This window comes from Hypanus sabinus, chromosome 2 (assembly GCF_030144855.1).
Source record: "Hypanus sabinus isolate sHypSab1 chromosome 2, sHypSab1.hap1, whole genome shotgun sequence".
NCBI lineage: Eukaryota > Metazoa > Chordata > Chondrichthyes > Myliobatiformes > Dasyatidae > Hypanus > Hypanus sabinus.
Window position 1 is genome coordinate 49,828,360 of NC_082707.1, and position 288,358 is coordinate 50,116,717.

Below are 288,358 nucleotides of genomic sequence, written 5' to 3' on the forward strand. Positions count from 1 at the left end.
ATCGCCTTTATACAGGGGCCTGTGGGAGGAGCCACAGGAGCAGTCAGAAGGGGGCGTGTCCAGACAGGCACATAGTTCACCACACCTATAACATTCTCACCATTTTTCATCGGGGTCCAGAGAACTGGAGGGTAAGTGAGTCGGCCTGGAACCCAAGATATAGAGAAGATATTTGGGACTTGAACAGATAGCCTTTTGGTTATTAAATCAATTAAAGAACGTGGTGGTACTGTAAGAAAATAGTGATGAGAGAAAAGATCAGATGTGATTAATGACTGAGCAGGTGTGATGGCCAAAGTGGCCTGCTTCTAATTCATATGTTCTCCTCTTACTCACACATAACCGGTCTTAATAGTTTGTTAGTTCCCTCCATCATCATTGTGTTCATGGGACTTCCTCCTCAAGAATATTTTGGGAGTACTATCACTCGGAAAACTGCAGGAGTCTGAGAAATTATCTCATTACTTTCTAGGGCAATTAGTGTTGCTAATAAACAACAACGTTGATTACAATGCCCATTTCACCAAAGAATGAGGAAAGATAATTCACTTCACGTGCAAATAGACCAAGGATTTTGCTTTCACAGATGCAAAGTGATTGATCTTATGACCAAAGACCAACTCCAACAGATTCATTTTATGTAAAAGAGTTATTGCTACACACAAGGGACGTAGTGGAATTGTAGCACATGGGAAAGAAGGGGGTACATATTTTTTTTATTTCTATCAGTCTGTTAGAGAAGATGTGATGCCTCAATTCTTATTGGTATCCCTCAGATATTTCAAAAGCAAGTGCATATATTACAAATCAAACCATTGCTACAACAAGTACTATGCTGTTACCCAAGATAATCTGCAGAGGCTGAAAATTCAAGAAACACACATAACATGCTAGAGGAGCTCAGCAGGCCAGGCAGCAATGATTGGAAAAGAGTAAACAGTCAACATTTCAGGCCGAGACCCTTCATCAGGATTGAGAAGAAAGATGAGAAGTCAGAGCAATAAGGTGGGGAAGAGGGGATGGAAGAACTACAAAGTGGTAGGTGATAGGTGGAACCTGAAGGGGGGAACAGCGGAAGTACAGAGCTGAGAAGGAGATAAAGGGCTGGAGAAGGAATTTGATAGAAGAGGATCGAAGTCTATGGAAGAAAGGGAAGTAGGGAGGAACACCAGAGGGAGGTAATAAGCATGTAAGAAGATAAGGTGACAGAGGGAAATGAGTTTGGGGGAATGGTCAAGGGGGGTAATTACTGGAAGTTTAAGGAATGTCCACCCCTTCACCATTATATAAACATTGGAAAATGGGTGCTGTCTATGGAAAAATACATTTATAAATTGTCACAGACAAAAAAAGGAAGCTAATTGATGAAAAACGACTGTATAATTTGTATGAATGATAGAACCATTCAACACAAAGAAGAATCATTATTCACAGTGTGAATAAAAACCTGTTATCAAATATTCTGGCTATGACACAAAGCAAACAAGCCGAGCAGGAAACAGATCACTGAAAGGATGATGATTATTACAAGCAGCAGAACACTTCTATAGTTTCAAGCATCACCTGATGGGCTTACTCTCAGTGGCTACTTTATTGGATATGCCTGTGCACCTGCTCATTAATGCAAATATCTTATCAGCCAATCGTGTGGTGCAACTCAATGCCAAAAAGCATTCAGACATGAATGTTGTTCAGACCAAACATCAGAATGAGGAAGAAATGTAATCTGAGCGACTATGACCATGGAATGATTGTTGGTGCCAGACAGGGTGGTTTGAGTATCTCAAAAACAGCTGATGTCTTGGGATTTTTGTGCACCAGTCCCTGGAGTTTAAGAGAACAGTGTGAAATACAAAAAGTCATCCAATGAGTGGCAGTTCTGTATGTGAAAACGTCTTTTTGATGAAAGAGGTCTCAGGAGAATGGCCAGATTGGTTCAAGCTGACAGGGTGGTAACTCAAATCAACAGTGGTGTGCAGAAGAACAGCTCTGAATGCACAGCACATCAAACCTTAAAGTGGATGACTTCAGGAGCAGGTGACTACAAGCATACAATCAGTGGCCATTTTATTAAGTACAGGAGGTACCTAATAAAGTGGCAACTGAGTCTATAAAAATACATTTGTTATCTTAATCATTCTTAGTTTGGTCTGCATTATGCTGAAGAGTATTTGAACTGTGCTGTTTATATGAAAAAATATATATGTGAACATCTGCAATCCTGCAATCATAGATCCATGAAGTTTAAAAAAATGCAGTACTAGCTAGTTATTGAAAGTGACAGTATAGGCTTGAGTGGCATGACTCTTAGGGCTGTAGATAAAGCTCCAGGCTCTCAATTTTTAGTAGATTAAGCTCTCATTCTTTTTTAACAATACATTAACAGAGAATTCAACTCTTTTAACTCAATAAGTGACATTAATTGTTGTTTCAAATATTGTTCCCTTTGCACAATAGTATTGTTCCTAATTTCTAATAAAGAACAATAATAATGCCAGGGTTATCAAATACAGGGACCCTGACTGAAGTGGAACTGCAGGTGTGGAGTATATAATGATAGAATAATGATGATGAGCTGTTAATTGAAAATTGTGGTTTGTACTTCATTAGTGAATGAAGAGAGGGAAAAATCTAATGGTTTTGATTTTAGGTGGCGTAGGAATAGGCTGCAGCTGGAAATAGCAGTAATGAGAATTGTTATCCAGCACAATAGTTTTTAAATGAAAACTCAAGTAGCTTTTGAGCTTCGAAGAAAGGGGTAAATGCAGACATTTCCTATTGTTTATATCTTGTTCTTTGCCTCTTCCAGCTCATTTGTTTCTCTAAGGAATAGAGGTTCACATCATGATGTTCTTTGAGAAAGAGTTCCACAGATGGAGGAAGTGATACAAGAAGCTTCACTGCTGGTGTTAGATTTGGGCATTTTCCAGCTGGCCGTAATCCAGGTAATCAATTCATGTCTGGTTATTTCTTGGTTTCAAGCTGAGCATCAAGAGAAGCACTCTACCTTAGACCATGTGGCTGATTGGAGAGCATGTTCAAGTTCTTATGGTTGAATCCAAATTATGATTACGAAGGAGAAAGAATTTCTTATTCATCAGAATTTCTGCAAAATTGTTATGAGGTGTACTGTTATTGAATGCGATGTTTATTCTTAAGGTTTATTTGCTGCAGTTGGGAACCATCACAATAGACTAAAGCTTATAAGTGATCATATTGCATTTTTCCTAAAGAAAATTGACTTTCAGGAAAAAGAAATGCTTCGTGGTTACAGTCACCACAGTTACTTTCCCAGTCAAAATAATCCCTCACAAGTGTTCAGATGAACATACCAAATCACAAACTTCCAATTTACTGTGCTGTCCTTTCCCTTGCTGTTCATTTGAAACTCTCCTTAAACAATACAAAGGATCATGGAATTTTAACAGTAAGTTACATTTAGCACAACTTGAGGTTCTGTAAATGTTTGAGTTAGATCAACATTTTTATACAAAAACTTAACTTCTGTATAAAACCCAGATAGAATTTGAGCTTCTGTAAATTGTTAGTTTGAAGACATTCGAAGAACCCCAAAAGTTAAAGCTTTTGGTTTAACCACATGAACATTAAATGGCTTTCAAAAACAATCTGGCAGGTTTGTTTTTCAGTTACTATGGTTCAAAGGAACATTTTATCATTTCTTTAAACAGTAACAGCAAATGGTTACTGTGTGATATTCAATTTGATTTACCTCAAAATCAAGTTACTCACAGGTAGTGTGCAAGACAGTCATTAAAGTGCACAGATTTGCTGCTAAACTTAATTTTAATTGTTCTCTTAAAATTATACAAGGTTGCCACTCTTAGGAAAGACAGATGAGTTTAGGGCAGGATCAACACCTGGAATTATGGTATTGTAGCCATTAGTGTGACTTGGTTGCAGGAGGGGCAGGACTGGCAGCTCAGTATTCCAGGGTTCCATGGTTTTAGAGGTGACAGAGCAGGAGGGAGTAAAGAAGAAGGAGTGGCATTGCGAGTAACTAAAAAATAAAACAACCCATATAAATGGCTGTCAAGCACCCAATATGCAATGAAAAAAATAAACATAATGCAAACAGTAACAGCAAGCAAGTGGTGTTTCTGCACTGATGTCTGCAAAGGGAGTCCGAAACCCATAGTTCAGCATGGAGCCAAGTAAACGTCATGGAGCAGCAATGTTAATCCGCCCCTACCTCACCTCAGGCCCTGATACCTTGACCTTTATACCTTACCGTATCACACTCCCTTTGTATCACCTTACTACAGTGGGGTTTAAACTAGAGTTGCAAGGGAATGGGTACCAGAGCGCCAGAACAGTTAGTGGAGACAGATGTTAGTAAGACCTCAGACAAAGTCAGGAATCAAAAGTTTGAGCATGATGTGACTAGTGTCCTGAGCTGCAAGTACTTCAATTCAAGTAGTGTCATAGGAAAGGCGAATGAGCTCAGGACACGGAGCAACACCTGGAATTATGATGTTGTAGCCATTAGTGAAATTTGGTTACAGGAGGGGCTGGACTGGTGGCAGTATACCTTTAAAGAGGTGTACAAAATCATGAGGGGTATGGATAGGGTAAATTCAAGCAGGCTTTTTCCACTGAGGTTGGGTGGGACCAGAGGTCATGGGTTAAGGCTGAAAAGTGAAAAGTTTAAGGGGAACACGAGGGGAAACTTCTTCACTCTGAGGGTCGTGAGAGTGTGGAATGAGCAGCAATACGAGTGGTGCATGTGAGCTCAATTTCAACATTTAAAAGAAGTTTGGAAAGGGTATGTAAGGGCAATGGTCCCAGTGCAGGTTGATGGGAGTAGGCAGCCTAAATGATTTCAGCATGAACTAGATAGGCCGAAAGTCATGTTTCTATTCTACACTTCTCCATGACTCTAAATATAGAAAAGAAAATATTTTCTTCAAAGAAACATCACATTCTCAAAATGCTGCTGTGATTGCACTTGTTTCTGGGAGATTTTACATTTGGTAATTTACAAATTAGAGGATGGAAACTTGAGAGGAAAATCATCAAAGTCAACACCAGTTTCGATGCAATTTGTGCCTGTTCCCAATTGCTCCCAAAGTAGAAATTCATGAGTATATGGGTACAATTTCAAAGTTTACAAATGATATGAAACTCAATTAGTGGGAATAGTAACAGATATCAGGGGAATGCAGACTGAGGAAATGAACAAACATGCTACAGATGAAATTTATTGCAGGGTAATGTAAAGTGATTTATTTTGAAGAGATGAGTAATGCTCTGCAATATATATTAAGTAGTACAATTTCAAAGTGGGTCTAAAAACAGGAAGAATATGGAGGTGCACGGCCTAAAGTGCTCAAAGGTAGCAGGAGAGGTTGACAAATTATATGGGGATATCAGTTTGAATAATGGAGCATTAGAGCACAGAAACAAGAAAACTATTCTAAATCTTTATCAAATTTAGACTACAGCTGAAGCTTTGTATTCATTTTGAGCCATACATTGTGGGAAAGGTGTCAAGGACTTACCAAATATGTACGGCTATGTGACAAGACCAAGGTTGTTCTCTTAGAGTAAATATATATGTTCAAATCCAGAACTATTTTAAGAATAAACTAAAAAAAATTGTTTAATTTTGTATAAGCCTGTACCCTTATATTTTTCAGAAATGTTTTCCATGGATGATTTATGTTGCAAATTTTTCTTCCTTTTCTTTCACATTTTTTTTTAGAATTACCATCTAGAATTTATTTCTCATCTCAGGTTGGCCTTCAGGAGGTGGCAGTGAAATGAAGACAGTGCAGCAAAGCTGCTCCCAAAATTGGAGCGGCAATTCCAGGATATGAGATTTTTTCCAAGATAGGAATGCTGCAAGCCTGGGAAGAGACAAGAAAGTATTGCTGATATCATGTGGGTGCTGCCTGATCTTCTAGCTAGTAAGAGATTAGGCTTTTGGAAACCTAGGCAAATTTAGATAATTCATTTTGAAGAAGGAGCAAGCACTGAGTGCTTCACACTGAGCTCAGGTTGAAGGGAGAAGATCATTCAGGTAATTCCCTGTCATTTTGATCAGCACCAAACCGCTAAGTAAACAATTAAGACGGCACATGTGGACACCATCACTAGCAGATTCCCCTATAGATCAAACAGGATCCTTGAAAAATATTGCCTTAACTTCTTTATCAGTGTTCTAAATCTTGGAACACTGTACGCTTCCCCAAAGGACTACTGCATCCTTAAGTATAGGGGGTTCCATTACCTTCACATCGTCAATTAGGAATGGGCAATAAATTATCCCTAAAAAATTATATTCAAAGATCAAAGGTAATGGCTGATTGGAATCCAGTCACCAAAGAGTATACTAATCTTGCCTGACAAAGAAAAACATTCACATTTTTATTTTTTTTAATTATAATAATTTCAATACATGTGACTCATTGAAAGTTATCCTTCAAATTAAAATAAGCTAGCATCTCCAGGAACTCAGAGAATTTGTGTTCTTTAAAAAAATCTGTCTGCAGTTTTAAATCTTCTGAGCTTTTTCCAATTGTTTTTTCACATTTTTTTCTCATTAATGGGTTTATAGCTCAGAGCCTCAGCTCATCCAGATCAGTTCTACTTAGAGCAGAATACTGAAAGTAAAGCAGCTTCACTGGGTGTTCAAAGCCTTGAGGGGGAGTGGGATTAGTAATCACTTTCTGCTGTTAGTTAGTCAGCTGGAACAGAAGAACATTTAGGCTTTGCAAACTTAGTTAATACCTTGTTAACTCTGTACCCCACAATTTGTTTTGTTGGAATAAATTGTATGTATTTTTGCTTTTCTATTCAATGTTTAATGTCCAGTTCCATTTTAATATTTATTTCCAGTTTTTTATTCTTTCCTATATCGCTGCGCTATAGTGTTGGATTAAAAATTAATCACTTCACTGGTCCTTAACGAAGACAGCTTCTGTTTATTCAAGTAAAACACAGAATGGCACCACAGTAGCATAGTGGTTAGCACGATGCTAATACAACTTGGGGCACTGGAGTTCAGAGTTCAATTCTGAAGTCATTGTACGTGCTTCATGTGGAGTGTGTGAGTTTTCTCTATGTGCTCCGGTTTCCTCCTACGGTCCAAGGACGTGCTGGTTAGTAGGCTAATTGGTCACTGTGAATTGTTCTCATGATTAGGTGAGGGTAAATTGGAGGTTGTGTGATGCAGCCTCGAAAGCCCAGCAGGGCTTGCTCCACACTGTATCTGAATAAATAAATAAAGGATTACAGGACAACGCATATAAATCTCCTCTTAAATGCGAAACTTCTCAAAGCATTCTGCAGCGTTTCTCATGTGAGTTGTGTTCTTTTCATTTTCCTGCTATAGTTGGTTGCCTCTTTGTTTCCTGTTCCAAATTTCCATTATAACTGCATCTTAGCGGAGTTGTGGTTGTTAAATGTAACACATATTTTTCTTTGTCTTCCCATGTGTCAGAGACACAGGTGGAAATTGTTAAAGTTCCAGACTTGTATATTGCTTACATTTGAAGGGAGAAACTTAAAAACTTAAAAGACATTTCTTCATATTTTACTTCCACTAAAAATATTCCTTCAGGCACTTAGAATGATCAGAATCAGGTTTAATATCACTGGCATAAAGTCGCGAAATGTGTTGCTTTGTGACAGTAGTGCAGTGTAATACATAATAAATGAACTACAAATTACACTAAGAATATATACATAAAAAATAAAACAAGTCATGCAGAAAGAGAGCAAACAAAGAAAAAACTAGCGAGGTAGTGTATATGGGTTAATTGACAATTCAGAAATCTGATGGCAGAGGAGACGAAGCTGTTCCTAAAATGTTGAGTCTGTATCTTAGGCTCCCATACCACCACCTTGATGAGAGCAATGAAAAGCAGTCATGTCCTGGCTGATAGGAATCCTTAGTGATGGATGCTGCCTTTCTGAGGCATTGCCTTTTGAAGGTGTCCTGGAAGCTGGGGAGACTAGTGCCTATGTTGGAGCTGACTGAGTTTTCAACTTTCTGCAGCATTTTCCGATCCTGTGTAGTGGCCCTGCCATACCAGATGGTGATGCAACTGGTTAGAAAGCTCTCCACTGTACATCTGTAGAAACTTGGTGATATACTAACTCTCCTCAAACCCCTAATGAAATATAACCACTGTCATGCTGCCTTTGTAATTGCTTCAATATGTTGGACCCAGGACAGATCTTTTGAGATGTTCACACCCAGGAGCTTGAAACTCCTCACCCTTTTGACTGCTGATCCCTCAATGAGGACTAATGTCCTCAACTTCCCCTTCCTGAAATCCATAATCAATTCCTTAGTTTTGCTGACTTTGAATGCAAGAGTATTGTTGTGACACCACTTAACCTTCTCATCGTTTTCACTCCTGTATACTTCCTGGACGCTATCTAAAATTCTACCAACAATAGTAGTGTCATCGGCAATTTTATAAATGGTGTTTGAACTGTCCCTAGTTGCACAGTCATGGTTGTAAAGAGAGTAGAGCAATAGGCCTAACATGCATCCTTGGTATTGATAGTCAGTGAGAAGGAGATGTTATTTCCAATACGCGCTGACTGATTTCCTGATGAGGAAGTCAAGGATCCAGTTGCAGAGGGAGGTGCAGAGGACCAGGTCTTTGAGCCTGTTGATTAGTACTGAGCATATGATGGTGCTGAATGCTGAGCTGTAATCAATAAATTGCAGCCTGACATAGGTCAGCTATTGTACAGGTGATCCAAGGCTGAGTAGAGAGCCAGTGAAATTGAATTAGCTGTAGATCTACCATAGTGTAAGGTAAATTGCAGGGGTCCAGGTCCTTGCTTAGGAAGGAGTTGCTTCTGGCCAAGAGCAACATCTCAACTTCGCTACAGCAGACATGAGTACAAATGGGTGATTGTCATTGAGGCAGCTCACTGGAATGTGCTTTGTGAACCATATGGGGAGGATATTGACAGACTTATTGTAACAATAGCAACATCAACTTCTGTGTGGACAGTGTAATACCATCAAGGGCTGTTTGCTGCTTCCCTAACAACAAGCCATAGGTCACCAGTGATCTAAAGGCTCTTTTCAGCCACACGGAGGTCAGGAGACAGGGAGGAATAGAAAGATGTGCAGAGTGAGCTAAAGGAGAAGATCAAGGTGGTTAAAGAAGAGAACTGGAGAACAAGCTTGGGCAGAGTAGCACATGGGAGGTGTGGAGAGACATGAAAGACATGATTGGTTTCAATCAGATTCGCTGAAAAGCCTTGGAATGCAGCCATGGTCTAATGAATTAAACCAATTTTTCAATAGTTTAGGCAATTGACCTCCTGTGCATGCCAGTCCTGTTGCAGAAGCACCCAATGCACCTTGAACTCCAATGCCTCCCCTCCTCCCTCCTCCCCACTCCAATTGCACACATGGGAGAACAACACAGGCTACCACTGTCTACATACCTTCTTTGCCCTCAACCTACCATCGATCACTCAACATGCCAACTGCTACCATCCCAATCTTCAGCTGCCCCAGCCCCCACTTTCCATCAACTCCCCAGTCATCACGATCTCACCTTCACTACTGAGCAAATGAGAAGAGCTCTGAGGAAACTCCGACACGGCAAAGGATTGGGACCGGATGGTCTGAACCCCAAGGTCCTGAAGGAGTGTACTGAGCAGCTGTGTGGAGTTCTCCAGGGCATTTTCAATCTGAGTCTCAGCCTGGAAAGGGTCCCGACTATGTGGTCCCTGTACCCAAGAAGGGCCAGCCATAAGTCTTGAATGACTACTGACCAGTGACCCTGACCTCAGACATCATGAAGAACCGACAGAGACTGACCCTAGTTCACCTCCGGCCCCTGGTCAGATCAGCCATTAATCCCCTGCAGCTTGCCTATTGGAGTCGATGACGAGCTGCAGATAATTCAGGAGCCCATTGGAGTCGGTGATGTTGTCATCTACCTGCTGAACAGAGCACACTCCCATTTAGGTCAATAAGGCAGCATGGTGAGGATCATGTTTTTTGATTTCTCATGTCCCTTCAATGCTAAACAGCCTTGATTGCTGGGGAAAGGCTCTGTTCAATGGAGGCTGGCACTTCCATTGTATCCTGGATAATGGACTACCTGACTGGCAGACCACAGTACATGTGGTTTCAGAGTTGTGCATCAGACATGGTTATAAACAGCACTGGGGCCCCACAGGGACTGTATTGGCTTCCTTCCTGTTTACCCTCTATACCTCGGCCTTCAGATACAAGACTGGGTCATGAAGCTTTTCCTTAAATAATTTGCATTTATAGAATGGCATTTTGTTCCATTTGATTTCTGCACCTCATGTGCTGCTTACCAATCATTTATTAATTTTTTTCATGTAAATTCTTGGGTACAGTGTTTAACTGTTAATAAAACAATCAATAAAAATCTTCCTTTTCCTTTGATGACAGGGAAGATTAAGGTGCTCTCCTTGATTTAATAAATGCAGTAGCATTTCACCTTCTGATCGGGCCAGAGATCTTATAGACAAAATACTTTAGATGAATGAGTAAAAAAGTTGAAGGAGATCTGAAGGGTAAGTTTATCACACAGAGGGTGATCGTTATCTTGATGGAACTGCCAGAGAAAATGGTCGAGACAGATACTCTGATGACATTTAAAAGGGTGTCTGAACAAGTACTTAGTTAGAAAGGAAAAGAGTGATGTGGGCCCTCATGCAGGTCAAAGGCATGACATTGGTGATTTGTTAAGTACAACACAAGATGCTGCAACATCCTAAATTTTTCTCACTGCAAGTCATTGTTCACAGTACGTACCTATCATTCTTGTGACAAGTACTCAACCCTTCTGTGTGCTTCAGTGTTTGTCATTTTGCATTAGAAAGAGATAGCCATTAAAAATAATAGATGCAAAGCCTTGTCTGTTTTGGCTGAAGCCTTGCAATTTGAACTTTATTGCAAACAGACTGCACCAAATTTTTATCTAATTGACAATGTTATGAAAAGAACACAAAGAAGCTGAATCTCTTCAGATATGAATTGTATTGCTGATTTGGGGAGAAATTAGTTTAGGGACAGTTCTCAGGAATGGAACACTTGTGTAACCCTGGGACTGTCTGTACATTTAAACATGCTTAGTTAACAAAAATAACCATCAATCTTACATTTAAAATTTACATTTGTCCAGCTTCAACTTATCATTTGTCGAAGAGAATTCCAAACATCCATCATCTCTGGCTTGCAGAGATGTTTTGAGGCATCATCCTTTAAAGTCCTGGTCTGATTTTTGTATGACTTTTCCTCTCAGGACAGCAAACTTCAGGAAAGATATATTTGCCATGAAATTACATAGCAAATGGTTTTGATCTTTTGAGCGAGTGTTGAAGTAATTGCTGTTGCCAGGTCCAAAATCTCCAAAAAGCACCGGAACATGGGGCAAAATCATGAATTGCACTTCTGATTCTGTCATGGAGATGAAGCAGAAGTGATGGTGGAGTGGGTTGCAAAAATAGTAGTGGGATAGAGTTGGAGATGATCTCTGCTGGAAATGTACACAAAGAGAGCTAATAATAACCAAAAATCTTTTTTTTTACTAATTGATGCATTATGTAGTGAAACTGTGAGGAAGGACAGGCAGATGACAGGGTAAAATTGCAGTCAGTGTGGTGTTTTGAAGTTTAACAGGGAGGCAAAATTGAAATGGGTGATGATTAGAGGACTGAAGGTGTTTTATTTGAATGGACTGATGAATACTGATGAAGGTAGATGATCCTTTAGTGCAGTTAGAGATTGGCCAATAGCACATTGTGGACATCACTGAGACATGACTGAAAGAAGATCATAGTTGGGAGCTTAACAGCCAAGGACAGGCAGGAAGGCAGAGTGGGATAGTACTTTTGTCAAAAAAAATGAAATCAAATCCTTACATGGAGATGACATGGGATCAGACAATGCAGAATCCTCGTGGGTAGAGTTAAGAAACTACTAGGATAAAATGTCTTTGATTGGAGTAATGAACCAGATTTGATTAGGGAGCTTAAGGCAAAGGAATCCTTGGGAGTCAGTGATCATAATGCTATAGAATTCACACTACAGCTTGACAGGAAGACACAAGCAAGGATAATGGCAGAACATCAATGGTTGGAGCTTCTGGGGACAATTCAAAAGGCGCAGGACAGATAAATCACAAAGATGAAGAAGTATTCTAAAGGGAGAATGAGGCAACTGAAGCTGACAAGGGAAGCTCTCTCTTTTTCTTTTATACTGTCTTTGACTTCCCTTGTCAGCCTCAGTTGCCTCAATCTTCCCTTTAGAATAATTCTTCATCTTTGAGATGTTTCTGCCCTGCGCCTTTCGAATTGCCCCCAGAAACTCCAGTCATTGCTGTTCCATCTTGTGCCATTATCCCTGCTTGTGTCTTCCTGTCAAACTAGTAAATATAGCAAAAAAATCATTGAGAAGTTAGGAGATTGGGAAGATTTTAAAAACCAATAAAAGGCAACTAAAAAAAGCACAAGGAGAGAAAAGAGGAAATATAAGACTATGAGATACTGGAGCAGAGTTAGACCATTTGCCCCAACAAGCCTGCTCCACTATTTGATCATAGCTGATCCATTGTCTTCTCAGCCCCAATCTCCTCCATTCTCCTTGTAACCCTTCCTGACCCAACTAATCAAGAATCTATCAAACACTGACTTAATATAACCAATTACTTGGCTTCCGCAGCTGACTGTGGCAACATATTGCACAGATTCACCAGTCTCTGGCTAAATAAATTCCTGTGCATCTCCGTTCTAAATGGACGTTCCTCTAATCTGAGGCAGTGCCCTATGGTCTTAAGCTCTCCCACCATAGGACACATCGTCTCCACATCCACTCTGTCAATGCATTTCAACATTATTTTGGCATCAACGAGATTTTCCTTTTCATTCTTCTTAATTCCAGTGAGTACAGTCCCAGAGCCACCAAATGTTCTTCTTCATGAGGACCCCCATTACCCCTTGCAACCTCAGATTTTTGAATTTCTCTCCATTTAGAAAATAGTCCATACTTTTATTTCTTGACCATATAATTCCGGACAATATTCCATCAGACGCTTCCTTGCCCATTCTCCTAATCTGTCTATATCCTCCTACAGCCTCCCTGCTTCCTTTACACTACCTGCCCCACCCACCTATCTTTATATTGCCTGCAAACCTGGCCATAAAGCCATAAATTCTGTCATTCAAATCATTGATATATGTGTAAAATGAATTGATCTCAACACACACTTCTGTGGAACAACACTAGTCACCAGCAGAAAAGGCTCCCTTTAATCCCATTCTTTGCCTCCTGCCAATCAACCAATGCCCCATCATGCTAGTATCTTTCCTGTAATACATGGGTTCTTCACTTGATAAGCAGCATCATATGCAGCCCATTGTTAAAGGCCTTCTGAAAACCCAAGTAAACAGCATCCAGTGACCTTCCTTTACCTATCCTGCCTGTTATTTCTTCAAAGAATTCCAACAGGTTTGTTAGGCAAGACTTTCCCTTAAGGAAACCATGCTGCCTATGGTCTATTCTATCATGTGCTTTCAAGTGCCCCAAAACAATTGACAATCGACTCCAACATTTTCCCAACCACTGTGTTCAGACTAACTGGCCGATAATTTCCTTTCTTCTGCCTCTCTCCCTTCTTGAAGAGTGGTGTGACATTTGCAATTTTCCAGTCCTCCGGAACCATGCCAGAATCTATTGATTCTAGAAAGATCATTACTAATGCTACCACACACAATCTCTTCAGCCACCTCTTTCAGAAACCTGGAGTGTAGCCCATCTCATCCAGGTAATTTATCTACCTTCAGTCCTTTCAATTTCCCAAGTACCTTCTTCCTAATAATGGCAGCTTCATTCATTACGCTCTCGAACTTGTGGCATACTGTTAGTGTCTTCCACAGAGAGACTGATGCAAAATACTTACTCAATTCATCCACCGTTTGCTTGCCCTCCATTATTACCTCTCTAGCCTCATTTTCCAGCAGTCTGATATGTACTCTTGTCTCTTTTACTCTTTATCTATCTGAAGATACTTATGGTATCTTCTTCAATATTTTTGGCTAGCGTACCTTAATATTCCATCTTTTTCTTCTTTATGACTTAGTTGCTTTCTGTTGGTTTTTCTGTTGGTTTTTAAAATTTCCCATGCTCTAACTCCCCACTAGTTTTTACTCAATTATATTCAGATTCAGATTCAGTTTATTGTCATTCAGAAACCACAAATGCAATGCAGTTAAAAAATGAGACAACGTTCCTCCAGAATGATATCACAAAAGCATACGACAAAACAGACTACAATAAAAAATCCACATAATGTTTGGTAATCCCCAATCCAGAGTCCAGAGAGGCTGCTGCGTATTAATATCGCGCTACCATCTAGTGCGTTCCCTGGAAAGGAGCTCCAAAAACTAAAGCTACAAGACCTGCACAAAACCACATACTTACAACATATAGTTACAACAGTGCAAACAATAGCATAATTGATAAAAATAATTGATAAATTATATGCCTTCTCTTTGGCTTTTACTTTATGCTGGCTTCAAATTATCTTGTCAGCTACAGTTGCATCATCCTGCGTTTAGAATACTTCTTTTTTGGAACGTATCTATCCTGTGCCTTCTGAAATCCCCCCAGAAATTCCAGCCATTATTGCACTGCCATCATCCTTGTTTGTGTTCCCTTCCAATCAACTTTGGCCAGCTCCTCTCTTATGCCTCTGTAACGCCATTTACTCCACTGTAATACTGATTCATCTGAATTTAGCTTCTCCCTCTCAAGTTACAGGGTGAATTCTATCATACTTTGATCACTGGTCCCTTTGGTTTCCTTTACCTGAATCTCTCTAATCAGTTCCAGTTCATTGCACAACACCCAGTCTGGAATAGTTGATCTCCTAATGGGCTCAAACGTGAGCTGCTCGAAAAATCCATCTTGTAGGCATTCTACAAATTCCCTCTCCTGGGATCCAGCACCAATCTGATTTTCCCAATCTACCTGCATATTGAAATCCCCCATGACTATACAGTGAAAATGACATTGTTCTATTGTAATTTGTAGTCCACATCTTTGCTGCTGTTTGGAGGCTCATATTTAACTACTTGAGTTTCTTAGCTCCACCCAGAATGGTTCTATACCCTCTAATCCTACATCACCTATTTCTAGTGATTTGATTTCATTTTTTACCAACAGAACCTCCACACACAGTTTGCCTCCCTGCCTGTCCTTGTAATACAATGTGTATCGTTAGATGTCAAGTTCACAGCTGTAATTTTCTTTCAGCCACAATTCAGTGTTGCCCACAATGTCATACGTACCTGCCAATCTCTAACTGCGCTACAAGATCATCAACCTTATTCCATGTACTGCGAGCATTTAAATATAACACCTTCAGTTCTGTATTCGTCACCCTTTTCAATTTTGTCCACCTCTTACGTTGCAACTCATCCTGTTGACTGCAATTTTGCCCTGTCATCAGCCTGTCCTTGCTAGCAATCCCACTAGATAGTGCCTCTGCTTGTAAAGCAACTGCTCTATCCTCAGCCCTATCTCTTTGGTTCCCAGTCCCCCCTCCCCCACCAAATTAGTTTAACTCTAGCAAACCTGCCCACAAGGGTATTGGTTTCCCTCAGGTTCATGTGTAACCTATCCCTTTTGAAAAGGTCATACATTCCCCAGTACAGATCCTAATTATCCAAAAATCTCAACATACCCTCTGACACCAGTTCAGCCACACATTTATTTGCCAAATGCTCCTATTCTTATGCTCACTGCAATGTGGCATAGGCAGCAATCCAGAGTTGACTACCATGCTGGTCCTGCTTTTCAGCTTTCTACCAAGCTCCATAAAATCTCTCATCAGGTCCTCCTCGCCTTTTCTACCTTCTTATTGGTGCCAATATGGTTGCTCAACATCCCCCCTCTCCCCACGTCAGAATGCCTTTATACTTAGAAATATGAAGGTAAGCTAGCCAATAATATAAAAGAGGTTTCCAAAAGATTTTACAGATATGTAAAAAGTAAAAGAGAGGTGAGAGTGAATATCGGACTGCTGGAAGATGATGCTGGAAGGGTAGAGAAGGGGGACAAAGAAATGGCCAAAAATCTTAAATATTTTGCATCAGTCTTCACTGTGGAAGATACTAGTGGTTGGCCAGAAATCTGAGAGAGTTAGTGAGCAGAAGAGAATGTATCATTATTACTAAGAAGAGGCTGTAAGGTCGGAGGGTAGATAAGATATTGGACAAAATAGACAACATCCTAGCGTTCTGAAAGAGGTGGCTGAAGAGACTGTGGAGACATTAATAAGGATCTTTCAAAAATCATTAGTTTCTTGAATGGCTTGGTGGGGGGGGGGGTACTGGAATATTGCAAATGTCACTCCACTCATTAAGAAGTAAGGGAGGCAGAAAAAAAGATATGATAGGCCAGTTTGACTTCAGTGGTTGGGAAGATGTTGAAATCCAATATTAAGGATGAGGTTTCAGGGTACTTGGAAGCATATGATAAAACAGGGCAAAGTCAGCATGGTTTTCTTGAAGGGAAATATTGCTTGAGAAATCTGTTTGAATTCTTTGAAGTAATAACAGGCAGGATAGGGAAAGGAGAGTCAGTGGATGTTGCTTACTTGAATTTGCAGAAGGTCTTTAACAATGTGCTGCATATGAGGCTGCTGAACAAGTTAAGAGCCCATTGTATTAGAGGAAAGATACTAGCATGGATATATTGGCTGACTGGTAGGAGGAAAAGAGTCGGTATAAAGGGCCCTATTCTGTTTGGCTGCCAATGACTAGTAGTGATCTGCAGGGGTCAATATTGGGACCATTCATTTACATGTTACGTGTTAACAATTCAGATGATAGAATTGATGCCTTTATAGCTAAGTTTGCAGGAAGTACAAAGGTAGGTGGATGGGCAGGTGATGTTGAGGAAGCATGGTATCTGCAGAAGGACTTGGATAAATTGGAAGAATGGGCAAAAAAGTGGCAAACGGAACTAAGCAGTGCTTTCAAAAGGAGATTGGACAGATAAATTGCAGGTCTGTGGGAAATCAGACAGGCTGCATTGTTTAACTAGGAGATAGCAGAGAATCAATGGATTGAATGAACTCCATCTGTGGCCCAGTGATTCTTTGATCCTGTGTATGCTTAGGATTTGCTCCTAGGTCCAGAGTAGTATTCTTGGTCTAGTAATAAGGATGAAATGTTTGTACTTAACTGACCTCTCCTGGCCAAGATTTTGCTTATTCGGGCATACGGTGTCATTGCCTATATCTGAACAATGTCAAGGTTCCAACATGTAATTAGGCCAACACATACATGGCCCATAGTCTGCTGATATATAAAATAACAATGGTTTCATGTCTGTTAGAAATATACCTAACACTCGTGTCCAATAGACATGGAATCAACACTTATAATTTATCTGATAAATTAGCACATCTTTGTCTCCATGCACCCAGCAGACAAAGGATTCGCTTCAGAGACTTCTAACTTAATTTATTTTAAAAATAAACATAATTCAATACCTTTCAGATTAAGTTGTTTCCATATTACTGAAACATGACTCGGGAAGGTGGGGTTCTAGTGAGGTGGATTCCGAGTTGGTTTGATGATAGAAAACAGAGGGTGATGTTTGAAGGTCCATTCTCCAGCTGGAGGTCTAGGACCAGTGAGGTAACCCATGTGTCCCTGTTGAGCCCACTGTTATTCCTGTAAATGATTTGGATCTGAATGTACATGGTATGATTAGCTAGTTTGCTGATAACATTAAATTAGAGGGACTTTTGATAGTGAAGCAGGTTAAATGAATTATAGAGAGTTCTTGAGTAGTTAGGAAGATGAGCTGAGGATCTCAGTTTAGATAATTCTTAGGTAATCCATTTTTGACATTCATACTAGGGCAGGACTTGCAGTGAATGAGAAGGCACCGAAGAGTGTTTTGGAATAGAGGAAACTGTGAGTATAAGTGCACCATTCACTTAAAACAACCATGCAATTAGACAAGGTGGTGAAGAAAGTGTTTAACATTCTGGTCTTCCTCCATTAGGACACTAAGTTTAGGAGTAGGGACATCATGCTGCAGTTATATAGTCAGTTGTTGCTGAATCCGCACTTGCAGTATTGTACATATTTTTGTTCACCCACTTATAGGAAAGGTGGCTTTAAGAAGATGGTGCAGAAGAGATTTATGACAATGCTGCTTGTACTAGAAGGCCGAAATGATAGGGAGAGGTTGGCCACACTGGATCATCATTCCTTGGAGAATAGGTGAATAAGGAGTGATCATTCATAGAAATGTATAAAATCATGAGGAGTATTGATAATGTGGATGACCATTGTCTATTCCTCATGGATGGGGAGTCCAAAACTAGAGAACACAAACAGAAGATAAGAAGGGAGAGGTTTTAAAGAAACCTTAGAGGTAACTTGTTTTATTTTACATAGAAGGTAGAATGAGCTGCCAGATGAAGTGGTTAAGTTGGGAACAATTGCATCATTCAGGAGGCATTTGGATAGGTACATGGAGGGGAAGAAATTATAGACTGAATGTGGGAAAATAGAATTGGGAGGAAGGACGAACCAGTTGGGCCATAGGGTCTGTTTCTATGCTGTATTACTATGTGACTTCATAACTCTAACCAAAACTATAGAGCCAATGTCTGATGGAAATAAACACCCATGTGTCTATCATGCTGATTAATTTACTTAGCTTTTTTTCCGTTTTTAAAACTCAGGTATGAGTATTGCTGGCAAAAAGTAATTTATCTAAACTTGGCTTATTTCTCTGACATTCCTTTTTTGTGAGTTAGACAGAAAGAAAGCATATAAGTGATGATATTTAGCTCTGTTAACTGTCAAATGTTATTTTCCTTTTGTAATGGAAACTAAATATTATACACGTTGTTGAAGGAAATATACAACATGTCTTGCAAGAACAGGCAGAGGATAGCTGATACCACGCTTGTCATTTGTCTGTGGATGTTGCAGAAAGCATGCGCTTCCTTAGTTGAAAGCAGAATGACACTCTCTTAAAGAGACCAGTCAGGAAATGAAACAATGTTATGGACAATGGCTGAGTACCAAATTCTTTATACTCACATAGACAGGACAATCATCCATGACATAGAATTAAATGCCAATTTGCTATAATAAGGTCCATAAATATAGTAACAATAATTTAATCAAATTGATTAAGATGTAACATTATTGCACTTAGATTCTAATTTGTTTTCAATTTGCCATTTTCATGGGAAGAGATTTTGTGTTATCACACACCTATTGGTAAACCACTGTATCAGACTATGTGGCCTCTAATGGACTTAAACTGACTTACAATCCAACATCATCAATGGATGAAACCAAAGGAGTCTGCATTTGGAGGGTAATTCAGTCCATCTGAGTTGTGCCTAGGCCCAGGGGTTCCCATCCTTTTTTATGCCACGGAGCCTTACCATTAACCAAGGGATTTGTGCATTCCAATTTGGAAACCCCTGTACCCAGCTGGTGAAAGCAAAATTCTACACCAAGAAACTGCAGAGTTGTGGATACATTTCTGTACGTCATGGGAACCAACCTCTCCTTTATGGACTCTGTTGACATTTCTTGCTGCCTCAGTAAAGCAGCCAGCATTATCAAATTATTCAACCCAGACATTTTCTGTTCTTCCCTCTTCCATCAGGCCAAAGATACAAAATCTAGATAGCACATACCACGTGGTGTAAGGACAGATTCTGCCACGCTGATATGTGACTCTGGTACGATAAGATGGACTCTTGATCTTGCAATCTACCTTATTGTGATGTTGCACTTCCTCTTTTAGCTGCACCATGTTTTTTTTTGCAGCATTTACACTTCATTCTGCATTGTTATTGTTTTATCTTATTCTGCCTGAATGTAGTGTGTAATGATCTGATCTGTATAAACATTATGCATGACAAGCTTTTCGTTGTATCTTGGTACGTGACAATAATGCACAAATGCCAATACCATGATAAATACTGACCTAACTCATGGTAATTCACACCAGTGACTGCAACTCATTTGGAAGAAAGTTCACCTATAGCAATACTTATGATATAGAATACATCAGTTTTTTAAAGCTCCATTTCATCTGCTGACTGATTGTTTATAACTCTGTGCATTCAGACGATAAATGAATGTACCCGTAATCCTGATTTGGATTGCCTCCAGTTCAGTTGAAACTTCATCTTCAGGTTCAAGTGCAACCAGACAGTGAAAGAAAGCAACGTTTGATGGATTGGTTCTGACAAGTTCCAGTCCTCCTTTGGAATGGATATGATTGATTCTGACAGCCTCAATTGATTTTTCTTTGCGTTTGTTCTTTGGATGTGGGTAATGCTGACAAGCCATGTTCTTTGCCCTTCCCTTATTACCCTGACAAACTGAATGGCTTGCTGGGCAATTTCTGAGAGTATTAACATCAACCATTTAGTGTGGAAATAGAGTTCCATGTGGGCCAGACTAAGCATGGATGGTGGAGTCCCTTCCTTCTACATGTACACTGCTGAATTATTTAGATTTTATGGCTATTATCTTTTCTGTTGATGATCAAGAAAACCAAGGTGATTTGCTTAAACTTCACAGCTGGTCCTGTTGAGATTTTAACTGATGGGTTTAGGTTACTATTAAAGTAATGCCACCATATCTCCAATGTTTGCTGCATGGGCTCAGGCTGAGCACCGAGTTTATTTTATAATATAATAGTATAATAAGAATAAAGTTCAGTAACAGCTTTTCACCTGGCAATCCTGGCCTCGCCTCTCAGAAATGTTCATTCTGTCCTATCCATTTTTCACTCACCACTTTAGCAGTTTAAATCTAACTTGCCCTCTCTTTTCCCTAATTCTGATTAAATATCCTGACCTTATATATTCAATGTGCTTCCACGGACGCAACCTGACCTGGTGTCTGTTTCCAGAATAAAACTGGACAGAATACCTTGCATGGACTTAAAAATAATCAGCTCTTGTTCTACACGGCTGCATCATCACTCTTTTTTCACCACAAGAAGACACCAACCAAAGTGAGTGGCCAGAGGAGATCAGTGGGGTTCTTAACATTAATATTGAACTCTACAGGGTCTTATAGCATCAGGTCAAAGGTAGGAGAGGAATCACCACCTGCTACCTCTCTCAAATACCAAATCAGTGCTCCTCCATGATTGGCAACATATGGAAGATGCACGGTGTAGCAAGGCCATAGAGTATACTCTGCATGGTGAGAACATGGAACACTAGATATAGCTCATTGGCACTACATTCTTAGCTAGCAATAGCTGTGTGTATAAAGGGAGAATGGGAGGATGAATACAGGGCCTTGGTGGAGGACTTTGTCAAATGGTGCTGACTAAATCATCTGCATTTCAACATCAGTAAGACAAAAGATATGGTAATTGACTTTAGGAAGTCTAAGCCTGCATTGCTCCCCGTTATTATTGATGGTGAGGATCTACAAGTAGGTACGGGTGCACCTGGATGATAGACTTTAGTGGGGCACCAACACAGAGGGTGTGTACAAGAAGGGCCAGAGTCGCCTCTACTTCCTAAGAGACTGAGGTCTTTTGGAGTATGCAGTCCTCTCCTTCGCATACTCTACCAGTCTGTTGTTACCAGTATAATCTTCTATGCAGTACTGTGCTGGGACAATGACATCAACACGATCAATACACCAATTAGAAAGGCTGGCTCTGTTATACGAGTCAAACTGGCCACACTGGAGGCTGTGGTAGAACAAAGGACCCTATGGAAAATCTTGGCAATTCTGGACAATGTTTCTCACCCTCTGCATTCCACCTTGGCTGAACGGAGGAGCACTTTTAGTAATAGACTAAAACAAATATGTTGCTCCAAAGAGCATTATACGAGGTCATTCTTATCCTCTGCCATTAGGCTCTATAATGAGTCGCTCTAAAGCCAGGAAAGTGATGAACACCCCTCCTGTTCAACTGTTTGTAGTAACTTATTTTAATTCTTTCTACTTCTCTTCTAATATTTATATCTGTGCATGAAAATGTAATGTTACTGTTACTCTCTAATTTCCTTTAGGAACAGTAAAGTATCTATATCTGTCTATCTGCTCTTCTTGGGCACTGGTATAACTGCTGAAGACTGGTATAATCTAGCCTTCAGCAGATTACGAACCTCCTGGTTTATCCATGGCTGTTTTGTTTTTTTGGAATGTTCTCAAGTTACACACACATCCACAGATGTCTTGATGAAGTCGGTGACAACTGTGGCATTCATATTTGAAGATGTATCCTTGAATATTGTCCAGTCCATGACTCAAAGTAGTCCTGTAAGCACTTCTTCACCTCCCTTGGTATTCACCTTTGGTGCTGTGATCGTTAGTCTGTGTCTTTACACAAGGAGTGGAAATACAGCCAGGTGATCGGACCTTCCAAAGTGTGAGTATTTGATAGCATGATAAGCTTTCTTGATGGTGGTGTAACAGTGGTCAAGTGTGTTGGCTCTTCTGGTTCTGTGGTGATAGATTGGTGGTAGTTGGTCTATAATGAGTCAACCTATGAAGTCGTTCTTACCTTCATCCATTAGGCTCTGTAATGCATCAACCTATAGCCAAGGAAGGGATGACCCCGCTCATGTTAGACTGTTTGAGGTAACTTACTTCTTTATTCTTTCTCACATCTCTTCTAATATTGCACTTGTAATGCTATGGTGACACTGTATTTCCCTTTGGGATCAATAAAGTATCTATACATCTATCTATCTAAATCTTGAGTATATAACAGGGGACTAGGCCTTTGGAAAATTGAGAAGAAACCAGCATAAGGGAGAAATCTGGACGCAAGAGACTACAGATGCTGGAATCTGGAGAAAAACAGTGATGGTTGAGGAACTAAGTGTGTCAGGCAGCATTTATGGAGGAAATTGTAAAATTGATATTTTGTCTCAAGATCCTTCATCTGGATTAAAAGACCAATGAAGGATGTCAACCTAAAATGATAAATGTCCACTTTCCTTCACAGATGCTGTCTGATTACATCTTGTTTGTTGCTAAAGGAGAAATCTACTTCAAATCAAACTCTCCAATCTATCTATCCTAGAGGAAGATGTGTTGGTGTTGGAAAGAGTGACTATCAGACACTCATCTCCATGATCCAAGCATGGAACATCCCTATTCCAGATCTGCAGTCTGCTCTGCAATGCTTATGACTCCACTTACACAACCCCAAAACTAGCCCTTTGGCCCAACTCAACCATGCCGACAAAGATGCCCACCTGAGCTCATCCCATTTGCCCATCTCCCTTAAAATCTTTTCTATCTATATGACGTCCAAGTATCTTTTAAATGCTGCTATTAGACTTGCGTCAGCCACTTCGTTGGGCAGCTTGCATGATATATGTGCCACCCTTTTGCAGTAAATCTTTTCCATCGCAGTTTATACTTATGTCATCGAGCTGTAGATTTCGCAACCCTGAGAAGAAGACTGAGTGCATCCATACAATCTCATAGAAATCTACTGAAGCATAGCTTGATTTATACATGAATTTATTATCACACTTATTGTTACATGTTCAAAGTTACAGCAAGTAGCTTACTGTTCATACAGATCAATTCAGTACACAGTGCATTGAGGTAGTACAAGGTAAAATGATAACAGAATTGAAAATAAATGAGAACATCTACAGAGAAAGTGCTGTTTATTTAGACAATAAGATGCAAGATCATACAAGGTAGATTGTGAAACCAAGTGTCTTACTATAGAATGAAGCACTCAAAGGCTTTATAACAATGGGACAGCAGGTGCCCTTGAACCTGGTATGACAGGCTTTCAGGCTTTAGGATTTTCTATCTGATAGGAGAGGGTAGAAGAGATTGTGCCTGGGATGGGTGGGGCATTTTATTTTCCTGGCTGCTTTACTGAGGCTTCCTGGTTTATTATCATTAGACTAGAAAGCTAATCTTATTTCAAGAAGGAGTATAGAAAAGCTTTTCAGGGACAGTATCAAGTAATGTGGAAATGAAATTCACAAGAGAAGCTAGAATTCATGACCACAGCCATGTCACAGAACAGAAACTGAATAATGGTGATAGTCAACAGATCAGATCAGAACTCCATTGGCTTGCCACAAGTAATTGTAACAATGGTTATCTTCATCGGCTCTCTTCTCAATCATCATAGATGTGAGCAGAAGACCATGAATTCAGCGTTTGGCTGAAAGTTGACAAGAAATACTTGAGCCACAGAAATGGTAAAATATGATTCTGACCAACAAGGAAGTCTAACTAGTTCAGCCCGGCATCTAAAGAAATCGCATTAACTCAATTTCTCATTATCACACCCCTGAGATCATATTCAGAATCAAAATCAGAATCAAGTTTATTATCACAGGCATGTGATGTGAAATCTGTTACCTTAGCAGCAGCAGTTCAATGCAATACATAATCTAGCAGAGAGAGAGAGAAAAATTAATAATAATAAATAAAATAAAGCACAATAAACAAGTAACTCAATTACGTTTATTGAATAGATTAAAAAATGTGCAAAAACAGAAATACTGTATATTTTAAAAAGTGAGGTAGTGTCCAAAGCTTCAATGTGTATTTAGGAATTGGATGGCAGAGGGGAAGAAACTGTTCCTGAATTGATGAGTGTGTGCCTTCAGGCTTCTGTATCTCATATCTGATGGTAACAGTGAGAAAAGGGCATGCCCTGGGTGCTGGAGGTCCTTAATAATCGATGCTGCCTTTCTGAGACACTGCTTCCTAAAATGTCCTGGGTACTTTGTAGGCTAGTGCCCAGGATGGAGCTGATCAGACTTACAATCCTCCACAATTTCCTTCGGTCTTGTGCAGTAGCCCCTCCATACCAGACGGTGTTGCAGCCTGTCAGAATGCTCTTCACGGTTCAACTATAGAAGTTTTTGAGTGTATTCGTTGACATACCAAATCTCTTCAAACTCTTGCTGTCTTGCCTTCTTTATGTCAACATCAATATGTTGGACCAGGTTAGATCGTCAGAGATCTTGACACCCAGGAACTTGAAGCTGCTCACTCTCTCCACTTCTGATCCCTATGAGGATTGGTATGTGTTCCTTCATCTTTCCCTTCCTGAAGTTCACAATCAACTCTTTTGTCTTACTGACGTTGAGTGCCAGGTTGTTGCTACGGCACCATTCTACTAGTCGGCATATCTCACTCCTGTACGCCCTCTCGTGTCACCACCTGAGATTCTACCAATGATGGTTGTATCATCAGCAAATTTATAGATGGTATTTGAGCTATGCCTAGCCACACAGCCAAGGGTATATAGAGAGTAGATTAGTGGGCTAAGCACACAACCCTGAGGTGCCCTAATGTTGGTTGTCAGTGAGGAGGAGATGTTATCACCAATCTGCACAGAATGTGGTCTTCCGGTTAGGAAGTCGGGGATCCAATTGTAAAGGGACTTACAGAGGCCCAGGTTCTGCAACTTCTCAATCAAAAATGTAGGAATGATGATATTAAATGCTGAGCTATAGTCAGTGAACAGCATCCTGATGTAGGTGATTGTGTTGTCCAGGTGGTATAAATCTGTGCGGAGAGCCATTGAGATTGCATCTGCTATTGACCTATTGTGGCAATAGGCAAATTGCAATGGGTTCAGGTCTTTGCTGAGGCAGGAGTTCAGTCTAGTTATAACCAACGTCTCAAAGCATTTCATCACTGTTGATATGAGTGCTACTGGACAATAGTCATTAAGGCAGCCCACGTTATTCTTCTTAGGCACTGGTATAATTGTTGCCTTTTTGAAACAAGTGGGAACTTCTACTCGTAGTAGTGAGAGGTTAAAAATGTCTCTGAATACTCCCACTAGCTGGTTGGCACAGGTTTTCAGACCCTTACTAGGTACTCCATCAGGACCTTCCATCTTACAAGGGTTCATTCTCTTTAAAAACAGTTTAACATCGGCCTCTGAGACAGAGATCACAGGGTCATCAGGTGCAGCAGGGATTTTCACAGCCATAGTTGTGTTCTCCTTTTCAAAGAGTGCATAGAAGGCGTTGAGTTTATCTGGTGGTGAAGCATCACTGCCATTCATACTATTGGGTTTTGCTTTGTAGGAAGTAATGTCTTGCAAACCATGCCAGAGTTGTCATACATCCGATATTGCCTCCAACCTTGTTCAAAATTGGCTCTTCACCCTTGAAATAGCCCTCCGCAAATCACACTGGTTTTCTGGTACAGGCCTGGGTCGCCAGACTTGAATGCCACAGATCTAGCCTTCAGCAGATGACTTACCTCCTGGTTCATCCATGGCTTTTGGTTTGGAAGTGTACGGAATGTCTTTGAAGGCACACACTCATCCACACAGGTTTTAATGAAGTCGGTAACAACTGCAGCATACTTATCCAGATTTATACATGAATCCCTGAATACAGTCCAGTCCACCGATACAAAGCAGTCCTGGAGGCGCTCCTGCACTTCCCTTGTCCAAACCTTCTTGGTCCTCACTACTGGTGTTGCAGTCTTCAGTCTCTGCCTATACTCAGGGAGTAGAAGTACAACTAGGTGATCAGACTTCCCGAAGTGAGGGTGTGGAACAGCACAGTAGGCATTCTTGAAGATGGAGTGACAATGGTCAAGTGTATTGTTACCTCTGGTGTTACAAGTGATCTGTTGATGGTAGTTGCTTAGTGATTTTTTTCAGACTGGCCTTGTTAAAATCTCCCAAAATGATGGTGAGGCATTAGGGTGTGCTGTTTCATACATGTTGATCCTATTGCTCAGATCATCTAAAGCCTGCTTAACATTGGCCTGAGGTGGAATGTAAACTGCTACCAGAGTGACCCCAGTGAACTCACGTGGTAGGTAAAAAGGACCATTATTGACCAGCACCTTATCTGAACTCTAAATAGCAGAGCAACAACTGAGCATCCATTGGTGAGGATCTGACCTCCTGATTCCATGAGGTTTTTTCCACAAGGCACATCAGGAGTGAGATGGAGTCCATTTGCCAGGATGAGGGCAGCATTGAAGAAAACCTGACCTTATCTGGGAATAACAGGTGCTAGCAGGCACTCTGTCTCCAACAGCAGCCTAACGTGTTTGCAATGCAGACCCATATAAAATGCACCTCAGCAACTTATTAAGGTTTCTTCAGCATAGTCCCAAACATCCAGCCTCTGTCAACCAAGCAAATGGCAGCAGATGCACTTGCAAAATCCCTCATTCCTTAGTTGCATAGAATAATTATGGGGGAAAATGAGGTCATTTCCATTGTTGAGTCTAAGCTCAAATCAGATTATCCTATCTCAGAGAAATCGTAAGTTTATCTCCATCGTGAGATGAAAAATCTAGGGTTCCTGACATGAAGGAAATTAAAAGCACTTTTTCCCCCATGTTGGTCACAAAACGGCTGTCCACCATCACTGGTGAGTCCTGAGTTTAAGGCCTAATGTTCAGGAATCGGCAGTTGCTGGATTTATGCTGAGGCCCAAGGGTTGATGGGAAGTCCAGAGGTTGAGGCCTGTGGGTAGGAGGCCTGAGTGTGTAAAACTCTATGAGTCTGCTGGGTGGTTGCCGGCCTAATGTCTGCAAATCTGACTCCAAGACCAGGTCAAATGAAGGGTTGGAGGACTGTGTATGTGCATGGGTGGGTGGGCATGAGGGAGGAACGAGGTTATTTTGCCGCTGTTGCTTCATTGCTTGTTGTGTTCTGTTCTGTTGTGTTTAATGTTGTTCTACCGAGAACTCTGGGTATGCAAAGTTGGCGCCAGGATGTGTGGTGACACTCGTGGGCTGCCCCCAGCACATCGCTGGGTGTGTTGGTTATTAACGCAAGTGACACATTTATCTGTATGTTTTAATGTACATGTAATAAACAAATTTGAATCTTGAACCTAGCTAGAAAGGAGAGATGTTGGTTCGGATGTCTGGCCCTAATCAAGCTTTGCTGGAAACTGCATGTGTGTGGATGTGGTTGAGGATGAGATCAGGCTTGGCCTGGTGCCTCCTCACAAGCAAACAGCTGGGCAACATTTGCAGTTTGGTTGTGCAAAGAAATCTGCAGCATGGGGAAAAGGCTTGGTCAGAATAAGCCTGAATCAGGGGACTCAGAAATGCAGAAAAAAATGACAGAAAATAAATTAAAATGACAGTCATTAACAAGAAATGGGTGAAAAACCATCTTCAGGCTTTATATATTTTTCAGGGCCTATTGCAGAAAGTATAGCTATTTTGATTGATGGTATAACCGTTAAGGGATTGGTTAATTGAGATTCAACGACAGATATTTAGACATCCATTTATGACAGGGGATTTATTGGAGATAAACCCATGTGAGTCCAGGTTAGCTTCTGAAATTTCTTTTATCATTGAATTTTGAAAATGCACTTTGAAATTCAGTTTCAGAGTTTCTTCAGTCGATAGTGTTTGTGGTTTCTCCAGCTGCTTCACTGGGCTCCTCTGATCAACTTCAGCCTTCCCCTTAAAAAGATCAGAAGTATACTTTGAAAAAATTAGCTTTATGAAATGAATTAGGATTGCTTCTTAGATCAGCAATTGCCTTCAACCAGAACATGATTAGTATATCAAAAGTTGCAGAAGCTTGAAGTGGTTCTTATAATTTAGAAGCAAGGCAATATTTCAGAATCTGAACTAATTTTCTCTTATAAAGAATTCACATGAAGATCTAATCAGAAAATAAAATGTTTTGCTGAAGACCCAGGAAACACCTCTTGCTAACCCCTTGGTTCTTCAATTTGGTAGGTATTAAAAGATAAGAAAAACTATTTGACCCACCACAGAATAAAAAAATTAAACATCTTCATAAAATCAGGCTTCATTGTGCTTATTGCAGCATTGAAATGAAATTACCAACAGCTTGCAACAACAAATTGCTCTTTATTGTTTTATTTCAGATGCAGACTTTGGACTTGCATCTTGAACTGACTGGCTATTTCAGAGGCTAGTCGGGAATTATATGGGTGAAAAGGCAGGTTTCATGGCCTGAGTGACATTAGTGATGCTAAATGTGTCTTATAATAAACTAGTTCTCTCTTAGTTACCATCATTGATACAAGATTTGCATTCGAGATATATTTGGTGAACTGAAATTTAAATCCCCAATTTATACTTTGTCTCAGGAAAATAGCCTAGTACTCAGGACAGTAGCTTATCCTCCAATTTTCAGTATTTCCCATCATGTTCCAATTACATCATGTGTTACGGTTCTTTGTGAAAGTACAGTTTGGTTACAAGTTCTTACTACCGTCTACTGAGTATACATTTTTGCCTTTAAATTTCAGAACAAATTGAGATGTAATCCAAGTGTTAAAATAACATGTGTGAGTCCTTACAAAAAGGAAACTGAAACCACCAAGAACATAATAAATAGAAGCAAATGTAGACCATTTGGCCCTTCAAGCGTTTCCTGTTGATGACTGACCTTTCCCCTTGGTACTGCTTTCCGATGCTAAACCTATGACTAACAATCAATTGATTCCTGGTTTCTGGATTATGAATGCAGACTTTGATTTAAAACCTCCATATATCCCTCAGTTTCATTCACAACACCAGAGTAATTTCAATTAATTTTCCAGAAATTAGAGATATACTTCAGCTAACAAAAATAGATAGAAATTCACTCTGTGAAAAACTGATAAAGGCTTAGAGAATGAGTATTCATTCCCAGTAGAAGGTGTTAATGTGTTCACAGTAACTGCATCATATTGTATTCTGTGTCTGAGAATGAGTTTGTGTACAGTGCTACTGTCTGGGGATGAACTTCTGTGCAAGTGTTTTGATAGCAGAATTCAGTCATTTGAATATGACGGGTAAACAAACAGCTCAAGCAAAGAAGATAATCTTAGCAGAGGGTAGCTCTGATGTCTCACAGCACCAACAATCCAGGTTGAACCCTAACCTCCGTTGCTGTCTGTGTGAAGCTGTTCCTGTGACCACATGGGGGTTTCCTCTGGGTGCTCATTTCTGCTTACACCCCAAAGACATCCAAGTTCATTAGCCACAGTTGCCCTTCTGCAGGTTTGTGTGTTAGATTCTGAGTGAGGAATGTGGGAAAAATAAATATGGGCTTGGAGTAAAATAGGTGTTTTTTGGTCAGAATACACTCAATGAATAGAATGGCCTTCTTCCATGCAGTGTGCCATAGGCCATTATGACTCTATTCATGACAGCAAGAAGTAAATAAAATCTCCACAAATCATGGATCAAGTACATTCTGTGGCCACTTTATTAGGTACTTCCTGTTGCTAATAAAGTGGCTGCCGAGTGTACATAAGGCCATAGGACATAGGAGCAGTATTAGGACACTTCATCAGATCCCAGATCCCATTCAAGTCCATACACTTGTCCTTTCACCATAACCCTTGATGCCCAACCAATAAGGAATCTGTCAACTTCCGTTTTGAATATACCCACGGACTTGGCCTCCACCACAGTCTGAGGCAGTGCATTCCACAGATCCACCACTCTTTGGCTGAAAAAAATCCTTTTTATAAATAGTCGCCCCTCAAATTTTGAGGTTGTGCCTTTTAGTTCTGGATATCCACACCAGAGGAAACATCCTCTCCACATCCACCTTATCTCGTCCGTTCAACAATAAGTAGGTTTCAATGAGATCCCCATGCATTCTTTTAAATTCCAGTAAATGCAGGCCTAAAGCTGCCAAATGCTCCTCATATGATAACCCCTTCATTTCAAGAATAGTCCTTGTGAACCTCCTCTAGACTCTGTCCAATGACAATACTTCCTTTCTGAGGTAAGGGGCACTAATCTGTTGACAATAATCCAAGTGTGGCCTTTATAAGTTTCTTATAAAGCTTCAACATTCACTCCTTGTATTTATATTCTATTCCCCTAGAAATAAATGCCAGTGTTGCATTTGCCTTCTTTACTATAGACTCAACAACTAAATTAACCTTCTGAGAGTCTTGCACAAAGTCTCCTAACTCCCTTTGCACCTCTGATTTTTGAATTTTCTCCCCATTTGAATAATAGTCCCCACCATTGTACCTTTTACCAAAATGCATTATCGTACATTTCCCAACAATGTATTCTATCTGCCACTTTTTTTCCCATTCTTCCAGTTTGTCTGAGTCCTGCTGCAATTGCATTGCTACCTCAGCACTACCTACCCCTCCGCTTATCCACAAACTTTGCCACAAAGCCACCGAATCCATTATCTAAAGCGTTGAAAAACAATGTGAAGAGTGGCAGTCCCAATACTGACCCCTAAGGAACACTCCTGGCAACTTGCAGCCAACCAGAAAAGGACCCCTTTATTCCCAGTCACTGCCTTCTGCTTGTCAGCCTTTCCTCTGTCTATGCCAGTATCTTTCTTGTAACACCATAGGAGTTCATCTTGTTAATCAGCCTCATGTGAGGCACTTTATCAAATGCCTTCTGAAAATCTAAGTAAGTGACTTTCATGGTCTTCTGCTGTTGCAGCCCATCCTCTTCAAGGTTCAATGTGTTGTATGTTTGAAAATGCTCTTCTGTATACCACTGTTGTAACACTGTATATTTCAGTTACTGTCTTCCTCCTGCTTCAACCTGTCTGGCCATTCCCTGTAACCTCTCTCATTAACAAGGTATTTTCATCCACACAGCTCTTGCTCACTAATTTTTTTTCCTGCACCATCTCTGTAAACTCTAGAGTCTGTTGTGCATGAAAATCCCAGATCAGCAGTTTCTGAGATACTCAAACCACTCTGTCTGGCATCAACAATCATTCCATGGTCAAAGTCACTTAGATCACATTGCTTCCCTATTCTGATGTTTGCTCTGAAAAGCAACTGATCCCCTTAACCATGTCTGCATGCTTTTATGCATTGAGTTGCTGTCACATGACTGGCTGATTTTATAGTTGTGTCGGAAAATGTCAAACCCACCGAAATTGAGTTGGCATCACTTTAAGAGGTCGGTCTGACTTGATAATGGAATTACACAAAGTACTGTTGCTTCACATTGTATTCAGTGTTTGGATTACAATAAATGGTTGTTACAGTTTTTCTTAAACTTGAAACACCTCATTCAATTTTATTCGTAAAAACCTACATTGGTGACCCCAATGCTCTAGGACGATTCCAGAGGCATACAGGTGTACCTAATAAAGAGGCCACAAGGGGATTGAAGATTGTTTAATATATTTTCCAGTGCACAAGCGTAATGGAGAATTAAATAATTGTTACTTTGGATCTGATGCAGTGCACAAAGCACAGTAAAATAAAGAACAGTAAATATATAAGTTAGCTTACAGTATATATGTAGATTGATTGTATATCCATAAAGCAATGTTGTGCTCAGGAGTGACAATATAAGGTGGCTCTGACAGGAAATGATAAAGTAAAGGTGGTGGGAGGTGTGGAGGGTTTGGGCTAGTGTATGGATGTGTTGATCAGCCTTCCTGCTTGGGGCAAGTAACTAATCTTGAGTGCTCTGGTCCTGGCGTGGGTGTTACCTAGACTCCTCCCTGAAGGGAGTGAGACACACAGTCCATAACCAGGGATGGTGGGATCCTTCATGACTTTTCTGACCCTTTTCTAGCACCATGATGGCAGGTAGGCTGGTGCTGGTAATATGCTGGGCAGCTTTGACTACCCGTGATAGAGTCTTCCTGTCCGCCACAGTGCAGTTTCTGTACCATTCAGTTTTGCAGCATGTTAGGATGCTCTCCACTGTGCATCTGTAGAATGACATGAGCATTAGTATAGTCCAGCTCTCTTCAGCCTTTTCAAAAAGTAGAGAATGTAGACATAGTCAAAAAGGTCATCGGAAGCAGAAAGGGAATGGCAGAGGCATGGCTGCAGGAACATCAAAAAGCAACATGCTAAACTCATATACTGAGACTCAGGGAGGAGAGGAGAATTATTCAAACATGCCAGCAAGATAGAAAATTAGGGTTGTGAGGAAATAATAGAAGCTTTCTCATGTTTATTTTCTCAAAATACACCAATACAAATATAATTGACATGAAGCCTACCACATCTCCCTACCCCACTAAAATGCACCAGGATAAAACAAGGATTTTCTGCAAATGAAATGCAAGCTTAGGACACATACACTTTGGATAACATTGTCCTGAGATGTGTGAAAGAGTTCTGTGAAACGTTTGTACCTTGAACTGCAAGAGAACCAAAAGCATGAAGGAGTACACGTACAGTACTCCACATCGATACGTTATTCATTGCCAAACAACTGATCAGTACATGCTGAGGACCCTAGGGCATTCCATTGGCATAAAACTCTCTGCAACCTTTTCAATAAGCTTTGACAAGCTCTTTCAAGGACAATCAGCCTCTTTACAAGCCTTGATCAAGTGTTTCAAGCAAATTCTCCAATGCCTTTTCCAGATGATTTGAGCTGTAATTTTCAGCTCAAACCTTCAGCTTGGCTAGTTCAAAGGATACTTGGCAACTGACTACATACATTGCTAGAAAAATGCACCTATTGAGTCTAAATCAGAGACCATCAAGTAGTGTAGGAATTGTCAACTTAAGTACAAATTGTAAAATAAAAAAGGAAGGTGAGATTAAGATCAAGGTAGAAAAGATGTAAAGGAAGGGGTCATTTCAAGTTTTAAATCTCCTAAAGGAGTTAAAATGCTAATATATGAGGCTTACTTTTTTTTCTCTTTTGTGCTTTCTGGGTACCTTAAGTTAAGAAACACAAGTTCTCATTTTTCTATGAACATAAATTCTGAGTCCCTTGATGAGCCACAGTTAGAGAATAATATCCAGAGCAACGGGATGACTCAGACTGGAACTTTATGATTTTCACATTAAACTGAACATTTGCAGATGTTGAAGGTTGATCAACAAACTGTAATCTACCGGTAGTGGAAATCAAAAATAAAAAGATAACAAAGAATATGGGAAAAACTCAGCAGCTTAGATAGCATTAACAGAAAGTACTGATGTAAGGCCACCACTGCTCTCTTTCTCCCTTTATAGATGCATCCTGATCTATCTACTACAAGTTGATTATTAATTTACTCCTAAAAATAGAGTAAATTAATAGCCTCAATGTCAGTTCTAAGGCTAGGCAATAGTTTGTTAAAATAGTTGATCTATTTGCTAAGGTTAGGCTGATGCCATGTTGCTTATTCCTAAAGTTGGTTTCTGACTCTCTGTGAAACAACATAAAAAGCAGAGGCCGTAGGGTACATTACTTGGATAAATTACAAACATTTGCTTTAGTCATTCAGCACTGAAAAACATGCTTCTGCTTACCCAGTCTGTGCCAGTTATCAAACATCCTTTCACATGGATTCATTCTCCCAACATTTGCAATCCAGTGCTGTAATTTTGCCATAAACATTCTCAAACCGATTAATCAATAAGTATCAAGACTAAATTGTAAAGCCTTTAAATGATTCACTTTGAATGGAAATCATAATTATCCAAGAATATTGGAATTTTGATTCCCTGGTGATTATTGACTCATGTTGGTAACTATTCAAAGTAATAGTTTATATGTTTTTCAACATTATGTTAATGATTTTACTGAGAACATTGTAATTCGGACCGGTGCCATGATATGGACACGTTGATCATACTATTCACAATAAAATGCATGGGAACTACTAAAAAACTTAAGAAAAATTGTGCAAATGCCTACACCAGCAACCATCCCCAACGCCAAAATATTCTTTGCAATAAGATGTATTAGCTGTCAGTTAGAAACTCACATATTGTGGCATGAAGTTTGCTTTAATTTTCACATGCAATAAATCCAAAGGACTTCAAATCACTTTGATGGGATAAATACAAGCAAAATTCACCTTAAGCCCTTTAATGAACCTGTTATAAATAGTCAGTAAAAGAACTATTTATCACCAATACTTAAGCACTGCTTTGCTTGAACAGATTTCCACACATAAGTAATTAAGAAACTCTGATTAGTTTTAGTAATCAAGGACAATGCAAAATATCATTGGTGAATATGGATGTTTATCAAACTACAGTTTCCTGTCACTGCAGCTTATTACAATAAAGGACAAGTGGCCTACTGATTCTAGGAAATCATAAATTGTGTGGCTAATGTCATACATAAACACTTCAAACTTATTTGCTAGCATATTAGTACTGCAATGCTTATTGAAGGTGAACTGAAATGTTCAGAATTTACAACCTTAATATATCCTGCTGGAGGAGAAACCATTTAAACAACTAATAGCCTGAGGAGATATTATGAAGTCTGCACAAATGAACAAACTGCACACAGAAATCTAACTAAAGAGTCCTCTAAATGTTCCTGTAAAAGAAATGAATAATTCCTGAAAGCATTTTTTATAATTACTCTATCAAATATTCATATGGATGTGATAAAACATTTGATACAGATGTGGCAAACAATGAATCTGGACCATCTCCACCAGCTCATAGAATAGTAAATTATAGCCTAACTCTATCCTTTCTATCCAGTTCAAGGAAGAACAATAGCAACAATGTCAATGAGGAGATTTAAAACAAAACATGTAAATAATGAACATGTTTGATGAAAGCATGCAATATAATCAAAATTTGGTTGGAGGCAGAGGGGATAGTTATGCTCACTTCACAATCTCAGTCAAATAGCCTCCTTCCATGCTACAAAAATCTATAATTCCATAACTCGCTACTCAAGTTATCTTTGCCTTCTGAAAAAGGCAATTTAATGGTGGAAATTGGTGCATGTTATATTTGGTTTGGCAATTAAATGAGTGCAAATTACCTACAAGTTTGTGAGATACAATGCATTTACAAGGATACAGTTCTCTGTTCTAAATATAAACAATTACTTAAGGCAGGTGGAACAGTGTCTGAAAGTACATAATTTTGCTGGATAACAACAGCTTGTGAATATTTTTTTAAGATGATGAGTAAGTTGAAGGTAACCTCCTCATGATTCTTCAATGGACTCTCCCTTGTCACACAACTTAAGTGGAGGGAATTTTTAATGAAAATACTGTTCCTATGGAAAAGAAGTGACTCTTAGCCACACAAAAAGTGACTTCTGACTCAAAATCATGCACTCTGGAATGGACAAGCTCCAATTTATAGGAAGAGGAAAATAGGATTAATATAAAGTTCGTGTAAATGGATACTTGATTCCTGGCATGGATTTTAGGGTCCAGAAGTCTTCTTTCAGCACTGAATGATTCTATGGCTCTTACTTCGGATTAAATTCCATTCCCCTGAAATATTAACACTGCTGATTTTCTACACAGAAGATGCCTGATCTCCACATATTTTTTTCAGCATTTCTGGATTTCAGATTTTCAGCATTGACAGGGCTTTAGAGTTGTCTGATTTTTTTAAAAATCAGTTCGATCTGTAACTGCGAGGTGATGTATTAAGTGGCGAAGAGATTTGCTTTCCTTGCAGCTTTTGGAAAAGGAGGTCAATTCAGCACCAGTTTCCAGATATCTGCATTTAGTTGTGCGTGTGCAGTCAACAAAATTTGCTGTCCCATGGTCCAGATAAATTATTGCGGCTGCTGTCAGCCACACTACTATTATTAGAACCTAATCCTGGCCTCTCTGTCTCATTTCTTTTACCCTGCGTGTTTGTGCATGCTACTGATGAGCATATGTTATGCAAAAAGGGGACAGGTCACCCCTTTTTATTTGCCCTTGATGAATTTCTGACCTTCAGTCATGAGAAAACAGTGTGTGTAGATAAAAGCTGACTGAACTGTATGCAATAGGGTTTAACATAATCTCCAGAAAAATCTTCTCCCTATGGGTACAAGGACTCGACAGAAAATGTGGGCCTCAACTTCTTATTTTACTGTGCTTTTCGGTCTAAAATGCAGTACTGATGTTATTTAGATGCACACGTGTTTTCAGATGAAAATTCGTGCAAATCAAAGGCTGCTTCAATGTCAAAAGTGGTTAAAACAACAGTTCATCTATAAGGGTGTGGATGTGTTGTTGGAATGTTGTGTAATGGCTAGTGCACCAGCTGCAGGGATAATGTATGGCAATGTGCCATTAACTTAAGAAGTGGATCTGTTTTTATCAGTGCTTTGTAAAAAAAAGATCAAGAATTGTATTGTCTGCTTTTTCTTTGGTCTGCATGTCAGCTGGCTAAATAAATGGGGTTATGCTGTTAGATTTTTGTCAGTATATTTTGGCCAAGAAAAGACTAAAAGCAAAAGCAACCATTTAACTCTCATCTCTTGTTTCTCTGAAGCTAGTTGACTAGTTACAGTTAGATCTTTAGATTAATCAGAATTCAAGTTAAAAGCAAGTTGCAACCCACATAGAAAATGTGGCAACTTTAGTTCATGAGAAATCACTACAGATGATTAACACTTTTTTTCCTGGCAGAGGTTCAAATGAGACAAAAAAGTATGTGCCTAATGCTTACTGCAGTTCATTTAGAATTTTTCTATTCAGATAAGTCATCAAAAATAAAAAAAACATCTCCAATGGATTTTTAGGAAAATGAGAAAGCATATGATCAGTTAAGGTTTTGACAAATGGGACTAGAACTGATGCAAAAAAGTTAAAAAGGAATGTTCAGAGTCCACAAAATTGGCTACAGATAATGGATAACCAGTGCAGAGAACCAGAGAATAATCAAAATTGTATCTCCTTTCTTGTGAAGACTGATAGAATGACATTTTAAATAGATAAGCTGCAAACTGACATCTGTTAATAATTATCTTGTGAATTCCCATTTGTTTGATGTTCATGTTTCCTGCTGACTGCAAGAACAGAGCACACAGCCTAACTATTTTCTAAAGAAAATTGCTATGTCTAAAGATGATATTAACACCAAAATTTACATTTCTCCTCTTTTTACTCACCAAATTCATATCGCAGCAATATATTTCTTGGTTGCAGAATTAGCAATACTTGTTTTAAAATTTATTACTCATCTCTCATTACCATTGCTTTCAGAACATTATAATCAAAATTTTATCACCAAATGTAAAAATTTACAATTTTGCCAAAATCGGAACCATCAGCTTTGATGCTTGAGCAAGCAACCCTTTAACCATTCTCTAAGTATGTGGTTATTATTTGCTTTGAATTTCATGTACACCATGATAGCCATTGCCTATTTTACATTACAGTAATTGCCTCAAAACTCATTCTTCTTATTTATAAATAAGCCTCACTGATGCACATGGCTTAATACATAAATTAAGAAAGTTAAATAGAGTTAGATCTGATTAAATCAATCAGGAAGAATCAGAAATGAATTTTGTTCTTCACATTAACTATACTTGTTAGTCTTAGAGTCTTGACAGTAGAGGTTTAGGCAGCGGCACAGTAGCATAGTGGTTAGCACAACACTTTCCAGTAAGATTGAACCAGGTTCAATTCCCACTGCTGCCTGTGAGAAGTTTGTATGTTCTCTCCATGATTATGTGAGTTTCCTCCAGGTGCTCCAGTTTCCTCCCACTGTCCAAAGACGTACCGGTTGATAGGCTAATTGATCGCTATAAAATTGTCCTATGATTATGCTAGCATTAAATTGGAAAATTGCCAGGCAACGTGGCTAGAATTGCCTACTAAGTGCCGACTCCCAATAAATAAACAAACAAATAAATAAATAAACCAGTATGCCTCACCTAAACAATTGGTTTGATTTTGACTAAAGTCTTATTGCTTGCATTTGTTTAACTAATCAGAGGTATGCTGTCTGTTTCTCTTACCTCAGAAGCTGCCTGACTTGCAGTGGCTTTTCAGTATTCTGATTTTGTTACAGATTTCCAGCATCTGTGGGTTTTTATTTTTGACTTTCATTTGCTCTCTATGCACTTTACAAATGTGTTAGGCAACGCCTGATATTGTTTACCTTGAAATTCATTCTTGGTGGTTAGTGCTAAATATGCCATATGAAAATGCAGTATCTTCCTTTCAAAAATCATCCATCAACTTCAATGGAATTAAGTTTGGAGACAGAATACAATACACTGACATGATTACCTACGGCATTTATTATTACCAATTGGAGATGCATTTCCAAGCAGATGATTCGAGCGGCAATGATAAAAACAGACTAGTTTACATGATTCCTGCAAGAAATATTGCACAATCCAAAATATATTTATGATAGGTAGATGCAACTCACTGTAAAAGGACATAAGAAATAGGAGCTTTCAATAAGTATGTGGTTGACCTGGCTATGGAGTTCGCTCAAGTTTTCCTACCTTTTCCCCATATTTCTTAATTCCCCAGTTATGCAAAAAAATCTCTCTGACTGTGTCTATAATATATTTAATGAGATAGCCTCTAATACTTCCCTGAGCAGAGAATTCCACTAATTTAATATTCTCTGGGAAATCAGTTCCTCCTCATCTCTGTCATAAATCTACTCCCCCAAATCTTGAGTCTATGTTCATTAGTTCGAATGGAAACAACTTTCCAGCCCCTGTCTTATCTATCCCTTTCATAAAATTATATGTTTCTATAAATCCCCTCTCATTTTTCTGAGTTCCAGTGAAAATAGTCCCAGATGACTCAAATCTCTCCTCATAGGCTTATCCCCTCATCTTCAGAATCAACCTGGAGAACCTCAACTGCACCATCTCCAAATCAAGTATATATTTTCTAAAGTAAGGAGATTAGATCTGCATCTGCTCCAGGTCCAACACCCCCGTACAGTCGCCTCATACATAACCTGACTGGTCTTAAATTCAATCCCTCAGACAATGATGGCCACATTCTATTTGTCTTCTTGATAACCTGTAGCACATACAAACCAACGTTTTACGATTCCTACACAAGCACTCCTAGGTCCCACTCCACAACAGCATAACACAACCTTTCACCATTTAAATAACAATTTGATCTTCCATTTTTCCATCTGAAGTGGATGACTGCACATTTTCCAATATTGTTCTCCCGTTGCCAGACCCTTGCCACTCACCTAATCCATCTACAATATATCTGCCTGCAACTCCTCACACACCCTGCATAATTTGATTTTCCACTCAATTTGGTGTCATCAACAAACTTAGATACACTACACTTGGTCCCCTCTTCTAAATCATTGACGTATATCATGAATAGCACCAAACCATGCAGTGTTCCCTCTACCACCGACTGCCAACAAGAGAAATACCAATTTGTCCCAGCTCTCCGCTTCTATATAGAAACCAGTTGTCTACTCATGCCAACACCCCATACTTTATTGGTACGTCTTTCATGCGGCACCTTAACAAAAGCCTTCTGTAAGTTCAAGCATACAGCATCCACCTGTTAAGCTCTATCCACTGTGCTCATTATATCTGCAAAGAACTCCAGTAAGTTTATGCAACTGCTCTTCCTCAATCCATACTATGTTTGCCTAATGGAAACTACTTCTATGCTGATGTTTCGCTATTTCTTCCTTAATGACAGCTTTAAGACTTCCAGTTAAGACGGAGCTACCGAATGTGTATGACAGCTTCTGGCTGTCATAAAAAATGCCTTTTTCTGTGGGACATTGTATTAAATTATTCCCGCAAACAACGGAGGGGTGAGTGATGGCGAGGCAAGTCCAGGAGATAAGCTGAGAAAGTGTGTTGCAGAATCATAGAAACATAGAAAACTTACAGCACAATACAGGCCCTTTGACCCACAATGCCGTACCGAACATGCACTTACTTAGTAATTACTTAAGTTTGCTCTTAACCCTCTATTTTTCTAAGCTCCATGTATCTATCCAGGAGTCTCAAAAGACCCTATCGTATCCGCCTCCACCACCATTGCCAGCAGCCTATTCCATGCACTCAGTACTCTCTGCATAAAAAACTTACCCCTGACATCTCCTCTGTGCCAACTTCCAAGCACATTCAAACTGTGCCCTCTCATGTTAGCCATTTCAGCGCTGGGAAAAAGCCTCTGACTATCCACATGATCAATGCCTCTCATCATCTTATATACCTCTATCTGGTCACCTCACATTCTCCGCTGCTCCAAGAAGAAAAGGCTGAGTTCACTCAGCCTATTCTCATGAGATATGCTCCCCAATCCAGGCAACATCCTTGTAAATCTCCTCTGCACCCTTTCTACAGATTTCACATCCTTCCTGTAGTGAGGTGACCAGAACTGAGCACAGTACTCCAGTTGGGGCCTGACCAAGGTCTTATATAGCTGTAACATTACCTCTTGGCTCTTAAACTCAATCCTACGGTGATGATGGCCAATGCACCATATGCCTTCTTAATCACAGAGTCAATCTGCACAGCAGTTTTGAATGTCCTATGGACTGGGACCCCAAGATCCCTCTGATCCTCCACACTGCCAAGTGTCTTATCATTAATACTGTATTATGCCATAATATTTGACCTACCAAAATGAACCATCTCACATTTATCTGGGGTGAACTCCATCTGGCACTTCTCAGCCCAGTTTTGCATCCTATCAATGTCCCACTGTAACCTCTGATAGCCCTCCACACTACCCACAACAACCTCAACCTTTGTGTCATCGGCAAATTTACAAACCCATCCCTCCACTTCCTCATCCAGGTCACTTATAAAAATCATGAAGAGTAAGGATCCCAGAGCAGATCCCTGAGGCACACCACTGGTCACCGACCACCATGCAGAATATGACCCATCAATAACCACACTTTGTGTTCTATGAGCAAGCCATTTCTGGATCCACAAAGCAATGTCCCCTTGGATCCCATGCCTCCTTACATTCTCAATAAGCCTTGCACGGGGTTCCTCATCAAATGCCTTGCTTAAATCCATATACACTACATCTACTGCTCTTCCTTCATCAATGTGTTTAGTTGCATCCTCAAATTATTCAGTCAGGCTCACAAGGCACGACCTGCCCTTGACAAAGCCATGCTGACTATTCCTAATCAAATTATACCTCTCCAAATGTTCATAAATCCTGCCTCTCAGGATCTTTTCCATCAACTTACCAACCACTGAAGTAAGACTCACTGTTCTATAATTTCCTGAGCTACCTCTAAGTCCTTTCTGGAATTAGGGAACAACATCTGCAACCCGCCAATCCTCCAGAACCTCTTCCATTCCCATTGGTGATGCAAGGATCATTGTCAGAGGTTCAGCAATCTCCTCCCTTGCCTCCCACAGTAGCCTGGGATACATCCCGTCCGGTCCCGGAGACTTATCCAACTTGGTGCTTCCCAAAAGTTCTAGCACATCCTCTTTCTTAATGTCTATATGCTCAAGCTTTTCAATCCCTACAATCACCAAGATCTTTTCTGTAGTGAATACTGAGGCGAAGTATTTATTAATTATCTCCTCCGGTTCCATACACACTTTTCCACTGCCACTATTGATTGGTCCTATTCTCTCACGTCTTATTGTCTTGCTCTTTATATACCTGTAGAATGCTTTGGGGTTTTCCTTAATTCTGCTCACCAAGGCCTTCTCATGGCCCCTTCTGTCTCCCCCTAATTTCATTCTTAAGCTCCTTCCTGCTAGCCTTATAGTCTTCTAGATCTCTATCATTACCTAGTTTTTTTGAACCTTTAGTAACCTTTTCTTTTCTTCTTGACTAGATTATCAACAGCCTTTGAGCACAACAGTTCCTGCACCCTACCATCCTTTCCCTGCCTCATTGGAATGTACCTATGCAGAACTCCACGCAAATATGCCCTGAACATTTGCCACATTTCTACCATACATTTTCCTGAGAACATCTGTTCCCAATTTATGCTTCCAAGTTCCTGCATGATAGCTTTATATTTCCACTTACTCCAATTAAGCATTTTCATAACTTGTTTGTTCCTATCTGTCGCCAGTGCTATGGTAAAGGAGATAGGATTGTGATCACTATCTCCAAAATGCTCTCCCACTGAGAGATCTGACACCTGACCAAGTTCATTTCCCAATGCCAGATCAAGTACAGGATCTCCTCTTGTAGGCTTATCTATATATTGTGTCAGGAAACCTTGCTGAACACACCTAACCAACTCCACCCCATCTAAATCCCTTGCTCTAGGGACATGTCAATCAATATTTGGGAAATTAAAATCTCCCACCACAGCAACCCTGTTATCATTACACATTTCCAGAATCTGCCTCCCTATCTGCTCCTGGATGTCCCTTTTACTATTGGGTGGTCTATAAAAAATACCCAGTAGAGTTATTGACCCCTTCCTGTTCCTAACTTGCACCTACAGAGACTCCGTAGACAATCCCTCCTGTAACGTTCTCCTTCGCGTGTAACTGATAACGTCGAATTCAATGTCGAGATAAACCACAGCCAATGAGAACCAGATCACAGTAAGATTAACCATTTACTGTTCACTCTTCACATTAACATATGGTGAAAACTGTTGATAAAACAATACAAGATTGATACAGTATTTGTTCCTTCCTTAATATCACATTTCAAGTGTAAATACTTGCAAAGGTGACTATAACTACATTACACTAAGGTGCAGTATACAGGGAGAGTTTACCTGCTCCATTGACTACTTTAAATACACTTCCATGCAAACTATCCGCGACTCTTTAACTAACGAAAGCATAAACATTATCTACCGTCGTTACTTCTAACAGGATCGGCATTAACATCTTAGTTCAATATATCGATTATCTATTAACTTACAGCGTTGCTCTCACTGTGATTTCTCATGCCTGCAAACAACTTCTGCTCAGGTGAGCCTCGTGGAAAGCCCCCACCCTCGCGCTAATTTCAAACCGGTGTTTTCCCACAAGACGCGGCGAAACCGGATGTGACGTCATCGCATGCCGATATATTTTACATGCAATGAATATACTTTAAACACTTCTAATTCTAACTAGAAAATACTATTGAATGAATTACTAAGCGAAAATATTATAAACTAAATAACTGTCGTAAAGACAGCACACTCCCCGCTTGACCTTCGTAAGGTCACAATGAGCAGAGTACAAACTTAGTCTCTTAATCAGTCATTGGGTAGAAGTAGAATAACTTCTGTAACTGGCCCTTGGTAAATTTTCACATCGCCTTGGTCGGTAGTCTTCAATTCGATCTTCCTGACATGTCCATCCCCGCTAGGGAATGTAGCAGTGATTCTGGCCGTTGGCGAGCGATTTGCTTGTCCCTGAGCAGGACTAAGTCTCCAACTTGAAGATTCCCGTGGGGTTCTGTCCACTTTTGTCTCTGTTGCAACAAAGGTAGATATTTTTGTCTCCAGCGAGGCCAGAACTGATTTGCCAGAGCCTGGACTTGTCTCCATTGCTTTGTGTACAAATCCTTGTCTGAGAAGTCTCCTGGTGGAGGAGGTGCTCCTGCCTTTTGCGTAAGGAGCATTGATGGCGAAAGTATAAAGGGGTTTTCTGGGTCAGAAGACACAGGTAGGAATGATTGTGCGTTTATAATGGCTGTAACCTCTGCCATTAGGGTGCACAGTACCTCGTGGGCCAATCGGGTGCGTTGCTGCATCTCAGGTTTCCTTTTCCAGGTTTTCCGTAAGGACGTGAACCGTTTGACTGCCTGCTCTTTGTTATCTGGTGAGCGCTGGCGTGGTTCTCTGAAAGGCAATGGGGCAACCCCATTATTTGCTTCATCTCTGAAGACCTTGGTGTCTTTGGGTTTTAAAGAAATGGTATCTTGAGCTGATTGTGCAAGTTTGTTTCCGTGCTCGGTTTGAACAAAAACTGACTGACCTAGCGTCTCGTCGGTTACTTTACGCTTGGTAATGTCTTGTTGTGCTTCTTTAGGGTACACCTCAGTGAGGCAGATCTCGGAACAAGAATGGCTTGACTGAGTTTGACCGCAAACTTCTGTACAGTTCGAGCTGACAATTGTTGTCCTGGAGTGAACCTCTCCCTCCCCGCCGTCCTGTTGTGGGGGTGAAGGAGCGTTGTCGGTTCTTTCATTCTTGACTTCATCACGGAGCCGTGAGGGTAAATTTCCTTCCTCGTATGGATGTGATGCAATCGTGACTCTCTGAGGTTCCTCGTAGCTGGGGAAGTTATCGAATACGTATGGAGAGGGGAGACGAGCCTGCCTGTCTATTTGATATTGTACATAGTCGCTTGTGCGTTCCAGTCTGGTCCTTTCTAAAGTAGATCTTATTTCGGTCAGATCACGCGACCCTTCAGCTTCTTCTATGTACTTTGCTTCCACCATGGCAGCTTCTTCTTCTCTTTCTCGCTGCAGCACTTGCAACTCTGTCGATATTTTTGCCATTTCCAACTGGGTTTCGGCTTCTCTGGCAGCCTCTTCTCTTTGTCTGGCTGCCTCTTCGGCTTCTCTGGCGGCCCTTTCTTTCTGGATTACGGCTTCTCTGGCAGCCTCTTCTCTTTGTCTGGCGGCCCTTTCTTTCTGGATTTCGGCTTCTCTGGCAGCCTCTTCTCTTTGTCTGGCGGCCCTTTCGGCTTCTCTGGCGGCCCTTTCTTTCTGGATTTCGACTTCTCTGGTGGCCTGTTTCATTTTCAAAACTGCTTCTTGTTTGGCGTAATGCAGTCGCACCTTGGCGGCTTCTGCCTTTCTGGCGGCCCTTTCGGCTTCTGCCTTGGCTCTTGCCTGGGTGGACTTACTTGATGTCGGTTTACTGCCCTTGTCGCTGGGCGCCATCGACTTGATCCCGGATCGAGCTGACATTGCAGCACTTGGAACACCTGATAACGCCCGGGTGGGCTTACTTGATGTCGGTTTACTGCCCCTGTCGCTGGGCGGCGTCGACTTGATGCTGGATTGAGCTGACATTGCAGCACTTGAAACACCTGATAATGCCGCTTTTTCACTGTAACATTCTCCTTCGCGTGTAACTGATAACGTCGAATTCAACGTCGAGATAAACCACAGCCAATGAGAACCAGATCGCAGTAAGATTAACCATTTACTGTTCACTCTTCACATTAACATATGGTGAAAACTGTTGATAAAACAATACAAGATTGATACAGTATTTGTTCCTTCCTTAATATCACATTTCAAGTGTAAATACTTGCAAAGGTGACTATAACTACATTACACTAAGGTGCAGTATACAGGGAGAGTTTACCTGCTCCATTGACTACTTTAAATACACTTCCATGCAAACTATCCGCGACTCTTTAACTAACGAAAGCATAAACATTATCTACCGTTGTTACTTCTAACAGGATCGGCATTAACATCTTAGTTCAATATATCGATTATCTATTAACTTACAGCGTTGCTCTCACTGTGATTTCTCATGCCTGCAAACAACTTCTGCTCAGGTGAGCCTCGTGGAAAGCCCCCACCCTCGCGCTAATTTCAAACCGGTGTTTTCCCACAAGACGCGGCGAAACCGGATGTGACGTCATCGCATGCCGATATATTTTACATGCAATGAATATACTTTAAACACTTCTAATTCTAACTAGAAAATACTATTGAATGAATTACTAAGCGAAAATATTATAAACTAAATAACTGTCGTAAAGACAGCACACTCCCCGCTTGACCTTCGTAAGGTCACAATGAGCAGAGTACAAACTTAGTCTCTTAATCAGTCATTGGGTAGAAGTAGAATAACTTCTGTAACTGGCCCTTGGTAAATTTTCACATCGCCTTGGTCGGTAGTCTTCAATTCGATCTTCCTGACATGTCCATCCCCGCTAGGGAATGTAGCAGTGATTCTGGCCGTTGGCGAGCGATTTGCTTGTCCCTGAGCAGGACTAAGTCTCCAACTTGAAGATTCCCGTGGGGTTCTGTCCACTTTTGTCTCTGTTGCAACAAAGGTAGATATTTTTGTCTCCAGCGAGGCCAGAACTGATTTGCCAGAGCCTGGACTTGTCTCCATTGCTTTGTGTACAAATCCTTGTCTGAGAAGTCTCCTGGTGGAGGAGGTGCTCCTGCCTTTTGCGTAAGGAGCATTGATGGCGAAAGTATAAAGGGGTTTTCTGGGTCAGAAGACACAGGTAGGAATGATTGTGCGTTTATAATGGCTGTGACCTCTGCCATTAGGGTGCACAGTACCTCGTGGGCCAATCGGGTGCGTTGCTGCATCTCAGGTTTCCTTTTCCAGGTTTTCCGTAAGGACGTGAACCGTTTGACTGCCTGCTCTTTGTTATCTGGTGAGCGCTGGCGTGGTTCTCTGAAAGGCAATGGGGCAACCCCATTATTTGCTTCATCTCTGAAGACCTTGGTGTCTTTGGGTTTTAAAGAAATGGTATCTTGAGCTGATTGTGCAAGTTTGTTTCCGTGCTCGGTTTGAACAAAAACTGACTGACCTAGCGTCTCGTCGGTTACTTTACGCTTGGTAATGTCTTGTTGTGCTTCTTTAGGGTACACCTCAGTGAGGCAGATCTCGGAACAAGAATGGCTTGACTGAGTTTGACCGCAAACTTCTGTACAGTTCGAGCTGACAATTGTTGTCCTGGAGTGAACCTCTCCCTCCCCGCCGTCCTGTTGTGGGGGTGAAGGAGCGTTGTCGGTTCTTTCATTCTTGACTTCATCACGGAGCCGTGAGGGTAAATTTCCTTCCTCGTATGGATGTGATGCAATCGTGACTCTCTGAGGTTCCTCGTAGCTGGGGAAGTTATCGAATACGTATGGAGAGGGGAGACGAGCCTGCCTGTCTATTTGATATTGTACATAGTCGCTTGTGCGTTCCAGTCTGGTCCTTTCTAAAGTAGATCTTATTTCGGTCAGATCACGCGACCCTTCAGCTTCTTCTATGTACTTTGCTTCCACCATGGCAGCTTCTTCTTCTCTTTCTCGCTGCAGCACTTGCAACTCTGTCGATATTTTTGCCATTTCCAACTGGGTTTCGGCTTCTCTGGCAGCCTCTTCTCTTTGTCTGGCTGCCTCTTCGGCTTCTCTGGCGGCCCTTTCTTTCTGGATTACGGCTTCTCTGGCAGCCTCTTCTCTTTGTCTGGCGGCCCTTTCTTTCTGGATTTCGGCTTCTCTGGCAGCCTCTTCTCTTTGTCTGGCGGCCCTTTCGGCTTCTCTGGCGGCCCTTTCTTTCTGGATTTCGACTTCTCTGGTGGCCTGTTTCATTTTCAAAACTGCTTCTTGTTTGGCGTAATGCAGTCGCACCTTGGCGGCTTCTGCCTTTCTGGCGGCCCTTTCGGCTTCTGCCTTGGCTCTTGCCTGGGTGGACTTACTTGATGTCGGTTTACTGCCCTTGTCGCTGGGCGCCATCGACTTGATCCCGGATCGAGCTGACATTGCAGCACTTGGAACACCTGATAACGCCCGGGTGGGCTTACTTGATGTCGGTTTACTGCCCCTGTCGCTGGGCGGCGTCGACTTGATGCTGGATTGAGCTGACATTGCAGCACTTGAAACACCTGATAATGCCGCTTTTTCACTGTAACATTCTCCTTCGCGTGTAACTGATAACGTCGAATTCAACGTCGAGATAAACCACAGCCAATGAGAACCAGATCGCAGTAAGATTAACCATTTACTGTTCACTCTTCACATTAACATATGGTGAAAACTGTTGATAAAACAATACAAGATTGATACAGTATTTGTTCCTTCCTTAATATCACATTTCAAGTGTAAATACTTGCAAAGGTGACTATAACTACATTACACTAAGGTGCAGTATACAGGGAGAGTTTACCTGCTCCATTGACTACTTTAAATACACTTCCATGCAAACTATCCGCGACTCTTTAACTAACGAAAGCATAAACATTATCTACCGTCGTTACTTCTAACAGGATCGGCATTAACATCTTAGTTCAATATATCGATTATCTATTAACTTACAGCGTTGCTCTCACTGTGATTTCTCATGCCTGCAAACAACTTCTGCTCAGGTGAGCCTCGTGGAAAGCCCCCACCCTCGCGCTAATTTCAAACCGGTGTTTTCCCACAAGACGCGGCGAAACCGGATGTGACGTCATCGCATGCCGATATATTTTACATGCAATGAATATACTTTAAACACTTCTAATTCTAACTAGAAAATACTATTGAATGAATTACTAAGCGAAAATATTATAAACTAAATAACTGTCGTAAAGACAGCACACCTCCACAACTTCCTCCTTTTCTGCAGACGTGACACTATCTCTGATCAGCAGTGCCATGCCCCCACCTCTTTTGCCTCCCTCCCTATCCTTTCTGAAACATCTATAGCCTGGCGCTGTAAGTAACCATTCCTGCCCCTGAGACATCCAAGTCTCTGTAATGGCCACAACATCATTGTTCCAAGTACTCAAAGCTCTAAGCTCATTCTCTTTGCTCATGATGATTCTTGCGTTAAAATAGACACATTTCAAACCAGCATTCTGAATGCATTCCTTCTCTATCACCTGCCTATCCTCCCTCTCGCACTGTCTCCAAACTTTCTCTATTTGTGAGCCAACCATCTCTTCCTCCATCTCTTTAGTTTGGTTCCCACCCTCCAGTAATTCTAGTTTAAGCTCTCCCCAGTAGCCATAGCAAACCTCCCTGCCAGGATATTGGTCCCCCTCGGATTCAAGTGCAACATATCCTTTTTGTACAGGTCACGCCTGCCCCAAAAGAAGACCCAATTATCCAGAAATCTGAATCCCTGCTCCAATCCCTCAGCCACGCATTTATCCTCCACCTCATTTTATTCCTATACTCTCTGTTGTGTGGCACAGACAGTAATCCCAAGATTACTACCTTTGAGGTCCTGCTTCTCAACATCCTTCCTAACTCCCTGTAGTCTGTTTTCAGGACCTCTTCCCTTTTCCTACCTATGTCATTGATACCAATATGTACCACGATCTCTGGCTATCCACCTTCCCACTTTAGGATATTGTGGACACGATCAGAAACATCCTGGACCCTGGCACCTGGGAGGCAAACTACCACTCTGTGTTTCTTTCCTGCATCCACAGAATTGCCTGTCTGACCCCCTTACTATAGAGTCCCCTATCATTGCTGCTATCCTCTTCCTTTCCCTACCCTTCTGAGCCACAAGGCCAGACTTTGTGCCAGAGGCACAGCTACTGTTGCTTCCCCCAGGTAGGCCATCCCCCCCCCCAACAGTACTCAAGCAGGAGTACTTATTGTTAAAGGGGACAGACACAGGGGTTCTCTCTAGTATCTGACTTTTCCCCTTTCTTCTCCTAATGGCTACCCACGTGTCTGTCTCCCGAGGCCCCAGTGTGATTGCTTGCCTATACTTCCTCTCTATCACCTCCTCACTTTCCTTGACCCGACAAAGGTCATCGACTGCATCTCCAGTTCCCTAACGCAGTACCTAAGGATCTGAAACTAGATGCACCTGGTGCAGATGAGGCCTTCTGGGAGGCTGGGAGTCTCCTGGACTTCCCACATCTGACACCCAGTACAGAACACTGGCCTCACAGACATGCTTCCTGTTTCTATTCTTCACAGGTAACTTACCTCGCCTCAACTCGTTATCGCCAAAGCCCCATTAAAGCAAAGCCCAACCACTCTGTCTCCTTATACTCTGTCACCCACTCCTCTGATGCCTACTTTATAATCAGAATCGGAATCAGGTTTGTTATCACCAGCATGTGACATGAAATTTATTAACTTAGCAGCAGCAGTTCAATGCAATACATAATTTAGCAGAAAAAGAAATAATAAGAAATAAAAACAACACACACAAAATGCTGGTGGAACACAGCAGGCCCGGCAGCATCTATAAGGAGAAGCACTGTCGATGTTTCGGGCCGAGACCCTTCGTCAGGACTAACTGAAAGGAAAGATAGTAAGAGATTTGAAAGTAGTGGGGGGAGGGGGGAAATGTGAAATGATAGGAGAAGACAGGAGGGGGAGGGATGAAGCTAAGAGCTGGAAAGGCAATTGGCGAAAGGAATACACAGCTGGAGAAGGGAAAGGATCATGGGACGAGAGGCCTTGGGAGAATGGGGGGGGGGGGGGGAGCACCAGAGGAAGATGGAGAACAGGCAGAGTGATGGGCAGAGAGAGAGGGGTAAAAAACAAACAACTAAATATGTCAGGGATGGGGTAAGAAGAGGAGGAGGGGCATTAACAGAAATTAGAGAAGTCAATGTTCATGCCATCAGGTTGCAGGCTACCCATCTGATATATAAGGTGTTGTTCCTCCAACCTGAGTTTGGATTCATTTTGACAGTAGAGGAGGCCATGGAAAGACATATCAGAATGGGAATGGGACGTGGAATTAAAATGTGTGGCCACTGGGAGATCCTGCTTTCTCTGGTGGACCGAGCGTAGGTGTTCAGCGAAACGGTCTCCCAACCTGATGGCATGAATCTACTGTCAAAATGAATCCAAACTCAGGTTGGAGGAATAACACCTTATATAGCGGCTGGGTAGCCTCCAACCTGATGGCTCCCGTCCCATGATCCTTTCCCTTCTCCAGCTCTGTATCACTTTCGCCAATCAGCTTTCCAGCTCTTAGCATCATCCCTCCCCCTCCGGTCTTCACCTATCATTTTGCATTTCCCCCTACCCCACTACTTTCAAATCTCTTACTACCTTTCCTTTCAGTTAGTCCTGACGAAGGGTCTCGGCCCGAAACGTCAACAGTGCTTCAACCTCGCTCTGGCAACTCCTGTGACGACACCGGTGCCAAGCTATATCGGCCCTTGCCCTTCCCTTGGACAACATCGGTGATGTGGAGAGGGAAGGCTTGCTGCATGGGCAACAGCTGGTCTTCCATACAACCTTGCCCAGGACTGCACCCTGGAGAGGGCACTCCAAGACTTCCATGGTCTCGCGAGACTAACGAATGCCACACACATGTAGTGGAGAGTGTATTGGCTGGCTGCTTTAAGACCTGGTTTGGGAACACTAATGCCTTTGAACAGAAACTCCTACAAAGGGTAGTGGATTTGGCCCAAAGCATCACAAGCAAAGCCCTCCCAACCTTTGAGTGCATGAAACTCTGTGGTAGGAAAGCAGCATCCATCGTCAGAGATCCTTACCTCCCAGGCCATGCTCTTTTCTCACTATTGCATCAGTTAGAAGGTACAAGACCTTCAGGACTCACACCACTTTGAACTTTGAGATGGGACTTGGTGGGGAGGGAAGGGTGGGAAAGAAGTTCATAATCTGAGTAGAGGTGGAGAATCTGTGCGGCAATGGGACATACTTCACACAGAGGATCTACCTTCGACAGGCTCCCAGCGTCACACTGCATTTTAAACAAAGAGCTACAAGAATTGTGAGGGCCTGGCTTCTGCGTCATGTGAGGGTTGTGTATTTATAGACTGAGGTCATGGAATTGTAGCCCATGGGGTGGCTGTATGCTGTTGGACCACGTTATACACATGTAGCCTCCTTGTTGTTTCCGCACAACATTCAAGTTCTGTGCAGAACTCACAGTGCATTTCCTATCTTTTGTTCTACTTCATTTTTAATTGGAATTGAATCATGTAATGTAAAACCGAGGTGTAATGCAACACAACTCTCATCCATTGTGCTGTCAAGTCTGTTTCACCTTCACTTCCAATATCTATTTTGGGCAGTTGTCTTGTAAACATTATCATCTGTATTTACACAGAAGGATCTAGTTTACAACGAGTAGGCTTGCTCAAATGTCCTTGATTTAACTTGATTCTAATATTTCCATTGTAATTACATATATGTTCTTCAATTTATACATAAAAAATCAAAGAAAAATCTGATTAGTTTTATCTAATTATATCTTGTCAATGACATGCACGTGTTTTTCATTAACCATACAGTTGGATTTATTATCGTAATGCATTACCAGTGACAGTAGAATTGAATACCTAATTCTACAGATTAAGAATTGCGTTTGGACTCAAAACTTTTTTTGTGCTTCTGTTCGAGACTAAACAGTTGTATTGCACAGAAAAGAGCCTTCAGTCCACCATATCCATGTAAGGTATTTTGTCCATCTCTACAAATCTCATCTGCTTGCGTTAAGATCAGATCTCTCGGTACCTTGCCTGTTCGAGTGTTTGTCCCAATGTTAATGACTGAACCTGACCCCATCAGCTCCTCCAGCAGCAAGTTCCAGGTAACAACTTCTCTCTGTGTCACAAACTTTCCTCTCAAATTTCCTTTGAAGTCCCTATCTCTCACAAATCTATGCCTTTTCGTTTTTGGTACCACTACTATGGGTAAAAGTTATAAGAGCCATATCTATATCAGATCACACCTCTCAGGCTCATTCACTCCGGGGAAAACCAAAGTCTTTCAATCAAGCAAAATCCAGATGAATCTCTTCTGCACTCTTTCCAGCGCAATCACATCCTTCTATACTGAGGCAACCAAAACTGTGCACAACAGTCCAAGTGCAGTCAAAGTTTGTATTAAGACTGTAAGATATAAGAGAAGAATTAGGCCATTTGACCTATTGGGTCTGCTCTGCCATTTCATCATGGTTGAGCCATTTTGCCTCTTAACCCCGATCTCCTGGCTTCTGCCCATATCCCTTCATGCCCTGATTAATCAAGAATCAATCAACCTCTGCCTTAAATATACCCAGTGGCTTGGCTTCCACAGCCACTTGTGGAAATGAATTCCATAGATCCACCACCCTCTGCCTAAAGAAGATCTTCCTCATCTCCGCTCTAAAAGGACACCCCTCTATTCTGAGGCTGTGTCCTCTGGTTTGAGACTCTACCACCATAGGAAACACCCACTCGATCAAGGCCTTACACCATTCAATAGGTTTCAATGAGCTCACCCATTCTTCTGAATTCTAATGAGTACAGGCCCGGCTGTCAAACCCACCTCATACGACGTGTTTTTTGTGAACCACCTTTGAACCCTCTCCCAGGTCAGCACATCCTTTCTTAGATAAAGGGCTCAAAACTGCTCACAATACTCTAAGCAAGGCCTCACTGGTGCTTCATAAAGCCTTAATGTTACATCCTCACTTTTATATTCTAGTCCTCTTGAAATGAATGCTAACATCACACTTGCCTTCCTCACCACCAAATTAACGTGCAAATGAACCTTTAGGGAATCCTGAACATAATGGGAGTCCTATTTTCCTAACTTTTATATTTTAGACCCCAGCCTAGAAAAACAAGTTATCTATATGCCTTTTTCAACACTCTAACTGTGTTGCCACTTCCAGGGACTATGGAATTGAAACTCAGTAGCCTTTGTTCATTAATGTTCCTTCAATCCTTACTATTTACTGTAAATCTCCTGATCCTATTTCAATTTCCAAAATGCACTACCTCATACTTCTCAGGATTAAATCCCAACTGCCAATGTTCTGCACAGTTTTCTAAATAATCTATATCCTGCTGTAGCCTTGGACAACTTTCCTCATTATTCAAAACACCAGTTTTTGTGTCAGCCACAAACTTATTAATCATGTTTTCAATCCAACTCATTTTTATATATCACCAAGACCATCATGTCCTATCATTGGGTCCCAGCATCGATCCCTGTCATACAGCATGGGCCTCAGACTTCTAACCAGAAAAGCAACGTTCCACCCTCTGTAACCCAAAATCAAGTCAACTTTCAATCCAATTAGCTCACTGTGGATCCTCTGTGCATTAATTGAAGTCCTACTATGTGGGACTTTGTTAAAATCATTTCTAAAGTCCAGGCAGATAACGTATACTGCTCTGGTTTCATTAATCCTTTTAGTGATCTCACATGTGTGTAACTGACATCTGACTCTACCAAAGACAACAGAGGCGTAACAGTAGCATAACACTATTAAAGTGCCAGAGACCCAGGTTCAATTCCCACTGATCTTTATAGGAAGTTTGTATGTTCTCCCTTTGACTGCATAGGTTTCCTTTCTGTACTCCAGGTTCCACACACATTCCAACCACATACAGGTTCAAAGATTAAATGATCACATAGGTGGAATTGGGTGGTGCAGGCTCATTGAGCTGGAAGGGCCTGTAGCCATGTTGTATCTCTAAATAAAGAAAGGTATACAATGTTATTATCCAAAAGAACTACATTAACCATTATGAAATTTACATAGAAACAGGCTTCATATAAACTTAACCAGCTTTAGTCAAAAGTAAATCTAATGTTCAAAGTTAAAGTTTCAAAGTACATTTATTATCAAGGTATGAAATTTGCAGAATTTATTACCATGGGTAGCTGTGGAGGCCAGGTCATTGAGTGTACTTAAGGCAGAGATTGATAGGTTCTTGATTGGACACAGCATCAAAGGTTATGGGGAGAGGGGAGGAGGAGAGGAAAAAAGGATCAGCAATGAGTGAATGGCAGAGCAGACTTGATAGGCCAAATGGCCCAATTCTGCTCCTTAGTCTTATAGTCTTATATACAATCTTCGGAGTTGTCTCTATAGGCAGCCAGAAAATAAGGAAATCCACTGGAACCCATTATAAAAGACCATCAAACCCCCAATTTGCAGAAAAAAACTGTGCAAACAATAAAAGTAAGCAAATAACTTTCAGAACTGAATTTCATTCAAATGAGTCCACAGTCAATTCAGGAAATCGTTAGTTGCAGGCCACAGCCTCAGTTCAGCACAGAGACAAGTGAACTTCGCAAGCAGCAAGCTGACTTTTTCAATCTGGCCCAGCACTTAAATTGGCCAAACAATGGGTCATACCTTGCTTTCAGACCTGGGCCCCACCGCTTCAATAAGCTCTCAAGTCTGGAGCCGCTGCTTCGATTTGGCCCTTACCTGACCTTTCCAAGGTTTGTTCTTCACTCTCAAGCCCAAATCCCACTGCCTCAGCTCTGCCCTGCCTTTGAGACCAGTGCACATCACAAAAATGCTGGGTCATACATGCGGTTCCAAAACTCAACTCCGAAAGGGAAGTTACAGGTGATTGATTCCAGTGATCATTTACCAGAAAAAGTGTGATGAATAGAATAGTTTGTGGTCTTGTTTGCAGCAAATCGTCACTGTTTCACCAGTGCCATCTAAAACTGGATATTGTGTGCAATAGGAAAGACTTTATATGAGAAAATACACTAAACTGTATTTCATCTCTTTGTGGAGAATGGACATAGTGAAGAAATTGAGTTAAATCATGGGCAGAGGTTGCAGGCCTGAGAGGATTGTGAGACTGGGGATTGGTTGGAGAATAAATGGGTCAGTGTATAAGCAATTCCTGTAAACAGATGAATTATGTCTGGGTTCTCAGTTAAATTTAAGATAGCATAAGAACTTATGCACACTTGGACAAACACTCCTGTGAGAGTGGGCCAGTGTCTGACTGTAAGGATAAGTAGCTTTTGCTTAAGAGGCTTCAGTGAGCAGAAACACAGGCAAGGTTCAATGAATTTCCTTTTTAATCTTACAGCATTCAGATGGTGGTTAGTGTAGTGACCTGCTTCTCCTTCATGATGTGGTAGATATTCAGTGTCCCTGAGGGTGCAATTTCTGACAAGTGTGTCCAGCTGCAGCTCCTGATTGACCATATGAAAACTGGAGTGGAAGCTCGAAGAACCCGAGATCTGAGATGCTGAGAGTTTCATTGATATGAGTTTTAGTGAGTTGGTTGCATTAATGTGGGGCGGGGGTGGGGGGAGGGTGACCATTCAGGAGAAGTCAGCAGTAGCCTGATCTCTGACTCGAAGGTTCAGCAAGGAGTGATGAAGAATGGCTCCATATTATCAGAGGCATCTTCAAGGAGCGGTGCCTCAGAAATGTGGCTTCTATCATCAAGGACCTTCACCACCCAGGACATTATTCCACCAGGAAGGAGGTACAGAACCCTGAAGGCACACACTTAGTGATTCAGGAACAGTTACTTCCTCTCTACCATCCAATTTCTAAATGGACATTGAACCCATGAAAATTACCTCGTTACTTTTTTTGTTAATTTCTGGTTTTGCGCTACTCATCTCAATTTAACCATTTAATATAAATTCATATACTTGATGTAATTCAGTTTTTTTTCCTATATTTATCTAATATATTACATTGTACTGCTGCCACAAAGTTAACAAATTTCACAACATATGCCAGTTTCAGATTCAGATTCTGATAGAAAGGGCTTTAACAAACAAGGATCAATATTCAGAGATGTGGACAGGAGTTTCTGTCTCTGCAAAATGAACTCCAGAACGATGTGTAGTCTGTTCAGTGCCAAGGTCCAAGATGAATAAATTTCCCAACACTGTGTACCGTTCTCCACTCACAGAGTACTCACAGGTATACAGTGTTGGGAAATTTATGATAATGCATTTTGGTAAAAGGAACAATAGTGCGAACTATTATCAAAATGGGGAGAAGGTTCAATCATCAGAGGTGCAGAGGGGCTTGGGAATCCTCGTGCAAGACTCCCTGAAGGTTAAATGTTGGCATTTATTTCAAGGTGAATAGAATATAAAAGCAAGGAGATAATGAAAACCCTTTATAAGACACTAGTTAGGTCACACTTGGAGTATTGTCGATAGTTTTGGGCCCCATATCTCAGAAGGGATGTGTTGTCATTGGAGAGAGTCCAGAGGAGGTTCATAAGAATTATTCCGGGAATGAAGGGGTCAACATATGAATCATAATCAGAATCAGGTTTATTATCACCGGCATGTGTCATGAAATTTGTTAACTTGGCAGCAGCAGTTCAATGCAATACATAATATAGAAAAAAGCCAATAATAATAAATTATCAATTACAGTATATGTATGTTAAATAGATTAAAATCATGCAAAAAAAAACAGAAATAATATATATTAAAAAGTGAGGTAGTGTTCAAGGGTTCAATGTCCATTTAGCAATTGGATGGTAGAGGGGAAGAAGCTGTTCCTGAATTGCTGAGTGTGTGCCTTCAGGCTTCTGTACCTCCTACCTGATGGTAACAGTGAGAAAAGGGCATGCCCTGGGTGCTGGAGATCCTTAATGATGGACGCTGCCTTTCTAAGACACTGCTTCCTGAAGATGTCCTGGGTACTTCGTAGGCTAGTACCCAAGATGGAGATGACTAAATTCACAACCCTCTGCAGCTTCTTTCAATCCTGTTCAGTAGCCCCCTGTACCAGACAGTGATGCAGCCTGTCAGAATGCTCTCCATGGTACATCTATAAAGGAGTGCTTGGCAGCTTTGGGCCTGTACTCACTGGAATTTAGAAAAATACATTGAAGCCTACCTAATTTTGAAAGGTCTAGATGGAGTGGATGTAGAGAAGATGTTTCCTGTCGTGCAGGTATCCAGAACTAGAGGGCACAACCTCAAAATTGAAGATGACCCTTCAGAACAGAGGCAAAGAGGAAATTTTTTAGCCAGTAAGTAATAAATCTGTGGAATACTCTGCCACAGTCTGTGGTGGAGGCCAAGTCCATGGGTGTATTTAAGGTGGAAGTTGATCGTTTCCTGATCGGTCAGGGCATTAAAGGATATGGCGAGAAGGCAGGTGTATGGGGTTGAGTGGAATACGGGATCAGCCATGCTGGAATGGTGGAGCAAACTCAAAGAGCTGAATGGCCTAATTCTGCTCCTATGTCTTACTGTCTTTTGGTTCTCACAGGGAGGGTGAGCAGCCAGAAGTCATTGTGTACGTTGGCACAAAGTACAAACTACAGAGATAGAGAATGTAGTGTGAGGACAGTCAAAATGAATATTGGAACTAGTGATGAAGTAAATATGCAGGACTTCAAGGGTAGTAGTCTCTGAATTACTTCTAGTGCCAAGTGCTAGTGAGGGTAAGAATAAAAGTATATGGAAATGGGAGGATATGAATTCATGGCTGAAAAAGTGATGTGGGGAGAGAAGTCGGGTTTTGTGTCACTGGGATCTCTTCTGTGGTGGCTGAGTTGTGCAAGAGGAATGAATTATACCTGATCTGGAGGGAGAGCAATATCCTCACAGTCAGATTTTCCCATGCTACTAAGGTGGGCGTAAATTAGATGTGTTCAAGTGGGGGTGCTAAAAATCAGGGAAGCTGGAAAATGGTGCAGAAGTCAGTGACAGCAAGTAGAATAGTCATAACAGTTAGGAGAATGGCCATTGGATTAATCTGCATTTATTTCAATGCAAAAGGCCTGACAGGCAAGGCAGATTAATTTAAGGTTTGGATAGCTATACAGGACTAGAATATTATAGGCGTTATGAAAACATACCTAAGAGGAGGGGGTGCAGGACCGACAGCTTAATGTTCTAGGCGGCAGGTGTTTTAGGCTGAGGAAAGAGAGAAAGTGAGGTGGTTGCATTTTTGACTGGGGGAATGTAACAGCAGTAGTTAGAGATGAAATTACTGAGGATCATTCAGTGAGGTTTTAAGTCTGAAGCTGAGAAGAAGAGGATAAACACATTGTTGGGATTATACCATGGGCCTCCTACAGTCAACAGGATTTAGAAGAACAAATAAGCAGAGAGATTGTCCAGGGTTAGAAGACTAATAGGGTTGTCATAATAGGGATATTAACTTTCTATGTGACCGGGAATGTTGGCCTGTTAAGAGTTTAGATAGGATGGAATCTGTTAAGTGTATTCAGAGAAGTCTCCCTGGGTAAGATATAGTGGACTCTACCAGGGAGAGGACAAAGCTCATTCTAATCTTCAGGAGTAGGGTGGGACAAGTGGTGAATGTGACATTTGAATAGCATTTTGGGACCATAGATCTATTATTTTTAAATAGTTCTGCAAAGGGATATAAAGTAACTGGTCCACAGGATCAGTGTTGGTGCGTGGCCAAGTGGTTAAAGTGTTTGTCTAGTGATCTGAAGCTTATTAGTTCAAACCTTGGCTGAGGCTGCATGTGTGTCCTTGAGCAAGGCACTTAACCACACATTGCTCTGTGACGACATTGGTGCCAGGCTGTATGTGTCCTAATGCCCTTCCCTTGGACAACATCGGTGACGTGGAGAGGGGAGACTTGCAGCTTGGGCAACTGCTGTTCTTCCACAAAAAAAAAACCTTGCCCAGGAAACTTTCCAAGGTGCAAGTCCATGGTCTATCAAGACTAACGGAGACTACACACTACACACCAAATTCTAAACTGGGGCAGGCAAATTTTAATGGCATGAGAGCATGCATAGGTTGATGGGAGTAGGTTGTTTGGCAAGTGGGATGGGATAGTGAGAGGAGAGCTCATGTTCCTGTTAGTGTGAAGGGCAAGGCTGGTAGGAGTAAGAAACACTGGATGAGGAATGATATTGAGGGCCTGCTCAAGATAAAACAAGGAAGTATGGGCCAGGCATAGGCAGCTGGGACCATACAAAACTCGGGAAGGGTATAAGAGATGCATATGCGTATTTGGGAGGAAATTAAGAGGTCAGAAAAGGAGCATGAAAGAATAGTGGAAGCGAAGATAAGGAAAATCAACTGAAATTTTATAAACATATTATGTAAAAAAGACTAACTAGCGAGAGAATAGGATCACTCAAAGATCAAAGGAGCAACCTTTGGAGCTGCAGGAGGTGGGCCAGTTTTTTCATGAATATTATTCTGCTCTTTTGACCATGGAGAAAAACGTGAAGACTTCAGAACTAGCAAAAGTAAATGGGAAGGTCTTGTGGATTGCCCGTATTAGAATAATGGGGGTGTTGTGCATCTTAAGAGCTCTGAAGGTTGATAGATCTCCAAAGCTTGGCCAGGCACATCAAGAACACTACAGAAAGCTAGAGCAGAATTTGCAGAAGTCATGGGAGCACCATTAGCCATAAGTGATCTGCCAAAAGATTGGAGAGTAGTGAATTCTGTGCATTTCTTTAAGACATATTGAGATTCAAATTTCAAAGTAAATCTGTTATCGAAGTACATATATGTCACCACATACTACTCTAAAATCCATTTTCTTGTGGGCATTCCAAGAAATTCAGTGGAATCAATGAAAAACTACACTCAAAGACAAACGACTAATTTGCAAAATACAACAAATTATGCAAATACAAACAGAAAAAAATAATACTAATAGATAAATAAGTAACAAATAATGTTGAGAGTATGAGTTGTAGGGTCCTTGAAGATGAGTCCATAGGTTGTAGAATCAATTCAGTTTTGGAGTGAACGAAGTGATCCATTCTGATTCAATAGCCTGATGGTTGAGTGATAGTTACCTGGCAGTGTTGGATCTAAGGCTCCTGTATCTCCCTCCCAACAGCAGCATTGAGAAAAGAGCGTGCTCTGGATGGTGGAGGTCCTTGATGATGGATGTTGCTTTCTTGCAGCAGCGCTCCTTAAAGATGTGCTCAGTGGTGGGGAGGGCTTTACCAGTGATGGACTGGACTGTATCCACTACTTTTGTTGGTTTTTCTGTTCAAGGGCATTGGTATTTTCATCCCAGGCCCTGATGCAACCTGTCAGCATACACTGCACTGTGCATCTGTAGAAGATTATCAATGTTTCAGATGGCATGCTGAATATTCACAAACTTCTATGAAAGTAGAGACACTGCAGTGCCTTCATTATAATTGCACTTATGTGCTGGACCCAGAACAGATCCTTTGAGATAATAACACTAAAGAACTTAAAGAATCAGAATCAGGTTTAATATCACTGGCAGAACTATAACCCATAATGAATAATGTAAAGAAAGAATGCTTAATCAAACAATGTATTTCCAATATTACTCAATATTACTCCAATATTGGGTTTATGGGAGATCTTGAAAGTGTCTCCATGTTCTTTGCATAAAAGGCATTGAACTCATTAGAGAGCAAAACCTTTTTGTCACATATGTCACTTGGTTTTACTTTGTAGGAGGTGATAGCATTCAAGCCCTGCCACAGCTGTCAAGCATCCTTCGATGATTCCAATTTGACCTGGATTTTACACCACCCGTGAGAGGGCTTTCTGGAGATCATACCTGGATCTCTTGTTCTTTCCTTGATCACCAAACTTGAATGGTACTGATCTAGCCCTCCACAGAATGAAAATCTCTTGCTTCATCTAGGCTTTCTAGTTGGGGGGAGACTCTGAATGATTTTGTAGTACACATGCGTTCGTGAGTCTCTTCATAAAGTTGGTGACAACTATGGTGTATTCATTTAGAACCAGTGAAGACTGCTTGAACGTGGCCCAGTCTACGGATTTGAGACAATCCCATAGCCATTACTCCGCCTCCCATGATCATCTCTTCATTATCCTTAGCTCTGGTCTCATTGTCTATTGCTTCTGCCTGTATGCCAGATGAAGGAGGTCAGCCAGATGATCAGATTTTCCAACATGTGGTCTAGAGATGGGATGGTAGGTGTTCTTCATCATACTGTAACAGTGGTTAAGTGAGGTGGGATCACTGTAGGTGATATGTTGATGAAAATCAGCAGAAATTTCTTCAAACAAGCCTGAATGAAGTCCCCAGCAATTATGTGAAAGGTGTCATGGTAGGCTGTCTTTTGTTTGCCTATCGCAGTACTCAATACATCAAGTGCTTGCTCAACATTTGCCTTTAATGGTATGCAAACTGCGGTCAAGGTCACGGAGGAAAATTCTCTCAGTAAGTAGAATGGACAGAACTTAATCAATAGATGTTTCAGATCAAAGAACAAGTGTCCAACAACACCGAAAGGTCCGAACACAACCAAGTGTTTTCCATGAAACACAGACACCCCCACCCACCTTTTGCCTTCCCTGAATGTACTGCAGATAGATCCGTCCTGTACATCGAGAGCCATATCCGGCATGTCTTGACTGACCCATGACTTAGTTAAAAAAAAACGCAGCAATCCTTTGTTACCTTCTGATGCAGCAATCTTGCCCTTAGGTCCTTCATTTTGTTCTCCAGTTACTGTTGTTATGAATGTACCACAGCTCTGAAGGGCCGAAGGGTGTGGGGTAGCCCCCTCCTTTGTGAGAATCGCAAGATCACTATTGATTTGGGTCAGGAGACCCAGGAAATGAGAGAGAGATGTGAGGAATGTCTCGTTCCCCGGCGATATAAAGCTACGGGACATGGCCATTGTCTCTTGAAGACAAACTTGTGTATTGCAATACTGTGCTATGTGGAAGCCCTCAGGCAAAGTGGGCTGGTTGAGGGAGGGATTGCATCACCCCCAACCTGATTGACATCTGAGACCCTGTGAGTCAGGATAAAAGAGGGTCTGTGGGAACAGCCCCTTAGACGCACCAGAAGAAATGCTAGCGATCCCGTAATAGCAGAAGCCAGTAGGGAGGAGGCCACGTGCGTTTGGTTCCATTTGCCCCGGAACCGGTGGCTCTTATCACGGGAGACTGGCTTTTAGCTAACAACAGGTAAACCAACTCCCAAAAGACTCGAAGGATTGGCATCATAAAAGAACTGGGCAAGTTTAACTCGTCTCTCTCTCAAACCCAAACGCTGCAGCTTGAACGAACTAACAGTGACTTTTATATTTCCATCGGACAATACATTATCCCCTGGACAACGATAGAGCTATTTCTTATTATTATTATACCCACTCTTTTAGATTTAGTATTGACGACGTATATTATCTGTATGTTTGCATTGATCTTATTTTTGTGCCCCTTTATCAATAAATACTTTTAAAAATAGTACCATCAGACTTCAACGGACCTCTCTATCTTTGCTGGTAAGTGACACAGTTACGGGGTTCGTAACACTGTACATTTGCTAACAAGATGCTGAGTAGAGTAAGTTTTATACCCCAACACTTTATCCTGGCCTGAGGTCCTCCCTTCCTCACTCTCATCTAGTGATGGCTGAACTTTGTCCACTTAAAGATGCTGTACCTGCATTCCTGAGAGTCAAGCTCACCAAGTCACTTGGGAAATTGTAAATTCTGTTCAAAAGTATTCTTCTTATGGGGAAGTTACGGGCTGCTGATTGCAGGGAGCGTAGTTCAGAGAAGTATATCTGTAAGTTTTGTGAACTGCCTGCAGAACATCATCATGTATCTCCAGCACAATCTTGGAAAGAGCAAAAAAAAATAAGAAATAGGAACAGGTGTAGGCCATCTAGCAGGTTCAATAAAATCATGTGTTCCACCTACTTGCATGTTCCCCATGATGCTTTATTCTCCTGCTATGCAAATATATAACTAACTGTGTCTTAAACCTATTAGATAAGGTAACCTGTACTGCTTCCCTGGGCAAAGAAATTCCACAGATCCAATACTCCCCGGGAAAAAAAGTTTTTTATCTTCTTCATCCAAATGCTATTCCCCTGAATCTTAATGATATAGTGCTAATTTCATTCAGCAGTGGAAACAACTTTCCTTGCTCTTTCTCACCTGTCTCTTAAAAATGATTAAGGCATAGTTTGTAAGTTTTCAGATAACACTAAAGTAAGTGGTATAGTGGACAATGAAGGTTATCAAAAATTACAATGGGATCTAAATCAAATGATTAAGTAAGCTGATGAATGACAAATGGAGTTAAATTTGCATGAGTATAAGGTGTTACAATTTAGAAAGTTAAATCCAAGTAAGACTTTCACAGTGAACTGCAGGGATCTGGTGAATGTTGCAGAAAAGTTAGACCTTGAATTACAAATATATGGTTTACTGAAGCTGAAATCACAGGTAGACAGGGTAGTGGAGAAGGCACTTGGCATGCCGGCCTTCATAAATCAGACCATTGTGTATAAAAATTGGAAGGTTATCACAGAGTTGAACAGGATGCTAGTGAGGCTGTTCTTGGAAAACAGTTTCAGCTTTGAATGCCTTGATGTTATTATACTGTATGGAGTGCAGGAAAAGATTTACAAGGATGCTGCCAGGATTTGAGGAACTGAGATATAAGGAGAGTTGGACAGGCTAAGACTTTATTCCTCAGTGAACAAAAGAGTGAGGGACATAATTAGAGTGAATACACTCAGCCTTTTTCCCAGGGATGGAATACCAAAAACTAAAGGGCACAAATTTAAATGAGATGGAAAAGATTTAAGAGGAACATGAGGGGCAACCTTTTCACACAAAGGGTGGTATGTATGTGGGGTGAGCTGAAGTGGCTGAGGCAGCTAAAATAACATTTTGTAAAAGACAGTTGGACAGATGCATGGATTGGAAAGGTTTTGATGATTAGGGGCCAAATGCTAGTGAACAGGATTAGTTTCGCTGGGGCTTCTTGATTGGCATGGACCAGTTGGGGCTTGGATGGGGCTTCTTGGTTGGGGATATCTTGGATGGGTCTAGTTTGGATAGAGCTTCTTTGCTGACATGGACCAGTTGCACATTTCTGTGACATTATAACCAGGCAGTTTTGAAGAAGAGAGAGGATCCCAGGAGGGAAATAATCTCATTGTGGGTGGGTGGCAATGAGATCCGTTGTGGAAATGATCAGATGGTGTCAGAAGTTGGGATGATGATGAGACCAGGACAATGAAGCTCGGGAGTGGGTCTGAGAAAATAATCTGTAACAATTAACACAGATTGCAGAAGATGGTTAACTGGACTCCATGGTAATAGCTGGGATATGATTAGTCACTTTTAATTAAAGCTATTAGGTATCTCAGTTTTCTAGTAAAGATTTGTTTCAATGTTCAGGATCAGCACCAATGAACTTCATACAGTTTATGTAAAAGGAGCATTGTAAGCCATTTGCCATCCATGATTTGTTCCTGCAGCATCTGTGGTCTAGTATATCACTTGCTCAGGAGTGCTTGCACAAAGTGTGATATTATACACAATGTGCACAACCTGTGTGCAAATAATGAGATTTTCAATCATAATACATTTAAAAAATCAAGCACTGTATGATTCCGGACATAAGCTGTTACACATTCAAGCAAATCTCATGACATTTTTCCAAGTGAAAATAAAGGACCTAAGGTTTGATTAGAGAACTGAATTGTAAATAGGATGTTGAAAGAAATGGGATTGCTTTACAAATGAATGTGGCTTATTTTGATCAGTAATTCACAGTAGGTCAGGGTAAGCAGGCTGCTTACATGCCATAAGAATGTTTTCTCCTTTCACTAGAAATAAAAATCCATTTCTAGTAACAAATGAGAGGATTTTGTATTCATGCTATGGGTGGTTAGTGGGATTTTTTTTGGCGTTGAGGTGAGGGATAAGTGTTTGGGGGTGAAGGGGTAGTATCATTTGAAGTTATAGAAAAGGAGTGCAAAACTGATGGAGAGATTGAAAGCCAGAATAAAATTTTGCATTTGTGAGAGGGAACTGGGAACCAAATAGGTCAAGGAGAACAGGATAAATAATGATCAGGAGTAAATATCTGGAGTAATGCTTTGGATTATCTGAAATATATCAAGGTTGAAAAATGACAGCTTGTCCCAGGACCACTGAGGTAGTCAAGTTTTGTATCTACCAATGAATGTTTTAGAAACAGAGGTGCATTAATCTAACAATGCACATTGGGCCTGATGTCTATTTCATCAGCAGTATTTGATTGTGTCCATTCTCACTGCTAGTATTGTCACTGAGATGCCAGCAAAGGATCTCTATAGCAACAGCAGGCATGATCAATGTTTTAGCCAATGAGGTGATGGAATTCAAAGGCCATAGTCAGGGACTTTTCTTTAGGGAGCGATTCAGGACTGCAAACTGCTGAGGAGGGAGGAGTAAAAGTGCTTATGTCAGGTAAAGGTTAGTTGATGGGTGTGCTTTGTATTGGTTGGTTTAAATTCCTTTATGCAATGCAATGCACAATGCAAATACGTTTCTAGCCCAGGTAGCCTAATGTAGGGACAATGTTGTTTTAAGGCTATAGTGGAACAAACATCAAACCTCTATTTTGGAAGTGCAATGAATTCTTCTCAAGGAAGACTCAAGTGAGTAAGTACAATGATAATTACATACCTACCTGATACACACCACTAATGTTCACCATGCCACTATTTATGGAACAGTCCAATGACACATTGTTCTTAACACTGATACTTTTTTGTTGAAAGCACAGATCTGAAATGCAAGCATCAGTCTTGAGAGGTCTAGTTCAGTTCCTTGCATTAACCTTGCTCCATAATTTATACCAGTCATGAAGAATTTGTTGGCGATGGAGATGGCAGATGCTGGAACCTGGATTAAAAAACAAGCTGCTGGAGGCACTCAGTGGACCAAGCAACATCCGTGATGACAAAGGAGTAGAGTACATTTGGGTTGACATCATGTATCAGGACTGATAACTTGCCTGCTTTAGGTTAAATTTCCTATCAAAAATATATTCAGAAATGGATATGAATAATTCTGCAATATATCTACAACCAATGCTCACCTGCATCCTTCAATGGAGATTAGTTTTGTCCCGAGTTTTTATTTTCCTGTTACTCATGCATTCATTTCTGATCTACACAAATGGTGACAGAGGAACCTGTGGAGTAGGTATGATCTACCTAATGCTAAATCCACCGAAGTTCAGAATGTCACAGAGCTGCAAGGATGTATTTTTTTTCCACTGGAGCAGAGAGGATTATGAAATTAGATGTACTATATTCAAACATTAATTCTATTTGACACATGATTCACTTTGCTGGTAAACTCCCTTATGCTCAATAACCTAAAGGCATATTGATATTATTGCATAATTGCTTATCATAAACATTCATTTTTCCACTGTTAAAACTGAACAATATTGAACTGCCAACATCCTGATACAAAACCCTGTGACCATGGCTGCTTATTTAACAAAGCCTGTTTGCTCATGAACAATGGATGGATCAGTCTTTTAGCACAAACTAATAGTCAGCAATCAACTAAAACATCAGAACAGGATACAGAGAACTGATGGAGAACATATTTAAACCTTCAGTAGATTTTCTCAATGGGTTCTGGATGCTAAAGAACAAAAGTAACATTTGCTGAGTGCCTCATCTAGTTGGAATGGTTTCCCTCCCCCACCCTGTGATGTGAATTTTGGTTTATGTAACAAAGAGCTCTCTTCACAACCAATCAAATTTATCGCCCTTGGAAACACAAGGCAAGGGCTTAATCCAATGTTTGTGATTATTATTGCTGAACAAAAGTTGACCCCCACTGACCAAACAATCCTGTTTTGTGCCAAAAAAGGGATGTGATCCCTTTTTATCAACAGTATTCGAGAAGCATAGCTGCTATTTGGGCCTGGTCTGACAGTGAATGAGAACAATTCAGAGCTAATGAAAGAGCTCTGTTGATACTTGTTTCGGCCAATTTACATGATATTTTTCCCTAGCAGTATGAGGTTCGGCCAGGGATGTGGGCACTGCCACAGATGGATTCAAAGCCTAGTATTTCAAAGAGTTATTATTCGTTGACCTGGCAGAATCTGGAATTTAAACCCTGCTTAGCCTGGCACTAAACATTATGCTTTGTGCACATAATCTGTTGTGACATTTTCTGTGCAAAGGTCTAACATATTAAAGAAGCACACCTGTTAACCAAGGCCCTTTCACACATTAAATGAAGCCCTTTCTTAATTATAGGGTCAGCGCTGCTAGCATTAGCAGTTTAGCTGTTCCAAACCAGCCTTTGTCTTGAAATTTTTTTCCTGATGAAACATTGTTTGCTACAGAGATTAGAGTATTCGGTGAAATTGCACCATATTTCTAACTCAGGCTATGTATTTTGGAGAGCTATAAAAGTAGTTTTGACAGCCTAATAATTCAAATGTTGAACTTCTGGTTTCAATAGACATTCAGACTTCACTACTGAGCTCAGCAGTTTCTGAATCAGAGAATACAACATAACTTCATAATGGATGATGATCCATCAAAGCATTTGGGGAAAAAAAACCTACCAGAAACTCTTTACGGAAATATATTTCTGTCTATTTGAAGTCTTTCCAGTGGGTTTAATCAGTATCATCTTTTTGAACAAAAGGGAAGCAGAGGCATTAGATGGCAGCAGTGGGAAGGTGAGATAATTGCACAGAAATTCATCCTAGTGTGAACTATATAGTGGTGTTGGTGTGTTGCAATCTGGCTCTAAAATTCATTCAATTGACCTTAGAACAGTCCCTCAACATCACTAAATGCATCTGTCAAGGAAGTATCCTTGACCGAACATCTTTGGCTTCTTCTTCAATATCCCTGCTGTCACCATATTGTCAGGAGCAGCATGATAAATGGTGATAAGTTATTTCATATTTACATTATTTACCATGGCTCTGTGAAGCACAATTGTTTTTCACAAATTTGATATTGGATTAAAATTTGCCCTTGCTCGACACAGACTTGATGTTGGGATGGCACAGGGTTGATTGACATGCAGGGGTTTTCAAGTTGGCATTCTCCTTCCTCGATGTTTCATTGATTAGCCCACTATATCTCTGGAGGGCTCGACAATAACTTCTAGTGTCCCAGAGCCACCCACCCCCTCCCCCATTGTGTCTTCCCCCTTCTCTGGATGCTATCTTGAAGATATACTGGGAGCAGTCCACAAGAGTCGCTGCACATTCTGGCACCAACACAACATGGCCACAAAGTTCAGCAAAATAACACAAGTATCAGCAGCAACAATAAGTAAAAAGCATAACAACAACAACAAAACAAATCTCTTTCCCACCCTCCCTACCACCTTTGCACTCACACATACAGGCAGGCCTCCAAACTTAGGACAAACTGCTAATGGGCCTGGCTTCCAACTTGTCAACATCAGGCCTCTGACTCCCCTAGGCCTCACGGACCATGGGACTTAAACCTTCAAGCCTTGACCCAAGTATGTCAGAATGCATTGAAATGATTGTTAATTTTCTTTTAAGAAATGCATGGATCAAAATTTGTGGAGCTTGATCCAGATTGTCTATGATTACTTCTCTTCCTTTTTATTACCAGTTGATGCATACTCTACACTTGGACAGAGATTTCCTAGTTGAAATTAAGCAGCATGCATTCCTTCAAGAAATAAGCCCCCTAGAGATATTTCAAATATTTTCATTTGTACTCAAAATTCCAACTTGTTACATATTTCTAATACATACTAGTACAGTTCCTAAAAAGCCAACATTGTTTCGACTACAAAGAAGACCTAGCTCTGCCACTGGTACAGAGCTATTCTGAGTTGCGTGCTTTCCAAGAATGGTTGTTATGGTGCTTTTGCCCAAGCATGTTACTGCGGATGTTAAACTCTGCCAGTACAGCAGGAGGTTCTAATGGGAAATCAGTTTATAAATAGGATGTGTTGCAATGGATTCATAGGAGTGAAGTGTAGAATAAAACTAATACTGGGTATAAAGGATAATGGTGATTTGGACTGAGATACCTTCAGCATGGTATAGTTGATTAATCAGTGACATAAACTTCTTCATTTGCAACTATTCTTTGATCTGTAAACCCTATAAAGAGGAAAGTTTGACAATTAAAGTTAGATAGGTCATGAGTTCAAACTACTTTTCCAGCCGATCTATAAATTAAAACAGTGACAGAGAAAGGAAATACATCATTTGCTAAATTTGATTCCTATTGTGAGTCCGCCAATATGGGACAAAATCTGTTCATATGCAATTGAAATGTTATTTGAAAATCAAAAACAGATCTTCAGATCCTTATTAATCACAACAAAATTTACAAGCTGTTAGTTTAGCGTACTCTGAATTAATATTGATTTGTACTTCAGATTAGGAAGTTCATCTACGGAAAGCGATGAGATGCTTAGGCATTTTAAATGGCTCTCTGGGTGCTGTGTATGTTCCACAGAGTTCAAAGTCAAACAAATTCAGACATCCTTGATCCCAGAGTTAATTATTATGATATGTTTCTCCTTATCCATACATCAAGAGCAGAACGATAACTAGCAAGAGGGTAGGACATCTCAACAATAAAGCAGGAAACATTTCTTGGATGAGGAGGATGTGAGTAAGGTCTTTAATGAGTTCTTTACATCAGTATTCATCAAGGAAAGCAATATTGAGGATAGGGAGATTGGTGCTAAATTTATTCATATGGTGGGGCAATCCAAAGGAATGAAGATGACAGGCCTGCACTAGCCAACACCTCCCAGTCTCCACCCTGCCACTCATTTCCAACTCATCACCTGCAGCCTATTTAAATCCAACTCTCATCCACAGTATTTATTCGCACATGGAACCAACTAGCCTCAATCAATTGCTCCTAGCCTTCAGTTACCTTGTTGCCGTGGTGTTTAATACCTGGTCTCTCTTATTTTGTGGCCCCTTGTGGCTTATTATTTTGCAGTTTTTTATTAAAGTTATTACTCACTGCTAAATCATCTTTGCTGCTGTGCTTTTGGGTCAAACTTCCTCTACATTTCCTGACAGGATTAAAGAACCTGCATTTGACCCAATAGTGTATGCTCACCTAAAGGAACTCATCTGTCAATGTGCCACCTAATTCAGAAGTAGCAGGGAATCATTGAAAATATGCTCACTACTCTCAACTAATGCTGTCTTGATACAGCAAACCCTAATCGATCAACCTCCTCCCTTGGAGCCCTGGATTCCAGTGCCTGAGTGCTTTGACAGATCCCCACCCTGATGCCACAACTTCCTGTCCCAGGGCACCTTGCATTTCAAGATCCAGCCATTTCTGTACTGACAAACGAAGCCAAGATTGTCTTCATCAACTCTCCCTTGACTGGGCAAGCTCTGATCTGGGTCGCCATTCACTGGGACAATAAGAGCCATTTGCAACAGATATAAGGATTTCACTCCTGAAATGCTCTGGGTTTTTGACCATCTGGGAAATGGAAGGGAGGAAGCAGATCAGATAGTTTACCTACCTCAAGGCTCACACTTGGTGCTGGATTACACAGTTGAATTCATCGCAGTGGAGTGCAGCTGGAATGCAGAAGCACTACTCTACACACCTTAACATCATGGTCTCTTGGTACACCAGAAAGGTGAGCTGTCTAACCAGGAGATCTCCACCAATCTCGAAAGCCTCATTGATCTGGCTCTTCATTTTGACAAGGGTCAGATGGAATAACCCTCCAGATCATCAGCCAGACCCCCAGAACAATTTCAGGCTGCAGGACCCTCCTCAGCAATGCCTCCAGAATGCAGGCAACTAGTGAGACCTCCCTTAATCACCCAAGTGCATGACTGCCAGTTGAGAAACAACTTGTATGCCTACTGCAGAGCTGCCGAACACCAATGCATAACAATCCACTACGTCTGGGGAAACAGTACAACCAAGTAGAAATGAGGACCTTCGATGTGGTAACCTCATCGCCACCCTGCCCCACATTCCAGCACCATAACCTGACTCTCTCTCTGTCCTCTTCCTTAACCTGATGTGCACAGACATACTGAACTCCAGTGCAGAGTCCTTTACTGGAGTCTGGATACAGCTTGGACTTCCTACCTTTTGTGGAAGAGGTGGACATATCTGAAGTAGGTGCCAGGAGCATTATCTCTCCCAATGAAGACTGCACAGGAAGAAACACTTTTGTGCCACCTCCTCACATGAATTCAACTCTACACAGCACTGTTAGGGAATAGGCAACAGTAGTAGGCTATTGAATGTGCCTTGGATGAATGCATATGAAACCCCCTGGTTTCCTTGGGCTGTGTAAGTGCAGGGAATACAAACTCTGGTACCACCAAACCTGTGAGATTGGAATGATTCTCCCACCCCAAACCCCGGTTTATGTGGATGTTGTGTAATTTGCCACCCTTTTACAACTTGGTGCCAAGAAACAACAGACAGCACACTGCATACGATTAAAGGAATTATATTTATGAATCTTAAGGATTAGTAAAGAAAATAAATAAAAATACATAAGAGTCCATTTTAATTAAACAGTCGAATGTGCACAAGTTGGAGCTCAACTCTTCCAAAAGTTATATTCACGGATCCTCCAGCACCTTGCTCCATCGAATCACGGTCCCCACCAGGTCGAGTGCTACAATCAATTCTCTGCAGCGTCTTCTCTCTTCATTTCCTGCCAAACAAAGACTTCAGCTCACACCAGTGTCAGGCACACAATACAAAAACCTGCTCCCCTGATTGGTTGGCTCACATTCTGAAGCATCCATTATCTCTAATCATAACCCCAACTCTGATTCTACAGAAAGACAAATGCATTAGCAGTGAAACCTTTCCCGGGGTGTTACGCTCTCCCCCCACCAGAATTAGTCATGTCTTCATGACTTTGAGATAATTTATCACCCCTGCACCCCTCACAAAAATTTCACAATATCAGAGTCTCCAACCCAGGTGCAAATGGCAGTGACATATCTCACCAAGGGGATGGGTGCCACAGTCTGTTCCCTAGGTGTGACATTGGCCAGTCTATCTGGGGGGGGGTTCCTGATTCTTAGAGACATCTATTTCTTCAGCTTCAGACCCTTCCTAGGCTCTTTCCTATCTACTTGGGGAGGCCCCTCCCTGTCCATTACTCGTGTATCCGGACAACTCAGATCCTCTTGTCACCTGGCTGAGCTCAGTTTCATGCCTAGTTACTTTAGAGTCCAGCCTCCCATCATTTTATAACCACAAACTTTCCTGTCTATTGCTAGTTTCCCGCATTTGATCCCCTCAGTGCGAGAAGGGTTGGTAAGCTTTTCTTCAATTATTGGGGAGTTTGCAAATGGCAGCATAAACCAATCCCCAGTTTCTTCATCCTCTGTGTCCGTATCACATTCAGGGTGAGGTCCAGTCTAGTCCTTTCTGCTGCTGGTCCTTCAGTTCTCCCACATCACCACAGAGTCCTATTACTAGGTGTAGGGTCCAGGTCAGGCTCTGGATGAACATATGCCTCTTGTCCCAGAGTCAGAAGGTGGTTCCAATGGAGAATCTTGAAAAGTCCATTCCCATCCTTTGCTTTCACCTGGAAAGCTGGTACATTTGGCACCTGACTATCCACTACATAGGGCGTGGCTGCCCAGTGGTCAGTCAACTTATGCTTTTAGCCCCAAATTCTTTATGACTCAGTCTCCAGGCATTAGTTGGGAGAACCTAACTTTTGATCATACCTCCTCTTGTTTCCTTGATTCTGTTTGGTAGCTGAGGCCTCAGCTAGTTCATAAGCCCTTTGCAGCTTCCTTCTCATATCAGACACATTCTTCAGATAAGTCCTCTGTTGTAGATCTTCCTTGCCAGTCCCAAAGTAAAGGTCAATGGCCAACCCCACTTCATGCCCAAACATCAGAAAATACAGCGAGTACCCAGTGGCTCCATTCTGTGTACAGTTGTAGCAGTGGACCAGATGTCCATGATGGTGACTCCATTTATTCTTTTTACAGATCTCCAAGGTTCTGAGCATGTCTGGCAAGGTCCAATTGAACCTGTCAGGTTCAAGATCACCCTACAGATGTTAATGCGTAGTCCTCGACTTCTCGAGTCCGAACATGCTCAGTAACTCATGTCTGAGTCTACTCGTGAAATCTTGCCCCTGATCGCTATGTATGCACCTGGGGAGGCCATAATAAATGAAATAATTCTCCCATAACACTTTGGCCGTGATGGATGCCCCTGATTTTTGTAGGGAAAGTTTGCACATATCTGATGTAGTGATCCATCATAACCAAAACATTTGCCACGGTGCTGGCATCAAGCTTTAGTGACAGGAAATCCATGCACACCAGATCTAGTGGCCCTGCACTCTGCAAGTGGGTCAACGGAGCAGCCCTCGCAGGCAGCATCTTCTGCCGTATACACTGAATGCATGACTTGCAGTACTCTTCAGACTCTGGCTTCATTTGGAGCCAGTAGAACAGATCTCTGAGCATCCATAGGTCTTGTCAAACCCCAAATGACCAGAACCATGATGAAGTGACTTTAACGCAATCTTCCGATATTTCTCAGGCAGAACCAGCTGGGAACACCAAGGCCTGTCGGGAGGCAACATAACCCACTAAAGAATTTGGTTCCTCAGCTCCAGTCTGGGCTATTGTCTCAGTAGTAGAGATCCCACAGAGTGTTTCATCTAGTCTGCTAGGGCCATGTCCTCTTTCGCAACCACTGACCAAACAGTACCCATGTATGGGTCATCTCGCTGAGCAGCTGCCTTTTCCCCCGGACTCAATTCCAGCAACTGCTTTGTCTTCAGAGCAGGTAGATTGCAGTAAGCTTGTGGAATGCAGCATCAGAAGCTCCCGAATGATCGACCACTCGATTCCACCGCTCGGTCTTTACCTTCCCTCTGCCTTCCCTGTGATGGAAAACTGGCACATTGCTTTGACTGCAGAGGCAAGAAAGCTCACACTCATCCACTCTCCATCCCTGTCCAGCCCTTCATTCGCACGTCGAGACAAAGCATCAGCATCAATGTTCCATTACTTCAGGCTGAACTCATCGGCAGAGAATGCTGCCAGTCTCCTATGGCCTGTGGCATCCAATTTCACAGAGGTCAGGATATAAATTGATGAGTTGTTGTCTGTCCTCACCTCAAACTTGGCACCATATAGAGAGCCACTTGGCTAATCCACCACAGCCTCTTTCAATGCCAGGAACTCCAACTTGAGTGCAGGGTAGTTCCAGTCAGAGGGTGACAGGCTCCAGCTGACAAACGCGACAGGTCTCAACCCTGTGGCCTGATCCTGATACAGAACACCCCCTAGTCCCTCTCTGCTAGCATCTTTATACAGTACATACGGCAACTGGGGGTCTGCAAAAACCAGCACAGGCACTTCCCTCAGCAGCTCCTTTAGCAACTGAAAGGCCTCTTCACATTTCACATCCCATCTCGCTCCAAAGGGCTAAGATCGTCTTTACCATCCTCTCCTTTCATCCTCCCTTTCTTCCTCAATGGAAGAGGGAGTCACTTAAAGGATTAATCACTTCTGATTAGTCCTTCACAAAGCTTCGATAGTACCCACAGAGTCCAAGGAATGAGCGCAGGGTGCTCACGGTCTGGGCCTTGGCCATCTAGTCACCGCCTCTATCTTAGATGGATCTGTAGCAACTTCATCCCATGAGACTATATGTCAAACATGGTTGACAGACATCTCGCAGAACCGGCACTTGTACAGGGGAAGTTTTAACCCTTCAGCTTTCAGGCGAACCAGCACCTTCAACAGCCTCGCTTCATGTTCCTCCAAGTGTCGTGGTTTCTTGTGCCCCACAAATGATTAGGAGACGCAGAAGATTCTTCAAGAAGGGTTAAACTTTAATTTGCAAATCAAAGCTGAGACAGTCATTGAGCTAGTCGTGCACTGATCCTTGGACATAGCATGTTTTATAGCAATCTCCTGGTTTAGTTGCATTAGCATATGCATCGGTCTACAGTTGCGTATCACAATTACATCCGCCACTATTGTTTCTACCCATTGACTTAATCATGTTCTAATCTACATCTCTTAGCTACCTTGTCTTCTACATTCTTAATATTTCATTCTCCTGCTAAATTGGGTACATGCATAGCAAATAGCAAGTTTCAAAGCTGACTACATCTCTTAGCTACCTCTCATTAACACACCATTGTCTGCTACATTCCTAAGATTTCATTCTCTAGCAAATAGCAAGTTTACATTCTTAATATTTCGTGACTTAATCATGTCCTAATCTACATCTCTTAGCTACCTTTCATTAACACACCATTGTCTACATTCTTAATATTTCATTCTCCTGCTAAATTGGGTACATGCATAGCAAATAGCAAACTCAGATTACATAATTTACATCTCTTAGCTTCCTCTAACACACCATTGTCTTCTACATTCCTAAGATTTAATTCTCTAGCAAATAGCAAGTTGCAACTTTTATACTCCAATACAAGGTGGATCCAAACTCTATGAGATCATCCAGATATACCAACACCTCAAGCAAGTCCATATCCCCCATTGTTTTCTCCACGAAAGGCTAAAAAGTCACCGGGACTCCTGATATGCCTTGGGGCATCCTTTCAAACTCAGACTTTTCATGCCATCAGAGCACTGCCACTCATCCAGCATCTGAAAGTTCTGCCCCGCCCAAGTCTCATACTCCTCTTCCCTTCTGGGGCTGGGCATTATTCCCAAGAACATCATCAGCCTAAAAATAACTGGGACTCTCTAACTCTGTACTTGGCCATTTATTCGCCAGGGAGGTAAGGGCCAATACCAACTCAGAATACTCACCCTTCTCTAGAGGACTCTAATCCTTCCAAATCACACCACTCCTTCCCCTCGCTCCACAGAACTGAGAGCAACTTGTCTTTAGAGTCTCCGCCCCTAGCTGCAGGAGACTCTGCTTTCGATTCAGCATCCTCGTCTACACTCACCTCATCCTGGAAATTATGGACGGCCCACGTCCTCCCTCTCCCATTGTCCAAGAATATCAGGCAGTTGCACTGCTGTTACAGCAGCACTAGTCTGAACTAAAACAAAATTTTTGCCCACCATTTTGGGAAACCTCCACTCCATGACTGTAACTGTTCTCATCACTGCTCGACCCCTGCACGTCCATAACCATGTATCTTAATCACTTTAATGGACTATAGTTTAACACAACCCACCATCCTAGGCCCCAGACAGTCCTTTCAGGTGAGGTACCACTTCACCTGCGAGTCAACTGGGGTGATATACTGTATCCGGTGCTCCCGATGTGGCCATGTATACATTGGGGAGACCTGCCACAGACTGGGATACCATTTCGCCGAACACCGGCGCTCAGTCCTCCAGCAGTGATGGGATCTCCCTGTGGCCACACACTTCAGTCCCACAGAGCATTCCCACTTAGACATGTCTGTCCATGGCCTCTTCTACCGTCAAAATGAGGCGACACGCAGGTCGATGGAGCAATACCTTATCTCCCGCCTAGGTAGCCTCCTACCTGCCGGCATGAACATTCAACTCACAGACCTCCGTTGATACCCCTGCCCCCCTTACCCCAACCCTATCTATAATTTTAGTCTGGTTCTTTTTCTCTCTCTTTTTCCCCCCTCACTATAATCTCCCCCAAGCACTACCTTACTTTCTCTTTTATTTCCCATAATTCTCCACCTTCCCCCTAGCCCATTTCCCTTCATCCCTCCCCCCACTTCTTATCCCCCTTTGATCATCCCATGTTACTTCACTCCTGATGAAAGGTGTCGGCCCGAAACGTTGTCACTACCTCTTCCCATAGATGCTGTCTGGCCTGCTGAGTTCTGCCAGCATTTTGTGTTTTTATTTATTTCCATCATCTGCAGATTCACTTGTGTAACCCACTGGATCAACGTTCAGGCAATGATACAGCATCCAACAAAATCGATCCGGGACAATACCCCCACAAATGAACTCCCCCCCCACCACTCCGGTTTTCTTGGGCTGCATAAATCTAGGGACTACACAGTCCAGTCCTGCCAAACTCATGAAATTGGGGTGGCTCTCCCACCCAAACCCCCGTTTGTGTGGATGCTGTGTAATTTGCTACCCTGCCTCAACTCAGTGCCAAGATATAACAGACAGCACACTGTATTTGATTAAAGGAATTATATTTATGAATCTTAACTAAAAAGTTAGTACAGAAAATAGATAGAAAAGCAAAAGCAGCCCATTTTAGTTAAACAGTCAAATGTGCACAATTTAGAGCTCAACTCTTTCAAAAGGTATAGTCACCAATCTTCAGTCTACCTCGGCACCTTACTCCAGTGAATCACGGTCCCCCACTGGGTCAAATCCTATGACCGGTTCTCTCCAGCATCTTCGGTCTTCATCTCCTGGCAAACACAGGACCCCACCTCACATTGGTGTCAAGCACACAACACAAAAACCTGCTCCTCAATTGGATGGCTCACATTCCAAAGTACCCACCATCTCTAACCATAACCCAAACATTGCTTATAGAGCAGTGAAACCTTTGCCAGGGTGTCACTGATACATCAACTGATGGTAAACACAGAGTCCTTCCTGACGGAACCAACCACCAAAACCTAACACCCAATAACTCAACCCACGTCAGGTTCCCTGGGCCCTCTTCTCTGAGCAATTCAACTTAATTTCCCACCAACCCAGCTCCAAGAACACTAAGACGGACTCTCTGTCACAATGGTTCGACCAAGCTGAAACAGAGATCAACACTCAGCCTATCCTCTCAGATCCTCCACCCTCCCAACCCCCAGACCCAATAATCTGGGATCTTGAGAAACAGATCCAACAGACGTTACAGTACAAGCTTGGTCCGGCCAATACCCCTGATAAGGGTATGTATATGGCAGCGCCAGGCACACTGAGGTACTCTAGTGGGCTCACTCCTCAACCCTCTTCAGCCATTCAGGTACATGACAGACTCTGAATTTTCTGTGGCCCATCATGATCAAAGATGTACGTTAGTTCATTGCTGCCCAGTCTACTTCCTCCAATCAACGGCACTCTGGGCTCTTGTGCCCCTACCCGCAATGCCTCCGTTCCCATAAAACGAGTCCACTGTTTTGGATACTGTTCTGTGGATGACCTCCCAGAGGAATGCCAGACAGACCATGTTACTGGCACTGAGCATAGGTCCATGGTGCAGAAAGGAAAGAGGGAGTAGAGGGGAATGATAGTGATAGGGGACTCAATAGTCAGAGGAACTGACAGGAGATTCAGTGGATATGAACGGGACACACAGATGGTATGTTGCCTCCCAGGTTCCAGGATCAGGGATGTCTTGGATTGTGTCCACATGCATTTTGTAGGGTAAGGGGGAGCAGCTGGATGTCTTGGGGCATATTGGTACCAATGACATAGGAAGATTGACATAAGAAACAGGATGATTTGGCAGTCTAAGATTGGATTCACGGAGTATAAGAAATAATGTGGATAAGCATGTTGCACTTCTACAGATTTGGATTCAGAACTGTCTTGTCAATAATGACAAAGGGTAGCGGTCAAACTGGAGGTATGTCATTGCTGGTATTAAGCAGGGATCTGTGTTTGGAACGCTGCTGTTTGATGATGTATATAAATGGATGAAAATGTAGATGGGAGGGGTAAAACTGGCAGAGGGACTTTAACCCAGCCAAATGTGAAGTGCTACACCTTGGTAGGTTAAATGTAAGATGACAGTACACTGTTAAAGGCAAGACCCTTAACAATGAGCAGAGGCATCTTGGGATCTTAGTTTATTGCTCCTTCAAAGTGGCTACACAGGTTGATAGGGTGGTTAAGAAGGCATGTGGCATGCTCGCCTTTATTAGTCAAGCCACTGAGTTCAAAAGTTAGGAAGTTATGCTGCAGCTTTATAAAACTCTAGTTAGCCTGCATCTGGAGTATTGCATTTAGTTCTGGTCACCCCATTATAGAAAGGGTGTTGAGGCTTTGGAGAGGGTGCAGAAGTTTAACAGGATTTTGGCTGGATAAGAGGGCATGTGCCACAACAAAAGTTTGGACTGTTTTCTCTGGAGCGGCAGAGGCTGAGTGGAGATCTGATAGAGATTTATAAGATTACGAGAAGCATAGAGTTGACAGACAATCCTTTTTTAGATGTTAAAATGCCTAATAAAAGAGGGTGTGATTTTAAGGTGAGAGGGGGTCATTTCAAAGGCGATTGTGAGTGACAAGCTTTTTTTTACGGTGGTGGATGCCTGGAATGTGCTACCTGAGGTGGTGATGGAGGCAGAAACATCAGAGGCTTTTAACAGACATTTAGATAGGCACATGAATGTGAGGAAAATGGACATTGTGTAAGCAGAAGAGATTAGTTAATTGAGTTAGCCATTTAATTGGTTTTGGGACAACATTGTGGGCCAAAAGGACTAGACCTGTGCTGTAGTGTTCTATGTTTTAATAATGTTAAAATTTTACCTGTGAATTTCAAAAACTGCATTTGCCTCTGTATTCTGAACAAACATTTGCATGACAACTGCATGCTGGCCCACAAAAAGTGGGATAACAAGGTAAGTTGGGAGCAGGGACTGGGGATAATGGGGAAGGGTACAAATGAATGGGAATTAGTGAAGATAAGAAAACAGTCAGGAGATACCCATATCGGACTGCAAAGCACTCTAGTCTGTGGTGAAAACTGCCCAGCCGATTATCAGCACCTAATTGTCCACCATTGAGAACATCTACCATAAACGCTGCCTGGGCAGGGCAAAAAGTATTATCAAGGATGCATCTCACCCTAACCATGGACTTTTTAAAATCTCCTCCCATCCGGTAGGCACTACAGGAGCCTCCACTCCCGTTCCAGCAGGCACAGGAAGGGCTTCTTCCCTGAGGCTGTGACCCTGCTGAACCTCACATCACAGCGCTAAGCAGTATTGCACCCATATTGTACAGTCTCAGTGCTTTTATATTTGTGTGCTGTAGCACTTACTTTTTATTCACAGTTATTTTGTAAATAACACTATTCTTTGCATTTCTGGTTCGATGCTAACTACATTTCATTGGTTTTGTATCTATACTCAGCACAATGACAATAAAATTGAATCTAATCTAATCTAACAGTATACATTCTCCTGGGCGAGACTATCCTTGACTTTAGGATGTCATCTGTGGGATCCTAATCCAGTGATCAGCAGCACCATTGGCCTTGCAGTTTGAGGGGCCTGTGAAAATACATATCAATTCAAAGATCACTCTACTTCCTCAAAAGGTTGCTAGTGCTAACATTTTTCCCAAGAATTTACTGAGTGATATTATACACATAAAAGCAATGTCACTTTAAATATGATGTGCTCAGGTATTGTGCAGTATGTCATGATCTTTTAATTCCATTTCTGTCATTAATTAAACAGCATACAGATTGAAGAAGTTATTGTAAGTGGAAAACTTTACATTAAATGGGATTTAACAATCATAAATGCAAAGCAGCTGAAGCTGTTTTATATGTGTGACTTGCCCATAAAAATATGGGTGCAAATGGATCCTATTTCTGGACAATAATCTGGTATAAATTGTAGACTTCTGGCAGACACTTGTCTCAACAGATGAATGCTATTGTAATCAAATGCTTTTAATCTTTAGTTGTCAGTATCCCAGTTCCATTTTTAATTACTATTTGTATGTTGATTTTTAACGTTGGTAAGTTACTCCATAATTTAGTGCAAACATTTTATTTTCACACCTCTGACTCAATAACTTACCAGTTCACAAGACTGCAACATATGAAAATATATTGTCAATAGCAGAACCACCCCTTTTTGGAAATGGTGCTAGTTATTTAACAGGTTAAATAACCCGAGCTTTGAACTTTGATCAAAAGACAGAAACTCAAATCTCCCCATGAAAGCTAAAAAAAAATTTAATCAGTTAAGCAATTAAGTAATAAATAAATTGTGGGATTAATTTAAAATTCATCTGCCCTATAATTTAATTCAAGGAAGGAAACCTGCCATTCCTGTTGCTCTGACTTCACACTGCATGTGAATCAATCCATAATGATACTGGCAAGATTCAGCAGTTTGCAGGTTATAAACAAGTAGTACATGTCATCCTGCTGCAGAGTACCGGACCTACAAGGTAGAGTCAATTCAGACCATATCATACACATCTAATTCCAGTACCCATGAGACATTATGACCATTCAGCAGCATCAGAACTGAACACCACTTCAATCTGTAACCTCGCAGATGAGCATATTTCTCATTTAACTGACATAATCAATATAGGAGATCAAACAAAACAAAATAAAATTCTAGAAATACTCAACAGGACAGATAGCATCCGATGAAAGTGAAAATGAATCAATGAAGGATTGTTGACCTTAAATGTTAACTTTATTTCTCATTTTAACTGATGAGATCTGATCGTTGAGTGCTTCCAATAATTTCTGTTTCTCTTTCAATATTTTTATTAATATTATATAAATTAAATGTAATGTAATTCATATTACTTGTATCCTTATGAACTTTGTATTTATATCCATGTAATTTATCACAGTAATATGATCACAGTATCCCATATTCCAAATCAATCATGTAGAAAAAAAGATTGCATTATGAAAAGAAATCAAGTAGAATGATTGTATTTTATTAAAAAAATCTACCCCCACTTCCAAAATGAGTTGGTTGGCAAAAAAGAAAAGAGAAGAAAAAATACCTTACCATATAATAATGATGGCTCAGAATTATACTTCAATAACAGCTCAAAAATTATGAAAATAACTCAGAAAGGGTCCCCATAATATTACAAAATCATGTTTAGAATCAGAAATCGAACAACGAATCTTCTCTAGATCCAGGCACAACATAACTAAAAGGTAATAGGGAGAAACCGGGAAACCATAGACCGGTGAGTTTTACGTCGGTGATATGCAAACTACTGGAAAGGATTCTTAAGGATAGGATCTAAGAGCATTTGGAGATGTACAGTTTACTCATGGATAGTCAAAGTGGCTTGGTGAAGGGAAGATCATGCCTCACGAGCCTCATTGAGTTTTTTTGAAGAGGTAACAAAAGAAATTGAGGAGGGTAGGGCAGTGGATGTGGTCTACATGGACTTTAGCAAAGCATTTGACAAGGTCCCTCATGAGAGACTCATCCAGAAAGTCATGAGGCATGGGATAAGTGGAACGTTGGCTGTTTGGATAAAAAATTGGCTTAAAGGAAGAAAGCAGAGGGTAGTTGTGGAAGGAAAGTATTCTGCCTGGAGATCAATGACTAGTGGAGTGCCGCAGGGATCTGTCTTGGGACCCCTGCTATTTATGATTTTTATAAATGACCTGGATGTAGAGGCGGAAGGATGGGGGAGTAAGTTTATGGATGACACGAAGATGGAGCTGTAGGTTGTCGAAGGTTACAAGAGGATATAGACAGGCTGCAGAGTTGTGCAGAAAAATGGCAGATGGAGTTCAATCCGGACAAGTGTGAGGTGATGCATTTTGGAAGGACAAACCAGAAGACGGAGTACAGGATGAATGGTCAGTTACTTAAGAGTGTGGATGAACAAGGGGACCTTAGGGTTCAAATCCATACATCCCTCAAGGTCACTGCACAGGTTGATAGGTTAGTTAAGAAGGCCTATGGGATGCTAGGCTTCATTAACAGAGGGATTGAGTTCAAGAGTAGAGAGGTCATGTTGCAATTCTACAAATCTCTGGTGAGACTGCACTTAGAGTATTGTGTTCAATTCTGGTCACTTCATTATAGGAAGGATGTGGAAGCTATGGAGAGGGTGCAGAGGAGATTTACCAGGATGTTGCCTGGTTTGGAGAACAAGTCATATGGAGCAGGGTTAGCAGAGCTGGGACTTTTCTCTTAGGGGCGTAGAAGAATGAGAGGGGACTTGATAGAGGTCTACAAGATTATGAGAGGCATAGATAGGGTGGATAGTCAGTACCTGTTTCCCAGGGCACCAATAGCAAACACCAGATGGCATATGTACAAAATTAAGGGAGGGAAGTTTAGGGGAGACATCATGACTTTCCAGGGATGGTGGTGGAGGCTAAAACATTAGGGGTATTTAAGAGCCTCTTGGACAGGCACATGGATGAAAGAAGAATGGAGAGTTATGGGGTAGTGTGGGTTTAATACTTTTTTTAAAAAAAGGATTATATGGGTCGGCACAACATGTAGCGTTGAAGGGCCTGTACTGTGCTGTAGTGTTCTATGGTTCTACAACTTCAGATAGCCATTGAACATGATCCACTTGAGCAAGATCACCCTGCTGGCCATAAGAGACATAAAGGCCAATACCCGCAAATTAGATGGCTTCAGTTTTGTAATACTATCCTCAACAATACCAAACATGGCAGTCAAGGGATTGGGCTTAAAACTAACAGTGAAGAGTACAGAAAAAGTTTGAAATACATCTTTCCAAAATTTTTCAAGACTCAGATATGTCCAAAACATATGAATTAGTGTGGCTACTCCAATAATACATTTATCACATTTATCTGCATAGAAACGAGAGAGCTTGTCTTTAGACATATGAACTCTATGTACCACTTTGAATCATAAAAAAAAATGACGAGCACATAATGATAAAGAATTAATCAATTTTAAAATAGTCTTCCTGTTCTCTTCAGATATGAGAATCTGTAAATCTTTTTCCCAATCTCCTTTAATTTTATCTAAAGAGGCCTTTTTCAGTACCAACAGCAGACTGTAAATGTGAGATATTGAACCGTTGTCAAAGGGTTTCAGATTAAAAATTGTATCTATTGTATTCTTATCTGGGCTTGTAGAAAATGTATGTAGTTGGGATCTTTAAAAATCTCTAATCTGTAAATATCGAAAAAAGTGAGTATTGGGAAGGTTAAATTTCGTTGAAAGTTGCACAAAAGAAGAAAAATTTCCTCCATCAAACAAATCTTGAAATCATTTAATACCCAATCTATCCTATTCTTTAAAAGATAGGTCCATTAAGGATGGTTTAAAAAAGCAGTTAGAAAAGATGGGACTCGAGAAGGAGAATCTCAATAAGCCAAAATGTTTTCTAAACTGTAACCAAATCCTCAAAGTATGTTTGGCCACCACATTGTCAGTTCGTTTATTTAAAGATAGAGGAAGTGAGGATCCAAGTAAAGAAGTAATGGAAAAATTCATAACAGAATTGAGTTCCGAAGAAACCCATACAGGGGAATTCTCATGGTTGATGTAATATCCAGAACAGAATATTTCATATATTAACTGCCCAATAATATAATCTAAAATTGGGTAAGGCAAAGCCTCCATTCTGTTTGGTTTTTTTAAGGTGAACTTTATTTATTTGAGGTTTTTTATTTTTCCATATATAAGAAAAGAGAATTGAATCCAAAAAGTAAAAAACAAATTATGAATAAAAACTGTTTCTATTTCCGATTTCAGTTGTTGCTTTGCTTTTTAGTTAGAAGCCCAGCCCTGAGCCAGCAGGCAGTAAAATGGAGCAGTATCTAAAAGTGAACATCTCAAAATTAACAGATGAGATCAAAACTGTCGTCCTTCCACCTGGTGATGAACAATTAAATAGTTAACAGGAGACATTTCTGCAAACACCCCTTTCTTAAGTAATAGCAAAACCCACCATCTGCAGCATTGCTCCTCCTGAGTAACCAAGGTCATGGAAAGGAGTTTTCAATCTTCTTTTCCACTCAGTTTCTTATTTGGACACATCACAAGCTATGGAACTGGACAACAACTTGGCTGTGACACTAAAGATGAGCTCCTGCGTGGTTGTAGTGCCATTGTTGAACTGTCTCACTACATGTACATTGTTGATATTGGCTTCTCTCAGTAGATAATTGTTCTATTCACAAAAAGTAGAGTTAATCCTATCAATCAGTCTATTCTCCTTCATCAGTAGAGGTATCAGACAACATTTACTCACTGGTAGCTCACTCACTAATACTGAGCTTGACTCCACTTGCACAAGATCTTTCTGAAAGTTTGCACCTACCTTGCAAGTAGTCCATTGAGATCTAGCCAGCATCACATTCACCTGGTCCTACTCGCTGTCTCCTGCTGCTTCTCATTTATCTTGGGCAGGTCACTAATCATTCAGATAAGAATTTGGTTTCCAATATCCTGGAGCCTCACTGCTGTTGTCATAGATTATGAATTGTGTTCACCCCTCACCTACTTAATTCTTACTCAGTTACATCAGTAAGTTTCAGATTATAATATAAAATAATTTTCCTTACCAGTCAATAAAATGACAAACATATTACTGTATTAGCAAATAATTATATCTTTAATACAAGTTAACAAATGAGTTCCTTGCAGGTCTCAATATCTTCCACATCTTTTACTACACTCAGTAATACATACCATGCTTCCAATATAATTCTTTGCAGAGACTTTTTAATGCGGATTGTTGACAGTGTATCTACATGCAGGCATTCACTTTTAAATAAAAACCTTACAATATGCATGTGCATCCTGGACATTCATCATCTATACCCATCAATACATGCTCAAAGAAAATTAATGTTACTATATTAAAACTCATCAAGTATTTGGCACATAATTTGAGGTTACATCCATTTTACACCTACTTGTTGGCATCAATCTAATTAGCAGATACATATTTCAGTTTAATCAACACAATTATGGTAATAAGCAATTTTTATTTTTATGTCATGACAGAATTAACTCAATTGAACTGGTACGCTTCGCACATCTTTTAGAGGTGCAATTTTTAAGCATGTCCTGTTAAAATTTAATATTATATACATTAAGTTTTCAAACCAAATCAGGTCATCATTTTAATACAACTTTCAAGCACTTTTTGTGATAAATGTGATTTATACCAGCAACTTTAAATGCATATTCTTTTGTGAAAAAAATGTAAGTTTAAACTGAGAAAATGTACTTGTTCAACCACAACAAGCAGCTCAAAATTCAAAGATCAATATTTAAGTCCAGCCTGGAGTCATCAGACAGAGGCTGTGCTTTGATCAGGAAAATTACAGCGAAAGTAAGAACCCGTTTTTATTGAGACTACAGAATGGGACTTAGATGAGGACCAGGACATATTGCATTAGATCATGCTACAAAACTTAACAGTAAATTGTAGCAATAAATATCTTTCCCAGGCAGCTCAAGAACTTCTTCTTATGATCTCGCTACTTCATTAATGTCAACTTTTAACATTGAAGGATCTTTAAGGATAACTTATTGTGAGAGACAACTTATCATTCGATTAAGGATCATTAGGGAGACAGATAAGAGATTATGCAGCTACAAAAGAGACACCAAAATAGTGTGTTGCCTCCCAGGTGTTATGGTCTGGAACATCTCGAAGAGACTGCAGCATTTTCTCAAGGTCAGCTGCCAAAAGTCATAGTGCATGTTGCTACAAATGACATTAATTACAAAAAGGGATGAGGTCATGCAGAGTAAACATGGTAAGCTAGGAGAAAACTTATAAAGAAAGATCTCACAGGTAATAAGCTGTGGTTTACTCCCAGTGTTAGTGAAAATAGAATTAGAAAGACATTAGAAAATAGCTCAGATGAATGTGTGGCTGAGGAACTAGTTCAGGGTACATGAATTCAGGTTCTAGGATTATTGGGATCTCTTTCGGGGTTGAGGTGGCATGAAAAAGAGAGGTGGGTTGCGCTTGTCTGGGGGGGGGGGGGGGGAGGAACCAATATCCTGGCTAAAGTTGCCACTACTACTCAAGATTCAAGATTACTTAATGTTATTCCCTGTACACATGTGTAAAGATGAACAAAGTAATTGTTACAATGGATCCAATGCAACACAGAATAACCACAAAAGATAAAGAATATAATGATAATAAAAAATAGAATAAATATAAACCCATATGATAACTTATATACATAGATTAATTGTATGTCCATACAGTGACACTAGACTCTACATTAGGTGACTGACAGGCAATACGAAGTAATGGTGGATTTAGGGTTTTAATCAGCTTTACTGCTTAGGAAAAGTAACTGTTTCTGAATCTGGTGGTCCTTATGTGGATGCTGATGTGATCCTGATGGAAGTGGGACACACGGTCTATGTGCAGGGTAGGTGGGATCCTTCATGAGGTTAATAGACCTTTTCCAGCACCTTTTTGTAGATATGTCCTTGATGGTAGTAGGCTGGTGCCAGTGATACATTAGACAGTTTCAACTGGATGTTTTCAACCCTTCCTGTCAGCCGTTGTGCTGTTTCCTTACCAGGTAGACATGCAGCTTGTTAGGGTGCTTTCAACTGTGCATTGTCAGATTGGATGTTCAAAGTCAGGCTGTTTTTGGCTTCCTCAGAAAGTAAAGGTGTTGATAAGCTTTCTTGACATGAGTTATGGTACCATAAAAGGTTCTGTGTGATCTGCACTCGTAGGAGTTTGAAACTGTTTACTGCTTCCACTGATGTGATGCTGATGTAAAGGGTGGTGCAAGTTCTCCTGAAGCTGATGAACATCTCCTTTGTCTCTTGACACTAAGAAAGAAGTTATTTGCCTTGCACCAGGCCTTGGGCTCTTCCACCTCATCATTGTTAATGATGAACCCCACTACCATCGTGTCATCAGAGAACTTGACAACGTGATTGGCCACACATTCATGTGTGAACAGAGTTTACAGCAATAGGTTCAGCACACGACCTTGGGGGGCACTCGTGTTGAGAATGATGGGGAGGTTGTGCATTGACTATGTGAGGTCAGTTCATTATGATGTCCAACACCTGGCTGCACAGTGGTGTATTTAGAGGATTAGGAGTTTGGTCACCGACGTTTGTTGGATAACAGTGCTGAAAGCCAAACTGAAATCCAGAAACAGCTCTCTGGAGCATTTAAACCCGAGTGGCAGAGAGTTGGAGGCTTAAGCAATGGAGTGTCTGATGAGATATGATGGAAAATCACAGAAGCCAATGACAGCAAATTTAGTCATCAGGAAAGACAAGAGCACAGTAAAAGGAGAGGAAAGACAATTGGAATAAATTGCAATCAACTCTAAGCATGAATTAGTTCCTGGGGCTGAGAAATCATAGCCATTGCTGAGGGAAGAGCAGGACTGGCAGCTAATATTCCAGGATGCAGTTGCTACGGATATGACAGAGTTGCAGGTAAGAGAGGAGGGGTAGTTGCCTACTTGATGAAAGAGGCTGCTGACTTAGAGAGTCCTTAAGAGAAAATATAGTTGGGGGGATCATCTAGTGAGCATGCTAATGGACAAAAACCAGAAATACTAAAGGGATGGTCACTCTTGACTTGATTGTATTATCTGGCCCACAATAGTCAGAAGAAATTGGAGGAGCAGATATGTAGAAAGACTGCAGTTAGTAGTAAACATAATAGGGTAGTATTCATGGGAGGTGAATAAAACCCAATATGGGCTGGACCAGCAATGGTGTGAAAGACTTGGACTGAATGGAATTTGTGAAATGTGTTCAAGAAAGTCTATTTGATTAATATATAGAGGGAACTACTAGTGAGGATGCAACACTGGACCTCCTTGTAGGGAATGAGGTAGGACATGTGACAGAAGTGTCTGTCAGTGAGCACTCTGTGTCCAGTGACCATGATTTTAAAATAGTTATGGAGAATGATTTAGCTCATTCACTAATTAAGGTATTGAACACAGGCAGAGCAAATTTTGAAGCTATTAAATCTTACAAATATTGCAGTCGTAAATTGGGCAAGATTATTTACAGGGAAAAGGGGTGTCTATCAAGTGGGTGGCTTTTAAAATTGTGATGCAAAGGGACTAAGGAGTCCTTGTGCAGAACACCCTAAAGATTAACACAGGTTGAATCATTGGTGTGGAATCCAAATACAATGTTAGCATTCATTTTAAATAGTCTAGAATACAAGAGCAGGGATGTGATGCTGAGGCTTTATAAGGCACTGGTGAGGCCTCACCTTGAGTATTGTGAACAATTTTGGGCTTCTCATCTTAGAAAAGATGTGCTGGCATTGGAGAGGGTCCAGAGGCAGTTCACAAGGATGATTCCAGAATGGAAGTGTTATCATACAAGGAAAGTTTGATGGCTCTGGGTCTGTACCCACTGGAATTTAGAAGGACAAGGGGGATCTCATTGAAACCTTTTGAATATTAAAAAGCCGAGACAGAGTAGATGTGGAAAGGATGTTTCCGATGGTGGGAGACTCTAGGACAAGAGGGCACAGCCTCAGGAATCCATTTAAAAAGGAGGTGCAGAGAAATTTCTTTAGCCAGAAGATGGTAAATTTATGGAATTTGTTACCACAAGCAATCATGGAAGCCAGGTTGTTGGGTGTATTTAAGGCAGTGATTGATAAGTTCTTGATTGGACACGGCATCAAAGGTTACTGGGCCAGAGAATGGGGTTGAGGAGGGGAAAAAGGATCAGCCATGATTGAATGGTAGAGCAGACTCAGAGGGCCAAATGGCCGAATTCTGCTCCTCTGTTTTATGGTCTTATGATGTGATGTGATCCTGGCAGATATGGTCAAGCAAAATTCTTGGCAGCTTTTTTGGACAAAGGGTGGTGTATATTTGGAATGAACTGCAAAATAAGAGGTGCTGAGGTGAGCACATCAGCAGTAGTAAAAACTATCTAGATAAGTCAGAATCAGGTTTAATATCGCCGTGGTATGTTGTGGAATTTGTTAACTTAGCAGCAACAATACAATGAAATACATGATAAATATAGAAAAATACCTAGTTAAAATGAGTAGTGCAAACACAAAAGTAAATAAAAAAGTGAAGTAGTTCAATGTCCATTTAGGAATCCAATGGCAGAGGGGAAGAAGCTGTTCCTGAATCACTGACTGTGTGGCTTTAGGCTTCTGTACCTCCTACCTGATGATAACAGTGAGAAGAGAGCATATCCTGATGGGTGGGGTCCTTAATGATAGACAGCACCTTTCTGAGGCACTGTTCCTTGAAGATGTTTTGGATACTATGGAGATTGGTATCCATGATGGAACTGATTAATTTTTCAACTTTCTGCAACTTACTTCGATCCTGTGCAGTAGCCTGCCTGCAGCCCACCCCCAATACCAGACAGTGATGCACCCCCTCCATAGATAGGAGGGGTTTGGGCCAAATGTAGACAGATGAAACTAGCTCACTAGACACCAAAGACATCATTGGTGAGCTGGGCCAAAGGCCTGTTTCTATGCTGTATGACTCTATGATTCTAAATATTCATTATAAAATTGGAATGTGTATAGAGAAGCCATGAGGGAAAACAGATCACAAGCAAGCAGATGTTCAAATTACAATACCCAGAATTATCCTCCACTTAATTACATTGCTCCTGAGTAGATTTTTCTAGCTTACATTAAGAATATTGCTTTATCACAGACACTGTCTTAACATTGTGATTTTTACTGATTTTCAGTAGGCAGAAATTGAAATTTTGAGAAGAAATGTGATCATTAGCTTTTTTTCTATGAATATATCATCAGCTCTACTCACAAACCAATGAACTTCATTAGTGCACATTAAAACCAATATCCCATAAATTCTGTATCAACTGTCAACCATGGCTACAACTAGACAGAATTTGCACTAACTGATTTAAACTTCATTTCTTAAGGATCTGAAGGTGCTCCAGCTTCTTCCAACTAAACAATTTGAAAAGATTCACAGCATGTGATTGTGGTCCACTTACAGCCACATCCACTTAATTAACAGTCTTTATGGGTGATAATGGCCAATATGGCCAATTAATGGATGCCTTGCCAAAGACACACACATTCCATGAAAGACTAAATAAAAATGACAATCTAAAATCTGGTGCTTATTTTCTGTTAGTGTTTCTTGTGGCTATCATGCGGTTGGTAATTAAATGGAAACTTCTGACTGGATATTTTCCTCTCAAGTAGCTAAATCTGCAGACGTCAGTCTTAAATTCAGCACATGAGTATTTTTATTGCTTTCTTAATCTGTAACGAGTGCAAATGTTTTAGCAAGCTTTATTAATTATTCCATTTTTAAACAAAGCAGAGACTTCCAAAAGACAGAAATAAAAATACAAGCGCAATAATTCTTAATGAAAGTATGTCTAATGTGTATTCTTATCATCCAAACATGAATGCTTTACACATTCTTATTTAATCATGCTTAAATTCTTTTTAGTGCACTTTCTTAGAACATCTGATTATCATAAAGGCAACATGTGAAATGGTTTGACCTTTGTGAGACGTAACATAGCAGATTTGTAACTAATGATAACTGTGTCATTAAGCTGCATTTCTTTTCCTTTTGGAGTGCTCTTATATCATTGTATTAGTTTATTTTACGATGCATTGCATACACAAGATAGAAGGGAGTAGAGCATGGTAAGGGTTTAAAAAAGGAAAGGGTTGGTTTGAGGTGTACGTACTGAAATAAACTAATTGGTCATAATGGCCTGTTTCAGTGGATCATTGTACTTGATTTATTTTATGTAAAAAGGCAAACGGGAAAAATCTGGTGACATTCCAAAGCTTGTTATTCCAAGAACTGGAAAAGAAGTTCCAAGACAAAATGCTGGTGTTGACCTGCACTAGAAAATGTTACTTTTATTTTTGCTAGGAAGGAACATCAATACGTTGCATAATAATTTAGTATGTTACCAGTCAGTGGGAATTTGAACCATTTGACTTCATTTTAATATTCATATTTAAATTTCTCCTAGTACAATTATTCACATTGTTACATGACCAGGGGTTTTGTTTACTGTGGGTGACACCTTAAACGACTGGACGAGGCAGGAGTATGACGTCAGGTTAACAGAATGCGGACAGCCTGCTGGGACATTCAGTAGAGTGAGACAGAGTTGAGACTTCAGACTGTGAGCAGGAGCTTGCTACAGTAATGGGTGAAGTTTGATATTTGCCCATGCCCAAAGGATTGGGTGAATGAGCAGCACAAAGTGCATATTGGATATGTGACTGTCACTTCTTATGATCCATATGTGGATTTTTTGGAATATTCTGCGGCAACCACTTTCGTTAACCCTTACATGGATTCGGGTGTGTTATGTGGTGACCACTTGTGCTACGGAATATTCCGTGACTGTCACCTTGTGATACCTCTACGTGGATTTCGAAATACTACTCATCATCTGCTGTGACTGTTACCTTATTTTCCCAACGTGCAACCTATGGAATTCTTCGTGATTGCCTCCTTGATGCGTTTTAATGTGGATTTACAAGTTTTTCCTCTCACCTATTCCGTGGATTACTGGAACTCTCTAGTTTGCCATCTTAAAACTTTAAGAACTGTCCCTAAGCCTGACGGTTTGGGAGCTACAATGCATGATACTGTTAGCTTCTGTTTGGAAGAGTAGTTTGTTTAATTTTACATATTTTGAGTAGATACTAATAAATATAGTGGTTTAACCCTGACTCAGTTTGGTGTCTATTGCTGCTGTCACATAGCAACATCTCTACATCTTTGACCATAGAATTAGAAGAAAATATTCTTCTCCCTAGTAGAATTGGGTCACATATAACAAGAAAGATCAGATTTCAGAAGATGAGAAATGTTATAATCATGATTTGAGCTTTGACTTTTTCAATTCGCAAGAGTATTTTTAATTTGTAGGAAGTATCAGTTGTTTGCTACGGATGGACCTGCAATATCTCTATCATTCAGTTTAGCGTTTCTATTGTTCTATTTTTCCTGCTAAACTATACTGATTTGAATCCTGCCTTTGATGGACTCACCTGTAAAAAAACTCCCATGAAATTGTTCCAAATATGTATTTTTTTGTTGTAAATGGGGGGGAAAAAACTAAAGGTTCTGTAAATCTGAAATGTAAACAATCCCTCAGCAGGCCAGCCACACAATTGAAAGGCGAAGCAGAGCTAATATCTTGGGTCAAGAGAAGTTCCTCAGAGATTTAAAGTGACATATTTCCTTTTTATACAAGAGAATTCTCACCACTCACACTTCCCTTCACGTTGGCAGCACACCAGCAGATAGTGCAAGCAGTTTCAAACTCCTGTGAGTGCACGTCACACACAACCACTCACAGTTTCAGAACACATCCTACTGTGGTGAACTACATATACCTGTCTGGGCATGCCACCCCCCTGCTGACTCCTCCCACAGAGCCTTGTATAAAGGCGATTGGAGGCACTGCTCCTTCCTCAGTCTCCAGGATGTTGTGTGGTGGTCACTTGCTGCTGACGTCTCTGAGTTATTGATGGTGTATCACCTACACAGTCAAGAAAGCTCAATGCCTCTACCTACTGTGGATGCCGAAGAAGAGCTGGATTTTGCACAATCTGAGCACATCATTCTACAGATACACAGCAGAGAGCATCTTGACCAGCTGCAGCAGTGCTTGTTATAGACAGGACGGCTCTACAATGGGAAGTCAAACCTGCCCAATGAATCACGAGCACTGGCCTAACCACCGTCAATGACATGTATATAGAAAGGTATTGGAAAAGGGCTAGTAACATCATGAAAGATCCCACCCACTCTGCTCATGGATTGTTTGTCCCACTCCCATTAGGGAGGAGGCTACATAGCATCCACACTAGACCATCAGACTCAAAAACAGTTACTTTTCCCCAAGCACTGAGGCTGATCAACACCTCCACCAACTAACTCCATCACTACTTTACTATTTTCTGTCAGCCACCTTATGTACAACCTAACATCACTTTATGGACATACATATAAGCTATTTAATATATTTATATGTATTGTGTTTTTTTATTGTTGTCTTTATCTTTTGTGGAAATTATTCTGCTGCTTTGGATCCAGAGTAACAATTATTTTGTTGTCCTTTACACTTCTGTACAGGAAATGATATTAAACAATGTTGAATAAATGAAACACGGACATGGCTAAATAGAGGCTGAGGAACTCTCAGTCTTCAGCTGGATTCCTTCCTCACTACCAATCTTTAGGGTTCAACACTCACACCATTTTACTCTCACTTAATCAAGCTGCACTTTCTTTTTGTAACAAATCTTGCAGCTGTTTGGTGCAATAAGGCATTAAGATATTTCAAGGTGCTTCGTAGAAGCATAATGAAACAAAAATTGATTTTGAAATGTGTGTGAAAACAATTAAAATTTGGTCAAAGAATTAGATTTTAAAGATCATTTCTAAAGGAAATAGAGTTTTAGAGAAGTTAATTGAAGAAGTCCAGAAATGTTTCAAACAGCAACCAGAGATAACGACTCAATCTTCCTAATTGTATCCATATACTTTTGTCTTTGAGTCACAACATGTGTGTTCCAGTTCTATTTTACAATTTTAACATAAGGGTCCTGACTGGAAATCTGGTCCTGTATTAAATGAGTGCGACATGCTTGGAGATAGTGAGTAGAAATTGCCTGAACACACTTTATAGCTGTCAAATGTTATTCCATTTCTAAAATTTCCATAAATATTGCAATCTTTCTTGATAGAATTTCCAATCAGTAATCAAGTTTCCTGATGGGTGCTTTGGCACACATATGATCTGCACTTCTTTGTTCTCGGTTAAACCAATGCACAGCAACTTTCTTTTTGGAGGATTTTGACCGATCTGCAGAAAGTGTATGAGAACGATATGAAAAGAGTGGATCAGGATGTAACAGATGAGGAGAAACAAAATTGGAGGGAAATATAGAACTTAAAAAAAAGTTGAATAATTTTTTCAAAAGCACGCCAGTTTCCACATAAAGTTGGCAAGAGAATATGAGGTAGACACAGAAGCCTCTAGGTAGATTAATTGATTTGGCAAAGATCAAGAAAATGGAGTACATTGTGAGAAAATATCAATGTATCCAATTTGGCTGGAAAAAATAATCTAAATGATGGAAGTTCATAAAGATTTAAAAGATCGCATTTAAAGATCGCATGGATGAACTACAACAATTGTTCATCCCAGTTTGGCAAAAGAATAAATCAGGGAAGGTAGTGCACCTGTGGCTGACAAGGGAAATTAGGGATAGTATTATGTCCAAAGAAGAAACATATAAATTAGCAAAAAAAAGCAGCGCACCTGAGGACTGGGAGAAATTCAGCGACCAGCAGAGGAGGACAAAGGGCTTAATTAGGAAACAGAAAAAAGATTATGAGAGAAAGCTGGCAGGGAACATAAAAACTGACTGTAAAATGTTTTATAGATACGTGAAAAGAAGATTGGTCAAGACAAATGTAGGTCCCTTACAGTAAGAAAGAGGTAAATTGATCATAGGGAACAATTAGGGAACAAAGACATGGCAGACTAATTGAATAACTACTTTGGTTCTGCCTTCACTAATGAGGACATAAATAATCTTCCAGAAATAGTAAGGGACCAAGGGTCTAGTGAAATAGAGGAACTGATGGAAATACATGTTAGTAGGGAAGTGGTGTTAGGTAAGTTGAAGGGATTAAAGGCAGATAAATCCCCAGGGCCAGATGGTCTGCACCCCAGAGTGCTTAAGGAAGTAGCTCAAGAAATTGTGGATGCATTAGTGATAATTTTTCAAAACTCCTTAGATTCTGGATTAGTTCCTGAGGATTGGAGGGTGAGAACTTCTTAAAAAAGGAGGGAGAGAGAAACCGAGGAATTATAGACCAGTTAGTCTGACATTGGTGGTGGGGAAAATGCTAGAGTTAGTTAGCAAAGATGTGATAACAGCACATTTGGAAAGAGGTGAAATCATCGGACAAAGTCAGTATGGATTTGTGAAAGGAAAATCATGCCTGATGAATCTTATAGAATTTTTTGAAGATGTGACTAGTAGAGTGGATACAGGAGAGCCAGTGGATGTGGTATATTTAGATTTTCAAAAGGCTTTTGACAAGGTCCCACACAGGAGATTAGTGTGCAAACTTAAAGCACACGGTATTGGGGGTATGGTATTGATGTGGATAGAGAATTGTTTGTCAGACAGGAAGCAAAGAGTGGGAGTAAACGGGACCTTTTCAGAATGGCAGGCAGTGACTAGTGGGGTACCGCAAGGCTCAGTGCTGGAACCCCAGTTGTTTACAATATATATTAATGATTTAGACGAGGGAATTAAATGCAGCATCTCCAAGTTTGTGGATGACACAAAGCTGGGCGGCGGTGTTAGCTGTGAGGAGGATGCTAAGAGGATGCAGGGTGACTTGGATAGGTTAGGTGAGTGGGCAAATTCATGGCAGATGCAATTTAATATGGATAAATGTGAGGTTATCCACCTTGGTTGCAAGAACAGGAAAACGGATTATTATCTGAATGGTGGCCGATTAGGAAAAGGTGAGATGCAATGAGACCTGGGTGTCATTGTACACCAGTCATTGAAGGCGGTGAAAAAAGCAAATGGTATGTTAGCATTCATAGCAAAAGGATTTGAGTACAGGAGCAGGGAGTTTCTACTGCAGTTGTACAAGGCCTTGGTGAGACCGCACCTAGAATATTGTGTGCAGTTTTGGTCCCCTAATCTGAGGAAAGACATTCTTGCCATAGAGGGATTACAGAGAAGGTTCACCAGATTGATTCCTGGGATGGCAGGACTTTCATATGAAGAAAGACTGGATCGACTAGGCTTATACTCACTGAAATATAGAAGATTGAGAAGGGATCTTATTGAAACGTATAAAATTCTAAAGGGATTGGACAGGCTAGATGCAGGAAGATTGTTTCCGATGTTGGGGAAGTCCAGAACGAGGGGCCACAGTTTAAGGATAAAGGGGAAGCCTTTTAGGACCGAGATAAGGAAAAACTTCTTCACACAGACAGTGGTGAATCTATGGAATTCTCCGCCACAGGAAACAGTTGAGGCCTGTTTATTGGTTGTATTTAAGAGGAAGTTAGATATGGCCCTTGTGGCTAAAGGGATCAGGGGGTATGTAGAGAAAACAGGTCCAGGGTTCCGAGTTGGATGATCAACCATGATCATACTGAATGGCGGTGCAGGCTCGAAGGTCCGAATGGCCTACTCCTGTACCTATCTTCTATGTTTCTATGTAAAGCTCTGAAATGCAGAAAATTTTGGCTATTCTGTTCTGCTGTTTAATAAGCAAAAGGATAGCATTGAGTTGGGAGAATACTAACAAAAATTAACATAGTGTTGATGATTATTTCCTGAGGAACTGCAGAAAAATCTAGGAATATAAAGCCTTTGTTATATTGAGCACTGGAAGAAATACAGCTGGATTACCATGTACAATATTGGTCACCTTATTTATTGGAAGCAGTTCAGTGAAGATTTAATTAAAAGTTAACCTAATAATAAATGGTTATTCTTTCAACAAGACTTTCTTTTCTAAAAGTTACGTTAGTTCTTGGAACTGTCTTCCTTAAATGTTGTTCAATCTTTAAAATATTTGTGGCAAAGGTAGACAGATACTCAATAATCAAGATAGTAAGGGTGGTTACTGTGGGTGTACAGGAATGAATATTTGAGGTTACAGTCAATTTAGCATGGACTTTTTAAATTGTGGCACAGGCTTGAGAATAGGGCATGGTAGGTAGGGTGGGCAAGTGGGCTGTTTCTACTCCTAATTAATTTGTTCACATTTTCTTTCACTCTGAAGCAATCCAGTGGCAATCTGACTTCAAAGAGTGAAGTTATCTTGCAGAATTAATAAGACAATACCAAACCTAAGCACCTAAAATGGTGGCCTCATACATCCACAAATCAAAATCTATCAAACCTTACCTGCTTTGCTCCATCCTCTCAAAATTAAGGTGCAGAAAGTGATCCTAAAAAATGTAGACCAATTCTTATGTTTTGATATCCTTTTCTCGGCTGAGGTAGACTGCAATACAGGGATCACCATTGCCTTCAATGTAGTACAGGTTAGGTAAGTTGAAGAAAAATCTATTTGACCTCTGTCCTGGCAATGAGTCCAAAAGACATAGGAGCAGAATTAGGCCATTCAGCCCAAAGAGACTGATCCCCTGTTCAATCATATCTGATTTGTTTTTCCCCTCAATCCCATTCTCCTGCCTTCACCCAGTAACCTTTGACACCCTTACTAATGAAGAACACATCAACTTTCTCTTTAAATACAACAGATTGTGTTAATTGGAACACATCAGGATCAATCATTTTGGCCCAATTAAATAGCTGCACCAATTAGCTGAAGTTTCACAGGGATAGATAAAAAGGTATTAAAAAAAAGACAAACCACCATTTAACTGTGACAAATTATGCATTTAAATGAAATATAGAACAAATTACAACATTATCAATGCTACCACAATACAAAAAAATTGTGTATTTAGCTTCTAATAGTTATTGACAGAGCAATTCATCTAGTGTATGCTGCCATGTTCTTGTGATTATCTATAAATCAACAAAATCATTGTAGATACCTAGTGCAGATAATGAAATGGCTTTGTACAATGCTTTTGATTATTCAAACCTTCAAATCTTCATTTATATTGTAACATTCAAAAAGGCCGATATCTTCAAATTCTTCATAGTTCCTAACTTGTTGAAGTAGTAAATTTGTTTCACTTCCAGTCAAAAGGAAGGACAGTAAGCGTAGGGAGAGCCAGCCTCGGATAACTAAGGAAATAAAAGATAGTATCAAATTAAAAGCTCATGTGTACAAAGCCGCAAAGAGTAGTGAGAGAGTGGAAGATTGGGAAAACTTTAAAAAACAACAAAGAACAACTAAACAAGAAATAAAGAAAAGGAAGATAGAGTATGAAAGTAAATTAGCACAAAATATAAAAACAGATAGCAAAAGTTTTTATAAATATATAAAGCGGAAGAGGGTGGCTAAAGTCAATGTAGGTCCCTTGGAAGACGAGAAGGGGAAATTGATATTGATTGATAAGGAAATGGCTGAGGCCTTGAACGACTATTTTGTGTCAGTCTTCATGGCGGAGGACATGTCTAATATGTCAAAGAGTGATGTTATGGATGAAATGGGAGGATAGAACCTCAATAAAATCACTGTCACTAAAGAGATAGTGAAGAGCAAACTAGAGGACCTAAAGGTAGATAATCCCCTGATCCTGAGGGGATGCATCCCAGGGTGCTGAGGGAATTGGCAGAGGTTATAGTAGACGCATTGGTAATCATTGACCAAAACTCTCTAGACTCTGGGCAGATCCTAGCGGATTGGAAAACAGCAAATGTAACACAGCTTTTTAAGAAAGGATGTAAGCAAAAGATGGGCAACCATAGGCTATTTAGTTTAACATATGTAGTTGGGAAAATGTTTGAAGCTGTCATTAAGGAAGAAATTGCAAAACATTGAGAAAGGAGTGGTTCCCTTAGACAGACGCAGCAGAAATTCAGAAAGGGCACGTCCGGTTTGACAAACTTACTGGAGTTCTTTGAGGGCATAATGAGTGCAGTGGATAGAGGGGAACAGATGGATGTCATATACTTGGATTTCCAGAAAGCGTTCGATAAGAGACTTATAAATAAGATACGGATGCATGGAGTCGGAGGAACTGTATTGGCATGGATAGTGGATTGGTTAACCAATAGGAGGCAGAGAGTTGGTATAAATGGGTGTTTCTGCGGTTGGCAGTCAGTGGTGAGTGGGGTGCCGCAGGGGTCGGTGCTGGGCCCGCAGCTGTTTACCATTTACATTGATGATTTGGAAGAGGGGACTGAGTGTAGCATAGCAAAATTTGCTGATGACTCTAAACTGAGTGGAAAAGCAAATTGTATAGAGGAAGTGGAGAGTCTGCAGAGAGATACAGATAGGTTAGTTGAGTGGGCCAAGGTCTGGCCGATGGAATACAATGTCGGTAAATGTGAGATCATCCACTTTGGAAGGAAGAATGGAAGAGCAGATTATTATTTAAATGGTGGAAGATTGCAGCATGCTGTTGTGCAGAGGGACTTGGGAGTGCTTGTGCATGAATCACAAAAAGTTGGCTTGCAGGTACAACAGGTTATTAAGAAGGCAAACGGAATGTTGGCCTTCATTGTGAGAGGGATTGAATTCAAGAGCAGGAAAGTCATGCTGCAACTATACAGGGTACTGGTGAGGCTGCATCTGGAGCTGTGTGTACAGTTCTGGTCTCCGTACTTGAGGAAGGATATACTGACTTTGGAGGTAGTGCAGAGGAGGTTCACCAGGTTGATTCCAGAGATGAAGGGCTTAACCTATGAGGAGATATTCAGTTGCCTGGGACGATACTCTCTGGAATTCAGAAGAATGAGAGAGGATCTAATAGAAGCATACAAGGTTTTGAAAGGGATAGATAAGATAGAAGTAGGAAAGTTGTTTACATTGGTAGGTGAGAACAGAACTAGGGGACATTGCCTCAAGATTCAGGGGTGAAGATTTAGGGTGGAGATGAGGAGAAACTGTTTTATCCAGAGAGTAGTGAATCTGTGGAATTCTCTGCCCAGGGAAGCAGTTGAGGCTTCTTCACTAAATATATTTAAGATACAGTTAGATAGATTTTTACATAGTAGGGAAATTAAGGGTTATGGGGGAAAGGCAGGTAGATGAAGCTGAGTTTACGGACATATTAGCCATGATCTTATTGAATAGCGGGGCAGGCTTGATGGGACAGATGGCCTACTCCTCCTCCTACTTCTTATGTTCTTATGTTCACACCCACCTATTTCCGGCATCTCGAAGTCTGAATGTTTGAAACCACAGTAAGTTAAATTGTTTTGATTTGTCTTACTGCCTATTTCTCGCCAACTATCAGTGATAAAAATCATTGCTTTTTGAAATCAAGCACATGCAGCTGACTCTATTGTTTTTTAAACTGCTTGATGTAAACACACTGCACCATCTAATGCCAGACAAATGCATGAGTCTGATGCTAATTAGAAACTGTTTGGCAATAGTTCCCTGCCCATTTAAGCATAGTGTCCCAACTAAACAAAGGAAATCCATGCTATAAGTGTTGTCCCAAATAAAAGGCCGTCCCAGTTAACCAAAATCCACTGTTTACCCATAGGTATACCCATAGCATACCCATGTCATGGTCATAGGTTTTAAATATATCCATATCAAATAGTCCCTGCCCTTTTAGTGCATCAGACCTGGGCCATCTACAGTTTGACATCTTAAGGCACTGGAAGGACCCTACTGACACTGTCTCCACAAAATCAGATTTGCTGGGAGGGTAATTTTTCCAACGCCCACACCTTCAGCCATGCCAATTCATTTGGCTCCCTTCTACTTATCAAGGGAGTTCGCTGCTATTGTGATTGTGGCTGTATATACCCCCCACCCACCCCCATGCAGTTACCAGGGAAGCACTGCATGAATTCTGAGGTGCTATCAGTGACTTGCAAACCACAAATGCCGATGGTTTCTTTATTGTTGCCGGTGACTTCAAACATGCTAACCTGAAAGCAGCACTGCCTAAATTCTGACACAAGAGAAAATCTGCAGATGCAGGAAATCCGAGCAACACACACAAAATGCTGGAACTCAGCAAGCCAGGCAGCATCTATGGAAAAAATTATAGTCGATGTTTCGGGTCAAAACTCCTCAGCAAGACTGGAGAAAAAAGCTGAGGAGTAGATTTAAATGGTGGGGGGAATGGAGAGAGAAGCACAAGGTGATTGCAGAAACCTGGAGGAGGAGGGACGAAGTAAAGAGCTGGGAAGTTGATTAGTGAAAGAGACAAAAGGCCATGGATAAAAGTAAAAGGGGGAGGTGCACCAGAGGAAGTAATGGGCGGGCAAGGAGATAAGGTGAGAGAGGGAAAAGGGGAAGGTGGGGGACATTACCGGAAGTTTGAAAAATCGATGTTCATGCCATCAGGTTGGAGTAAAAAATCAAACCATCAAACGGAATACCAGGTGTTGTTCCTCAAACCTAAGCATGGCCTCATCAGTCCCTCCAGTATTCTGTGTGTGTTGCTGCCTAAATTCTATCAGCATGTTGACTTTGCTACCAAAGGTGACAACACATTAGACCTGGTTTATGTGAACATCCCTGCTGAATACTCTGTCCTCACCTTGGCTTCTCTTACCAATTATCTCTTAATGCTAATTCCTGCATGCTACCACTGATTAAACATTCAAACTCATTCAAAGGGAGACAAAGACTTGGCTATAAGGAGCAACCTCATCTTTCCAGGACTGTTTTGAAACCTCAGACTTGAGCTTGTTCAGTGAGGTGGCTACCACGGCCATCTAATTAACACTGATAAACATGGCTACACAGAAAGTACATTGAGGATGTTACTGTTATTAATCACCTCTATGTGAGAACAAATCAAGAGTGGTCTGGGCACGACTGAGAGATCGGGATGCTGCCTTCAGATCGGGGAATAAGACAGCTCTCAGGTCAGCAAGAGCTGCACTTTCCCACGCCATCAGGAAGACAAAACGGGTTTATTCACAGAGAATATACAGCCATTTCTATGACATCAGTGACATGAGGTGCATGTGGCAGGGCAATCAGATCATAACAGACTACAAATCCAGCCTGCACGTCAATGATAGTGATGCTTCTCTTCCTGGAGTGCTATAGAGAATGTCCTGACCTGCTGAATCACCGTCTTTTACAGAAATTGCAAGACATCTGACCGTAACTCCCTAGAAGGGATTGTGAGGTTTGCTGAGAAGATTATCGAGGACTCTGTTCTACCTATTAGAGATATTTATCAGAAGTATGCAGGACCCTTAGCAATGTCAATAATCCCTCCTATCCAACCATCGATCTTTTTGATCCCCTGCCTGTAGGTAGGAGGTAACGTAGCATTAGGATGGAAAACAGCTTCTTCCCCCAGGCCGTAACACCACCGAACTCTCTGCCCCCATGCAGTCTCATCATGCATGTAGAACTAGTAGTGTTATAGTGTTTAATTTTCAACTTGTACCATTTATGCATTTTATTACTTGTTAATTTATTTCTGGTAATATTACTTTAGGTGTCATGTTTGTGAGTTATATGTAGTGTGTTGTGCACATTGGTCCAGCAGAATGTTGTTTCGTTTGGCAATATGCATATTGGACAGGACAGGACATATTGGACAGGACAGGACAGAACAGGACATACATGGACAGGAAAGGAGTGGAGGGTTATGGGCTGAGTGCGGGTAGGTGGGACTAGGTGAGATTAAGAGGTCAGCACGTACTAGGAGGGCCGAGATGGCCTGTTTCCGTGCTGTGATTGTTATATGGTTATATGTATACGGTTGAATGACAATAAACTAAGCTTGAACTAACTTGCACGTAGACCCTCAACATCAACAAGAATAATCTCTAGCCTTACAGAGGAGATCACCTTCAAGGAAGGTTTCCTTCTGAGGGAACCAATGCTATGCTCTACATTCCACCCATGTAACTAGTCAGACTATTTTCAATGTGGGCTGCATGTGAAATTAAGGTGCATTCAGCTGGTGAGTCACAAAGCACCAATGAGCAGGAGGAGTGGGACATGACAGTGGCAAAGTGATCAGTGCAGAACAGTGCAGCAGAGGGCACCTTCCACTTCTAGCTCAGTTCAGCTCAGTGCAATGGAGGTAGTCTGAGCCTAGCTATTAAACAGAGGTAGCAATGCCATAGCTTTGAATTTAAACACCACAGTAATATTAATAATCACTCACAGAAACCAGTCTGTAACTGTATTTCTCTTTTTTCCGTAGCGTAATGCACGAGGATGGAATGGGGGTGTTTTTCAATGTTTTATATTCCTTCTGCTATCATAAGCGAAGAAGAGAAATTTGTAAAACAAACTATAGATAACTTATGTTAACAGTATTAATTGGATTACTAAGGTGCAGGTGCCTTGCAGGTCCGGGATTAAACAAAAATTGTATAAACTGAAACCTTTATTTTATATCCACAACATTTCAATGGAAAATTCTAATGTTAGTAAATTCCATTCTTTTAGAGCATTCCATAATTGAAGACATGTAATCAGTGAAATGAATTATAAAATGCGGGGAACAAACTGGACTGTAGGTCTTGATGAAGGATTCTCATTGGGGTGACAGTGCTCAATATTTGACGCCTAGTGAAAAAAAGCTTCAAAATTTTGACTCAGTGTTACTAAAGCTAACCTAATTAAGGATACAATGGGTAGTGAAAAGTATTTGATATGTCAGCATTATATTTTTTACAACTGAGTTAGAGAACAATCTTTATAACTCTAAGATTGAACTGAGGGTTTGTGTGAAATCTCACAATGAACAATATTACTATCAAAATTGTTGTTTTGTTATTCCAGATACAAATACAAAAAGAAACAGGGAAAGTAGTTCGCATTTAGAAAGTCATTTTAATTTATCAAAAAAGTAAATGCATCCAATCCATGTAAAGTATCAAACATATACTGAAATAAACAAAGGCATCTAAATTATTTTTCTCTTTCTAATGTTTTCTATAAAGTCTGTCACAGTTGAGGAGCATAGCTGTGGTTAACAATTTCAATAGTATTAGTAATAGGTCACTGACACACTGATCTGAAATGCTCCCTTTCTCTTTCCTCACATTTCACATAATAAACAAGATGTAAATCTGGATACAAAACTACCCAATGTGCAAGATAGTATTAACCCCTTGAAAGCCCATCTTAAATTTCTTAATAATCAAACTCATAAAGTTACGTTTGATCATGACTCATTATTTCACCCAGAACCAAGATTTCAATAGTCAAGAATGTTCCTCACTGTCTGGTTACCAACTGCATGCTGTGGGTGATTGACAGACTTTTAAAAGGCAAAAAAAAATCAGACATGTTCTGTGAATTTTTTCCAGCTTGCCTCGTAGTGAGCAGGATTAACAGTAACAGCACATTCAATATTAGTTCACTGGAAATCCAGTAACTGGAGGCAGGGAAAGTTGATTGAAGACTTAATGCAAAGACTCATTAAAATTACATTTACAAAATTTATTTTGCAGATGTATTCCAGATACTGCAAAGGAATCAATATACTATTTACTTTAGTTATATATTAGGTCAAAATATTTACCCCATCTCTGCTGACCTCACAAGTGGCCTGGTATGCAAAACAGGAGATTCACATCAGGCTAGCGCATAAATCGTTGTTGTGATTCTTCTGCGCTTTTCGGAAGAAAAGGAAATCTCTGCTCAGCACATATGTTGTGCTGGTATGTTAAAACCACTCAGTGCATAAACTGAATGTGTGCAGCTGTCAGGATAAACCCTGAGAGAACACATTCAGTTCCTTATTCACACTGAATGGAATCTCTAAAGGGATGTAGTATAAATAGGCTATTTCAATTCAGTAAAATTTTTGCAATAAATGCTGGCCCTGCCAGTGACACCCACATCTCGTGAATGAATGAAAAAAATTAAATCCCTTCATAAAAGGGTCAGTGGTTGGCACTGCAAGTGGGTCACGAGTTGTCTTTAGGAAAATGGGTAGAAAAGAGCAGTAGCGTTCCTGAGCCACTGCTTCTATTTGAGAAAGAAACACTCCATTCTTGGTATACTGAACCTGTGCAGCTACCTCCAAATGATCTTCTCTGTTAGACTGAATCCTTTAAACTGTGGATTAGGCCAAACACAAAAGCATTATTCAAATAAGCACAAATCACCCAGCACTTGGGTATCTGAGTTTAAATGAAGCCTTTTTCTTTGTTTTCTCAGATAGAATATGGACAGAAAACTGAATTCTAATTTGTTTGGGTTCACTGAGGCTCTTAACAAGCAGCAGAAAATTTGAAGTGAAGTTCTTTCTGAAGCATTGCATTTCTAAGTAGGGATTTTAAGAAGTGCTAAGAACTCTAATTAAGGGAAATGCAGTGCTTGCAAACAAATGGAGTCACAGTGGTGAAGTTTCACAATGTCTTCTTTCAGATTCTGCAAATATTTAGAGACATTATTGCATTGTGTACTTGGTCCTTGACAGCCATAAAGTACTTTCAAGGCTAATGTCAAGATTTTGTGGCATTTTAAGTACTATAATGCCATGGTTGATGTACTAGTGAGGCTACTTGTGGAAGTCATAAAAATGGCTGTGTATTGTTGCAAGATTACCATATATACTGAATTGTACTTTCTAATTTTTAAATGCAAATTAACTATAGTCATTAAGTCTGCATCAGTATGCAGGATGGTGAAATGCTGCATTAACTATTTTTATGCCCTGTTTCTCTTTCCTCATCATTATCATTTCATAAATGTCTGAAATATTTGCAAGGCATGCTGTTCTATGTGACAAAAGTTCAGGCTAAGTGTACAACCTCAATTTGATGTTCAAAGAGAAATAAGGAGTCTAATGCATTATTCATCTGTGGTTGGCTTGAAGGGTACCACAATGCTAGGTTTACGGCATGCCTTTTGAATTTTGATAACCAATGAGTTTCTCGTTAACCACTAACAGTTGGAAGTGTAAATATTAGACAATCAGAATTGCTGGAGTCTAATTTAATAAATCACTATACTTGGCCAAATCTGTCCGTTTGGACAGAATTTTTAATCAATGTGTTGTTATTAAGTATAATAGAACTATTTATATATTAATTTGTCAATTGAATACACACACAAAGAGTTCCAGAATACCAATCCTAGTATATGATGTGGTCCAGCAGGGAAGATAATCTAGGATCTCCACAGATGATCAAAGGCACATAAATGATGCACATTTTGCCTTATAGTATAGTTGAATAAAATACCCACCTTCATCTTTCTTGTGTGGGAAGACGCAAAGAAAAGTATGCACTGTTTTGACATTGAGTAAAGATTAGCACTATAATAAGGTATTCTGTAGCATCCACTTTATAAAGTAACACAAGTAGAAGCTGGGATATATAGCAGACAAGTTGAATTTATTGCCATTATGAAAGGCCTTTTGTCTATTTTCTAAATGACCACGTTTGACAGATAATTTGCTAGCATGTTGAACTTCCTGGGAGGTGGAATTCATTTAAATAATGAAAAAAAAACAATGGTCCCCCTTTAACTCTTTGATTGAAGTTCCCATATTAGCTGACAGGGGTACAGTAGTAGAGACATCAGTTCCACTAATACTTTTGTACTTAACTAAGCTATAAATTTCATTGATTGGAGAAGTACAGAGCCCATTTTTCCTGTTTCTTAGACATTAATTTTCAAAAGTTCAAAATAAATTTATTCTCAAAGTGTGTATATGTCATCATATACTACCCTGAATTAATTTTCATTTAGTCTCCAACTCCAAATATCTCAAAATCCAGGCATATTATTTACATTTATTATTTATACAATTTAATTCAGAAAACTGCTAATGACTAACAGACATTTCAAACTTCAGGTGCACGTTGCATAGCAGAAGTTTTTCTTCATGCTATTTATAGATCATCCGTTAAATGGTACCCTTCTGATTTGGTTTGGAATCAGAAAAAAAAATTGAGGTTTCTGGAAATCTGAAATAAAGAATAAAATACGCAGAAACCACTCAACAAATCAGGCAATATCTGTGGAAAGTGAAACACTTAACATTCAGGTTCATAATCTTCTGTCTATTTCCATCATTTTCAGTTGTTACTTATTAAAGACAGCTTCTCTTTATCTACTCTACCTAAATACAAAATGACATTAAACCACAGCAAAGTCTCCTCTGAGTTCTAACAACCCTAGTTAACAACATGACTATAATTTCTTGGAAATGTTCAAATAATTTTCCAGTGTGCCAACATGAAATCCTTTGTCTTACTGAAGGCAAATTACTCAGAACCAGACATAATGCTTTTGCTGGGTACAAACTAAAGACTTATACAGGATTAATATATGTTTATCAATTTGTATTTTATCCTTGCACTTATGAGCCCTTAGTTCCCTAGATGACTTACGAATTTGTTGACCTATTTTGCCACTTTCAGAGAATTGTGAATAAACACCTGCAAATCTCTCTACATGTGCTCCCTCTGTTGCTCGTATCATCACTCTTCATTTTCTTACCTTCAGTCCAGACATGGCATTAGTTTCATCCTCTGTACTTGAACATCATTTCTCCATCATTTTGTTTCTTCTCTACTCAATCTACTTCCATTGTTATTTTTCATTTGGTTCCAGATATCACATATTGTTCCAGTGAAGAGCAAACATTTTTTTTTCCTTCTGTTGAAATCACCTCACTGGTTACTTATCGAGCAGAATTTGTGCCATTATTTTGCAGGCCTGAATGTTTGCATGAGGGAGAGATTGGAACCCACATTTCTGAGGTCCCAAATTATGAAACAAAACTTACTGCAGCAGCTGCACCAGTTTTTGATTGATCTCTCTTCCCTTGTTATAGGGTCTCAATCTTGACATGTTAACTATAGTTCTTATCCATAGCTCCTTGGCCTTCTGATTATTTGCAGCTTTCTCTATTATTTCAGCTTTCTAGCATCTGCAGTTTTTTTTTACATTTTCAGTTTGATATCTTTGAACTCAAGCTGCCTAAACTGTATGTACAATCCTATCAGCCATTCACAGTATCCTTAACTTGGTCCTAGCCAAAAGCTAGATAAATTATTTAAAATTATGACATCAGATGATGAATAAATAATTCAATTCTTCCTTCCATTTGATCTTTCTATTCTTCTGCATTCCACAAGCCAGAGAACAGAAAACACCAACTCTGAAATAAGAATCATTGCCAATTTTTGGCCTACAATTAAACAGACAAATAATGAGACTCTGGAACAGGATGAATGGTCACAATAACAGTCTCTGTGGCAGTCAGTCAAATATCATTAAGAACAAATTTATCTCTGTCCAAGCAACAGAATATCAATATAACTCATAAATCTACATGACATTAAATTTTGAATAATAAACAATTGAATTTTTGCTCTATCATTACCTTTTCTTACACTAGCCTTTTTACAGAAACTGGAATGATCTATTTTTTGTTCTTTTTTCCCTCTTTGGTTCTTCATTTTGAAAGCATAGTTTCTTCTCAGTGTTTCTTTGTCATTCATTTCCACCGAAGTAATTTCTGGTCACCACTATTCTTATGTGCCTGAAGTCAAATGAACAAAATAGTATGTTTGGATATGAAACGTGATGAAGTAAGAAACCAAATGCGTATATAGAACAGGTAAATGTTTATTTATCACGCCCTACACCTTCCTCACAAATAAATGAGTTTTCATTTGATACATATGCCAGATCGGTCTTCTTTTTGAAAGAAAGCTATTTCATCAGTTATTTAACTGTGGAAAAATTATCCAACCTTGGGGGGCTACCAAAAGCATATAAAATGATTGAATATGCAATTTCCCTTGCATAATAAAATTCATGGCTAAATTTCCCTTTTCATAAACTTGAGTACGCCGTATGCATATCCAAGAATTAAAATATTATTTTCGATACTGCTCATGCAGTATTTAAACTATTATTCTTTTGTGAGTTATGGGTGTCATTGACAAAGCCAGAATTAAGAATAGAAGAACAGAAAAGCATCTGAAACAGGATCATGTCTAGGTCATGCTGTCCCTAGAATCTGCTGCACCACCAAGTTAGTTCATGGATGATCTGACCTTGGCCTTGATGTCACTCTTCTATCAGTACCATAAAGCCCTCAATTACCCTTCAAATCAAAAATACGTCTACGTTGGCCCTGAAGTAGAAAATTCATAAATCATAACTCTCTTGGAAAATAAATTCATGCTTATCTCCATTTTAGTTTGTGATTTCTCATTCTAATGTGATATTTTCTTGTTTTAGATTCCCCCATGAGGGAAAATAACCTCTCACCCTCTATCCTATGAAGCCCCCTCTCACCTTTATATGTTTCAGTTAGATTATATTTTAGTCTGGTAACTTCAATGAATACAGAACCAACCTGATCAACCTTTCATTATAAATAATTAACCCAGTAATCATCTCTATTAAACTGCCCTGCATTACTTCAAATACAGAATATTAAATGAAGAGACTAAAACTGTTTGCAGTATTCTGGATCTCATCAATGATTTGAATTGTATTGTTGCAGCAAGACTTTCATTTTTATACTCCATCTACCATACAAGAAAAGCCAACATTACATTCACTTTCCAAACCATTTGCTCTGCCTGCATACCAGTTTTCAGTATTTCAGGTAATGTATCCAAACCCTTCTATGTTCTAATGTCTATTTAAATAATGTTTCTATTCTTCGTACCAAATGGATAACTTCACATCGCACTGGCCAAACCTTTACCCACTTGTGTGTCAACCTCACAACTTATCTTTGTATCATCGGCAAACATTGACTGCAAGAGACTGTGTACGTTCATTGACATAATTCCTACCAGATATTGTGTGCTAATCTAAAAATTACCCAATTGTCTCAATTCTCTGGTTTTTATAAATCTTTTGTCCATGTCCTTAATATATTACCATTATTGCTCCTTTGAGTTATAGAAACATAGAAAACCTCCAGCACAATATCAGGCCCTTTGCCTCACAAAGTTGTGTTGCTTCTTGAGCATTTCAGAAGGCCATTAAAAACTAACCACTCTGCTATGGGTCTTTGACTTGAATTCCTTTGTTCCTCTTCCACTGATACTGCCTGATCAACTGAGTGTTTCCAGAATTTTCTCTTTTCCAGTATTTTTTGCATCTGCAGATATTGTTTAATTTTCTTCTCTAAAGGAAATCTAAACATTCATGTATCAAGAATTGATACTTGGATTTTTATCCACATTTTATTTAATTAACTGAATTTAAAGTCCCCAGATGCCGTGTTGGGCTTCAAGCTCGTGCCCCTGAATCGTGAGCCCAGTTCTCTGTATAAATAGCCGAGTAATAACCCTGAGCCTCCTTAACACTGCTCCAGGCTAGAGACTTATCATATTCCCTTGTCCAGATGTCACTTCAGTTTATGACATGTGCTGTTACAAGACAAGTACATGGTGTAAGTAGAAAGTATTTCTATCTAGTTTAAATGAATTTTGAGGTCCAAATCACTCTTCCATACTCAAGTATTATCTTTCTAGCATTGGGGAAGACAGGAAAAAATTGAATAAATCAAACACTTGGCATAACTTAGTTATACAAATAAAATTACTTGTACTGTTGTATTGGAGATGAAATTATCTATTCTGTTGTTTGTTCAATACCAGACAATTTATTGTCTTAATATTTCTGCTTTTTACCAGATGTCATATGAAATATTTATTTATTTATTGTTTATTTAGAGATACAGCACGTTACAGGCCCTTCCAGCCCAACGAGCTACACCACCCAGCCACCTAACTATGTAACACCAGTCTAACCGCAGAATAATTTACAATGACCAATTAATGTACTTGAATTTGCACTTTGGACTGTGGGAGGAAACCAGAGCACCCTGAGAAAACACACAAGGTTCAGGGAGAGAATGTACAACTCCTTACAGATGGAACTGGAATTGAACTCTGAACTCGGGAAAGCCCCTAGCTGCAATAGCGTCCTGCTACCCGCTACACTACCACAGCGCCAATGGTAATATGTTTGCAAAATAAGTGTTTTGAAACTGAATCCTTTCTAACAATTGCTGTTACACTTAAGTAGTCTGCCTCCACACTCCTGATTTCTCCAGAGTTAATGTTCAAATATTTAGTTTGTGAAACATTGAAACTTCATCCATTCTTCTCCATGACATGCCCCTAGAGTTTCTGAAGCAAAATGAAACAGCTTTACACACTTCGGTGTTCTCCCATCATGAAACAACAGTATGACTTGGTAAGAAATAGCTTGCTAAGAATAAAGGATAACAATCCATTACATGTCCTTCTCATATGAACTCGAGGTGATTATCATTGCACGTTATAGCATGAAATCAAGCAAGCAGAGTAAGATTATAGACTCATTTGTCACTGTTATTCTTAAAATGTTTCTATTAGTTACAGGTTTTGTGTTGCAATTTTAATAGTTCATTCAATATTTTATATGATGCATGGTTTAGTAAGGCAGTGTAGCTGTAGCTAAGATAACATATTCATATCAAGCAGAACAGCTGGGAGAGGTAACTCAATAAGCTACAGTGTGGTCTGGGTCATAGATTACTTGTGTGGCATTTTCATGTCTACGTTGAGTCTATTGTATATCTTTAAAGCATGTAAAAGTTTAATTTTTTTCATAATTCTTATCCTTTTATCAGAGCAAGCTTAAAGCTCTGTTTGAACTAAATACTTCCTGGACTGTAAATGCCTATAAAGAATAGTTTATTAAACAATCTTATTTTCATTTGATAAATATTTCACAGCTGCGGAATGTTCCTAAGCCAATGGAAAATCATCTTCCAATGAAAGCTCATTAACTTTGGTAATCCAACTTTCTGAGAAAGGGATAAGAAAAATGATGCCAACTGTAAGGAGACTGTTTTCGGGAGGTTAGTTTCTAAATTCCAGAACCATGCAAAACTCTATGTTTTATCATCAACTAAATAAAAATTAATGAATGCTTTGTATTTAAATCAGTGAGACTTGCTCAGAACAAATAGTTAATACATTGAACATCTGACTGCAAAAGAATATGAAGGCCCTGTTGCTTTCTTGACTTCAGCCAAGAAAGTAGTTGTGATACTCAAATTGGTCTCAGCAGCCATTAAACGCAAATTAGATGTGTCTTATTTAGTTATAATTATCTATCCTAAACAACACACTATGGGAGCTTATATTAGGGCATACTTAGTTAATATGGTTATATGGTGAAGCTTCTCACTAATAATTACCAGGGATAATTAATTCCTAAGATGACAGCTGAGCATGATAGATTGTTCACTACGTGATCCAGAGTGAGCTAGCAAACTGGGTACAAAATTGGCTCGATGGTAGGAGAAAACAGTGGTATTGGAGTGTTGTTTTACGGATTGGAACAGATTACTGTTATTTCTCATCTAGATTAACAACTCGCATGAGAATGCTCATTGCATGATTTGTACCTTTGTGGATGGCACAGAAATAGTAATGCGAACAATGAAGAAGGTTATCTATAGCTGAAACAGGATCTTGATCAACTGGGAAAGTGTACCAATGAATGGTAGGTGGAACCTAATTCAGACAAATGCCAAGTGATGACTTTTCAGAAGTTAAACCAGGTCAGGACATACACAGTGAATGAAACACATATCTTCCTGACAGCGGTGGTGAGGGTAAACAAAACGTTGAAGAGGACACTTGCATGCTTGCCTTCATTGGTCAGGGCTGTGTGTTTAAGAGTTGGGATATCATGTTACAACTATACAAAACAACTGGGAGATGACACCTGAAATAGTGTGTGGATCTCTGGTCATTATACTATAGGAACAATGTGATTAAGGGAAGGTACAGGAGAAAGCATTTAGGGATGACCTTTTATAAAATCATAAGGAGGACAGATAAGGTGGATAGTTAAAATCTTCTTTCCAATGATAAGAGAGTCTAAAACTGGAGGTCATTGGCTTAAGATCAGATAGGAAAGATTAAAAGAGGATCGGGGGTGTAAAGTGTTCACAGAGAAATGGAGGGTTTATAAAATGAGCTGCCAGAAGTAGTGGAAGAGGAAGATATAATTACAATATTTAAACATATTTGTGCAGGTACATGCAGAGGAAAGGTACACAGAGAGGAATATGGGCCAAACACAGATAAAAGGGACTAGCGCAGAATGGCAATTTGGTTGGTATAGATCGGGGGTCGGCAACCTGCGGCTCCCGAGCCATTTGTGGCTCTTTCACCTCTGTGCTGCGGCTCCCTGTGGCTTTGGGAAATAATTGGTCAGTATTTAATTAAAATGTATTTTATGTTAGTTTGTTAGCTTTTGAAATGTAATTCTAAATTTGAAGATTATGGTGATCTTGTACAATCTAAGTGTGGCGACATCCGAAATGGCTCACAATTAGCCAGCATTCCGGCTAAGGGAGATAGCCTACGGGGGTTTGTGAGTACGCGTCTTTTGCAGCATCTGCGTCCATGGGGGCTGGGTTGAGAGAGGCTTAAAAGCAAGGCTGTTTAGTTCGAATAAAGCTATCTTTGACTGCAGTTTACTGACACCGCTACAACGTGTTTTTATCGCTGGCTGTCCAGACGGAAGGTGCTGAAACGCTTTGTCGCGTGTCTGGAAGAAGTGAAAACTTTCCTGGGCAGCAAAGGGCTCACCTTTCCTGAGCTGGAACAGCCAGAGTGGCTGGAAAAGCTACACTTCATGGTAGACATGACAGCGCACCTGAACACGCTGAACACAGCTCTTCAGGGGTAAGGACGTACAGCCCTGCACATGTTGGAGGATGTTTTGGCATTCGAGCGCAAGTTGACAGTGCTTGCCAGAGATTTACAGAAAGGCACTTTGTCTCACTTCCCCAATTTGAGAGAGTTCAAACAAGGTCACGACATGATAATTTCGGAGTATTTACATTCTGCAATCATCGCAATGCAAACATCGTTTGGGAAACGCTTCTGTGAGTTCAGAGAGGAAAAAAACACATTATCCTTCCCGGTCACTCCCTTAAGCATCGATCCTTCCCTACTGAATACGACTGCATTGGCAGGTGTGAGTCAACCTGATCTTGAGATGGAACTGGCCGACATAGCCGACAAAGACATATGGGTGTCCAAGTTTAGACGCTTGACAGCAGACCTTGAAGATGTTGCCCGTTCTTGCTCAGAAACACAAATGGAGTGATATTGAAAACCTTCCAAAACCGGACAAACTTGTGTTCGAAACATTTATGTAAACATTAAAAAGTATGCGCTTTGAGTCCTGTCGATCTTTGGATCCACATATGTAAGTGAGCAGGTGTTCTCCAACATGAACTTTATTAAAAACAAACATCGCGCATGCCTCACAGATGACAGCTTGCGATCCTGTGTAAAGATGAAGGTGACGTCATACAGCCCTGATGTGCAGACGCTGTGCGCTGAGGTCCAGGAGCAGAAATCCCATTAACCAAGTATGATAAATATTTTAATTGCCTATTATTTTATGTGTATTCATATTTTTTCATTGTTCAGTGAAATAGTCCTTTTATTTTTCAGGCTGACAGCTGGCTGATGTTATTTTTGGTTTGCTGCTGGCGGAAAATTTAAGTTCGGCTTTTTTCATAAATACAAGAAGGACTCAAATAGACATTGAGTATTTTACTTTAAAGTAACTTTCAACCCAACGTCTTTTTTTCGGAGTTCAAAATGTTTTTGTTGCATGCAGAAATGTAATTTCGTTTTCTCTGCAGGAGTTCATCAATTTCATAAATGCAACACATTATAGTTTGTTTATACATAGCATAAAGGCAAAAAAACGTTGTATGCAGTGTTATTTCATTTTAAATGTCAAACGGGTTTTGCGGCTCCCAGTGTTTTCTTTTCTGTGGGAAACGGGTCCAAGTGGCTCTTTCAGTGGTAAAGGTTGCTGACCCCTGGTATAGATAAATTGAGCTGAAGAGCCTATTTCTTTGCTGTATAGCTTCTTAACTGTACACCCTGGCCAATTATCTTCTGAGAATGCAGATTGCTTCATGCAGATAGAAGTGAAAATTAGCCTTATCATATTAAAGCTCATTTAAAGATTGGCTACTTGAACTTAGTGAACTTGAGCAAATACTTAGAAATTGCTTGGAAAGGTCTAAGAAACTACTAGAAAAATCACATTATGCTGTAAAGGAGAAATCAAATACTTTACAATAAAAAATCAAAGGCAGTCTCACCTGTTATTGACATCAGGGTAAAGAAAAGGTAAGTAGTTTGAGAATACTTTACAAAAAGTTTATATGGTGAATGGACAGAATGCATTATGCTCCGAAGGCAGTAAGGATGTTGAGTTGAATTGAAATGGAAAAGGTTATCTCCCTGTACATAAAATAACATGTTGCAGAGGATAAGGGATAAAAGCAATGAAGAAATCTAATTGGGAAGCAGTATGGTACTAAGCAGGAGGAATAGAATGAGTATTTGAAATGATAGGTGAGAGGATTCAAAGGAGCCATCCCAGATGTAGCTGTAAAATATTCAAGACACAAACACATTATTAGTGCTTGGGCCAAAATGCATTGTAATTAAAGTTAAACGATCATTTATCATATCAACAATGGCACCGTTGTTGTCAACAATTAAGTACTCTCCAATAATAATTGAAATTCAAGTGGAAAAAAAATCCGAACAAATGAAAGGGCAATTGTGATTTCTTTTCAAAGAAAATACTATATATTGTTGCAGTAGAGTCAGTGCAAAGGGCATTCATCAGGCTGGAATGAGAGAATTGACCAATCAAGAAAGGCTAAAAATTTGGGAATGTATTCTTTGAGGTTTGGAATGTAGATGATATTATTGGAACATATGCAAAATCCTAGTAGGTACTGACATTTTTTGATTAGCGGGAGAGTCTTAAATCAGGGTAAGTAGTTATAAGAGGTCTTACAAAACAGTGGAGCATGGAAAATTCTCCTTCAGAGGAAAGTGAATCAGTGGAATCTCTCTCCAAGAGAGTTATGAAGGCTAGATCATGAGAAGTATTAAAAGTGCAGTTGGATAATTTTTTTGAAATATCTGAGGTTTGAGAATGGGGATCTGGCACAGAGGAAGAGAGGCCTGGTTAGATCAGCCAGGAAAGTATGGGCATGCTCAAGGAGGTAGGGAGCCTATTTCTTTTCTTGACTAACAGTCTTTGAACTGAAATGTTAGCTCTGTTATTCTTTCCTCAGGTGTGTCTGACCCACTGAGCATTTCCAGCATATTTTGGTTTTTTTCCCCTTTATTTTATCTTTTTGGCTTCAGAAAGAACAGATTAGGAGTGAAAAGAAATCAAGTTATCTTTAGATTTCTGTATTCACAATTCCTCATTTAGTTCTCAAAAGGAGTCATTCTTTCAAATAGACTCACTAATTTTATTGATGTTGCAACTTCAGGTTTTACATGAAGTTGATGTAAGGATAATTTTTTTGGTTGAGGAGGTTGTGATATAGGTTGTCAATTTAAAATTGCCACATGCTTTGTGAGAAGAAATTAGTTATTCAAAGACTTGTTATTGGTAGAGCATGAAATATACTGACTCCCAAAATGCATTTGATGCAGTTTTCCATTGATACTAGTTAAAGCTAATATACGTGGAACTCAAGATAAGATGTTGGCATGGTTCAATTCTGGCTGAGACAGTGTAGGGGTAATATGCCAATCTTGGAACTGTCATGAGCAACTACAGAAAATAAATAATGAAAATGGCCAATGGAATGGTAGTCTTTAAAGATACGAGGTTGCAAATAGTGCAGCAAAGATGTAAAATTTTGGCCCCAATCTACAGAAAGAATATTATGATCTCAGAGGAAATGCATTTTGGATTGGCCAGAAGGAAAAAAAATGACAAAATATGAGCCTGCTGCTGATTCTCTGTGTGTGGCTATAAGTCATGCTCAAAGAGAATGAAAGGATCGCTCTGTGAATTTTGGGATCACTACTGTCAACTTAAATGTGATTTGCTTAAATCTGTGACAGGATTTTGTCTTTTCCTTTAAACATGATTGATTTACTGGATCCTTTGGCCCTGCTGATTGAACAGGACCTTTCAGGCATAGGTATCGACACAGCATAAATGTTCAGCAAGAGGAGCCTAGTCACTCATGCATTGGCTGTTGGAGCATAAGGTTTGGGGGATTTCTTGTTGATGTTGGTCTTTGTGAAGGTGAGGGAAAGAGAGACAATTAGACCATGACTTATTTGGAATTTGTTGAACCAGCATCAGCCCACTATAGTTTGTCTGGTGCTAGGTGTTGCAAAGAGACAGGTGAGGGATGGGGGTGATGCAGGGATTGATAATGAGTGTGTATGCAAGGATGTTAACATAGTTTGAAGTAAAGTTTCAAAGGTACATTTAATATCAAAGAAATGTATACAATATATATCCTGAAATGCTTTTTTTTTGCAACCATCCATGGAAACAGAGGAGTGCCCCAAAGAATGAATCGCAGTTAAATGTTAGAAACCCAAAGCCCCCCTCCCACACATAAGCAGCAACAAAGCAACAACCCCCCTCCCGCACCAGCAAAGAAAATGCATCAGCACCCACCACCAAACACTCAAGCATGCAGCAAAACATCAATAAAGACACAGACTTGCAGTACCCAAAGACTACTTGTTCACCCAGTATTCGACATACCACAGGCTCTCTCTCCCTAATAAGGGACAAAGAGGAGGCTCTGTTTTACAGCAAGAGGGGAGACATAACAAACAACTTGCTGATTTAAGGAGGCAAGGATACTAAAGTGTAGGATTGTGACCAGTATTAAATACTATATACATAAAATAGCATCAGAATCAGAATCAGATTTAGTATCACTGGCATATGTCATGAAATTTGTTGTCTTTACAACAGCAGTACAATGCAATACATAATAACAGAGGGAAACGTCTGAATTACAGTAAGTATAAGCTTCTATATAGCTGCATTGATATGCTGGGCCCAGGATAGATCCTCAGAGATATTGACACTCAGGAACTTGAAATTGCTCACTCTTTCCACTTCAGATCCCTCTATGACTCGTATATGTTCCCTCATCTTGCCCTTTCTGAAATCCACAATCAATTCTCTGGTCTTACTGACATTGAGTGCAAGGCTCTTGCAGCAATACCAATCAACTTAACATGGTTTAGCATAATTTAACCTTTCAATTGGTAAAAATAAAAAAAATATGCTAGGGCTTGTTTTGTCGTGTGCTTTTTTTTGTGATATCATTCCGGAGAACGTTGTCTCATTTTTTAACTGCATTGCATTTGTGGTTTCTAAATGACAATAAATTGAACCTGAATCTGAAATACTTCAGCTTGAAAGGGGTGAGAGAATTGCCTATCCTCTCAATTCTCCTTCCACTCATCACAGAGACACTATTGGGATGTGTTAAAAGGATGAACAGGGAGCAATTGTTAATAATGATGAGAAGGTGAATGAAAATACATGAAGATGAGGCTGCATGTCTAGGTCACTAGACAGCTAGGAAATTAAAAAGTGTATGGGAAAAATGGACTGGTTTACCTGCAAGTGACTGAGGTTACTAGAGGAGGTCAGTGTAGTGCACAGTTAACTCTGAAGGAACACGTGCCAGCCACCACTGTAAACCTGATGTGGTTATTTAACAGTTTTTGACATTGAATCAGGAGTGAGGAACCACAGTTCTGCTGTTTGATGTAAAAATATCACTTTTTTATCCCACCTCATAGAGGTACGTGCCCCTGTAGAGACTTACAGTCTCAAGTTTGACAGTGTGTGATGCAACACTAAATTAAGGTGAAGGACTACCTTTCACTACATTTCATTAGCATCTCTCATTTTTCAGTCAACCCCAGAATGAAATGCATCTTGAGAAATTTGAGTGAAGTTTTATCCACAAGCTGATCGGTCAGAAAACTTGAAATTATTTTGTCAATGCTATCTTTATATTAAAGCATCTTGGACAAAAGTGCAACATAAAGAATGTGTTTCTCATTTTCTGAGCACCCTCCAAACTCCCAAGCAATTAAAATTCCATCTGAGATGTTGCTATGAGAAGAGCTTCAGTTGCAAATTATGCATTGGATTGCTCAACATGAATATAGTCATTTTGCAATCAAAAAGTTACTCAATGCTATCTTCCTCCTTTGAAAATCATCCACCATTCATCAGCAATGCCCCACGGCAGTGTATGAGGGAGCTTCAAATAAAGCTTCTTTTAGAAGATTGATGGGAGTAGCTTATAGTGTGCATATTTTAGATATTTGTTTAATCTAGGTATTGTCTCTTTCTGGCTGCATTGAAGTCTTCAGTTGATCTTACCATACCCTTCAGTGGGACATTGAAAGTGAAATACTGTAATGTATGGAGCTATTTGTTTTAGGGCAAAGATTCCACACCTACCCCAGCACTAGGTATTAAAAGGTTGGCTGCACATGTATATTGTTTTCTCTCTCTCATGCTGCAATGTGAATACACTAGATAAAGCCAACTTCCACATGCATGCTTTTACTTAATTAATATGCAGTTGTGCATAAACACAAATTGGTGATGACTACAAATCTGAATGTCAGAAAATATCACAAACTGCACTGAGAGTTATGGGACAAAAGAGTTAAACAGCATGAGAAAACTGAAGGACCCGTGAGCAACAGTGAAAGATGACTTGAGTTTAAAGTGAAAATAACATGGCGATGGCTTCAGTTGGGAAAGCTGACAAATGTGATTGTGCTGTGAGTCGTATATCGAGAGGGTTGAACTGTATTGTAGTGCCAACAATGTAGAGTAGCAAAAGGAAGTTCCTACACTTCTCAGTTTAATGGCTGCAAGAACGTAGAATCTCTTTCATAACCTAGTAACCCCTGTAAAACTAGCAAGCAAGAAGTTCAAGGAAATTTGTACAATTTTACAAAATCACTTCAGCCCTAAACTGCTAGCAATGGCTGGGAGATTTAGATTTTACAAAATGAACCAATCAAAAGATGAAAGCATTTCTGAATATGGAATTGCACAAACTTTCCCAGTACTGTGATTTTAGAGGTGTAATTTCTAATGCATTAAGGGACAGGCTTGTGTATGGCATGCATAGTCAAAGCACTCAAATGAGGCTACTATCCAAAAGAAAACTGAACTTACAATGGGCATTGACCATTGCAATATCATTAGCAACGGCAGCAAAGGATGCAGCAGGACTACAGGACTACAGAAAAGGAGGTTAGAATGTGAAATGTACAAAATATCCCTAAATAGTTCAAAAAGTGAAAAATGTCATTGATGTGACAAATCCTCCCATGATGCAAAACACTATTGGTTCAAAGAAAAAATCTGCAGAGAGTGCCACAGATAAAGTCACATAGAGAGAGTGGGCAAGGCAGACTTTCTGAAATTCCTTTTTTTATATGGTTTGTATTCTGCATGGAGGAAGGTGACCAGTGGTGTTCCACAGGGATCTGTTCTGGGATCTCCTCCTCTTTATGATTTTTATAAATGACCTAGATGAGGAAGTAGAAGGGTGTTTAGGAAGTTTGCTGATGATACAAATTTTGGGGTGTTGTGGATAGTCTCGAGGGTTGCCAAGGGTTACAACAGGACATCGATAGAATGCAGAACTGGCTGAGAAGTGGCAGATGGCATTCAACCCTGACAAGTGTGAAGTGGTTTACTTTGGGGGTAGGTCAAATTTGAAGACAGCATATAATATTAATGGTAGGACTTCTGGCAGTGTGGAGGATCAGTGAGATCATGGGGTCCATATCCACAGACTCTCAAAGCCGCTGCGCAGGTTAAGAGCATTGTTGAAAATGCATATGATGCATCAAGAGCCATGAGGTAATGTTAGAGCTATAAAGACCTTAGTAAGATCCCTCTTGGTCAACTCACTACAGGAAGGATGTGGATACTACAGAGAGAGTGCAGAGGGGATTTACAAGGATATTGGCTGGTTTGGAGAGAAATCTTATGAGAATAGGTTGGCCTTGGCCTTTTCTCCTTGGAGTGATGGGGGAATAAGAAGTGACCTAATAGATATGTAAAAGATGTTGAAAGGCTTTGATCGTGTGGAGCCAGATGCCTTTACCCGGGGCTGAAGGGGCTAACACGAGGGGGCATAGTTTTAAGGTGCTTGGAAGTAGGTACAAGGGAGATGTCAGAGATAAGATTTTCGCATAGAATGGTGGGTGTATGAAGTGCACTGCCAGTGACAGTGGTAGTAGCGGGTACAATAGGATCTTTAAAAGACTCTTAGATAGGTATGTGGAACTTAGAAAAATAGCAGGCTAAACAGTAGGGAAATTCTAGGCAGCTTCTAGAGTAAGTTACATGGTCAGCATAACATTGGTGGCCGAAGGATCTGTAATGAGCTATAAGTTTCTCTGTTTTATGTTCAGACAAAAAGCACAACCAAGTGAAAAGTCTCAATCTCAAAACTAAACAAATGCATAATGATGCTGAAAGTAAAACAGAATCAGACAACACAGAGTCTGACAAAGGTGTACTTTCATGCCTAGAACTGCTTAGTATATCTGAAGCAGATCACAACAGATATATCTGGTTTAAAACTGAAAATGGTGCTGGATACAGGGTCAGCTTTGTCTGTAATTCCAGAGGATGACAAGAACAGACTGTTTTCTAAGATATCATTAGAGAAGACCTCAGTGATACTAAAAGATTTACACAGGTGAAGAAGTGTCTCCCAAAGGCAAACTCTAAGTAAATGTGATGTATGGAGGCCAAGCACAACAGTTAGAGCTTTATGTACTGAATAGTGGAGGGCCAGCACTTTTTCAGATGTGAATGGTTGAGAAAAATCCAACTAGACTGGCACTCAATGAAAGCTCCCAGTGTGACATCAAGAGGCAATGGCAGCCCAAATGGTAGCACTAACCAGAGGCTGTCACAGCTGCTTAATGCTAATCAGAAGATGTTTGAGAAGGGAATAGACAGAAGGATCGAAGACTAGGCTGAGAACTGTTTAGGGTGTCAAAAAGTTCAAAATGCACCCCATATGAACAGTTACACCTGTGGGACAGGCCATCTTCACCATGGCAAAGAGTACATATTGAGTTGGGATAACCTCCCAAATCATGAGCTGGCCATAAGCTCCATGTTTCTGATTGCTCTGGATGCTCATTCAAAGTGGTCAGAGGTTATCCAATGAATCAATCAGTTCAGCAAAGACTGACTCCACTCTGAGGACTATCTTCACCAGAAACAGCTTACTGAAGCAAACTGTGAGTGACAATAGATCACAACACTGGTCAGAAGAATTCAGACTGTTCATGAAGGAAAATGGCATCAGATATTTTAAGTCAGTTCCTCGCCACCCAGCAAATGAACGGATTCCAAACCTTCAAGAAATCCATTAAAGCAAAGGACAAGGAAGATATTCCTCTACAGCACAGGGTGGTCAACTTCCTTTTTGTGTATCAGAACTCTGTTCATGTGACGACAAATCAAACACCTGCGTTGCTTTCATTCTGAGACCTCGCATAGACCCCCTGAAACGAGATCTATGGAGGGAAGTGCAGAATAAACAGTTCAGCCAGTTGCCATGTGAAGCAGAAAGGAGCATCAAGATTGGACAAGGAGTCCTAGTGTCTGATTACAGAGCAGACAAGTGGACATCCGGTAGGATAGCAACAAGAACTGGACCACTGATGTACACAGTGGATGTTGAAGATCAGACATGGAGATGTCATGTGGACTGGATACTGGAAGCCCAACCGAAGAACACACCTGAGTTGACTGCATCCAATTAGATGGACACATTACAGTCACTGGACTTACAGCTCAGAGATGATTATGTCACTGACAGCAACATGACACCTGAAACTGAGAACATTGTCTTAGGCAAGACACCTACCAAACCTGATGCCACTCCAGAGGTACTGAGGTGCGATGAGAATGTTACTGTTGACAAGACACCTGCCAAACCTGATGTTGCTCCAGAACCCCAGAGACAGTATCCTGAAGGAAACAGAGCACCACCCAAAAATTGAATCTTTCAAAAATGTGAAGTTAGTTATGGATTATTATTGTGAAACCATGTTTATTTGGACTATAAATTTATGAAAAGGGAATTGAATGTTTTGTACATTTACAGTTATGTTGCATTAATCTAAAGGGTGAGAAAGTGTAATGTATGGATCTATTTCTTTTAGAGCATTGATCCTTCCCCCTTAGCACTACACATTGATCTGTTGTCTATGCATGCCTAGTTCTCTCTCTCTCTCTCGCTCTCTCTCTCTCTCTCTCTCTCTCTCTCTCTCTCTCTCTCTCTCTCTCTCTCTCACTGCAGAGTGAATACACCAGTTAAAGCTATCTTCCACAAGTGTGCTTTTATTTAATTGATATGTAGTTGTGCACAGACACAACAAATATGACTGATTTTTATTGGAGGAGACTGTATTTCACTTTGGTAGATGACCTTCAGTAACTTTGGAGATCCAGGGATGGAATATATGGAATCCCTCAGTACCATTTCAACTTTGCAGTAGCAGTCTGGGCTTGCTAGTGAACTCTAGCAGAATGGCAGGAGTTAAAGGTCAAATGTTGTCTTTGAAAAGAGAATATCATGTTCATCCTTCATAAAATGTCCGTGACTTCCTCAGAGCAATGCATTAGCGATCCTAGTAATCTATCGGAGGGCAGATTTTTGGACATCTTGAAAGCCCCTTTGGGGACTAATAAACAGCCATGAGGGCAGCATTCTGACTTGGACTACAGATTGTACTTTAGTGCTGAGTTGGTTACTCCAGCCAGATTGCACCATTCACATCCTGCATGCCTTCTTCAGCTGAACACCCTTTGCTTTTAATTGAAGAAGGTTAGTTTTACCAGTGGAGTCAAACTTTACCTGGTCACATCAGTATCAGATTTGTATTGCTTTGTCCAACTCATCAACAGTTTAATGTGGCAAAGATGGAGAAGTGATTAATATTAATGTGAACACAAAGCACACCAGCTAAGTTTAATAATATCTCCATTTTAGTCATTCTAGAGGATCAAGCCTCTCTATTTTAACTTTTGTAGGAATGGTGTTAAATGACACAACAATCAACTTAAATTTTAAGAATGATTGATTTTGTTTCTTTTGTCTAATATCCTATGAGATAAGATGGATGTATTGTCAGTAATGCAATACTTGGTCATGTATATAGACCTAAGCAATTTATATTGCTTTTCCTTTGGCACTACGATTTGGGCTAGGTGGTATCAATATGTTTAGAAATCTACTTTCTGTTGTAGGTGCAGCATTACTAACTAGTTAAATGGGAACTAATTTGAAGTGCATGACCCTAATGCCAATTCATTCAACCTTCTGACAAAGCTTGAAATCATTCTATCAATTAATGGCTGACAACCATTCACCGTTATTGAATTAAAGCTGGGGGAATGAGAAGTAGGTTAGTATTATCATCATTATCAAAGTGCAAACAAGGAGTATCAGCCAGAAGAGTGACCTTTACCCTCTTAATGATGGAGCCTGTCAAGTTTAGATGGATATTTCAGAACTCACTCTTTTCCAGTGAAGCACAGGGAGTAAGGTTTCATCATTCATTTTTATCGATTGCATTTCAGCAATAACCTCTCAGTACTGGTGGAAGCAAATGTAACAAATCAGTAGATAGACCCCTTGAAGTGAATGTCTTCAAGGTTCTTTAAATAGACTTTCAGGAGAGCAAACAATACTTAATAGTATAGCAGCAGTGCGGTCTGGCCTGACATGAATTCATTGATGGACGAAAATTTTCAAAGTACAACTTATTGCCATTGCTTTAATGTATATTTTGTGCTACTGTCCAGAAAGAATATCTAAGAAATTCATGACAGGAGTGTTCGATTATTCTTTTTTGTTCATAGGCAGCGAAGAACGTAATTATCCCAATGTGGTTATTTTCAAAAGAATGAAAGACACATCTCAGTTTAAAATATTTTTGAGTTCATGTTCTATATAGTGAAAAAAGTTGTTAGCCAATTTTCATAGAGACATTAACCCTTCAAATTGATTGATCCGAAACAATCAAATTAATAACCTGAAACCTTTGCAATACAAAGTTCCTAACATCTGTATTTTACTGAAGCCCAGTATATTTCATTCCATTGATAGCTATTCTTGACATGTGGCTTAATTGCCACTCTATTCACATAGTCACACTAATGGCACCACAGCTTTCAGTTCCCTCATTTCAACCCACTCTCAGGTCCTGATCTAAATATCTGTCTCTCTGCCTCATTCATTGTGTTTTTAAACACCGGCTTTAAAAAATACCTCTGCCACCATGCTTTCAGCCTCTGGTCTTCTTAAATAATCCGCTTTTCAAATAACATGCACAGAATGCTGGTGGAACGCAGCAGGCCAGGCAGCATCTATAGGAAGAAGCACTGTCCTATAGATGCTGCCTGGCCTGCTGCGTTCCACCAGCATTTTGTGTGTATTGCTTGAATTTCCTGCATCTGCAGATTTCCTCATGTTTGCTCTTTTCAAATACATCGGTTTGAAAATATTACTGTTTTTGGGCATGCAAAGTATTCCGCCTTAATGAAGAGATGGAAGTTAACACAGAAATAAGGAGTCAACTTGAAGAAAGGAGCTGAGAGAAAAGAAGAAAAGATAAAAAGAAATTAGCAACATACAAGGATGGGTAAGAGGATGATTCTGTACACTAATAATGAGCTAAAAATTTAAATCTGCAGGAGCTTCCTGACACCTGTTTTCACTGGTAAGTCTCACGACCACAGTTAGCAATCATCAGGTGCCAATGCTTAAAATACCAATATTTGCCAGTGTCTGTAATTACTTTGGGCAGTTACTATTAAAAATGTTAATCTGGAAAACTAGCCAATAGAAAGATAGGAGAAAATGTACAAATTTGAACTGGAGATTAAATTGCTTCTGAACTTACACATTATCCCAAAACCACACTTGTAACTTTGACCAGAGTATATATTTTTTGTCTTGGTTGTCTCCATGAGAAGATGAAGGCTAGTTTTGCTAAGTATTGAGAAATTAAGATAAGAGTCCAGAATGTAAGACCCATTATGTTTGCAAAACAAAAAACAACTCAAAATTGATTCCATATCCTCCATGTCCTTTTTGCTATTTAGTGATGTAAAGTACTCATTAGGGACCTCACAGATATATTTCACATCCATGCAAATATCCCCCCTTTTAATCTTGAGTGGTCCCACCCTCTTCTTAGTTGTCCTATTGCTCCTGATGTATGTATGGAATACCTGGGGCTTTGCTACTTATCAAGGATTTTTCATGACTCCTCCTGGCTCTCCTAAATTCCATCTTGAATTTCTTTCTGGATTCTTTATAACCCTCCAGGGCTTTGTTTGATTCTAGCTTCCTAAGCTTTATGCATTTTTTCTTTTTCTTCTTGACGAAGTTCATCACCTTCTCAACATCCAAGGTTCTCATACCCTGCCATCCATGTCCTTCCTTCTTACTGGGACAAACCTGTCCTGTGCTCTTTATGGTTGGTTTTTAAAAACCCTCCACATGTCAGATGTCGATTTACTCAATGGCTGTTCTCAAATAACTCTCCCTATTTCCTGCCTAGTACCCTTGTAATTCACCCCGTTCCAATTTAATACTCTCTTACAAAGTCAATATTTATCCTTATCTATAGCTACCTTAAAACTTAAGGAGTTGTGGTCACTGTTCCCTAGCTGCTCATCCACTGAAAGGTTGGTCACTTGGCCAGGCTTATTATCCATCACCAGGACCAGTACGGCTCCTCCTCTTGTTGAACATTCTGCATTTTGATTTAAGAAGTGTTCCTAGATGCACCTAACAATTTCTGCCCCATCTAAACAACCTGCATTAACAATATCCCAGTTTATATTAGGGAAGTTAAAGTCCCTCATGACAGCAATCCTGTTGTCTGTTTCACACCTTTCCTTAATTGCCTGCATATCTGCCATTGGAAGTCTGTAGTACAATCCCATCAGCGTGACTGCACACTTTTTATTTTTAAATTCCACCCATATTAACTCAGTGAATGAGCCTTCTATTATGCCCTCTCTGAATGCGGCTGTGATATTGTCCCTGATTAGTAGTGCAACTTCTCCTCACCCCATTATCTCCCTTTCTATCATCTCTAAAACATCAAAACTGTAGGACATTAAGCACCTATTCTTGACCCCCTCTCAATCAAGTCTCTGTAATGGCCATGACATCATAGTTCCATGTATTGATCCATACTCTAAGGTCATCAGTTTCATCATGGCTGATTTATTTTCCCTCTCAACCCCATTATCTTTCCTTCTCTCTTATTAAACAAAATCTGCCAGCTTCTTCTTCAAATATACCCAAAGATTCGGCTTTCATCACCATCTACGGTAATGAATTTCACAGATTCACCACCCTCTAACTAAAGAGTAAAGATTAGCTTTATTTGTCAAAACATACAGTAAACTGCATCACTTAATAAAAAATAAACTTACTGACAAGTCACGAAGGCTTTTTCATTGTTTTACTCTCTCCTATTTTCACTCTGCACTGGCCACTGAGTTCTGTCTAACATAAATGGAAGAAACCGTAGAGCCATCTGAAGGTTTTAAATGTTACCTCTACATTTGTAATTTTTTCTCAGCTTCTGACAAAAATAAAGGTTCTCACTCTGAATCTTATTATCTCCCTTTAGATACTGAAGGACCATCCATTTTCTTTTCATAGAGTTGTGATGAATACACTCATTTCCATCAACAGCTAACACAGTCTGAGGATTGTTCTGCAGGCAGCCTACAAGTTTTGCCATGCTTCTAATGGCAACATAGCTTGCCCACTACTTACTAACCCTAACATTTTGTAATGTGGAAGGAAACTGGAGCACCCAGAACAGGGGTCGGAAACCCACGGCTCCGGAACCGCATGCGACTCTTTCATCTCTGTGCTGCAGCTCCCTGTGGCTTTGGAAAATAAATGATGCATATTTAATTAAAATGTATTTTATGTTACTTTGTTAGTTTTTGAAATGTAATTCTAAATTTGAAGATTATGGTGATCTTGTACAATCTAAATAAATGTTTTTTGTTGCTATTAATATACGTCACCACTGCCAATGCCTGACACCCGCCAGTGCGCAATTTCTTTAATTTTTCGATCCAAGGTAGGCTAACTATGGAGAATTCTAAAAAAAGAAAAGTGACTGAAGAAAACAGAACGTTTAATGAAACGTGGGCAGATTCATTTGCTTTCACTGCTGACGAGACTGGTTTACCGGTATGCTTAATATGCAATGAGAAACTAACAAACAACAAAAAGTCAAATGTCGCAAGACATTTCCAGAATAAACACGCAGCCTTTGCTCAAAAATATCTGGATGGAAATGAGAGAAAAAAAGCCGTTTCGGAACTGATGCGGAAGTTTGAGCTGAGCAAAAATCATTTCAAGAAGTTGATGAAGTCTGGAAAATCAACTACATATGCTAGTTTTGGTGCCGCTCAGGAAATAGTCAGGCACGGGAAGCAGTTTACAGATGGTAAATATATAAAAGAATCTTTCATTAAGATTTCAGAACATCTATTTACGGACTTTAAAAACAAGAGTGAAATTGTGCAGAAAATCAGGGATATGCCCCTCCCTGCAAAGACTGTCAAAGACAGAACCATAAAAATGGCAGAAGACATCACAAGACAGCAAATTAAAGACATCAATTCAGCTGTGGCCTACTCAATTGCCTGTGACAAGTCTAAAGACAAAGGTGATATTGAACAAATAGCGCTGTTCTGCCGGTATGTAAACTCTGCCAGGCCACAGGAAGAAATGATTGAGTTGATACCTCTAAAAGGCCAAACGCGGGGGGAGAACATCTGTGAGGCTGTCTTGAATTGTTTAAGAGCCAAAGGAATAAAGACCACCCACCTGGTGTCAGTAGCTACAGATGGGGCACCAAGTATGACAGGAGTGCACAAGGGATTTGTGGCTTTACTGCAGAAGTCGCTGGACAGAAAGCTGCTGACTTTTCACTGTATCTTGCACCAAAAGGCACTGTGCGCTCAAACATTTCCTCTGGAATGCACAGAAGTAATGGATGTTGTCATTCAGATTGTCAATAAAATAATGGCAAAAAGTTTAAATCACCGTCAATTCTGTTTGTTACTGGACGAGCTGGAAAGCGCATATTCTGATCTCCTGCTGCACAACAAAGTCCGGTGGTTGCCCAGAGGGGAGGTGCTGAAACGCTTTGTCGCGTGTCTGGAAGAAGTGAAAACTTTCCTGGGCAGCAAAGGGCTCACCTTTCCTGAGCTGGAACAGCCAGAGTGGCTGGAAAAGCTACACTTCATGGTAGACATGACAGCGCACCTGAGCACGCTGAACACAGCTCTTCAGGGGAAAGGACGCACAGCCCTGCACATGTTGGAGGATGTTTTGGCATTCGAGCGCAAGTTGACAGTGCTTGCCAGAGATTTACAGAAAGGCACATTTTCTCACTTCCCCAATTTGAGAGAGTTCAAACAAGCTCACGACATGATAAATTCGGAGTATTTACATTCTGTAATCATCGCAATGCAAACATGGTTTGGGAAATGCTTCTGTGAGTTCAGAGAGGAAAAAACACATTATCCTTCCCTGTCACTTACCTAAGCATCGATCCATCCCTACTGAATATGCCTGGATTGGCAGGTGTGAGTTGACCTGATCTTGAGATGGAACTGCCCAACATAGCCGACAAAGACATATGGGTGTCCAAGTTTAGACGCTTGACAGCAGACCCTGAAGATGTTGCCCATCAGAAGGCCGTTCTTGCTCAGAATCACAAATGGAGTGATATTGAAAACCTCCCCAAACCGGACAAACTTGTGTTCGAAACATGGAATGCTATCCCCGACATTTATGTAAACATTAAAAAGTATGCGCTCGGAGTCCTGTCGATCTTTGGATCCACATATGTATGTGAGCAGGTGTTCTCCAACATGAACTTTATTAAAAAGCACACCTCACAGATGACAGCTTGCGATCCTGTGTAAAGATGAAGGTGACATCATACAGCCCTGATGTGCAGACGCTGTGCGCTGAGGTCCAGGAGCAGAAATCCCATTAACCAAGTATGATAAATATTTTAATTGCCTATTATTTTACATATATTCATATTTTTTCATTGTTCAGTGAAATAGTCCTTTTATTTTTCAGGTTGACAGCTGGCTGACGTTATTTTTGGTTTGCTGCTGGCGGACAATTTAAGTTCAGCGTTTTTCATAAATACAAGAAGGACTTAAATAGACATTGAGTATTTTACTTAAAAGTAACCTTCAACCCAACGTCTTTTTTTCGGAGTTCAAAATGTTTTTGTTGCATGCAGAAATGTAATTTTGTTTTCTCTGCAGGAGTTCATCGATTTCATAAATGCAACACATTATAGTTTGTTTATACATAGCATAAAAGGCAAAAAAAATGTTGTATGCAGTGTTATTTCAGTTAAAATGTCAAACGGGTTTTGTGGCTCCCTGTGTTTTCTTTTCTGTGGGAAACGGGTCCAAATGGCTCTTTCAGTGGTAAAGGTTGCCGACCCCTGACCCAGAGAATACCTATATGGACACAGGGAGAACTCCTGGCATATAGCAGTGGGAATTGAACTCAGAACAACATCGCTGGCACTAAGAAGCATTACACTAACCCTTAGGCTACTGCAGTGCCCTTTACACTACAGTGCCACTAAAGAAATTCCTCCCAATCTCTATTCTAATGTAAAGTCTTTCTATTTTGAGGATGTTTTTTCTTGATCACCTTTTCCCCTCCCCCTAACAATCAACCATATCTCCCCAACCTAGTCTCCATATGCATGACAACTCCATGAACTCGCATTTTCATCCATTTCAAACATATACATTAGATTGTTAAGACTCAGTCATATTGAATTATTGACTACTTAGATGTAAAATCTGAGGTTCAAACTGTTAACATAATACTACAGCTGTGGTTAAGAACATTCATCGCTGCATAAGACAGCAAAGGTCTAGTTGACATTTATTGCTAATGTGAAAATCAATTCATCCTCATTGATACTTTAACAGAAAGTGGGCATTCAGTGTCTAAAAGGAGATCATAACATGCAGAATGAGGACCTTTTGTGCCGGAGACAAGAAGCTCAGAAAAAGGTACATATGTCAATGTAACATGGAAAACCTTCAGATAGTCCCATGTTTTACTCCATTTAACTCAGACAGAACTCAGTGGCCAGTGCAGAGTGAAAATAGGAGAGAGTAAAACAATGAAAAAGCCTTCGTGAGTTGTCAGAAGTATTTTTTTTATATTAACTCAGTAAAATGCTCTGATTCACTTTGAAGGTTCATTGACCATAAGAAAAAAATACCAATCAAAATGTGTCCTATCAACTAAAATAAGATCTATTGGCCAGATCATGCTGACTATTGCTGGCAGATCTGAACCATCAACATTAGATTGCTTAAACTGCTGGAAGTCTCTGACCTCTGTGTCAAAAGCAAGAATCTAGAATATATTGACAGATTCAGAAGGCCATTTCTGTCAGGCCACTCTGACCTTGTGCTCCATATAGAGTCCAGGAGTGGAGCCCAGTTTCATGGGGATTCTCCAGTATTATATTACAGATTTAACTCCCAAATCATGGGTCAGATCTGAGTGTATTTGATTGCAGGACAAAGATTTTGGAGGTAATTTGGGATGTTATTTACTTCTTCAAATTATGCTGAAATTTAATGTTGTGAATAATTTATGTGGTTAATGTGAATTAGTTAGCATTTTATTATTCAGGTGAAATTGAATAAATATTAGCATCAATGATTGTTTTTACAGGTGGCAAACACTCCCCCTCCCAACTGCATCAGCAGTGAGGAGTGTTTGTAGGCAAAGTTTCCCAACTGCAATACCCTCAGCTTTGTCAGCAACCAGACACTCTGCTGGACACTTTTATTCCAGATCCTCATCTGGTCAAGATAAGCGATGCTGTGAAGAGATAATTGGATCCAGCTAGCAAGATCCAGATGATTTGCAATCTGTCTTCTACATTCATTTAATTTCATAACAAGATGGTTCTTCTACCAAAACTCCTGAAACAAGGAAAGATTTATAAACTCTGGCTGTTAGAGCTAATGGCTTTTAATACATTCACCATAAGCCAACTTGCATATGAAGTAAGCTCAAATTTTCTAGTTGTGGTTGCTACTTATTCAAAAACTGCAAGTATGATTTGAGTATAGGGAAATTGAGAAGGCCAAAGTCTATTATTTTTCAGTAACTAATGCCACTTTCAACATTTCTATGATCAGTTTATTACTAATAATGTAAAATCATATGGTGAAAACTGAACAAGATCCTACAGTGGTTCTGCTATTGCTAATTAAAGCGAATCTGTTACTATTTGCAAAGGGCTTTAAGCACGTGGATGTACTTCATCCAAAATAAAACTTCTTACAAATAGTTTCATAGAATTTCTAAATCTTAAGGAGTTCAGATGCAGTAAAGCAAATTATCTGATGAATTATCCGCATTTGTCAAGCAAGTGTGAAGACTGAGAACTAAGATGTTTGTTTCATGAACTTACGTGTAAGTATGTAATCTGCAGATCTGCAGAGGCTCAAGATATCCATAAAACTTCGCAACTTACACCAACAGCTATTTTTTTTCCTCACAAACTCATTCTAGAAAGTAATTCATAGACATGTGATGTTTGATTCAATTAGAAGAATGATAATCAGATAGCAACATAATATAGGGATCTCTTACATTATTTTATTACTGATTATATAGCAGTGTTCTGGTTTACAGAAAGACAGTCAAATACTCTTTTAGCTAATGACAAGTTGAAAATAAAAACTTTAATGAGGTATGCAAGGAATGTGAATAACCAGAATTACAGGCATATAAATCTGAAAAAATATCCTGGCTTGTGATGTAAGGGGAAACATTAGAACTGTAAAAAAAAATGATGATTGCGGAAATGGTTAATCAGAATACTCCTGATCATAAAATGCGCATTCAGTTTTATATATTTGAATATTTTTGTTACTTTGTCAAAATACTGTATCAATTTATATTGAAATAGTTAAATGTTAACATGCCTTCATTTGAAACTTGTGCATTGGATAATCCAATTTCTCAAAGCTGAAGTGAATATTTGAAGTGATTTATAGCTGAACAAATATTATCTAAGCTTTTATTTAATATATGAATCTTATTAAGTAATAGGCACTGCATTGTAATTTTACCACTAAGATTGGCACTGGCAGTTAGCTCTTTAGGTCTGCTATTTGCTGAGAATGGGCTGTGCACTTTTATTTAATTTTCTGCTTGAATCTCAGAGAAGTTTTTGCAGATCTGTAAAGGATCTGACAGCTAGATTTTGCTCAGGATAAATTAATACACGTCAGATATAAGGGAATCAGAGGTAAAATCTTTTATACAGCCTGTGTGAAAAAAAATTACGTCAAAATATCAAAGGCTTAGTTGGAAGCAGATACACAGGATAATGCTTTAATTTGTCTCACTGCTGCTTCTACATTTGTTGTGATTTTCAACATCAATTATCCCTAGGTCATAGCTTACCTAATGTCTAGCAGAATTTGGTTCTTAAATGTCAGTTTGACTTCTGTCTCTGAAATGGAAGGTCATGGGTTCAAGCCCTACTCCAGGGACAAGCGCACATCATTTATGTTGACACTTCAGCACAGTACTGAGGAAGTGATGCATTATCAGATGTTCTGTCTTCCGGATCAGACATTATCTTGTTTGCCTGTTTAGGTAGACTTAACAAATCACATGGCACTATTTGAAGAAGATAGTGTCAACTCATGTAGCATACTACAGATACTTCTGCTGTTCTTTGAGGACAATTTACTTAAAGTGGAATTACACTGAGACTCTCATGAAAGGTACACATTCTCGTATGGCAAAGGAAACTGCAATGGCTTGATGCACATGCAGCTACATTTGTAATGATACATGCACATTTGAGCTTTGCATTCTAAGATGAACATTGGATGTTTTATTTGGCCATTTCCGAAAACATGCCAGTACAAAATCTGCAGTTTCTGCCACTCTGTCACCACCTGCACAGGGCATCCTACCTGTGCAAGCAAAAGCACGATGACAAGCAGGGTGCTTAGTTATCTAAAGCTGTTTTTGCTAGAGAAAATGCTCAAAGAGCCAAGAGTGAGAGAGTAAGGTGCGAATTTGTGATAATGAAAATGCAAATTATTTACAACTGTTCTGCAATATCTCTCACATTAATGTGTATGTCATTGACTTTTACTGCACTGTTCCTCTGGCATGTTTGTGGAGGCTTTGAGCCTTGAGAACTGTTTGTTACCTGATGAAAATTTCTTGACTGTCCTAGGGTATTGGAGACTCACGTATAGTGTAAAACCGCATGGCATGGGTGTACAATCCCTGGTAAGGGTGTTTAAGACTAAAGGACATTGGTTTAAGATGAGAGGGAGGATGTTTAAAGGGGATCTGAGGAGTAAACTTTTTATACAGAGCAACTGACAACTGGAACAAGCAGCCAGAGGAAAAAAAAAACAAAGCAGAAACAGTAGCAGCATCTAGGAGGCATCAGGACGGGTAACTGAATTAACAAGTTAACTGATAGTCAGCATAGGTGCAGAGGATCAAAGAGCCCCTTTCAATCCTGCACCATTCTCGATCTCTGCGACTTTAACATGTCTGGTGATGCATTGTAGTGTGACATTAATGAAATGAAGACCTTCAACGTGCCTGAAATTGAAGAGAATTTATTATTTAATAACATTATTATTTATTTTATATATAATAATATCTGACGTTATTTAATCTTTGGGGTTTGAAAATCAAAAATAACTACAGATACTGAAACCCTGAAGTAAAACTAGAAACTGCTGGAAATACTCAGCAGGTCAAGCTGCATCTGTAGGGAGAGAAATGGAATCAGCATTTCAGATTGAGAAAGAGTCTGTGACCCGAAACATCAACTGTTCCTCCCAGAGTACTCATTTTCGTGAATACTCAAATTCTCATATTGAGAATTTCCAGCAGTTTCTGGTTTTATTTTTCTCTATTTCTGTGTTTTCATTCTGAAAGACATGAAATTCATGACCATACCAAATAAATCACTGGAGACTTTGCTGATGCAAGGGCAACAAGCTGATTGATATGGGAATAATCATAAAATAATGCTGAAAGGATCTGAAAGAGTAGTGTTTTTGAGCTCTTCAGATGCTCTTATCCTTGCTGAAGTGGGCTGCAGGGCTTTAGTCAGCACTGGACACTCCTTGGGCACCCAAGAACCTAACCTGGTGAATGTCGAATGTACTGTCATTCATCCCTTACCCAGTACTTGGGGACCCTCCATCAACATTCGAGAGCAAAACCATTTCAGGCATACCAATCAATAGTTCTCTGCCATTGCCACTTTCTGTGACCACTGAGCTCTCAGAAGGTCGATATATGCTGCCCACAGCTCTGTGGTATTATCCAGCAGATCATCTTCCTATTGTTATTTTTATGAAAAAATATTTGTAGCGGTCTCACGATCTCTAAGCAATGCTTGTAGCTGGATCCATACATGTTACAATTTAAATGCAAATATGACTACAGAATTAAATAAAAATATTCTCAGCCAAGGTTAGGTTGACTCTGTTAGAAGTATCACTGATTGATAAAACGTCTAATGACATCTTCTGGCAACAATAAGCACTTGTGTATTATTCTATAGGTTTTGATATTGCAATCACTATTATTTTTATACTTAAAAACAGTTGAGCAGTTTGTTTAAACTGATTTCCATTTTCTTTAGCAAAGTAGTTTTTAATTGACTCTAAAGACTTCTGCACTGCAAAGTGTAAAATTAATTGTACTAAATTAGTTAATTTATTAACACTGAATATGCGAATATTGAGCCAGTTTTTATTTCACCCACTTTGCTGTTGGCCAATCACATATAGAAGAAATAATTCATCCACCAGCAAATCAAGTTGCAACCAAGCTTAGAAGATCCTTGCTTCCTGCGCTAAAAAGGTCACATAAAATTGCTGACTGCCTTACATTAATCAGATCTGCATTCTAATCATTACATTCATAAGAGTTTAATAAATGTGTGGTATGTTAGGAAAAACAGAATTGCAGTAATTATCCAAATTCAATGTCAAAATGTCCAGCCTACTTGAAATACCAAAAAGACAGTAAGATTGTTGTAAGCAAATTCATTCAATCTCCTATTATTAACTTTCAGACAATTTACTCCAATGTTCATAACTAAAGGCAGCTTATGTTCTTGTCAGAGCCCACTTCACAGCTTTCTCCACTAAGGAAAAACAGTGGATTCCAGTTATTTGGATAGCCAATATTTTTGGGGCTACTCTTGAAGAACAAAAATTAATCGAGAAAATTGAGGGGAATCTCCTTGTTTATTTGGGACACTAAGTCACTTAATTGGGACAGGAGCAAACACGAGGAAATCTGCAGATGCTGAAGATTCAAACAACACACACAAAATGCTGGTGGAGCACAGCAGGCCAGGCAGTATCTATAAGGAGAAGCACTGTCAACGTTTCAGGCCGAGACCCTTCGTCAGAAATGTCGGCAGCGCTTCTCCTTATGGATGCTGCCTGGCCTGCTGTGTTCCACCAGCATCTTGTGTGTGTTAATTGGGGCAGGAAACTGTTTCCAAACAGCTTCTAACTAGAGTCAGATACATGCACTTGTGGGGGTGCCAAACACTACACTGTGCTTTCATCTAACAGTTTTTAAATAGTGTTAATTGTGTGTGCTTGAGTTCAAAAAGTGATGACTTTTGTCACTGACAGTTGCCAAGAAATAAGCAGCAAGACAATTCTGAGCAGCTTTGCTCACTATGGTTTCAAGATTTCAAGCTTGGAGATGCCAGGAAAGGGCAGGAGTGAAAATGAAATTATTTCACTTCTTGAACAGGTTAAGAATTAAGAAAAATTTGAAGGTATCAATAATCACCTTGAATGCTACAATGAAAAAGAAGATTTAGAGGATGCATTGTGTGAAGGCAGTCCAATATCTATGCTAGGTGTCTGTACTGATTTTGTTCATTTGCAGTCAATCAAAAGAACAAGCCTGCCTACACTGGATGAATTCCTCTGTTGATGACAATTAGGAAATAATACAGAGTTTTATGGTATTGTTGTTGTATTGGTTTTGTTCTAATTTGTTCAGTATTTCACTTAAATACATAATTTGTAACAGAAAATGGTAGTTTGTCTTTTTTATACCATTTTAACTATTTCCATGAAGCATTAGCTAATCTGGACAGCCACTTAATTGGACCAAAATCTACCCGTCCCAATGTGTCTCAAGTAACCAGAATCCATTGTAGTAAGATTCTTTTCATGAAACAAATTATTCTTCTTTATCACACTCAAAGTCACGACTATTCATTCAAAGCAATGGTGAATTCAAATGCATCTAACGACTGGAGACATCACCGGACCAGTATGACTATAAATGAGAGAAAAAAACCCTAAAACATTATTATGATGTAATCCATCAATTAAAAAAATGCATTCTGAAGTTAATGCAATCCATTATGTTTAATACACGTCCACTAACCTATAAGTGGGAAAATTATAAAACTGAATCACTGAACTACAGAGATAATTAGTTTTCAGAATATTGCTTAGATTAATGTTTAGTTACTAATGTTCAGGCTAGATTTTTCCTGAAAATTTGTATTTTGAAGTACAATTAAGATTCTAAAATAAATCATTGGAGGACACCTATGATTGTTAGCCAAGTTGTTAGTAACAATCTAAATTATCAACATTGCAGTAATGTGAATTCAATATTGCATTTGCCACTTCAGTGGGTAAAATTGGAATTTCACTCATTGGCATTGAATGAAGCAGGGACCCTTTATTCTGCGTATGTACTAACTTAACTGGAGCAGCAATGAACCCAATTGTTGATGATAGTAGGACAAAACTCTGCCATGCATGAAAATGATGAGAAAGGATGACCTTTGTCAGTTTTCTCCACAGTAGCCTGGACATGATTTTTGTGTATTCTAACTGTACAAGCTGCCACATGTGTAAAAAGTATGATTCACCAGACCTTTAGCATTGAGATAGATATTAACAATGCAGATAGTTTATTTTTATTTGGAAATGTTACCTGTGAGATGTCCTGCCTTGGCTAGAGTTGATACGGCAGCACTGAGTGAAAATCACTATTGAAGTTAATGGCAGAGGCTGGGTGACAGTGTGTAAGATGATGAAGCACAGATAGAGTAGACAGCTACAGCATTTTCCCAGAGTGATATGAGAAGCCACCACTTTAAGGTGAGTGGAGGAGAAAATAAGGTGGATGTCAAAGGTGTTTTTTTTACACACAGAGAGTGATAAGTGCAAGGAATGAGCTGCGAGGGGTGGTGATAGAAACAGATTTATCAAGGACATTAAAAAGACTCTTGGATAGGCATGTGGACAAAAATCAGATGGAGGTGTATTTGGGAGGAAAGAGTTAGGTTGATCTTGAAGTAGGTTAAAAGATCAGTAAACACCATGGGTTAATGGATATGCATAGTTCTGTACTGTTCTGTGTTCTAATTTCCATACTTGCATTTACAAAAGCCATATTTTGTAGTAGATTCCTCAACAATAATGGGTGACATCTCTGACTTTAAAGTACCTGTATGATCAAATGGACCTTTTTTTTGTGTGACCTGCTCCTTTTGTCAAGTTACATGTTTTTTCCTACTCAATTTTCAGTGATGTTTTGTTGCAGTGCTGTCAAACGTTACATGTTACTTGATGTTGCCGCGATGGTACAAAGTCACATCTACATTGTAAACGTTAAGAAAATGCAAACCTGATTCACAAGTTCTGTCACATGGTGCATAAAAAGCAAGTGTTATATGCTTGAACATCTCAACCAAATTTCCTTAGATAGGAGGAGAGGAATGTTATCCAGAGTGACAGATTCTCATTACTGTCAAAAAAATTAGCTTGTATGAGTACCAAGTGAAGATAGAATGGAGGGGAACAACTATTGAATTTTGACTCTGATTCCTACAGAACGTGGACTTTGCAACGAGAGGGGCGAGTGCGTTGGACCTTGTTTACATAAACATCCCTGATGCGTTCCGGGCGGAGCCCCGCCCCCACCTCGGTTACTCAGACCACATCTCTGTTATGCTAATCCCAGCATGCAGACCACTCGTCAGGCGCTCCAGACCAGTTCAGAAGCAGGTGAAAACCTGGCCAGCAGGAGCCATCTCTGCTCTTCAAGACCGCTTTGAGCACACTGAGTGCCACATGTTCTGGGAGGCTGCAACCGATGGCAACTCTACCAACTTAGAGGAGTACACAGCATCAGTGACCAGCTACATCAGCAAGTGCATTGATGACGTTACTGTGTCCAAGACCATCACTACATGCGCTAACCAGAAACCATGGATGACTGCAGAGGTGCGTGCGCTGCTGAGGACCCGTGACTTAGCTTTCAGAGCAGGCGACAAGGCAGCCTTAAATACAGCAAGGGCCAAACTGCCCCGGGCCATCAGAGAGCCAAAGCGTGCACATGCCCAGCGAATCCACAACCACTTCCAGGACAGCGGCGACATGCGGCACATGTGGAAGGGCATCCAGGACATCACCAACTACAGAACAACGTCACTTGACTGTGTGGGTGATGCCTCCCTCCCAGATGCGCTGAACAACTTCTACGCTCATTTTCAGGCAGAAAATGACGTGGTGGCAAGGAAGTCCACCCCTCCTCCAAATGACCAGGTGCTGCTTCTCACCATGGCCGATATGAAGAGAACCCTGGGTAGGGTCAACTCACAGAAGTCTGCTGGACCAGACAATATTCCTGGCAGAGTGCTTAGAGGATGTGCAGACCAGCTAGAAGATGTTCTCATTGACATCTTCAACATCTCCCTGAGCAGCGCCACCATTCCAATGTGCTTCAAGGCCGCCACCATCGTCCCTGTGCAGAAGAAATCTTCAGTGTCCTGCCTCAATGACTACCGTCCCGTTGAATCACATCCATCATCATGAAATGTTTCGAGAGGCTCGTCATGAGACACATTCAGACCCTACTGTCCCCTTCACTGGACCCCCTGCAGTTTGTGTACCGTCCCAACCGTTCAACAGATGACACCATTGCCACCACCCTCCACCTGGCCCTCATCCACCTGGACAAAAAAGACACATACGTTCGGATGCTGTTCATAGACTTCAGGTCAGTATTCAACACAATCATCCCTCAGAAACTGATTGGAAAGCTGAGCCTACTGGGCCTGAACACCTCCCTCTGCAACTGGATCCTAGACTTCCTGACTGGGAGTAGCATCTCCAACACCATCACACTGAGCACGGGGGCCCCCCGCAAAGCTGTGTGCTCAGTCCACTGCTGTTCACTCTGCTGACCCACAACTGTGCTGCAACACACAGCTCAAATCACATCATCAAGTTCACCAATGACACGACCGTGGTGGGTCTCATCAGCAAGAACGACGAGTCAGCATACAGAGAGGAGGTACAGAGACAACAACTTGTCTCTGAATGTGAACAAAACAAAAGAGATGGTTGTTGACTTCAGGAGGGCACTCTCCTCTGAACATCGATGGCTCCTCGGTAGAGATCATTAAGAGCACCAAATTTCCTGGTGTTCACCTGGCGGAGAATCTTACCTGATCCCTCAACACCAGCTCCATAGCAAAGAAAGCCCAGCAGCGTCTCTACTTTCTGTGAAGGCTCAGGAAGGCCCAATCCTCATCACAGTCTACAGAGGTTGTATTGAGAGCATCTTGAGCACCTGCATCACAGCCTGGTTTGGAAATTGCACCCTCAGATCGCAAGACCCTGCAGTGGATAGTGAGGTCAGCTGAGAAGATCATCGGGGTCTCTCTTCCCGTCATTATAGACATTTACACTACACGCTGCACCCGCAAAGCAAACAGCATTATGAAGTAACCCAAGCACCCCTCATACAAACTCTTCTCCCTCCTGCCATCTGGGAAAAGGCACCAAAGCATTTGGGCTCACACGACCAGACTATGTAAGTTTCTTCCTCCAAGCCATCAGATTCCTCAAAACCGAGAGTTTGGACTGACTCCAACTTACTGCAACTTACTGTGCCTATTGTCTTGTTTATTATTTATTGTAATGCCTGCACTGTTTTGTGCTCTTTATGCAGTCCTAGGTCTGTAGTCAAGTGTAGTTTTTTCTGTCAAACATGAGGAAATCTGCAGATACTGGAAATTCAAGCAACACACACAAAATGCTGGTGGAACGCAGCAGGCCAAGCAGCATCTATAGGGAGAAGCACTGTTGATGTTTTGGGCCAAGACCCTTTGTCAGGTCTCGGCCCGAAGCATCGACAGGGCTTCTCCCTATAGATGCTGCCTGGCCTGCTGCGTTCCACCAGCATTTTGTGTGTGTTGAGTAGCTTTTTCTGTGTTGTTTTTATGTAGTTCAGTGTAGTTTTTGAATAGTTTCATGTATCACCACGGTCCTGAAAAACATTGTCTCATTTTTACTGTGTACTGTACCAGCAGTTATGGATGAAATGACAATAAAAAGTGACTTGACTGGACTTGACTTGACTACAAAGACAAGCCAAGAAGTACCCTTGAAAATTCATCCCACTATCAGCCACTGACTGAGGAATCAGGAAGGAAAAGCATATTTTGCATTTTGCAATATATTGCGTTGCAAATTGTAACAGCAGATCAAACACATTTTGATTCTTATTACAAACAAGAGAAAATCTGCAAATGGAAAAGAGAACTTTTATCAGCCTGAAACGTTGAATGTACTCTTTTCCATAGATGCTGCCTGGCCTGCTAAGTCTCTCCAGCATTTTGTGTGTCGTTCAATTCTTATCATGTTTGTTTTGCTGAGACAATAGTAAAGAACTTCTGCTTATTTACATAGATAAAGGATTGATATAATTTAATATTTCAATAAAATTCCACAAGATATTTACGATAAATACATACTAGTTAATATGTTTTATGACTTGGCTTTATAATAATTGAGACCAAACACAAATTGCTCCAAATGTCAAATGAAAGAGCATACTACTAGATAGTCAGACAATGGTTAGACCGAATCCACAGGGGTTCACAGCCTCACATCCAGCTCCTCAAATTTATGACTGTTTTCAAGCATGAAAGTACAAATTGGATGGCTCTTCTACATCATTTCTACAGGCAGTAAGAGCTGTTTACCTAACAGGGCTGTTTGTCATCCTCATATTACTTGCCACATGCTGAGTGCAGTGAGGCTAAGATAACCCATCATTTTAGCCTGTGGGCATATTTGAGTTACTATTGGAACAAATTTAAGGAAGTTTATGTATGTGAATAATATAATATATATGTAAGTGACAAACGTAGGCCTCATCGTATTTTTGTAATATTTGAATTGTATACTCGAGGACACAAGTAAGCTTCTTTTGCACAGCCCTTTCATCTGAACAAACACATTTCAATTATTAACATTTCCAATAGTCTAATGAAAACTAATTTTATATTTCATGTCTTTGATATTTTTCCAAAAACAATAATTTATTAGCCTTATCAAAGGGGAAATGCATAGATTTTTTTGTGCTGAATAGTTAATATTACCTTAAATTTCAAATGAATAAGTAACTTGCATTGTGCAGCATTTTACATAAAATTATTAAATACAATCACAGGTAATTTTGAACAATGAGTCAAAGTCTGCAACAGCAAAAAACAAATTGAAGTAAAAGCAAAGCACCCGACTCATAAACAGCTTGCCAATCCAAATGAAGTTCATTTCCAGATCTATACCATCTCTCTCTTTTGGGGTGCTATCAATCTTCCAAACATTTCCAGCATTTCCTGGTTTTATTCCCGGCTGCAATACGTCAGTCTCACTGGGCAGTGAGTTTTAAATTTACAGATTTATTTAGTCATTTACAGAATGTGGATGTGACTGTCAAGGCCATCATTTATTGCACAATACGAATTGCAGTCGTGAAGATGGTGGTTGAGCTGCCCTCTTGATCGACAGCAGTCCTTCAGGTCAAAGTACATCCACAGCACTCTTGGTTAGAGATCTCCAGGATTTTAATCTATCTCCTACTTCTATAGCATATTATACGATTAGTTGTCTGTGATTTCAGTATGTCACCTGTCATATACTAAACCTTCTTAAGGAACTGTGATTTCAATTTCATTTTTTTGTTTAATAGAATGACTTGGAGTTTTTGTTAAATTGTACTGATATTTCCACTGCACTGTACTTAAAAGGAGTAAAACAAATGCAATACATAAAGGAGTGATATGCATAATTTGTATTTATACCAAAATCAGTTTCCACTATCGTTTTCACTAACAAAGTACTTTAGCCCTGTCCAGGTTGAAAGCCCATTTTCAGAATGCAATATAAGCATGGCTAATTGTCTCTTCAAAGACTCACAAACTAATATGGTTTGTAAAAGCATTCAGCTTTTATAAGACCTTCTTCCCTCTGGATGGCAGTGGTATAAATAGATGGCTCCCTCTCAGCTTTTACGGAGCAATTAGAGATGGGCAATAAATACCAGGTTTGCTAGTGATGCCAACATGCTCTGAATGAGTCATCAAGTTTCTCGGAAACTTCCTGATTGGGATGGATCAGGGAAATTTTTCAGCAAAATACAAACAATTTTCTGTGAAATCACAAGCTAAAACACTTCTGAAAGCCATTGAAGTAATGAGCCTGATTTGCATCTAGCAATTTGGCATTTATGCCCGAAGGAAAAGCTCATACTCAATACCTGCCTAACTGGGAGGATGGTGTTATTCAACTGACTGAGCTGGAAAATCCAAAAAAAATGAAAAGAACTCCCAGAACAAGTATCAGTTCTAATCTGTTAATTCAGTCACTAAACTTCTCAGCATCAGCAAAACCAAAGAGCGGATTATTGACTACAGAGGAAGAAACTGAAGATACCTGAATCAATCCTCATAAGGGGATCAGAGGTGGATAGGGTCCGTAACATCAAATTTGATTGGCATTGTCGTATCAGTGGATCTGTCCTGGGACTAGCACGCAAGTGCCATTGCAAAGAAGGCATGACAACACTTCTACTTTCTTAGAAGTTTGCACAGATTTGGCATTTCATCTAAAACGTTGACAGACTTCTATAGCTGCATGGCAGAGAGTATCCCGACAGGCTGTATCACAGCCTGGTATGGAAATACCAAAGTCCAATAATGGAATAGCCTAAAAAATACAGCCCAGTCTTCATAGGAAAAGCACCCCTTACCACTGAGCGTATCTACTAGGCATGCTACCACAAGAAAGTAGCATCCATCATCAGGAACCCTCTCCATTCAGGCCATGCTCTCTACTTACTCCCGCCTTCAGAGAGGCAGCACACTAAATTCAATAGATACAATAAACGGAGTAAGGTCCCACTAAATTCAGGAACATTTATTACCCTTCAACCATCAGGCTCCTAAATAAGCATGAATATCCTCACTCACCTCAACTCTGAACTAATTCCACAACCTATGGAATCACTTTCAAGGACTTTACAACTCATGTTCTCAGATTCATTCAGTCATCCATTTATTTATGTATTGATTTGCATTTGCGCAGCTTGCCTTTTTTTGCACACTGGTTGTTTATCAGTATTTATTTGTGTACTATATTTAGAAACATAGAAAATAGGTGCAGGAGTAGGCCATTCGGTCCTTCGAGCCTGCACCTCCATTCAGTATGATCATGGCTGATCATCCAACTCAGAACTCTGTACCTGCTTTCTCTCCATACCCCCGATCCATTTAGCCACAGGGGCCATATCTAACTTCTTCTTAAATATAGGCAATGAACCGGCCTCAACTGTTTCCTGTGGCAGAGAATTCCACAGATTCACCACTCTCTGTGTGAAGAAGTTTTTCCTCATCTCGGTCCTAAAAGACTTCCCCTTTATCCTTAAACTGTGACCCCTCGTTCTGGACTTCCCCAACATCAGAAACAATCTTCCTGCATCTAGTCTGTCCAATCCCTTTAGAATTTTATACGTTTCAATAAGATCCTCCCTCAATCTTCTAAATTCCAGTAAGTATAAGCCTAGTCGATCCAGTCTTTCTTCATATGATAGTCCTGCCATCCCAGGAATCAATCTGGTGAACCTTCTCTGTACTCCCTCTATGGCAAGAATGTCTTTCCTCAGATAAGGGTACCAAAACTGTACACAATATTCTAGGTGTGGTCTCACCAAGGGCTTGTACTACTGCAGTAGAACCTCCCTGCTCCTGTATTCAAATCCTTTTGCTATGAATGCCAACATACCATTTGCCTTTTTCACCGCCTGCTGTACCTGCATGCCCAACTTCAATGACTGGTGTACAATGACACCCAGGTCTCCTTGCATCTCCCGTTTTCCTAATCGGCCACCGTTCAGATAATAATCTGTTTTCCTGTTCTTGCAACCAAAGTGGGTAACCTTACATTTATCCACATTAAATTGCATCTGCCATGAATTTGCCCACTCACCTAACCTATCCAAGTCACCCTGCATCCTCTTAGCATCCTCCTCACATCTAACACCGCCACCCTGCTTCGTGTCATCCGCAAATTTGGAGATGCTGCATTTAATTCCCTCGTCTAATTCATTAATATATATTGTAAACAACTGGGGTCCCAGCACTGAGCCTTGTGGTACCCCACTAGTCACTGCCTGCCATTCTGAAAAGGTCCCATTTACTCCGTTTATTGTATCTATTGTACTTTGTTCTACTGTGAATGCTTGCATGAAAACAAATCTCAAGGTCATATACGGTGACATTTAAATGGAACTTTGAATTTATAACTTTTCTTGTTTTGTAGTTATTCCATCCAGCAAGTTGGCACAACAACCTGATCAGCATTTTGTGTTTAAGTGGAAGTATCCACTATGTCCCATCTTCTTGGATATAATTTCACAAATTCTAAAACCCCGTTATTAGGACACATTGAAATTTCTTTCAGTAAAAATTCACATTATCCCAAAGTAGCTATTGCATAGATAATTAAGTAATGAAAAGGTTAAACTTACAAAATAGTTCTGTATTGATGGTTGCTATAAGGTTTAACATTAGCAAAATTCCTGTTATTTACAATTGAAAGGCAGTACATAGTGCCTGAACTTTAACATTTCATTCTGCAATGAATATTAATAACTGTTTTCCAGTTTATGCAGTCTGACATTTAATATGTTCAGCTTTTTACACTATTTCTTTGTAACATGTATGCTGATGAATGCAAATTATAAAGATCATTCTCAGAAATTATTTAAAAAGTCATTGTCCATTCAAGTGCTACATCATTTTCAGACTGTAGTACAAGTATGGTGCCATTACCGAAAGGCAAAGTTGAACTGAAATGTGGCTTGGTATATGTTGCATATAATGTTACCAATCACAGGGAAGTAAAACATTAAGGAAGATGCGTGTTGAAATGACAAGAAACATTCTTCACTGTTGCCGTATTATCTAAACTCTGATTTATGTCGTATATTTGAAGATCAGTGAGCAAAACATGATAAGTATATTTCTCATACTTTCTTACAATGTAGAAAGAAGTCATTCAGTGCATCGAGTCAATGCCAACTCAGAAGAAAATCCAATCAATTCTACTGTGCACATTTTTATCCTGTAATCTGTACGTGCTCGTCAACTCCACAATTCCCCTGCCAGCAACCTGCACTATGGGGTGGTTCACAAGTGGAATGAGCAGTCTCCATGCAGACAGCATTCAAAGTCAGGATCGAATTTAGGTGACTGGAGCTGGGAGACACCAAGAGCTTCAGAACATATATTTACACTTCATTACAGACTAATAATTACTTTGCACTAATGATGTTATTACATCACGTACATAAGTCATTTACATATTTAGTTTTAAATATGCCATTGATTACAACCCATGAAGTTCACCTGAATATGTCCATAATTTTGTAAACACGTTTTAGTAGAATATTTAACTTTGAAAGATAAGCAGAGAGCTTCAATAAAATCATATAACAGTGAGTTCCTACAAACTGTAATATATAGCATTTATTTGCTGCCATTTCCTGAAATATTCTGGTAGTCATTACATTTAGCGTCATGGAGCAGTAGTTTTCAGTACAAGTACATGGCAGATTTCCATTGCCACTGCCACTGAAGATTTTAGTTTCCAGCTAAACTGTCCCTAAAAACAAGTGCATATCAGAGTATTGCCCCCAGAACTTAGGATAGTTCATTGTGGGGGTGCAGCAGTACTAAAGCAACACTTCTTTTCAAACATTTAAGTACCTTTGAAGGGCATTAAAAACTGCTTAACTGCAAATAACTGTAAAGTGCAGAGGTCACTAAAATGAGTGGTGTCAAATATAGTGAGGAAGCTTATGTAAAGTTACGCAGGACCTTGATCAGCTGGGTAAGGAGACAGAGAAATGGCAAATGGAGCTTAATTCAGGTAATAAGTATGAGGTGCTGCAGTTTGGAAAGACAAATCAAGGTAGGACTTTCACAGTAAATTGTAGGACCCTGTGGAATGTAGAACATGGGGGCCTTGAAGTTCAGGTACATGGTTCCCTGAGAGTGGATTTATGGGTAAACAGGATGGTGAAGAAGGCTTTTGGGATGCTGCCTTTATCAGTCAGGGCACTGAGTATAGAAGCTGTGAGGTTATGTTGCAGTGTTTAGAGGACCTTAGCAAGGCCACAATTGGAGTATTTCATTCAGTTTTGATCATTTGCTATAGGAAATATGTTAATAAACTAGAGAGAGTAAAGGAAATACTTACAAAGACATTGTCAGGATTCAAGAGATTGAGTTGTATGGAGAGATTAGACAGGCCAGGATTTTTTTTTTTTGTCAGAGCATTTGCCACTGAGCAGTGAGCTTATGGAAATGTGTAGAATCATGAGGGTCATAGATAGAGTGAATACTCAGTCTTATTCTCAGGGTTGGGGAATCAAGAACCAGGAAGCATAGTTTATCTCTCCCCACCCCCTCCATGATTCCCTTGTCCATTTGCCCCTCCCCAATAATCTCCCTCCAGGCACTTACCCCTGTAAGTGGACTAAGTGCTACACCTGCTCATTCATCTGCTCCCTCACATCCATTCAGGGCCCCAAACAGTCCTTCCAGGTGAGGTAGCACTTCACCTGCGAATCTGCTGGGGTAGTCTTTTGTGTCTGGTGTTCCTGATGTGGCCTCCTCTACATTGCTGAGGCCCATCATAAATTGGGGGCTGTTTCGTCCAGCACCTCCACTGCAAGCAGGAATTCCTGGCAGTCAAACATTTTAATTCCGATTCCCATTCACGTTCTGAAGTATTGGTCCATGGCCTCCTCTTGTGTTTTGAAGAGGCCACCCTCAGGGTGGAGGAGTAACACCTTATATTCCATATGGGTACCTTCCAACCTGATGACATGAATTTCAATTTCTCCTTCCAGAGAACATATTCCCCTCCACCACATTCCTCTATTCTTCACCTATCACCTTCCAGCTTGCCACTTTCCCTTCCCTTTTTACTTCGGCATTTCCCCCCTTCCTTCTCAGAAGAGGAGTCTCAGCCCAAAACATTGTCTGTTTATTCAATTCCGTAGATGCTGCCTGACTTGTTGAGTTCCTCTAGTGTTTTGTGTATGTGAATTGGATTTCCAGCATCTGTAGATGTTCTCATGTTTAACATTTAATAGAAATTTGAAAGACTGCTTTTTTTTTATTTTACACAGGAGAGAATATTTGAAATAAGCTACAAGAATAAAAGGTTGAAGGAAGTATAACAAATTTTTTTTAAAAAATAGTTGGAGGGAAACATGGAGTGTAAAAGTCTAGAAAGATATGGGCCAAACATCTCCAAATGGAATAAGCTTGAATGGGCATTTGGTCAGCATAGGACAAATGGGTCAAAGGGCCTATTTATGTGTTGAATGACTCTATTACACTATTATTGACTGTTCCAAAGAAATCTCCCACAATTGATGATCCCCTTTGTGTGGTGCACAAAGCTGCAGAGTGTTATAAACTCAGCCAACTCCTTCATGGCCACTTGTCTTCCCACCATCAAGGACATCTTCAAAAGGTGATTTGTCAAGAAGGTGGCATCTGTCATGAAGGAGGCTCACCATCCCGGCCGTGCCCTCTTCACATTACTATCAACAGAGAGGAAGTACAGGAGTCTGAAGACACACACTCAACATCTTCCCCACCATCATCAGATTTCTGAATAGTCCATGAACCCATGAGCACTACCTTACAATATTGCTTGCTTCTGCAATGTTTATTTATTTTCTTTTAAGTTTGAATTCTTATTATAATTTATAGTATTTTTTATGTATTGCACTGTACTCTTGACCCAAATCAACAAATTTTGTGACATCCGTCAGTGATAATAAAACTGATTCTGATTCTGATTCACAGTAGTGGGTTTCTTCCTGCTGATTGGACTTCAGAATCAGAATCAGCTTTAATATCATGCATATTTCATGAAATATGTTGCTTTGGGGCAGCAGTATATTGCAACATAAAATGATAAAAAAAACTATGAATTAGAAGTATATACGAAGGGTGATTGGTAAGTTTGTGGCCTAAGGTAGAAGGAGTCAATTTTAGAAAACCTAGCACCTGTATTTTTCAACATAGCCCTCTCCTACATTTACACACTTAGTCCAGCGGTCATGGAGCAAATGGATCTTTGACCTCCAGAAGGTGTCCACAATGGGAGTGATTGATAAGTTTGGCGCCTAAGGTAGAAGGAGATGAGTTATTAACTTCAAGCTTGCTGCATAATCACTCAAAGAGTTGAACTACATGTGCATGTAACGAGAGCTGTATAACTCATCTCCTTCTACCTTAGGCCACAAACTTATCAATCCCTGTGTGTGTGTGTGTGTGTGTGTGTGTGTGTGGCTAAGTGGTTAAGGCGTTGGAATAGCGATCTGAAGGTCATGAGTTCGAGCCCCAGCTGAGGCAACGTGTTGTGTCTTTGAGCAAGGCACTTAACCACACATTGCTCCAGTCCACCCAATTGAAAATAGGCACTGGCAAAATGTTAATTAAAATTTACTGGCATAAGCACCAGCCTGTTGAGCCTATAAGGCTCGGGACAGACATTTACTTTTTTAAATTTAATTAAATAACTTAGAGAGGAAAATAGTGAGGAAGTGTTTATTTGTCCATTTATAAATCTGATGGTGTAGGGAAAGAAGTTGTTGTGTGGACTAGTTTGAATGGACACACATCCAATGTATGTTCCAGTATAACTGACAAAACTTGTGGGGGGGTTTTCCTGACCCACCAGGAGTTCTGGCTTTTTCAGTATTTACTTATTTAGAGATACAGCATGGAATAAGCACTTCAAGCCATGCTGCCAGCAATCCCCGATTTAACCCTAGCCTCATCACGGAACAATTTACAATGACCAATTAGCCTGCTAATCTGTATGTCTTCGGACTGTGGAAGGAAACCGGAATACCTGGAGGAAACCGATGCATTTCATGGGGAGGACGCCGGGATTGAACTACGCACTCCTATGCCACGAGCTGTAATAGCGTCCTGATAACCGCTCGGCTTCCGCGGTGCCCCAATAAAGTGGCCAATTAACATGCTTTGGAATAATTGCTAACCATAGTTTATTTTCAGGACATGGAGCGACCTGCGGTGCAAAAAGAAGTGCTCTGAAATCAAACTTCTCAGCCTTCAATCCATTTAAAATAGGAGTGCTGAAGATTTGTAATTTTGATTGGAAAATGCATTTCATGTCCAATGAGGTCAGAGATAATACCTGAATGAAACAATGCACAAGATTATTTGGAGAAGACACTATGACTTTTTATTAATAATTTAAAAATTCTGTATTTATTATGTGTCCCTAATGTCATAAAACTGTGTACGTTACTGTTGAAAAGACCCTCAGTATTAACTGCCCTTTTTTTCAGTTCACACAAAACATGTTAGAATCCCCAGCTATTAATGAAAGACAGAATGTAAAAATTCCTTCGACACAATTAAAAACTGGGGGTCCTGCCCTTTGCAGCTTTGAACACTATGTTGAATTAATGTAGCATGAAAAATCATTATGCGTAGACACAGATGGGTGTAACCATGCAGAAAATGTAATGTTCACTCAAAAGACCCACATATGTAATAAATAATGTATGTATTTTCATACTGGGTGTGTATCCATAGGTTTGTATGCTTGCAGATGGTATAAAGACTGTTGATTGCAAACCTGTCTGTTTTATTTCCAGCTCTCATCATCCACTCAGCCAAAGCCTAAAGAGATTTGGTCATGTGTAAGTATTCAACCATTAAAGGAAAAGGATTCAAGCCAAGGTTTAACTGAAATGTAGTATGTGTGAAAATAGCATGACCTTTTTGAATAAAGATTAATTTATCCACTTCTTGTGAAAAAATAATTAACTCTTGAAGTATTCAATATTTTCATGTTCTTTTTCAAATAGGCATACCCCATTTCATGTCATTTCTGAATGCTATTTGAAGTTCTATAAAAATATTAGGAGTATTTGCCAGAGTGCAAATTGCTCCTCAGCAAAAAGGGAAAAAAAAGTCTTGTTTTGCTCTTTATGCTCACTTGAGTTGCCAACTGCTTTTGGAATCCCCAAAGAAGAAAGAGAATTGTTCTTTTTCATGTTTAAAAGCTGTTTGGTTCCAGTAATAACTGTATATGCAAAATATTGACCAGTTTTTTTCTTTTTCCATTTTTTCTATATATATATACTACTTTACTGTCAGGAATAAATGTAACTGGGTCAAGTGTATCAATTTCGGGTATTTCTTTTTAAGCATATTTTTATATTAACCCATCACCTGCAGAGTAAAAATCTGTATTGTTATTCATTTAATATTCAGAATATTCAGTAACAGTATCAATTGTTATCTTTTTCATAGGGTATACCAGTTAAGTTCAGTTCCAATTTAAAGTTTTGCAAATATGATTATATCTTACTCAATGTACTGTCTCATTTTGTGCGATCAACCATCCCAAACTCTGCACCCCAACCCATACATGATACAACTGAGAGCTCAAAGAAAATATTCACAATGTAACTCAGTAATTATTTGTATTTACCCACAAACTCTATTTTGAAGACCCTGAGCACTGTTTGAATAGCTAAGATTTTGATAGCAATAAATGGGGATTAATAATTTGGGATTAAAATTCTTTTCAGATTTTAACACCCTGGGTGATAGATATTGAAGTGTTCTCATCTGTTAAGCAAAGTTATGGAGAGACAGTCTACTCAAGGCTCACTGAGCTTGTTTAAAAGATTTAAGCCGTGGTTACAAGAAACACACTTGAGCTTTTTCCTTCAATGGAGAGGGAAAAACACACGCATCTCTGTGGTAGTTATTGAATACAGTGCAATTTTATTTTCTATTTCAAATGCAGAAGAATACTTCAATGTTACTTTAGTTCCTTCAGCTCCAGATTTAAATGAGAATATGGGTAGCTAGTCCACATGAATAGATAAAAGTTGGGTAAAGTAATAAAAAGGATAATTACCAGAAAAGTTTCAAATCTACATATTTTCTTCTCTTTAGAGAAACAAAAGCATTGCAGGAAGTTTTGCGACTGCAGGTGTTTAACATGTAATCCCTGTCTGTGGCTGCGATTTCATGTCTCATTCTGCATATGTGTGATTTGGATGGGTTTTTATTTCAGGATGTGAATTCCTTTCAGCTAAGAATAAGACCTATGACACCTCTGGAAACTGTGCAGAAAATTGACAGCAAAGTTAACAGAATAACCATAAAACCAAACATGACACTTCAGCTAAAAACTGCATTAACATTGAAGAGTCTGGAAATGAAGCTCAGGTTCAGAATCATCAGCACAGTTTCAAATTTCTCATTTGTTGGCTTTCTCCCAGAAAATCCAAGTAGGTGATGGAAATGCAGAGGTAAATTGAAACAACCAAAATGATTACATTTAGTCGGATTCCAATTTTTGGCAAAATCTTCAAATCTCACTATTTTTCTTTCCCTCCCCTTTTGCTTTATTAGTCTCTGGCCCAAAAGCTTCCTAAACTCTAAACGAATGTGTGTTAATTATAGCAGAAATATCTTTAGCATATTAAAGAAATCATTTTGAAATTATATTAAGACTAATGTAATAAATTATGCTTTGTTTTGTGGCTGCCTTTTAAGGAGATGAATCTCAAGGTTGTATAATGTATACATACTTAGATAATAAGTGTACCTTGAAATTTGATTTGGAATATAATTGTAAAAGGATATTTTTGAGGTGAAGCACAATGGTAGAGTATGATATTGGGGGTCCACTTTCTTGAGCACCTCTGCTCCAGCCACCAAAAGTGGAATTTCACAGTGGGTGGCCAACCATTTTAATTCCTATCCCCATTCCCATTCTGCTGTGCCAATGCATGGCCCTCCTCTTTTGCCATGATGAGGCCACTCTCTGGGTGGAAGAGAAACAGCTTATATTCAGTCCAGGAAGCCTCCAAACTGTTGGCATAAACATTAATTTTTCCTTCTGGTAATTTTCCTTATTTTTCCCCTTCCCTTTTCTTCTATTCCCCACTCTGGCTTCTTACTTTTTCTCCTCACTTGGCTATCACCTCACCTTGGTGCCCCTCCTTCTTCCATTTCTTCCATGGTCCACTTTCTTCTCTTATCAGACTCCTTCTTCTCCAGCTCCTTACCTGGCTTCATCTTTCACCTTCTAGCTTGTCCTCCTTCCCCTACCTCACCTTTTCATTCTGGCATCTTGCTTTCCAGCCCTAAAGAAGTGTCTTGGCTCAAAACATTGACTGTTTATTCATTTCCATAGATGCTGCCTGAACTGCTGAGTTCCTCCAGCATTTTGTGTGTGTTGATCTGGGTTTACAGCATCTGCAGAATATCTTGTGTTTATATTAGAATTAGGTGGGAGGAGGTCTGGCCCCTGCACACATAGCATACAGGCCCACCGGTGTGTGGGCATAACCTGGTTTTCCCCTAGCCCCACTGCCTTGTGGGCAGCCTCAGGAGAGACTAAATCTACAGGAGTTATTCCAGACAGCAAATCCAGAGTGGAGCCTGAACATCCTTCTGGCATCTGCTGCAGCCAAGCTGGTGCCAAATGCATTGCTTCAAAACCTTTTGTTTTTGGACTACACTGGTGAGGCAGTGACTTTTGTGATTTTGTGATGAGCAAGTGGAAGGGTGGGTAAAGGTGCAGAAGAAACTAAGGTTGGCAGTGTTCTGGATAGTATAGAATGTTGTCATATGTTGCAATGGGACATTGACAAGATGCAAGGCTTGGATGAAAAGTGGCAGATAGAGTTCAATCTGGTAAAGTGTGAAGTGATACACTTTGGAAGGTCAAACTTGAAATCAGGGTTAATCGCAGGATTCACAGCAGAACGGAGGAACAGGTGGATCTCGGAGCCCATGCCTTTATCTTCTTATTAGTTAAATAAAAAAGCATATATAAGCAAGAGGAGAATTATCACAAATATCTAAATCAATAACAGTTTGAATAAAATGAAAAATAACCATTATCAAGATCAAAAATAGTATTATCTAGTAGTATATAATAAAAAGAAAAGTAATTGATTCTCCTCTTATCCATAAAAAGAAAAAAAGGTAAAGAAACTTTTATAATTGAAAAGCTCCCAAACCACAAAAAAAAACAAAAAAGAACTCAAACTGAGAGTGACAACAAAAAGGAAAAACTTGCTGATCAAATCAAAACTTCAAAAAGGTAACTGGAAGGGCCATGTCAGAGCATATGAAAATATTGAATAAAAGGTCGCTAAGGAGCTCATGTCTATAGATCCCTGAAAGTGGCCACACTAGTTGACAGGGCAGTTAAGAAGGTATATGTTGTGTTGGCCTTCATTGGTTGGAAGATTTGATTCAAGAGCCATGAGGTAAAGATGCAGTTCTGTGAAATTTGCTTTAGACCACACTTGGAGTACTGTGTTCAGTTCTAGTTGCCTCTTTATAGAAAAGATGTGGAAGCTTTAGAGAGGGTGCAGAGGATATTTACCAGGCTGATACCTGGTGTAGAGGGCATGACTTAAGAAGAAAGATTGAGCAAGTTAGGTCTAACCTCTTTGGAGCAAAGAAGGATAAGAAGTAACAATAGAGTGTATAAGAGGTATGGAAAGATTGGACAGATAATGACATTTTCCTAGAGCCGAAAGGACTCGTACAAAAGTTGTAATTTTAAGGTGATTAGATGAAAGTATAGAGGAGATGTCAGATGTCTTTTTTTACAGAGAGTAGTGGGTCCAAGGAACACAATGCTAGAGGTGGATTTATTAGACCATTTAAGACACTCATAAATAGGCACATGAAAGGAAAATGGATGACTTTGTGTGTGGGAGGGGTTTGATTGATCTTGGAGTAATTTAGGTTGGAACAACATTGCAGGCAAAGGCTTCACTATGCTTTACCATTCTATGTTCTGAATATACTCTTCTTGACTTCCAACAAGATACAGGTATCGGCTTTAACCAATGCTTCAATGACAGACACTGCCACATTCATCATGGATGATGCCTAGGCATGTTTAGTCCAGTGGTATTTATACCCCTGCGATCTGTCCTTCCAGATTGGTTAGTCCTCCTCCAATCAGGTTTCTGGGGTCCCACCTTGTTTACATTTAAATTACAGTTCTTAGTTAGTGGAAACCATCTTTGTTAAAGTTATTTTCCTCTAGTTTTATTTCAATAGCTTCCTTCATCAGGCGGTCCCAAAACCCATTGGTGCCGCACAGTAGTTTTATGCCTTTAAAATCAATCCTATGGACCGCAAATTTCTCTGGGTAACCCATATGGATACACCTCCTGTGCTCCTTGATGTGCATTTCGTAAAAATGATCACCAAAATCCAGCTGACCTCAGAGGACATAATGGTCAGTTTCAACGTGGTGTCCCTGTTCACAAGAGTTCCCATTAAGGACACCTTGATCATTCTGCGGTCAAGGTTTGATAAGGGTACTATTGGCCTTTTTGAACACATCCTTACATCAATATACTTCCTTTGTAAGGGAAACTACTATGAACAAGTGGACAGAGTGGCCACGGGATCACCCTTGTCTCTGACTATTGCTAATTCTACAAGGAGAACTATGAGGAGAGGGCGCTGAGTTCATCGCCATTACATCCCAAATGCTTCTTCAGATACGTTGATGACACCTCATGGACTCCAGGCACTCCAACATTTCCATGGCCATCTGAACAGTATGCATCCAAACATTCTATTTACAATGATGATGAAGAACGTTTCCTCCCGTTCCTGGACGTTCTAACACGATGGAAACCAGGCAGTAGCCTCGGGCATAGTGACACACGTGAATCCACTCATATGGACTTAACCTCAACAATAACAGTCATCATTATGCTTCCCAATGTAGAGCAGTTCTTTCTACTTTGTTTAACTGTGCAAAAACTACTTCTGACCTGGAGAGTCTCCACAAAGAAAAAAGACAATTACATACAACATTCCTGTAGAATGTCTACAAGGTGAATGATATCAATTGGACCCTTAAAAGCGCCGATGGAAAAACCTGGAAACCTAACAATGAGGAGGAACTCATCACTGCCACCTGTCTTCCGGATAATTCCACAGTTTCTGAAAGGATCACCAAGATCCTGAAGAAGTACTAGATTAATACCATCCGCAAACCCATAAGGATGCTCGAATTGCAGCTTATGCAGGTCAAAGATGGCTTGGGACTCGGGATGGCTGGCGTTTACTGGATACCCTGTGAATGTGGACTAGCGTATATTGACCAGATGGGATGCACGCTGGAAACCCACATCAAGGAGCACAGGATATGTATCAGTTACCTGGAGAAATCAGTGGTAGCACTCACAATGGCCAAAACTACTGTGCCACACACTGGAACTGCCTGGTAAAGGAAGCCATTGGTATAAAGCTAGAGGAAGAGAATTTTACAAAAGACAAAGGTCTCGCTCTAAATAAGAACTGGAATTTTATTGCAAACAAGCTGGGATTGCAGAAACCTGATTGGATAAATACTAAACAATCAGGAGGAACAGATGACAGGGGTATAAATACCACCAGACTAGTCATGCCCAGGCACCGTCAATGATGAAGACAGCAGAGTCTGTCATTGAAACGTCGGTTACAATCGATACCTGTACTCGGCTTTATCATATACATCAAGAAAGCACTGGGTCCTCGTTCTATGTTCTGTGTTCATTCAGATTTCACATCTATTTCTGGTCCGACAAATCATTAAAACTACTTGATGGCTAAATCTATAAATACAAAAATAATCTTATTATTAGACTAATGGTCAATGAGTTAAGATTATCCATTTATCAAACACTTTGGAGTTAAATCAAAAAATTACGTCCTTTGCACCAGGGGTTTAACATGTAACTTGGATTGCAGTTTGTAAAAGAAATCCAAGGCTTTACAACAAAACCAATTTTAGAAAATGTAATTTGACATAAATTCAGAGAAGCTAGAAACCACATTCAATTTTCAGCTGGTTAAGATTAATTGTTTTATCTTGTTAACTAATCCCACTGGCGTGCACATCTATGCATGGAGACAAAAGAGATGGGGAAGATAGCAAAAGGAATTTTGCATCAGTATTTACTCAGGAGATGGACACAGAGTCTATAGAACTGAGGCAGAACTTAATGAGGTCATGGAATTTATCCAGATTATAGAGAAGCAGGTGCTGGATCTCTTGATACAAATTAGGGTGGATAAATCCCCAGGGGTTGATAAGTTAGTCCCTCAGACACTGTGGGATGCAATACAGATATTGTAGAGGCTCTAGAGGAGGCATTTAACCACAAGTGAGGTGCTGGAGGACTGGAGGATGGCTACTGTTGTTCTGTTGTTTAAGAAAAGCTCTAAGAATAGGATAAGATATTATAAGCTGCTGAGCCTGATGTCAGTAGTGGGTAAATTATTGTAATGGATTCTGAGGGACAGATATATAAGCATCGGGATAGACAATGCCTGATTGAGGATGGTCGAACCAAACTTATGAAGTTTTTTGAGGAGGTTATCAAGAAAGTTGATCATAGAAAGACACGGGATGTTGTCTACATGGGCATTATCAAGGCCTTTAACAAAGTCCTACATGGAGGCTGTTCCAAAAGATCAGTTGCTTGGCATTCAGGATGAAGTAGTAAATTGGATTCAACAATGGCTTAGTGGGAAAAGCTGGAAAGTAGTAGTAGTTGGTTGCCTCTCTCTGCCTAGGGGCCTGTGACTAGTGCTGTGCAGCAGAGATCAGTGCTGGATTCATTGTTGTTTGTCATTTGTATTAGTGATTTGGATAATAGTGTGGCAAACTGGAAAATTTTGCAAATGACATCAAAATTGGAGGTATGGTGGACCATCAAAAGCTTGTAGCATAATCTGACCAGCTGGAAAAATGGGCTGAAAATGGCATATGGAATGTAATTTAGACAAGGATGAGATATTGCGCTTTGGGAGGACAAAGCAGAGTAGGGCTTACATAGTGAACAGTAGGGCACAAGATGAATGATGTCACAAAGAGACATTTTGACACATTGACTATCATAACTCAAAGCAGTGAGTACCTAAGGTAGGATGTTGAAATTGTATAGGAGATTGGTGAGGCCTAACTTGGAGTTAATTTGGAGGCCTAATTTGAATATATAGCCCTGAGAAAAAGAATTTTAGGACCTATATTGTATACATTTCTCTGACATTAAATATACTTATTGATTGAGATTCATTCTCTTCTAGGCATACTCAATAGAAACATAGAATACATACAGCACAATACAGGCCCTTCGGCCCACAAAGCTGCACAGATCATGTCAATAATTCCATAATATAACAATAACCATAGCAGAATGAATGAAAGACCACACCAACTTGGGCATTCAACCAATGTGCTAAAGACAACAAATTGCGCAAATACATAAAAAAAGAAATAATAATATAAATAAAAAAGCAATAAATATTGAGAACATGAGATGAAGAATCTGAAAGTGAGTCCATATTTGCTAGGACTTGATGACCTGAGTTAGAGGGAAAGGTTGAATAAGTTTGGACTTTATTTCCTAGAGCACAGGAGAATGAAAGAAGATTCGATAGAGGTATATAAAATTATGAGAGGTATAGATAGGACAAATGCAAGTAGTTATTTTTTTACTGAGATTGGGCGAGACTAAAACTATAGGTCGTAGATTAAGGGTGTAAAGTAAAAGATTAAAGAGAACCTGAGGGGGAACATCTTCACTCAAAGGGTGGTGTGAGTGCAGAACGACCTGTTAGTGGGATTGATAGCTGTGAGTTCACTTGCAACGTTTAAGAGAAGGTTGGAAAAGCACATGGTAAGGCCACGGTCCAGGTGCAGTTCAACGGGACTAGGCAGAATAACAGTTTGACATGGACCATTGAGGTCAGGGCCAAAGGGTATGTTCTTGTGTCATAGTGCTTTATGACTCTAGGCCTCTTATTTTCTATAAAACTATTTATAACATTATTTTTCAAAAAAAAGCCTTATATCAGAACTACACTTCATACAAAATGGTAGATTTTTGTTTATTTTCAGTGGATTTTAACAAATAGAAAACAATATGGGCATTAGATTTCTCAGTTGCTCAGTATCCTCAGATCCTATAACCATATAACCATATAACAATCACAGCATGGAAACAGGCCATCTTGGCCCTCCTAGTCCGTGCCGAACCCTTAATCTCACCTAGTCCCACCTACCCGCACTCAGCCCATAACCCTCCACTCCTTTCCAGTCCATATACCTATCCAATTTTACCTTAAATGACACAACTGAACTGGCCTCTACTACTTCTACAGGAAGCTCATTCCACACAGCTATCACTCTTTGAGTAAAGAAATACCCCCTCGTGTTTCCCTTAAACTTCTGCCCCCTAACTCTCAAATCATGTCCTCTAGTTTGAATCTCCCCTACTCTCAATGGAAACAGCCTGTTCACGTCAACTCTATCTATCCCTCTCAAAATTTTAAATACCTCGATCAAATCCCCCCTCAACCTTCTACGCTCCAATGAATAGAGACCTAACTTGTTCAACCTTTAATCCTATGTATTATAATACTGGAGAGGAGCATTGTTTATTGCTAAATCTTTAAGATCTAAATCTTTAATCTGAAATCTTTAAGATCTGAATATTTCAGTTTGCAATAGAGAAAAAACAAATGCAAATCTCAATCCCTTGTCTTCTAATTAATTTGGAGTTTACCACAGTTAAGGATTTGAAATATCTGTAAATTTCATCTCCTTTATCAATTACTCTGATCCAATCAGTATTGCAGTTTAAATGGGGCAAGAATCCAAAAATAATGATAATGCCACTTTGTTAGCACTACTTATGGTATGATTTTTAGATTAAAAAAAAACAACTGAAACTTTTGGTAGATTTAACAAAATGGCCCATAGGATCTATGACAGCAAAGTTGCCCCTCTTAAATTATTTTTAATTTTTTTGAGAGATTCAGGACAGTAACAGGTCCACTGGTAAGATATTTGTTCATATAAAATGCTGCTCAGCCTCTGAACTCCACCACCCCTAACCTGTCATTCCAAATCCCTAGCTCCCACAATGACCCCCATGTCCTGTCCCTCACATCTTCCCAGAAATATAAGGCTTACTTATACTTCAGCATTATTCATGTTTTTCATTTGCAGTCATGCTTCATAATAGAATAGTCGCAAACTGAAGGAGGGCTGTCAGCACTAATTAATAATAGCAGGAATGCTCAGTTTATCATTCCTGCACCTGCAGCTTGTATTTGTTAATACATTATTTCCACCACTTCCACAAGAGAAATGTGTTAATAGTTTGCTGCTATTCATTTATTAAACAATGAACTGAAATGCAAAAACATCTTTGATACCAATAAGCACAAGGTGGGAAGAAATTGAAATCAAACCGGTAATTCATTCCAGTTCCTATTCGAAGTCATGTTCTAGTTCTGTATATCAATTAATTTCTCCTTCTAATGTTTCTTAACATTTCAGGATATTTTCCCTTAAGTTTGAGCTACATTCCTTCATTTGCATTCCATGTGGTAATGTTAGTGAAATTAAGTGTTCTGATCACCCTATTAGAGAAATGATGTCGAGGCTTGGAGAGGGTGCATGAGGTTTTCAAGGATGCTGCCTGGATTACAGTGCATGCGCTATAGCAGGAGGTTAGACAAACTTTTGTTGTTTTCTCTGGAGTGGCAGATGCTGAGGGGAGATTTGACAGAGGTTTATAAGATTATGAGATGCATAGACATTATGTTTTTCCAGCATTGAAATAACTAATACCAGGGAGCCTGCATTTAAAGTGAGAGTGGATAAGCACAAAAGAGATGTGAGGAGCAAAATTATTTACACAAAGATCAGTGGGTGCCTGGAATACACTGCCTGGAGAGGTGGTGAAGGCAGATACACAAGGGGATTTTACGAGATATTTAGATAGACACATGAATCTGGGAAAAATCGAATGATATGGACATTGTGTAGACAGTAGGGATAACCTTAGTTGGCAATGATTACTAATTTAATTGGTTCAGCATGACACTGTTAATAAGGAAATCTCTCAGACTCTATTTTTTGAAGCATTTATAAACTTTTTTTGAAATTGAGTGATAAAAGCAGATATATGGGTAGATTAAAAAAAACATTAGTTTTCGTTACTTTGGTGAAAGTGAGGTTGATCAGTTTGGGTGGGGGAGAGCCAACTCAAGAGATGTGAAACAATCCAAACTCCAGAACTGGTAGAGTTCATATATCTAGGAGATGAACAGGGCTGAAGGAGATTACCGAGAAAAGAATTGTAATTGTAAAATATTAAACTAATTCAAAGAAAGACACATGAGTTCAGGAATGCAGGTCTAACTTCATGTTTTACTTTAAGTGATGCGCATACGTATCACATAGTAGCATGATGACATTCAGTTAGCAGTTCACATACCTGTACAAATAATCCATAATGAATTATTTAAATGAACAAGAATGCTTAATCAAACCATATATATATAAACACACAAGATTACTCAAATATTACTAAAGTATTAAATACACAACACTGTAGTATTTCAAAAAGAAATGAGAATTTTTAAAATAAAACACGAAGTGCTAAAATGCTCAAAATGTGAGACAGCATCTGTCATGAGACTAACAGTATTAATGATCAAGGTTGATAACCTTTCAAAAGACTAACAAAAATGCTTTCAATGTAAGTTTATCAATCTGAAATATTAAGCTCTATTGCATTTTCTGTGTAATTTATATGTGAATTATAAAACTGAGTTACTGCTAAATTGGGAGCCATGTACATTGGGAGAGAACGATGAATGAAAATTCGGACATGGTAGCAGGATTTTTGTGTTTATGGGGGGCAGAAATGGCAATGTAAGTATTCCAACTGGAATCATTACAACATTGTTTCTTTTCAATAACATTAAGCTAATTGACTTATCAGTTCCCAATTTGATTGATTGCTGTTTGCAAATAACAGAATTACACAAGCTTCCATCCAAGTCTTAGAGTCCAGCAGGCAGCTGAACGTATGAACTCATGGTTCATTTAGCACTAACAGTTCGAAATGATTTAAGATCCTTATTATTCTCTTCAGGATTAAATCTGCACCTATTCTACATTCTCAGCTGCATGCATTAATCGTAAAAGAGTACAATCTACAGGATTAATGATTGATGCAAGTTTAACCTTTATGAACCTCTGCCATCTCCCAGGAGCCCAGTTAAGTGGCACTACTGTCTTCAGATTCCCAAGTTACTGAAAAATAAATTTACTGTCCTCCCTGCAGTTATTCACAACTGACCTTTAGCCCCTTTGCTAACAGCTTTAGTTACTTTTGGAGGAGCAAAACATTTATCCCAATCCCTCAATCATGCAGACAAGTGCTGAAATCAGACAGGTGTCCTTAATGTGATCTTACTTTTCAATAGACTCCTAACAAGTAAATTTAATCACAGAAGCACAAAACATTGAAAATACTGAACATTAATGGTGAAAAGGCACCAGAAATTGTTAGCAGCCAGTTGGGAGAGAGCAGGATTGGACTGAAGAGGCACAGTTTGCTGGTCATCGTTGTTTTATTGGCTACACTGTGCTCTCTATTTAAGAATAAAATGTAGTAAGATATATTCTGCCTTGTCAGAGTGTAAGAGAAGTGAGCAGGTAGCCTTGTGCAGAATACGGGCTTTTTGAACAATGTGTAGCGGTGTGCTACATGCAGCGCTAAAATTATGACACGGAGTCGGTAACTGCAGTCAAAGGAAAAAACTTTATTCGAAATCCTCAGCCTCACTTTTAAGCCTCCCTCAACCTGCCCCCTGTGGCGCAGAGGCTCCAAAGCTCTGAGCTCGCAAACCCCCATAGGCTATCTAATTGTGAGCCGGTTCGGATGTGCCAGGAAATGGGTCGCCACATAACCCCCCCCCCCCCAGAACCGGCGATACACCCCCCAATGTCCACAGTCTGGGCCGGAACCTGCTTGGGAGGTCGGCCTCTGCGCCGATGTGCCGGAAACTCGTCCGGTTGCGCCAGGTCCACATGGGCCAGTTTGAGGCGGTCCACCGTGAAAACCTCCTCTTTCCCCCCAACGTCCAGCACGAACGTGGACCCGTTGTTCTGGAGCACCATAAAAGGCCCCTCATATGGCCGCTGCAGCGGTGGCCGATGCCCGCCCCTTCGTACAAACACAAACTTACAGTTCTGCAGGTCTTTGGGTACGCAGGTCGGGTTCTGCCCATGCTGTGAAGTGGGTATGGGGGCCAGGTTACCGAGCTTCTCGCGTAGTCTGCCCAGGACTGCTGCGGGATCTTCCTCTTGCCCCCGTGGGGCTGGTAGGAACTCCCCGGGGACGACCAGGGGCGCGCCATATACCAACTCGGCCGACGAGGCGTGCAGGTCGTCCTTGGGCGCTGTGCGGATGCCGAGTAGGACCCAGGGAAGCTCGTCCGCCCAGTTGGCTCCTCGCAGGCGGGCCATGAGGGCCGACTTCAGGTGACGGTGGAAACGCTCCACTAGCCCGTTCGACTGTGGGTGGTAGGCAGTTGTGTGGTGCAGCTGAGTCCCCAAAAGGCTGGCCATAGCTGACCACAGGCTGGAGGTGAACTGGGCGCCTCTGTCGGAGGTAATGTGGGCTGGTACACCAAAGCGAGATATCCAGGTGGCGATCAGGGCTTGGGCGCATGATTCGGAGGTGGTGTCGGTGAGCGGGACCACCTCTGGCCATCTTGTGAACCGGTCCACGATAGTCAGGAGGTGCTGCGCTCTGCACGACACTGGCAGGGGGCCCACGATATCCATATGAATGTGGTCGAAACGCTGGTGGGCTGGATGGAACTGCTGCGGTGGGGCTTTGGTGTGCCGCTGCACCTTGGCCGTCTGGCAGTGCATGCACGTTTTGGCCCATTCACTGACCTGTTTGCCGAGTCCGTGCCAAACGAACCTGCTGGAAACCATCCGGAAAGTCGTCCGGATGGAGGGATGTGCCAAGTTATGAATGGAGTCGAAAACACGGCGCCGCCAGGCTGTCGGGACAACGGGACGGGGCTGGCCGGTGGCGACGTCACAGAGTAGGGTCCTCTCACCTGGGCCTACGGGGAAGTCCTGGAGCTGCAAACCGAAGACTGCGGTTCTGTAACTCGGAATCTCCTCATCTGCCTGCTGTGCCTCTGCCAGTGCCTCAAAGTCTACCCCTTGGGAAAGGGCATGAACGGTAGGGCAAGAGAGCGCATCCGCCACGACATTGTCCTTACCCGAGATGTGCCGGACATCTGTCGTGTATTCAGAGATGTAGGACAGGTGGCATTGCTGGCAGGACGACCAGGGGTCGGACGCTTTCGTAAACGCAAAGGTAAGCGGTTTGTGGTCCGTGAACGCGGTGAAGGGCTGACCTTCTAGGAAGTACCTGAAATGCCGGATTGCCAGGTAGAGCGCCAACAGTTCCCGGTCGAAAGCACTGTACTTGAGCTCGGGTGGCCGCAGGTGTTTGCTGAAAAACGCCAGGGGTTGCCAGCGACCTGCGATGAGTTGCTCCAGCACCCCACCGACTGCCGTGTTTGATGCGTCCACTGTGAGGGCGGTAGGGGTGTCCATTCTGGGATGTACTAGCATTGCGGCGTCCGCCAAAGCTTCCTTCGTTTGAACGAAAGTGGCGGCGGACTCCTCGTCCCAGGTAATGTCCTTGCTCGGACCTGACATCAGGGCGAACAGGGGGCGCATGATCCGGGCAGCTGAAGGGAGGAAGCGGTGGTAGAAATTGACCATACCTACGAATTCCTGAAGGCCTTTGATCGTGGTGGGTCGGGGGAAGTGGCGGACCGCATCTACTTTAGCGGGCAGAGGGGTTGCCCCGTCTTTAGTAATCCTGTGGCCCAGGAAGTCAATGGTATCGAGTCCGAACTGGCATTTGACGGGGTTGATTGTAAGACCGTACTCACTCAGTCGGGCGCAGAGTTGACAGAGGTGGGACAGATGCTCCTGACGACTGCTGCTGGCTATGAGGATGTCGTCCAAGTAGATGAACGCGAAGTCCAGGTCCCGTCCCACCGCGTCCATTAACCGCTGGAACGTCTGTGCGGCATTCTTCAGACCGAACGGCATGCGGAGGAACTCGAAAAGGCCAAACAGAGTGATGAGAGCCGTTTTGGGGACGTCATCCGGATGCATCGGGATTTGATGATACCCTCGGACGAGGTCTACCTTGGAGAAGATCTGTGCGCCGTGCAGGTTTGCTGCAAAGTCCTGAATGTGCGGCGCAGGGTAGTGGTCCGGTGTTGTAGCCTCGTTCAGCCTGCGGTAGTCGCCGCACGGTCTCCAGCCTCCTGTCGCTTTGGGCACCATGTGCAGGGGGGAGGCCCATGGGCTGTCGGACCGCTGGATGATCCCCAATTCCTCCATCCTCTGGAACTCCTCCTTCGCCAGTCGGAGCTTGTCCGGGGGAAGCCGCCGAGCGCGGGCGTGGAGGGGTGGTCCCTGGGTCGGGATGTGGTGCTGTACGCCGTGTCAGGGCATGGCCGCTGTGAACTGCGGTGCCAGAACCGATGGGAAATCTGCCAGGACCCTGGTGAAGTTGTTGTCGGACAGCGTGATGGAGCCGAGGTGAGGGGCTGGCAACTGGGCAGCACCCAGGGAGAATGTCTGAAAAGTCTCGGCGTGTACCAGTCTCTTCCTGGGCAGGTCAACCAGTAGGCTGTGAGCTCGCAAAAAATCCACACCCAGAAGCGGTTGGGCTACGGCGGCCAGTGCAAAGTCCCACGTGAACTGGCTGGAGCCGAACTGTAGTTGCACCTGACGGGTGCCATAGGTCCTTACTGTGCTGCCGTTCACGGCCCTCAGGGTGGGCCCCGGTGCCCTGCTGCAGGTGTCGTAACTCGTCGGAGGTAAAACGCTGATCTCGGCACCAGTGTCGACCAAAAACCGGCGTCCCGACCTTCTGTCCCACACATACAGGAGGCTATCCCAATGGCCAGCCGCCGTAGCCATCAGCGGCGGCTGGCCCTGGCGTTTCCCGGGAACTTGCAGGGCGGGCGACAACGGCGGGCTTCTGTGCCCCACCGCTGGTGGTAGAAGCACCAGTGTTCATTGGGCTGGGGGTTGGCAGGCTCTGCGGCCGGGCCTGGACTGGTTTGCTGCTGGGAGATCTGTGCGATGGACGCCCCACTCACCTTTTTGGCGTTCCACAGCAAGTCCGCCCGGGCTGCCACCTTCCGGGAGTCACTGAAATCCGCGTCGGACAGCAGCAGGCGTATGTCCTCGGGCAGCTGCTCCAAGAATGCCTGCTCAAACATGGGGCAGGGTGTGTGTCCGTCAGCCAGAGACAACATCTCATTCATTAAAGCTGAAGGAGGTCTGTCGCCCAAGCCATCCAGGTGCAGTAAATGGGCAGCCCGCTCGCGCCGTGAGAGTCCGAAAGTCCTGAGGAGCAGGGCTTTGAATTCCGTGTACTTGCCCTCTGCCGGGGGCGACTGTACGAACTCCGCGACCTGGACCGCTGTGTCCTGGTCGAGGGAGCTCACCACGTAGTAGTAGCGGGTATCTTCTGAGGTGATCTGGCGAACGTGGAATTGGGCTTCGGCTTGCTGGAACCATAGGTTCGGTCGACGTGTCCAGAAACCCGGCAGTTTCAACAAAACCGCATGAACAGAAGCAGCGTCGGTCATTTCTGGTCCATAAATCGTTTGGACCGTCGGGGTCACCAATTGTAGCGGTGTGCTACATGCTGCGCTAAAATTACGACACGGAGTCAGTAACTGCAGTCGAAGGAAAAAACTTTATTCGAAATCCTCAGCCTCACTTTTAAGCCTCCCTCAACCTGCCCCCCGTGGCGCAGAGGCTCCAAAGATCTGTGCTCGCAAACCCCCGTAGGCTATCTAATTGTGAGCCGGTTCGGATGTGCCAGGAAATGGGTCGTCACAAATGTACCTTACCATGTGAACCCAGCTTTCAAATTTTGAGGTGGATAGCAATCTAAGGAGAACTCCTTTCTTAATGTTCAGATGGTTCATGACCAAGGTCAACGTGTCTTAAAAGATGCACTTGACATCTTTCCAATGGCTGTAAAGCCTTCATACTGCATCAGTCCAGTGCATTGGTTGAAAAATCCTTATATTTATCAGGATTGGAATCAAGACCTAGGGTTACAAATATTTTTATTATTTGTTTAGGCTTTCACTGGAAGGCATGTCTAAATCAATCATATTTGACAAGAGTGGTCACTACATGCAAAGGATATGGCTTCAATGGAGAGGATGCAAAGATGTTTCACGAGGATGTTGCCTGGAATGGATCATTGCAGCTATGAGGAGACCTAATAGGGTGGATCTATTTACCTTGGAGTGAGAAGGGTGAGGGGAAAATTGGTTGAGGTATACAAGGTAGAACTTACTGAGGCTAGTTGGCAACTCTCAACCACCTCCTGTTACTTATCCCTTGAAAAGGACCCCATTCCGGACCATCGGAAAATTATCACTGACTTCATCATGTCTGGAAAACTCCCATCCAGTACCATCAAAATCATGGTTTCCTCACCCCATACTGCTTGTTCCTACCTCCTTCCCAAGATCCACAAACCTGATTGTCCGTGCAGGTCCATTGTCTCCTGTCTCACTGAACTTTTGTCCATATAACTCAACTCCATTGTATCGCCCCCCCCCCCCGCCTAGTTCAATTCCTTCCCACCTACATCTGTGACACTTCACATGCTCTCAAACTCCTCAACAACTTCAAACTCCCCATCTCTGACTGCCTCATTTACACCATAAATGTCGAGTACATATACACTTCCATTCCCCCATCAAGACCTTCAAGCTCTTCTCTTCTTTCTCAACAACAGACCCAATCAGTTCCCCTCCAATACCAGCCTCCTCCATCTTGGCAGAACTGGCTGTCATCTTCAACAATTTCTCCTTTTGTTCCTCCCACATTTTCCAAACTCAAAGGGTAGCCATGGGCACTTGCATGAGCGCCAACTATGCCTGCATTTTTCTTAGTGACGTAAATAGCTGATGTTCCAAACCTTCCCTAGTAATGCTCTGCCAGCTCTTCCCACACTATATTGATGACTGCATTGTTGCTGTCTCATGCACCTATGCTGTGTTAGTCAATTTTATCAACTTTACATCCAACGTCACCTTGCTCTTAAATCCATACAATTCATTTCTGACAGCTGTCTCTCTTTTCTTAGTCTCAATGTCTCCACCTCTGGAGAAAAACTGATATTTTTCATAAACCTACTGACTCCCATGGTTATCTTAACAATATCTACTGTTTCATGTAAAAATCCTGTTCCCTTTTCTCAGTTCCTTTGTCTCCACCATATCTGCTCTCAGGATGAGGCTTTCCTTTCCATAACATCAGAGCTGTCCTCCTTCAAATAAAAGGGTTTCCCTTCCTCCACCATTGCTGCTACCCTCACCCATATCGCCTCCATTTCCCAGACATCCTAATTCATTTTCCTTCCGGTAGTTTTATTCTCCCCCCCCCCCTTCAATTTCTCACTGGTCCCTTAACTTTTCTCCTCACCTGCCTATCATCTTTTCCTGGTAATTTTCCTTTTTCCCTTTCTCCCATGGGCCACTCTCTTCTCCTATCAGATTCCTTCTTCTCCAGCCTTTTACCTTTCCTACCCACCAGGCTTCATCTATCATCTTCCAGCTAATCCACTTTTCCATTCCCTCACCTTTTTACTCTGGCATCTTCCCCCTTCCTTTCCAGTCCTAAAGAAGAGTCTTGGCCCAAAACGTTGACTATTTTTTCCATTTCTATAGATGTTGCCTGATCCACTGAGTTCCTCCAGCATTTTGTGTGTGTTGCTGAGGTATAAAAATTACGTGTGACACAGACAGATAATGAAAAATATTTCATTTAGGGACGTCTATAATCAGAGGGCACAGGGTTAAACGAAACAATAGAAGATTTGGAAGGGATTTGAAGTATATTTCTTTCAGCCTGAGGGGATAGAGAAGGCAGGAATTCCCTCAACATTTAGTAAGTATTTAGATAAGCATTTTAAATGCCATGGCTACAGGCCAATGCTGGAAAATGGGATTGGTATGGATGAACTGCCTGAATACAGGGGGCTGAATGGCATGTTTCTTTCTGTACTGTATGACTCTCTGACTCTCTAACACCATAAGTTTCACCCACCGGAAAGGAAAGATGGCAATTCCATTCAATGTTTCACCATGACCCTCAGTTAATCTTTAAACTTTGTATGTTTTCTATAGCTGAGCTCTGGCTGTGAGTATGAGGTATTACCTCTAGTGTCTTCTTACTTCCTACCATTGTCTGGCCAGTGCTAGACGCTTGATTAGCTGCAAGGTAAAATGAGATAGTTACTGGGTAGGAATGTTGGTAAGGAAAGTAGAGGTAGATTCTTGTTCCATCGATAACCCACAAATCATGAGAGATTATTGGAAGGGCTGAAACAGGGATTGAGAAACAATGTTACATATGGTATATCATGATGCTACACTTTTAACTACAGACTCAAAAGTGGCCACACCATTTAGATGTGTATTGTTTATTTGACAAGGGATAAATTTTCTGCTTAACTGCTGATCTCAACTGTACAAGATCTTTTTTTTTCAAGAAGGAACCAGTGTGTTTATGCATTTTTTCTGGTGGTAAAATTCCCAAGAAGAGCCAAATGCAAGTGCAAAATGTGAGGCAGATAGCAAAACTAACTGGACGAGGGTGAAATGCCGCATCTAACTGTTATGAGTTATGAGTCATGACAGAGGATGTTGGTAAGCAGGCAATTGGTGTATGGTGCATGTGATAACATCTGTCTGTTGTTACAAGAGGTGGGAACATTGGTCATGCTGAGTGTGTGAGGACAGTGAACATTTCTATTTACTCTATTTTAGGATGTGCCATCTTTCAAAGTCATGCAGGTCAAATTGAGGTCAAGAAGGCACAACACAAAATGACTTTAGCTCTTGTTTACTTCCTCTTTAAAAATTGCAGGCTGGCTTGAAATGCTGTTGGCCATTTGTGATATTGGAGCCCACGCTGAGGTGTTAAGCAAATGAACAGTGTGGCTTTTGCTGACCAGGTACTGAGATCACACAAATGAGCAAGTACATATCATTCATGAGCATTATGCACTGTAACCTCTAACTGCCGGTATATTGGTGATTTTAATTATACTGACTTGCTGCAGAGCATGGTGTAAATAATGGCTGCTTTTATTATTACCATACAAAATGTTTGGAATGATCGCAAACATTACGTATATTTCCTCATGATGAATGTATATAGTTTCATCATGAGGAAATATATGCAATAGCTTAAAAGGAAATGTGCTAATATAACATTACAATAGTGCGAAATATCAACACTGCATATGGAACTAAGACAAAGACACAGATTAGTTACAATCATATGCAAAATAATAAAATACAAAAGACAAGTTACAATCATATCACTGATTTCAATGACCATTTTAGTTAACCACCAGTGATGTTTTAGCATCATTAATTGCTACTTAGAGACAGATTATTCCATCAAATAGGACTATGCAGGCTTTTTTTCCGCATAAGCCATTCAGTTTAATTCACTCACTTCTATATCATTTAATGCTTTCTGAGGGAACCAGTTCATCTTAAACATTGTGTTTTGACATAGTTTGAACAACTGTGAATCCGGCATTCATTTTGAATGGCTGCAATCCCCAAATATACTTGGGAATGAACAGCAAAATTCAGTCCTACAAATCATTGGGATGGACCTTGTTGATCACTTTTGACAGCTTCAGTTGAAATTGCTAGCATTCAGCCATTTAAATTAAGGCTGGTTCCAGACTTCCAGGCACATTCTGTAAAATACTGTCTGGGACTTTGGCCACACGAGTCTGGTGATGGAACCCAGTATAAAGCATTCAGGAGTCGAAAGAGATGGTAAATTGCTTTGTTTAAAATGATTTTGTTTTATTATATTTAATTATTAAAGTGCTTTTTATGTATTTTAGTTTGAAGAGTTTAAATATTTTAATGATTTACTTCAATTTCAATAGAATTTAAATGCCTTTGGATGGTAGTGACATTTGAAAACTCTTAAAAATGATTATGATGTTAAGTCAACAATACCCTAGGAGCCAGCTTTGTTGCTATCAAAAGCTCTCTTGAATGCTTTGGATCTTTCTCGCTGCACCATAGGAGGCCCTGCCTCTACTCAGATCATCTCTTGGAGTCTGGATGTAGAAAGCAGCAAGAATGGCCCTTCCCATCGAGTCTAGTTATGGGCACACACTGGACAACAATTTCAGGCAGTGAGTCTAGGTCAGCAAGATCTGGCCCAAATCATAACTAATAAATGAAGACTACAAAGATTTAGAATATAGTAAATAGTTTTGATTCATGGACTAAATGAAACGATTGCCATTTGCAGGCTTCAATACAACAACAAAGATAATTCTTAAATACAGTTACAAGAACATGTGATACATTCTTAAAATTGGCTGTTTTATTCCAGTGAGAGCAAAGAAGCCAAAGAGAATCAAATTCCTGCTGATATTATTTTCATGAAACATTTAAATATAATCCACCTTCTGATTTAGGTGTGTTAATCTCCTGCAGCATTATGCTCAGAATTCATCATCCTATCTACAATGCTAAACCATATGCTGTTGGGTCAAGATGAGGCAACATTTTTCTACATACTGGAGAACGTGGAGATGCAGGGATTTGGCCCACAATGTGTGGCCCAAGCCCTTGAAATACAAGATGTGAGCTCCGGAGATGCTTTTCTTTTCACCAACTCCTTTCATAATCCATTAAATCCAAGGACGTTATAACTACCTGAATTATTTCTGAATAAACTTTTACAGATAAATCTTAATAATCCTTCAATATTATAATTTTATGTTGCTATCTGTCAGCACATCAGATGAAGTTCAATATGATGAAGAAAAAGGGCATAAGACACCTTATGAATATATATTCAATTATCTTCTTCACTTTTGTCTGTTTACAGATCCTGCTCTGTACAAATCCCTGTCTCAAACTGACTGATCTGTTACGAAGCAATTGACATGCTAATCACAAACCGTTGAATGGAGAATGTCTAACTGCATTGGAGTTCAGTTGTAGCTTCAGGGTGCTATCCTGGGAACCTTATTGTCAAGTAATTGAAGAAAAGATGACATGTTTGGACTTATAGCTGATGGAGGCATTGTATAGTAAATGCTTCACTATTTTCAATGCTTCCCAATGCTTCAATCTACTTGCATTGGGATTCTGCTGAGCAGCCAGGTCACAACATACTAAGTCAATTAAAGTTGTTGGCAGGGATTCCACCTACAAGGATGCTCTCAGAAACAAGAACTAAAAATAAAAATAACATCAGTACTGTTAATTTGTTTTATTTCAATTAAAATGATGAAAGAACAAATAATAAGCCAATATAGAATTTATTTATTGTTTCAAAATTTGAAACACAGTGACGTTTCACTGGTTTTACAACATATACATTTGCTGTGTTTACTGTGAGATATATTTGAGAAGCTTTCCTATGAAAATTCAGTGGTTTACTTTGGAGAATTTGCAATTTGCAGCAACTAGGCAAAATGCCAAAGATATTTCAGCTTGCAGCATGTTGTATTGTTTATTATCATCAGTAAGACTGCATTTGTTTTTTTTACAGCAGGAGATTAGCACTGGTTTTAGTGCTAAATTCATTAATATAGTAGCAGGGACACATTGTACTCTGCCTCTGAGATTTAACTACATTACAGAATGAACTTCAGAGGTAGATTATAATAGCATTTTGAATGGAGTATGCAATTGTTATCAAATTTCTACAAAGTTTGCATAAATTTCTAAGTTTTAAACAATTTGATAGCTGTTTTGCAACTTCTACATCCTTGACATGTTCTAAGATATAACATAATTTTAAAGTCGAGTCATTGTCATGAGATAAATACACCAGGTAATTAGTTTTTATCAAGATGCCACAAAAGAAATGTCTCATGTCTTTTTCTTTCAAGCTCAGAAATAACCGGGATGCTGATATTGTCATGATATATGTGTCAAGATTTACTGCTATAAGAATGCTGGTCATGTGATGACCAAATCCTGATCAACATTCTGAATAAAGAGAACCTTGAGTCTGGCATGAAGCAGATCTGCAGAATGGCACTGCTGAGAAAGAAGTGGGAAAGATCAATTCCATCAACATATTAATAAGATTGTACAACAATTTTTGTTTTGAAAATATTGTTTCTTCAGAACCTTTGTCTTTGTTTATGATAGACCACTTGAAGCTGAGCACAAATAAAATTTCAGATTACTTATACCATGTAGCAATTTGGAGAAACAAGAATGACTTTCATTGAATATAATGTGTTTAATTGCATAACTGTGTTGCCTTTATGGCAGTTATTTAGTTTATAATATTTTCGCTTAGTAATTCGATTTTTAGCATTCTAGTTAAAGTTAGGATTGTATAAAGTTGTCTGTGAGAGATCGCGGCATGCGATGACGTCACATCCGGTTTCACCGCGTCCTGTGGGAAGATACCGATTTGGAGAAACGGGAAGGTGGGTGTCGAGACATGTGCGAGCAAGTGCCAGCAAAGTTTTCTCTCTACACACCAGGAACATTGTGAAAGCAACGCTGTGAGTTATGAGATAATCGATATGTTGAATTAAAATGTTAATGCCGATCCTGTTAAAAGTAACGACGGTCGATAATGTTTATGTTTTCGTTAGTTAAAGAGTTGCGGATAGTTTGCATTGAAGTGTATTTAAAGCAGTCAATGGCGTAGGTAGATTCTGACTGTATGCTGCACTTTAATGTAATGTAGTTGTTGTAGTTTTACTTTTGCAAGTACTTACGATGTAATTGTAATATCAAGGAAACAAATGCTGTACAAATCTTGTATTGTTTTATCAACAGTTTTCACCATACGTCAATGTGGAAGAGTGAACAGTAAACGGTTAATCTTACTGTGATCCTGTCGTCATTGACAAAGGTTTAATTCGGTGTTTAACTCGGCGTTCTGTTACACCCGAGCGAGAAGACTACAGTGAAAAAGCGGCATTATCAGGTGTTTCAAGTGCTGCAATGACAACTCGATCCAGCATCAAGTCATTGCCACCCAGCGAGGGGGGCAGTAGGACATCATCAAGTAAGTCCACCTATGCAAGAGCTAAGGCAGAAGCCGCCAAGGTGCAACTGCGCTATGCCAGACAAGAAGCAGATTTGAAAATGGAAGCGGCTGCCAGAGAAGCTGAAAACCAGAAGGAAGCGGCTGCCAGAGAAGCCCAAAACCAGTTGGAAAGGGCAAGGATAGCGTCAAAGTTAGAAATACTGACACTGGAGCCAGAAGCAGAAGCTGCCAGGGTGGAAGCACAGTTCATAGAAGATGCTGAAGAAATGCAAGATCTGGTTGACGTAAAGTCTTCTTCAGAAAAGACCAGATTGGAACGCACAAGCAACTACGTCCAATCTCAAACAGTCTGGAAGATTCGTTCTTCCACTCCATACTTATCTGATAACGCCCCACGTCATGAAGAGTCTCAGGGAGACCCAATTGCACCACATCCATCTGAGGAAGACAATTTACCCATGCAACTCCGCGATGAAGTCAAGAATGAAAGAGCTGACGACAAATACTTCTCGACACCAAACTTACAAGATTTGGCGAGAAGAGAGGCAAAGGCTGAATTCAGAAGAACAAAGTCCATAACAGAGGAATGCCCTCGGTCATATACCCACCGACATACTTCCCCAGGCCGTAGGCCACTTGCATTTGAACCCCTGGCACAGTATTTAGCATGACGAGATCTTGGACTTCAGGACTGTACCAGTTCGACGACAAACCTGAAAATTACCGTGCATGGTACTCCACATTCACCAACGCTATCGACGGAATCCAGCTCAGAGCAACCCAAGAGTTGGATCTCATGGCAAAATGGCTGGGAACAGAATCATGCGAACAGGTGAGACGCATACGTTCAGTGTACATCAACAACCCCGAGCTAGCCTTAAGCAAAGTATGGGAGAGACTTCGGGAGGGCTATGCGGCCCCCAAAATTACTGAAGCGGCGCTATACTGACGTCTGGAAAATTTTCCTAAGGTGTCAGTCAAAGATCACATTAAGTTAAGGGAGCTTGGAGATTTACTCATGGAAATTCAAGGCGCCAAAGAAGATGGCTACTCAACTGGGCTAGTATACCTAGATACTCCATTTGGGATTAGACAAATCGTGGACAAACTTCCATTTGGGCTGCAGGACATGTGGGTGTCTTTTGCCTCAGAGTACAAAGAAGACAACAATGGTCGATTTCCTCACTTTAAGTATTTCACTAGGTTTGTGTGCAGGGAGCCAAAGAAGCGAAATGACCCTAGCCTCATGGGTCAAGGAAGCAGTACAGTTTACACAAGCCAGATAAATCCTCTTCGAATAATTTCAACATTGATAAACCCATCTCTGTGCTTAAGACAGAAGCATTTACAACTAACCACAACCCTAGCAAGAATTGCCCATTGCATAACAAACCCCACCCCCTCAGAAAATGCAGAACGTTTAGGGAAAAACCCCTTGAAGAGAGGATGGCCCTTCTCGAGGAGAAAAAAATATGTTTTAAATGCTGTTCCTCGACCTCTCACTTTGCTAGAGAGTGTACGGTCACCGTGAAGTGTCCGGAATGTGATAGCACTAATCACGATGGGGCCATGCATCCCGGCCCGTTACCGCAAACCGACAACGCTCCTTCACCCCCACAACAGGACGGCGGGGAGGGAGAGGCTCACTCCAGGACAACTGTTGTCAGCTCGAGCTGTACAGAAGTTTGCGGTCAAGCTCAGTCAAGCCGTTCTTGTTCAAAGATCTGCCTCACTAAGGTGTACCCTAAGGGAGCCAAAGACAAGGCCATCAAAGCCTATGTAATTCTGGACGATCAGAGCAATCACTCACTAGTCAGTCCAGAGTTCTTTAAATTGATCAACATTGAGAGTTAGCGGTTCCCATACTTCCTTAGAACTTGCTCAGGCAACGCGGAAACTCATGGAAGGAAGGCTGAAGGCTTCCAGCTCAAGTCCCTGGATGGTAAAGTCGTCATCTGTCTCCCTCCACTCTTAGAGTGCAATGAAATCTTGAATAACCGCACTGAGATCCCGACGCCAAGTGCAGTGCTACACCAGCCACATCTCCGCCACATCGCCAAACACATCCCAGAACTGGATCCAAAAGCAGAAATACTCCTGCTATTAGGAAGAGATGTTCTTTGGGTGCACAAGGTTAGGCAGCAGGTCAATGGACCACACGACGCCCCCTTTGCGCAACACCTGGATCTGGGCTGGGTGGTGATAGGAGAGGTGTGCCCTGGCAATGTACACAAACCGACGGTTAGCACACTCAAGACCAATGTGCTAGAGAGTGGCCGCCATTCAATTTTTCAACCCCACACAAGTGTCACGTGTATTAAGGAAGCACGACAAGGCTTTAACAAACGTAACGTAACTGACAAGACGCTGGGTCAGTCAGTCTTCCCTCAAACTGAGCATGATAATAAACTTGCCCAATCAGCTCAAGATGCTATTTTCTTAAAAACAAAGGACACCAATTTCTTCAGAGATGAAGCAAATAATTGGGTCACCCCACTACCTTTCAGAGAACCACGCCAGTGCTTGCCAAACAACAAAGAGCAGGCAGTCAAGTGGTTCACGTCCTTGCAAAAAACCCTGAAAAGGAAACCTGAGATGCAGCAACGCACCCAATTGACCCATGAGGTACTGTGCACACTAATGGCAGAGGTTACAGCCATTATAAATGCATGACCACTCCTACCCGTGTCTTCTGACCCGGAAAACCCCTTCATACTCTCGCTATCTATGCTCCTTACGCAGAAGGCAGGAGCTCCCCCTCCACCAGGGGACTTCTCCATTAAGGACCTGTACACAAAGCAATGGAGACAGGTCCAAGCTCTGGCAAATCAGTTCTGGTCTCGTTGGAGACAGGAATATCTACCCTTGTTGCAACACAGACAAAAGTGGACAAAACTCTGCAGGAATCTTCAAGTTGGAAATTTAGTCCTGCTCAGGGACAAGCAAATCGCCAATAACGGCTGGCCAATATCCAGAATCACTGCTACATTCCCTAGCAGGGACTGACATGTCAGGAAGGTTGAGTTGAAAACTACCGACCAAGGTGATGTGAAAATTTACCAAAGGCCAGTTACAGAAGTCATTCTACTTCTACCTAAGGACTGATTAGAGACTAAAGTTCGTATTATGTTTGTTGTGACCCTACGAAGGTCAAGCGGGGAGTGTGTTGCCTTTATGGCAGTTAATTAGTTTATAATATTTTCGCTTAGTAATTCAATTGTTAGAATTCTAGTTAAAGTTAGGATTGTTTAAGTTGTCTGTGAGATATCGTGGCATGCGATGACGTCACATCTGGTTTTGCCACGTCCTGTGGGAAGATACCGGTTTGGAGAAACGGGAAGGTGGAGGTTGAGACATGTGCGAGCAAGTGCCAGCAAAGTTTTCTCTCTACGCACCAGGAACATTGTGAAAGCAACGCTGTGAGTTATGAGATAATCGATATGTTGAAATAAAATGTTAATGCCAATCCTGTTAAAAGTAACGACGGTCGATAATGTCTATGTTTTCGTTAGTTAAAGAGTTGCGGATAGTTTGCGTTGAAGTGTATTTAAAGCAGTCAATGGCATAGGTAGATTCTGACTGTGTGCTGCACTTTAATGTAATGTAGTTGTTGTAGTTTTACTTTTGCAAGTACTTACGATGTAATTGTAATATCAAGGAAACAAATGCTGTACAAATCTTGTATTGTTTTATCAACAGTTTTCACCATACGTCAATGTGGAAGAGTGAACAGTGAACGGTTAATCTTACTGTGATCCTGTCATTATTGACAAAGGTTTAACTCGGTGTTTAGCTCGGCGTTCCGTTACAAACCGAGCGAGAACACTACAATAACAGTGCTGAAGCTTTGCAATTGTTCGACTGAGCTAAAAATGTTTTGTTGATGATTTTCATTTGTATAGTGTCGGAGGCTTCTCACTTAAGTGTCCAACAATAGTCAGCCAGCATTGGAGGGTTCCAGTTGCCCTATTTCTCCATGACCGCAAACCTTTCACCATGCTCATCACTGAAAATGCTAAGGTTTGTAGGGAAGAAGTCTTAAAGTGAATGCAGATAGTGAATCTTTAGTAACATGTTGCACTTTGTGGTTTTGTACACTTGAATCATGTTGTCAACCAGCTGCATGTAGTTTGGTGTTCTGCAGCCTTGAATACCTTCCATGTGATTTTCTCCAGTCCCACTAGAAGTTCTTTGAATTGTCTGTCATTGATTACCTGTTTGGTATTTGGACGAACAAAAATGTCTTCCTTAATCTTGGCATCAGTTACTCTGACTTGAATTATGAATTCAAGTAACAAATATAGGTGATTTCAAAATATGGTGTGTGTTAGGGAAATGTAATGCTGATTTTCATGATCTACAGTTCAAAATCCATAAGATACACCAAAAAGTATTCAAGAGCAAAATTTTTGCTGTCCTGTATATTTTATGTCTGCAGAAAGATGTTGTGTCCTCAAATCAAGTAAAAATCAACAAAAAGAACCATGTATTCAAAATAAGTCATGGCATGGAGAGATCAGATAACTGTGCAGATCACATCAACTTGTTATCTACAAAGGCCATTTGCAAACCATGATCCCATTGTTAACACCACATAGAGTCTTACATGTTTGTTACAGAAAACAATGCCATTATCGCTGCTTGGCTTTCAAAACACATTGAGATGCCTTTGGTTTGTGAGTCCACTGAGACAGATGCCACTATGAAATTCATCCATCAACACTGATAAAGAACTTGTCATAGTCTATTCCATGCATCAGCACAAAATTAAAATGTACAGTCATGTAAGCCAAGAATAATGGGGTCTAATATCAGGCAACAATCAGCTGACATCTACTGTAGGAGTTCAACAAACTCTTTCTTTAACTCTGGTATAATGAGAAATTTCCAAAGGATGTAAGAAATGGTAAACTTATTAGAATCTTTAAGAAAGATCATTAGCTGGAGTGTGTAGCTTTCTGGGACATTTCTTATACCTCTGCAACAGCAGAAATATTTCCCTTAAACAAACAAATTCACATTTCTAAGGAAAACCTTTGCGTTCTAAGGATAGCAAATATAATATTATTGGTTGTCATAAAAGTTGAAAGGTTTGGAACAAGATTAGTACCTTGTTTTTACAAAGACTTTGACAATTTGGTTATGAAATCCGGTGAGAAGACCAGCCAGATGTGTTTGCCCTCTGTGTTGCCTTTATGGCATTTGTTTAGTTTAATATATTTTCGCTTTAGTAATTCATTTGTTAGCATTTTTAAAGTTAGGATTGTTTAAAGTAAATTCGTTGTCTGTGATATATAGCGGCATGCGATGACATCAGACATCACATCCGGTTTCGCCGCGTCTTGTGGGAAAATACTAGTTTGGAGAAACGGGAAGGAGGGGGCTCGCATGTGCAAGATCAGCGCAAGAAAAGTTGTCTTTCTATGCACTAGAAACATAGTGAAGCAACGCTATAAGTTCATGAGATAATCGATATGTTGAATTAATATGTTAACGCTAATTCTGTAAAAAGTAATGATGGTTGATAAGGTTTATGTTTTCGATAGTCAAAGAGTTGTGGATAGTTTGTATTGAAGTGTATTTAAAGCAGTCAATGGCGTAGGTAGATTCTGACTGTATGCTGCATTTTAATGTAATGAGGTTGTTGTAGTTTTACTTTTGCAAGTATTTACGATGTAAATGTGATATCAAGAAGGAAACAAATACTGTACAAATTTTGTATTGTTTTATCAACAGTTTTCACCATACGTTAATGTGGAAGAGTGAAAAGTAAATGGTTAATCTTACTGCAATCCTGTTTTCATTGACTACAGTTTACCTCGGTGTTTAGTTCAGCGTTATCTTACACGCTGAGCAAGAACACTACAGTGAAAAGGCGGCATTATCAGGTGTTTCAAGTGCTGCAATGACAACGCGATCCAGTATCAAGTCGTTGCAGGGGCAGGGGCAGCGGCAGGGGCAGTAGGGCATCATCAAGTAAGGCTGTCCATGCAAGAGCTAAGGCAGAAGCCGGCAAGGCGCGAGTGCTCTACGCAGAACAAGAAGCAAAATTTAAAATGGAAGCGGCTGTCAGAGAAGCCAAAAACCTGAAGGAAGTGTCTGCCAGAGAAGCCAAAAACCAGTTGGAAAGGGCAAGGATAGCGTCAGAGTTAGAAGTGCTGACGCTACACTGAGAAGCAGAAGCTGCCAGGGTGGAAGCAGAGTTAGTAGAAAATGCTGAAGAAATGCATGATCTGGTTGACATAAAATCTACTTCAGTAAAGATCAGATTGGAATGCACAAGCGACTATGTCCGATCTCAAATAGACTGGAAGATTCGTTCTTCCTCTCCATACTTATACAATAACGCCCCATTTCCTGAGGAGCCTCAGAGAGGCCCAATTGCATCACATCCATCCAAGGAAGACAATTTACCCTTGCAGCTCCGCGATGAATTCAAGAATGAAAGGGCTGATGACAAATACTTCTTGACACCAAACTTACCAGATTTGGCGAGAAGAGGGGCAAAGGCTGAATTCAGAACAGTGAATTCCATAACAGAGGTACACCCTCAGTCATATACCCGGTGACATATTCCCCCAGGCCGCATGCCACTTGCAGTTGAACCCATGGCACAGTATTTAGCACGAAGAGATCTCGTCACTTCAGGACTATACCAGTTTGACGACAACCCTGAAAATTACCTTGCATGGTACTCCACATTCACCAACGCTATCGACGGAGTCCAGCTCAGAGCAACCCAAGAGTTGGATCTTATGGCGAAATGGTTGGGAAAAGAATCAGGCGAACAAGTGAGATGCATACGTTCAGTGTACATCAACAACCCCAAGCTAGCCTTACGCAAAGCATGGGAGAGAGTTCGGGAGGGCTGTGCGGCCCCCGAAATTATTGAAGCGGCACTATACCGACATCTGGAAAATTTTCCTAAGGTGTCAACCAAGGACCACACTAAGTTAAGAGAGCTCGGAGATTTACTCATGGAGATTCAAGGCGCCAAAGAAGATGGCTACTCAACTGGGCTAGTATACCTAGATACTCCATACGGGATTAGACAAATTGTGGGCAAACTTCCATTTGGGCTGCAGGAAAGGTGGGTGTCCGTTGGCACAGAGTACAAGGAAGAGAACAATGGTCGATTTCCTCCCTTTGAGTATTTCACTAGGTTTGTGTGCAAGGAGGCGAAGAAGCAAAACGACCCTAGCATCATGGGTCCAGGAAGCAGTACAATTTACACAAGCCAGATAAATCCTCTTCGAATAATTTCAACATTAATAAACTTGTCTCAGTGCTTAAGACTGAAGCTTTTACAACTAACAACGACCCTAGCAAGAATTGTCTGTTGAATAACAAACCCCACACACTCAGAAAATGCAGAACGCTAAGGGAAAAACCCCTTGAAGAGAGGTTGGCCCTTCTCAAGGAGAAAAAAATATGTTTTAAATGCTGTTCCTCGACCTCTCACTTTGCTAGAGAATGTACGATCGCCGTGAAGTGCCCGGAATGTGATAGCACTAATTACGATGGGGCCCTGCATCCCGGCCCGTTACCGCAAACTGACAAAGCTCCTTCACCCTCACAACAGGACGGCGGGGAGGGAGAGGCTCACTCCAGGACAACTGTTGTCAGCTGGAGCTGTACAGAAGTTTGTGGTCAAGCTCAGTCAAGCCGTTCTTGTTCAAAGATCTGCCTCACTAAGGTGTACCCTAAGGGAGCCAAAGACAAGGCCATCAAAGCCTATGTAATTCTGGACGATCAGAGCAATCGCTCACTAGTCAGTCCAGAGTTCTTTGACTTGTTCAACTTTGAGAGTAATCAGTTCTCATACTACCTTAGAACTTGCTCAGGCAGCGTGGAAACTTATGGAAGGAAGGCAGAAGGCTTCCAGCTCGAGTCCCTGGATGGTAAAGTTGTCATCTGTCTCCCTCCACTCTTAGAGTGCAATGAAATTTTGAAGAACCATACTGAGATCCCGACGTCAAGTGCGGTGCTACACCAGCCACATCTCCATCACATCGCCAAACACATCCCAGAACTGGATCCAAAAGCAGAAATACTCCTGCTATTAGGAAGAGATGTTCTTTGGGTGCACAAGTTTAGGCAGCAGGTCAATGGACCACACGACGCCCCCTTTGCGCAACGCCTGGATCTGGGCTGGGTAGTGATAGGAGAGGTGTGCCCTGGCAATGTACACAAACCGACGGTTAGCACACTCAAGACCAATGTGCTAGAGAGTGGCCACCATTCAATTTTTCAACCCCGCACAAGTGTCATGTGTATTAAGGAAGCATGACAAGGCCTTAACAAACGTAAAGTAACCGACAAGACGCTGGGTCAGTCAGTCTTCCCTCAAACTGAGCATGATAATAAACTTGCTCCATCAGCTCAAGACGCCATCTTCTTAAAAACAAAGGACACCAAGGTCTTCAGAGACAAAGCAAATAATTGGGTCGCCCCACTACCTTTCAGAGAACCACGCCAGTGCTTGCCAAACAACAAAGACCAGGCAGTCAAGCGGTTCATGTCTTTGCAAAAAACCCTGAAAAGGAAACCTGAGATGTAGCAACGCACCCGATTGACCCACGAGGTACTGTGCACACTAATGGCAGAGGTCACAGCCATTATAAATGCACGACCACTCCGACCTGTGTCTCCTGACCTGGAAAACCCCTTCATACTCTCGCCATCAATGCTCCCTACACAGAAGGTAGGAGCCCCCCCTCCACCAGGGGATTTCTCTGATAAGGATTTGTACACAAAGCAATGGAGACAGGTCCAGGCTCTGGCAAAGCGGTTCTGGTCTCTTTGGAGACAGGAATATCTACCTTTGTTGCAACACAGACAAAAGTGGACAGAACCCTGCAGGAATCTTCAAGTTGGAGATTTAGTCCTGCTCAGGGACAAGCAAATCACCCACAACAGCTGGCCAACGGCCAGAATCACTGCCACATTCCCTAGTAGGGATGTCAGGAAGGTTGTGTTGAAAACTACCGACCAAGGTGATGTGAAAATTTACCAAAGGTCAGTTACAGAAGTCATTCTACTTCTACCTAAGGACTGATTTAGAGATTGAAGTTTTGTATTATGTTCATTGTGACCTTACGAAGGTCAAGCGGGGAGTGTGTTGCCTTTATGGCATTTGTTTAGTTTATAATATTTTCGCTTTAGTAATTTGTTTGTTAGCATTTTTTAGTTAAAGTTAGGATTGTTTAAAGTAAATTCGTTGTCTGTGATATATGGCGGCATGTGATGACGTCACATCCGGTTTCGCCGCGTCTTGTGGGAAAATACTGGTTTGGAGAAACGGGAAGGGAGGGGGCTCGCATGTGCAAGATCAGCGCAAGAAAAGTTGTCTTCTACGCATTAGAAACATAGTGAAGCAACGCCATAAATTCATGAGATTATCGATATGTTGAATTAAAATGTTAAAGCTGATTCTGTAAGAAGTAATGACGGTTGATAAGGTTTATGTTTTCATTAGTTAAAGAGTTGCGGATAGTTTGTGTTGAAGTGTATTTAAAGCAGTCAATGGCGTAGGTGGATTCTGACTGTATGCTGCATTTTAATGTAATTTAGTTGTTGTAGTTTACTTTTGCAAGTATTTATGATGTAAATGTGATATCAAGAAGGAAACAAATACTGTACAAATTTTGTATTGTTTTATCAACAGTTTTCACCATACGTTAATGTGGAAGAGTGAACAGTAAACGGTTAATCTTACTGCGATCCTGTTTTCATTGACTATGGTTTACCTCGGTGTTTAGTTCAGCGTTCTCTTACACCTGAGCAAGAACACTACACCCTCCAAATGTAACAAGGTGCTAAGCCTTCCTCGCACTTCGATGTGACTGTCAGCATGTTCTGCAATATCCTAGAATTGGACCATTCACTCAATACAGCAAAGCTGCTGAAAAGAAAGGGAGAAATGAAAGAGACAAAAACAACATGCAAGCAGTCAGCTGATCTTTGAGAAAACATCTGTATTTTTTTACAAATGTTTTTGTGGTACCAAAACTGGACTCCTCAGTCATTTCAGAACTCATTGTCAATTTGTGGTTCAAATCATCCTTGAATTTAGAGAATGCTGAAGATAATTAATAAGTCAGAACAAGTTCTGCTACAAAACCAAAAGTAAACACTGGTTTCAATGTAAATTTAGAAATGCATAGATATCAATCAAGAGCATGAAAGTGACGTTAATTTTTAGTTAAAACATGTTGTAGTTTATTAAAAATGTCAAAAACATGAATCCATTGAAAATCTTTTTTATGCTTCAAAAGATGAATAAATCCTCTGAAGAGAACTTGCTTAAATGAAATTCATAAATCAGTGTATTTCCCTTATAAACATAATCAAACTGAGTTACTAAGTGCTTTTATTTAAAACCCTGCAAAGGCTTTTCAAAGTCTAATGAGTCTTCTCTGTTGCTCGGACCATTATTCATCAGCCTCTTTCAGCTTATATTTATTGTTGTTCATCAGGATAGCCTACTAGGCATTTAAACAGTTTAGCATGCGGTATTCTGATTTGTTAATAAAAGTGAAATGATAGCTCTCAGAAGGTCTTACTCATCTGGGGACTTTGTGAATAATTGTGGTCCAATTTACCACCAGAGCTGACTGTATAATGTTAAAGCAGTTTTTCCAGTTTATTATGAATTATGTTAGACAATCAGATAACATCATGTCACGCAATCCAAAATACTATTAATCATTTTTAAAAATCCAGAAGAATCTAAAATAATTCTAATACCCAGTTCAGTTTTGTTTGGTCAATAGTTGAATTGTGTTTTTAAATTGCTCTTGTTTATTCACATCCCAAATGTTTTAATCAAATGTACAATTAATTCTGCAAACTACATAACAGACTTTGTATATTGTTGAGAATTTGAACATTTTCATTATTCACCTGGAAATTTGATATCAAAAATATTCAAAACACTGATATCTGAACATGGATAAGATACTTTACTGAACTTTTAACCAGATTTCCTCACTTGTGCTAATGAGGAATCTGATATAGCATGTGTCAGAGCTTCTATGTTAAATTGAACAGTAATGTTTAGAGGAAGGAAGCTGTCCTGTCTCTGCTGTTGTACACTTACGCAGCATCAAGTATCAGTAGCAAACAGTTTCAAATGGGAAAGCAGTTATAAACCCTGATTTGAACAAAATTAATAGCTCCCTGGAGGAAACTAGTCTCATTAGTACAAGCCAATGTGGATGTCTTCAGAGAAAGTTCTTCAACCAATTTGATGATGTAGTGGATAGAATCAATGGGAGTAATCAGATAACATCATGGCATATGCAGAATACTTCAAAATATTATTGACTATTTTTCTAAATCCAGAGGAAGCAATAATAATTCAGATACCTGTTCGCAGGTTGACTCAGTAGTGAGGAATGCAAATGTAATGTTAGCATTCTTTTCAAGAGGACTAGAATACAAAGGCAAGGGTGTAACGTTGAGGCTTTATAAAGCATAGGTGAGGCCCCACTTGGAGTATTGTGAACAATTTTGAGCCCCTTATCAAAAAAAGGATGTGCTGCTATTGGAGAAGGTTGAAAGGAGGTTCAAGAAAATAATTCTGGGATTGAAAGGCTTATCATATGAAAATTGTTTGATGAATCTGGGCCTGTACTCACTGGAGTCAGAAGACTGAAGGGTGATCTCATTGAAACCTATCAGATGTTGAAAGGCCTCGATAGAGTGGATGTGAAGAGGATGTTTCCTATGGTAGGAGAGTCTAACACCGGAGGACATAGCCTTAGGATAGAGGGGAGTCCTTTTGGAACTGAGATGGGGAGGAATTTTTTTAGCCAGAGAATGATGAATTTGCACAATTTGTTGCCACAGTCAGCTGTGGAGGCCAAGTTATTGGGTGCATTTAATGCAGAAGTTGATAGATTCCTGATTAATCAAAGCATGAAGGGATACGGGGAGAAGGCAGGAGACTGGGGTTGAGAGGGAAAATGGATCAGCCACGATGAAATGGCAGAGCAGACTCAATGGGTCAAGTGGCCTAATTCTGCTCCTATATCTTATGGTCTTATTTCAGTTTTGTTTGGTCAATAGTTCAATGGTGTTGATAATCAGATAACATCATGATATATTTGTGGTGTACAAGAACCTCCAGAAGGTTTTAGATAAGGTACAGTGTAACAGGCTTGTCAGCAAAATTGGAACATGTGGCATGTATTAAAAAAAATCATTGTAGCATTGATACAATGTTGGCCAAGTGTCAGACCTCAGAGGTAAAAGGGAATGGTTGTTTTCTAGTTTTAACCAATTTGATTAATGACTTCGTCTGGATATTAGATCCATTCCTTCTTTAGGTCCACATTAGGACCTCTGAATGGTGCTACAATTATCACAGAGACTGAGAAACCAGGAGCTGAAGGGAGATGAGAAGACCTGAATCCCAACAGTTATGTTTTGACTGCACCGTATCCTAGTCAATAATCCTTCCAAGCATGCTTTCTGTCCAATGCCCCCTCAACAACTTGCTTGTGTCATTTCTGACCTAAACTCCATGTTTACTCCTGAACTGAACTATTCCAGCTCTCCCTGCAGAAAGGCCAATATTGTCTGCATGATTAATCTATCCAGCAGCCTCCACCTCACTAACTCTGATCATTATCTCCAGCCCAATCACGCTCACGTAAAATTTCTGCTATCCCACCCCTGATTCTTGTCTCTCCTCAATATGACAGGCAGAAACCAATAAATGGATTCAGAGATCAATTTCTATTATTAATTCAGCTCTTTTGGGTGTCCTGTCATCTTTGTTGCATCACAAGCCAGTTCAGAACAGAGGACTTTCAGTATACCAAGTTAAAGCTATTCCCCGTTCAGAAAATGATTTCATGCAGGATGTTCCGACAGAAGAGAGGAAATAAAACTGATGACTCACCAAATTCAAAGCCATCTATCAATACTGAACAATCTTTTTTGCCCACAACTATTCTGTGGCATCAAAAGAATGTGCAAGTGACACAATCTATAAACCTGACTAATGAAGCAATAATTTGGTGTTTGTATCACATACTTCCATGTCAAGAATGCAGCATCAGTATTTTTTTTCTACTCAGATTGAAAAAAGCAGATTTACCAAGGTAGAATTTGTTATTTTGGCTGCACAGATCAGAGATGGTGCATTTGTAACTGTTCCAAAAATTCTGAATTCATTGTAACTATACAAGGTTTATAAAGAAAAAGAAACTCTAACACATCTTCATTTGCAATGCATTAAATCAGTATTAAAATGCAAACTGGCAGTTTGGTAAGCTACAATGGGAACATTGGTACCAGGTTCACATTAAAGAGGTGAGAATGGGAGGGAGGTCATAATGGGTCAGATTGGAACAGATGTTAGTGCATGTTAACTTATAATTCAAAGTTTCAAAGTTTTAAAAAGTTCACTGTATATTATGAAAATATTGTATACAGTATACAGTCATCTTCCTTCAGGCAGCCATGAAACAAAGAAACACCATTGAACCTGTCTAAGGAAAAATCACGCACAAGCCCATCAAACATCCAATGCACAAAAAAAGAACAAATTGCACCAACAGCAAAAAGCTAGCAAATAACACACAGAACATTAAGCATCAAACCGTGGAGTCCTCAGAATGGTCCAGGAGCCCCTGCTGCTGAGTCAGTCAGTTCAGTGCTGTTTCGATGGCTGTAAGCCACAGAGTGCAGAGCTAGTTAAGCGCCAAAGCGCCTTGTTCAAACCACGCAATTAGTAAAAAAGAATAAACGAATGCACGTAGAACACAAGCTGCAGAGTCCCCAGGAGTGAGTCCACAGCCGCAAAGCATATTCAGCACTGAGGACATTAAACATCAAACCACTCTGTACCTCCCCCCCACCCCGCCAAAAATGAGTGCACAGCCATGAGCTTCTGAGGTGATTTAACCTTGTAGTGTGATACCCAAGACTCCTGCACCCTACCTACCAGTCAATGGCAGGCACGGCAGCACTGAATACCCATTCATTTTCTGCTCCCATGCTCATCAATTTCAATCTTACTCGATGATTTAGTCGGTGCGGAAAAATGGAACTGACTATGGGTTTGCATTCCGCCATTAGGGATCAATGGCCACCCCTGCACACTTTCTCAACCTCACTGATTCCTCCAGAAGATCACAAAATCACTATCATTTAGTTGAATTAAAAATACATCCTTGAAATGGACATTAGCAAATTTCATAACATGTGCCGGTGATATTAAAACTCAATCTGGTTCTAAAGTTATAGGCTGCAAACAAATGCAGCTCAGGAGAAATATATTTAAAAGAAGAGTATCTCGTAATTTTGTGAGCTGTCTGCAGGATGTCACCAATGGTCACTGGCTCCCTTTTGCTGGATCAACTGTGTAATATCACTCGAGTATTAACATTGATGTCTGGCACATAAAGAAAGTCTGCCTAACACCTGGAGAGTAAGAATGAATGTGATCTGCAGGGTTTTCAGCAGCAACACGGAAGATAAAAGTTTCCTGTAAGATGTACCCCCCAGGGAAATGAAAGACAGCAGTAATACCAGGAATTAGTACCACTCACAGATCTCAAAGACGAATGTAAGGCAAAGGAAAATCTGTGTTGGATGAATTTATAATGTAAATCTAAAAAGCCTTCCAAATCCTGTACTTCAATGTCTCTAACTATGTGGGAGTAGGTTTCTCTCGCTGTCTGGATTTGGAATAAATGAAGATGTGAGTCACATTGCAGCTGGTGCTAATGGCAAATAAAGTAGTTGTGATTTCCCTTTAATGTTAGAATCAAGCTAGTGGCTATTTAATTGGAACACACAGGAACTTCTGAATGTAGCTGACCTTAAGGCTCTTCAGACCCAATCCCCAACTACTACAACAACTATCAATTTCACTAAGCTTCTGACCATTGTCAGACAATCCTGACTGATCCTAAGTATTGCAAACAGTACTCGTCAGACAGTGAAATACTGTTTGTTTGCACCTGAAACTAGTAATACACCAAATTTCCCTATGACAATCTCTGTTATTTTGGGAAAACTATCACTAAAAGACAACAGGAGAGAAACTCACCGCTGATTGGTGATAAATCTCTTTTTTGATTCTGTTATAGTTATTATTCTATAGATTTGTTGAGTATGTCCACAAGAAAATAAATCTCTGGGTTGTATATGCTGACATGTATGTACTTTGATGTTAAATAAATGTAAGAACTTCTACTCACAGCGCTATTTTCAGTTCCTTGGAAGAAAATGCACTTCTATTTTGAGTACCTTTTATAATAATCTTAAAGTTATATGAAGAATAAAACCTACACACCTCAATTATAATTGAAATATACTTATATAACTTTGAGGTTAAATTAATTGAGACTAATAAGGAAAATATATTTATTATTAAAAAAAAACAATGAAGGTATTGTATTTTTCCAGCATTCTTTCCTCTTCTACTAGAGGAGACCACGAAGGTTATGAATTACTTACTGCTTCTCTGGTCCTCTGGGTTTAGAATAAATTGAAGAGTCCTATTCTGGATTTAAACACTGCCACAGATGCAACAGGAGGTGCTTGACAGGCCAATTAGATGTAAAACCAAATGCTCCCTTCCATTGTTTGTGCTTGGTTCCATGTTTCCCTAGCTTAGAAATTCAATACATTCAAAGCCTTCACAAGTCCTTTTGTTTTGCAATTCTGAGCATCCAGGAGCCAGGGACTCCCATGAGTCAGTGAAGACTTCACATTTTTTTCCTAGTACGTCCTCTGCCTTCTAGAAATGCCTTCTCTTGATGGAGCTCAGAATAGTGATCTTGTTTCAGGAATCTGATGCTCGACGTGTGGACAATGTGGATTGTCCAACAGAGCTAGTGGAATATGATCAGAAAGATGGGAGAGGTTGCTGAGAAAAGATATTAATATTAGCTCATCAATCCTGTCAATCAATCAGAAGGGATAGCAGTGGTAATTCTGCAATGCATTATGATGCCTTTAATCGATAGTCTCTGACTGATCTGTACAGGAATGTGGGGATCACTGCTGCTCAGCAGACCACTAACCAGATGCTGGGATTGAGGCTTTGGTCCTGAAACTCTGCTTCCCTCAGTTGGTTAAGGACCTTGCTAAGGCACTGAAGGCAGTAATGAATTTCATCATCAATGTACAGCAAATACTTGAAAGAAGCACAAGGAAAACCTCCTCCTCTCTGCTTTGATTGGACATGCCGTGAATGCTAATTAGCACATGATTTATTTAAAACTAGGCAGCACATTAACAATTACTTCATCATTTGTGGACTTTTCTTCTTGCAGAAGAACATAGCTAATTCTCATAAATTGTTGAGGACTCTCAATCAAAATGAAAGTTCTCAGGCATGAAATCATGAAATTATTGGAGATAATCTGAGGGTGTAGGATTTAATTACATTTGGAATAGCAGGAACTGATTAGAAATAGTCACTATGATTTCAGTGGTGGAAAGCCTTCCTTGCTAATTTAATTGAGTTTCTTGAGGAGAAAAACAAAGATTAACGTCAGGGGTTGTTATTTGTATAGACTTTTGTGAGACATTTGACAATAATCCCACATGGTAGGTTCATCCAGAAAATTAATCTACAGGGATTGGTGAGCTGCCTTATTTCATCTAAAATTGGCGAGCAATAGAGGGTAGGGATGGAAGGGTGTTTTTTTCGGATTTGAAATCTGTTAGCAGTGGTGTACCCCAAGGATCAGTGCTGGGAAATTTGTTACTTGTGATATATTTTTTGTGAATGTTGGAGGTCTGATTGATAGGTTTGCAGATACCATAAAAGTTGATGGTATTGTAGAACAACAAGGGAGGTTGTCTAAGTCTACAGCAGGGTATAAATCAGATAGAAATTTGGAAGGGACATTGGCAAATAAAATTGAACTGAAGTATGAGGTGTTGCATTTTTGGAGATCAAATAATAAACAGTTGAACACTGAATAATTTTAATAAACAGCGGGATCTTGATTTCCATCCCATAGTTCACTGAAAGTTGTACAACTGGTAGAAAGGGTGGTGAGGAAGGCATATGGCATGCTTGTCTTTAAAAGTTAGGAATCTTTACGACACACTGGTTAGGTCATACTTGGAATATTGCTATAGTACATTAATATATAACTGTGCATAAAATGCTGGAGGAACTCAGCAAGCCAAGCGTCAGTCCTGATGAAGGGTCTTAGCCAAAAATGCTGATTATTTACTTTTTTCCATAGAAGCTGGCTGCCCTGCTGAGTTCCTCCAGCATTTTGTGTGTATTACTTTGATTTCCAGCATCTGCAGACTTTTTTCTTGATAGTAATATATGACTGTTCTAGAGAGAGTGTAGAAGAAATTTGCCTGGAGGTTGCTTGGATTGGAGGACTTCAGTTTTCAAGAGAATTTGGACAGGATGGAGTGAAGGAGGCTGAGGGATAATGTTCTGGCATCAGAAGATTCAATTAGTTTTGTATTCTGATCATTTTGTATGAGCGTCACTCCATGTTTGTAAGCTGTCTTTTCTATCATTTCCTGCGTGGATAATTTGGATGTAATTTGAAGCACACAATAGAAAGACATCCACCTTCATTCTCTCCTTATTTGTACTTGAAATACTGTAGCAATATCTCCGAGTCTTAAGATTTGTTAATATTGGTAAATATTTAGTAGGTACATTTTGAAGGAAATACTGTTTATCATTTATTCTTATAAAGGCATCATTGCACCACATGTTTACTCCTGTTAGGTGACATTGTTGGGGAGGGGGTGGTGTGTGTGTGTTATCAAGAATAATTGGCGGTATTAGTATATTCAACTGTGTACTAATCCTGTATTGGGTTTAATATGTATTTTATTTATTGTTCTGCCATTGATATGATTTATAACCCTGAAGGAAGCTTCTGTCTCGCGTGATTGTGGAGGTGTTTATCTCACTGCATGGCTTTGAACTTGCACACTGCGCGGGTGGTAGAGGTAAACTAATAGAAACATAGAAACAAAGAAAATCTACAGCACAACACAGGCCCTTTGGCCCACAAAGTTGTGCCAAAAATGTCCCTACCTTAGAAATTACTAGGCTTATGTATAGCCCTCTATTTTTCTAAGGGTCTCTTAAAAGACCCTCTCGTATTCACCTCTAACACCATTGCCAGCAGCCCATTCCACTCACTCACCATTCTGTAAAAAAACTTACTCCTGACATCTCATACCTACTCCCTAGCACTTTAAACCCGTGTCCTCTTGCGGCAACCATTTCAGACATTGGGAAAAAGCTTCTGACTATCCACATGATCAATGCCTCTCATCATCTTATACACCTCTATCAGGTCACCTCTCATCCTCCGTCGCTCCAAGGAGAAAAGGCTAAGTTCACTCAACCTGTTTCATAAGGCATGCTCCCCAATCCAGGCAACATCCCTGTAAATCTCCTCTGCATGTTTTCTATGGCATCCACATCCTTCCTGCAGTGAGGTGACCTGAAGTGAGAACAGTACTCCAAGTGGGGTCTGACCAGGGTCCTATACAGCTGCAACATTACCTCTCGAATCCTAAATTCAATTCCACAATTGATGAAGGCCAATACACCATACACCTTCTTAACCACAGAGTCAACCTGTGCAGCTGCTATGAGAGTCCTATGGACTCGGACCCCAAGATGCCTCTGATCCTCCACACTGCCAAGAGTCTTACCATTAATACTATATTCGGCCATCATATTTGACCTACCAAAATGAACCACTTCACACTTATCTGTGTTGAACTCCATCTACCACTTCTCAGCCCAGTTTTGCATCCTATCAATGTCCCACTGTAACCTCTGACAGCCCTCCACACTATCCACAACACCTCCAACCTTTGTGTCATCAGCAAACTTACTAACCTATCCCTCCGCTTCCTCATCCAGGTCACTTATAAAAATCATGAAGAGTAAGGATCCCAGAACAGATCCCTAAGGCACACCACTGGTGACCGATCTCCATGCAGAATATGACCTCTCTACAACCATTCTTTGCCTTCTGTGGCAAGCCAGTTCTGGATCCACAAAGCAATGTCCCCTTGGATCCCATGCCTCCTTACTTTTTCAATAAGCCTTGCATGGGGTACCTTTTCAAATGCCTTCCTGAAATCCATATACACTACATCTACCTTCATCAACATGTTTAGTCACATCCTGAAAAACTTCAATCAGGCTTGCAAGGCACAACCTGCCCTTGACAAAGCCATACTGACTATTCCTAATTAAATTATACCTCTCCAAAAGTTCATAAATCCTGTCTCTCAGAATCTTCTCCATCAACTTACTAACCCCTGAAGTAAGACTCACTCATCTATAATTTCCTGGACTATCTCTACTCAATTTCTGGAATAAAGGAACAATATCTGCAACCCTCCAATCCTCCTGAACCCCTCCTGTTCCCATTGATGATTCAATGATCATCACCAGAGGCTCAGCAATCTCCTTCTTAAGCTTCTCCCTGTTAGCTTTATAATCTTCTAGATCTCTAACTTTACCTAGCTCTTGGAACTTTTTGTAAGCTTTTCTTTTCTTCTTGACTAGATTTAGTACAGCCTTTGTACACCACGGTTCCTGTACCCTACCATAACTTCCCTGTCTCATTGGAATGTACGTGTGCAGAACTCCACACAAATATCCGCCAAATATTTGCCACATTTCTTCTGCACTTTTCCCTGAGAACATCTGTTCCCAATTTAAGATTCCAATTTCCTGCCTGATAGCCTCATAAGTCCCCTTACTCCAATTAAACACTTTTCTAACTTATCTGTTCCTTTCTCTCTCCAATGTTATTGTAAAGGAGACAGAATTATGATCACTATCTCCAAAATGCTCTCCCACTGAGAGATCTGACACCTGACCAGGTTCATTTCCCAATACCAAATCAAGTACAATCTCTCTTCTTGTAGGCTTATCTACATATTGTGTCAAGAAACCTTCCTGACCACATCTAACAAACTGCACTCCATCTAAACCCTTGCTCTAGGGAGATGCCAATCTATATTTGGGAAATTAAAATCTCCCATCACAACAACTCTATTATTATTACACCTTTTCTGGATCTGTTTCCCTATCTGCTCCTTGATATCCCTGTTACTATTGGGCCGCCTATAAAAAACACCCAGTAAAGTTATTGACCCCTTCCTGTTCCTAACCTCCACCCACAGAGACTCCATAGACAATCCTCCATTGACGTCCACCTTTTCTGCAGCTGTGACACTATCTCTGATCAACAGTGCCATGCCTCCACCTCTTTTGCTTCCCTCCCTGTCCTGTCTGAAACATCTAAAACCCAGCACTTGAAGTAACCATTCCTGTCCCTGAGCCATCCAAGTCTCTGTAATGGCCATCACATCATAGCTCCAAATACTGATCCACGCTCTAAGCTCATCCGCTTTGTTCGCAATACTGCTTGTGTAAAATAGACACATCTTCAATTGTTTGTATGAGCACATTCCTTCTCTATCACCTGTCTATCCTCCCTCACCCACTGTCTCCAAGCTTTCTCTATTTCTGAGCCAACCGCCTCTTCCCCAGTCTCTTCAGTTCAGTTCCCACCACCCAATAATTCTAGTTTGAAGTCTTCCCAGCAGCCTTAGCAAACCTTCCTGCCAAGATATTGGTCCCCCTGGGATTCACTGCAATCCGTCCTTTTGGTACAGGTCACTACTGCCCCAAAAGAGGTCGCAATGATAGCGAAATCTGAATCCCTGCCCCCTGCTCCAATCCCTCAGCCACACATTTATCCTCCACCTCACTCTATTCCTATACTCACTGTCACATGACACAGGCAGTAATCCCAAGATTACTACCTTTGTGGTCCTGCTTCTCAACTTTTTTCCTAACTCCCTGTAGTCTTTTTTCAGGACCTCTTCACTTTTCCTACCTATGTCATTGGTACCAATATGTACCATGACCTCTGGCTGTTCTCATTCCCACTGCAGGATATTGTGGACGTGATCTGAAATATCCCAGACCTTGGCACCTGGGAGGCAAACTACCATCCAAGTTTCATTCCTGCGTCCACAGAATCGCCTGTCTGAACCCTTAACTATCGAGTCCCCTCCTTCTGAGCCACAGGGCCGGACTCAGGGCCACTGTTGCTTCCCCCAGATAGGCTGTCTGGCCCCCCAACAGTACTCAAACAGGAGTACTTATTGTCAAGGGGTACAGACACAGTACAGTACAGGGGTACAGTACTCTCTCGTACCTGACTCTTCCCCTTCCCTCTCCTGACTGTAATCCACTCCTCCATCTCCCGTGGCCCCAGTGTGACCATCTGCCTATAACTCCTTTCTATCATCTCCTCGCTCTCCCTGACCAGATGAAGGTCATTGAGCTGCATCTCCAGTTCTCTAACGCTGTCTCTTAGGAGCTGCAGCTCGAAACACCGGTTGCAGATATGGTCGTCCGGGAGGCTGGGAGACTCCAGGACATCCCACATCTGACACCAAGCACAGAAAACCGGCCTCACACACATACTTCCTTTCCACAATTAACATAGGCAAACCCACCTCACCTCATTACCCCCTAAGCCCGTTGAGCCAAAGCCCTATCACTCTGCTACCTCATACTCTGCTGCCTGCTGGATATGGCCGTCTTCTTTTTAAACTTATCCTGCTCTACTGGCTGACATCATGTGCCTACGCAGTCTTGCCTCTCTTTACCCCGAGTAGTAAAATTCCTTCGCTCCAGATAGCCATTCCACTCGCAGCCTTCTTGCTCCGAATCCTTCTTGCACCTACAATTATAAGGGGTATAACTTGCATGAATATTGCGAATCCTTTTCCAATGGTAAGGTACCAATAACAACAGGACATAGGTTTAAGGTGAGAAGAAAGAGTGTTAAAGGGCATTTGAAATGGAAGATTGTTAACATAGTGCAAGGTTGATACTTGGAAGTCATTACCAGAAGTGGTGATGGAGTCAGATACAACTATATAGGAGAGATCTGGACAGGTACCCGAAAGAACAAAGCATAAATGCTAGGGCCCAATGCCAGCAAATGGCACTGCTGTGCATTCTGATGGGCATCTTGGCTTAAGGATACATTTCTGTGCCTTTTAATTTGGTGACTTTATAACACCATCACCAACACAACCACAAAGATTTTAGTTACTCTAACACAGGTTGAAATATATGATATTAATTCTTCTACTTCCTACTCAAGATCTACAAACCTGACAGACCAGGCAGGCACTTTGTCTCTGCCTCCCCTACTGAGCTTGTCTCCTCATACCTCAACTCCATTCTATCCCACTCGGTTCAGACCCTTCCACCTATGTCTGCAACACTCTTCATGCTCTTGATCTCCTCATTAACTTGACCCTGGCCTTGACCGTCTCATTTCACCATGCATTCCCAGTCCTTATACACTTCTATCCACCATCAAGAAGATTTTAAAGGTCTCCACTTCCTTCTCAGTAAAAGAACCAACCAGTTCTCCTCCATCACTACCCTCCTTTGTCTTATAGAATTAGTCCTCACCATCAACTATTTTTCCTTTGGCTCCTCTCACTTTCTCCAGACTTGGGACTCAACTACTGTTTGCTAAGTTAACACATCTCACAACACGTGCCCATGATAATAAATCTGATTCTGATTCTGATGACTGTTTTTTTGTTAGCTACGTAGAACAGTCCATGTTCCAAGCCTTCCCTGGTAATGCTCCTCAAACCTTCCTCTGTTATATTAATGACTCCATATGACTGCACTGGCATTGCTTCATGCACCCATGGTGAGCTCGTCATTTTTATCAACTTTGTCTCCAAGTCCATCCTGCCCTTAAATTCACTTGATCCATTTCTGACACCCCCCGCCCCCCCATTGATCACTCTGTCTTCATCTCTGGAGACAAACTGTCGATGACATCTTTTATAAACCTACCGATTCCCATGGTTATCTTGACTACACCTCTTACTACCCTGTCTCCTGTAAATGCTATTCCCCTTTCTCAATTCCTTCATCTCTGCCGTATCTGTTCCCAGGATGAGGCTTTCCTTTCCAGGACGTCAGAGATATCATCCTGCTTCAAAAAACAGAGTTTCCAATCCTTCACCATTGATGCTTTCCTCATTCACACTCCTCCATGTCCTGAATGTCTGCCCTCACTCCATCTTCCCGCTGCCATAACAGTGATAGAGCTCTCCTTGTTTTCTTCTACTACCCATGAGACTTCGTACATCATTCTCTACAGCTTCTGCCATCTTCAAAGGGACCCCATCAACAAATACATCCTTACCTCCCGACAACCCCCCCCCCCCCCACCCCCAGCTTTGTGCAGGGATCATTCCATTCATGACTCCCACGACCATTCATCCCTTCTCACTAATCTCCCTCCTGGCATTGATCCCTGCAAGGAGCTGAAGAGCTACACCTGCCCATTCGCTTCCTCCAGCACCTCCATTCATGGCCCTAAACAGTCCTTTCAGATGAAGGAAAACTTCACCTGTGAATCTGCTGTGGTCGTCTATTGTGTCTACTGCTCCTGATGTGGCCTCCTCTGCACTAGTGACACCCATCGTAAATTGGGGGACTGCTTTGCTGAGCACTTCCATTCCATCCGTTAAAAGCAGAACTTCTCAATGGCCAAACATTTTAATTCTTATTCTCTTTCCCGTTCTGATATGTTGGCCCATGGCCTCCTCTTGTACCATGATGAGGCCACTCTCAGACGAGAGGAGCAGCATGCCTTATATTCCAACTCGGTACACTCCATCCTGATGGCATGAATGTCAGTTCCACCTTCCTGTAAAAAAAGCCCACCACTACCCTCTTCTATTCCTCACTCCAGCCCCTTACCCCTTCCCATCTGCCCATCACCTCCACCTGGGTGTCCTATTTTTTCTCCTACAGTCCACTCTTCTCTCCTATCTGATTCCTTCCTATCCAGTCCTTTACCTTTCCTACCCACTCGGCTTCACCCATCACCATCACCATCACCAACCTCCTACTAGTTTTCTTCTGTTGTCTAGCTCTTTCCCTTCCAGTCTTGAAGAAGGATCTTGGCCTGAAATTTCAACTGTTTATTCACTTCCATCACTCCTGCACAGCCTGCTGAGTTCCTCCAGCATTTTGTGTGTGTGTTGCTTTGGATTTCAGGCACCTGCAGAATTTCTCATGTTTAATATTCATTCTTTGTTACAGCTCTAGTGCTTGGACTGATCTCCATGAATTATTCAAAGTCAGCATAGCTTTGTGCATGGATAATTGTGTCTGACAAGTCTCAGATCTTTTAAAGAGGTAACCAAGAAGATAGATGAGTATAGAGCAGTGGACATTATCTATATAGACCTCAGCATGGCCTTTGACATGGTAGGCTAATCTGGAATGGGAGATGACATGGGATCCAGGAACAGAGAGCTAATTGAATTCATAATTGTTTTGATTGTAGGAAGCAGAAAGTTGATAGCCAAATGTTGCATCTCAGACTGAAGGCCTGTAACCAGTGGTGTGCCGCAGCGGGAATTACTTGTTTGTTATTTGGTTATTTGTTATGTATCTAAGTAATTTAGGTGTGAACATACAAGGCAAGGTTAATGTCTGCAGTTGATGCTAAAATAGATGGTTTTGCAGATAGTGTAAGTTATCAAAAAAAACAGAGAGGGGTCTTAATCATTTAGGTAACTGGACCAAGGATTGGCAAATGGCCTTCAATTCAGATAAATGCAAAGTGTTGCACTATAAAAAGTCAAATCAAGGTAGGGCTAATACAGTGAATACTGGGATGTGTTGTGGAACAGAGACGCCTAGGAGTATAAATACATAGTTTATTAAAAGCAGTACCTTAGCCAGATAGGGTAGTGAAAAATGCTCGCCATCATCAGTCAGGGCACTGAGTACAGAAGTTGGAACATTACATTGCGGTTGTGCAAGACGTTGATGAGAACTCATAAACACAAGTGACTCTGCAAATGCTTTAAATCCAGACTAACACACACAAAATTCTGGAGGAATTTGGCAGGTTAGGCGACATCCATGGAGAAGAATAAACAGTCAATATTTTGAGCTGAGACCTTTCATCAAGTGAGAACTCAGCTGGAGTATTATTTATTGTTTTAGTCACCCTGTAATGTGAAACATGTAGCTAAACAGGGAAGAGAGCCAAGCAGATCCACAAGGAAGCTGCCAGACTCAAGGGCCTGAGTTATAGGGAGAAGTTGGCCAGGCTAGGACATTCTTCGGAACATGGGAGATGGAGGGGTGACTTTATAGGGATGCAGAAAATCAGGAGGAGTATAGAAAATGCATATAGTTGTTATCATAGGGAAGGGGAACTAAAAACTAGAGGACAGAGATTCAAGATCAGCAGTGAAAGTTTTAAGAGAAATCTAAGGGGCAACTTCTTCACATAGAAGAGGATGAGTTGAAAGAATGAACTGCAAAAAAAGAAGTAGTTGAGTCAGGGACTATTACACTTAAAAGACGTTTGGTTAAGCATATAGATAGAAAAAGTTTATGGGATATGTGCCAAATATAGCCAAATGGGGCTGAATTGATGGGCACAATACACTTTGTGTTTCTTCAGATACATAAAAAGTAGAAGAGGCAAGAGTGAGTATTGGACCACTGGAAAACGATACAGAGGAGGGAGTAATGGGGAACAACAAAATGGCGGATGAACTGAATCAGTATTTTGTATTGGTCTTCACTGTGGAAAACATTAGCAGTATAGTGGAAAATCCAGGTATCAGGGGCCATGAAGTGTGTGAAGTACCATAAATAGAGAGAAAAGTTTTGGGAAACTGAAAGGTCTGAAAGCAGAAAAGTCAACTGGATCAGATGGTGTACACTCCAGGGTTCTGAAAAAGGTGGCTGAAGAAATTGTGGGGGCATTAGTAATGATCTTTCAAGAATCATTAGATTCTGGAATGGTTCCGGAAGACTGGAAAATTGCAAATATCACTCCACTCTTTAAGAAAGGAGAGAGGCAATAGAAAGAAAATTATAGGCCAGTTAGTCTGACCTCAGTGGTTGGGAAGATGTTGGATTTGATTATTAAGGATGAGGTTTCAGGGTACTTGCAGACATATGATGAAATACACCATAGTCAGCCTGACTTCCTCAAGGGAAAATCTTATCTGACAAATCTGTTGTAATTCTTTGAAAAAATAACAAGCAGGATAGACAAAGCAAATTGGTTGATGTTGTGTACATGAATTTTCAGAAGGTCTTTGCAGGTGCCACACATGAGGCTGCTTAACAAGTTATGAGCCCATGGTATTACAGTAAAGCTTCCAGCACAGATAAACCAGTGGTTGATTGGCAGGAGGCAAAGAGTGGAAATGAAGGGAGCCTTTCTGCCTGGCTGCTGGAGAATAGTGATGTTCAACAGCGGTCTGTGACTTGGTTGAAAAGTTTGCAGATGTTATGAAGATAGGTAGAGTGGCAGGTAGTTTTGAGGAAGTAGAGAGGCTACTGAGTGACAGACAGATTAGGAGAATGGGGAAAGAAATGGCAGATGGGAAGTGTATGGTCATGCACTTTGGTAGAAGAAATGAAAGGGGGTTGACTATTTTCTACAAATACAAAATACAAAATACAAAAATACAAAAATACAAAATACAAAAAGTCTGAGCTGCAAAGGGACTTGGAAGTCTTTGAGCAAGATTCATTAAAGCAGGAGTTCCCAACCTGGGGTGCGAAATGGAATTTCAGGGGGTGTGACAAAGAGTGGCTTGTGACTTGAGTGACGAGTCACGAGTCATCATTCAGCAAGCTGCCAGTATGCCTTGAGAAGTGATAGTAATGTTTGTCCCAAGCACACTCCAGTCTCCCGTTGCCCAAGTCGAGAGAGACGTAAACTCACTCCAGTCTCCCACTGCCTGAGTCAGCGTTGAAGATTGTCGTCAGTGTTACCTGGGAGTTACACAGAGTTGCGGAGTCTCATCAATGTTAGCTAGAAGGTTACATCTCAGAGTTAAAAACCATCGCATAATGCCAAAATCTTTATACATCCCAAATCAACCATCGAGTAATGACTTCGCATTAAAACCAAACCCGCAGACAGTAGGTAAATTATTCAATTATAAAATTTTTAAAAGCTGCATTTTGATAAAAAAAGCAGCTGAAGTCATTCATTTGTATTTGTCTCAATGCATTAAAGAAGTTTTTGAATTTCAAAGGTTTTTTTTCTCTTAAGAGGTTTTTTTCTTGAATCGTTGATAATTTTGAATTGCGTTAGTTGAGGAGGTATCATGGTTAGCACCAAGGACTTTGAATCATGTGATGGGAGTTCATATCTCCGGTAATTATCAGAAATAGATGTGTAAATTCAGTAGAGAGTAGCCTAATAAGTTGTGTTGTGTCCCTGTAGCATTTCCATCTGACGATTTATCTTGACAAAACCCACAGATAATATCAAAATATAATATTCGAAAGCGTATTTCTCGCGATACTTTGCTATAGGCGTGTCTGGTTGAGTAAAACAGTCATCCCTGACTTAGTCAAATAGTTTTTCTCATATTAGCTCCTGTTTTCCTCTTTACCCTTAACCCTTCATTAACCCTTCATCATGTCAAAAATAAGGAAATGGAATGATGACAATGCGTGCTTTGGTTTCACTTGCACAACAGGAAATGATGGCTTGCAAAAACCCCAGTGCATTCTTTGTATTGTTGTGTTTTCCAACTCAAATCTGAAGCCATCCAAGCTTCCAGAGCACTTCAAGAACAAGCATGGAGGAGCTGATGTTGAAGGACATGATGTTGGGTCATTGAAAATCAAAAGAGCTCGTTTTGATTCACAAGGACCTCTTCCAAAATTAGGTTTCATTTCTGTTGAAAAACCACTACTTCTTTCTTCATACCAAGTGGCATATAAAGTGGCCAAATCCAAGAAGCCCCATACAATTGTGGAAGATCTCATCAAGCCACATGCACTGGAAATGGCAACAGAAGCAAGAAAAAGAAGCAAGAAAAAAATTTGAACAGGTGCCCCTGTCAAATAATGTCATTCACAACCGAATCAGTGATTTGAGTGAAGATATTTTGGACCAAGTCATCTCAGATGTCAGAGCTAGTCCTCTTAAAATTTCTATTCAATTGGATCAGTCAACTGATATCTCCAGTTGTAGTTAACTCATCTCAGTAGTGAGGTATGTCAATGATGGTGCTGTGAAGGAAGATTTCCTGTTTTGTAAAGATCTGAAAACAAACCCAACTGTAAAGGATGTGATGCAGCTGGTGAAAGACTTCTTTGCCAAACATGATTTAGATATCAAAGTCATTGGTTCTGTGTGCACTGACAGGGCACCTGCAATGCTTGGAAATAAATCTGACTTTTCTGCATTGATGAAAAGGGAGATTCCAGACTTGCAAGTTACCCATTGTTTTCTTCATCGGCATGCTTTGGCATCAAAAACATTGCCTCCAAATATGAAGAAAGTCCTTGATACTTGTGCGAAGACCATCAACTGGATCAGGGGGCGTGCTTTGAACCATCGCATCTTCAAATCATTTTGCGAGGATCTGGAAAGTGAGCATTCAGTTTTGCTTTTCCACACAGAAGTCCGTTGGTTGTCACAAGGACAAGCTTTAACCCGCTTATTTGAACTATGGGAAGAAACCAAATTTTTCTGGAGGGGCGGGAATGTGATCTGGTTAGGGCAATGGAATCACAGGAATTCACCCGAATGCTGGCTTACTTAGCTGATACTTTCCCTCGTATGAATGACCTAGTGTTTCTGTTCAAGGAAAAGAGATAAACATATTGAAGGCTTGTGAAAAGTTGAATGCCTTCAAAGAAAAGTTACGTCTTTGGCATCGAAGGATGGAAAGAGGCAGTCTGTCAAATTTTCCTTCACTAGAAGAGATGGTTGATGATGCTGGATCCATAACTCCTACTGTGCGTGAAGAAATTGTGGATAATTTGGAAATGTTGTCAGAATTGTTTGATGGACATTTTGCTGCTGGAGACCTGAAGATTTCAGAAGAATGGATCATGAATCCATATTCCTACAATTTGGAGAAAATGTCAGATGATGAAGAGCTGAAGGAAGATCTTATTTATTTGCGGACAAATCGAGCTCTTGAAATGCAATTTGAAAGCAAGACTTTGGAGGAGTTTTGGTGTGCAGCACTGGATATGTTCCCAAGACTTGGTGGTAAAACACTCTGTGTCCTCATTCCATTTGCAACAACATACTTGTGTGAATCTGGATTCAGTTCTCTTTTGTCAATCAAGAAAAAATCTAGGAATCACCTGAATCCACAGGCAGACTTGCAGATCGCAGTCAGCAAGAAAGTTCCACGTTTGGACAAAATCATGAATGAGAAGCAGGAGCAAAGAAGTCATTGAATTTTATGTTCACTATTGGGATTGATGTTACTGTTTACAATTTTTTCTGAATAAATTAGAATCTAATTGCTCAATTTATATTTGCATTTTATGCACTGAGTTAAAAGCTTACTTTTTTAAGTTCAAGTTGTTCACCCGCAGTATTGTATATGGTTCAAAAATTAGAAATTAGACTTCATCATCAAATGTGATATTACTTTTGTAGGGGGTGCGAACATTAATCAAACATTTCCTGGGGTGTGGGGCATAGAAAAGGTTGGGAACCACTGCATTAAAGGCTAATTTGCACATTGTGTTGGTGGTGAGGAAGGCAAATGCAATGTTAGCATTCATTTTAAGAAGACTAGAATATAAAAACAAAGATGTAATATTGACATTTTAAAAGCACTGGTGAGGCCTCACTTGGAGTATTATGAGCAGGTTTATCTTGAAAAGATGTGCTGAAACTGGAGAGGGTTCAATTGGAGGTCCACGAAAATGATGCCATGAATGATTGGCTTGTCATATGAAGCACATTTGATGGCTCTGGGCCTGTATTCACTAGAATTCAGAGGAATGTGGGGTGACCTCATTGAAAGCTATCGAATGGTAAAAGGCCTTGTTAGAGTGCACGTGAAGAGGATGTTTCCCATGGTGAGATAGTCTAAGACCACAGGACACAGCCTCAGAACAGAGGGACCATCTTTTAAAATGGAAATGAGGAGGAATTTCATTAGCCAGAGAATGCTGAATCTGTGGAATTATTTGCCAAAGGCAGCTGTGGAGTGAAGTCTTTAAGTATATTTAAGGCAGAGGTTGATAGATTTTTGATCAATCAGGGCATGAAGGGATATGGGGAGAAGGCAGGTGATTGGGGCTGAGAGGAAAATTGGATTAGCCATGATGAAATGGCAGAACAGACTTGATGGGCTGAATTGCCTAATTCTGCTCCTATATCTTACAGTCTTATGGTCTGATAAGTGGCCTAGGGGAGTTGAGCCAAATGACCAGTTTCCATGTTGTACTCCTCTGTGACTCTATTTGTCGTGTGCTGCACAGGAAGGAGAATTAGAAGTGCCTTCCTCTTTATCCTTGGGGTGAGAGTTTTAGTTCAGTTCAGAACAAGCAGAAGCTCCAAAGTCTTAGTTCCAGGTATAGTTGGACATAGTGAAAGAACAACAGTTAGTAAACCTACTCTGGTACCTGACAGAGCTTGTGAATTTTCTGTGCAGAGTTCCTGCCATCCATTTTAAAAATGGTCACGGCATCCACAGTATTTTGGCGGCATAATTCAGGGAATATTTAAGGATTTTTGATGGGGTGGCAATCAAGCGTGCCGCTCTATGCTGATGGAAAGCAATGTGCGTGGAGCTACAGCCACTGAGGCAAACAGAAACTATTATAATATTTGCTTTGGTGGAAGGCTTTCAACAACATTGACCCCATCATCTGTGACAAAAGCAAAGAACTGCTTCAAAATCAAAATTTAAACTAAATTATTTTCCTTAGGTTGAACAAAATGTAAGGATGGGTCTACAGCAAGTGCAATCCCACTGGCTCTCTTCTTGACTTTGGATCTTCTGGACAATGGCAATATCTACGTCAGACTATGTTTGTTGATAACAGCTCACCATTCAACCCAAAGTTCAAAGTGCATTTATTATCATAGAATATATACTTTAGTAGACCTTGAGATTAATCTTCTTACATGCAGCATCTATAGAACCTATTAAAAACAAAAACTCATAAACATGCAATATACAAAAAAAATTGCACAAACAATAAAAAGTAAGCAAATAAAATTCAGTACTAAAATTCACAAAAGTGAGTTCACAGCCATGAAGCTGATCCAGCAGCCCATTAGTTGCAGGTCACATCCTTAGTTTAGTGCAGAGATGAATAAACCTCACTGAGCAGAGAGCTGGCCCATTTCTTGCCTCCAGCACAGACATCTTGACCTTTTCAATCTGGCCCTGCACTTATAATCCTCGGCTCATTCCTCACTCTCAGACCCAGGCCCTGCCACTTCGATATGCTCTCTGGCATGGGCCTACCACCTCAATTTGGCCTGTACCCAACATTTCCATTCAGGCCCAGCACCTAAATCAGTCAAACATTAGCTCGTTCCTCGTTCTCAGGATCATGCCCTGCTGCCATGATCTGGCCTGTAACCATCCTGCATTTTTGAGATTTCTTCACACAGGTCATATACATGGTTCTAAAGCTCAACTCTGAAAGGTAGCTTACAGGCTATTGATCGCAGTGATGATTTTCCATAAAAAGTGTGATTAATAAAGTAGCTAGCAGTTTTGTTTGCTGCCAGTAAGTCATCACTGTGTTTCACCAGTGCTGTCTTAAAGCAGAAAGTTTGACACAATGACAATCAGCTCTAACAACAGGCTACAAAATTTGGGCTTCTGTACCTCCCTCTGCAACTGAAACTCCTCACCAGATGACCATGGCCAATGTGGATCAGAAATAACACCTCCTCCCCACTGACAATCAGCACTGGCACGTTCATGCTTAGCTCACTGGTTAATGACTGTGTGGCTAGGCACAGCTCAAACACCACCTATAAATTTACTGAAGATCCAGAACTATTGTTGGCAGCATTTCAGATGGTGACAAGGAGGTGTACAGGAGCGAGATAGATCAGCTCATTGAAAGGTGTCACAACAACAACTTTGCACTCAACGTCAGTAAGACCAAGGAATTGATTGTGGACTTCAGGAAGGGGAAGTCGAGGGAACAATCACCAGTTCTCATTGGGTGATCAGCAGTGAAAACAGAGAACAGTTTCAAGTTCCAGGGTGTCACATCTCTGAAGATCTATCCTGGGTCCAGCATATTGATGCAATTGCAAAGAGGGCATGACAGTGGCTATACTTCATTAGGAACTTGAGGAAATTTGGTATGTCACCAAAGACACTCGCAAATTTCTACAGATGTACTGTGGAGAGCATTCTAACTGGTTTCATCACCATCTGGTATGGAGGGGCCACTGCACAGGATGCAGAAAGCTGTAAATTCAGCTAGCTTCATCATGGTCACTAGCCTCCCAAGTATTGAGGACACGTTCAAAAGGTGGTGCCACAAGAAGCTGGCATCCATCATAGAGGACCCCAATCACCCAGGACATGCCCTCTTAAGACCATAAGACATAGGAGCAGACTTAGGCTATTCAGCCCATCGAGTCTTCTCTGCCATTCTATAATGGCTGATCCCAGATCCCACTCAACCCCAAACACCTGCCTTCTTGACAAATCCTTCGATGTCCTGACCGATCAGGAAACGATCAACTTCCACTTTAAGTATACACATGGACTTGGCCTCCACCACAGTCTGTAGCAGACCATTTCACAGACTTACTACTCTCTGGCTAAAAATATTCCTCCTTGCCTCTGCTTTCTCAATTTTGAGGCTGTGTCCTCTAGTTCTGGATACCCCTACCAGAGGAAACATTCTCTCCACATCCACCTTATCTAGTCTTTTCAATATTTGGCAGCTTCTTCTAAACTCCAATGAGTAAAAGCCCCAAAATGCCAAATGCTCCTCATATGTTAACCTCTTCTCTCCTGGAATCATCCTCATGAACCTCCTACAGCTTGATAAGTGTCTTATAGAGGCTCAGCATTATCTCCTTGCTTTGACAGTATATTCTATTCTCCTTGAAATAAATGCTACCATTGCATTTACCTTCTTTACCACAGATTCAACCTGTAAATTAACCTTCTATGATTCTTACACAAGGATTCCCAAGTCCCTCTGCACCTCTGACATTTAAACCTTCTCCCCACTTAGATAATAGTCTGCACTATTGTTCCTTTTACTACAATGCATTATCATACATTTCCCAAAACTGTATTCCATTCTTCCAATCTGTTGCAATTGCATTGCTTCCTCAGCACTACCTACCCCTCCACCTATCTTCGTATCATCCAGATACTTTACCCCAAATCCATCAATTCCATTATCTAAATCATTAACAAGCAATCTGAAAAGCAGCAGACACAATACTGACCCCTGAGGAACACCACTTGTCACTGGCAGCTAAACAGAAAAGATCTCTTTTATTTCCACTCGCTGTCTCCTGCCTGTCAGCCATCCTGCTATCCATGCCAATATCTTTCCTGTAAAGCCATAGGATGTTACCTTGTTAAGCAGCCTCATGTGTGGCACCTTATCAAATGCCTTACGAAAATCCAAGTAAATGACGTCCACTACCTCTCCTTTGTCCACCCTGATTGTTACTTCCTCAAACAACTCTAACAGATTTTTCAGGCAAGAGTTCCCTTTACAGAACCCATGCTGACTTTGACATATTATATCTTTAGTCCCCATGTATCCTGAATACCTGCCTTTAATAATGGACTCCAACCCTTTCCCAACCACTGGGGTTAGGCTAACTGGCCCATAATTTCCTTTCTTTTGCCTTGCTCCCTTCTTAAAGAGGGGAGTGACATTTGCAAACTTCCAGCTTTCCGGGACCATGCCAAAATCAAGTGATTCTTGAAAGAATCTCAATCAGAGCTATCATGAAAAAGAGGCACAGGAGCCTGAAGACACACTCAACGTTTCATGAACAGATCTTTCCCTCCACCGTCAGATTTTTGAATGGACAATGAGCCCATTAATACTACCTCACTGTTTTGGTTCTCTATTTGCACGATCTACTTAACTAACTTATTTCTTATAGTTTTCAAAAAATTGTTATGTACTGCACTGTACTGCTGCCACAAAAGAACAAATTTCATGACATGTACCAGTGACATTAAACCTGATTTTGGTTTTGACTCAGATTCTGAATCAAAGTAATATAATTTTACATGCACCAATTCTATCTTCAGGCCCAGGGTCACCATCCTCAGGTCGATGTTCCCCATTAGATTTCCATTGCTTTTCTCCCTCTATTTGCTATAATCATACCCTGTATAAATTTCATGGTGAAATCTTTAACTTTTCAATTAGTATTCCCATCTGCCCAACATTCTTGTTATCATTAATGTCACATCTGTCTTCCACCCTATCACAGAATTTCCTTTTGATCTTTTCCAAACCTCAAATTTCCATAGGCATATATTTCCTTAAAATTGTTCATCTCTAATTTCTTCCTGTTTTGATGAATGATCAGCAACCTTTAATATTAAATCCAGTGCCATGTGTCTTGTATTTTCTATTTTCATTTCAAATCTCCAGTATCTGTAGCATTTCACCATGACTGTTAATATATTAATGGAAAACTTGATTTAGAAACATAAAAACATAAAAAAACCTACAGCACAATAGAGGCCTTTCGGCCCACAAAGTTGTGCCGAACATGTCCCTACCTCAGAAATGTCTAGGCTTACCTATAGCCCTCTATTTTACTAAGCTCCATGTACCTATCTAAAAGCTTCTAAAAATACCCTATCATATCACCCTCCATCACCGTTGCCAGCAGACCATTCCTTGCACTGCTGATCACTCAATGAGAACTGGTGATTGTTCCCTCGACTTCCCCTTCCTGAAGTCCACAATCAATTCCTTGGTCTTACTGACATTGAGTGCAAAGTTGTTGTTGTGACACCACTCAACAAGCTGATCTATCTCGCTCCTGTACACCTCCTTGTCACCATCTGAAATTCTGCCAACAATATTTCTGGGTCTTCAGTAAATTTATAGGTGGTGTTTGAGCTGTGCCTAGCCACACAGTCATTAACCAGTGAGCTAAGCATGAACATGCCAGTGCTGATTGTCAGTGGGGAGGAGGTGTTATTTCTGATCCACATTGGCCGTGGTCATCTGGTGAGGAGATTCAGTTGCAGAGGGAGGTACAGAAGCCCACGCACTCACCACTCTCTGCAAAAATAAACTTACTCCTGACATCTCCTCTCTACCTACTCCCCAGCACCTTAAACCTGTGGCAACCATTTCAGCTCTGGGAAAAAGCCTCTGACTATCCACACAATCAATGCCTTTCATCATCTTGTACACCTCTATCAGGTCACCTCTCATCCTCCTTCGCTCCAGGAGAAAAGGCCGAGTCCACTCAACCTATTCTCAGAAGGCATGCTCCCCAATCCAGGTAACATCCTTGTAGATCTCCTCTACACCCTGTGCAGCTGCTTTGAGCGTCCTATGGACTCAGACCCCAAGATCCCTCTGATCCTGCACACTGCCATATGTCTTACCATCAATACTAAATTCTGCCATCATATTTGACCTACCAAAATGAACCACTTCTATCTTATCTGGGTTGAACTCCATCTTCCACTTCTCAGCCCAGTTTTGCATCCTACCAGTGTCCCATTGTGACCTCTGACAGCCCTCCACGCTATCCACAAACCCTCCAACCTTTGTGTCATCAGCAAACTTACTAACCTATCCCTCCGCTTCCTCGTCCAGGTCTTTTATAAAAATCTCAAAGAGTAAGGGTCCCAGAACAGATCCCTGAGGCACACCACTGGTCACTGGCCTCCATGCAGAATATGACCCATCTACAACCACTGTTTGCCTTCTGTGGGCAAGCCAGTTCAGGATTCTCAAAGCATTATCAAATATATGTAAACATTCCAAATATTAATAAACAAAGTATGAAGTTTTATACATTAATTATTAATATATTTTGTCCATCCCCTAATTGTTGCTGATCTATCATTTAAAAGTCGATCACAAAGGCTTTTATGAAGTTAGATAAAGACACCAGATTCCCTTTCCGGTAGGACTTTAACAAAATAAGCTAATTTTTACACCAATCTAGTAATTTTACAGTTTCAGCTACTCAATTTGGTCCTTAAAATAATCAGTTTTATCTACTTAACTTCAATCTGAGTTGGACACCTGTATGAGGGATGTCCAAACTCACATATCTCAATAGTCTGGAACCCTGGAAGCTGTCCCCATAAATTAGACTCTACATTGCTTCACTCTGTTGCAGATGCTATGATGCAATACAGTGAAAATATGATTGGCACTTATTTATTCTAAAGCTATGATGTGATGATGTATGGTTAGCTTGATTCCATTGAAACCTAGCTTAGATGCATTGGCACTTTGCACAATCAGGAAATTTAAAGCAGAATGAGTTTGTACCCCAAGATGTCCCTACATTGTAGATTATAAGTATGTTATCAGCTCTTACATGCTTAGTTCAAAATTTTACATCACTTACTATTAATGCAGGAAAAGGTCTTCCACTTGGACATGTATAATTCAGTGACATAAAACAAAATATCTACCCCAAAATTGCAATTAACTAGCAAAGAAAAATGTGATTGATTGATCAATATACTTTGATGAGAAGTGCATTTGTGGAGTTTACATTAAATGTTTGACAATGGTAGCCAAAATAAATAAAACAGTAAACATTTATATTTGGAGCTGAAGGGCGTAAAATGTTAAACCTGCCATATTATTGGATGGTAAAAAGTGTTTTCGTAGAAAAAGGATTTTAAATTTCCTAATCTTATCATTCATGTACCGTAAATGTGACTCACTTTCATAAATTCAGCCTAATTATATCAAGAATAAACAGGTATTATTGGTCATTTGATTTTTGAAGTTGAGATGCAGCTCTATTTAATGCTGCTAAGTGAAATTTGTATTAGTAAATCTCTGAGAAATATATCCTCAGGTTTTTATTGATAACACTTACGCCATTCATATCTCAGCACACGTTAATGTAATGGTAATGAATCACGAGGAGTTTTGTTCCACTTAAGAACAGAAAATCAGGGCAGGTCAATGCTCACTTGTCTAGCAACATTCATAATTCCTTCACCTTAAGGCAAATTTTCTATGTGAATTGCATGAAGTCTGGCTCCTAAAATAGCAAGGTTATCTTCCTCAGATTTGACTTGAAATATTCTTGTAATAGAAGTGCTATATGATAGTAGCTATCTTAATGCCCATGCAAATAATACTAAAGCAACTACTAAATAATACTAATACTAAAAAAGAATTGGATAGCTATATGGACAGGAAAGGAATGGAGGGTTATGGGCTGAGTGCAGGTAGGTGGGACTAGGTGAGAGTAAGCGCTCGGCACGGACTAGAAGGGCCGAGATGGCCTGCTTCCATGCTGTAATTGTTGTATGGTTATAGAAATTGATAGGTTCTTAATTAGTCAAGGTGTGAAAGGTTACAGAGAGAAGGCAGGAAAATGGGGTTGAGAGGGAAAATGGATCAACCATGATGAAATGGTGGAGGAGACTCAATGGGGAAAATGGCTTAATTCTGCTCCTTCCTCTTATGGTCTTATTCAGTTTAGAAAGCTATAAAATAATACAACCCAGACATAATCTTTCAGCTCAGTGATGTCTGTTACTGATTCAAAACTCTATCCACCATGTAGCTCTCTGCCACTTTAACACGTTTTCTTACTGAGTTGATAGTGTTTGATGAACTAATTTGGAAAGAGTTCCATCATTGTGCAGAATTCTTATTGCTTCTGCCCTGAGAAAACTGAAGGGACAGAGTTGAAAAATACCTTTATTCTATTTTGAGTGCTGGGTCTATTTGACAGTACAATGCATCAGATTCCCAAACTACACCCTTTACTTAACACATTGACGTTAATATTACTTGACATCATCTAGTTCATTTTCCTTGATGTTTCTGTGAGGGGTCAGATGTTGCAAGATCTATAAGCATGATCTGAAAGGTTATGGTGAAGGAGCAATATTCTATCCAATTTATGCCATACTCTCTTGTTTGATGGGACATTGAAGGAAGAGATTTCTTTTCAACTGAGTGACTGAAACATTTATTGACTCTACACTAACCTGCCATTCAGATACTGCCAATCTTATGAGTATATTAGTATACTCAAGAAATTTTCAGCAGCCCACTCCTGTTCAATTTTTCCTTTGCTCTACTGCAAAATTTTGCATATTTATTACCATCAAGCAGCAGACTGAGCTTTCTTCAATTCTTTAAAATCAATTCATTATTTATTTGTTCTTTGTACATCTAGGCTAGTAAAGATAATGAACTGTGAAGCTAAGAGTGAGGTATATGTTCTCTCACTTGTCTTGTTTACTGTTGTTATGGCAAGAAATACAGGAGAGTGAGGTAACAGCAGTAAAGGTACAATCACTCAACACAGGGAATGTTGAACCGAAGAATTGGAAAAGATAAATTATTTGAGATAGTGGATTCTGTGGTACTTACCAGATAATGATTGTTGTCCATTATTAATCTGTTTGCTCACATGAGGAGGAATAGTAGTCGATACATGTTTGGCCTGATAGAAAAGTAGTGGTAATATATTCAGTAACATTAATGAATAGGAAGATCTATACTGGATGAAATTTGATTGCAGGAATGAAAGAAGGAAGATGGGGGTGTCATCAGTAACTGGGGTACAATGAAGTGTCTTAAAGATTAGGAAAAGTGAAAGCTGTTTGAAAAATAAAAAAGGAAAAAGGATTAAAAAAGGAAAAAAAGTTAATCTGAGGAACAGGAATCTGAGGATCAAAATATAAAAAGAAGATAAAAAGAACTAAAAATCAATTAGCAAAGAGAATGTAAGTTCAAATGGCAGCAATGAAGAGGAGAAGAAAAGTCAAGATAGTAGAAAATAACACAGGCAAAAGTGTCAATAAATTGTAAAACAAGAAATAATGTGCAAAGTTAAGATAAATTAAGAAATAAGAAGTTTATGTTAAATTGACAGAATTTAATTTTTAAAAAATGTGAAGAATAAAAAGGGAAGGAGAAGTAACAAGGGGAAAATAAAATAAGGGAAATGAACAAGAATGAGAAAGATAAAACCAGTCAATTAAAATTTCCGATTGAGAATGTGAATGGAAAATGAGATGGAATAAATACATGGAAAATGACAGATGTGCAAAGAACAGAAAGGATGAAAAGATAGAAAAATGAGAGAATTATATAAAGAGAAAACATACAAAATTAGAGAGAAGGTCAAGTCTGGAAACAAAGGCATGTATTGGGAAAGGTAATGGAGAAAGAAAGAAATTGGGAAAATGATGCTGGACAAAAGGGATGAAATGAAACGCAAAATAATTTGTGCAAGAAGTAAAGAAAATTGAAAAAAGGTTAAGAGATAAGACATTTTAGAGCAAAATTGTTTGATGTGAGAAATATATAGACTTTTTTATAAAGCTAACTTTCAGGATGTAACAGGAGTTCAAAGGCTTGATGAAGTTGCCAATCTTTATACCCCTCCAGCAGTGATCATGTTATTTGTACTACTGAATCAATGATGTGAGAATACTTCATATTTTGGTAAGCAGTTCAAGGAGCTTAACATAACAGCAAAGAATGATAACATTTCCAAGTAAGCAGGAGAACACTAAGCTGCTGCCATCCTAATTGTCTGTGGTGGTTTTCTAAGTGATAGAGATCTCAGATCTAGGAAGCACTATGTAGAAAAGGGCTTGAATTGTTGCATTGCTCTTTCTAGAATGTATATATTGCATTTAGGGGCTGCCAGTATTTAAGGCCACAATGGCGATTGCCTTGCTAATCAAGCATTGGCCAGGGGAGCACTGTTTCAGTGCTGTTATAATATATTAATTGATGGAAAATATTTCATAACAGTGATTCACTCACTGTAGATTACCTAGCCATTTATGATTTCTTTCAGCAACAACATTTATATGACTTGTCCAATTAAATTCAATCATGGAGACCACCACCAACCTCCACCTCCCCAACTCAGGTTGAATACCACGGAATCATAGAAGGAACATGACAAGATCATAATGTAAAATTGATTGGAGAACTCAATATCATTCTGCTGTTTTAAGAAAAATTAGCTTGAAACTGAGCTATATTGAATGTTGCGAAAATCTTTGATCACAGAGTGCTGGCATGAATTTGGAAAAATTAAGAATTTTCCTAATGAACCCAAACAAATCTTTAAAAAGGAATATTGAAATAGCAGACCCTTTGGATATTATTGGAATGCCAATTGGTATTTAATAAAGGCTTATCTAAGAAACTATTAACCAGATTAAACCTTATCAAATTGAAAAAAAATTAATGGCCCCATTAAGAAATTGCCTGGCAGAGATTTGGAAAGGATAGGATAATGGGCAGGCATTGGGATTAGTATGACATGTGGTGAAATATATATATAAGTTGAAAGTGAAGTAAGTTGAAGCATCTGATGGTTCCAATGGTGATGGTGCTCAAGTGCCAATTCAGACAGATCTAACAAAACTCTACAGTACTGAAATTACATTTTGGAGGCATTGTCTTTTTGAGAAAAACGAACAAAAAAACTCTGCCCACTTGTTCAGATAGATTTAAAGATCACAGTTTATTATCTTCAGCAACCTGTCTAATGCTAATCTCTCAAGAAGCGTCATTATTGCAGATTGTCTAATAATCAGTGCATTGTTTTTGAGAGGATTTATTGCATGCAAATTGGTTCCTACATTTCTTATTTAATGGAATTACTTCATTAACTGTGAAGCACATTTGATATGACAGTGGTAAATAAATATCTTTAATTAAGTTACAAAGAGTTACTGTTAGACAAGGAAAGGCAAACCTATGGAGAGTTTACACTTGAGGTTAATCAGAAGTACTTCATTTAGATGATTGTTAAAGAATGAACTTTTCAAATGATAAATAATGAAAGTCAGATGAGACAAGGGTGTATGAATACGCATCACAAAGATGTTTGGAAAATAAAAAGACTAATTGAATGGTGGCATTATATATACTAAGAAAGAGAAATCAAAAAGTTGAAATTGTTATTATAGCTATATTGTTGGACTTTAAATAGTTAAAGTTGATTTGATCAGTTTTCAAGACAGTATAGGAACTGATGGGATTCAGGGGGCTTTGAACCAGGAGTATGAAGCTTAGAGAAGTATGTGCTTTATTAAACGCCAAGGAATTCAACATGTATAAAATTTATCTTGACTCTCCGCCAATACCTAGGCCAGGGGTCAGCAACCTTTACCACTGAAAGAGCCACTTGGACCCGTTTCCCACAGAAAAGAAAACACTGGGAGCCGCAAAACCCGTTTGACATTTAAAATGAAATAACACTGCATACAACGTTTTTTTTGCCTTTATGCTATGTATAAACAAACTATAATGTGTTGCATTTATGAAATTGATGAACTCCTGCAGAGAAAACGAAATTACATTTCTGCATGCAACAAAAACATTTTGAACTCCGAAAAAAAGACGTTGGGTTGAAAGTTACTTTTAAGTAAAATATTCAATGTCTATTTGAGTCCTTCTTGTATTTATGAAAAACGCCGAACTTAAATTTTCCGCCAGCAGCAAACCAAAAATAACGTCAGCCAGCTGTCATCCTGAAAAATGAAAGGACTATTTCACTGAACAATGAAAAAATATGAATATAAGTAAAATAATAGGCAATTAAAATATTTATCATACTTGGTTAATGGGATTTCTGCTCCTGGACCTCAGCGCACAGCGTCTGCACATCAGGGCTGTATGATGTCACCTTCATCTTTACACAGGATCGCAAGCTGTCATCGGTGAGGTTTTCAATATCACTCCATTTGTGTTTCTGAGCAAGAACGGCCTTCTGACGGGCAACATCTTCAAGGTCTGCTGTCAAGCGTCTAAACTTGGACACCCATATGTCTTTGTCGGCTATGACGGCCAGTTCCATCTCAAGATCAGGCTGACTCACACCTGCCAATGCAGTCGTATTCAGTAGGGAAGGATCGATGCTTAAGGGAGTGACCGGGAAGGATAATGTGTTTTTTTCCTCTCTGAACTCACAGAAGCGTTTCCCAAACGATGTTTGCATTGCGATGATTGCAGAATGTAAATACTCCGAAATTATCATGTCGTGACCTTGTTTGAACTCTCTCAAATTGGGGAAGTGAGACAAAGTGCCTTTCTGTAAATCTCTGGCAAGCACTGTCAACTTGCGCTCGAATGCCAAAACATCCTCCAACATGTGCAGGGCTGTACGTCCTTTCCCCTGAAGAGCTGTGTTCAGCGTGTTCAGGTGCGCTGTCATGTCTACCATGAAGTGTAGCTTTTCCAGCCACTCTGGCTGTTCCAGCTCAGGAAAGGTGAGCCCTTTGCTGCCCAGGAAAGTTTTCACTTCTTCCAGACACGCGACAAAGCGTTTCAGCACCTTCCGTCTGGACAGCCAGCGATAAAAACACGTTGTAGCGGTGTCAGTAAACTGCAGTCAAAGATAGCTTTATTCGAACTAAACAGCCTTGCTTTTAAGCCTCCCTCAACCCAGCCCCCCATGGACGCAGATGCTGCAAAAGACGCGTACTCACAAACCCCCGTAGGCTATCTCCCTTAGCCGGAATGCTGGCTAATTGTGAGCCGTTTCGGATGTGGCAGGAAATGTGTCGCTACACTTAGGTTGTACAAGATCACCATAATTACATTTCAAAAGCTAACAAACTAACATAAAATACATTTTAATTAAATACTGACCAATTATTTCCCAAAGCCACAGGGAGCCGCAGCACAGAGGTGAAAGAGCCACAAATGGCTCGGGAGCCGCAGGTTGCCGACCCCCGACCTAGGCGATTGAGACAACCGGGAGTAGTCAAAGCCAAGGCCACTCTCAAGGTAGATTTCTAATCTGTAACTGAATTAAGACTCATCAGTTAAGGTGGGAAGGAAGTTGCACCTGAAGATTAATGCACAAGCTATTATTCAAAGTTGAAGAGTGGAATGTCATACTCCTGTTTGCTTGTGGCTTTAGGGTTTAGATATTGCAGCCAATCATGAAGAGAGTTTCCTCCATTAAGCTTAGTGATGAGCCAAGAATGCATACCTCCAATGATATCCACCACTCAAAACGTATCATAGAGAGATCTAACAATTTGTGGGGTTGGATTTTCCTTAACTTGAGTTAACAATTTTTAAAAAATCCAATTCCACATGGTTGTTAGATCTCTCTGTTATATGTTTTATAAGCCAGGTCTAGCAAATCATCACGCAAACTGGTTTACAAATGAAATTGGGATCTCAGCCATTAACATCATTAACTAAGCTCAAGTGCATTGCTTTATTACCAGCTCTCTGCTTATTCAACAGTAGCTGCAGCCAAGCTGGTGAATAGTTACTCATATAGATGAGGACGATGAAAATTATTATGAAGGATGACAGGAAAAGTACAGACCCAGCCTGTTTGGATCTGAATGGTAGACTGTTTGCCATGCAGGGCAGTGGTTTGGGCTGGCTGGCTGATAGATGGGACATGGTTGGAGTGCTGATGCTGGGAATATGGATGGGGTTATTTGAAGGCTACCACCAGATTGTGTTCCATGGTGCTAGTTACACCCCTTTAGCAATGCCTCAGTAGTGCCAGTGAATCCCATAGAATGTAGATTGCTGAAGTTCTGGAGCACTGTCTGTGATGTGTGCTACTAAAATGATCTTGACTGACAAATTCTAATTATTGCTAATAATGCCTCCAAGTCTTAAATAACTTCCAAAAGTGATTGGCTCAGATGATCAACTCTCGCTAAAGAAGTGCTGGCACAAAGTCAAGTTAATTTTGCTACTTACTGATCTTCATCTCTGACAGTAAGAATTCAAGATGCAGCTAAAATTTGAAGTCCCCCAAGACGAGGAAGGTTTATGAGATGGACAGTAAATGCTGGACTTACCAACAATCCGCATATCCCATGTAAAAACGCAAGCAGCAGAAATTTCACATCCTATAGCTACAAAAGCAGTAGTCATGTAGTTGTTGATCGTGCATCAGGCCCAGTCTATCTTGAATGGTTAATTGAACTGAATTTCTACATTAGCTCTCATGAAAATAAAACCTCTCAAAAGTGTTTCATGACACATGAATCAGTTTTAAAACCACTACTGCCATTTTGGAAACACAGTAGCCAGTCTGACAGTGATTCCAAATGGAAAGGGACTTGTAAGTTGCACTGAGAGATGTAAGTAGAGGAATCAGTGGAAGAATTTCAAAGGAAAACTTAGGTAAAAGTAAGCAAACATGCAATGAATCAACTGAATAGAAAGAGACATAGTGAGGAAAGTACTGCAGATTAATTTAAAATGAGGGAAAAAAGTAATATCAAAATGAAAGATGAAAGAGTGAGGCTTTGGAAAGAAGAAATGCTAATTAGATGAGCACAGTGACAAAAAGCTGAATAAGGAGAGAGCAGGCTGAAAAACAGAAATAAGAAATAAGAGGAATAAGGAAGATTAGGTCAGCAGCTAAAATAAGAAAATTTTGAAGAAAAAGCATTAAAAGCATGACATTAGATTGATGAAATTCAGGGAAAATGAATGGAAGTAGAGGAAATTGAGAATAAATGCAGATTGGAAAGCGTTTTGTAATTACAAATGCGGCTCTTACGCATAATGCAAAAAAGTACTGCAAATTAATTGTTTCTGAGGCTAATGGAAAGGCTATTGCTCATTGAAAGCAATTTAATGTCATTTTCTGAATGGGATTATGCTAGACGTGAGTGATATGCCTTGTGACCTAGAGAAGTCTTTACTGTCTAATTAAAGTATCATAAAAAATAGCCTGAAGAGTGAGGTAAGTTCCATTTAAAAGCATTATGTGCAAACAGTAGCTGAACAAAAAGGAAGAGGTGTACAGTACAGAGAATCATAAACAAGAACTGGTGTAAAATAAACAAAAAGAATAGGACATTGGTCCAAAATTTCCACAAGCATTTGATGAGCAAATCTCTTCAGCATAAAAATATTGATTCTTTTGGTCTCAATCAGGTGTAAATACACACTACCTTTATTGGGACTAGAACTGTTTCAAATGACATAGCGGTTAGACATTATCACAGCTCAGGGCTTCGGAGTTCGAAGTTCAATCCTGGTGCCTTCTGCACGAGTTTGTACGCATTCCCTATGGAATGGAATGTGTGGGGTTACTCCGGGTAGTCCAGTCCAGTTTCCTACCACAGTCCAAAGTCGGTTAATTGGTCATTCTAAATTGTCCCATGATTAGGATTAAATTGCTGGGCAATATGACTCAAAGGGCCAGAGATGCCTAATCCACACTTTATTTCTAAATAAGTAAATCAAGTAAAAATGTCTGTAATTTCACCATACTGTTTGTGTTAGGTCAAGAGAACAGGAAGTGCTGGAGCAGCCGGAGCAGGGTATTGTAAATAACATATGAACTGAGAAAGAAAGAATGGGGAGTGGGCCAAGTGGAATAATAGTTCTAAGGTCTTGCATAACCCCTCTCCCTGCTTTTACCATCAAGCCAGAAGTCAACTATAATTCAATGAGGAATACAGAGGAACATGCTACCAACACCAGGTAGTCATAGAAATGATGTTCTAAGCTTCTGAAGCTTCATCGCGAGGCTGAAAGAGTTCTAAAGAGCAAGAAGTAACATGTAGTAGAAAGAATTAAAAAATCCCACAAAGCAGATTTGAACAAAGTTCTAGAGTCCTGCCAAAAGCAATAATAAATTGTGGTAGAATAAACAGATAATGGAAGCAGGAGGCTTCAGCATATGGAAGCAAATGAAAAAGATGAAATATTTATAATTATGTTCAGCCAGAAGTGTACTGCATGATCTATCTCAGCTTCCTCATGTGACTGCCCTGTTACACAAAGTACAAAGCTCAGCTGTCCAAGTATTGTAGTTCGTAACATTTTTAGCTTAATCCAGTGCAATATAACTCTGACACCACACCAAGACTGTGGAACTTTTTCCAGATATGTCCTGATGACAATGAACAGGGTAAATCTAATAAGGCATTTAATTTCCAATCTGTCTACTTTTCCATATCATCAAGATACTGTCAACAGTGATGTCAAGCAGCACTTGTTCATCATTAATCTGTACACTGATAGCCCATAATTTTGGTCAAGATATTGACCAAAGAGCTGTAATTCAGAGATGAAGTGACATTATTGATAATATCACAGCATCATCTATGGAGGGAAATAGGCAACTGACATTATGGGTGATGGTGGAATGACAGCAGAGATGTCATTGAGTATCGGTGACTCGACTCATTGTCAATGGCCAAACTCCTGATTGACTGGCATATTTGAGAAGATGAAGAGCATCCTGGGAATTCTTTCCTGCACCCATTCCAAAGCCTCTACATTCATCCCTGTATGTTATGTTCAGAATTGTGCACAATACTCCAAGTGTGCCCCAGCTAAAGTTTAAAAGTGTTCAAGAGGTGCAAAACAGGGCCCTCCCCCACATAGTTTTAAAAGGTTTCAATCAGGCTGCATTGCTCTTGCGTTCCAATGGCGTTTGAGCTGCGTAACTGCTTTGTTTACCTGTTTACATAACCAGGGTTGAGTTCAGCAGACTAGGAATATTTGTTTTAGAAATGTTTGTTAGTATTCTTTGAGTCCTAGGGGATGCTATAATGGTCATAAAGAAAGGGAGTGTACAGTACAGTAGGAGAAAATCAAAACAAATAAAACATGTTATGGAAATATTTATTAACATACATGAAATAATTTTAATATCCCACACTTTAAAGGAAGGATATAAATCTGAATAGTTCCTTTAAGCATTTTAACCAATCAATCTTGATATCAAGACAAGTCAAGTCACTTCTTATTGTCATTTCAATCATAATTGTTGGTACAGTACATAGTAAAACGAGAAAACGTTTTTCAGGAGCATGGTGTTACATGACACAGTACAAAAACTGGACTGAACTACGTAAAAAACAACACAGAAAAAAACAACTAGACTACAGACCTACCCAGGACTGCATAAAGTGCACAGAACAGTGCAGGCATTACAATAAATAATAAACACGACAATAGGGCAGTAAGGTGTCAGTCCAGGCTCTGGGTAGTGAGGAGTCTGATAGCTTGGGGGAAGAAACTGTTGCACATTCTGGTCGTGAGAGCCCGAATGCTTCGGTACTTTTTGCCAGATGGCAGGAGGGAGAGGAGTTTGTATGAGGGGTGCATGGGGTCCTTCATAATGCTGTTTGCTTTGCAGATGCAGCGCATAGTGTAAATGTCCGTAATGGCGGGAAGAGAGTCCCTGATTATCTTCTCAGCTGACCTCACTATCTGCTGCAGAGTCTTGCGATCCGAGATGGTGCAATTTCCAAACCAGGCAGTGATGCAGCTGCTCAGGATGCTCTCAGTACAACCCCTGTAGAAGGTGATGAGGATAGGGGGTGGGAGATGGACTTTCCTCAGCCTTCGTAGAAAGTAGAGACACTGCTGGTCTTTCTTTGCTATGGAGCTGGTGTTCAGGGACCAGGTGAGATTCTCCAGCAGATGAACACCAAGAACTTTGGTGCTCTTAACGATCTCTACCGAGGAGCCGTGGATGTTCAGTGGGGAGTGGTCACTCCATGACCTCCCGAAGTTAACAACCGTCTCTTTTGTTTTGTCCACATTAAGAGACAGGTTGTTGGCTCTGCACCAGTCCATTAGCCACTGCACCTCCTCTCTGTAAGCTGACTTGTCATTCTTGCTGATAAGACCCACCACGGTCGTGTCATCAGCGAACTTGATGATGTGGTCCGAGCTGCACAGTCGTGGGTCAGCAGAGTGAACAGCAGTGGACTGAGCACACAGCCCTGGGCCCCCCCCCCCCCTGTTCAGTGTGATGGTGTTGGAGATGCTGCTCCCAATCCAGACTGACTGAGTCTCCCAGTCAGGAAGTCTAGGATCCAGTTGCAGAGGGAGGTGTACAGTCCCAGTAGGCTCAGCTTTCCAATCAGTTTCTGAGGGATGATTGTGTTGAATGCTGAACTGAAGTCTATGAACAGCATCTGAACGTATGTGTCCTTTTTGTCCAGGTGGGTGAGGGCCAGGTGGAGGATGATGGCATTGGTGTCATCTGTTGAGCTGTTGGGACGGTACGCAAACTGCAGGAGGTCCAGTGAGTCGAGCAGCAGGGTCTTGATGTGCCTCATGAAACACTTCATGATGATGGGTGTGAGTGCAACAGGACGGTAGTCATTGAGGCTGGACACTGAAGACTTCTTCGGCACGGGGACGATGGTGGCGGCCTTGAAGCACGTTGGAACGGTGGCACTGCTCAGGGAGATATTGAAGATGTCAGTGAGAACATCTGCTAGCTGGTCTGCACATCCTCTCAGCACTCTACCAGGGATGTTGTCTGGTCCAGCAGCCTTCCGTGGGTTGACCCTGCATAGGGTTCTTCTCACGTCGGCCACGGTGAGACACAGCACCTGAGCATTTGGAGGAGGAGCCATGCCATTTTCCGCCTCAAAACAAGCATAGAAGTTATTCAGCACATCTGGGAGGGAGGCATCACCCGCACAGTCAGATGATGTCCTGTAATTGGTGATGTCCTGGATGCCCTTCCACATGTGCCGCGTGTCCTGGAAGTGGCAGTGGATTCGTTGGGCGTGTGCATGCTTTGCCCCTCTGATGATGCAGGACAGTTTTGCCCTTGCTGTTGTTAGGGCTGCTTTGTTGTCTGCTCTGAAGGCAGAGTCACGAGTTCTCAGCAGCGCACGCACCTCCACGGTCATCCATGGCTTCTGGTTAGCGCGTGTAGTGATGGTCTTGGACAGCCACAATACATACCAGTTAACTGCCTAAGAAGAGTGATAAAATTGTTAAAACACAACTATTGTGCTTTGTCAGGCTGCCTAAATTAACTTATGTTTAAATGGAACAGAACTACATCAAGCATTTGTTCTGAATCTTTAACTTGGCAATATCCAATATGGAAGTGAATATATTTTGGGAGATCACAGGTAACACATGCTGGAAGCAGCCATGTGCTGAGAGAATGATGACAAGCATATGGAGAAAAGCTTTTCTCTGTCAGAGAGGATTTATGCTGTGAGTTAATTTGTGCCAGTTGTGGGTTTGCAAAACATTAACAGGAACATTCATTCATAATGACCCATTTTTTTTTAAACTTTGAAGGCTTTAGTCTGTAACATAATGTTTATTTTTCTTGTTAATGATGGTTGTCCATCGTATCCAACAATGACAGGAGACCTGTGTGGGAAGTCTGTTGTAATGGAGGCAGTTCTCATCTCTCGACCTTGGAAAGCCAGATCCAGTGGTACAAATAGTCATCACAAACTGGGGACTTCCTTAGTTGCAGTGGATATCCATGACTTTATCTGTGCCTTGTCATACCTTTCACTCTCCATGAAGCCTTATGGAACCATCTTCCTGGCTCTCACTGTTGATCTCATTTGCCCAGTCTGGTGGAGCTAACTTGACATGCTAGCACAGGCATTTTCCTCTGGCTACCTTCACCTGGTTTAGCCCACATGCCAAAAGGGTGTACCAGGGTGTGGCTGCTTGGAGACACAGGAGAGGGCTGATTGTCCAGTGAAGCTCAAAGCTGAGTGGGCTGCCCCAGAATGGACATGACAAAACCCTTTACCGGAGGTACTACACCTTCCTGGACATCCCAGACACTGCATTTTTCTTGTAAATACCATATGCTTCTTGGACAGGAATACTGTCTAATCCATTGATTCATTAGAGTATAGTTATAGACCAGGTCTCAAAGGATTGTAAGAACATCAGATTTCTGTAGGAGATGAATATGTGTTACCTGTTTCACAATGTCCTAATCCTTGAATTTACTTTCATCTGACTAAAACTAAGACTTCTGTCTAATGGCGTGTTCAAGCTGTGCATGGATCAGTGAATAGTCAGGGGATTAGGAACGCAAGTGGGTGGATGCAAATTCGGCACAGTAGGATTTTTGAATGGATGTTAGATATTTATATTCCAAAAACCTGCCATGGAGAAACTGTCATCTAAGTGGGAGATCACTTGAGCTGAGTCAGAGAATGAAGAAATATGGACAAGGCTACTACTTCCCTAACTATTAAATCAAAAATCTTGATTTTTTATTGTCATCCTTGCATTTACTGAAATAATTTTAAAATAATTTAATGTCAGAAACCATTTGTACTGACTGTACTACATAGTTATCCAGATATTTTGATTTAGAATTTTACTTACGTAATCCACTTATATAATATTTCAGGAACTGAAAAGTAAACAACACTAATGTATGCAGACAGTGAGCATAACTGTGAGACTGGTTACAAGCACTGACAGTTTGATAGTTACTTCAGGGGCTATGTTTAACACTAGGTCAGCTATTTCTGCCCTTGAATTATAATCGCTAAAAGCAACAATAAACACTAAGTAATCACAGTTACAGAAGCTGCACTATTAGCAAACAAACTGTTCAGTATTACTGTTACCCACAACCTGAAAATCCCATATACGGATTTTTCTTGATCTAATTTAAAAGGAATTATTTTCTTGGGATTTAATTCCTATCAGGGCAGGAGAGTGATGGCAAAGGTTACTCATTTCTGACACTTGCTTATATGCAGTTTTCCAGCCATTTATTTTACTGTGCAGATTCACCAGCTGCTGAGTGAAGCAAATGGAAAACCTTAGCCATCGTCTTTTCAAAGACAAAAAGCATAGATAGTCAATAATGTCGATCCCCCCCAAAAATCTGGCAATCGTGTTTTGAGCATTTTTAACAAGACTGTAAAAGATTACACAGCAGAAATTTTAAATATAAAATTCTACTTGAGTCAGTGTTAGGAATGCAGATTTCAGCACTTTTGGTTACAAAGCTGGAAGATGAGGTACGATGAGCCCGTTGAACTTGGGAGATAAAATTGACAGAAATCCTAAATCAAATTTACACAGTGCTTGTCACTCTTCACTTTATGGTTGTTGATAAAAGTGGTAAGAGCAGAGAGAATTCCTTAGCTGATAATCTGACAAGAAGCTTCTTCCAATGCATATTTAGTAGGAATAGATTAAAGAATTTTTTAAATTTAGAAACTGCATCAGAGCGTTTCTCATAGGCAGCTTGGTTACAAAATATACACTATATCGTCTTCAGGCAGTTTCCACTGAGAGTAAAGCTTTGGCAACCCAGATTGAGGTAACAAATATTTAGGCCAAAGTTTACCAATGAAATCACCATGGAATGATTTTTCCCTAACAAATTTTTATGAAGATTAATTATGCTTTTTAATGTAGGACAACTTTCATAAAACTATATTACTGCTTAATATGGTGAATTGTTCTTCATATAAAATCCAACAATCATACAATCAGTGACTACTTTATTGGGTACCTCCTAATAAAATGGCCATTGAATCTATGTTCATGTCTTCTGCTACTGTAGTCTATCCACTTCAATGTTCAACATGTTTGTGCATTCAAATGTACTGTTCTGCACACCAGTGTTGTAATGTATGGTTAGTTGAGTTACTGTGAACTTCGTGTCAGATTGAACCAGTCTGGCCATTCTGCTCTATCCTCTCTCATTTACAAGGCATTGCTAACCATAGACCTGCCACACTGGATGTTTTTTTTTGTTTTTCACACCATTCTCTGTAAACTCTAGAGACTGTTGAGCATGAAAATCCCAAGAGATCAGCAGTTTCTGAGATTCTCATGCGACCCCATCTGATACAAACAAATGTTCCACAGTCAAAGTCACTTTGATCACATTTCTTCCCCATTCTGATGTTTGATCTTAACAACAACAGAACCTCTTGACCATGTCTGCAGGCTTCTATGCATTGAGTCACTGCCTCATGATTGGCTGTTTAGATATTTGCATTAATGTACGTAATAAAGTGGTCACTGTGTATATCAGGAAGAATATATATAACATGTGGGAACACGACCTGCCAAAGGGTTTCGGCCCGAAATGCTGACTGGTTTGCTGAGTTCCTCCAGCATTTTGTGTGCGTTGCTGTAACATGTGGGACACTGATTGGCACCACTTTAAGCAACGTATCATATCCACCAACGACACATGCAGCTTATGGCAAGGTCTGCACACCATCACAGACTTCAAAGCTAAACACAATGGTGCTGCCAACAATGCTGTCTCTCTCTCAGAGCAGCTAAATCTTTTTTACCCTCGGTTCGATGTCGCCAACACTGAGCCCCCGAGGAGAGCCGCTAATGTGACCTGCACCTGAGGCTGAAGTACTCAGGCGTCTCCAACAAGTGAACAGGCGCAAGGCTGGAAAACTGACTGGATGGCATTCCAGGGTGGGTACTCAGAGTGTGCACGGCACAACTGGCTGCTGTGTTTGTAGACATTTTTAATCTCTCCCTCTCCCAGTGCAGAGTGCCCTCCTGCCTCAAAACATCCACCATTGTCCCTGTACCTATAAAAACTAAGGAAACATGGCTGCACAACTGGTGTCCTGTCACACTCACCTCAATAATGAGCAAATGTTTTGAGAAACTTGCCAAGGAATACGTCGGCAGTATGCTATCACCCACATTGGTCCCCCTACAATTGCCTGCTGACACAACTAAACGACAGATGACGCAATAGCCACAGCTCTACACACCATCCTTACACACCTGGAGAAGAAGGATACTTACGTGAGAATGCTGCTCTTGGACTACAGTTCAGCATTCAACATTATAATTCCCTCCAGGTTTGACAAGAAACTCAGAGACCTCAGCTTATACCCTTCCTTGTGCAGCTGGATCTGGGACTCAATGTCAGATCACCGGCAGGTGGTAAGAGTGCACTTCCTCCTCTCTGCCCCTCTGACCCTCAGCACAGGAGCCCCCCAGGGCTGGGTCCTAAGCCCCCTCCTTTATTCTCTGTATACCCATGACTGTGCTGCCACCCACAACTCCAATCTGCTAATTAAATTTGCAGATGATGCTACATTGATTGGCCTTACCTCAAATAATAACGAAGCAGCCGACAGAGAAGAAATCATTACCCTGACACAGTGGTGTCAAGAAAACAACCTCTCTCTCAATGTTGATAAAACAAAGGAGCTGGTTGTGAACTAGAGGAGGAATGGAGACAGGCTAACCCCTATAGACATCAATGGATCTAGGGTTCAGAGGGTGAACAGCTTTAAGTTCCTAAGCATGCATATAAAAGAGGGTCTCACTTGGTTTGTACATACTGGCTATTTGGTGAAAAAAGCACAACACTGCCTCTTTCACCTCAGACAGTTGAAGAAGTTTGGTGTGGGTCCCCAAGGATTTTCTAAAGGGTCACAATTGACAGCATTCTGACTGGCTACATCACTGCCTGGTATGGGAACTGTACTTTCCTCAATCGCAGGACTTTGCAGAGGGTGGTACCAACAGCCCAGTGCATCTGTAGATGTGAACTTCCCACTATTCAGGATACTTACAGTGTCAGGTGTATTAAAAGGGTCCGAAGGATCATTGGGGACCCGAGTCATCCCAACCACAAACTGTTCCAGCTGCTATCATCCGGGAAATGGTACCACAGCAATAAAGCCAGGACCAAATGAAGATGTAATATAAAGATTTTCACTCCTTACATATGTGAAGGATATAAGTAATAAAGTCAATTCAATTCAATATCACAAACTCCTTATGATGCTGCAAAACATAAGAAGAACCACTCCATCATAGCATTGGGGGCCTGATTTGAAATCTGACTTCAGGTGCCATCTCTGTGGAGTTTGCTCATTCTCTCAGTGGGCATGTGTGTTTCCTCCAGCGACTCCCATTTCTTCACACATCCCAAAGGTGTGCGGGTTGGTAGGTCAATTAGTTACAGTAAATCACCTCTTGTATGCAAGTCAGTAGTAGAATCTGGGAGAAGAAGAGAATATAGGGAAAATAACAAGTGGAACTTATTGTTGGCTAGTGCAGAATTGATGTGCCAAAGGATCTGTTCCCCAGAAACACTCTTTAACACTTTGACCTTAAGATTCTAAATGCCCTTTATATCAGAAATGAATATGTGCTGTGTCGAATAGAAAATCAGACATGCAACCTGGATGACAAAGTAGCTATCTTATGCCCATGAAATGGATGATATGAACAACTTACATGAACAATGACAACTTACAAGAATCAGTGTACAAATTCAAAATATTGTGTTTTGTGTTACGAACCCCATAACTGGGTTACTTACCAGCAAAGATAGAGACGTCTGTTGGAGTCTGGTGATACTATTTTTAACAGTATTTATTAGTAAAAATACACAAAAATAATATCAATGCAAATATACAGATAATATACGTCGTCAATACTAAACCTAAAAGTGCGGGTATAATAATAATCAATGAGAAATAAGCTCTATCGTTGTTTAGGGGATAACAAATTGTCCAATGGAAATATAAAGTTCGCTTCAGTTCACACAGGCTGCCGTCGTTTGTTTGTCGCTGTGTTGCAATTGTTGGAGAGAGAGAGAGATAGAAGAATGGAAACAGTTACCACTAAGTGTTTTGCCAACCTTCCTTTATGATTTCGGTCCGTTGGTGTCTCGTTGATGTGGCCGTTCAAGTGTGACCTCTCCTTTAGCTAAACTATTCTTCCATGATGAGCCCGCCACCCAGGCAAGGGAGGACACACATGAGCTCCCACCGGCTTTCGCTATAAAACGCTGTCATTGGATTTCTAGCGTTTCTCCTGGTGTGTCTGAGGGGTGTTTCCCCAGACCCTCCTTTTATCCTCACTCACGGGGTCCCAGATGTCAATCAGGTTGGGATGATGCAATCCCTCAACCAGACCACTCTGGTTGTCCCCTGAGGGGTTTCAATGAATAGTACATTACTCAATACACAATTCCTTCTCCAAGAGACAATAGCAGTAATCAGTGGTTCCATTCTGTGATTGTTAGGAGACATTCCAAACCTTGTGTATTCTGCAGTGTCTATAACAACTGCCTTTGCTGTTCCTGTGTCTCTCTCATTACAGACATGCTGTGTATCTCTTTCATATCCTGGGTCTCAGACCCGAAATAATAGCGATCTTGCAATTCTTAAAAAGGAGGGGGTGACTTTGCACCCTTCGGCCCCTCAGAGTTGCTCCACATTCGTAACATTTGTATCAAATACAAGGGGTGATTAATACGTTTGTGGCCTAAGGCAGAAGGAGTCAATTTTAGAAAACTTAGCACATTTATTTTTCAACGTAGTCCCCTCCTACATGTAAACACTTAGTCCAGCCGTCATGAAGCATATGGATCCCTTCTTTGTAGAAGTGGTCCACAACAGTCGTGAATGATAAGTTCGTGGCCTAAGGTAGAAGGAGATGAGTTATTAACTTCAAATTTTCTGCATTATCACTCAAAGAATTGAAATGCACGTGCATGTAACGAGAGCGTCTTGGACCTGCAGGTGGTCCACAGCGAGGGTGATTGATAGGTTTGTGGCCTAAGGTGGAAGGAGATGAGTTATACAGCTCTCATTACATTCACATGTGGTTCAACTCTTTGAGTGCAAATGCAGAAAATTTGAAGTTAATAACTCATCTCTTTCTATATTAGGCTACAAACTTATCAATCACCCATGCTGTGGACCACTTCTGGAGGTCCAAGATGCCAAGTTCTACAAAAAAAAGGATCCGTATGCTCCACAACCACTAGATTAAGTGCGTAATTGTAGGAAAAATAAATGTGCTACGTTTTCTAAGATAGACTCCTTCTGCACTAAGCCACAAACTTATCAATCACCCCTCGTATATCAATCCATGGAGGAATAACTACTGGACATATCTGTGTCATGATACTGGTAATAAAGCAATTAATGTCATTGCAACCAGACTTGGGAGCAGAATATGACTTCTTTCCAAAACACGTTATCAATCTCAAGGCGGTAAAATTAAAATCAATGCAATGTGCTTTCTGCGCACATTACCACATGAGACCAGCTGATTTATGCTGCTTGTAAGAAATCAAAGTAAATAATCGAGGAATGAGATGTGGATATCACCATAGTAGACCAGAAAGATATCATACTAAGATTTTATAGTAGTGGACACCTAGTCAAATGGATCCGATAATAGTCCATTATGACTGCAACATGAAAATTGTTTCAATACAAGCAATCATTCTAGCCATATGACTCACAGGTGAAAATACAGATCTATTTCATGGAAGGGAGAAACTAGAAGAAAAATATTATCTATTTCCTGATGAGAGGAAGCAGTCAGCACTATGTCCAATGAGGTGCTTTCAGATGGCCCTCAAAAAGAAAGTCAGATGCTGACCTGGTGACACTGATTTGGGTAGGGGAAGTAGATCCAGTATTTAGATATACCTTCCAAATTCTTCACTAATTGCCTTTGGAGAAAGCAAATGTCTAAATCTAAGAGATTACAATAGACCTCTGAAGACAAGCCACGACTCTATGAACATAGTAGAAGGAGATCTGAAATTTTCAGTGTGCTAAATACAATGAATGGATTCTGACACATTGGAAATGTTTCAATGAATTATCACTGGAGAAAAATGTCTTTTGGGAGCTCAGCATCAAAAATATTTTGGGGAGAGCCGTGCGCTGCACTTGAAGTTCTTAGTTGCTACTGTTCATAACAGGTGCCATATTGGTCTTTGAATAGGAAGAAAGTGAAAGAAGTTCAGTTAGGTCAGGAGTAAAAGCAAAGAACAACAATGGGCAGAAGTAGGCAGAAAGACCTAAAGACACATGAGCAAAAATTAAAATGCCTCTATCATGACCGTCAGAGATGGTCTGAGCATGTTCCAGGCAAATTCAAACCTGACAGAAGTTTCATAATTGCAAAAACTTCCTGCAGTTCTTCTGCTATTGGAGTAGGCATCTGCTCCATCTAAATGAGATGTATAAGCCACTCAGTTAGATCATAGGGAAAAATGGTCAAAGAGAATTAAATTTACAGGAGAGCTTGTTTGTGATGCTTTTCTGATAACGATGCAGACTCTTTGGGAAAAATATTAAAGCAATGCAGCCAACATCCTATGCAGACAGGCTGAGATGTTTTATGCACAGATTGAGAAAGAACAAGTTTTTGTAATTTTGGACAAGAAAAGTTTAGCAAATATACATGGAAATAACTTACTTGTGGATGGTTCTCACAATGACTTATAGTTATTGCTGTGAAACTTTTTTTCGACCACGAAGGAGACTGCAGAGAATGCTTATAAGGAAGTGATTGTAAAATGTAATGATTTTGTTCACTCCAGGCAAGGACATTCCTGTTCCTCTCCCCTACTTCCTTTGCCCCACAGATGCTGCTCAACCCAATGTCCCTCCAGGTGGCTGTTGCTCCAGACTCCAGCATCTGTAGCTTCCTACTGTACCATATATTCCTAAGGACAAGCATGTGCCTGACATATCTAGTGAGTATCTCTCAACCATACAGAGGAGCCTGAGCTGGAAGCAATCAACATGATGCAGCCATTGATGCAGATATAAATTCTGTTATTTACAATATTATTGACCTAGCAGCACACACAAAATGCTGGAGGAATTCAACAGGCCAGGCAGCATCTTTGGAAAAGAGTATAGTCTATGATGCGGGCCTTGGTCTTGGCCCAAAATGTCGAGTGTACTCTTTTCCATTGATGCTGCCTAGCCTGCTGACCTCCAGCATTTTGTGTGTGTTGCTTGGATTTCTAACACCTGCAGATTTTCTGTTGTTTGTAACATTATTGACCTAGCTGTGTGTTGGCACTCGTGAGACCATGAGACTTGGAGTACTGTGTGCAGTTTTGGGCTTCATATTTTAGAAGGTATACTGACATTGGACAGAGTTCAGACAAGATTCACGAGAATCATTCCAGGAGTGAACAGGTTACTGTATGAGGAACGTCCGGCATCTCTTGGGATGTATTCCCTGGAGTTCAGAAGAATGAGCAAGGATCATTCCAAATGTTAAAAGGCCTGAACAGGTTAGATATGGCAAAGTTATTTCCCATGATAGGGGAGTCTAGGAGAAGAGGGCACAACTTCAGGATTGAAAGACGTCCATTTTGAACAGAGATGCGGAGAAATTACTTTAGTCAGAAGGTGGTAAATCTGTGGAATTTGTTGCCACAAACGGCTGTACATGCGGAGTCACTGGGTGCATTTAAGGCAGAGAGATAGGTTCTTGATTAGCCAGGGCATCAAAGGGTATGGGGAAGGCAGGGGAGTGGGGACGATTGGAAGAATTGGATCTGCCATGATTGAATGGTGGGGCAGACTCAATGGACTGAATGGCCTACTTCTGCTCCTATATCTTATGGTCTTATAATGAACCAGCAAAGTAAAAATCTACAGAAATGTCAGTCACTCAGATATTCCAAACTCAGTGAAGTATTTGAATTGAGGCTGTATCCTGGCCAATATCTGCTTCGGCTGTCCATCAATTTCGATGTTGACTGTGCTGAGAGTTTAGTCTGTGCAGGCACGTTTATGGACCACAAGACCAGCATTGGATCGGCACTGTCTCCCACATCAGTTGCATTTGTGATTTGACTGATCCGGCACCAGGTGTCTGTGTTCATGACCTGCTTCATATTTCTTCTGCTTTTTCTCCTCGATAGCTGGGATTGACTTCTTGACAATGCAGCAGCAGTTCTTCTGTCCAAAGCATTTTTCTCCCAGGTGTCGACATTCATGTCAGTGTTCTTCATATGGCGCTTGAGCACAGCTTTGTAGCGCAACTTCTGACCACCATGCTTCCTCTTTCCTCCATGTAGCTCACCATAGAAAACAGCTTTGGGTAAGCGATCATCGCTCATTCTTGACACATGACCAGTCCAACACAGCTGAGCAGCTGTGAAAAATGATGCTACACTGACCGTCCCAGTACGTTTGAGTACCTCCACGTCTGGTACCCTCTCTTGCCACTTGATGTGTAATGGCTAATGTAATACACTACAAAAGAGTACAACATACAGTATATTTCCAGTTCTACTGTAAAACAAGTGAGATTGTCAGAAGCGGAGTCATGACGGCACTCAATTGTGATTCATTTGCATTCATCTATGAAAACAGCTCAATTTCTACCTTTACTCTCTCTCATTTTTCCCTTTCAGAGTGGATGGGATTCTGTTGCAGACCTTGACCTGGAGTTACACCCAGACTTTGATTCTTTGTGATGGAGGGACCCACCCTCGGGGGCTTACGTTATCGCCTTTTTGATAGCCCGAGGACGCTGCCCAGACGATGAATACTCCTTCGGGGTTCTGAGGTTTTGTGGCCCTGTGGATGGATTGATTCTAAGCCGTGCTGTGGAAGGAAGTGTTGCAGGAGAGTGCAGAACATCCGGAACAATGGATCAGCAGTACTTGGCAAGACACACACTCTCTCCCTCTCTCATTGTTGGGTGAGGTATTGTTGCCAAATCTCAAGTCACAGAACTCAGAAAAAGAAGTGGTGCTACAGATTTTTAACACCGTAAATCAGTGAGTTGTTTCGTTATGTCTTGGCTCTTGCTGTCAAAGGGGACTACTCTTTTTCCATTTATTAGGGACAGAGAGCCTGCAGCACATCGATTTGGCAGGTGAATGATTAGTTTGTGTTGTACTACATAGTCTTTACTGGGGCCTTACTACAGCATGCTTGGTGGGTGGAAGGTGCTGATGCTTTTTTGTGGAAGTGGGTGGGGATGGAGGAGGGTTGTTACTTTGCTGCTACTTGTGCATGGGAGGGACAGTTGGGGAGCTTTGGGGTTCTAACATTTTTACTGTCATTCAAGCTTTGGGACACTCTTCTGTTTTCGTGGATGTCTGCAGAGATAAAGAATTTCAGGACGTATATAGTATACATTTCTCCAATATAAAATGGAACTATTGAACTACTAAATTCAGAATGTGCTTAGCGAAAATTATAGAACAAACAAAATTAATTTTCTTCAGTGATTTAATAAGGATATTTTCTTCCAAAAATTTAGGCTATGTCATTTACAGTCACCTCCTCTGTCTAGTAATTAATCTCCTCTAAAGATAATAATTCCTATATAGCAACAAGCAAAGTGAAAAAAATTCCACCAGAGCTTTTCTGATACATATTTACAAAACTGTTCCAATGCTGAATTAAATAAAGAGGTGAAGGTTGAATTTATCATCATCAGATTAATCAAATCAACATCTTGGTTTGTGGAAGTAGCTAGGAAGGAGTGAAAACATTTGAACCTGAGAAGTTTCCAGCTGGCAGTTGTTGAAGTACAGATGTTATGGTAATTTTGCTGCCATTACAACACAAAATCTGGGCCCATGTACAAGAATACCATTTCCATCTTGTTTAATCTACTACCTCTAGATATGGTACTTTTCTTCACAGTGACCTGTACTTAAACAACTTCCCTATATCATCCATCCCTTCCCTCATTCCTTGCTGGTAGTTTTAGCTTAATATAGCAATCGTATCAGAAGTCTAGGTATAAGCCCCAGTCCAAAGGTCTGTGCAGCTTATCATGGCTTCAGCATGCATCTGAGACATTTGCTCATTCAGAGATTCTCCCTTTAGGCTGAAATATTAAATTGAGTTTCTGTCTTTTCAGGAGGTCATAAAAGACTTAAAGGTGCTGCAAGAAGAGAGGATAGTTTTCCACAATTCTCAATATCCACATTTCATCCATTACCAAAACATGGTCGTTGTGCAAAATATTTTGCACACTGACTGTCAGTTTCTGTTTGTGTGTAGTTCATCATTGATTCTGTTGCATTTCTTTGTTCTACTCTGAAAGCCTGCAAGAAAGTCAATCTTAGGGTAGCATATAGTCACACACACACACACACACACACACATATATATGTATATATATATAAAAAATAATATACATTCCATAATAAATTTACTTTCAGCTTGAACTTTGGTCATAAATTACCTGCTGTTTTGGAAACATACACAAATGAACCAGCAGAGTAACTTAGCTTCAAAAGTCCATGACCAGTTATGAAAACTTTTTGATTATTCTAAAATCATAAAAGGCACTATATCTAGACATGTACATTGTTGTAATGTGAACAAAGTCACGAGAGAGAGAGAGTAAGAAACTGAGGATAATGGATATAAAGTGGTTTATTTAACAAAAATGAGCAGCAGGCTTTATATTGATATCCTTTTGAAGGAAGAGGCCTGTTCAACCCAATATTACATGACATTTTATATGCTAAGGATCAAAGGACAATCCTACATTTAAATGTATCTACAATGCTTCCTTTGAATTAGATATAACTTTCACACCTCCTTCTTTGCACCCACACTTCAGATACACAAAATATCTGAATTTAATTGAAAGCCCATTGCCTGGGCTTTCAATTAACGGCTGCTTACCACTCTAGGAACCTGTGGTCCAGAGCTGCATTTTAAAATTAATCTACAGTCCATGTACAAGTCTAAAGATTAGTTGCTGAAGTTAATTGCTGAAACTAATAATTTGCTATCCCCCCCTTTGCCCAGAATATGGTCCTTTTTCTGACTTCTTTGTAACTGTGTTAATATTGTTAGAACAAATAATATGCCCGCAGTACTGTGAGACTAACGGGGTGAATTGACATATGTGTATGCATTTTAGTACCTACGTTAAAATCTATTATATTGATATACAACATATAAGATCACCACCTTAATTGCTCTTTAATAGGGTCAATAATCCTCATCCTAAAGGACACAAGGCAGGTCAAAGGCATCCTTGGTCATCACAGTTAAGAATGAGTTGATTCAACGCAGCCATAACATGCCTTTATTTTGCTCTCACGAAAATGCTTCGAGTGCCAAAGTTTGGATTCTGTGGGATGCCTCACAATTGATTCCAGATAAATTCTTGATCACAGCATTATCTGATCTAAGCCAAGAATTTCAATGTTTTAAATCACTTTCTAATCTTTTTCAGCTTACAATTTCCTGGGCCAGTCACACACAGAATTCTTTTCTCTAATTAGAAGCATAAAATGTTCAAACATTGTTTGTGCTTTCCTTCTTCACTGCAGTGAATATTAAAGTTATTACCAAGTTTGCACAAAAGCTTCTGGCACTGGAAGTGTAAAGGTCCTACAGAGTAACTCAGCTAGCTCTGCAGCAAGCAGACTGTGAATTAGCCAAGCACTTGGCTATGTTAAGCTTAGTGTTAAATGTTCCAGAGCATCTTCTTTGAAAATTTCATCCATCCCTTGTGTCGGACTGAATGACCCAAAAGACACTCAGTGCCAGCCTCCCAGCTGAGGCAGCATTGATGTCCAGGATTCCCAAATACACTTAACACTTACATTTTGCCAGCTTCACACAAAACAGGGTTTATTCTTTCTCTCCACAAATCCTCCAGCATAGTCAAACAGGAGGAGGAACTACATCCACACCAATACAAAATGTGAACAGATTTTTATTACAACTGGCTTTAATGTGTTCAGTGGGGGGAGAATAATATTGGCTAACCTTCCTGCTCCTGATGACTATTCAGTGACTCATTCTGTACATTCATGTATAGAAAAGTGCCAAGTGAGGAGAGGTTTAAACTCAGATGTGCTGTTATTGATTGCCACTTTGAAAGAGAATGTGTCGTATGGGCATAATGCCCAGCTTGTTGGGAGATTAAAGTTATTCTGTGACCTTGACTAAGGATGTGAGATCATTAAATTTTTTACTGAGTCTGCATCCAACTCTTGGATGTTTCAGTTCTGGCATTGATCTCAGTAGCTGACTCCTGCTAGTTGTGCTTCACAAGAATCCCTAAATAAAGGGAGGCTTTTTCCTCCTCTTCCACTAAAACATTCCGAATTTTGTTCATAGAAAGAGTACATACTTTCAAGCTTCCCTCCCACACTGCTTTCTCCAAGCCTCCAAAAAGTGTAGAATGCTTTTCATCACAGTTGGAAAGAATGAACAGTTCTACAAGGTGTAGGCTTGGCTTCAGTCAGCAGTAGTTACATGTTGGCTCTCTACAGCTCTCTGAACCATAATCTTTCAAAAATTAATCTGCTTCTGCTTTAAAAATTTGCTGTGATCAAGCCTCCACAGACCTCTGGACGGAGACTTGCAGAGATAAACTTCTTCACAAAAAGAACTTCTATACACCTCTTGTTAAAGTATCAGGGCCCTTATCTTGTAAGCCCCCTCCTTCAAGACCTACTCCAGTGAAAGCATCTCAGCATCTAGCATGGCATGCCTCCTCAGGAACTTATATGTCTCAATTGCGTCAACCGTCATTCTTCGAAACTCTAAAGAACTTGGACCTAATGTTTGACTTCCTGATAGAATCAGCCCTCTTGTTAGAGCATGTTCTGGACTTAGGGTGTATAGCAAAATATAAACTTCAGCAACTAACTTCAGCAATTAATCTCTGGAGCTGAATATGGACTGTATATTAAATTTAAAATGCAGCTCTGGACAACAGGCTCCTAGGAGCTGTAAAAAGCAGTTAATTAAAAAAGCAGACAATGTTGATTAAAATTGTGAAGAAGGAGGTGTGAAAATTATAAGTAATTCAAAGGAACCATTGTAGATATATTGTAAATATAGAATTGTCCTTAGATCTTTGGCGTACAAAATATCATGTACTGTTGGGTCAAACAGGTCTGCTTCTCTGACAGAGTCTCAGTATGATACCCGCTGTGTCTCATTTCATCAAATAAAAGACTACTTCATACCTACCAGCCACAGCTCTCCAGTGACTAGTTTCATGTTACATTTCCCTCCTCAGGAACTTATAGGTCTCAATTAGGTCTCTCCTAATTCTTCTAAACTCCAAGAACCTGGACTTAAATGTTTGACCTCCTGATCGAACCAACCCCCTCATCCCAGGCATTAGATCCAATATCACAATTTAAGTGTACGGTTTTCTATGTAATTCAATTTTGCACCCATCAATTATGTGAATGAAATGAACAAATCTAAAATATTTTGTAGTTTTTATAGTTTACGTGGCCAAGGTTTAGCAGACATAGAGTGGTAAAATTTCAAATACTGAACATATAACCAAGATAAATATGTAATGACAAAGAGTTGCTCACATAACAACAGAAATATTCCTGTGGACAAATATTCATAATATTATACAAAGCCTTTGCAACCAGAAATCACACTAAAATTAAGCATAGCCTGTTTTCCACTGTATTCATAGAATGATATTCCTGTGATTCTACTGAGTTGCACAATCAGTTTTCATTGCAATAAAATAAACCAAATGAAATTGTGAAGCTGCTAGACATGTTAAAATGAATCAACTCTATAAATTCCAGCCCCTTGCCAGTGAATAGATGTAATATCAGAACTCAAGGTGTTGAGCAACACTGGAGCTTATTACCTGCCACTGAAAATTGACCTTGTTGTGGGAAATGGGCCACATCCCTCAAGAATTTATTCCTTCTTTTCCTCAAGTTGTTAAGAGAATTTCTGATTAAAGGGAAGATGAAATGAGCTTGCCTTCTCCTCTTGTCCCAAAAGGCAAGGAGTAATATGCCTGAAGCATTATTCCTATTAAAAATGTATCAGACTCTGACCAAGCACCATGTTCACCCAGACTGCTTGTCTTGTTTCAGGCTGAACATCGAACTATTAATCAAAGTGCTTCCTTTACCAATTAATGTAAAAGTTACAGTTCCCTCACCAATCTTTTTTTGATGAAGCATTGAGAGATGACCCAGTTATGAATTTAAACTAGAACTGTACGGTTGTCCAACAACTTCCAGCATGGCTGGTGTGGTGCTTGAAACAGGTACATCCACAAAACCAGGTCACCAGCTTAATTGGGCAATTTATTTTTGTTGCTTTTACAACACTGAGTAACATTTCTAATAGGCAGACAGGTATGATGATTTAAGTCACAAAAGATGAATAAAAACCTCCTGCAACCTTTTTTTTAATCAAAACATTGAAGGGAAGAGGTTTCTAAAGAGGCATTTGTGCAGGGGTTAGGCTAACAATGAATGGTACATTGTTAGAAATATTTGGAGAATCGTTTATTCTGTGGATGACATCTATTGATTTGAACCCAGAAAATCCCATTCGAGAGAATCAGAGATTTCAGATTAATTTAAAATGCATTTTCGTTCTGTTAATTCTTTCACAAGACTATCTTTCAAATGAGTTTTTTGACAGACCAAAATTGTAACTTGATAACAAACTGAACTTGAGGAGCTCAGAGAAACTGAACAAAATCTAGTATAGGGAATTTGAAACCATAAATAAATCACTTTTGCATGCTACTACAAGATCAAAATGAGAAAGTGATATCATTTGTGAAAAATGGTCAGAACAAAGTTCCTTCAAAAAAATTGAGGTGATATAATGACAGCTTGAAAATTAGGCTGCATGGAAACTGGAAGGTGCAGATCTATTCTGTGATACAGTGTAGCTGAGTACAAGCCCAGATGGAATTTCACGACAAGAGATGTATCAGATAAATGAAAGTGACAAATATAATTCCAATTTAAAACAAAGAAGGCTAATTGTACAATTAGTATGCAGAGCACCTAAATTCAATGATGGGACAAATGATTCAAGGCTTTTACCAGAAGTTATAAATGAAAGTCTCAAAAATGTAACTTTTGGCACGGATTAGAAGGGCTGAGATGGCCTGTTTCCATGCTGTAATTGTTATATGGTTAAATTATTAATATAAGGATTACTGACAATAGCCTTATCTTGGTTCTAATTTTTTTTATAAATATTGTCAATAAGAGCATAACTGAACTGATGAATGATAGCAATGCAAGTAATTTTTAATTTTGTTTCTTTTTAAAGTTCTCCAAGAGGCAAGCAAGAAATGCTAAGCATCATGGAAGTGAATTAATAGATGGAGAAATGGTGTCCAGTGGAACGTGATTGCAATAAAGTCTGCATAGAGTTCAGCAGTGAGGCCTCTAAAGCACCCAAATTCTCTGACAGCAAAGTGAAACATGACCAGTGTGTAGAAGTAGCTTTTAAACTTGTAGGGAACATTCACAGGTCATAGGAATCGAGTGTTAAATTGTTAACCAAAGAAGCAAATGCAGTAAATCTCAAGGTGCAACTATGCTATTCAGTTTCAGTCTTCCATATGTGAAATTACATCATCAGACACACTAGCAGTTAAAGTCATCATTTTAGTGAAGGTGTAGATTGGTTACAAGCTAACAATACTCAAGCTACTCACTCCAAAAAGATATGTTTGTTCCTAATGAAGAGTCCCACCTGCTTTTTTTTTTAACTTGTCTTTCTCTTTTGTTTATTAACTCACACGCTGCATGTTCCAAGCGTTCTTTTGTACTCATTGCAATTCCAATCTAACCCAATTAATGAAATTGCTAGAATAGTTCCATACTCAAAAATGTAAAACAGCTATCCAACATCTCATCGATTCCAACATAAAGTTAACACCTATGTTCTTCCACCAAATGATATGTATAAACATTTGGACCGTTGCATTGCTATATGTGCACAAGGTTTTGATTGTGGCAGAATTAGTTGGGCTACAATATGCCCAGCAAAAATTATCGAGAACATGAGATGAAGGGTCCTTAAAAGTGAGTCCATTCGTTGTGGGAACAGTTCAGTGATGGGGCAAGTTGAGTGATGTTATCCCCTTTGATTAAAAAAGCCTAATGGTTAAGGGGTAATTACTGTTTCTGAACCTGATAATGTAAGTCCTGAGACTCTTGTACCTTCTTCCTGATGGCAACAGTGAGAAGAGAGCATGACCTGGGTGATAGGGGTCCCTAGTGATGAATGCTGCTTTCCTGTGACAACACTCCAAATAGTGTTGACACTCAATGGTGGGGAGAGCTTTACCCATGATGAACTGAGCTCTGTCCACTATTTTGTGGAGGATTTTCCATTCAAGGGCATTGGTTTTTCCATACCAGGCCATGAAGCAGCCAGTCAATATACACTCCAACTTACATCTATAGAAGTTCGTCAAAGTCTTAGATGTCATGCCAAATCCTTGCATCTCCTAAGGAAGTAGAGGTGCTGCCTTTCTTTCTTCACAATTGCACTTACGTACTGGAGCCAGAACAGGTCCTCTGAAAAGATAATGCTGAGGAAGGTAAAGTTTCCGAATGTCTGCACCTCTGAACCCCGGAGGAGCAATGTTCCCTCTAATTTGTAATGACCAGTGTGTGCACGGCTGTGCAATCCTTAGCTAACCGACAACAAATTGGGCACATTGAATATTTGAGTGGAAGTAAACCTGAAGCTATTCTAAGGATAATAAACTTCCAAGTCCATCTTGTTGTTCATTGTTTAAAAGAAATAAAGTAATTGTCAATAAGTACTTTGAGTTCCTCTGAGATTTCACCTTTGTTTGCCGGAACTCTCACAAAAGATATGTAGCAGGATTGTAGTGGGTAATAAACGATTTTCTTGTAGTGGGTGTTTAAAAGTCAAGTTTCCACGTATCACTCCGCTTCTTTCCACTTGCAAATTTTCCAGCAATTTTGCACTGTGACAATACATGCAGGTAACACCAGTTTCTATATTGTACACAAGTATCTCTCTTAACCACACGTTCCTGACCTCATGAGCTTTCAGTGTAGCAGTTTCTATTGTTTCATTAAGCAATTTCACTTTAAATAACTGTAACGTTCTCCTTCGGGTGTAACGAAACGCCGAATTTAACGTCCGGATAAACCACAGCCAATGCAAACCAGATCGCAGTAAGATTAACCATTTACTGTTCACTCTTCACATTAACATATGGTGAAAACTGTTGATAAAACAATACAAGATTGATACAGTATTTGTTCCTTCCTTAATATCACATTTCAAGTGTAAATACTTGCAAAGGTGACTATAACTACATTACACTAAGGTGCAGTATACAGGGAGAGTTTACCTGCTCCATTGACTACTTTAAATACACTTCCATGCAAACTATCCGCGACTCTTTAACTAACGAAAGCATAAACATTATCTACCGTCGTTACTTCTAACAGGATCAGCATTAACATCTTAGTTCAATATATCGATTATCTATTAACTTACAGCGTTGCTCTCACTGTGATTTCTCATGCCTGCAAAACTGCTTGTGCTCAGGTGAGCCTCGTGGAAAGCCCCCACCCTCGCGCTAATTTCAAACCGGTGTTTTCCCACAAGACGCGGCGAAACCGGATGTGACGTCATCGCATGCCGATATATTTTACATGCAATGAATACACTTTAAACACTTCTAATTCTAACTAGAAAATACTATTGAATGAATTACTAAGCGAAAATATTATAAACTAAATAACTGTCGTAAAGACAGCACACTCCCCGCTTGACCTTCGTAAGGTCACAATGAGCAGAGTACAAAACTTAGTCTCTTAATCAGTCATTGGGTAGAAGTAGAATAACTTCTGTAACTGGCCCTTGGTAAATTTTCACATCGCCTTGGTTGGTAGTCTTCAATTCGATCTTCCTGACATGTCCATCCCCGCTAGGGAATGTAGCAGTGATTCTGGCCGTTGGCCAGCTGTTGCGGGTGGCTTGCTTGTCCCTGAGCAGGACTAAGTCTCCAACTTGAAGATTCCTGCGGGGTTCTGTCCACTTTCGTCTCTGTTGCAACGAGTGTAGATATTTCTGTCTCCAGCGGGACCAGAACTGATTTGCCAGAGCCTGGACTTGTCTCCATTGCTTTGTGTACAGATCCCTGTCTGAAAAGTCTCCTGGTGGAGGAGGTGCCCCTGCCTTCTGTGTAAGGAGCATTGATGGCGAAAATATAAAGGGGTTTTCTGGGTCAGAAGACACAGGTAGGAATGATTGTGCGTTTATAATGGCTGTGACCTCTGCCATTAGGGTGCACAGTACCTCGTGGGCCAATCGGGTGCGTTGCTGTATCTCAGGTTTCCTTTTCCAGGTTTTCCGTAAGGACGTGAACCGTTTGACTGCCTGCTCTTTGTTATCTGGTGAGCGCTGGCATGGTTCTCTGATAGGCAATGGGGCAACCCCATTATTTGCTTCATCTCTGAAGACCTTGGTGTCTTCGGTTTTTAAAGAAATGGTATCTTGAGCTGATTGTGCAAGTTTGTCGTCATACTTCGTTAGAGCGAAGACTGACTGGCCCAGCGACTCGTCGCTTGCCTCGCGCTTGTTAACGCCTTGTTGTGCTTCCTTGATGCACGGGACACTCGGGCAGGGTTGAAAGATTGAATGGCGGCCACTCTCTAGCACATTGGTCTTGAGTGTGTTAACCATCTGTTTGTGTACGTCACCGAGACACACCTCTCCTATCACCACCCAGCCCAGATCCAGACGTTGCGCGAAGGGGGCGTTGAGTGGTCCATTGATCTGCTGCCTAACCTTGTGTACCTGGATAACATCTCTTCTTAATAGCAGGAGTATTTCCGCTTTCGGATCCAGTTCTGGGATGTGTTTGGCGATGTGGTGGAGATGCGGCTGGTGTAGCACCGCACTTGGTGTCGGGATCCCAGCGCGGTTATTCATGATTTCATTGCACTCTAAGAGCGGAGGGAGACAGATGACGACTTTACCATCCAGGGACTCGATCTGGATGCCTTCTGCCTTCCTTCCTTGGGTTTCCATGTTGCCTGAGCAAGTTTTGAGGTAGTATGGGAACCGCTCACTCTCAATGTTGAACAATTTAAAGAACTCTGGACTGACTAGTGAACGATTGCTCTGATCGTCCAGAATCACATAGGCTTTGATGGCCTTGTCTTTGGCTCCTCTAGGGTACACCTTAGTGAGGCAGATCTTGGAACAAGAACGACTTGACTGAGCTTGACCGCAAACTTCTGTACAGTTCGTGCTGACAGCTATTGACCTAGAGTGAGCCTCTCCCTCCCCGCCGTCCTGTTGTGGGGGTGAAGGAGCGCTCTCGGTTTGCGGTGACAGGTCAGGATGCATGGCCTCGACGTGATCTGGGCTGTCACATTCCGGACACTTCACGGCGATCGTACACTCTCTGGCGAGGTGAGAGGTTGAGGAACAGCATCTAAAACATATTCTTTTCTCCTTGAGAAGAGCCGTCCTCTCTTCAAGGGGTTTTTCCCTAAACATTCTGCATGCTTTCAGGGGGTGAGGTTTGTTATGCAATGGACAATACTTGCCAGGGTCGTTGTTAGTCGTAAGGGCTTCGGTCTTGAGCACTGACACGGGTTTATCAATGTTGAAAACATTCGAAACGGATCTGCCTGGCTTGGTGTAAATCGAACTGCTTCCTGGACCTACAAGGCTAGGGTCGTTTCGCCTCTTCGCCTCCTTGCACACAAACCTAGTGAGGTACTTAAAGGGAGGAAATCGACCATCGTGGTCTTCCTTGTACTCTGAGGCAACAGTCAGCCACTTGTCCTGCAGCCCAAATGGAAGTTTGTCCACAATTGGTCTAATCCCGGATGGAGTATCTAGGAATACTAGACCAGCTGAATAGCCATCTTCTTTGGCGCCTTGGATCTCCATGAGTAAATCTCCGAATTCTCTTAACTTAAAGTGATCTTTGGCTGACACCTTAGGAAAGTTTTCCAGACGTCAATATAGCGCCGCTTCAATAATGTCGGGGGCCCCATATCTCTCCCAAAGTCTCTCCCACGCTTCGCTTAAGGCTAGCTCAGGTTTGTTGATGTACACTGAACGCATGCGTCTCACCTGGTCGCGTGATTCTTTCCCCAGCCATTTCGCCATAAGGTCCAACCTTTGGGTTGCACTGAGCTGGACCCCGTCAATCACGTTGGTGAATGTGGAGAGCCAAGCACGGTAATTTTCGGGTTTATCGTCAAACTGGTACAGTCCCGAAGTGACGAGATCCCGTCGTGCTAAATACTGCAGCGTGGGATCGGCTGCAAGCGGCATGCGGGCTGGAGAAGTACGTTGGCGCCCATATGACTGAGAACGCACGTTTCTCATGGAATTTGCCATCCTGGATTCAACCTCCGCGTCTCTTCGCATCGAACTTTGTAACTTTGGTGTCAAAGTATATCGGTTGTCAGCTCTTTCATTCTTGACTTCATCGCGGGGCCGCGAGGGTAAATTCTCTTCCTCGTAGCTGGGGAAGTTATCGAATAGGTATGGAGAGGGGAGACGAGCCTGCCTGTCTGCTTGATATTGTACATAGTCGCTCGTGCGTTCCAGTCTGGTCCTTTCCAAAGCAGAACTTGTTTCGGTCAGATCACGCGACCCTTCAGCTTCTTCTATGTACTCTGCTTCCACCCTGGCAGCTTCTCCTTCTCCTTCTAGCTGCAGCACATGCAACTCTGTCGATATTTTTGTCATTTCCAACTGGGTTTCGGCTTCTCTGGCGGCCTCTTCTCTTTGTCTGGCAGCCTCTTCTCTTTGTCTGGCAGCCTCTTCGGCTTCTCTGGCGGCCCTTTCTTTCTGGATTTCGGCTTCTCTGGCAGCCTCTTCTCTTTGTCTGGCGGCCCTTTCGGCTTCTTTGGTGGCCAGTTTCATTTTCAAAACTGCCTCTTGTTTGGCGTAATGCAGTCGCACCTTGGCGGCTTCTGCCTTGGCTCTTGCCTGTGTGGACTTACTTGATGTCGTTCTACTGCCCTTGTCGCTGGGCGCCATCGACTTGATCCCGGATCGAGCTGACATTGCAGCACTTGGAACACCTGATAACGCCTGAGTGGGCTTACTTGATGTCGGTTTACTGCCCTTGTCGCTGGGCGGCGTCGACTTGATGCTGGATTGAGCTGACATTGCAGCACTTGAAACACCTGATAATGCCGCTTTTTCACTGTAACGTTCTCCTTCGGGTGTAACGAAACGCCGAATTTAACGTCCGGATAAACCACAGCCAATGCAAACCAGATCGCAGTAAGATTAACCATTTACTGTTCACTCTTCACATTAACATATGGTGAAAACTGTTGATAAAACAATACAAGATTGATACAGTATTTGTTCCTTCCTTAATATCACATTTCAAGTGTAAATACTTGCAAAGGTGACTATAACTACATTACACTAAGGTGCAGTATACAGGGAGAGTTTACCTGCTCCATTGACTACTTTAAATACACTTCCATGCAAACTATCCACGACTCTTTAACTAACGAAAGCATAAACATTATCTACCGTCGTTACTTCTAACAGGATCAGCATTAACATCTTAGTTCAATATATCGATTATCTATTAACTTACAGCGTTGCTCTCACTGTGATTTCTCATGCCTGCAAAACTGCTTCTGCTCAGGTGAGCCTCGTGGTGAGCCCCCACCCTCGCGCTAATTTCAAACCGGTGTTTTCCCACAAGACGCGGCGAAACCGGATGTGACGTCATCGCATGCCGATATATTTTACATGCAATGAATACACTTTAAACACTTCTAATTCTAACTAGAAAATACTATTGAATGAATTACTAAGCGAAAATATTATAAACTAAATAACTGTCGTAAAGACAGCACAATAACTAACAATTGTTTTGCACTTCTCTTCCTTTACTCCTTTGGAATTTGACATAGTTGATCAATAATTTCTTCAACAAAAACATTATAAATAAGTGAGTTCTAAAATCTGCAGGCAAATCATCGCAAACACCAGAAAAGGAAATGTGATTGTGTATGATCATGAAATATAGTTAACTTGTCAATGAGGGAAAAGGTGATAACCTTTTTTGTGCAGTTTAAGTTCCTTTATGCACTGGTAGCAAAAGATGTGTGTGCGCACTCACGCTCACACCTTAGAGGGTGTCTGAAGTCTGGCTCATGGACCTCTGCTTTCCTCCTCCTGTAATCAGTAATCAGCTCCTTGGTCCTGCTGATACTAAGTAAGAGTTTGTTGTTATAGCACCACTTAGCCAGATTTTCAATCTCCCTCCTATAACCTGATTGGTCACCACCTTTGATTTGACATATGATAGTGGTGTCATTGGCAAACTTGAATATGTCATTGGAGCAGTGCTTAGCCACACAGTCATAATTGTAAATAATGGGGCAAGGAGCTAATCACATGGAGATTGTGGAGAAGATATTGTTTCCAATCCAAACTGAAAGGGGTCTGCAAGTGAGAAAATTGATCCAATTGCACAAGGAGGTATTGAGGAAAAGGTCTTGAAACTTATTGATTAGTTTTGAGGGGATGATGGTATTGAATGCTGAGCTGCAGTTCATAGAGAGTATCCAGAAGCATGCCTATTTGTTGTCCAGATGTTTCAGAATTGAGTGAAGAGCCAATGAAATGGCATCTGCCGTGGACCTGTTGTGCCAGTAGGGCAAACTGGAGTGGATCCAAGTCATTTCACAGGCAGGAGTTGATATATTTCATCACCAACCCTCAAGACACTTCATCACAGTGGATATAAGTGCTAGTGGACGATAGTCATTGAGGCAGGTTACCACATTCTTCTTGGGCTCTGATATAATTGACGCCTGCTTGAAGCAAGAGGCTAAAGGTTTGAGTGAACACTCCATTCAGTTCTTACAGGGCCATTACTCAGCCAGTTACGCTATCTGGACTAGATGCTTTCCTGGGGTTCACTTTGCTGAAGGATGCTCATGCGTCAGCCTCAGAGACTGAAATCACAGGGTCATTGGGGGCTGTGGGAGTTCATGGTTTCTCCATGTTTTGATAGTCAAAGTGAGCATAGAAGACATTGAGCTCATCTAGAAGTGAAGCCCTGGTATCACCTATTTTGCTTGATTTCACTTTGTAAGAGGTGACAGCATTCAAGCCCGGCCACAGCTGTCAAGTATCCTTCATTGATTCAAGTTTAGTCCAGAATATCCATTTTGCCCAAATTTTTACTTCTACTTCTTCCAAAGCAAAGATACTCCTTGAACTAGGCCAGGGGTCAGCAACCTTTACCACTGAAAGAGCCACTTGGACCCGTTTCCCACAGAAAAGAAAACACTGGGAGCCGCAAAACCCGTTTGACATTTAAAATGAAATAACACTGCATACAACGTTTTTTTTTGCCTTTATGCTATGTATAAACAAACTATAATGTGTTGCATTTATGAAATTGATGAACTCCTGCAGAGAAAACGTAATTACATTTCTGCATGCAACAAAAACATTTTGAACTCCGAAAAAAAGACGTTGGGTTGAAAGTTACTTTTAAGTAAAATACTCAATGTCTATTTGAGTCCTTCTTGTATTTATGAAAAACGCCGAACTTAAATTTTCCGCCAGCAGCAAACCAAAAATAACATCAGCCAGCTGTCAGCCTGAAAAATAAAAGGACTATTTCACTGAACAATGAAAAAATATGAATATACATAAAATAATAGGCAATTAAAATATTTATCATACTTGGTTAATGGGATTTCTGCTCCTGGACCTCAGCGCACAGCGTCTGCACATCAGGGCTGTATGACGTCACCTTCATCTTTACACAGGATCGCAAGCTGTCATCTGTGAGGCGTGCGCGATGTTTGTTTTTAATAAAGTTCATGTTGGAGAACACCTGCTCACTTACATATGTGGATCCAAAGATCGACAGGACTCAAAGCGCATACTTTTTAATGTTTACATAAATGTCGGGCATAGCATTCCATGTTTCGAACACAAGTTTGTCCGGTTTTGGAAGGTTTTCAATATCACTCCATTTGTGTTTCTGAGCAAGAACGGCCTTCTGACGGGCAACATCTTCAAGGTCTGCTGTCAAGCGTCTAAACTTGGACACCCATATGTCTTTGTCGGCTATGTCGGCCAGTTCCATCTCAAGATCAGGTTGACTCACACCTGCCAATGCAGTCGTATTCAGTAGGGAAGGATCGATGCTTAAGGGAGTGACCGGGAAGGATAATGTGTTTTTTTCCTCTCTGAACTCACAGAAGCGTTTCCCAAACGATGTTTGCATTGCGATGATTGCAGAATGTAAATACTCCGAAATTATCATGTCGTGACCTTGTTTGAACTCTCTCAAATTGGGGAAATGAGACAAAGTGCCTTTCTGTAAATCTCTGGCAAGCAACGTCAACTTGCGCTCGAATGCCAAAACATCCTCCAACATGTGCAGGGCTGTGCGTCCTTTCCCCTGAAGAGCTGTGTTCAGCGTGTTCAGGTGCGCTGTCATGTCTACCATGAAGTGTAGCTTTTCCAGCCACTCTGGCTGTTCCAGCTCAGGAAAGGTGAGCCCTTTGCTGCCCAGGAAAGTTTTCACTTCTTCCAGACACGCGACAAAGCGTTTCAGCACCTTCCGTCTGGACAGCCAGCGATAAAAACACGTTGTAGCGGTGTCAGTAAACTGCAGTCAAAGATAGCTTTATTCGAACTAAACAGCCTTGCTTTTAAGCCTCCCTCAACCCAGCCCCCATGGACGCAGATGCTGCAAAAGACACGTACTCACAAACCCCCGTAGGCTATCTCCCTTAGCCGGAATGCTGGCTAATTGTGAGCCGTTTCGGATGTGCCAGCCACACTTAGATTGTACAAGATCACCATAATCTTCAAATTTAGAATTACATTTCAAAAGCTAACAAACTAACATAAAATACATTTTAATTAAATACTGACCAATTATTTCCCAAAGCCACAGGGAGCCGCAGCACAGAGGTGAAAGAGCCACAAATGGCTCGGGAGCCGCAGGTTGCCGACCCCCGAACTAGGCAGCGAATTTTGGATTAGAATCGTGATCCATGCCAAGACCAGTTGTTTCTATACCTGCTAAAGGGTCTTGGCCCGAAACATCGACTGTACTCTTTTCCATAGATTCTGCCTGGCCTGCTGAGTTCCTCCAGCACTTTGTGTGTGTTGCTTCTGTACCTGCAACCTCCAGCAACTTACAAATATGTTTAGAGTGATGGAAGCTGTTCAACATCACACAAGACGGGATATCTTTAAAAATAATCCACTGGTTTTAAAATCATTGGATTGAAAAATACAATAATTAGCCAATTATTTATCTGACATAAGCCTTACATATTGCACAGCACAAATATCAGCGGGTGGGGTGTAGGTTGGTAGCTGATTCATATCCTGAAATCTCATTGCTGTAATTATCTGATCACTTCAAATTTTCAAATAATAAATTGAAATTAATGTGATTGGGTGTGTACATCCCACCTTGTTAAAACTTGGCAATTATTCTGTAACAATAAGGCACTCATTTCAGAAATATTATTCATTTTGTATATTTCTGTGAGCTCAATATACACGTGATAAATATATATTAAGCTCATATAACGGCCTGTAAATTTCTCAAAGCTGTTCTACATGATTGATATTATTTCACTGGAAGCGTAGTGGAAACTTGCTTGCATGTAAGGATATGGCTTATGCCAACCTTAGAGCTGAGTAACACCAGTAAAATTGGACCAGCTCCAAGGAAGCTCCTGGGCTTTAATGGTTCAAGTTAATTTCTGAGAACATCAGGCAAAGATTTTCTTTTGTGGAACTGCAGAATCTTTACGTTAAAGTATGCAATTCTCTGCCACATCAAATGCCGATGTGCATGCCTCTTCGATTAAGAAAGAATAGTTATTGTTATTGCGATTTTCAATTAATCAACCATGGATGAAAGTTAATTTGATAATTTGTCTGACTAAATGAATGCAGTTAATTTTATGGAAGTAAATCATTTTAATATTTCATTGTAAAATAAGACTGGAAGAATTTAAGCACACAATGTTAACAGCTTATGCTGTACTTCAAAGAGGTCTTCTGCAGTGAGCAGACAAGTGGGAAATGTATGTGTTTTGATCAGAAAGGAACAGAAGATGGAAAGAAAAATCTATATATCTCATTTAAACTGCATGTCATGCACTGTCACAGAAATGAACACAGAGAAATCAGTGATGAATGACCATGTACAGACGGTAAAGCACTAATAAGCATAGCTCCTCACTTCAAAGGTTATGACAATAGGGAAAACAGACCGGAGCTGCAGTAAAATTCATATCATACACTACAACACAAATATGCAAGAGGCAAACTGAAGCAAGATGTTTTATCTCCTTACTTGAAGCATATGTTTCCCCTGTGAAAGATGGCACTTTTCACTTCCACTCACTGCAGCACATTCCCATTATTCATCTTCTAGACAGCAGCTCTGTTGAGATTGGGAGAAAAGACAAAGTAAACCTGGGAACAGTTTACAGGTAATAAGTTTAGGCAAATGTTTATGACAACCACATTATAATTAATTACTCACCAGTCACTTAGTAAACATACACTTACAGACAAGGATTTTTTTTTAATTTGCTCACAGCCCTACCTGATGGAAAATTTGAACAGCTGGACAGCCCATTCAGACTTTTTTACCTGCAAGCAATTAACCTCTCATTGTACTTAATGCTCAGGATATTACGTATATCATTCAGCCTTTCAATAAAATCTGGAGGATCTCTTTATTTAAGAAATTATTTTATGACTTGATTCAAACTATTTTCCAGAAATATTTTGGGAACTGGTTTCTTCCTTTTTAATTCATGAAGGCACAGAATATAAAAAGGACACAGGCCATGACTGAGTCAGAATGACAAACTAATAATATTGCCCAGAATCATCTATTCAACTAATTTAGCTGTGCTGGTTTTGTCATGCTAGCAATAACATAGAGTTCCTTTCCATCCTGTTTAAACTTAAGAAAACATCCTATTGGCACCCAGGACAATTGCAGCTTGAAAATGCTGTAACCCCTATAGTACGTTTGTGAAAATATTACTTCAATAGCCAATTTTGATTAATATGTATCAAGCACAATTGATGCCGTGCCAATATTAAAAGAGAAATCAACATCATGGATGTTATAGCCTTACTAAAGTGCCCTGGTGGAATACATACAGATTTAATATTTATCGTCTTATTTTAGTGACAAGACCCTGAGGAATTGTGGATTCTTTTCAACATGGTAATTCCACAGGTCACACAAGATAATCTTCTACATAATATGTTTCATTGCATGGAACAGAACAAATCCACAAATAGTAGACATATCTCCAAGAATTAACTCAAAAAGCACTATTTAAATTTTTCACCATCCAGAGCAATTCTTTTCATTAATGATTATAACCTACTTGAATTAAGTACACAGGTAATTCAATCTACTAAATTATTTCATTAGTAGAAACAAAAAAGCAGATCACTAGCAAAACAAAGCAATTTAATGTATTTTTGCATAGTTATTCCAGAATCTTATACACTTAAAAGGTTCTTTACAAGTCACAGCCAGCTTACATATACTGTAAATTGGATGTAAGCCAAATTACATCCATGACAGCTTGGATCAGACCTGATGGACCATCTGGCCTGTCCCTGTTCATTGTCCATTGTGCATTTGTTGAGATGTGTTCCTATGAATATTTCTGCTGGATGGTGACCAGAATAATGTGATTTAGCTGACATCAGTTTTATATACAGAAATATCCATGACTAGAATATTATTGTAGTCCATCTGGCCCATGACAAAGTTATGTAGACTCATGTACTTTAATGGAGTTCCTCACCAGGTATCAGTTCAATTTTAATTTACTATTACTAATGAAAATTTAAAGGAATTGCAGAATCTGGAAATCTAAAATAAAATCAGAAAATGTTGAAAACATTCAGCAGATGGGAAATCATCCATGATAGGAGAAATAGGATTAACATTTCAAGTGGAAGATACTTCATCAGGACCAGAACAAAAACAGAAAGCAACATAATATTAATTTGCAAAGAATGTGGGGAGGTATTGATAGGACAAAGGGTAACTCTCTGATGGGTTGAGCCCAGGGTTGCCATGGAGATAAAGCTGTATATAACTTCCAGTCAAATAGATGAATCACTTCTTTACCTGGAAAGATTGTTCGGATTCCCAGATGGTGTCGAGGGCAAAAGTAGCAAGGATAAGAGCTGCATCTGCTGAAAATGCATGGCAAGTGTTAAAGGATGGAGAGTGCTTGGTGAAGACGGAAGACCTACTGTTCGTCACGTGCACAACTGTTATAAGTTATATACTTGTGATGCTGGCTCTGCTTTCATTCTCTCTCATTGTGTCCCACAGCCAAACTATTTGCAACACATTACACTTTGCGTAATCACCCCTTAACTGCTCTGTTAACCAGTCTGAGCAGAGGGACTATACAAAATATTCCTTCAGCAAACCTAACTTCACTCTGTGGTAAACGTTCCATCTGTCTTCTCCAACCTTCTTCCATCTTTCCTACAGCTTAATACTAACATTTTATTTGTTTTTACCAGTTCAAAGAGGTTTTGACCCGAAAGTTTGACTGTTTCTCTTTCCACAAATGTTGTCTGACCCGCTGACTGTTTCCAGCATTTACAATTCTGTATGCAACAAACCTTTTAATTAGTGATGAACCAGTGTCCATTAATAGGACTAGATTAAGCCATTACTACACTGTAATGCACATTTTTTACCACAAATATTCAAAAATAAACAAATAAAAATATATATTTTTAGTTGAAATGTAAAAGTTGCCATGATTCAAAGTTCAATGTAAATTTATTACCGAAGTACATATATGTACAAAGTACGTATATGTACTACCTTAAGATTCATTTTCTTGCAGTGCTGGGGTTAGTGAAGTTTTCCCTTTGCTTAAGAGCCTGATGGCTGAGTGATAATAAGTGTTCCTGAACCTAGTAGTGTGGGACCTGAGGCTCCTATATCTCCTTCTTGAAGGCAGCAGCAAAAAGGGTACATGGACTGGATAGTGGGAGTCCTTGATGATGGATATTGTTTTCCTATGTCAACTGTCATTGTCAATGTGCTCAGTAGTGGGAGGACTTTATCTGTGATGGACCGGGCTGTATCCACTTTTCCATGCAAAGGCATTGGTGTTTCCATACCAGGCCATGAAGTAACCAGTCAGTATACACACCACTGCACTTTTATAGAAATTTGTCAACATTTTAGATGATATACTGAATCTTCGCAAACTTCTAAGGAAGTGGAAGTGCAGTCATGCCTTCTTTGTAATAGTACTTATGTAATTTTTCTGAAATTTTCTGAAATAGTAACACCAAGGAATTTAAAGTTGCTGACCCTCGCCTCTTCCGATCCCCTAATGACAACTGTTCATGGAGCTCCTCTTGCAGTGAATAATCAGCTCTTTAGTTTTGCTGACTTTGAGTGAGAGGTTGTTGTTATGGCACCAGATTTTCAATCTCCTTCCTATATGTAGATTCAGCATCACCTTTCTGCAGGACTTTGGGTTAGGAGCAAAGGGGGCAACATAGTGACTGTCTCTTTCAAGTGACTGTCTTAGATACAGTGAGTTAAAGGAACTCCTTTAGTGCGAAAGCATTTACAATATCAATGATCATTTTTATTAAAAATTCACTTCTACATTAAATACAAGAAAATGTATTTTCTTGTAAAAGCTGTTACTAATCTTCCAAGATTTTTCAGAACTGCAGGCCAGTTAGAACTGATTAGAAATGCACTTGTTCTAATGCATTTGAATGACAAGGTAGAATAAATATAACATCACTTTGATGTTCCAATTCCAAAAATAAACACTGGATAGGATGAAGTAAGATTAGTTTTAACACAAGACATTGAATAAAGATTCATGTATACTGTAGTCAGTGATGTTACTTGCTGAGATGCATTTCAGATTGTTTTAATTAAGATAATTAAGTTTAACCGTTAAAATCTGTTCAAATAAAGTTTCTTAATTAAAACAATCTGAAATAGATCTCAGCAAGTAATATATAGTTGACTGAATAGAAAAAAATAAGTGCTCGGGGTAGTAAATGAAGAGATTTCACAGGAATTTGAGTCCAAGTCAAAGCACACCACGGTCAAACGTCAGCGATTCCTGAAGTCATGTCAGCAGGTGCGAAAGAAACCAGCCATCCCTAGGTTGGAGAGATGAGGTTCAGGTGGTGGGTCCAGATGTGAATGAGAGACAGTGACCACCTTTCCACCCCATCAGGGTCAGGGGTCCATGCCAGTCCTGAAGTTGAAGTCTGTGTGACTCCAGAATTTGAGGCCCAAAGGTCAAATTTGGTGAAGTCTAGGAGTCAAAATCAATGGTCAAAGCCCAGAGCCCAGCTACTATGGTAGAGAAGCCTGAAGACTGAACACTAAAGGTAAAGGCCCAAAGGAACCATGCTGGTCTAGAAGAACCAAAAACGGTTCATTGCCGGGACTAGAGTTCCATGCAGGTCCGGAAGGTGAGACCTGAAGGTCAAGCTCATGTCTGGCGAGTCCTGTGTGAAGTCCAAAATTGGAAACCTGATGTCTGAGAGTCTGAGAATCTGCAATAAGGACTAAAGACCCAGAGGCAGCTCTCCTGGAGTCGGAGGGCTGTCTGTGTGTGTATGTGAGTGGGTGGGAGGAAGGGATGGGAAAGGGATTGTTTTTGCTGTTGTTTTCTTGTTTTGTTATTATTGTTGTTACCGCTTGTGTGTTCTGCAGAATATTGTGGGCATACTATGTTGGTGTTGGAATGTGTGGTGACACTTGCTGTGCTAGTTCTTAACACAAACAACACATTTCACTGCACATCTTGATGTAGGTGCGATAAATAAATCTAAATTTGAATGGAACCAACAAGAGGGAGAAAACCTACTTGATCTCTTCCTCACCAATCTATCTGTCATTTCTCAGCTCTGCCACCCTACCACAATCAGTTGTGAGCAACTGAACAACTCAGCACAGTACATCAGCGGAAAACAAAGCCGAATATTTGCAAGAATCTTTAGCCAGATGATGCTCCTTGGTCTCCTTCAGTGGTCGCCAGCATGATGGATGCCAGTCTTCAGCCAATTCAATTCACTGCTCATGGTATCAAGAAACTGTTAAAGGCATGGAATACAACTAAGGCTATGGGCTCTGGCAATAGTACTGAAGACTTTCCTCCTAAACTTGGTGGCCAAGCTGGTCCAGTACAGCTACAACACTGGCATTGCTCCGGCAATATGGAAAATTGTTCAGATACCTCTTGCCTATAAGAATCAGGACAAATACAACCGCAACCCTGTTAGTCTACTCGATCATTAGCAAAGTAATGGAAGAGAAAATTGATGGTGCTTTCAAGCAGCAATTATCAACAACCAGTTCACAGAAGCTATATTTGAGTTCCAAAGTCACTGAGCTCCCGACTTCATTAAACACCTATATGGACAAAAGAGTAAATGTCCTTAATGCCAAGGTAGCATTTGATAGAATTCAGCATCAAGGAGCCTTTGTCAAACTGTGGTCCGTGGGAATTGGAGGAAAACACTGCGCTGATTAGAATCATACCTAGAAGGTACTTGTGGTAGATGGAGGACATCTCTTCAGGAGTTCCACAAGGTAGTGTCATAGGCCAAAGCACCTTCAGCTGCTCTGACAATAATCAAAGGTCAGTCTAAAGATCAGAAGTAGGGAGGTTTAGTGAAGATTGTGTATATTCAGCACCATTCATGACTAATCAGATAATGAAGTACTCCATAACCAAATGCTGCATGAGTTGGGCAATATGCAGGCCTAGGCTGAAAGGTGACAAGTACTGTTCCTGTCACAAAGTGCTGGCCAATGACAATATTCAACAAGGGAAAGTCAGCTATCATATTCAATGGCATTCCCATCACTAAATACTCCACCATCAATACCCTGGGAGTTTCCATTAACTAAAAAGTGAACTGGACTAGCTATATACACAATATGGCTACAAACGCAGGCCAAAAACAATCCTGCAGCTGGCAGCTCAACTTCTAACTCTACAAACCTGTCCACCATCTAAACGCTCTGTCAGGAGGGTAGTGGAATCTTCTTCATTTACCTGAATTAGTGTAGCTTTAACATCATTCAAGAACCTTGACTCCGTACAAACATGACAACTTGCTTGATAGACATCATGTCTGTCACTATTCACTTCTCCAACACTGACACACAGTCATTGCAGTTTATACCATCCACAGATTCCATACCAATATTCCCAAGATAGCACCTTCCAAATCCACTGCCTTGAAGCTGCCTTTCAAGCCACATACCATCCTGACTGGGAAAAATATCACTATTCTTTCATTGTCATTGTACAAAAATCCTGAAGCTCCCTCCTTAACGGCCATGTGGGCATATCCACACATCAAGGACTACATCAGCCCACCACTGTCACTTCTCAAGAACAATTAAGATGGGTAATAAAATGGTGGTTCAGTCTCTGAAGTACATTTCCATTGAATTAGTAAAATATAAAAAAAACACATTTTCAATGAGGAATGAAACTTCAGTTTTATATCATGATGATACTTACTGCAAATTACAAATGGAAGTTAGTTCATTGGAATTTGTGGTCATTGGTGACAAAATGGTAGTCACAACTATCTTTGAAGAAAGCTGCCCACAAAGAGTGCAGGTCCATGGGACTAAGCAGATTAATGGTTTGGCACAGACTCGATGAGTCAAAGGGCCTGTTTCTGTGTTGTAGTGTTCTATGATTCTATGACTCTAAATAACCCCCTTTCTCCAATGTATGCTATAAGGCACCAACTCAAGGGGATTTCTGGTGTCTAGGGTAAGTGATAACATTGCTAAATTTCAATTCCCATGGGCAGCAAACTAGGAAGAAAAAGGTATGATTCTTCTCTAGATTTTCATTGAATATACAAAGTGATTATAATTATAAAACATTAATGAAGGAGCTTAAATATAACAAATAACTATAAACAATAATACATTCATTTCAATGGGATTGCCTGAATCTGACGCACTGGACTGAACCATGCAGTTGGATCAGGCATTTTTCAGCAGCGATAGACATTGGGGAAATATCGATGTAGTTAAAGCACTTCCTTACTAAGAAAGAAGACAGTAATATCTTGAACATCGAGTGTCCACTGATAAAGGTTCAGTGCGGGTCTCCCAAACTGCAATTCAAAGACCTAAATTCAAGTAGATCTTTATCTGTTCACTGTGTAGTACATTTGTGTGCTCTAATTTCTTAGTAGTGATATCAATTGTTCATCCCACCTCAGTTGAAGAGGATTCTTCAACTATGTTGGAGGAGATTCTCAGGGATAACATTTATTCACATTTGGAAAAGCAAAGGGCTTATTAGGAATGGATTCGTGCAGGACAGGTTATGCTTTATAAATGTGATTAAGATTTTAAGGAGGTGTTGAAGATGATTGAGGGTAGGCTGTGGATGCTGTTGACATGGACTTTAGTAAGGCACTTGGCAAGGTCCTTCTTGGTAACTGATCCAAACGACGCATGGGTTCATGGTCAATCGGTATATTGAATTCAGAACTGGTATGGCCACAGTAGACAGAGGGTGGTGGTGGAGGTGTGCTATTCTGACTGGAGGTCAGTGACAACAGTGATCAGGATTTGGACCTCGCTATTTAAGTTAAATAAATGACTCCAATGAAAATGTTGATGGGTAGATCAGTAAGCATGCTATCAACACAAAATTTGGTGGAGTTATGGATAGTGAGGAGGTCTTCAAAGGATATACCATAGATCAGTTTTAGATATGGCAGATGGCGCTTAATCCATCAAGTATGAGGCATTACATTTGAATTCCCAAGTACAATAGGAAAGTATTCAGTAAATGGGTCCTTAGGAGTATTAATGTACAGAGGGATCTCAGAGTCCAGGTCAATAGATGCATGAAATTGGCAACAAGGGTAGATAGTGGTAAAGAAGGCTTATGACATACTTGCTCATTTGGTTGAGCTGTAGAATATAAACCTAGGGAAGTCATTCTGCAGCTTAGGGTAACCATTTATGTAGCAACACACAATTACAAGAAGGATGTGGAGGCTTTGTAGAGAAGGCATAAGAGCTTCATTAGAATTCTGCCTAGATTAAGTGGTATTAGCTATAAGGAGAGGTTGGACAAGCTTGGATTGGCTTTCTCTGGAGCACAGGGAGCTGAGAGGAGTCCTGGCAGAAATTAATAACACTTTGAAAGGCATAGATAGAGTAGATAATCAAAATCTTTTCCCTCAGAGTAGACATTTCAAATATTAGAGTGTGATGGCATTGGGTTTGCAGACCAAGAAGTTTTAAACTCAGACAGAAATCTTAAGCCCTCTCTGATATAGATACTTAGGGGTACCTTCACTAAGGGGAGATTATACTGTAACTATCTACTCTTAAAAGGCAATCACTTCCCTGTTTGTTCTTTGTAGTTTCTTCCCTGTTTAGCTGCAATACTCACTATTTGAGTGGTGGGTCTCCCTCCCTACCAAGTAGGAGGCACTTCCAGCTAACAAAGATAGTTTAAGCACAGCACATTTATTTTTAATTATGCATTCCTATATTTTGATAAAATTCTTAAAGCATGTTTAAAAAGCACAAAGGTTTTCTCTCTTATAAATGATATCCAAATTGCAAATAGTTTCTAAAGCACAAAGTATTTCCATAACACAGGTACAATTCCTAAAAACTAAAACAACATTCCAATGAGTTACAGATGAACAAATCATCCATTGCAGAAACCGAAGGCAGAGGAATAGATTCTAGTTCACCTTGTCTTCTTCATTCTTCTTAACGTTCTTTGACTATTCCAAACAAACCTGACTGTTTGCTTATTTTTATACTGTATTTTTGCCACTGGGGTGACCTCATATACATGTGATTTTTTTTTTAGATACCTTTTCACAAAGATGGTCCAAAAGCTTCTGTGGACAGAGTTCCCTGGTGGTCACATTTAATGCCATGAGAGGTGATCCTCTGAGTACACAAATTTTCCAATTATCGATGGATCAGCTTTTTGATGTGTTAAGTGATAGTATCATTCTTGTCAGCAATCTTCCTTGAACTAAATAACTTAACCCGTGTTGTCTGGTTTGATACAAGCCGAAATAACATAAACCCATTGACCTACACTGAGCAATTAGCCTTGTGCTGTGGATCAGCATTCTGTGTTCCCCAGGCAGTGCTGTTTGTTTGCAAACCTGTACTTTTAACTTTAGACTGATTATTGCTTGCCATTTATATTAAGAACTGGAGGTTGGCTTCCATTCACGACAAGAAGCTGAACAAAGAATACTGGTTGGAAGTTTAACTTACTCAGAAACAATGCTTTGATCTCTAGAAGAGTCAAGTGCAATGTTTGAAAGCAGAGATTGGCAGAAGAAAAGGCTCCCTGGCCCTGGACAGTGAATTTCTATCTCAGGATGACATTCCTTTAAAGCTAAGAAGCGGGAAAATTTCAAGGAGCTAATGGGGCATTTTTTGCTCTTTTGTTTTTCCACAGAGAGATAAATTCCTTGAACATGTTACTGGGAAAAGTAGTGGAAGTGGGCCAGGTAGTGGCAACTAAGAGGCACATGAAATGCAGATAATGGAGAGATGTGGATAATATGCAGGCAGAAAGTTTTATTTTAATTCGGAATCATGATGTGCACAGGCATCACGGGCCAAAGGGCCTGCCCCTGTGGTGTGCTATTATCTGTTTAATGTTCTAATTGTTCTGTGTGCCTTATGTACAATTTTGCACTAAATCTATCATGGACTGCAACAAAGCATGAGCTAAAATGTCAGTTAAGATTTAATATGAGTATAGTATATCATTAATAAACTCACGTACACCTTAAAAATGATTAACATTTTCGGATGACCTTTCAGTGAGACTACTGCCTAAATACCTGATGATCTGATCATTTATTTTTATTTCTCTTACTTCCTGGTTACAAACAGTGTACTTCATGGAGGCAAGTTGAATAAATGACTGCTATCTCTGATTTAACTTGTAAATGCATGGAAATTACACATTTTCTGCCAGCTTCCCAATTTAAATGCAAACTCCCAGTTCTGCCTTTATTACACCTGCAAAATGCATGCCTTTTATTTCAACTGAGATCTGTTGCTATTCAGAGCAGCTGTTGATGTGATCTTCTTCTTTTTGCACCACAGTATTAAAAATGCAAAAAAAAAGTCAGAATGTTTTACAAAGAGTTTAACCCATTTCAAGGCCTAATGATGACAAAATTGAATGCTTTACAATGTGAATCTGTCCAGTCACAAGGAGCCTGCGGCAGTTGAGAACTGCACAAAGACACAGAAGAAAAATCTTTAATGACAGTCTTTTATGGATCAACCGCAATCATGTCTTTCATGTGTTTCTGTGAAGCACCTGGTAACTACAGCTGCATCATAATATATGATTTAAGTGTAAACTGGTTCCCCAGTGGCCTGGAGATTCAAACCTCGTCATCAAGAGCTGCATCTGTGAAGTATATAATTAATCACTATGCTTACAATAGTGTCTGGAGTAGCTGTGCAGACCTCAGATCTTGAAGCCATTTGTGTGCCAGGAGATGCTGACATTTGTGTGAAGTTAAAAGTTAACTCATTGGTTTTTGCCTACTGTTTTGATTTGACACACACATGCAAAAGAACTCAAATGTTGTGCAATGACAATATTAGTAAATAGTTGATGGCATGCACCTGCGAACATTTATTCATAGAAACTCAAAGCAGAACTGGAACTAACACACAGCTAAGTCTATTTATGTGGCTCACACCTGATGTGAAATGTAGTGAAATGCAGAGCTGAAACTTCAGCTATACCACTGGTCATGAACTGATACGCTGCAGAATATAAAGCTATAATGACAGTAATTGTACATGAAATGGAATGGCATAACTAACAGTTTCCTTAAAAGAATATCTGCATGTAAGGGTAATTTTGTGGTGGTCACCTTGATGGGGGTAACAATTAAGAAAATAAGGAAGGCAGAAAGACCTGATCACTTTCTTGTAATCAAGAGGATAAACAGACAAGCAAAGAAACATTTATACAGGGCACAAATGCCAACCTTCTTTGATCCATCACTTTATTTTTCTGCTGCTATTTGAATGAAAAAGGTAGGACTTGGAGAATTTTAAAAACAAGTTTACACTTTATGCCAATGTCAAAATAATGAGGAAAAAGAGAGGTATGAGATGAAAACACAAAAGGTGTCTCTACAGCTGACATTTAATGAATAGAAAGTTCATTTTAGATTCAATGCTGCATGTTGGTTGCTAAAAAAAAAACAAATAAAGCTAAATAACTTCAGAAAAGAAATCTTCTGGTACTTTCAGCAGCACTAGACATGTCTTAAGGGAATTTAAGGGGTTGCGAGAGGATACAAGTGGTATCACATACAGCATCTGTAGTTGTGAAATGATGAGACCGAGAAGTATATTGTAATATTACACTGTGGATCTCCTGCTTGTCAATGAACAGTTGCCATCTGGTATCATTCTATCCCTGTTGCTAATGAGCACTTTCCTCTTTTTAAAAAAATACACAATAGAACTCTGTCTTTTCTTAAGTAAAATATATCTCTGTACCTTATACTTTTATCAACACCTCTGAGCTAAACAAGAACAGACTAGTGGATACAATGTGCAGAAAAAAACAAAAGATATGCAGAGCTCTCTCTTCTCATATAATAGAGCTATTATTTTCAATTTCTGCCCCAGGTAGTTAGGTGGCAAGCATTTTTAGATGGTCACTGTGTCAAGCATTGACAACATGTCAAGCCTCACATTTTTGTTGATGAAGCGACCTGCTCCCTTTCCACCAAAATACAGAATCTTAATGGTTTACGAATTCAGCCACACTGATAATACTGTGTAAAATTTTTAAAAAACAATGTGACTTTGTATATTCTTTCAAAAAAGGGGACATTGTTCCCGTACAGTTACAGTCCAGCCCTGAAACCTTGTACTGTGCCTAACTCATCCATTCAGTTTCTATTTTTAATTACACTTTTCCAAAAGAGTAATTTTTCATTACACAACTCAAAAAAACATTACACTAGATATAACATATTCTATTGAAGAGCAAACACGAGGAAACCTGCAGATGCTGGAAATTCAAACAACAACACACACAAAATGCTGGTGGAACACAGCAGGCCAGGCAGCATCTATAGGGAGAAGCGCTGTTGACATTTCGGGCCAAGACCCTTCGGCAGGACTAACCGAAAGGAAAGATAGTAAGAGATTTGAAAGTAGTGGGGGGAAGGGGAAATGCAAAATGATAGGAGAAGACCGGAGGGGGTGGGATGAAGCTAAGAGCTGGAAAGGTGGTTGGTGAAAGTGATACAGAGCTGGAGCAGGGAAAGGATCATGGGACGAGAGGCCTCAGGAGAAAGAAAGGTGGGGGGAGCACCAGAAGGAGATGGGGAACAGGCAAACAACTAAATATGTCAGGGATGGGGTAAGAAGGAGAGGAGGGGCATTAACGGAAGTTAGAGGAAGTTAGAGAAGTCAATGTTCATGCCATCAGGTTGGGGGCTACCCAGATGGTATATAAGGTGTTGTTCCTCCAACCTGTTTGGATTCATTTTGACAGTAGAGGAGGTCATGGATAGACATATCAGAATGGGAATGGGATGGTGTGGCCTTTTATATATTGGTGAGACCCAACGCAGACTTGGAGACCGCTGAACACCTATGCTCGGTCCGCCAGAGAAAGCAAGATCTCCCAGTGGCCACACATTTTAATTCCATGTCCCATGCCCATTCTGATATGTCTGGTGCTCCCCCCCCACCTCCTTTCTTTCTCCTGAGGCCTCCCGTCCCATGATCCTTTCCCTGCTCCAGCTCTGTATCACTTTCACCAATCACCTTTCCAGCTCTTAGCTTCATCCCACCCCCTCTGGTCTTCTCCTATCATTTCGCATTTCCCCCTCCCCCCACTACTTTCAAATCTCTTACTATCTTTCCTTTCGGTTAGTCCTGATGAAGGGTCTCGGCCCGAAACATCGACAGCACTTCTCCCTATAGATGCTGCCTGGCCTGCTGTGTTCCACCAGCATTTTGTGTATGCTTCTATTGAACTTCATTTTGACTTTTTTCTTACTGTGCAAACACCTTTTGCATAATTCCTGAGAAAAAACATCAGAGCCAAGGTCAAAGAGAATAACGGAATCATTTTCCAGTCTCTGTTCACACTCTATGAAACATGTCACATACTCTATGCTATTGATGTTCTGCATTTTCCAAGTTCTAGAATATTTGTTACTTCTGTTTTCCCAAAAAGAAACCTTCCTGCTCTCTGTGTGGAAGTTTAGCAGCTTACTTACAGATTACATTTTTCCATAAAGTCACATATTAGTTACATTTATAACTGTGCAAATGGTGGTTCGTAGTTTTTAAGAAATGCATATCCAGTGTTTATTACCTGTCAAAGTCAATTTTTTCCATGTATTGGTTTGTTTTGTCACAAATTGAAATTGCAGCTTTTATGGAGATGGAGCAGGAGAATGGATTGAGAGGATGATAAAGCAGCCGTGATCTAATGGTGTAGCATGCAATGGGCCAAATGATCCAATTCTTCTCCCATGTCTTGTTGTCTTACAAAACCCCCTTCCCCACCCTGAGCAATGCTGGCCTTGAAAAATGTCAGACTGCTCAGTATGATTATCCCATGTATTCTTCTGAGATACATAGCATTCACCATTGGGAACATCTTCAAATGATCTACAATCATTAGATGATCCTGTGACCCTGTGACCTCTGTCTCAGAGGCCGATGTTAGACTGTCTTTAAAGACAGTGAACCCTCGCAAGGCGGGAGGTCCTGATGGAGTACCCAGTAAGGCTCTGACAACCTGTGTCAACCAACTGGCAGGATTACTCAAGGACATTTTCAATCTCTCACTGCTATGGGTGCAAGTTCCCACTTGCTTCAAAAAGACAATTATACCAGTGCCTAAGAAAAATAATGTGAGCTGCCTTAATGACTATTGCCCCGTACTCACATCTACAGTGGTGAAATGCTTTGAGAGGCTGGTCATGACTAGAATGAACTTCTGCCTCAGAAAGGATCTGGAACCATTGCAATTTGTCTAATGCCACAATAGGTCAACAGCAGATGGCTCAATGGCTCTTCACACGATTTTAGACCACCTGGGCCACAAGCACCTATGTCAGGATGCTGTTCATCAACTATAGACTCAGCATTTAACACTATCATTCCCACAATCCTGATTGAGAAGTTGCAGAACCTGGGCCTCTGTACCCCCCTCTGCAATTGGATTCTCGACTTCCTAACCGGAAGAGCACAAACTGTGTGGATTGGTGATAACATCTCCTCCTCACTAATGATCAACACTGGTGCACCTCAGAAGTGTGTGCTTATCCCACTGCTCTACTGTCTATATATCCATGACTCTATGGCTAAGCATAGCTCAAATTGCATCTATAAATTTGCTGACGATACAACCATTGATGGTAGAATCTCAGATGGTGACGAGAGGGCATACAGGAGTGAGATATGCCAATTAGTGGAGTGGTGTCACAGCAACAATTTGACATTCAATGTCAGTATGACGAAAGAGCTGATTGTGGATGTCAGGAAGGGTAAGACGTAGAAACACATACCAATCCTCATAGAGGGATCAGAAGTGAAGAAATTTAATGGTTTCAAGTTCCTGGATGTCAAGATCTCTGAGGAACTAACCTGGTCTTAACATATTGATGCAGTTATAAAGAAGGCAAGTCAGTGGGTATACTTCATTAGCAGTTTGAAGAGATTTGATATGTCAACAAGTACACTCAAAAACTTCTATAGACGTAACATGGAGAGCATTCTGACAGGCTTCATCACTGTCTGCTATGGATGGGCTACCGCACAGGACCAAAAGAAGCTGCAGAGGGTTGTAAATCAAGTCAGCTCCATCTTGAGCACTAGCCTACAAAGTACCCAGGGCATCTTCAAGGAGCAGTGTCTCAGAAAGGCAGCGTCCATTAGTAAGGACCTTCAGCACCCTTATCTCACTTTTGCCATTGGGTAGGAGGTACAGAAACCTGAAGGCACACAATCAGTGATTCAGGAATTGCTCCTTCCCCTCTGTCATCTGATTCCTAAATGCATATTGAACCCTTGAAAAATACCTCACTTTTTTAATGTATAGTATTTCTGTTTTTTGCACAATTTTTTAATCTATTCAATATACATATACTGTAATTGATTTAATTATCTTATTTATTATTGTTTTATTTTGTTATTTTTTTTTCCTTCTAGATTATGTATTGCATTGAACTGCTGCTGCTAAGTTAACAAATTTCATGTCACATGCTGGTGATAATAAACCTGATTCTGATTCTCATTCTCATTCACTTGAACATTTTAAGAATGAAAACTCTTTCATGTGACTACAATTTCTGGGTCATCAACAGAACTGTTTTTGCACATATGAATGCCATCATGTCTTACCTGTTCTAATGGAAAACTAGCAATACCAGTGACCCTTAGCGCTGAAGGTGCTATCTTTCACCTGGGAAAGTGAAGCAGGTAAAATTATCTCTACATGTATGATATTTCTGAAGGTGCGGTGACCCAGCAGATTGGGAGACTTCGGCAGAAATCTAAAGCACTGGTTTACAAGTTTGATGATCAGCTTCCTTAGTGCACTAAGTAAATGCAACCTTCGTGGAGAGTACATTCACGGGCTTGGCCTGTGGTTTTCTGCAAAATGTCACAAGGCTGATTGTCAACAGCCTTGGAAAATCTAAGCCTATAAATACATGAATGTGATCCAGCAGAACGTCACATTCTGAAGACTGTGTGGGAGTAGGTTTTCCCACACATGGGCAGGGTTTCACCTTCCGCCCTGAGGGCCCTGATTGCCGTACATGGCCTGTCATTGCTGACACCTCCAATAAAGGATTGTTGCCAGCTGTGTCACCTAGATGCACTGGTTGAATGAGTGTTTCAGTGGTTAAATGCTGGAGAAAGTGCTCACTGTCATTTATGGCACCACCTATGGACTTTAGAAGCGGCATTGAGCATCCTTCAACCACTCCTGAAGGTACCTGATTAGATCTCCCGAAGTCAGTCGAACTTTTTATGAAATTATTAAAAAAGCAACTACATAACTTGATGGTGTCTTGGTTGTTTGTTATGATTTGTAGGTTGTAAATAAGTGCCTCAGTTCATGTAAATGAGAGAATGATTGTTTGGACCATCTTACTCATGAAAACTCAGCAAGTGATGTATCATCGAGGCAATCAAATTTCTAAGTAACATTTCTAAAATCCAATGCGTTTATTCTAAGTTTAATTTAAAAATATTTTCAATGTCATGTAAACACAAAAGATCAACAACAAAGTCATTTTTGTCCTTTGAAATATCCATAGTTTATATCAAGATTTAATATTCTGAACAACGTACGTAGAATGGCTCCTTTGTGCTGTGCCCTCATATAAAAATTTATTTTACCTCAATCAAATCAGCAAACCGAAGGATATGGTTGAAACATAATACCACAGATCAGCCCTCATCATTGCCAAAAGTCATGCAACCTACATTAAATCTGCCATTACAACAACCATTCAACTAAACATCATAATTCTCATCTCAATTGTATCTAAAGTGTTTGAGTCGCAGTATGAAACTAGTATTACAGTTGTAAGCTAATAATTTAAGTTACAGTGGATGCCTATCATTGACCTGTCTCAGTGAAATCCAGAATTAATAAAGTTGAAACTATATTATTGATAGCAATTCCCCACCCCACCTCCCCTTTTCATCTCCTCTCCTTGACTGATGTTTGCAACTATGGGAACATTTCATCTTTGTGTGCATGAGCAGTGGGGTGAACGGATGCACTGTATGCACAGAGTGAGGATAGAAATGCACAGATATACGAGGGGGGCAAACAAAGGAAGGTGAAAACCCAGTAAATTGAAATGACTGGAAAACTTGATGGTTCCTGGACATTGATACAGATTGAAGCTAGCATTAGTGAAGTAAATTTTGGCACCCGATATGACTTAACACCATAGTTTTCTCCATGGCTGGTGTTTTCCTTTTATTATAAAACAATCAAATGCAGCTGTTAAGTCAGTAATTATTTTTTGGGTCAGATTTTGCTTAATCTGACTCATAACATGCATTCAACCCTTTGCTGGCCCTGTAACCACACTAACATTTTGTGGCTTCTGATGACTCCATGGTTTCCAGTGAGGTTTTGGTCCAGTGTACGTACTATAAGTAGAGAAAGCAGTAAGAGGTCATTAGAACTATGGGCGAGATACCCTCAGATTCTTTGTTCAGCCGATGGCCGTTGACAGCTTGTACTGAAACAGGCCTGTTTCTCATTCTTTAAATATCATTGAAAGCCCAGAGAATCTCCTGCTAGACTTCAGCACAAATCAACCCATTACTTCTTTACTATGTTATTCATCCTCATGCTGCAGTTTCAGGTAGTGTTTTCAATAGCTTTAATGCTTTACACTAAGTCCAAGAATGACATTAGGTTGTGCTCAGATTAAATGGAACAAGTGCCAGAATGGTGAGGTTTGATTTCAAACATGCATGCATTTTATTGTCACCTGCTTTCCAAATGAGGACGTGTGTTGGACAAAAACAAAATGCAGTCTGATGTAGTTTTCATTTGTTATTGGGAAGTAGATAATGATGGAGATTTAAAGGAAGCCAGCTAGTAAAATTTAATTTGTTCGCAGCGTGTATAGGAACTGCTGTTTGTGTTTCAAAATAGCAGCAGGATAAAATGACTGACAACAGACACGACACACTTAAATTCTGAACAGCTGGATGAGATGGGTGATGTGACAGTGGAACATGGGGGAGGGGGAAATGTGACAAATAGGAATGTGCAGCCATCCTGCTAACAAAACATTTCTTCCAACTCAGGATGTCAGTCTGTGGAAAGTGCAGGTTTCCAAAGGCATGTATGATGTGAAAAAGTGCTGCTTCTGTTATGAAGCATTGCATCTTCTGTAATAAATAGGTTTTTCCACAGTGTTAATCAAAGCATATCCCAGAGCAAGTTACTGGAACAGATCACTGAAAGATTCTGAAAGTGATCTGTTGAACAAAACAACAATTCAGATTCAAGGCTATTACATCATAAAATACTACAACCTCTGTCTCAGCTTCTAGCAAAGCCACCAGATACCACCTACTAGAGATCCCTTGGCTACAGTACATTAGGCTGCCTGGAGGCAAAAGCATTTCAGGTTTGAGAGAAGTTTAGAACATGCATTCTGTTTCAGGTTTATATCAAATGACTCTATTACAAGTTATTTTAACATGGTTTGCTTATTTCTTCATTTCATTTTCTTTCTCGGTTTCTAAGATTACATATGACAAAGGCCTGACAAATTATCTCTTTGTTTAAAAGGATTAGCTCATTCTCCAACTTGGAATGAAAATGTTCTTTCTTTGATGGCTGTCCAATCAAAGTTTAATATTACAGTTCTTTCCCCTTCTACCTTTTTGCAAAAATATAGTATATTCCTTGAAAGAAAGACATCAGGACTTTTCCTTATATGGATATAAACAGAAATAAGAGAAATATCAGTCATCAGGTTTTCTTTATCCTGTAGTTATTTTCATTTTGCATTTTTCTTGTTTATCACAAGTCGGATAGCTATCAAATAAATCAAAGGCAATCTACAACTGCCACTGTTACATTTATTCTAAAATATGCTACAAACATTTTAAAAACAGGCTGAAATTTCACAATAAATTAATTTTACTCCAGCTTTGTCTGATATTCTAAAGGATTCTGAGCAAGTTAAAAATTTTTGTTCATATTCAGTGTCAAAGTTCATGGACTGGTGAACTTAAATTTAAGTTTTAGATTTCAAAGAGAAATTCCAATCCCTAGTTCTGATGTCATCGTAATCTACTGTATCCTAACTAAGTTGTGTGACCAATGCTGGCAAAATTTGATATGCAGAAACAGTTGATTGTGCACCATGGGTGACAATTCATTCCAAATTGACAGGCAAATTGCACCCGTCATATTTGCAGCGTGAGCATCTTGAAAAGGACACCAGTTTATACAGTGCCATCGTCCATCTGAAATATGTGAAGTAAGCCTTTCACAATATCAACCAATACATAATGCTGAGCAGTAGGTTGATAGGTGATAAGGTGAGGCTGGTTATCCCACTAAAAAACGCTGAAAAAATATTCAAGATTCAAGATTGTTTAATGTCATTTTCCATACACGTGTATAAAGGAGAACAAAATAATTATTACTCTGGATCCAAAACTGTGCAAAAACAAAACACAAGAAGATAAAGAACACAATAATAAAAACACAATAAAGATAAATACATGAGATAGCTTATATACATAGATTGATTGTATGTTCAGAAAGTGATGTTAGGTACAGGAGTGTCTGTACATGAGGTGACTCTGACAGGAAATGATAAAGTAGTGGTGGTGGGTGTGTGGTGGGGTGTGTTAGAGGATGGAGGTATTGATCAGCATTACTGCTTGGAGAAACAAGCTGTTCTTGAGGCTGGTAGTCCTGGCATAGATACTACATAACCTCTTCCCTGATGGGACTGGGACAAATACTCTGTAAGCAGGGTGAGTGGGATCCTTTATAATATTCCTGGCCTTCCTTCTAGCACCTTTCTGCACTTATGTCTTTAATGGCGGGTAGGCTGGTGCTGGTGATGCATTGGGCAGTTTGTAAAACTACCCGTTTTGAAAGGGTTCCATGGGGTTTCTTTGGTTTGTGCCAACCTACAGGAGGATGAAACTCAAGAGTTGTATTCTGTATGCATACTTTGATAATAAATGTCCTTTAATCTTTTGAATCTTTATAGAGCCAACATAATTCTGCACAGGACAACTTCCATACCATGCAGTGATGCGGCAAGTTAGGATGCACCTACTGCACATCTGTAGGATATTATGAGATTTTATATGCATAGACCAGCTCTCTTCACCTTCCTCAGAAAGCAGAAGTGTTAGTGAGCTTTCTTGTCGGATGTATTACAGTGCGAGATGTGCACTCCCAAGAGTTTGAAACTGCTCACAGATTCCTCTACCGTACAGCCAATGTATAGATACACATACACGCACAGTTTAAACAATGTAATACAAACGTGTGCTGGTTTTGGTGAAGTGTCTTTATCCCAGAATGTTAATTCTGTTGCAGCAGATGCTACTGACCTGTTGAGTAATCCTAACATTTTGTGTTTTTATTTGATTGGCACAACCATCTTCTTCCATTGTTTAGTTTATGTGAATCTGCAAGGCGCATTGCCTTCCAGAGAAAACAGAACGCTCTTCTTGTATTCTTGCAATGACAGCAGAGCCTGCTGAGAATGTACCATGCTGTCTATCTGGAAGCAAGTCACTATTATATCTGCCTTGGCCTCCACCCCAACCTCAATGAAAATACATCCTGCCTTTAAGAATTGGAAGCAGGCTAGCATGAACTAATGCTAGCTACTCCAGGAATCAGACCTTGTTAATGGAAAATGACAACACCAGCACTATTCACACTGGCTGAGCACTGAAATCATAATGAGCAAACAGCAATAGAACTTGCATGCAGCTTGCTGTCCTGTGAGTGCAAATTAATTGTGTTCTGATTTCTGTATCCATTTATGGGCTCCAGTTTGACTAAATCATCCCATGTTGCAAATTTTATTTTAGAGCCTTTGGAAATTTTATCTTCCGTTTAAAAAATCTCTTTTCATAGATTCCACCCTTTTCCTTTATATTCCGTGCTATTGTTAGTAAGGTCTAAGTAACAGCTTTTACTTTTTGAAGAAAACTCAAGTCCTAATGTCACTATCTTTTCTCTAATCTCTCCAGTATGTCCAAAGAATGACATGTTCTTTTGTGTGGCAATGCACACAAATTCTCTGAGCATGTAAGGAATCTGGTTGGTATGCTAGAATCCCTATAGGTTTTCATAAACCAAGAGAATCTGCAAATGCTGAAAATCCAGAGTAACACATACAAAATGCTGGAGGAACTCAGCAGGTCAGGCAGCAAGAATAAACAGTTGACATTTTAGGTTGTGACCTCTCATCAGGCCACTCTATTGGTTTTGATTCTGATGAATTAAAAGTTTCATAATTTTGTAAGTAAACTTGGATAATCCATTTTATCGATCATAAGTCTGTAAGAACATAAGATATAGGAGCAGAAGTAGGCCTTTCAGCCCATCGAGTCTGCCCCACCATTCAATCATGGCAGATCCAATTCTTTCAGTCATCCCAACTCCCCTGCCTTTTCCTATACCCTTTGATGCCCTGGCTAATCAAGAACCTGTCCACCTCTGCCTTAAATGCACCCAGTAATTTGGCATCCACAGCCACTTGTGGCAACAAATTTCACAGATTTACCACCTTCTGACTAAAGTAATTTCTCTGTATCTCTGTTCTAAGTGGATGTCCTTAAATCCCAAAGTCGTGCCCTCTTGTCCTAAGCTCCCCTATTGTGGGAAATAACATTTCCATATCTAATCTGTTCAGGCCTTTTAACATTCAGAATGTTTCTGAGACACCCCCTCATTCTCCTAAACTCTGGAGAATACAGCCCAAGAACTGCCAGATGTTCCTCATAGGGTAATCCTTTCATTCCTGGAATCATGCTCATGTATCTCCTCTGAAGCCTCTCCAATGTCAATATATCCGTTCTAATATAAGCACAATATTTGATTGGTGCTAACAGTTTTAATCATTCATTTGGAATTAGCTCTGTGAATGTTGGATCACACCTACACTTCTTGCTTTATGTATCAATAAGACCAAACTGAATCTTATCCATTATCCTTTTTAACTGATTATCATCTTCTCATGCCTTTCTTAAGCTCTAATGGAGATTTAAAATTACATTGGCATTGAGATTAATGTACACATCAAAGATAAATGACTTGCCATGTCATAACGAACACAGAAGCTAGATGAATCATTGCTCACCAGTCTATATGGTTGCTCTATTTGATAGATACTTTGTCCTGCAATCACTTCTTTATATTCTATTAGAAAGGCCTCTCAACATTACAAACCTCCTTCTCTCACCGAGCTTTCTTTTGCTTCACACATGTTCACTGGATGTTAATTCACAAAGATGATGAACGTGAATCATAGGTTTGTTATGTTGAACAGTTTTAACTTTTCATAGTTACATCATATAGAAGTTTTAAAACATTGCTTTTCCACTGCTCCTTCGAACTATTCTTGCCTCTTCAAACCAGAATTTACATCTAGTCCAATATGTTAGTAGGTTCATTTACCTCAGTTCTTGCCCATAGACAATGCTCATTTCTCAGAAACTTGAGATTGAAAGGTAGCAGGGGCTATGTGTGGATTTCTGCCTCATGAAGATTTTTCTGATAATTTGGGCTTTCTCCAGAACTATAGGGCAGAGGAACTGGATAATGCTCGCACCACATAAAATAAATTATGATAGAAATAAGAAGGATGCAAATGTCACCAGTTTCCCATGCTATTTGCTATTGTAATAATCATAGGTCAACTGCTAGGACCCATCAGGATGGGTGACTAGGGCCAGGGATAAGTTCCAGCTACATAATGGCCCAGGATACAAAACTGGCTATCTGTGATCTGCTGCTCTTCCAGCTTTGGAGAAGAAAGGGCTGGGAAAATTGACTGTTTGGGCTACTTTTGATATTGCCTATGTTTACTTTCCTTTACAATGATGGCAGAGTAACACTGAGAAATACTCAGTTGTATACAGCTAATGTTATTTTTAAAATATATATTTATAAATTTCGTTCAGTTCAGGAATGAACAAATTTTCCAAAAATATACAGCAGCTGTATTTTTCACTTAGGCCACTGAAAAATAGTCCAGATTATTTCACTTTTAAATACCGCTTTATGGGATTTTTGGCATATCAAACTACATAGCAATTATAACAAGTATTCATGTTGTCTGACTGAATATTTTGTGTTTCACTGCAAAATAAACAAATACATAATTAGCATTGCTCATAGGATACATTTTAATCATCAGTAGGATTTTGTTGTACTAATCTATTTTGAAACTCATTTTCATTTTTCATGTTATATGAATATAGCATAAATTGTTTTACCTTCTGATTAACAGCAGCTTATCAGAAGTATCTATACAAGCATATTCCTGTATCACTTTCATCACGCATCACATAGTTTTCATACTAATTACCTGTAACAAAGAATATTCACAGCAGCAGTAAAAGAAACAAAGTGAATAATTGAAATCTAACATGTGCATTTTGAATGATTGTACAAGGGATTTCATGTCACAGTCATGGGTTTTTATTGTCTCAGCATTGATTATGATGTTAACAGGCTTGCCAGTTTATTAATATCCCAGATGAAAAGCCAGGAAACAGCTCTCCAGGGCTTCCATACAGAAATTACTCGAAAGATACTCTTATCATCTGCAAAATTGGACTTTGAAGCAGATACAACACAAAATTAACCATGTAAAATCATCACTACGCACTCTCAACAACAAATGGATAATTATTATGTTATGTTGTGTAAATTGGATCATATCCTATAAGTAGCATTCAGGGCTTTATAGGACAAAGACTATTAGTCAGAGTCACATGCTACAGAAGCACATCCTTCAGCCCACCACATACCACCTATACTAATCCTATTTTCCAGCACATCGCCTTGACAATTTAAGTGCTCAACCAGATACTACGTAAATGCTCTGAGAGTCTCTACCTTCACCACCCACTCAGGCAGTGTGTTCGAGACTGCAACCATCTTATGGGTTAAAAAAAATCTTTAAATCCCGTCTAAGTTTTCTAGCACTTATATTAAAACAATGCATTCTAGGTTTAGACAACCTCTGCAACTAGTTGAAGTTCCTGACCATCTTCACCATGTCCCTCGTAATTCTACATAGCTAATTCATATCCCTCGGTCTCCTCCACTTCAATAAATACGTAGCCCATCAACTCTCTCCCATTTACTTCTGCAACATCTTATTTTATAATATTAAAATTGTCCTTCTCTCAGGATCTTAATGATCTTTCTATCCTTTTCCATTATAACCTCAAAAATTTGTCCTGTGGGCACACTTTCCAAAACACTATCCTGTTATTTCCCCAGGTTTCATTTCCTATGATCATGAATAGTACTGCCCCGACTCTAACATGCCTATCTACGTTTGTACATACTGGCTCAAAAAGAACTTGTGAATGCATTACTAAAACTTCAGCCAATCTAGTATCTATTTCACATGAGGCCAATCCCAGTTAATATTGGAGAAATTGTAACTTTCTGTGTCTTGCCTACAAATCTGATTCTCCACGGCGTTGCCATTATTTTGACACTATTAGAGCTCAGGGCGTTCCAGAGTTCGGAGTTCAACTCCGGCGCCATTCTGTGAGGGGAATCAGTATATCCGCCCTGTGGAATGCGTGTGTTTTCCCCAGGTGCTCCGGTTTCCTCCTGCAGTGCAAAGATGTACTTGGTAGGTTAATTGTTTCTTGTACATTGTCCCATGATTAGGTTAGGGTTAAATGAGTTTGTGGGGTTGCTGAGGCGGCATGGTTCGAAGGGCCAGAAGGGCCTACTCCAAACTGTATCGCTAAGTAAATAAAAAATAAATAAATAAATTCCTGCCGCCAGCACCCTAGCAAAACAATCATACCCCTTGTTGCTAAGTTTTACCAATTTGACCTCATTAGTGAGCCTTCCTTCACCATTACCTGCTGCATCTTGTATATCTATTTCCATTAGTATACTCAGTTAACATATTGCATAGTTTTCAAGGTACTAGTGCTTCAAAGAGAGTATTCTCAGGAGCAGCAATGAAAAGGTTAATATATGGTCGGCCTTTTTCGTGTTTTCGCACAACCTGCATTACATCAAATTGACACCTGGAGCAAATGGTAAGATAATATGTAGTCAATTAAATCAAAAGGCTTATGGCATGATGTATAGGGCCTATACACAGGCTGTCATCAAAGCACCTGGGAACTATTACCATTCCCAGTTACCTTGCACTGTGCCAAACTAGTCAGACTGAAGCATAGAAGCTCAGCTGGTGCAGTCTCCTTCCTTCCAAAAGGAAAGTGCATCATTGCACACTGTGCATTCAATACACAATTTCATATAATATTTAATGGAAAATTGGATATATACTTTTTAAGGATAATGTGAAGGATTTAATTCTCTAGCTTGTTAGATCATTGCAAATTACTTTAGCTAGATTGGACTAAGGTGATGAGAATAATAGCAGGATACCATTAATTAAAGTCATTTCAGCAGTTTAATAGTTGCATTTCCCATATTGCAGGATCATTTCACAAGAGGAACTTAATGCTATCATTTAGTTCCTTTCTAATCAGGAGACTGAGCACAACTCCAAACCAGATGCCCTGCAAGATTACTGCTTTCAGTATCATTTTGTAGCTGAGGTCTTGGTGCTGTATCAACCAAACTGCTAGTGACCCTTACCATGAAATGATAGAAGAATCTATAGTGTAGGAAACAAAAAGCTTTTGAAATAAAGGTTTAAGTAAATACATAATGTGATTTTTTTTTGGATGCCAGAAATTAACATTTCATTTGATTTGTTTTTCCATTTAGGTCATTTAAATTATGAATTCTTGAAGAGTTCCACCTCAAATGGACCAGAAAATAGCATGTCAATTCCCTCTTGAAATTACAACCAATTCCCTTCAAAGGCTACCATGATTAAACGGTCAAGGGAAATTCTCCTCCAATTTTGCCAATCAAATTGGCAAAAAAAAAATCTTTTTGCGGAGCTTCAACACAACAGAACCTGTTTCCACAAGTCACCTTCTTTAGTCATTCCCAAGTCAGCATTTCCTCATCTGCACACATATTATAAATCGTGAGGGCACAGTCAACCATGGAGAGAATTATAAAATCATTTCAGTGAGCCATCCACTTGGCCCATCATACCTGTGCTGACAAAGCAATCCAGTTAGTTAGCCTCTTTCCTTAGTTCTGCCTTCTGAAGGCATGCAACTTCTTCCTCCCTTTAAGCTCTTTCCTTATTAAGTTTCACCTGCTCCATGCTCAACCATTCCACCAGCCGGCCGCTGCCCTCAGTCCAGCACACTTATATCTTCTGCATCAGCTTCAAACATTAAATGATGTTATTTAAAAATTCTAAGCCAATATACATTAAGAATAGCAGTACCCTGTAGTCAGGACTGGAGAACATCAATCTTATTCTCTTCCCATATTGGAATGCATCCACACACTAATGCTTTCTGTTTCCTTTTCCAACACCAATTTCAAATCCATGATGCCAATATACGTTTTGATCCATGTTCAATGATAATAACAGCTCTTTTTGCATCAAATAAACTTCTGCAATTCCAAAAATAAAATAATAGAGGTTCTAAAACAGAAAACACAGCAAGTACTTAGCAGGATGAGCAGCAGAAGAACCGGATTCTGGGGAAGTTTCATTAGCCAGAAGTTCTCATAACATGTTGCTAGGTTTGACCATAAGACACAGGAGCAGAATTAGGCCTTTTGGCACATCAAGTCTGCTGTACCATTGCACCATAACTAATCCATTTCCCTTTTAACCCTATTCTTCTGCCTTTTCCTCACAACCTTTCATGCCTGACTAATCAAGAACCTGTTAATCTCCGCCTTTAGTGGTTTGATGACCATTTCTACCATTTTGTGTTTTATTTCCCATTTCTAGCATCTGTAGTATTTTGTTTTTGCAAAGGGTTCTTTTTGCTGAGTCTGGGAGTTGAAGCAAAGAGCAACAAATGGGAAATTGCAGAATGGAATGGTAGGCCTAGGCTCTTGTTAATTGTGGGGAGAGCAACTGACAACCAAGAAAAAGGGACGATATGTTGAAAGACTGATGTAGAACGTGGCATTGTCAGATTCTCTTACTTGTCTCTGGATCTGAATATTAACCAAGCATAACTTCTGCTTCACAGAAGCAGTGCATGTCAGAATGAAGTGATCAAAGAAAACACTCTTAATTACTGTTGGGTGTTCTAATACAGCTTGGCAATGGCTGAAAATTTGCCAGCTTTGACTATGACTGAATGGAGGAGGAATTGTGTGGTGTGGCAAGGATGTTCTGAATGTTATTACTGTTTTTAATCTACAGGCTGGAGGAATGCTATTCCCTGAGATTTCACAATACAATTTAAAATATTTTACTGGTAAGATTCATTTACAGTCTTTAGCAATCACAATTTAACCTGATGTAGATCCTGAAGTAACTGGAAGCTCTAGCTACATTTAACCAATGTTGCATATATTGAAATGAGTCCAGCATTTACTATGAGAATTTGTCATTGCCAATATGAAGAATCACAACCAAATTTAGCAACAGTTAGTAACACTTGCAAATCAATATAAATATTCTTAGTATAAAATGCATTGGTCCAATATTTACCCATGTTTTGCCTTGTGCCAGATTTTCAGTTTAATTCCTAATCTCCTGTTTTACAAAATGCTCACAGAATGGCAAGAGATTGAGCAGAAGATGGCATTTTGCCTTGAGCAGCAATAAATGACAGTGCAGCATATTGGTTTGACAAAATTACTAAACGGCACTGTTACTGTGTGTCGGTAAAATATTGGCATTCAATGGAACATTCTCAGACTGTAGCATGGATGACTATAAAAGGAAGAAAGGGATAGATTGAAACTTGAAAGAATAGTTACGACATAGGTACCATACAGGAATACTTGAACCATTTGTTGTGCCAAACCTGAAATACGGCTCCCTGCACCAGTTCCACAGTCACTCATTTCTCTGTTCTGCCTTCATATTCATGCCTTTACTGGCATGTGGCACTAGGACTAATCTAGAGATGACTGCATTCAAGGTCCTGTTTTCAGAATCTTTTCTAACACCCTAAACTCAATGCATAGGATCTCTTCCCCTTTTCTACCCCAGTCATTGGAGCCAATATGCTCCACAAACTGTGGCTGCTCCCCCTCTGCTTGAGACATTCTCATCCTTAGCACTAGGGAGGAACACACCACCCTGGTGTCTCATTCACGGCCAAAGAATCTTCTATCTGCCCCCTGTTGTTATCATAATTGCTCTGCTTGACTTTACCTTCTCTGCTGACCCTCAGAGCCAGCCACAGCGTTATTGACCTGACTGCTGCTGCTGAGTCCTGATAGGTCATTTCCCCCAGCGGTATCCAAAGGGTAATATTGGTTGCTGAGGAAAATGGGCAAAGGAGAACCCTGCACTGATTGCTTACTCCTGTTACTTCCCCTGGTAGTCACCCATCTATCTGAACCCTATTTCTTGGAGGTAACCATCTTAATAAAAGTCTCATCTATAAAAAACTCAGGCTTCCAGACGATCCTAAGTTCCTCCACATCCAGCTCTAGTTTTTTTGTCAGGACCTGCACCTGTGTGCACTTACCACATAATCTCTGACATAATCATCAAGGGGACCATGATTTTTCCACTTTTTATAGGAGAAGCATTTCACTGCCCTAACTACTGCCTGTATTGAATTAAGAACCAAGTTCAGGTACTGTTACGTACCCCGTAACTGGTTCACTTACCAGCAAAGATAGAGAGGTCAGTTGAAGTCTGATGGTACTATTTTTAACAGTATTTATTGATAAAAATACACAAAAATAATATCAATGCAAACATACAGATAATATATGTCGTCAATACTAAATCTAAAAGCGCGGGTATAATAATAATCAATAAGAAATAGCTCTATCGTTGTCTAGGGGATAATGTATTGTCCGATGGAAATATAAAAGTCACTCAAGTTCATTCAAGCTGCAGCTTTTGGTTGGAGAGAGAGACCGAGGTTTAGAACTTGCCTGTTTTTCTGTTTTATGATGTCGATCCTTCGAAATGGCATCGGTGGTGATCTCTTCCTTAGCTAAGCTGTCTTCCGTGGTAGGGCCTCAATCCCAGGGCAACGGGAAAGGACACACGTGGGCTCTCCACCGGCTTTCGCTATTAAACACTGTCACGGAACTTCTAGCGTTTCTCCTGGTGCGAGTCAAAGGGGTTGTTCCCCAGACCCTCTTTTATCCCCACTCACAGTGTGTCAGATGTCAATCAGGGTGGAATGGTGCCATCCCACGTTGCCTGAGGGCTTCTATGAAGTACAGTGCTCAATACACAATTCCGTCTCCAAGAGACAATGACCTGTTCTGTGGCTTTGTATCGCTGGGGCCAGGACATTCCAAACATCTCTCTCTCATTTCCTGGGTCTCCTGACCTGACTTAATAGCGATCTCGCGATTCTCAAAAAGGGGGGGGGCACAGGCATAACACCCCCTTTCTTCAACGCGTTTTTTACCATCGGAAAAAAACAAAGTAATACAGAGTTTTACAGGATTTTAGAATCTAACACCATACAAAAGTTTTTTTCCTACAGGGTAATATAGTTATACATTCAATTCAGTATCTAGACGGTTACCGATTACATTGTCACTTCCTTTAATATCTTAACATCTTGTACCTTACTAAAGTCTTTTAGCATCAGACTCCAATTTAATAACCACTTATTTTTAGGTCTTATTTTTCTTTAGCCAACAAAAACTAAAGAGTTGTGATCTTAGCTTACGGGTATACTACAAAAGTTCATGCAAATACTAATCTTTATGTTGCTTTCAAACTTAACAGGCAGGCTTCCATGGGGTTGTCTTTTATTATTCACATGCTTTGTCGAAATCCCGTAAAACCGCCTTCTGCTATTTAAAAATGGCGTCCCCATTAACCCTCATCTCTTTTCCGGTTAATTCCCACGTGGGGAGCTTGTGCACCCTGGTAAAGTAGGCTTTTGCCCGCTCCTTCCATAGGAGTTATTTTATCAACAATGTGGTACCACGCCATTGTCTCTGTAGCCTGATTGCTGCTTTTGATATCAGTCCAGCCTTTAAATTTTCTTCATTCAATTTGGGAACTGCATATTTCCCTTCTCCTTCAATAATAATATTCATCTCCCCACTTTAGATCTCCTCACTAACTTTTAACACACCTTCGAGCACAAACACCTGGGAACTCTCACTTCCCACTATTACCAAAGTTAACCCTTTCTTCACTGAACCAAGTCTATCTGACCCACAAGGACTACATTCCTTTCAACTGAATCAAATACCTCAAACTTTTTCTGATCTCCATTACTAGGTTCAGTAGCACGTGCATCCACATCTTGGACACACTCAAATGGGACATTTGCCTCTTCCAGGCTTTCAATACCCGTACCCGGTCCAAATTCTAAATTCCCCTGATTCTCCCAGCTACTCTCTGGGCAACTCCCTTCCGGAGTAAACTCAACCCCGTGGGTTGAAACAACCTCATCTGCCAACCCAGCAGACTTCTTCGAGGTAAGGGCACCCTTTTCATCTAGGACTGCCCTCATTTCATTATCAGGAACACATTTAGAATTTTCAACTTCTTCAAGCAGTTCTGCCAAACCAGACAGATCATCCCTGTCCAACTCTGGACCTTTTAACAGCTCTATCTGTTTCTCATCTTTATTTCGTGCCTCTAGAACTTTTCTCCTCACTAAAGGCAGATCTACCTCCTCTCCCTTACTCTCTTTCACTTTACTACTCTTAGTTTTACCACCCTCTAAACCCTCATGGTACAGGGTTGGTAAAAGCTTCTCGGCCAAATCAATACTGGCCGGATTTAAACTGCTCTCGTTCTCAGCTGCCTTTCTTGACATGCTGCGAGTGATCACGCATGTGGGATAGATCTTGGAATCTAGGGGCGGGTCCGCAACGCTCACCAGCCGGCTCATCAGCGTCATTGATGACCAAACCTTACCACCGGCTAAATCATTGCCCAGAAGGACGTCCGCGTCAGTTCTCCGGAATGTTGATCGCAGCCCTATTTCAACTGGTCCAGAGACTAGCTCACAATTCCTAATGATCCTATGCAAGAACACCATTTCCGTCCCGTTTCCTATTCCTTTCACAGCTACCATTCCCATCTTGCAACAAACTCTAGTACCTTACTGCTGATCAATGATAGTTCAGCCCCCGTGTCTCTCCAGATCCGTACGGGAACTGGTGTGTCTCCCTCCCTCACAGACATGGTTCCGTTTGATATACAAGTCTCAGACCCTTCTCGTACTCTGTCTACCCAGGGCTCTCTTGTCGATTTACTGATTACCACGGCACATCCAATAGGGACTGCTGCTTTCGCTTTTCCTATCTCCTTCCTCGGAGCAAAGCACCTAGATGCAATATGTCCCCCCTTTCCACAATTAAACCAGGTCAAGCACGGAAATCTCTGGTCGTCTTGCCTTTCCCCCTCAATCTTACCACTAGCTCCCGGTGGGACCTCTGCCTCAGCTGGCGGGCTTTCTCTATCGTTCCCACGGTCTCTCTGGGAACTTTTATTCGAGGAAAACTTTGTCTTGTGGGTTAGGGCATATTCATCTGTGAACCTAGCAAAGTCTGAGATGGACTTATTCAGCTTCTCATTCAAACACAACCGGATATCCTCCAAAACACAACCTTTAACTTCCTCAATCTGAATTAACTCCCTGAGACGCCAAAAATCCTCTTCCACTGTTTCTGCTGTACACCAATGATCCAAGAGCACACCCTTCTCATAGGCAAACTCGGTATACATCTGATTCCACCCTTTCTTTAAATTTCTGAACTTTCGTCTATACCGGGGGTCGGCAACCCGCGGCTCCAGAGCCACATGTGGCTCTTTGACGTCTGTGCTGCGGCTCCCTGTTGCTTTGGGAAATAATTGGTTGTGGCGACCCTTTTCCTGACACATCCGAACCGACTCACAATTAGATAGCCTACGGGGGTTTGCGAGCACAGAGCTTTGGAGCCTCTGCGCCATGGGGGGGAGGGGCAGGTTGAGGGAGGCTTAAAAGTGAGGCTGAAGATTTCGAATAAAGTTTTTTCCTTCGACTGCAGTTACCGACTCCGTGTCGTAATTTTAGCGCTGCGTGTAGCACACCGCTACATGGTCAGTATTTAATTAAAATGTATTTTATGTTAGTTTGTTAGTTTTTGAAATGTAAATCTAAATTTGAAGATTATGGTGATCTTGTACAATCTAAATAAGACGTTGTGGCGACCCATTTCCTGACACATCCGAACCGGCTCACAATTAGCCAGCGTTCAGGCTAAGGGAGATAGCCTACGGGGGTTTGTGAGTACGTGTCTTTTGCAGCATCCGCGCCCATGGGGGGCGGGTTGAGGGAGGCTTAAAAGCAAGGCTGTTTAGTTCGAATAAAGCTATCTTTGACTGCAGTTTACTGACTGCGTGTAGCAACCGCTACAACGTGTTTTTATCGCTGGCTGTCCAGAGGGGAGGTGCTGAAACGCTTTGTCGCGTGTCTGGAAGAAGTGAAAACTTTCCTGGGCAGCAAAGGGCTCAACTTTCCTGAGCTGGAACAGCCAGAGTGGCTGGAAAAGCTACACTTCATGGTAGACATGACAGCGCACCTGAACACGCTGAACACAGCTCTTCAGGGGAAAGGACGTACAGCCCTGCACATGTTGGAGGATGTTTTGGCATTCGAGCGCAAGTTGACAGTGTTTGCCAGAGATTTACAGAAAGGCACATTGTCTCACTTCCCCAATTTGAGAGAGTTCAAACAAGGTCACGACATGATAAATTCGGAGTATTTACATTCTGCAATCATCGCAATGCAAACATCGTTTGGGAAACGCTTCTGTGAGTTCAGAGAGGAAAAAAACACATTATCCTTCCCGGTCACTCCCCTAAGCATCGATCCATCCCTACTGAATACGACTGCATTGTCAGGTGTGAGTCAACCTGAACAAGTATGATAAATATTTTAATTGCCTATTATTTTACGTATATTCATATGTTTTCATTGTTCAGTGAAATAGTCCTTTTATTTTTCAGGTTGACAGCTGGCTGACGTTATTTTTGGTTTGCTGCTGGCGGCAAATTTAATTTTGGCGTTTTTCATAAATACAAGAAGGACTCAAATAGACGTTGAGTATTTTACTTCAAAGTAACCTTCAACCCAACGTCTTTTTTTCGGAGTTCAAAATGTTTTTGTTGCATGCAGAAATGTAATTTCGTTTTCTCTGCAGGAGTTCATCAATTTCATAAATTCAACACATTATAGTTTGTTTATACATAGCATAAAGGCAAAACAAAACGTTGTATGCAGTGTTATTTCATTTTAAATGTCAAACGGGTTTTGCGGCTCCCAGTGTTTTCTTTTCTGTGGGAAACGGGTCCAAGTGGCTCTTTCAGTGGTAAACGTTGCTGACCCCTGGTCTATACGCTTCAGGTACCAATTTGTAAGTCCGAAGAATGGCCGCTTTTACTTTGTCATAACTCTCCGCCTCTTCCTCCTCCATGGACAACACCGTATATGCTCGTTGTGCCTTCCCTTTTAACACACTTTGTAACAGTGCCACCCACTGATCTCTGAGCCACTTCTGATTCACTGCCACCTTCTCAAAAAGCATGAAATAACTATCAACATCCGTCTCCTCGAAGGGAGGTACTAACCTCAACTCCCGACTAACATTAAACCGCTCCTCTTGGTCTGACCCTTGATCTCTTCGTTCTTGCCTTAACTTCTCCATCTCCGTCATGTTTCCTCTGTTTCTCTGCCTCCTCATACTATCTTTCTTTCTCGGCTCTTTCCTTTTCTTTCTCAGCTCTCTCCCTCTTCTTCTCAGCCCTCTCTCTCTCCTTTTCAGCTGCTTCCAGCTGTTTTAACTGAATTTCATGCTCCCTTTGTTTCTCAGCCCTGTCCTGTTCCCTTTTCACCTCCAACTCCTTTAGCTGGAGCTCATGCTCCCTTTGTCTCTCGGCCCTTTCTTTCTCTTTCTCAGCTGCTTCCAGCTGTTTTAAATTAATTGCATGTTCCAACCTTAATTTCTCCAACTCTAACTGAGCCGTCCCACTAGCTGGTACCTTTTCAGGAATATTTTCCAATACCTCAGCTGCAAACACATTCTTCCCAATATAATACTGAGTTATTGCCCTTCGCACCTCCGACTTTTTCATTGACAACCTCACCCCTGCGAGGTTTAGCCCCTTCGCCATATTTATCAAGTCTGATTTAGTGGCCACCTCTAGAGTTGGGTTTTCTATAAATTCATCCACGTCCTTCTTTGCTGGTTTCCATCTGGCTACCCGCGTAACCAGATCCAAGTTTGGACTTACAAGCCCAATTCACTGGCCTCCCAATTTGGTGTCAAATCCCGAGACGAGAACCCCAATTGTAACGTACCCCGTAACTGGGTCACTTACCAGCAAAGATAGAGAGGTCCGTTGAAGTCTGATGGTACTATTTTTAACAGTATTTATTGATAACATACACAAAAATAATATCAATGCAAACATACAGATAATATATGTCGTCAATACTAAATCTAAAAGCACGGGTATAATAATAATCAATAAGAAATAGCTCTATCGTTGTCTAGGGGATAATGTATTGTCCGGTGGAAATATAAAAGTCACTCAAGTTCATTCAAGCTGCAGCTTTTGGTTGGAGAGAGAGACCGAGGTTTAGAACTTGCCTGTTTTTCCGTTTTATGATGTCGATCCTTCAAAATGGCATCGGTGGTGATCTCTTCCTTAGCTAAGCCGCCTTCCGTGGTAGGGCCTCAATCCCGGGGCAATGGGAAAGGACACACGTGGGCCCTCCACCAGCTATCGCTATTAAACGCTGTCACGGAACTTCTAGCGTTTCTCCTGGTGCGAGTCAAGAGCTGTTCCCCAGACCCTCTTTTATCCTGACTCACAGGGTCTCAGATGTCACTCAGGGTGGAATGATGCCGTCCCCCAACCAGCCCACGTTGCCTGAGGACTTCCACAAAGCACAGTACTCAATACACAATTCCGTCTCCAAGAGACAATGACCTTTTCCGTGGCTTTGTATCGCTGGGGCCAGGACATTCCAACCGTCTCTCTCTCATTTCCTGGGTCTCCTGACCTGACTTAATAGCGATCTCGCGATTCTCAAAAAGGAGGCGGGGGGCACAGGTGTAACAGTACAAAATGAAACCTGACACATTTTTACCTTTGCCTTCTCACTAAAGCCTTTTTTTTTGAAGTAGCTTGCTCTTATTTTCCTCACCTGGGCTACTAACTCTGCATCTTCACACTAAAGCTGCTTGAGCCAAAGCCTCAGTTCCCTGTTCTTAAGTAATGGATATTAACTTTCCAGGCCTGAGAGGCTTAATGCTAACTCAACTTTCTAGCACCATCAATGTGAGCTTTCCATCCTGTCAGAGTTATTTCTGGCAAAGTCAAACTTCTAACTAATACTCCTTGCTCAGCGTCTTGTTGTAAACAAGAACCAGTCTTCAGTTCTTATTGTAAGTTGAAAGGAATAATCAGTCTGAATTTAAAAGGCCAGCTTTACAAACAAACAACACTGTCTACATAGCACAGGCTGCTTGCCCACAGCAGGATTCTTTCTGCCTGCTCAAAGTATATGATTTGCAAAGTAAAGTGACCATGAGATTATCTCATCTGCATCAGCCAAACATAAAATAATGGGGTTATGTTAATTGGCCTCCATCAAACCAGATAACACTGGCAGAATCAATTAATTCAAGAAAGTTTGCAGACCAAATTGATATTTTTACTTAGCATATCAAACATGGTCGCAGGTACAATCAATCAGTAGTTAGGATATTTGTGTACTCAGAGTATTAATTTTGGGTCTCAGGGATCTCTGTCATCAGAAACTTTCGAACCAACAGTATGAATTATTTTATCCTAGCAAAGGCATTGGAAAAACATCACATGCAAATAATGTCAACAGTATAAATCTCAGAAAGCATTGGGGATTGTTAGGAGCGACAGGGAGAGTGACAGAGAGAAGAACTAGAATTTATTCCTCAGCCTTCAGCTTCTGCAATGGACGACTCATTTGTCTTTTAGTTCATAATAATTTTACCTCTGCAAATCCTTTGTAGATTATAAATCTTTCAGAATAAGAAAATCTTATATAAATCAGAAATTCTCTGTGAGTTTTAAATGTGTATTAAGAACTGTTTGTCAAAATTTAAATGTTTGTCATTAAAATTAAATTAAACCGTGTTTAAACTACTTTGTTAGTTGGAAGTATCTCCTCCTTTGGTAGGAAGGGGAAACCCATGACACAAGTAGTGGGTATTGACAGCTAGACCTCCTGGAAAGACTAGACAGGAAAGTAAGCTAGTCTTTGAAGAGTAGGTTGATACAGTATAATCTCTCTATAATGAGGGTACCCATAGGTACCTATTTCAGATAGGGCTTAAAATTTCCTTTTGAGTTTTACACTTTGCAGATGATGAACACAATATCATCACACTTATACTTGTCCACTCCAACAATGGCCACTTCACATGACCCTGACTTCTTTACTGGCTGTTGTCCATTAGCCAATCAACTATTAAGCAACAATTTGCAACTGTGCCTCTTTTAGAGTACTGTTAAGTGAAACTCATCAACAATTCCTGAGACCTATGTCCTTTAAACTCTCGTTTTATGTCCCTGCTCTGAATAATATTGTTCAGAAACAACCCAAATGTGACAAATGTACAAGGTTGCCCACAACTATAATGGTAATTGTTTTATTTGCTAAATACAGTTCAACTAACAAATCAATTTACTTAATTTTCTTTTTTCAGCTTTTG

The 288,358-nt window shown here is 40.5% G+C and overlaps 1 protein-coding gene across 1 annotated transcript; it reads right to left on the bottom strand.

Annotated features, from left to right (window-relative positions):
• Positions 1–216,627: 216,627 nt before the first annotated feature.
• On the bottom strand, positions 216,628–218,144 carry LOC132404685 (general transcription factor II-I repeat domain-containing protein 2-like). The gene is made up of 2 exons (XM_059989033.1): positions 217,024–218,144; positions 216,628–216,938 (listed from the first exon to the last, which is right to left on the bottom strand). Exon 1 carries the CDS (start codon positions 217,628–217,630, stop codon positions 217,028–217,030), a length of 603 nt encoding a protein of 200 aa, XP_059845016.1. The 5' UTR covers positions 217,631–218,144; the 3' UTR covers positions 216,628–216,938; positions 217,024–217,027.
• Between the last annotated feature and the right edge of the window lie 70,214 nt (positions 218,145–288,358).

Bases quoted from the DNA above. Each gene is read 5' to 3' on its own strand.
- LOC132404685 (XM_059989033.1), bottom strand. From the start codon at position 217,630: ATGGTAGACATGACAGCGCACCTGAACACGCTGAACACAGCTCTTCAG.